Below are 204,889 nucleotides of genomic sequence, written 5' to 3' on the forward strand. Positions count from 1 at the left end.
TTTAACACATATGGACAAAACAATCTTTCATCAATTAAGTTTATTTTAAAAGTGACTTTTCTCCAAACACTATACAATTTAGTTTTAATCTACTTTTTACTTTTTTTACAAACATTATACACTTTTGATTCTGCTTCAACTTCTAACTTTTTCTACACATACTATTAAAGTAAAACAACACCTACTATTAGACTAACATTCCTCACGTTGGTGGGTTTCGAATTCATGACCTTAAAGTCATGGGGCTTCAACTGCGCTAATCAAAAAATCGTAATTTTGGTCCCATAACTATAGAGAGTGACATTTTTAGTCCAAAATTAGATTTGATACTCAATACCTACAATTTAAAAGTAAAAAGGCACGATAAGAACAAAATTAGTTGAAAATTGCAGATTTTGTCGGAATTTGGCGTGTGGCCCTTACATGAGCCCCAAATTCCGTCCAAATTACAATTTTCAGACAAATTTTATCTTCAATGTCCCACTTTTTTAAATTACAAGATATATTTTTCAAATTAAATTTATAATTACCACCCTTAATTTATAGTTACGATAGTATAATAGTTTTTTTCCAAACAATTGTAATTTTAGTTCCATAATTATTAGGGATGACAAATTTCAATCATGCTGGAATTTAATATAATAATTTAATAATTGCAATTTCATCCAGACTAAATTTTTGATGATTTTTATCCTTAATGTGTTAGTTTTTTTTTTTTTTAAATTATAGTGCTAATTAATTGCGAAATTCAATTACAACTGTACTAGAATTATCACCTCCTATAATTATGAGATTAATACAATAATTTTTTAAAATAAATAAATAAATATATGTTTATATATACTAAAGTGAATTTAGAGTATAAATAAAAGAAATAAGATGTAAACTATAGTTTTAGATCTGATATGAATCATCAATTATTACTAATCAAAATTGAACCATCAATTTATAGTAAGTAAGATTTAATGGGTTTTTAATAAGGATATAAATATTATTTTATAATTAGAGATTTAAAATAAAAATAAAAATTAGCACGTGTTTTTTATACTATTTTGATTTGAAAAAAAATAAAATATAGGGACTTTATATAAGTTTTATAACATTTTTGAAGAATTTAAATATGAGTGGAGGATAAAATTGGAATTAATCCAAGGAGAAGAGAGTACGGACATGCAATGTCGTGAGGATCAGTTTGTGAAATAAAATTTCTGTTTTTGGGTTGCCATATGAGTCGCTCTTTTATGATGATTTTCATCTACACGTATTCACTCTCAATCTCTCCTTCAGTTACAAATCCCAATATCCAGAGAATATGGGAAGAAATTTGGAGTATGTTGGCAATGGTATATGCGTCATGCAAATCTCTGTTTGCACACACCCTCTTCAGATCTTATCTCTTTGAATTTCTCAAATGCGCAATCACCCGTTGAATCCAAATACCACTGGATCACAGCGTTGTTAATCAGAAACGAAATTCAAGAGGATAAAGACAAAGATTTTCGTGGAGAACCCTTGATCTGAATTCAGCGTAGATGTCGTGGGGACTGGGTTGGAAGCGCCTATCGGAAAGTTTCCACCTGACTTTGAGTTACGGCTCCGACGCCGACACACTTGATGAGATCATCAGGAAGACATCGTCATCCTTTCCGTCTTCGTCTCAGGACGCTGCCGCGACCAACAACAATCAAGAACTACTAGGATTCAGGATTGACCTCGACTGGAACGCTGGCGATGACGAGGATCAAGTCGCGTTGAGGCTCCAGTCGCAGGTCATGGTCGCCTTGCCCTCACCCAACGACGCCGTCGAAGTGGAACTGAGGGAAAGGGCTGAAAACTGGGAGGAGAATGTTGCAAGTTCCACGGATGGCGAGGGAAATTTGGAGAATACCGCAGGGCAAGTGAAGAGGTTGGAGGTGTTGATGAGAGTTGTGACGAGGAGGGAGCCGCTGAAGGGGATTATAATGTCGAGGGCTGGTGGTTCGGGACAGCAGGCTGATGGCGGAATGGGAGTTTTGATAAAGCTTATGAAGTTGAATTTGGGCAGTGGGGATGCAGATGGGATGGCCCCCGGGCCTGGCTTGGCGGAGCATTGGCAAAATCTTTCTGTTGTCATCCTCTGTGGTCTTGGATTAACCGTGAGCTTTTCTTCAACCAAAAATTGCATCGTGTATAGGTTTGGATTTTATATGCCCATCAAGTTATGCAATGTGACACTGAGTTGAAAGTTATAGATAATTCCTTAAACTTTGAGTGCAAAATAGAAAATTTTAAGCTCAGTCCGATGGTCAACTTTCTCAGTGTATTCTTTTTGAGAGGTGTTATTTTCTGGTTTACAAGGGCACAAGCGTGTTATTATTTTTCCAATGATTTTTTCACTGTGATATGCTCATTAGTCACTATCATACTCATTATTTCATGCTTTACATTGTCTGAAGTTTTTGTTTTCGTGGTTCTCAAGTTCTACTTGGATTTCAATGTCTAAAGTTATTGGTTCTTAATTATATAGTAATTTTTTATTTATTCATGTGCAATGGTTCTTAGGTAATTAGTTCTACTGCCTACATGTCCCGGGTTATTGATTGTAAAGATTGATACTTATTCATCTCTGTGGTTGCCAGTCGCGAGAGACAGGGTAGAGTTATATCTCTTTGATGTTTGTGTTGCTTAAGAAGGCTTGAACCCGTCAAGGGATTGCTTTCCCTAGGAGAGTTAATTTCTGAATTTCATTTATCTAGAGTATCTTCTTGGTGCAGTTCGACTAAAAATTACTGCTATATTTACTAGTTTTTCTATTATCCTCAGGCGTTGTCAGCTGAGATAACTCGACTTCCTCTCCTGGAGAAACTATACCTTGATAATAACAAGCTACTGGTTTTGCCACCTGAGCTTGGTGCACTGAAAAGCTTAAAAGTTCTTGCTGTAGACTACAACATGCTTGTTTCTGTGCCTGGTAAGATTGCAGATGTTTCTCATGGCTTTTTGGTTCTCAATACTTTAGTGGATAAAGGTACCTGCCACTAATTAAAAAACTATATATATTCTTGCAAAAATAATCTAGATGAGTCATAAGCAATGTTGTAGTAATCTGTTTTTGCTAATATTTACATTCGGCAACTTCGTTGGCAAATCTAAACAGCTGAACTTAGACAGTGTACTGGTCTTGTTGAATTGTCACTGGAACACAACAAGCTGGTCCGTCCTCTTCTGGATTTCAGGTCATTGAATTATCATATATTGTTTTGCTTCTTAATATACTTTTTGCTCCGATGACTGGAGACAGTCTTCTGAAGCTTAATACTTTTCTTCAATTTATTGACAGGGATATGGCAGAGTTATGTGTTTTAAGGCTCTTTGGCAATCCCCTTGAATTTCTTCCAGATATTTTGCCATTACATGAACTTCGCCACTTGTCGCTTGCCAACATCCGGATTGTGGCAGATGAAAATTTAGGAGCAGTTAATGTACGGATTGAGGTGCGTAATGATAAAGGCTCTAAAGATTATTATGAAAATCAAGTATATGATATCACGTTGCATTACGCCTTGCTTTGGCTGTTGATGCAGATGGAGAATAGTTCTTATTTTGTAGCATCCAAACATAAGCTGAGTGAGTTCTTCTCGCTCATATTCCGTTTTTCTTCTTGTCATCACCCTTTGCTGGCATCTGCTCTTGCAAAGATAATGCAAGATGAGGAAAACCGTGTAGTTGTGGGAAAAGACGAGACTGCACTGCGGCAGCTCATAAGTATGATAAGCAGCGAAAATCAGCATGTGGTATGTTTCAGTTTAGTAATTGTCCTTGTTTATATTAGATTGTTTGTTACTTAATGTTTATGCCTTTTTTCAGGTTGAACAAGCTTGCTCTGCACTCTCGTCTCTGGCTTCAGATGTTCCAGTGGCAATACTATTGATTAAATTAGATATTATGCAACCTATTTCTAGAGCTTTGAGATCTGCAGGATCCGACAAAGTAATTTCTGTTTTGCAAGTTGTGGTCAAGTTGGCTTTTTCATCTGATATTGTAGCTCAGACCATGCTGACCAAGGATATATTGAAGTCACTGAAATCATTGTGTGCCCATAAAAATCCAGAGGCAAGCTCCACTGCCTGTTTCTTTTACGTCTTTATTATTGCATTATCCTTTGTCTCACGATGACGAGAAATAATCTCTTCTAGGTAAAAAGGTTAGCTCTATTTGCTGTTGGAAATTTAGCTTTCTGTACAGAAAACCGTCGAGTGCTTGTTACCTCCGAAAGTTTGCGAGATCTTCTTCTGAGGCTGACAGTTGTATCCGAGTCACGTGTATGTAAAGCTGCTGCCCGTGCTCTAGCTATATTAGGTGGGGTCAGGCAGGAGTGTCTCATGTAAAATCAGATACTGCTTCAGTATATACTTACTTTACATATATCATGTCATTTTAGGGGAGAATGAGGTTCTGCGCCGTGCTATTAGAGGAAGAAAGGTCCCGAAGCGTGGATTGCGTATACTTGCAATGGATGGTGGTGGCATGAAAGGAATGGCTACTGTAAAGATTTTGAAAGAAATAGAGAGGAATACTGGAAAGCAGATGCATGAGCTATTTGACCTTATATGTGGAACATCTACGGGTGGTATGCTTGCTGTTGCTCTAGGAATCAAAGCCATGTCTTTGGAAAGGTGTGAAGGAATATATAAAGAACTCGGTAATACATCTGCCTTAGACAAAGGCCCTTCTACCCCATGGTTTCTACCATATTCTTTTCTCTCTTACCTTTCCATGTTTTATACTTAATTTTCATTCGTGTTCGCAGGGAAAGTTGTATTTGCTGCCGCCCCTTCTCCCAAGGACAATGAAGCCGCAACATGGAGAGAAAAGTTGGATCAACTCTATAAGAGCTCTTCACAGAGTTTCCGTGTTGTCGTACATGGCTCAAAAGTATGTTGTATGGCACCTCATTTTTTTCTTGTAGTTATCTTAAATAAAGAAATTTCATAGACTTCGAATAATAATGGGGGAATACATGTTGAAACTTGTTGATATGTCAAAAGGTGTTCATTTGGTTTCTTCTTGTCATTTCCATTCACTTCATTCATATCTAGGGTCTAGTCTGTTTCTCTACTTCACCAATTCTTCTGAAGAAAGCTTACCGAAATTTTTCCGGAGATTGTTTTGAACCATAAAGTTACACAAGGATTTGCATCTTCTTCCAGCACAGTGCAGATGAGTTTGAGAGGCTGCTGAAGGAGATGTGTGGTGATGATGATGGAGATCTCCTGATAGAATCAGCAGTTAAAAGGATCCCAAAAGTTTTTGTCGTTTCAACTCTGGTCAGTGTAGCACCAGCTCAGCCATTCATATTTCGTAATTACCAGGTGTGATTTAAATATTGCATTTGTCTTTGATATCCTGAGACTTTGACAAGAATTCTTTTGGTTGCGTTGTCATCTGAGAAATTTCTTGTTTTTCTGAAGTACAGTACCCAGCTGGAACAACTGAGATTTCTTTTGCAGCTTCAGAAAATATGGCAACTGGTGGACAAGGAGCAACTAGTGGAGCTGAGGTTGGACATAAACGCAATGCTTTCATCGGAAGCTGTAAGCATCACATATGGCAAGCTATAAGAGCCTCATCAGCAGCACCATATTATTTAGATGATTTCTCTGATGGTACTTTCTCACCATCTTATATTGTTTCCAGTCAGGAACTTTTCTGCGTCTTCTTTCTAAAAAAATTTGTATGCTATAGGTGTGTATCGCTGGCAAGATGGGGCTATTGTAGCAAATAATCCTACGATTTTCGCTATACGAGAGGCCCAACTCTTATGGCCTGATGCTAAAATTGATTGCTTGGTTTCAATCGGTTGTGGCTCTGTTCCAACAAAGGTGTTAAAAATTTGTATTTCTACATATGGTTATAAGTTTTTTTGTTGTCTTCCCCCACTGAAGATTTGCCCCTTTGGTTTTTGTATGATCTTGGATCATTCCAGGATTTGAAGAATAAGAGGGGCAGAGATCTTGTCATAAGTCTTGTGGGCATATTTCTAGATCAAAGTCAAGTTACTCTTAAATGCATTGAAAGAAAAATGATAGCGAACTTCTTTCACTGGATTGACAGTTATCTATCATTGTTGCATGTTGTACAATCTCTAATCAATAATTGTTATCTGTTTGATGTCTCTGTAAGGTCCGCAAGGGTGGCTGGCGGTATTTGGACACTGGACAAGTGTTGATTGAGAGTGCATGCTCTGTTGACCGTGTAGAGGAAGCTTTAAGTACACTGCTTCCTCTGCTTCCTGATGTACGCTATTTTCGGTTCAATCCAGGTGAAGTTATTTTTATGAGTCTCCCCAGAGGCAGAGCTAGGATTAATGACAACAGGAGAAAGCTTAAGTTTATCAGAGAAAATTTTGGAAGAGATTTTGTATGTTGTGCACGCACGTTTAACCTAAAAAACCTGGCATTTTGTATCAATTGAAAAAATGAACCATCAGACATTCCACACAAATAGCAATAATATGCAAACGAAGAATTTGTAGATAGGATGGAGAGAATCTGTTGCCAGACGCTGATGTTCTTGCCACTTTCAATTTTTAAGAAAGTTGATATAGAGGCTAATCACATTGCATGCCTAATCATATGGCAAAAATAGCAGTTGCTTGTATCAGCTTTTATTTGAACTATAGTATCTACTCTGACATAGTTTTTATGTTTTTTATTTAGTTGATGAACGTTGTGATATAGAGCTGGATGAAACTGATCCGACAGTCTGGATACAGTTAGAGGATGCTACAGATGACTACATTCGGAACAACTCCATTGCATTCAAGAATCTAGCTGAAAGATTGCTTGAGAGTCAGCATGATGAGAAACTTTCAGATGGTTTACAGTCTCAGCAGCTTCCTAGAGCAAAGGGTATTATAATGTCCACGACTCTTAATCCTTCATTAGTTGCTCCTGTAAGTGTTGTTGTCTTAATCATTGTTGGCCTAAGTATCAACTCTTATTTTGTATATGACAGCACCAAATGAGTACATCCCCTCATTGGGCCAGAGACGTGGCGTTCTTCTTGTACAGGCATCCCACAACACGGATACTGGAAGAGGTGTTAACCATACACGCGTACTTAAGACATTTTGTGCTAGTAATGGGATAAGATTATCACTTGTAAATGGAGCATCAGGGACCACTAAGACAGCTCAAGGATCTGTATTTCCAACTCCATTTGCTTCACCACTTTTTACTGAAAGCATTTCATCGAGTCCCCTACTTTACAGCCCTGACAGAGTTGGTAGAATTGATTTAGTCCCACCATTAAGTTTGGATGGTTTTTTTTCTGCAAAAACAACTGCATCACCTCCTGAGTCTCCTGAACGAAAGCAACTTCCAGTTCCTGTAGTATCTTTGCATGAGAAAATACAAAATTCACCTCATGTTGGAGTAATTCATTTGGCTCTGCAAAATGATGCACGGGGCTCCATTTTAAGGTTTGTCTTTGGCGCATACTTGCTTCTTCCTCGTTCTATAATCCTTGTATTGTTGCTTGCATACTTAGATTTCTTCTTTTACCTGTAGTTGGCAGAATGATGTATTTGTGGTCGCCGAACCCGGAGAATTAGCTGAAAAGTTTCTTCAAAATGTTAAATATAGCTTGTTGTCAATGATGAAGGGTAGGAGGAGGAAATATGCTTCCATAATCACAAACATTTCAACTGTTGCTGATCTTGTGTCATGCAGACCCAACTTCCAAATTGGTGGTGTTGTCCATAGATATATAGGACGTCAAACACAAGTATCTTCCCTTTGTTCTGAAATTGGTGAATTTACTAGGTTTCAGTTTCAGGTAGAAAATATTTGTATCTAACGTGTTATTTTCTGAAGGTCATGGAAGATGATCAAGAAATTGCTGCTTACATGTTCCGTAGAACTGTTCCTTCCACACACTTGACCCCGGAAGATGTGCGTTGTATGGTACGTCTTTGAATCTTGTTCATCAAATTATCAGCACTGAATTCGGCTTAATATCAAGAACTGTAAATTGAATTGGAGTTGTTTAATCCATCTTGCCATATTGCCAATGCATAATATTGGAACATGGCAACACTATATCAAAATTTTTGAACCTGATTACATCTGTTGTTGACACTTAATCTTTGTAGGTTGGAGACTGGAGGGATAGGATTATAATCTTCACAGGAATATTTGGGCCCACACAAGCTTTAATTAAAGCGCTTCTAGATTCCGGTGCTAAAGCTGTTGTGAGCCCTTCTTCTGAGCCTGAAGAAATGCAGTTATTGTCATTCCATAGACCGGGTGATTTTGGTTGCTTCAAGGATGGGAGGTTTGAGATCGGAGAGGAGGAGGGAGAAGATGAATATATTGAACATAACAGTCAAGCAAGCGATTGGGAGGATAGTGAACCAGAGAAAGATGTGGAGTGTAATATATCTTTCTGGGACAATGACGAGAAAGAATTGTCCCAGTTCACGAGGGAGCTGTATGACTCACTGTTTCAGGGTGGTGGAAGAGTGGATACTGCTTTAAAAAATGCTCTTGCATCAAATCGGGGCCTGAGATATTCATGTCACCTCCCAAGCACACTGTAGCTTTTTCCAACTAGAATCAGATTTTTTCGGGCGAAGGGCACGAGTGGATGCTGCTCTGTGCTGTACTCCGTCTTCCCATTTTAGTCAAGTCTGCAAAGAACATCATGACAAATTCTATAGAAAAATAAAGAATGAAAGGGATCAAGAAAATGAAAAGAACCGAAGGAGCAAGCTTCCTCCAGGTGAAAGAGATTCTTCCTGGGCGTATTTTGTTCACTGACATTCTGTGGAATTGTTGCCTGGCTTGGGAATCTAATCCGTATACCCATTACACTGTAGTTTGTAAAACAACATTCTAGAATTGTATATACATATAGAGAAAGAAAGATAATTTTGGATTAGATGAACAGAGAGAATAATGAAAATAACAGAAAGAGCAATTAGGAAAACAAGATAAGGGGATACAGGCACTTTTAAGCCTTGCTATTGTTCCCATCAATACTAATAATGTCTCTTTTAGAGATGAAATTTGCAACTCTTCTTCTTTTTCTCTTCTTTTTTTCACGGGTGGGGGGGGTGGGGGTGTAAAAAGTTGCCAATGCTTTGTGGGGAAAGATAGAAAAATCTACAACGTATTCTGACCATGGGACGCAATGGAATTAATAGGAGTCAAGTAGGCACTGCAGCTTTGATCTGCTCTACCGGAGGGTGACTGGAAGTATGATGCAATGCAGCATTCTCATACAAGTTGGTCTTAGAGTCTAACTCGGATCGTTGATCAGTGAAGTGATCTTTCAGTATGACAAACGAATATTATTTGCGATCTCTTATTAGGAAGTGTCTGTAAATGGCGCTAATTAATGTGCATGATGCCCATTAGAGTAATTAACTATTATTAACTTCTCTTTTAGCTCTTTCAGAATTATATCTAAGTACCTAATCTAAATTTACTATGTTCATCAAATTTCTCACTCTTCCAAGATGTTCGTGGTTGATCAACAATTCAACGGAACTCCCTAATTTACCTCTTGTCCAATGATCTCAATATTATTTTAACATGTAGAGTTTAAACTTGAAGGGGTCGTAAAATGTAATGATTAGGTTCGTGGACGAGGCAAAATGTAAGGAATATCTTTCTTCAACTATAGCTACACCATGATATATGCTTACACAAGAAAGCCACAGAGTGAGTAACTTGCATGAGAACATGGCAGTTGAGAGTCGAGAGTTGCATGAATTCTGAGAGGGATATGAAGAATGCCTCCAGCAATACTCAGTTCCTAGCCTGGATGTAGATTCCAAAGACTAGAGAAGGAACAGTGAGATCAGAGTGAGATCTTTTCTCAATGATTGTGGTTGCAGTCAGCCAGGATTGGATGGAAAATTGGGTTCTGTTGTTGAAGTCTTGGAGTTGTTCCCAGAAAATTTGATGTCTACAGTATGTCATTTAGTATCAAGAATACACAATTGGCCAGTTATTGTTTCCTTACATGTTCTTGGTTCATGCTGGAAACACTATTTGTGTGATTTGCCTATTAGTATGATGACATGATTCAACAACCTTTGTATAGGAAAATCATATGTACCGTCGATTAATTATTCCTAAATTCCTGACTGTCTAAATTGGCATCTCACATCCTTTCACACATAGGAGAAGTTATGTGAGGCAAATATTCTCTTTTCTGGGTCAAACATGAGAGCTAGTCAGGCTAAAACTTGCAGGATTTGTTTATAGAATTTGATGTAAAAACCTATCTCAAATGATGGAATTATATAGAGAAGCAGCACTCCGTATGTCAATTTCCACCACTACTATTGAAAATTATGACTTCTCAGTTTTGAATTATGATCTATAGTTGAAATAAAAAGCACACATTTTACATAATACAACCTCCTATCAAACACAAAATGCACCACTACCACAAGAGTACTCTGCTTTTGTTCCTTCGCAAAAAACCTGGTCAAGAAATAATGCAACAACGATGGTCTTTGTCCTTCATTGGGCATGAGAAGCATTGCATTTAACCTCAAATTGTAGATTCAATTCACATAGGTTCTCCATGGAAATTGGTTTACCCTATTCTATTTATCTTATATTTCTGTTTCGCTGGTAATTTCATCTGTCTCGATTGCTAAATATTCAAGTGCAGTGACAACATCTCCAATTAGGGGCCGAGTGCTGGCTTCCTCTTGGAGGCACATAGCTGCAACAGCAAGAGCTTGATACAGACCCTTCACTGGATACTTTCCTTTAAGCAACGGGTCGGCCATTAATGTAAACTTGCTTCTATCCTTGAAAAGTGGCTTTGCCTGCAAAATTTGGCATACAAAACCAACTAGTTAGAGTTTGTTGAGGCCTGATTATTGGTCAGGATATACAACAGAAACATAAATCTTATAAGTAGATAAAATAATCATTCAGATGCCTAGAATTTGTTGAATGAAAGTGATGTTAACTAACCCAAGCAACTAGATTCTCCTCTTCCAGTGGTTTTGTGTTATCAATAGCTCTTCTTCCTGAAATAATCTCTAGAAGCACCACACCGAAACTGTAGACATCAGACTTGGTTGTCAACTTGCCTGTCTGGGCATACTCTGGTGCGCAGTAGCCGTAAGTCCCCATCACCCTCGTCGACACATGATCTTGTTCACCAATCGGGCCCAACTTAGCGAGTCCAAAATCGGAGAGCTTAGGATTAAATCTGTCATCCAACAATATGTTAGACGCCTTAAAATCCCGAAAAATAATTGGTGGATTTGCTGTATCATGCAAATACTCGAGTCCCTGAGCTGCACCTCTGGCTATCGCCATCCTAGTGTACCAATCCAGGGGCTTCTTGTTTGGAGGCAAATCTGAGAAGTAGAAGAAAATGATGAAAATTTCACCATTACTCGTCCAGCCATTATGAAATAGATCCCAGGTTGACTGTAAACAACAACTTGGAAAAAAAATGCTTCGTTGCTCCAAATAGCAATGGGAGATAGTTAAAGAAAGATTTGCAGTAAGGTAATTCCTTTCCCTAATAAGAATCTATGATAAAAGATTACCAAGAAGGTGATCTTCTAAAGATCCATTTTGCAAGTACTCGTAGACCAATATTCGTTGGCGGCCGTCAGCGCAGTATCCTATCAGATTGACAAGGTTTGGATGGTGAACCATGCTCAACATCAAGACCTCTGCCAAGAATTCCCTGTTTCCTTGAACCCCGTTTCTATCAAGCTGCTTCACAGCCACCATCTGGAAAGGAACAATACAGATTTAGATCAACAAGATTAATATGATAGCCTGAGAGAAAGAGAGAGAGAGGTTACAACATATACCTGATTTGTTTTATTGAAGTACCCCTTGTAGACCCTCCCGAATCCTCCTTCACCCACTCGCAATTCAGGATTGAAATTTTCAGTGGCAAGTGCCAATTCCCGAAAGGTGAATACCTCAGCAGAAGCTCTTCCACCACTTCTAATTATGTCTTCTGCAGCTACCCTTTGTTTGCTACCACCTGTGTAATATATTATGATCACAACATTCAAGTAATGATAGTGTTGATGCATGTATTGACCAGAAAGAATCTTTTTTAAGTCATAACTTGAAAACCTGTGAAGTTACAAAGCAATTTGCTTTGAGAAGCTCCATCAGAAAAGGGCTAAAATTTTAGAGCAATGTTGAGGATCTAAAGGCTGGGGATAGAATGATTTGAGGAAAAAGTGAAACCACAACAAGTAAGACCGAAATTATAATTACAAGGGTAGCCACAACTCACAAGTATCATTTCAAAAATCCATAAACAAGAAATGAAAACTCATGACGGAAACAGAATATGACAGGAAAAATGGACATTTATCTGTAATCTAACCAGCATTCATCGATACGCTTCTAGGAACTGTTGATAACGCCTCCGGATCATCATAGTTCTTGGTTGTCTTCATTTCTTGGACAGAACTTCTTGAACTTTTTAGAGGAGTCCTCCTCGTTGGGTCGGTCCTCTTCATTGTCTCGGTTCTCTTCATTGTTTCAGTCCTCCTCTTCCTGAAACAAGACAACAATCTCATCTCCTTCTTTCCCCTACCTATGAATATCTTAAATCAACCCTCTTAGCAGGATGTCAAATTATCACAACTGTTTATGCTTTGTCATCTTGGTTGGTTATCGTTTTTTCATTTATATATCATGATAAAAGAATTGTGCAATTGAACAGGAAAAAGAAAAAGGCAATGATCATTAAAGAATTGTTTACAGATTGGCCTTAAAGGAGAAAAAGATTATTTAGATTGAATTGAATGAGGATTTGAAGAAGATGAAAGGGGGACCAATAATAATGGGAGCAACTACTTTTCAGGTAGCTTAATGACAAGATAACATGAAGGATTTGGGAGATATTAGAGTCACATTGACGCATTTTCCGGACAAGGTGAGGGATGCATGGGATTATTCCAACTTTAGTTTCCAATTATTTTAATGATGTTACACATTCCCGGATAACCTGTGCAATTTTTCACCTTAATTTTGATAATTAACCTTAGTAATTAATTCAAATTTACAGTATGTATCCAAATTAAGAAGATATGGAAACGGAGTTAAGCATTACACGAAAATGATCATGATGCACAGTATTTTCCCAAATTTGTTTGATCAGATTTGACAAAATTGAAATCATCTTCAACTTAGCAATTGCAATATTTCTACATTCAAGAAAATGAGATGTGTTGATTGGAAGTCATTCGAACTTGCTAGGATTGAGAAATTGCTAAAGACAGGTATGACTGTCAAGGCCTCTAATCATCATCCAACATTGGGTGTCCTCTAGTATTAGCATTTCAAAATTGAAAGATAAAACTACAGATCTGATGCAACAAAAACTTGCTGCCCACATCCCAAATAGGAAAATTATTCAAAAGTTTCAAGCTCAAGATATATTAAGTGGGTTTGTTCTGTTTTTGCTGCATCCAAAACGTAAGGAGTGTATAAAGATCCACCTCAAGTTCAGCAGTTTCTCCAGAAATAGATATTAAACCTAAACAAACAGAGGCTGACCTGAAAGTACAGACCCTCTAGAAACTATGCTTTTGATCAAACAAAAATGAATACTGCAAAGAATCAGAGCTGGATGCAAACCCCACTATCTACTATTAATCCATGGATATCCAAAACAAGTAAGCAAAATGAGACAACCACCTAACGAAATTATAGAAGCATTATTGTTGATCAATTGCTGAGTAAAGCTCAAGAACCTCTCGGGTTAACAACATTCTTAAATTAATATTGAATATCAAAGTAAAGCATCAAATTCATTGGGAAAGCAACGTCAAAATCCTGCAACACTGCTGTCACAAATGGTCCTCTACTTTGTAGTCTTATTACAAACATGGCATAAGATGACAAAAATTGATCAATGATACCATGCCAATAACTCTACTTAGGCAATCCTTCTTCAATCTCATTCCACTTATCAACATTCCTTGAGAACTTCTCCTTCAACATCAACCTTCTCGATGCTAACCAGTCAATCCACAAGAGACTTCATGGTTGTTATGTTTGGGACCCAATCCTTAGCCATACATTCCTTACAGATGCCTAAATCACCCGAATCAGACTCTAGCTTCAACTTCCTATCAATCATCTCCTTCAACAAACTCTTAGCCACGTCCAATTACAAAACCCATAAATCAAATGGCCATATGTCACACAATTCGGCTTCATACCCTTAGACAAAACCCCATTCATACTGCCTTTGCTTCAGATGACCTCTTAAGCTTACATAAGCTCTGCATCTTAGCATTGTAAATACTAATCCCTGATAGCATTCCAAATTTCTTCATCAAATCGATCATGTTCTCCACATCACCGAATTTGTCCCCCTTATAAAACCCAGCAATCACAATGGAAAATGTGGTTGCGTTGGGCTTTATACTCTACCTATTGAGTATGCCGAATTTACTTGCAAGTCAAATAAATTTTTTGAATTAAATTACTTTATAACGGTGAAAATATATCCCTTTACATTTACTAAAGCGTGAAGACATGAGGGTGATTTGATTGTAAAAGAATTTATTTAACCTTCAATAAATTAGTATAAGTAAATCGGGGGCAAATATAAATTTGTTTATGATTTTTTTATTTATATCAGTAAATTTGATGAATTTGGACTAACGGAGGATTTATTTGTTAGATTTAAATAAAGTTTTTAAAGTATTAAATATAATTTTCAAATATCAAAAAGTATAGATAAAATTAGACCAAATTTAAAGAAAGAAGAATGTAATTATCTTATTAATTAATAATAAGTTTTGTAAGAATCATAAAAGGAATAAACCCCCCTTGGAGCGACGAACCTTTCCACCAAAATCCAGAAAAGTGCCAAAGCCTCTGATGTGGGCCCCCCGGGCCCTCTTCTTCAATTTCTCCTAATTATAATTATATTTTGTATTATTATTAGTTCAAAAATCCCACACGTTTCTGTCTGAGTATTGACAGAGTTAGAAGAGTTTCCTGTCTTTGATTTGATCTCCTCCGCTTGATTGGAAATATTAATATTATACACTCATCACAGCTAATCTGTTTTGACCTTTTCCTTCTCACGAGGAGTTTGAGCAAGCAGAGAGGGGGAGGGAGAGGAAATGACGAGAATGCCACTGGGCTTGCCGGCGATTGACGCCCCACTCCGACCACTGTCCGCCACTTGGTGGGATGAGATAAATGAGTCCGTCAAGTGGCAAGATGGAATCTTTTTCACGCTCTGTGGCGTTTATGCTCTCGTTTCCGCGGTTGCCCTTGTGAGTCTTGATTGTACTGCTACTACTGCGTGTTGGGTTGGATGAGTAGTTGTCTTGATTGGGTTTTCTGCGTGTTTGAATTCTGGCTGTGGTTTGTTGCGCGGGTCTTTCGGTTGTCTGTGTATTAGGAATGGAAAGTTTGGAGCTTGTTTGAGGTGCTCAGTGAGTTTGTTTAGTTATGTGGTAATTATTGTTTAGTTCGAGTTTAGTGAATTAGACTGTAACTAGTAGTACTTTTCTGAATGCTCTTGGTGATTGAATCATTGAGTGGAATCGAGGTTGGTTGTTGAAGACTTGAGTAGGTTTATTTTATGAAAGTGTCACAATTAGTCTGCTCTTGCTAACTTTATATCTGGGTTTGCTTGTTAATTTCTGGTTCTGAATTCATACTGATGATGGCATCAAAAGGTGCTGATTCTGGTTAGTTATTGCGGAGTACTGGATGCGGTTATTGGATGTTTGTCTAATATTGCTTCAAAAAGTCTAGAATTGGGCTTATCTTTTCAAAGGGCAAAAAGGCATAGAATATTATTGTTAGTTAAATAACCTAACCTTAAGAACCCTGGAAAGAAAAGTAGAACTGAATCAGTTATCTGACTGAAAGGTATAAATGTAGTGGGGAAAGCCGGCAACTAACCGACAATTTCTTATCGACATGATGATCTTTTGGAATGTCACAGTAATTAATGCTGAGATGAACGTTGAACTCTTTGTTGGTTTTAGTGTATTCTGTGAAAGGAAATTAACACAAAGGACGCATATGTTTGAGCAATTTTATTGCATGAAACAGCAGTCTCCAAACTGAAGGTGCATTCATGTTCTGCAGATTCAATTGATAAGGATTGAATTAAGGGTGCCTGAGTATGGTTGGACTACTCAGAAGGTTTTCCACCTGATGAACTTTGTTGTGAATGGAGGTATGGGGAAGATTTCCTGGAATATTCCATATTTATATTTCTACCCATTGACTTATTCGTCAAGCTCTACTAAATTGCAGTACGTGCTGTTGTGTTTGGATTTCATAAGCAAGTGTTTCTGTTCCATCCCAAGGTAAGATTCACCTTTTTAACTATTTAGCCTACTTGATACAACTTTCTTTCCACTGAAAGATTCACCTTGCCAGCTCTTTGTCCTAGTTAATAGTTTTAAGTTCACATCTTTCATTCTTTTGCATCTGAGTATAGTTCTCTGGCAGCAAAGTTTTGTCAGGAGTCAGGTTACTGATAAAACTGTTATTGAGAGTAGTTTATAGATGTCAACACTGTGTGGCTGGTTTTCATATTAATTCCAAGACACTGATTTTTAAGTTTTGTTATTATTTATTCTCTTTATTACTTTTTTATGGATCAGGCTTTGACGTTGGTTCTTCTGGATCTTCCTGGCCTGCTGTTCTTTTCTACATATACGCTTCTTGTCCTTTTCTGGGCAGAGATATATCATCAGGTATAAGCAGAGAGTTCTAGTTAAAATATCACCTAGGCAAAGTGTGAATGCTGTAATTATCAGGAATGGCTGGTGAATTCTAGATGATTGTTGAGTTGTGGATTCTGTTATGTCACTCATGAATCAATGAAAGTTTCATCATTGTCGTTTGTCAGGCTAGAAGTTTGCCAACAGACAAACTGAGAATTTTCTACTTTTCTATCAATGGTGCTGTTTACTTCATACAGGTTTGTTGTGCTTCCTGATCATTAGTATTATCTCTTGATTTTCGTTGTATTCGTGTCTGTGGTGGTCAATACTATGGAACTTCTCTGCAGCTATTGTGGGTTGTGTATGTTGGTTACATATGCCTTCTAGAATGTCTTGGGTCTTTGATACTGCATACCTTTTGTTCATTCTTGGCTGGATATGGATCTCCCTTTTTCTTTTTTTGACTTGATTCAGCTATGATACCTCAATTCTGTGGGTTATAAGTAAAACCTAGAATCTGGTTCCTGTTACAGTCCATTAACGAAAGTGGACTGAAAGCCATTAACACTCAGCGGACATAGTTTTTGGTGGCAGGATTTGTTAGCTTGTGATTCAATTCTTGGATATATGTTTGATGAATGGCTATGAATTGAAAGTTATGTTTTCTTGGAATGATTAAAATTTTCGTTTGTCCTCCCTCGATAGCCTTGAGATGGGTGCTATAAGACAAAACCTATTGTAATCCTTTTCGTGGTACTTGTTGGTTTCATTGGATGTCAGGTTTTGAAATTTTCATCAAAGCTGTTGATGTACATAGACATGGGAGTGAAGCTAGTTGTCACTATGTATTGCTTTGCTGTGTCTTGCCTTTTAACAAAAATTAAGGAACTTGGTGTTCCAGAAGAGAATCAATTTAGGAAATGATTGCATGTATTCTAGGGAGAATCATAGAGAATGAATCAGACTAAGTCCCTACATTGATTAATTCTCAGTGGCTGTTGATTGCATGAGAATAAGTAGAAACAGTGAGCGAGCAAAGCAAGAGCCAATAGGGAGTAGCATAACCTTTTGATCATGCTGAGGGGTCTTGGAATACCTGGAAAAGAAGATAGATCAAGACGCTTGAGGGAAAAGTAGAAATATTCTCGAGTCTATCATAAAAGTGATTAAGTCACATGCTGTTAAAAGGACAGTGATCAAGTGTCTCGGTGTCCAACTTCGGCCGAAAGATTTAAGTATAAAATAGATAAGGCCCTGATGATGCTATCAGAAGTATGGCACTGGACTGCCATTGTCGGGAAAATACAAAGTAAAAACCAAGTAGATAAAATTACATGGGGAAAAAGGACGTGAAGATTTTACAGAGATCCAAGTAATGCACAAGTGACCATTTAATTTTGGAAATGGATTATACTTCTAATGTGTTTCTTTATTACTTCATAGACTTTTTTATGTGTTGTTTTTGCCAGTATAAGTGACTCCCTCCTTCCGTGTAAGTTTTCATTGTTTTTTTTTGTTGGCCAAGGACAATGAGTTATATTTAAATTGACAATTTGAGATTTATAGATGTTTTGGGAATGTTGCCAAAGTTGGATGGAGGGAGTAAAATCTGGCTATTTGATTGGTTAATTCTGACATCAGGTCTGCATCTGGGTATACCTCTGGATAAATGATAACAGCGTTGCGGAATTCATCGGAAAGATATTTATTGCAGGTTAGTCTCACTCTAGCTCTCTTATTCATTTGGTTACTTATTTTGCTGGAGATATTGATATTTGACTGCTGATCTTGCTCATTGCTTTTGATCACTGCAGTGGTATCATTTATAGCTGCATTAGGGTTTTTGCTCTATGGAGGAAGGTGATTGGGAATTTTCTTGTCTGCTACTTATTTCTTTGAACTTATCTTATCTCTTCAAGTCTTAAGTTGGATTTCTTTTTACTATTGTGCGTGCCAAATTTTCTTTTACTTAATCCAGGTTATTTTTCATGCTGAGACGCTTCCCTATTGAATCTAAGGGGAGGAGAAAGAAACTTCATGAGGTTTGTGCCTCTTTATCATTTCTATTTGGGAAAAAGGGCGCATAGTTGGTGTTGCTAGGTTGTTGAAGCAAATTCTGGTATTCACTATTAGCTAGATTGAATTCAACTGTAAGATTGGCTTATATTCTCCGGATTGCTGCGACCTTCTCTCGTAATCAAGACTGCTCGATTATATTAAGTTCTAAATTTGAAACTGAATGAATATTTATTGGTCTTACGATTGACTTTGTAGCATATTCATGCTCTAATGTCTATCCTTGTTGTTCCCTCGAGTGACTGGTGTAAGCTGACTAGACTTCAATTACAGGTTGGATCTGTGACAGCTATATGCTTCACTTGTTTTCTTATAAGGTGCTTCGTGGTAAGGTTTCAAATTACTCTTCACTTTTCTACTTGATACAATATTTTGTTGAACTGGAATTTGTCACTTGCTTTGCCTATGGTTATAGTAGCCCACCTATATAAATGTTTTTTATTTTTCTGAATTGCTGCCACTATATTGTTGTATCTGAATGTTGTTTCTCTTGTATTAGCTGAGCTTGCTCCATTTTATGCCTATAATTTGTGCTTTGCTGCAGGTTGTGCTATCAGCTTTTGATCCAGATGCATCACTCGATGTTCTGGACCATCCAGTTTTGAATTTTATCTATTACATGGTATCTTTTCATGTCTTTGCCCACTACATATTTAACATAGATATAAGTTCATATGCTCTAATACAATTCGTGCAAAAACAGCTGGTTGAGATTCTTCCTTCAGCTCTTGTCCTGTACATTTTGCGCAAGCTACCTCCCAAAAGAGTATCAGCCCAGTACCACCCAATCCGCTAGTCTGCAGAAAGCCCAGTACTACCCATTATGTGGTGATCACTTTTAGGGGTTCTCATGGTTTCAGCTTGGTTAATCGGTCGACTTGATGATGAAACCAAAGCACTGAAGAAATCCAGATTTATTATGGTCCTGGAAGCCCATGTCATGAGAAATTTTATTTTTCCTGTACTTTATGCAGAGTTATAACAATCAATTGATCTTCTCTGAAAAGTTTGCCATTTGGTCGGTAGTTAACGTTACACTGCATGGTACATTTTTCTTGTACTCATCATGCTGCAAGTTACTCCCCCCTACATTTAGTTCAGTCTTCAGCTTCCTTTTATTTTGCCTTTTCTAGTGTAACCTCAGATTGTTAATGCTGCTTTTCTATTGGTCTGGTCGAAACAACCTTTGATGGATTTGGAAGCTAAAGAATCTTTGTAATATTCTTTTTTCAAAGCAGTGCTGTGTTTTTTAGTTTATTGTTCATGTATGCTTAACTTCCCCAAGGGGTCTCCCCCACAAATGTACCGGGGCTTTACTTGAACGAAAAGATGATGGCCGGAGCCATGAATGTTGATAATTAGCAGACAGTGGAGTTGAATGAAATCTTATGGATAAAGTTCCACTCCATGCAGCCTACAGCACTGAGACTGTAAAAACAATATACATAAGAATACATAATTGGTAAAGTGCCAGTGCCAGATGAATCTGGCACTGAGGTGAATCAGGTCATGAGCTTGAAGCTTCTAAGATCAGCTGCTATAGTCCTATGAATTGGACGGTTATAGCTTATATTCTGTAGAATGTACGATATCTTCAGTTGGGGCTGTCCAAATGCATGTCGTTATTGTATGTGCTGTCTTAGTTCCTCACGGGAGCTGAATGTTACCCATAGAACAAGTCATAAGTATCAACATTAATGAAACTTAAGAATAGAACAATTTCGTTCTTTTGCATAGTCGGGAAATGAGTAACGCCTTTTAGGAATGCTGCCATTGCCACTATTTGCCAGGTTGGTTCGACGTGTTTTCGTGGTGGTCGAGATGGGGCTGGTTCAGACACATTTCAAGATGTCTGAATTTTTAGCTTTTGTGAGCCCAAACCTTATGTATTACTAGTGATGTGTAACATGTTTTTGGAGGCAAGCTTCACATTAATTTCCTCATATTGACTTTACTGACCACCATTCGTCGAAGGTCACAAGACGCACACACAACTCAAGAGTCAAAGGAATACATATGAAGTACAAGAATAATGCACAAGGAGCATGACTTCTGGTCGGGTGACTTTCACACTGGCGGTGTACTTTGTTAATTGAATTGAACATTAATTGTGTATGTGTGTGCCTGTAATATCTATCATTTTAGTGCGTAAGTCGCCGTATTATATATTTCAGCAGCATTATTCATACCCTGTCGTCCACAGAATCCCAATTATTTAAAATATAATTAGTTGGTGAATGAATGGACACCTAATTATATATGATATGTAACATTAATAACCATATAAAAATCATTGAGATGAAAGAGGTTGAAGAGGATATCTAAGTCGGTGTTCCTCCACTGTCAACATCTAAATTAAGTAAATGCTCTACAAAAGGGAAAATTTTAATCAATCTGCTCCGATTTGATTCAATTATATAACAAGTATAATATGTTTGTTGTATGATTGATGTATACCTTAAAAAAATGATCAAATAAATAGCAAGTGTATCATAGATATTTAATTAATTTGATTCGATAAAATCTAATTTAAATTAAAATTTTCAATATAAAAGACCTTGAACACACAGATCTTTCACTAATGAGGGCCAGCTCAGTTTCCTGTTTCTGATTCGTCCAATGTCATTATTTTCGAACTAACTCTACTCCACATGCACTGTTTCATCACCTCCTCACTCTTTGCTCAACACCCCCCAACCCCTATAAATACTGTATCAAATGAACTACAAAATAAAATCTCTCTCTCTCTCTCTGTCTCTCGTGTGTGTGTGTGCGCGCGTGAAAAAGAAGAGAAAAATGTCTGCATTAAACAGACCATACGCTTACTCAAAAATGCACTCGGAAGACCCTGAAGAGATAGAGCACAGAAGAGCGGAATTCTTGATTTACAAGGTGTTGCAGAAGGCTGATAGGATGAGGAGCAGACAGCGGTCATGGTTGAGAGTGAGAGTGAGAGTGTTCAAGTTGAAGATCAAGATTGGAAGGAAACTGAAGAAGCTGAGAAAGGGATTCTCATTCTCCTCTACTCTCATTTTAGCTAAACCTGATTTCTGCACCCAGATTGCTTGTCTCTTGAAATCTTGCAAGAACTTAATTGCTCCACACCAAACAGCTCTCATCGGTCGTTAGGACTGTCCCAACCACCGTTTTGAAGGTTTCTTGTCCTGATTCTTTGTTTTTCATCTTCTCGGTTGTTTTTCACAAGAAAATGGGATTAACGACCAAATTGATGAGGTTACATTTTGTATACTTATTAAGAGATTGTTCGTGTTCTGCTGCATGATTCTTCGAAGACGACCACATGCTTTCATCGTAGTTATCATACATATACGACTGCTTGAAAATCGCGAGAGCGTAACAACCATCATTGTCCAAACAAAAACTAACAAAGAATTTTATTTTATGAGAACATCCAACTTATCAAAAATCGTAAAAACATCTTATGAGTTTTTTTATTGCCAACACCAAATTTTTGTGGAGATGACGTATGCAAATGCCTGTCAGTGAAATATATTATTGTTATGTCTGTAAAAATTTCTACAGCTGATGAGTTAAAAAAAAGTGTTGCAACCACGTTTTAGTTTCAAACTTCAACAACTTCTATGTCAATGTTAAATTTTTGCAAGAACCGGCCTGATGCAGAATTCTTGAGAGATCTATAGTCCAATGACGGTGTAGGGGTAAACTACTGTTACACCACATGTTTTGTGCATCGAGTAAATAGATTGTCGACATATGTTACTGAATTTTAAAGAAATACTATGATACAATACTTTTATCGAGACGGTCATGAATAAGAGTATGTCAGTATGCTTGTCAGCAACTAGTAACATTTAATCAGTGTCTTGTCCCTCTAATTCACTTTCCCCTTGTATGATCAAGAATCTCCTTCTCATCCGCAGCCATTCAATACATTCAAATATTACAAAATTAATCAAGTACATCAATAATTTCAAATCAAAACAAGAATAAATTTATTATAAAATTAGACAAGCACTGGCATTCATAAGATTCAGACGACCCACGATTTCTTAATTCTAAGGTTGAATACGGTTGCATCAGCAGCAACTCCATGAATCTTTGGGCAGCAGTCAGGGCCCGGGGGGAATAGAAATGAATGGTGTCGGTGAGAAAAATGAGTATAGCTATGGCAAAGACAAGAATAGAACCAGCGGTTTTTCTACAGCATTAATTCCGTCCTACCGAGTACACCCGTACGCGCCTTTAATTATTGGTGCCACAATTATCCAACTTTGTCTGAATTCTCATTCATATTTTCTTGGAAATTTATTGCCACATGATGCTACACTATTTATCATCCAGTTGGTGATATACCAAAAATTTTCGGAACACGAAACACATCATCTGCCCAGCCTCGCATTCGAAAATTTTAATGCAGGTGGTTTGGTCAAATTTGAACGACTTATATAACAAGTATAATATATTTGTTGTGTGGTTGATATATAGTTTACGAAAAAATGTCCAATCACATGACAAATATATTACACTTATCATGTGACTTATTTGATCAAATTTGAATTTGGGTTAAAAAAAATTCGTTTTTATGGTTTACTTGCCATTATTATGTAAACTCATCTATTCTCTTTTAAATAAACTTCAAGCCGTCCAAAACAAACATGCATTTTCAGTGTCATCACTTTAATTCTCAAAAGACGAAAAAAAGCAAACCAAGTTTTTAATTGGCCATATTTCAAAACCAGAACCCAACACAGAACCAATCAACCCAACCCAATTCAACCCCAAACTTAATACCCAATCCACCAAGTTCGGGTAGGTTGGATCCAAGGCTCAAAGCCCATATTGCTACCCATAGTATAGAAAGTTGACCAATTCAAGGAATTAAAATTTTTGGAAGGTACCATATATATATATGTCCTTTTTCCTTTTTTTTCTTTGTCCTTAGTTTGGATAATAGTAATTCTTTATATGTATCCAACTGAATCAATTGTGTTTTATGATTTCTTTCTAGAATTGTAGGAATGAAAATAGGTCAAAGCTAGCCATTAAGGAAAATAACGATTATTCTCATTCATACTTGGTGATAGTTGACCGTTATACATACGAGGTCTTTTAACCCTACATGTTTTCTATATATCCTATCAACGTACGTATTAAAAATTTGAATTATGATTCCAGGAGACAATCACACTACTCAGAGTTCTAGGGTTTTAGAATTTACACCATGAAGCTTTCCCTTTTCATGTACTTGCCCTTCTTTCTTTTGAATGTAATTGATGGTGCAAAAACTCAAATAGAGGCTCAAGACAAAAATCTTTATTACCTCAAGAATTCAGAGAAAACCCTCGATGAAGCGAATAGTTTGGGGTTTCTGGTGGGATCACAGCCGCCTGATTGTAGCAATAAGTGTGGAATATGCACGCCGTGTAAGGTGGTTCTCATCGGAGTGCCGCCCAAACCAACGCCGCGGGATTACTACCCGTTAAGATGGAGGTGCCAGTGTAAGGGCAATTTATACAATCCCTAGCTAGATCACGCCATTGGAATATAGATTGTCCATTCAACAATAATTATTTATATAAATTGTCCCAATGCGAATAATTAGGGTTAAAGGCAAAATTTGTCTCCTAACTTTGACCATTTCTTATTTTGGTCTTTTAAATTTAAGTGATTGCATTTTAGTCACGTAACTTTCAAAAAATGCTCGATTTTAATCCTCTGACCGAATCTAACAGGTCTGGGCTAAATTTCGGATCATTTTACCCCTCTACTACTCTAAAGTGCGAATTTTGGTCCATTTTCACTATTCTTGTATTTTTATGCATACTATCACCATGCTCACTAAAAATGGTATAAGAGCCTAAATTTATTCAATAAATATTTCTTTATATTGCATTAAGATATTTTTTCAACTAATGGAGGAGACCTTTTAAGATAATGGAATCGAATGAAAATTCGAGTTACAATAGGGAATACTTTCAAATTCTGAAAGATCGAAAATGGAATTTCTTTATAGAAATTCTAGAGAAGAGAGAAGATTATCTCCAAACACCGAATGAGGGTTCAACTGACAACCAAAATTATTTTCAGATCTTGAAAAAACAGAGAAAGAATTTCGTTCTAGAAATTCTAAAGAAGGCCACAAAGTCGGATCATGAACCTCTTACGGAGGAGGAACAAGAAGTATGGTGGAGAATTCACCAGATCCAGAAGGTGTTACCAAAAGATACGGTGAAAAATATATACGCAATTGAAGTCTATGGTAGATTACCAACAAGGAGAAGCGGAACGTGTAATTTCCTTCAGTAATACAGTTCTACAAGTTATGATTAAATGAGCTGATTGGAAAGAACTCGAGCCCGATACCTCGAAAATCTCGCAAGATCTGAGAGAGAAATTCAAAAGACAGTTAAAGATTATGGACATAGATTAATTCATATACCTATGAAAATAGAATTTTTGAACAAAACGATGGACGAGATCCTTAAGATCCTTCAAGATCTACACAAGGATCTTACAGATTTAAAGTCAGAATTGCAGATCTAAAGAGAAACCAAAGGGAGAGCCTTGGGACATCCAGATCCAAACAGGAGCGGATCAGGGATGCCCTTGGAACAGTGTCTCTTCTACATTAGAAGAGGAAAGCAATGGAGATTCCAAAGCCGAAGACAAGAAACGATATGATTCGAGAAGTCATTAGCTCCATGAAAGAATGGAAATTGGCATATCTATCAGAATTACAGGAACTGGCTGAATCATTTTCCCAACTTGTGATTGTGGACTTAGTCAATGTTCAAACCAATAAAATCACTCCAACACTACCACCGCCAGAGGAAAGTAAATGTTCCAATGATCCTCCACAGGACCATCCAATGAGGGAAAGTATAGATTTTCACACCAACACAACACAACATTTGTGGAAACCAGACTTAGAGAAAATCCGGGAAGAAATTCGAGGAGAGCACCTAAAAATACACCTTTGGACAAAGACCATACTCCAACCCTTGCATCTATATGGCACCATACTCAACCTGGATGTTATCGACTTCTGAAACATCGAGAAGCTAATAGATAAATGAGTGACAGCCATAAAGATTGCAGCAACTACCCTAGAACTCGACAAAGAAAACTTTATAAACTAGTGGAGTTAAGCTTGGAGAGTTCAGTAAAGATCGGATGGAATAATGAACAAAAGATACCAAAGTCAGTATCCTTGCCAGGGATTCAAAAAGCGCAATAACGAATCAGTTAGAAAGACTTATCAAGATGCACTTCACCGGAGATGGATACTTCAAAGGAAGTAGAGTAGAAAAGGCTAGAAAATATGCACAAGCTCTTTTTGGCCTTGAACTAAGGAGTATTTGAGTAGTGAATGAATATATCTATTGGTTTTGCAAGTATTTCTTCCAGAGTGGAGTAGCAACAGAAGTAGCAGCTCTAACGTTCTTTATAAAGATCTGCAATCCATGGAGGAAAATGTTGATCCAGTCATACAAAGTACCCAAAAGGTAGCTGGATTCAGTTGCAAGAATGATGTCTTTTCTTAAGGAAAAGATTGGTGTTATCAAGCATCCATTCAAAAAACATGAAGAGGCTGAGAGGTAAGATCAAAAGAACCCCTCTCTGTTGTGATAATAATTACTTTTTCTATAATTATAAGAGAGTTAAACGAGCCAAGAAAGAGGAATAAGCAGAGTAGTGACTCCTACCCTAAGAGTTTGAAACAAACCTCTTTTAGGATAATAGCATAGTGGTCCAAATCAAAAGTCAGAATATACAAATCTGGATAGAAGATTGGACCAACAAGGACTTCACCCAGGGATCTAGACGAACAGATGAAAGATCCACATGAAGATTCCCTACAAGGAGAACTTTTAAATAGGCTCTGCCCGAGCCAATGAAAGTTTTAAGGACTGTAATTGCTGGACCTGCGGAGCAAAAGGTTATATATCTTCAGACTGCTTGCAGAAACATGGTGAATTAAGAAAATTCAAAGTCACGGATGACATCTTAGTTGCAGTCTACTATGGCGATTCGGTACCCATATACCAATTCGAAGATCTTCCTTCAGATGAAAGTGTATATGAGGAAGAAATAGAAACTAATCCGAATGGATCTTCAACCAAGTTAGAATAATTATAACGAGGGAGAATGATAGGTAATCTGTATATAGAAAAATTAATGTTTGATATTCATCCTAGGATTGCATACAACCTAACAGACCAAAATTTTAGTAGAGTCTTGACTCGTCATCGGAATTTTAAAAGAAAAAATTTAATGAAAGAAGGTAATAGATTATATTCTATAACTTATGGAACAACTTATGCGCTTTTCAATACAAATCATTCAAATTTATTTCTTAGGAAAGAGTACATTGAGATTCCTAGAATTTTGAAAAAATTTACTAAGGTAATGGCACCAAATCCAATAATGACGCCTAGAATAGGTGGTGTCGATATCGTCATAAAAGATCACCTAGTTTTGGACCGAATAGCTCTAGAATTGAGTTTAGTAGCAGAATGTCCTTTTTGGAAGATAGGATCACAGGCTACAAAGGGAATGAGAAAGAGTTATTAACAGTTTTAACTCCTTAAGAGATTAGGGTAGATAATGTAAACCTTAGATATCCTCAAGGTGAAAAAAAATATATTATAGTAAAGTATAGATATAATTTTTTAAAAATAATAATATGATAAAATTAAGTGTTCACGTTTTACAGTTATATACGAGTTGTTAATTGAGTCAAAGTATCTTGTGATTTTTTGACAAATTAATTAATTATATTGGACTTTTTTGTTGTTGTTCGCTATGAAATGTACGTACTGAATTGTTATTAATCCAAATTAGGTTAATGTACATTGCACTCATAGAATTAGATAATCAAAATAACATTAACTAATATTTAATTTCAGATTGTGAATACCTACTATATATTTTTCAAAATTTACTTTTTCTATTTTTAAAGTGGCAGAGCTAATAATAATGAAAAGGATTAAAGATAATTTTCGTCCCCTAATTTCAGGCCATTCTCGTTTTAGTCTTCTAAGTTACTAGGGTTCCATTTTGGTCCCATAAAACTAAAAAAATCTCAATTTTGGTACAAATTTAGTCGGAAAGTTGAGTCACTCGTCGAAAAAGTCACATGCCAGGCATGTGACTTTTTAAATTGGGGCTTGCATTGTGATTGGCTGAAAATAAAAGGCTTAAAGGCAATTTTCGTCCCCTAACTTCATGTCATTCTCGTTTTAGTCCCCTAACTTCAGGTCATATCTTTACCACATCATCTTTTCAAGCCAATCACAATGAAAGCTCCAATTTAAAAAGTCACATGCTTGGCATGTGACTTTTTCGGGCGAGTGACTCAACTTTTCGATAAAATTTGTACTAAAATTGAGATGTTTTTAGTTTTACAGGACCAAAATAGAACCCTAGTATCTTAGGGGTCTAAAACGAGAATGACCTGAAATTGGGGGAGGAAAATTGCCTTTAAACCCAATGAAAATACCATATAAATTGAAATCCATGAACTCAATCTGCCAAGTCATGCAACTTGAGCTTTAATGGTTAAAATATTTGGGCCCGATCTCATTAGTTATAACATCACAAAATTCAACTCCATTCCGGCGGTTGGAGCTGGAGTTATTGCAATGGGAAACCCGATTGATTGCTTCGTGGCTCAAGGAATTCGGAACACAGCGAGAGAAGTGGCGATTGAAATGACTTCTCGATCGCAATGGGTGGCACTCGGTGGTGTTGGAAGGCGACTGCCTCCTCAGTCATCTCTAAGCTTCGAGCTCAAGGACAAGATTTATCTTGAGTTGGACCTCGGTTGCACACCTGTTAGCTACTATGTCTGATTCTCATGTACATCAAGGGTGTGACCAGCCTCTTGCTTGCTCCCTGCTTTGTCTCATCGTGCTATTTATATAATCTAAGTTTCGTTTGTTTCCCCCCAAAAAAATACTTTTTATAATCATCTTATCAATTATAATTATACCAACAATTTTTCAGACAAATATCCACATTCATAATCTTATAGTTATGCGGCAGATATTAATGAAATAAAAGCAGTGGCGTGGAGGAGTGATCATATATATCCTTCTCCTGAAAAAGGTTCGCCTCTTGGCTATGCTCCTTTCAAAACCTCTCACTACTCACCATCAGTCCGCTTCCCTCTTCTGCCCCACCTCATCTATGCCCTTCCAATAAGAAAAGCCTTAACTCAACACTTCTCCTTACTCCGACTAAATATATTTTTATTCCTATAACTATAGAAATAATATTTTTTGTCCTCTTCGATTTTGGATTTGTAATTTCATGAAGACTATAATAAAAAAAAAAAAAAAAAAAAAGTTGACCCGATTTAATCCAAATGTCCAGGACAAAAATACCGGATCTTTTCACAGTAGAAATCGTGCTGCCTCCCATGTTTATATAACTTTACACTTAAACATTTCAGAAAACCAGAACCAACACCTAATCGACGTCTTCCTCAACCTATCCGAAACAAACCCTGGATTCCAACCCAGACATGTAATAAAGAGGAACAGTGGAGACCCATAAGGCCAAAACGCTACAGTAACTAAGTAGGAGAAGTCACTGTCCTACAGTGCAACAGCACGGGAGTAAGCGAGCACTCTGGTCCAAAATGCCAGCCATGAGACTCAGACTAGTATTTTTAAACTATACTCATAAACCCTAATTATAGAGATTAAACTAATTATTTGAATCCCGGCCCCTTTTCATGCTCATAAATGGAAATAAAAGCTTTGATTTATGGCCTAATTTGGGCACAAGGACATCAACAACTTCATAGTTTTGTTACCTTGTGAAGATATAGTATGTAAGGTTTAAGGCCTTAACATAACTGTTTTGATGGACAAGATATATTTGAGGATAATAAAAATATCTTTGTATATATATATTTTTTTTATTTACAAATAACAATCGTTTTAATTGATTAGTTGTATCAATAATTTTCTATTTTATTGTCGGTTTAAAGCTAATTTATTGTATCAGTTTTATCAATCATTCATTTTATATGGAGTAAATTATAGCTACCTCGATATTTGGCATAATTTTGAATACTTCATCATTGTTTGGGAAACTTATGTAAAGTAATTATATAATTTGTTTATTAGTTTTCTCTTGCTGATTTAAAAATATTAGTTTGAAAAAAAGGTAAAAGACAAATTAAAATAAATAATGGAGGCCTTCAAAATATTTTCAAAACTTCTAAAAAAATATAATATTTTAATTTATTATTAAAATAATATTTTGGACAGTTCATTATAAAAGTTAGAGAAAAACATAGCTAAAATTAACAAAATGACCTCGATGTTAAACGTACAATAAAATTAGGGTGCAATTACAATTTCTCAAATAATGAGTAAATATTTATAATTATGTCTAAATATAATTAGAGATAACCATAATTTACCCTTTTATATTTTATTTAATTAAATAAATATAACGAATTTAAATTATACATATAAATTGAGTATGTTTGAATTGCTTGCATTAATGGAACTTATTGTCCTTTTGTTGGTCAATCACAATGTGCAAGAATATTGTGGATCGGGTTTAATTCAATTTAGGTTGTATGACTATAAAATTATGAATTTAAATTCCATCAACGTATAAAATGTAATTCTATTTTAATAATAGTTTTTGTTTTACTTTAGTATTAATTAAGTATTGTAGATATAGTTTTTAAATTGATGATTAATATATAATAATTATAATTATTAAATATAGATATCTTAATATTAATACGTATAATGAATTTATTAAAAAAAATAATACTTGATAGTTTTTATAAAAAAAATGCAAGAATCCAAGTGCACCACTTGATAGTTTGAGGCAGACTCATCACAAGAATTTCATGACACGTGGTACATAGTAAATCCAATTCATTGAAATTTTGGCGTCTTATATTTAATTGAAAAAGACAGCACACACGTTCCGCCAAATTTTCAACCATTACAAAGATAACTTCAACAAATAGACCCTGTTTGTCTGCTTCTCATTTGGCCTCAATCCTTCCAACTTAACTCGCTTCCACTTATGTAAAATTTTTGCCCCAATTCAAAAAAAAATTATAAAATAAAATAAAAATATATTAGTAATAAGAAAATAATTACAAAATTTTCTTGTGATGATTATCCATCGAACCCGGTCTGGCTCCACACTGCATCTCGGACCCGGCTCATGTCCCGCCCCTTGAGGGTTCGCCCCACGCCCTCGAACACCGAGTTGGCGGCAATTCTCCTGCTGCGTGCGTACTCACGCGCCAGGTACTCGTGTGGTGGGACAAGCTCCGAGTCCTCGTTCCAGCCGTCGTCCGAGTCATGCAGTGATTCAACCGAGTCAACTCGGTAAATCTTTGACCAATCGGGCACGTTCACTGGGGCTGAGGTGGCCATGTTCCGGCCACGTGGTGATTCCGCCACGCTGTCTTGTGCGCGGAACTGGTGCACGATCCTCGGTGAAGATGTGTTGCTCGAATGGTCGAAGGCTAACGACAAGCCGCCAACCTGGCGGCGCTGGTGGTGGTCAGTATGAGGATGTGGGCGGCGGGTGCTGTAGCTACTGAAGGTTCCATTGGCCTCGGAGGAGGCGCGTGAGCCCCATCCTCCGCTTACAGAGTGATCGTCCCCGTTGACCGTGTCATCAACCAATGACCAGACTTCATCCTCTCCCAACTCCGGTGCGGCGCCGTTGGCCGTTCCTTGCTCCTGATTATAGCAAAAACTTCCTAGAAAGCGTTCACTCCGGCTGGTGGTCAATTTACGACCCTTGCCCATCGAATAATCCACTATTATTTGACTCCCCCGGCGAGCTGATCGCCGGAATCTTGATTCCCTATAAACCAAAATGAAAAAAGAAAAGGAAAAAAACAATCTCTAGGTGAGGGAAGTAGCCGGAATCTTATTCTCCGGCGACCCAAAAGAGAAAATAATGAGATTAGAAGCAATGTGTGAGGGTAGTATTGCTCTATAATAAAAAGAGACTCGACAAGGGAGGCTGCAGGTGTATATATAGCGTTGGATTGAATAAGTGGGTGGGCCCCCACTTGCATTTCATTTGAATTTGGGTTTCATTTTGTCTGAATTTAATCAATGCCATAACAAGGACAAGGCGATGATGGCATGCATGGTGATTGGTGATAATGAGAAGATGAACACGAAACTGTAAAATCAAAAGTAACTTCAATCCATCCGCCACTACTGCTGGCTGCTGCCCAATTCAAACTCAAACCCACGGTGGAAGCGCGTACTACACACGACCCCATTTCTGAAAGAAAGATTGCATGTCTTCTTTCAATAAATAGAAGGTTTTTACCTTTTTCACTTTTTCTTTTCAAAAATATTTTTTAATTTTTTAGATTAAATGTGCATGGGTTCTCAAGGACATAGGAATCAAAAAAAAAAAAAAATGTTTGGCATAAAACGCAATAATTATAAGCACGACATTAGAGTTAGAAAATGCAGTTAGTGGAGCTTATTTTATGGTGCGGTTGAAAAGATGAAGTGGGTTCTTTCAAAGATTGGGAAAAATTGTCGCTTTTGACAGGATAAGTGCTTTTCTTACAGGATGATTTATTTAAATGGTAAAGATTAAGACAATATAACTCAAGACTAACGTTCTTGGATGTTTTGTCTAATTAATTTGGTTCACTGTCTAAATTCGGTAGTTAATATTTTTTGTGGATTGGGATATATGTTTAGTTTTTTTCAGCAATAAGGGCCAAAAGTGTTAAATTCTAAATGCATACCTTAATTTTGATGTGATTTCAATCTCCTATTTTAGGGAAAAAAATTTTACACAAATTAAATTTTATTGACTTAAACTAATTACAGAATAAGTGTAATATATTAATTATTATGTAATTAACTATTTTATTTAAATTATAAATTAATCACACTATAAATCTATTATATTCATAATATAAATAATGCAAATTCAATCCAACACATTCCAAATTAGAATTTGTGTCAGTTTAATTAGGTTGTACATTATGACACATGACAGAATCGACCCATATATTTATGTAAATAATAATTGCGGGGTGCACATATTAAATACGCCGCTAACCACGTGGATGCCCTCTCTATCATTGCTCCTTTAACAGCTTGACACATGGATGGTGTACAATTGCTGGTCCCACCAGCAAGGTCACCATCTCGGCCACATCGGTCACCAATTTACAAAAATTTGGGGATGTGTCCACGCATGGATGATCAATTCATCACAATGTTATTGATACATAATGCAAGATGCATCGGTTCACCCTCTGGGCTAATCATATTATCCCTTTAATTAAAGACAAATTAAATCACGATGACATAGACAAATCGAGAGAGTATATATGGCCTTTGATTCATGGTCTAATCACTTCTAGAACCTCTTCAAAGTACGAGGAAGTTTTCATAACATAAGTTTAGACGACGTACATACACAGTTTCAAAGTAAGATTTTCTTTTCCAATTCCAAAAAAATATATATACATTTTTGTATATAGTTGAGAAATGATCTGCACGTGAAAAGCGAACTGTGTCTTTCAACAACCATATTAGACGGTTGAGAATTTGGTGGTGGGCCTAAAAAATAACTTGTCCGATCTATCTATATATGAAACCAAACCAAATCAAAGAGTCTATCGTGATTTTCTCCATCAAAATATATATATATATATATATGTTAAAAAGAAGCAGTTTTCTAATTAATTAATGTCGCAATATTATTGCATTCATCACAAAGTTGGTCATATGTTGTCAATTAGCGCGTCGATAACTGTATTCTTTTGCTATGTGAGTAGATGCAACTGTAAAATGTCATTGGCGGAGGTCACTGCCATGCAGGGTCTACTATGCGATGGGGTTGAGGTGGTCGGACCCATCTCCCTCTTGTTACAACTTTATCGTGAAATTGAGTTTTGGACTATACATACATATAAACGTTTGTCGTATATGTACATGTCAATGAACATAGAATATTCAGATCAAGCTTCACTATAATACTGTATGCTCATATTCAAACCTAGCTGATAATTTTAGATTAAGCTGACAAATAAATATTTTTTAATTACTTTTTATACTGCTATATTTGATACAATGATGTTCTATTACCTTTGACGTAATTTTAATAAATATATGTGTCGTCTCTACAGTGCATATGTAGTTGGAATACAAAAATTTGTTTAGATCAGATTGGTATATGAAAATAACCAAATAATTTTATATGAATTTTGATTCTCCAATACGTGACCTACAACGTAAGAACAAAATCATACAAATCACGTTGAGAAAGTTCTGGTCATACAAATCATACATAAGAATGTAGGAGATAGTAAAAGTTGTAGCATGGAGGGGTAGTATTTATAGATTTTTCGAGTTGAAGATTTCACATTAACTATAGACGTATATCAAATGATCAACATGAATCGATACATACTTGACATGTGCTGAAATCAGGTAAAAACGACTTGAATATTAATGAAAGAGTTTGACTGTTATTGTGACGGCTTCAACCTTGAGATGGCCCCACATTGATCATAATGAATAGAGATAAAAAAAAAAAACCAAAAAAAATGTGTTAAAACAAGAAGAGAAAATGAAAAAATAAATTAGAAAAGGTGGAATCTAGGGGGTGGGGCATGGGAGGAAGGGTGTGACCCCACCGTTCGTGTCCATACATAGGACATGACAACCTAAAAGAACAAAGCAGTGAATGAGGGGCAGTAGGCGAGAGTGGGTACATATCTTCCTTACAGGCGCATGCAATTGTCTATTTATAGGAGTGTATGCAACTTCTATTTCAGTTGTGTGAGAACTACTATAACACATTTCATATTATTTGTTTATGTATAAACAGAATCGGAATCTTACCTGCTGCTGCCTCCACCTCCACTGATTCCGCCCATGTGATCTCATGCTTTTAGCAGCTTACTACTAATTATTTTTCTATTCTCCCACCGTTGTCTTGCCAACTCCATGCTTGTTTTTATGTATTTTTCTCAACATCACTTCTGATAATCTTATTTTCAATACAAAAAAAAAAAAAGGGTTTTATATAATTAAGAAGATGTTGCCATAACAAATACCAAAGACAATTCTCTTCACGACTAATTGATTGCGTGGAGCGACCTGTAATATAAAAAATATCATTAAAATAGTCAAATAGGGTGTCCTAATTAAAACCTTCTGAAATCGAGTTAATGTAATAAGAAAATTGATGCAATTAACAGTTAATAAATACCCTTTTGTGACAGTCCATTATAAAAAAATATTTATTAGATGATTGTTAACTTTAAAAAATATTTAAATTTATTTATAAAAGTTGATGATCTACTCCTAATTATAATAAGGATTGTGAGAGTGCAAGTAGTTGGTGTGGCACTGAAAAAGATGATAATTTCACACCCGGAGACAGCGTCTACGTTTCAGTTTCCAATGGGCTTTATATTTTTATCCTCGTTTTCCTTTTTACTGTCCTCGAATTCATGTTCCGGAGGCAGCTCAACCACGCGCGCGTGCTGCAAAAACGGTCATTATTTATTTATTTTCAGACAAAAAAGAAGATTATTCGTGTGGCGTCCACGTGCACACTTAATCAAAATAACAGAACTTAATTTACTACGTGTATGAACAAAAATTACAACCATTAGATTGCAAGATGCATAAATAATTATTGATACACAATGCAAGAATCGGTAATACTAATGAGTTAGTGATAAAAAAAAAAAAAAAAAAAACTCGTGTATAAAATTGTTATTAAAAAAATTACTCGTGATATATCTATAATGACAATTTAATAATAATAAATAATCTTAATCATTATATTTGTATTGTCACTAAATTTTCGTGTAAATAATTTTCTATAGTAATAACTAATTTTATACATAATTTTTTCATCAATAATTATATTGTGATAAAATTAAAATTACTATCACTCGATGTACATCTTTAAAGACAAAATTTAAAATCATCACTTAACATTTTCTCACATTTAACTATTCATTGTAAGGAAAAACAGATACTGATGTCTTGTTTGTAACAAAAAAGTTGAAATTAAAGACCAAAAGAGACAACATCCAGAATATTCTAAATTAAATTAAAAAATATTTATTCTAAAATCGTCATGCAATTAATTTGACCCATGAGAGCGACTCATAATTAACACCAATTATTGAAATGGGTTAGATGCCAAGCACATCAAATCATTATAAGTCCCACAGCGTTTGATCAGGTCGAAATAAAGGGACACTGCTTCGAACAAGACTTCCACCTAATTACAAACTGCCACTTGTTTGGGAAGACATAACTATTGCTTTCTGTTAACTGTCATAACTGACTAGGTTTAATGGCAAGAAATTTTAGAATTTCATACATGTATAATTACACCAAAAATACTAATTAATTAATTGTTATTGCACCACGATGGTAGTCCTTGTTTCAAAATATTAATTACAATTAAGAATTATTATAAATATTTTAACTATAGATAAATCAAGGCAAATGCTGAAAAATTCTGATCAAAAGTATTAAGCTTTTCACATCGATTTTTTTTATTATGATAAATAATATTAATTTATTATAATTTTTAAGCCATATATTGTGATTTGCAATGTATGTAATAATCTGTTTTTGGTTTTTTTTTTTTTTTTTTTGGCTTGTGTAGTGTGGGCTAAGGAGATGGTTACTCAAATGGGGTGTGAATATAATTAATGAAAATATAAGGGAGGGGGAAGAAAAGAAAAATCATATTTTTCAAAAGGTTGGAAGGTGTAATTATGGATGTCGGCCTGAGGTGAAACCCAAAGTCAAAATTTGGTATGGGGATGAGAGAGAGGGGATTAATTTAGAGCAAGTGTAAGGACTGAATTGGCATAAAGAATAATTAGGTGAAATGGTTAGCAAGCATTTTGGATGGCGGAGCTTAAAAGTTTAAAGACAAGCAGTTGATGCTTGTCGACGTTGGTTCGATGAGAGGAGTCGAGTGTGATGGTCAAGAAGTGGGGATTCCTTTTAAGGTCTGAAGGGGCAAGATTCTTACAACTGTGTTTCATTATATATTCTTCAAAGATTATTAAAAAAGTAGTGCATGGAGAGTGCCATTATTTGATTATTAAGATTGTTGTTTTATATATATATATATGATGATGATGATGATGATGATGATTACGGATCCATTAATTCTTGTTGAATCAAGCAACGTAATCTGACCCTGCCTAATGCACTTCAACCATGGAAATGGAATCTTGATAATCATTCTTTCAAAGACTTAATTAAGAAATATCAAATGAAATGTTGAATTTTAATCATTAATTGTGATAAGAATTTTATATATATTATGTATAGAGGATTTCTATAACCACACTTGAAATAGATCAAAGTTTAAATTCATTGTATTAGTTGAAGATGTTAGTTTTATGTATTTATATATATACTTCACGAAATATAGTATTTTTGATAAGGTTGTATTGTCAATGAGGTCTAATTCAATTGACAAAGTTGAGACTCCATGACTTTAAAGCCATAGGTTCGAACTCCACCTACATGTGTGAGAATATAATTCTACTCCTTTATCTAAATTCTCCCCTCAAATCCAAGCCCATCAATCTAAATATAGCATACAGTATCACATGCAAGTACTCATTTTTCGCGTTTCTTATTCGTCATAGCGAAACAAGCGATTTTTACCTATGATCAGAACATTAGCCGCAACTTTATATTTGTCTCCACTATCTATTGACTGAACTCATGTTCAATTAGCAGTTACCATTGTGTTGAGTGTGGAATATATATGATGGGAGAAAAGGACATGCATGGTTTGTATCCAAGGCAGGCACCCACCAGCATTTGTAGTTCAGGCAGACATATATGATTTGTTAGGTTAGGGCAGCATCATCAATCCTCACGAAAATGAGATAAGCGCAAATGTGCACATGCACAGACCACCACTCTGGCCCCCATCCAATGCTGCTGCTGCTGCTATATCACTTATCAACAAACCCTACCACTACCACCATCGATCATTTCCAATTATTACTCTCAACTCTCAACACAACCTTCATATTCAAATTAGCAAATGTTCGGTTTATGTCACCCCTTGTGCCCTACCTACTTCATTTGCTCTAGCGCGCGTCTTTCATTTTGATAATTTTATCTTATAATTTTAAAATTTTTACATATTGAAAATAAAAAAAATATTAAATAAGTGCACTCAATTAAATTGATCGACATATCAGTTACGTGCAATTTTTTATTCATTTGAATAAATTGTGATCATTTTTTTTATCATCAAAATTTTAAAATTAGAGAATAAAAAATTGTTAAGAAATATGGTAAAAAAAGTATTTTTCTTACTTTTACATTATTACACTCTAGTATGAATTTCTCCCAAGTGATGTGTACACCTACTTGGCTTCTATGGTAAATATTATATGTATATTTTGAAGCCTTAAATTTTATGATGAGAGGTTGAAGGTCTTGTCCATGATGTAGACATTTATATATGTTTATTGATGTGTATGGTGGGCGCTCTCTACCATTATCCTATCATCTACCATGTATGGCATGTCATAAGATTGAAATTGGGCCTATAGTTTGAGGCTAATCAGGGCATCTGCTCTCTCTCTCTCTCTCTCTATTTTCCACAAGATTTGACTAATCTGACTGTCACAATCTCATTATAAGAAATTATTGCTCATCAAAAAAAATTATATATAATATTTGAGGGCGACTGTTTTACATCATCTGTGAGGGCTTTGGTTGATATAAAACTCATGTGTAAACTTATATAAAATTAGTCCCACAATTTAAGCTTATTTTACACTTGACTCTATGTTTTTATAAAATTTTAAATTTAACCTCACGTTCCTTAAAAAGCTGTAAAAAGAGTCTTAAAAAGTTGCAGAAAAGACCCTTTTTGGCAACGTATGGGTCTTTTTTTGGCAGAAAAGGGTCAATTTTTCGATAAAATATGGGGTGGATTTTAAAATATTATAAAATACGGAGTTAAGTATGAAATAATCCTAAATTATAGGATTAATTTTACAATTTTACCGATCTGAAAAGATGTTTGACTAACTCATTGTGATGTAATGATTTGTAGAAAAAAGGGTTTGGGGTTAGGTAATAGGTATAGAAAGCGATGATGTTGTAGTTGTTATGATATGGGCCTGTGTGAGTAGTTGAAGTTATGTATTTTGAGTGGATGGGGCTGAAATTAAAGTTATACCCATTGGGCCCTAGTCCATAAATGGAGCTCCAACAATGTATCCTTTGCTTTCTTCTTCAACATGAATGATGATTACGTAGTGTTGATGATGTTTTGAAGAAATCAATGTAATTGTTAGAATTGATATTAATGCAAAAAAAGCCTCCATCTAGAGTTATGTTTGGCATTGAGAATCTTGCATCATGTGCTGCTAAAACGGAGTTCACGTGATCAATCATCAAAACTCACAAGTGTTGGTGGGCTCTTCTCATCTCATTTGTCCATATGACGAGGGAACAAAAGTAACTACAAAGCAGTCCAACTTTTATGCCCATAGACAAATATTTTCGAGATTTTAAGATTCAGTTTTTTGGTAAGGAAAAGGCTATGGCTCATAAATTAATTTGATGTAAGACCATCTTCAATACTAATTCCAGAGAAAGTTAAGACAAAAAAACCATAAAGGTCGAGCCCAATAATTTATTTTTCAAGTTTCTTTAGCCTTATATTTGGAATTTTTAATAATAAGTTTTTTATTTTTATATATAAAGGATTTTAAAAATTTTAAATTTGAACTATATTTTATTAAATATTAATAAATTTTAAATTTTTTTTTTTCAAATTTCTTTAGTACCAAGTCATTTGAAACTCTTATGTTTAATTTGTTTTCTTATGTTTATTACATTAAATTAGAAAGATTAATTGTGAATTAATTTTTTTATTAAATAATTAAATAGTTTAATTTATTTTTCAACTATTTTTAATACTTGTAGTTGATTCTAAAGAGTAAAAGGAATTTAAGATCCTAAAACAAGTTTAATACTTAATCAAGAAAAGGAATATCCACTTGTTTATGTGCTAAACTTTTTTCCTCATAATATTAAAAAAAAAAAAAAAAAGTAAAAGTGTTACTTTAACAAATGCGTTTTTATCTGGGGGTTGAAAATAGTAAAAGGAAAAGCAAAACGTGTTCGTAACACTTGGGCAAGAGCTTGAGAAGTCAACAGAGAGGTCTCTGATTTTCTGCTTAAATCGCCATTAGCATACCTTCTTCCTAAACTAGCTTGTGAAGAAAATAAATCATGGGAAAATTTTCCATGTTTTGATTCAATCTCAGTCACAGATCCTTTCTACCTTTCGCTTTCCAAGTTTGTGCCTTTCTTTCCATTTTTATTCTCCAAGTTGGAATCTTCTTCACAGATTTCTCACATAACAGCCCGTTGCGGTCACGAGATACCATTTTTCGGTGTTTTTCAAGAAATCAAGTCAGAAAGTTGCAATCTTGATTCACTCTACGTAGTCTGCCAAGAAAAATGGGTGGGTGTTTTAGCAAGAACAAATACTCAAGCCCAGATGTCAATGGCTATAGATCAGGAACAGCAGGAACAGGGTATCAGCAAAGTCACCAAGATTATCAGAAACCATCAACTCAGTATACCCCCCAACCTCAGGCAGAGCCCGAGAGGCACCACCAACCGCCGCCGCCTCGTCAGCCACAAAATCCAGCTCCGCTCAGACCTGCTCCACAACCGCAGAACACTGTTCAAAAGTTGGAGCACAATAACATTTTAGGAAAGCCCTTTGAGGATGTGAAGTCAAAGTACACAATTAGTAAAGAGTTGGGAAGGGGGCAGTTTGGGGTAACTTATTTGTGTACTGATGTTGCAACTGGGAACCAATACGCCTGCAAGTCAATATTGAAGAGGAAACTTGTAAGCAAGAATGATAAGGAGGATATGAAAAGGGAGGTTCATATTATGCAGCACTTAAGTGGGCAGCCAAACATAGTGGAATTCAAGGGTACTTACGAGGACAGGCAATCTGTGCATCTAATAATGGAGCTTTGTCGTGGTGGAGAGCTATTTGATAGTATTATTGCGCAGGGTCAATATTCTGAGAGAGCTGCTGCTGACCTTTGTAGGCAGATTGTGAATGTTGTTCACCATTGCCATTTTATGGGGGTGATGCATAGGGATCTGAAGCCTGAGAATTTCTTGCTTTCGAGTAAGGACGAGAAGGCAATGCTGAAAGCAACTGATTTTGGACTCTCTGTCTTCATTGAAGAAGGTTAGTGTTCCTTGCTTCAATACTTCTAGTTACTTTTCTTTTTCCCAATGATGGCAATTCAAAAATTGGGCATTTAAATGAAGCTTAATTAAGCGGTTTTCCTCTTAGTATATGTTTGTTTATATTGCATTCTTTTGGAAAAGAAGCATTTAACAAGCAATCTGTTAATGCTCCCGCCCGTCATGCTCCTTGATACTGGGGAGGTTCTCCTTTCACCTTAAATAGGTGACAGGTTTAACTATATAAATATCAGACTCTTCACTCATCAGAGCTGTTACTCCTATCTATTTATCCAGCAATTAAGCTGGGTTTAGCCTGTTCCTCCATATGGTGCAATGATTGGTAGATAAACTAAGTTCCTTGTCTGAAGTGATAAACTGATGATCCCGTTTGATGGTTCACATAAGCATTTTTGGTTTCCTGTGAAAGTTGTAATTTATTCTTTTAACAAATGAGTTGTCTGACATTTCAGTTAGACATGGTAAGTTTTCTGTTTACTTGTCCTGATGTCTCTGTGTATTCTTCATTAATGATCAATATCCCCCTTGTTAATGAATTCCAGGTAAGGTATATCGTGATATAGTTGGTAGTGCATACTATGTTGCTCCTGAAGTATTGCAGCGAAATTATGGGAAGGAAATAGATGTATGGAGTGCTGGTGTTATTTTGTACATCCTCCTCAGTGGCGTGCCTCCATTTTGGGCTGGTAAGGTCAATTTCACGTGTAAGTTGTTGCAGTCTCCCATACCAAATTCTCTTCCTAGTGTTTGTGGTTTTTGGCTGCAGAAAACGAAAAAGGCATATTTGATGCTATACTGAAAGAAGAAGTTGATTTTGATAGCCAGCCATGGCCTTCCATATCACACAGTGCCAAAGATCTTGTTCGGAAAATGCTGACTAAGGACCCAAAAAAGAGAATAACTTCTACCCAAGTACTTGGTAATCTTCCCTTCTCATTCCTTCTTTAGCTGCAGTATTTGGTTAGTTTTAGCATCTTGAATCATATTTAACTTATAGAGCATCTTCAGGAAGGAACTCTTCCTTTTGTTTGTGTACATGTGTGTTCGTGTTCTGCTGTGCCAACAGCTAAAATAGTAAAATGTTCCAGAGGCACAGTTTTTCCCCCACTTTTCCTGGCTTATATATTATTGATATAAAACATGACTCTAGTTTGGATGAGAACTGTTGTGAGAGCTGTTAAATAAGAAACAGTTTTATTCCGCTGGAATATGGCTATGGATATTTGCAATTAGCTTTATTATGAAAATGGTATGGTCATCTTCATCAATTTACCATCCCCGTGACTACTTAATTTCTTAGTTGAGGCTGGCTTTATATGGAGATGAAGACATATAGGCAATAAACTGCCAGAGTACAATTCTTGGATACTTGGATGAGAAACTCGGAATAGGTGGATGCACTTAAAGGCCAACACATGTAAAATGTAGAATGAGCTTATCACAAACAATTCGAGTTTGATGGCATATGTTTCATGTTGCTCGATAGAATTTCTAAACGAGTCATTTTAGTATATCTGAGTGAGTGTTATCTGATGTCCTTTTTTTTTGTGGATTACACCTTGAGAAGCATGATACTCTCTACTTATCTGGTATTTGGTTTTCGAGAAAAATGTATAATGACCTTCATGTTATTTTGTAACTAACTTTAGCATCTGTTATGTTTGTTTCAAAAGAGCATCCTTGGATTAAGGGACAAGCATCTGACAAGCCGATAGATAGTGCTGTTCTCTCTAGAATGAAACAGTTCAGGGCAATGAATAAGCTGAAGAAACTTGCACTGAAGGTAATTTTGCTTGTGTTTTATTTGGTGTAGACTAGAGTTAAATAAAGCTAAAATTATAGATTTTAATCAGAATCAAATTATCTAACATTTTGTTGAGCTGTCTGATTTCACCCTTTTATCTCTGCAAACCTTACCCATGTCTTAATTCTATAACAAAAATGACCCACCTATAAGGTACTTACCCTTATGTAAACTCCTGCAGGTCATTGCACAAAGTTTATCAGAAGAAGAAATTAAAGGTCTTAAAGCTATGTTTGCAAATATGGACACTGATAAAAGTGGCACAATCACCTATGAAGAACTGAAATCTGGTTTGGCTCGGCTTGGGTCAAAATTGTCGGAAGCTGAAGTAAAACAACTCATGGAAGCCGTAAGTATCACACTCTTATTTGGAAACAAAAACTGAGTTTGGCTCCTCCTGGCATTTAACTATTGGCACTGCTATTATCAGGCTGATGTGGATGGTAATGGGACAATCGACTACATTGAATTTATCACTGCTACAATGCACAGACATAAGCTTGAAAGAGATGAGCATCTGTATAGCGCATTTCAGTATTTTGACAAGGATAGCAGTGGGTAAGATATGATGATTTTTTGCTGTCGTTGCCATAGCATTCTTTAACAGTTAAAATTACTTGATGCTATCTCTCTAAGTCCCCAAAAGAGAATTAATCCCTGTACTATTTGAACAATCGATCTCCGTCTTATTGATTATTAACCTTCTTCCATGTTCTTATCCCCATCATTATGCTACTTGTGATGCATTATGCGTAATGAACTTGCTATTCGCTTTAAATTCATTCAGCTACATCACAAGAGATGAACTGGAAACTGCTATGAAGGAGTACGGTATGGGGGACGAGGCCACCATCAAGGAAATAATTTCGGAGGTGGATACTGATAATGTAAGTTAGCTTAAGATATTAGATCTCATTACTGTGTCTTTGAATTAGATATAAGGGTTTACAAGTTTGCATCTTATAGGATGGAAGAATCAACTACGATGAATTCTGTGCAATGATGAGAAGTGGAACACAACAACCAGTGAAGCTCTTCTAGATGATCAAGGCAAATGGTTCTTGAGCGGGACATTTTCAGAATCATGCTGAGTTCTGCTAAGGATAACGGAACGTTCAGAAGGGGTATGGGACGAAATCATCTTCTAGGTTTCTCTTTGAACCATTTCTTCTGTTTCAATGAGTTCCAAAGAAGCATGGTTAGATTTTCTGAGGCATTTAGTTCTGAATACTAGCAATTTGTGTTGTGTTTATGAGTACTTGATTCCATTATCAACCTGTTAATCCTTTCATGTATTTGAAAACCCTGTCGTTTTAACTTCAAATGTACAATAGCTTATTGTTTGTTCTTTGTATGAAATGGACGTCGTGTGAATAATAATCATTCAGGTCTGGTCAAGTTGAACCCGATCCTGTTCTACTTTCTATTGCAGATTGGTTTGATTCAGATTTTCAGCTTTCGATCTCTAATGTCTGGTGAAGGAGAAACCACTTTATTTCAGCATCTTTAGTGAAAGATAAGGACAAATCAAAGTGATAAGTGGGTTTGCACGGTAAGTCCCATTCATTTGAAAAAGAGAAGGCCTGGCGTGAGGGATGTTACCCTACATATCATTTTCTTGACCGAATCAAACTTTAATAAATAGATGGAATCCAAGGTTAAATGTCATGGTCGCTTTCTTACACTCTCGAGCACCTTTCCAGGCGAGGTCATTTTCTCCGCCGGGAAGGCAGATCAACAGCTAAAACTCAAGATATTTCATAAACGAGGAAAGGAGTCATGACTCATTAGTCTTGTTAACATATTCGTACCAAGATTATGAAGTTTAGAAACTGAGAAATTTATTCATGGGATAGAAATCAAAGTGAAAACAAGAAAGCAGACGAATCATTGCTCGAATTGCATAGGTCCGCACCGTTGAACACTCACAAGCTCAAGTGCTCAAAAGCATCAAAGCTACTTCCTCTTCCTTTGAGAGATGGCTATCGCCACTGGGAGGATGGCTTAAGGTTAATAGTGATTGCATTTTCGCCGCAAGAGGAATGGCTGCTTATTTCATTCGTAATCATGAAGGTACGAGTATTTTGTGTGAAAGTGAGCGAATTTGGGCTCAAGATTCAATGGCGGCAGCAGAAGTTTTAGCCTTAAAATATATATGCAGTTCTTATTTTGGATAATGCAAAGATTGACAAAGCCATTTTCAAGGCTGATTTCTCTTTTAGCTTCCGCATGGATCAAAAATCAAGACCCTGAAGCTTAGTGCCAAAGAATTTTGGGGAAAATGGCCCCGTTGGAGAATCAAGAAAATTCGTGGTTGTTGTATTGAGATGGTATTATCCCACCTTCCCAATTCCTCCAAGAACCTTTTTGTAACATCGAAACTTGGTATTTTGAACCTTCCAGTGATTTTGAATGATTTTTTCAATTCATCAAAAACAAGAAAGCAGACGAATCAGCTTGCAAGAAGGGTTTTGAGCGAAGATCGCTTTCTTGAATGAATGTGAAGGATTTAAGTGTCTGTTGAAGATTGATAGATATGCTTATTCCAAATCTCTGGATGTTAGAAGAGACTTTGTTTTAACGTAATGAAATTCTACGAGACCAGCCTCTTATTTGATTTTTCTTTGATATGCAAGTTTTCTCGAGACGAACAACCGTTTCAGTGGATTCCACTTCCAGAGCCGGATCTACGTAAACTTGTCTTAACATTCACCACCTCCAATCCTTACATACAACATTCCCCGAACCCATCAACCACACCCTAACACAAAGGGGAAATCATCAATAAAAACAGTGCAGTAATTAACATAGCCATCACCACGTTCTTGCCACTCTCTCCCACAAAACACACTTCTTGCCAGAAGAAACAAACCACAATATCTAGAGATGAAAAGCCCACATGCATTTAATTTATTTTCTCAGGCTCACTCCATTCTCCTCACAGATGCTTAAAACAAAAGGCGATTTCAATGGAGCTTGTTTGCAAGATTGCACTGCTTTCTAACTTCACCCTTTGTGCCAGTGAGAGGGTTGTTCTCAGAGAGAATGGTGATGGCTCTACCAAACTCCCTAAAGAAATAGTCTTGGCTCTTGGCCATTTTCTTGACATAGGGCTTTGTCCTCTTGTCTGTGGCTAGTTGATGATCCACAATCAACAAGCCCTTGTTGTCCAATATGTTTCTGTAGTAATTGTTGTCGAGTTTCATCGGTGTGCCACGATCGTTCCTCACGTACTGCACAGCCTTAGGGTCTGGGATTGCGTCGGGACACTTGTGCAGCATGTGCTCAACATGGGTAGGATTGAGCGCCGGATCCACTTCAGGGTACAGACGGTGAACCAGTTTGACACAGTGGGTTCGGCCGACACTGTGAGCACCTAGAGGAGCATATTGTGGAGAATTAGTCTGAAATCCTAACTTCATCTCCATCTATATATGTAGCTTATGAGTACGTAATAAGTTCTAAGTGTACAATGTATTATGTATACCTAGCAAAGCAACAACTCCAGGAGTGTCAATGCCAATGTTAGCAAACCGCTCAAGAACAACACTCATGCTCTCATTGTGGTCTGGCAGGTGCTGTTCGAGTATATCTGCTCTGCTTTTTCTACCATCTCTTCTGCCTGTTTTGAGTGGGATGTATGGCCCTCCAAGCTGCAAAAAACGCACAATTGCACACAATGCTGAGATTTGTTAAGACTTTAGCATAATTCGCAGAACTACAGCAGATGCATACACACATAACTGTGAGAAGCAAGCAGAAGAGTAGTGAAATCAACTTACTGCAACAATACCATCTCTTGCAGACAAAACAAGAATATCAGCGCAGGAAACCACTCCAGGACACTCCCTCTCTAAAGCTTCTTTGATGGTCTCAATATACCTAAAATTCCTCATACCAAAGCTCCTGTCAGTCTCCTTCTCCGACAACATCCTCCTCGTGGAATCCAGCAATAGGGATGCATCACATGACTGCAAAACAAAGAGAGAGGAACTGTAATTCTTGAATGAGTAGTACAAGTTTGATGAGAAAGTAACAAACTCTTGAATGTACATCATATTGTACAACCTCAACAAAACAGTCATGGAAGATGTTTCTGAGCCAAGAAAAAGCAGTGTTCTTGTGGCGCTTGTAGAGAAGCTTGACTTGTTCCTTGATGATATCTTCAGCTTGTGGGCAGGAGTCCCTGTAATAGTTCATAACGAGGCCAGGCCCCTCATTTTCTGCAGAAGCTGAGAAGTAGAGGATTGCAAGGAAGAAGGAGAAGAAGAAGAGAGCTCTGGAATTGGAAGACATTATCAATAGTTTTGTGCTTTCTTCCGAAAGTATCAGTCACCAGTGCCTTAAATAATGTTGAGATGAGGGGTGAAGCTGCAGACAAAGAATCTGGCTTTTCTTGCCTTCTTTAAGGGAGCCCTGATGGTATGGCTGATGCTTTTGCCTCGTTCCGACATCTGTCATTTTGCTGCATTTGATGTACAATCCCCGGACTTTGAGAAGCTGATTGACTTAAATTTTGTCAGTTTGCCAAATGATATGTGCAAGTTTTAATGCAAAATTACACAGTTTATGCCTCAGGAAATGTTAAATAGAGGTACCATCACATGCACTATAAAAAAAAATACATTATTTAACTATACTTAATTATCATAGTTAATAACAAAATAATCGTAACAAATAATCATTACCCACATTCATGCAACAATTATTGATATTTAATTGTGATCAATAAAAAATATTTACCACGATTTTTAATCCATAACTATTAAAATTATAGTCACTAATCAATTCTTTTTCCCTGTATCAAGATATGTAAATATGCATGGTGCAATGCAACACTACAAATAGTAGTCTAGCACACATTGATGCTACCAAATTTATGTCTTGATTTTTTGGTACCTTCTCTTCTACTTTGCTAAGATCTCTTGCAGTGAGATGGAAGTGTCTTTTACTTTTTCCCTTTGATAAGGTAGTCAAAAAAGTAATGTTCAATTTATTACATTATTTCATGTATTCAAATATAAAATTTAATTCAATACATCAAAAATTCAAATTACGAAATACATTCAATCGAAAATGTAATGTTAAGTATGTGAAATAATCTCAAGATTGGTGACCACACTAACTCAAATCTCAAGGTAGGCAATAATTGGAGCATGGTTTGGCCTAGAAACCACTAGTACTAACAATTATTGCAACATTAGTGAACTAGAAAGCAAGTGTAATAAAGAATTCCCATAATTACGCTCTTTCTTGTGCGTTACAAGTAATCGCAAAAGCGTAAAAAGAATCTTGCTTCCCAGTATTACTTACTATAATGATGTTGTACTTTGTATTAATGATGCTGCACAAGTTTCTATACGTATTTTTATTTTTTATGTACATGCCATATGTATAGAATTCGCTTGAGAAAAATATTTTATATTTAGAGTGTATGTATTATGAAATAAAATATGAACAATATTAATTGAAGATGGAGAAATTCAGATGAAAGTAGAGTGTGTGTTGTACTTGACACGTAAAGGATTAGTATTTGTAAATTTTTGTAGTTGTACAATTTCATGTGAACTATACATTTAAAAATGATCAGATAATTAGTATGAGTTCATATACGTATATGGGTTTTAATCGAGTTTAAATTGGGCCATAACCACTCAAACAAAAAAAACACGAATTTTGACTTATTTTATAATTAATTAAAAGAATTAGGGGCATTTAGTGCATTTAGGACTTTCAATTTATTATGTATATACTTAAAAGATATTCTATGATAATACTTATATTAAAAAACAAAAAAAAATCAATTGAAGGGCCAGCACACATCAATAATAATGACAATAAATATTTAATAATGTAAATGATAAAGGGATTTAATTTGTTTTCTTTATATACAAGTAGGAGAAGAGCTTTATTTAATTTGAATTATTTAAGTTGCAAGATCTATCCCTGCACTATTGAATATTATGTAAAAAAGACATATAATTAACATCGACGGAACAGGACAATCAGCAGTCAGTTACCGCGCTACCGACACTTTACTTTGTCCGTCTCGAATATAGTCGTTTTATTCATCTTGCATTAACGGACATATAATAATAAATTAATAGTGTAATATCACACAAACTTTCAACTCTGACATAAATTTTCTTGTTCAGTTAAACTGGATAAATAAATTTGAAATAAAAAAGAGTTTTATCATTATTATTTTGAATAATTACACTGCCCTTCTCCAAAATTTAGTGGAATTACACGTAAACTTTCTTATGGTTTTAAAAATTACATATAGTACTAATAAATACATCTATCCGTTAATCAAAATTTACGAAATTTCTTGATATCAGCAAAAAAATTGAATAAAAATTTATATATACCCTCAGTTGACTTATTAATGATTTATTACAAGTCAAACAAATCTTTTCTGATTAAATTACCCTTATACAACTTTACACACGAATGTCTGCATGTGAGGAGGTATATCTTTCACCTTTATAAGAGTAGTTTAATCATAAAAGATTTGCTTGACTTGCAATAAATCTACTGGGCATAAATATAAATTTTTATTCAAATATTTTGTCTATATCAACAAATTTCATAAATTGAGTAATGGGTCGATTTTTTTATTAAACAAAAACAAACATTAATGATATTAGATATAATTTTTTAAATTTAAATAAATTTATATATAATTATACCAAACATTATTGCGAAAGGATCCTTATTGTATTTTGACAAAGCCCATAGCATCTTCATTTATATCTATATAAGAATCTTCTACTAGAAAAAAGTGATTAATAAGTATTCTCTCCATGTGATGTGCCTGAACTTGGAGATCCCAAAATCTATTTGGATAAGAAACAAGTGATTTTTCCGACATTTGACCTACCAAATCAATACATAATTCAACTATCTAAACTTTTCTTTTCGTGTACTCAATAACAAAGAGAAAATCCTCTCAAAACCAAGAAGCGTACTAAAGATGTAAACAAGTCGAATTAGAGCTAAGCTCCACCAATTTTTAGTGGTTCAAGCTCGAATTTATTATTATATTTAGCAAATTTATCACACAAATTTTTTGGTCTAGACCAACGTTTGGGTCAAGTATTGTCAAATTTTGAGAACGTTCAAAATTTAGTTATTTTACCCTCGATAGAAGGAGAATTTTGGGGACACGGGCTATTTAGTGGTCAAATCAATGAATAGTAAACTTTGTTTAATAAATAATTTATGAGATATTTATAATTGTATTGGGAGTTTTAGAATATAGTAAAATGTATGTGTTTATTGTGTGACTTGTAATAAAAAATTAATTTTATTACCCTTTTAAATAAATCGATGTTACCAATATATACATCAAACTTTTTATTTTTTAGCTCAAGCTTGAGTTGGAGCACAATACCCTACTTTTGTATTAATAAATCTATGAAATAACTTGAGTCAATTAATTGGTAATCGACTAATCATTTATAAAAATAAATAAATCTTACTAAATTCATAAAAATCAAATAAAAAAAGCAAAAAGTCTATATTTATATAGAGATTAGATAATATAAACAGCAATGCCATATTTTATTATTATTTAAAATTAAAATATGCGATATTGGTCAATTATTGTGATATACGATGAATTTTAAATATGAAAGTTCATATAATTTTGAATATATAAAAATTTTAAAAATAATATATATGTATATAAGATTAGAAAGAAAAAATCTTGGAGTTTATGAACAAAATATTTGTAGCTCAAAATTCAAATCGAACCGAGTCAACTCAGTTATATGCCCCAAATAAGACAATAACATTGCCATTTAACCCAACTCAATCTCGTGATGCTCTATCGCATGTGATTAGTTGAATTAGTAATTCATGTCTTTTTTTTATTTAAATACTAAATGCACAACGTAACATGAATTTGACTGATTGAAATGAAACCTATTTTGACAATGGAAATTATCTGATAAAAATACGGGATTTAAATGCCGGCCCAAAAATAACCCTAACTTTTGGGTTATTTGTTAGTTTGAAAACTTGCCCTGCGCTGCTCCGCCCCAAACCGCTTAGCCTTACCCATCAGGACACCAACTCCTCATACACAAAGCTCGGCCCAAAACACCCTCTTATTTTACCAAATTATGCTTTTCGTTTGTTTCCTTACGGTTATTGCAATAGAGAAAAAAGCTTCTAACACTAGGGATTGAATTGTTATTTCATTTGTTTTGTTTAACATATATACATAATGTGGACAAAGATTATGTTATGCATCTTACTTTAAGAAATAGTTTATATACGTGGCTTGTGTTCATAATAGAGGATATAACAAAATTCAATTTGCAAATGACAGGATTAGAAAAACAGAATAATGAGAATCACACACGCATTTTGCCGCATATTCCATCAGTGACAGAATATGTACAAACTACAAACTACAACTGGGATTCCTGTAAAAACACCCGCCACCACATTATATCTCCATCACAAGGATTTTAAGATCAAAATCATTAACATTAACTTCCCAAAGAAACACTAGTGTTTCTTTCCAACCGCACCCTTCAATTCAAAAACCTTATCTTAAAACCTCATCCTCTCTCTCTCTCTCCACCTCTCGTTTCTTGCCACTCTTCCCACTCAAACCTGCATCACAAAACTGAGAGATAACGAGTTTTTGAGAGAAAAAATCTTGAAACAAAACCAAGCAACATTCATTTGTTGCCTCTTCCTCCATTGATAGCTTTTCTTGCAGAGCTTCGAAAGAGTTGCACAAGACTATGTCGAGCTCTCATCTCACAATGTGGGTATCCTCAAAACCTTCTCTTTCCGACCCTTCTGGCCTCTCTTCTCGTTCCTTTATCAGCCCTTTTCAGCTTCCGAGTTCAAACGCTTCCAGCCCTTCTAGATCATCGACTTCTACTCAGATTCAGTGTGGTCTCCGTGAACTTCGTGATCGTATTGATTCTGTGAAGAATACACAGAAAATCACTGAGGCCATGAAGCTTGTGGCCGCTGCCAAGGTGAGAAGGGCACAAGAAGCTGTGGTCAATGCCAGGCCTTTCTCGGAAACTCTGGTTGGAGTTCTTTACAACATAAATGAGCAGCTCCAAACGGAGGATATTGATATTCCACTTACTAAGGTTAGACCAGTCAAGAAGGTTGCTCTGGTTGTGGTAACCGGTGATCGTGGGCTCTGTGGTGGATTCAATAATGCAATCATCAAAAAGGCTGAGGCTCGTATTAGAGAGCTCAAGGAACTTGGCCTTGATTACACTGTGATCAGTGTTGGTAAGAAGGGAAACTCGTATTTTATCCGTAGGCCTTATATCCCTGTGGACAAGTTCCTTGAGGGCAGCTCTCTTCCCACTGCTAAAGAAGCCCAGGCGATTGCGGATGATGTTTTCTCGCTGTTTGTAAGTGAAGAGGTTGATAAGGTTGAGCTTCTGTACACCAAGTTCGTGTCCTTGGTGAAGTCAGATCCAGTGATTCACACTTTGCTTCCATTATCACCAAAGGGAGAAATATGTGATGTGAATGGAGTGTGTGTTGATGCAGCTGAGGATGAGTTCTTCAGGCTGACAACCAAGGAAGGAAAGTTGACGGTGGAGAGAGATGTTGTGAGGACTCAGACTGCTGATTTTTCGCCAATCTTGCAATTCGAGCAGGATCCAGTTCAGATTCTTGATGCCCTGCTCCCTCTTTACTTGAACAGTCAAATTTTGAGGTCACTGCAGGAATCATTAGCCAGTGAACTTGCGGCTAGGATGAGTGCCATGAGCAATGCCACTGATAATGCCGTGGAGTTGAAGAGAACTTTGTCTAGAATTTACAATAGAGAGCGTCAAGCAAAAATTACTGGAGAGATTCTGGAGATTGTTTCTGGAGCCAATGCTTTGGTCTAAGTAAACTTCCTGATTTCCTGTTCCCACATAATTATGCTTCCCTACTTTGTGGGCAACATCGTTTTATCCTGATCATGTTTGTCGTGAAAAGTAATTCGGCATAGACACATCTTGATTGTGATTCTCATCAGCGTACAAACTTAGTGAAAGATGAGGGCCATTTATTTTGTAACATAAGGACATCTTCCTTACCTTTAATATATATATATATATATTTTTCCTCCAATTCTTGTTTGTGCTTCTTGAATTGTATGTTCCATAGCTGACCACCATACATGACTTTGTTTTCCTAGCATGCTAATAATATGAAAAATGGAAGATGCATAAATTATTCATCTAAGGGTCATCTCAATTCAGTTTCACACAAGATAATTGCTTTTGCATCTCGTTCATAAAGGGTCTTCTTGTGACAGGCATGGTGGTATTGCAGTAATGTAGTGAATGTTGCGTGTATGACAATTCTTTGTATCAGTGCTTGCTTGGCCTTTGCATTTGTCGACTTCACAGTTTACCATAAGCTAACAATATGAGTGTTTATGATACATCAGTTCTAAATTTAGTAGTGTATACTTAGCAGCAGATCATAAAGTAGATCTTCTTTGGGCATAATCAGCACAAAGAGGGAACCAATTGAAGTGCCCGCTACGAATCTTACCAATAAACCATTGCCTTTTAGCGAACTGCTTCAGCTGATAATTAGTTACCTCGCATATACCATTGCAATCCATCTGATCAGTCCCGGATAAGGAAGTAGGTTTAATGAGCATTCATCAAGCCTAATTTAATCTTTCTGTGCTGTCAATCATAACTATACAGGGTTTTGAACATGTAAATTTTAACTGTTTGACAACCACAATTACCAAAGGTAGACCAACAGATTCATGCAGAAACTAAACTCAACATGTAGAAGAAGACGAATTACTCATTTTATTCATCCCAATTTTTTCTACACCTTTCTTTGTATAAATTACATGAAAGTAAAACTAACCTTCATACACTAAATTGATAAAATCCCAAAAATCACATGTTTTCGATTTTTAACCTACGTCATTGATGAACAATTTAGAGTTAAAAACTAAAAAAAATAATAAAAATATCATGAGTGAGTCTCAGAAAAAAACGGCGTCACAGCAATAAGCTTCTTGCGCTGGAGGCACCGGGGGTACTTGGTGACTCTCAAATTGAAACACGGAGCTCCATTCATGGCTAAATCTGCCAAGCGTGGCTGTGGAAATGCCGAATCCGAACTCGGATTGAGTTGAGACAGAGCAACAAGAGTCTGAGCACCGATTTCTCTGGATCTAGCGGTGATTTTCGAGTATCTGAGCTGAGCAAGGGCTCCCGGCTTTAGGTATGTGTAAAATAACGGCGTTGTCGTGGGAGATCTGAGAGCGCTGCTTCGAACTCTGGCTTTCATGGTGAGCGGAATGCAAGTCGCGTATTAGAAAGGAAAAAAGAAATTGAATTCTTTAAACCCTAGAATCTGCAGAAGAGGATCGCGAATGCGATTGGAGAGAAGAGCGGAGGTAAGGTTTTAAAATAAGGGAATGAGAGGCGGGAAAAATGGTGGTGGCGCGGCGGATTTTTCAACTTTGAAGTGATTTTGGGCCAACCCAACCTCAGGCTCACGGCTTCTCACCGTCATGGCTTGGCCCAGCCAGGCTTGCTAAAACTAAAATCCACTTCTCCATAAATTTTCCAATATTGCAAAAATTTACACCTCCTTATGTGATCCTCATAATTTATTATGAAATATGAATTTCGTTTATTTTATATTTTAGTGAATTTGTGATTATGAACTCTTATCTTAAACAATAATTATAGCTCAAATTGAATGTCTCTCAATAATAACAAATTTCATAGTCATATTTGTGGATGGTTGTTGCGCTGATCTGATCGTCCTTCCTTATATTTTAGAAATATTTACATTCTTCTCCCTTAAAACATTATATGATTATAAGTAAATTTACTGTGATTTAAAAAATTATATCCACTATTTCTTATAAGAAGGAAGATATACTTCCCCCAATGGATTAGCGTATGAAAATATATAAGGTAGTTTGGTCTTTACATGCAATAAATCAATTAGATATAAGTACAAATTCATTCAATTTTTCACTGATATATCAACAAATCGCTTAATTTTGACTAATAAAATGATCTATTTATTAAATGAAAACAAATGAGGTACTATTGTAATTTTCGAGATCACATAAAATATACATGTAGAAAAAAGGGTTTAATTATCCTTTAATTTTAAAGCTCAAAAGCAAAAGATGTTAAATCCGGGTGACGCTTAATTTATTTCTTAGATACGATACCTTTGTATTTATTTTAGAAATGGCGCAGATATAGCCCCAATGCCCGTCCATCTTCATCAATCAGAAAAGGCAACTCATTCACGTGCCAACACCCAACCTGATAATAAAAAAAGAACAGGCCGCAATCGCTCAACTCAACTCCAATGCCATGCAGTATGCACTTTGTTGGTGCCTTGGGCTTTTGAATGTGTACTGAACGCCCACCATTTAGAGAAATGCTGTTCAACTTCATGGGGTTTAATGTAACACAAAAACACCCTTTCATAAAAATTGAACAAATAATGGTAACTTAAAACGACACATACTATCAAGATTTGCATATTTCCAAACATACATAACTAACTAACTATAATTTCTTATACTCCATGCATTTTTTATATGCATCGAAGATCTAGACTAATGTTAGCGGTCTAAATTTTTCAGTGGAGGCCATTTAAGGCGATAAATATCATGTTAAATTTTGGTAATAGCTTAGTCAGTCAATACACAACCATAAAAATTGCACTTGATATTTTTATGACTAAAAAGAGTAGTAGAGTGGTGGTTGCAACTGTGGGGAGATGGGATATGGGGAGCACATTTAGTGCACACCCTTTCACCCCAACTAAAGAAATCTCCAACAATAAATTGTATTCTTCATAAAGTGTATTGTGCATTTTGTGCTCAAAAAAATTGGACTCAACTTTATTTGACTGCTTCAAGATAGGAAAGAAAGGTATGATTTGATGTGCTGATTTTTGTCCAATTATTAAGTTGTTGCTTGGATCCCACTTTATGAAATGCTCGAAATTGAAATCCCACTTGCTGATGACTCCCTTTGTGCAGCATTTGCATTTGCATGACCCACATTTTTTATAATCTACATCTTACCAAAAAAGGGAAAACAAGTATGTGGTGAAAGACAGTCTCATTTATAATTATTGTAAAAGGTACTATTATTCCTTGTTGTTTTGGGTGCCATAATTCTGAGTCGGTCACGTCACTGATCTATCTCATCATAATAGTGACTATCTCATCATAATATAATGAATAGAGAAATTCTCAAAAAACAACTCAATGGTTCGGATACAAAATCTTGAGTGTATGTATGTGTGATAGATATGTTAGTGTTGAAATTGAAAAATTAACAAATTGAAGATATCAAAAAAAATATTTTTTAATTATATAAAGGTATAAATAATATAATGGCTGGTTGGAGTGGAAAGAGAGGGGAGTGTGTTTTTTGGCCAAGTGAGAAAATGACACTCCCCTCACATCATACATCTTCTCAACTTTTATCTTATAATTTTTATTCTTTTACCTTTCCCACTAAACGACGTCGGCTGTCACAAACGCTTTTATTCAGTTCTATTCCCAGCCTCTCTTTCCTTGTGGATTTTCCCCTTACTTAAACATTTTTTTTATTAATTTATACTATTTTATTAAACGCGTGGGTCTTAAAATAAACAAATTTAAATTGAGAAAAACTAAAATTCTTTCAATACATTTATTCTTTTCAATTTTCTTTGATTACGTTTTGTTCAATAATTTTCTATTCAAATACATACGCAAATGAAATATACTTAAAGCGTACGTAATTATTTCTTTTGACTGATTTTCAAACCTTGGACATGAAACTATATATAGCAATATTTTGAAAGATTCTCAGACTCATTTGGCCCAATCAAAGCAAATAATAATATACTTGGTATGCGACTAATTACTATTTTTTAAATTATATATTAATTATACGATAAGTATATTCGTATAATTAATTTGTTGGGCTTCCTTGGAAATCATCTTCATCTTGACCAATGTGAAAAAGGAGAAAACCTAATGTGGAACATATATCGGTTGGGATTCCAGAGGAGTAGGGTCTGTCTGTAACTCGGATTCTCATTACATCATCTTTCATTTATTTACGTTTGACCCCCAAATACTTGTTTACTTTCTACTTTCTCTTATTCATATCTGCCATTTCTTTCCACATTAATCACTTTTGATTCCCCAGAAACATTAATACTTTTATCCCCCCACCAACAGACACTTCCTTTCCTCCTCTCTCTCTATATAGTATATAGTGCCCTGCTGGGTTTCCGCCGCATTCCAGGTTTCTTCCTTGTGCGCCGGAAATGGACGACAGGAGTGGAGGCTTCGGCGGAGGGGCGTTTTGGGAAACTGAACAACTTCAAGAAGAAGAGGTATGGGGTATTATGAAAACGAGAAGAGAAGCCGCCTCAGTACTCGCAAACTCCAACTCAAAGACACGAAACACCATCGTATGTAGTTCCTCCTCGTCGTCCATCCCAAGAGCCACCGTGGAGTGCTCCGACGCCGGGTGGGTGGGGCGTCATCAGTCATCAGCTCCGGTGGACGTTCCGGACTGGTCCAAGATTCAGAAGAAAAGATCAAGAAGGAGCTTGTGGAATGCACATAACGATGATGATGATGGAGTGCATGATGGTAAAACAGATGAAGATGATGATGGTGGTGAGATGATTCCACCCCATGAATACCTGGCACGAAGGCTGGCGAGTGCTCAGATTGCTTCATTCTCAATGTGTGAAGGAGTTGGAAGGACGTTGAAAGGAAGAGACCTCAGCAAACTCAGGAATGCCATTTTAACCAAGACTGGTTTTATTGAATGAACTAAACAAAACCATCATCATCATCCCAATTAATACGTATGTTATGTGTGTTAATTATTAGTCCAACTTTCTATTTTGGGGATTTTCGTTTGGGTTTGGGTTTGGGTTTTGGGTACTACCCCCGCCCAGAGCACAATCTTTGGTTGTCAGAGTTGGCTTTCTCAGGTATTATTATGAGTATTTTAAACTATTAAAGAAACTTCAATCTCAGACGCTAGCTACGTCCGGAGACTCCGGACAAATATTAAAAGTAATTAACTAGTTAATATGTTTATGTTTGTCTATGACATTTTTATATACACATTCTTTCAACATCTTATGCTCATTAATTAATCATTCCATTCTCAATTTTGAATGTGCATTGTTGAAAAGTCGTTTCGATTGGTGCAAGAAAAGGGAAGTCTTAAGATTTGTATTCCACCCAAGCCCCTCGTCTCGGTCCAACTTTGAGCAACAATGATTCAATAGTACAAAGGAACAGGAAAAGACACAATATTCTTGAAAGCAAGATTTGCAAGTGAATTGAGGGCAGTATAGCCGTTCTTGACTCTTGGCACACAGCAATGGCATTCAGTTCATTAATTTCTGCAGCAATTTTTACTAGTACTATTCAATAAGTTCAGCAAAGATGAGCAACGTTTAGATTTCACAGTTACCCTTCCGCAATATCTGTGCTATTCACTGGTAACTTGGACGTTGTTATACCTAGGATTGAATTTTGTTATTTAAATCAAGTTTAATCGAATCAACTCAATTTTAAACTATCCACCAATCTCATTGTACTGTAAGTGTATTGTATTTGATCATATAATTAATTTAGGTCCCACCAACCGGCTTAGAATTTTCCTTGATTGGACTACACTGCCACATCAAATTTACCACATGCCATCATCAGGGAAGCAATGCATAGTAAATTTTCATAGATCAAGTGGTTGCATTGATTTCTTAGTATATATATATCTCAAACAGTTACTGTTGCTTTTGGTTGAATTGTAAAGGATAAGTGGCTTTAATGATGAAGTAAAAAAAACATATTCCTGGACACCTACCACAAACACTTGTAGGAAACATTTAGGTAGAGGTAAGTAATAAATGCAATGCAAAAGGTTTCTGCTTCTCCTTCATCTTTCCGACAAAGTTTAATTTCTTGAACCCCAATTTAATCCAAATAATCATCATGTGTTAAAGCTTTGTAAAACAGGAAATTATGTGGTAACTGAGGTAAAAACCTTGTCCATGTTTGAAAATACAAGTTTTATGCGCCTGAACAGGAAAAGAAGAACAAACTGATGAAGTGGAAGATAATTACCTGTTTCTAGACTGCATGGAGATGAAAAGAGCGACAGGGAGCCAAATGAGCATCGCCAGTAGTACGCGTACGTGATATTGGCACGGCTCAATCAAATAACTGACCTCTATACCTACAGAGCGCGGCTCTCTAATTGAACTGCACCAATATCTCGTGCGGTTAAACATTCATCGGCAGGCCTCTATCACTATTATTCTCTATTCTCAATGTATGTGTTTTACATATATCCAACCCCAACTACCAGATATCCTTCCTCAACCACAAGGAAAAATAAAAACATATACATTTCCTTAGAATTTCTTAAGTGAACAATATGTATACCTGCAGTGAGGCTGTATATGTCACTCCCTCGAGACCAATATATATATAAGATAGATAGACTGAGGGGGTGGGGTTTGGGGTTTGTGGGGTGTAATTTAGAGAAGCAGGCATTGAATTTGCCAACAACCCAACAACAAAAGGGAGAGTATATTTACTCAAAAGCCAAGCAAAGATGAAAAAGCACAGTGCAGCATGCAAGATCTGGTGACTTCAATATGCATTTATGAGGTGGGGAAATGCAAAATGCTAATTAAGTACGGGAATTTTTTTTTGGTTAAATCAAACCAAATTAATCAAGAGTGAGTGTGATATATTTTTTCATTAATTATTTTTTTAAATTATACATCGATCACAACGCAAATATATAAAATTTATCATATAATTGATTCAAACTCCAACTGAAGTAAATTTACTGTACTCCCATTACAACTAAATCTCAATTTCAAACCACATTACAAGTTTCTTGGCAAGTTGATTTCTTGATATCCCGCCAACATTTCCTGGCCTCACCCTCACATAAAAATAAAGATGTAATATCTTAATATTGTAAATGAATGCTCTCATGCCAATATTTCCTTAGTGGCTATTGATTTGATGTTCCTGTATTATGGGACATTAAATCACATGTTTACTTGTTTCTCATGAAAGAATATTAATTATGTTACAACTACCTAATAAAAACATTTAATTTAATTGTACGTGGACTATGTCACGCTATAATGACTGATGAATTGTCACCTTCTATAAACTCCTCACTAGTCCTTTATATCAAGTCTGAACACAATTATTATAAAAGAAATGACCGCTCATCTATCGATAAACTATAAATTTTGAGAGTAAAATTCAAATTAACTTTTCACTATCAATAAAAACATACACAAACATGGAAAAAAAAAGGATAAATTATAATAGGTTGTCATGAGTTTTGTTGTAATTACAAATATCCCTTATTATTTTAAAAATTATAAATATTCTAACAAATAGTCCCTTTTGACAGCTCATTATAGGGGATATTTGTTAGGGTATTTTTATAATTTTGAAAATAATGAGAGAATATTTATATCAACACAAATTTTAGTGTAGTACATTGAAATTTACCTAAAAAATAATCACAAGTTATTCATCTTCATTCTATTGCTCTTTTATCTCGATTGTGTACACAACTAAGTTATGAGAAGCATAAAGTTGAAGAGACAAAAAGAACAAAAAAAAATTTGTAGAGTGCAGGAGTTTCTGGGCCGTGAGCCCATGTGGAATGGGTAGAGATTTAAGAAACATGGGCCAAGCAATGGCAGACTGCTTCCAGTTCTGTCGGACTTCTTGTGCAGTTCCTTTCAAAATCGTACGTATCTCATCTGTATGCAATACTACTACAGTTGATCTGTGTTTGGGGTCTAGGTACAACGAACACACAACCATTAAGGTGAAATTGCTGACCGCCATTTTGCCATCTTCCTCCTGCCAACATTTAAACCTTGTATTAAGGAAGCATATGGGGTAAGAGATGAGAACACCAATAATAGCATATAATATTATGTCAGGATGTTCAAAGTCTGGTTTGGGGCTAGACCATATTCTTTCTTTCTGGACTAAGATTTCAGGTTCCTTTGCTTTCTGATTTAATTACTTGCTACATTCTTCTCTTGAACTGCGTGTAAACGCCTATTCTAATCCTGTTTTTATCTCTTTACCCTTTTGCTTTCAAGATTTTCCTTCAACGAAGAAGAGCAACTTGGGGAACATAAAAAGGGATTAAAGATACATTTCTTCATCAATCTAAAAAAGGGGAGGGAGAGAGAGATAGGCACTCTACGGGAAAATGCATGCTTGCTTTCACTGCAAACAAGAGTTTCCCCCTGTTCATTCCAAAATTAACACAAATTCCACAGCTCCATTGAACAATTTATCGAGACAACCCGTAACCTATTCTAAGAACAACTAGTTGGTTTTTTCTACGATTTAACGATGTTTGGTAAGTTTCATCATTCTCCCACTTCCCACTTGGACCTCCACAAGTCCCCAATCTACACAAGTACAACAACATCATCTTTGCTTTGCTTATCACAAGAAATTCTCAAGAATTTAGCAACTTTTATACAACATTATAATCTCCAAACCATAAAGACATGATATCTAAGCATTCGTTTTGTTCATTGTTCATTTTGTTTTCCTGGTAGACTTGGACTTGTTCAGTTTCTTCAACTTCTCATCAAAACTACTCCAACTGTAACCACTCGGGATCGCGAATGGATCCACCGCCTGCCTGCCACCACTATTACTACTCTTTTGGTGGCGGCCACCCCTCAACCACGACGATAAGTAATTGCTATTATCACCACTGGCACTGGTGCTACTCTCATCTTCACTGCTTCTTGCATTTGCAGCAAATTGCCTTGGACTTGACAGTGGAGTGTAGAAATCTTCAACTGGCTTCAGCTCAACAAATTTTGTGAATGTCATTACCACTCTCACTGTAGGAACTACAGGGATTGCCACCTGATTCAAGAACCAAACAGTAAGACTTCTTTTTCTTTTACAAAATCAAAAGCAATTTAGACTGTTTGAATTTCAATCATTCAAATTAAAAGGCAGACTTGTTCAACTATTATTATTCATGATATGCATGTGACAAAATTTAATACTGCAAGAATTACTTATAGACAAAGGTAAAATTGAGTAGGCTCAAGAATGGGCCGGAGGTGGGACTAAAGGGCCCACGGTGGGCCCCTTGAGATGCTTCTATGTCAAATCGAAAATCCTTCATAAAACAAAGGACGTTGCTTGTGCTTAGGCATGAAAAGAATGAATTGAAATAAAGCAAATCAAAATCAAACACTGAATCAGAAGACAAGGGAGGGACCCACAGGACAAACTTTATTACCGATTTTGACCATTACCTTTACGGGAAATGTCCCCGGTGGAAACGTCGTCGTCATCACTTCCCGCATTCGCCTAACGGCCTTGATCTTGTTCGCCAAAATATCGAGTAACGGCAGCAACTCCTCCGTCTTCAGAGGGAACTGTTCCGTCAACCAAACCATTGGTCGCAGGCTCTTAGTGTATTCTTTGTCCTTAGTCTGCGGTGGCGCCACAAGTCTGTCAACCTTACACGGCGGCGGTGTTCTTCTCTTTGAATCAACCGGAATTATGTCCACGCTTTGCCGGGATACTGTCACGAATTCTCTATCCTCCCTCACGAAACTGCTGTGCCGCCGTTGCCTATCCGTGGACACGCTGAATCTTGGATTCTCCGCCACAATAAAGCCCTCGTCTGACTCCTCGTCGATCTCCAACGGCAAAATGCAAGTTGGAGAAAATGGGTCATCTCTATTCTCTGCGGCGTTCACTTTTCGCGAACGGAAACTAAAGATTACATTGTGCATTTCGTAAACACTAGCTTTCCACGCCCCCACATTTTCCATTTTCTCTTGTCTTCTCCAATTCGTACGGCCGATTAGTTCCGCTTTCGTGACGTCCATTCCAGGACGATAAACGCTGGTTTGGTTACAGAAATTTGCAATGTCAGAGTCTGACAATGGATTCCCGGCGTTCTCGAATGCGTCGTAGATTTTTTTCTTGTCGTGGTTAAGGATGAGGAGGGAGCCTTGGGGTATGTCGATGTCGAGAGCATTGTTGTAATTAACATCGTTGAGGAAAAGAAAGCTTTGGTTGGCGCGTTGGATTTTGAGGCCGTCGTAGCCGGCGAGAGAGGTGTCGGCGCGTAGGTTGCCCTCGCGCTTCCAGATTTTGTAAGTGTCGGACGGAGCGATTTTACCGACAAATGGCACGATGGAGCTCTCGAAATGGAAGGAGATCTCCATGTAGAAATCGCGCATCCGACGAAGGGCTGCGACGAGGCGAGGGAGTCGCCTCCGCCACTTCGCCCAAGCGGCTAGGTGGTGGTGCTGGACTAGTGCGGAAACGATCGCCGGGCATCGACGGAGGAGTGCTTCCTGGAGGGGGTTCCATCCGGCGGCGTTCTGAAGAGAAATATCGGCTCCGGCGGCGGCAAGTGCGCGAGCGGCAGCGGCGTCGTTGAGGCAGACGGCGAGGTGAAGTGGGGTTTCTTTAAGGCTGTTATCCCGGCGGTCAATGGCGGTGGAAATCCTCTCGGAGAGGCGTTCTTGGGCGAGAGATTCGGATTCGGTGTGAATTCGAGTGGGGTCAGACAGTTTGGGCAAAGAAGAAAGCAGTTTGTTGAGAGTGGCGTGATCACCTATGGCGACAGCGTAGTGGACGGGGCTGGCAGCGTAGTCTTGAGGGCGTATAACGGTCGAAGACGACTTGGACATTGTAATGAAGGCAAGGGTGCGTGAGTTACCTGAATTCTGCGCTTTCCCTACTTGTTGGAGTAAAAGAAACACTTGTAGGCTAGGGTTGTGGTTCAAGTCATCAGGAATTAGAGAGGGTGAAGTCAAGATTAAGAGTGGGAAATGTAAAACAAAGAGGGAGAAAAACTCGCGTTTCACTCTTGTCACCAGCACACCCTGGGGCCTTGGATGTGATGGGAATTCTGGAGAAAGAGGTGAGCTTTATCAAAAGGGGGCTGTTACATGTAAATTCATTCAGCACTCGCTTTATCGCAGCTCCAATGGGGGCACGACTTTTGGTAAGTCTTTATTGTGCAGTTGCTCTCTCTGTTTTTCCACTATTTTAACAGTTTCTTTCCCCTGCTTTTATTACCTCATTCATTCTTTCTTCTTTATGCTCTCTCCATTTTTAACTGCTTCATTTCATTTTTCAGTTGACAATCATTTAATCTTGATATTGATTAATTCTCCAAGAATCGAAACAAAGACCAAGAACTTGGGGTTGGGATTGAGGGGTTGACCAATCTTGATTTTAAAATAGTGATTTGAGAAGAGCACACACACATAACCAACCGTACATAAAGAAAAGAGAATGGGTCATGTTGAAAGTGAGGGGTACAAGGAAAGGAGGAAACTGAACTGTAATGAGTTGGTTTGTCGCACCAGTGGGCCTACTGCTACTGCTCAAAGTTGTGCCATCCGGATCAGAATAGAAAGATGAATGGAAATTGGCATTTCTGAGAACAGGGTATGTATGGTGTCTGGGTCAACCCGGACCCGGATTCCCCCAAATTGTTAACAACCCACAATCACTCCTGTGGCTGTAATCCGTCATCATCAATTCATCAATGTTTAGGTCTCGGTTACCTTGGTGGTGTGTGCAGAAGCTTGGATGTTGGTGCACTGGTAATTTATTTTTAAGTTTTTCAAGCGAATTATATAGGAAATTCTTGTTTAAATTTTAAGTTACGTCAAATTAAACTAACTTAATAAATATGGCATAATTGTAATACGATCGATAATTTTTTTAAAATTATATATCAATTATAATATAAATATTTTATATTTATTATATAATTAATTTAAATATATCCAAATCTGATTTGAATTAAAATTGAGCTTAGGCCATGGGTTTCATGTGATATTATTATGTAGATGATGTAAAATATTTGAGGGGGAGCGTGGGATTGTGTACGGGGCCATAGAGCATAGGTGTAAAAGGGATGAAAAGTGGATTCTTGGCTTGCGCGCTTCAATCATGCCAATGCCATCATTTATCACACTCTATTATTCTATTATGTTGCACCCATAGTTGTGAAACCCAACTCCATCCATTTGGTTAGACTGTTCAAATTGTCGATCCGCTCATACAATGGGTTGGATGAAAGGTAAAATTTGATGGAGTGTAAAAAATGTCTTTTTTTTTTTTTTAAGGGAATCAGATGACATAGTGGTTCGACCGCCGACCAGCTTGAACGGTCCCGGGTCAGTCGAATCATCTGGAACAGTGGCTGCACCACTCCATTTGCAATCTGGGTCGAGACCCGAAATGTGACGTCCGTAGAATTTTTTATGTAATTGGTAGACTAATTGGTAATTATTAGAAATCTAGATTTAATTAGTAAATAAATTATAGATTGAATTTGGAATATAATAACACTTGAACGGATTAAATTGGAGTTCGTTATAATATTTGGGGCAAATTATAGTAATTAAGAAAATGAAAAGGATGTAATTGGTATTTTAAGAAAAGTTTAATTAAATATAAAATAATAATAATAATGTTTTATGTACATAAATAATTATATATATATATATATATATATATATATACAAAATGAGGGAGATTTTGATTGAGGCGGTGGGGCCTCTCTTTCCACTTTTCCTCATTTTAAAACATACACACCCTTACACAAACTCACACACACACCGTCATATTCCACACACACTATCGCACACACATATTGCCGAGGAGAGAGGACGTGACGACAAAGTAGAGGGTTGAGCAGTCCCTCGTGAATCGAAGTATTTTGGGATTTAAGGTAAGTATAGCTAATTGGATTTATATATATATATGTGTGTGTGTGTGTAGTATTGTATATATTATATATATTGGTTTCTTGGATGCGATCATGGACTTGGCTTTATATTATTATACGTGGCTTTCGTATATTGATTGTTTATATAATTAGTTGTGGATTATTTGAATATCGGGGAAATTGTTACTATGTGGTATGTGATGGTAATGTAGAGATATGCGGGATATGATTATGTGATAATCATATAATTGATTGTTGATGAAATCTAATTGGGAGTTGTTATTGAGAAAGTGATTATTATAAGGAATAGAATGACGATTGTGAATGGAAATAAAAGATGACGCTTACCTAGTTGGAAACACAGTCAATGGTTATGAAAATGTGATTGATATTGAGATATGAAAAATATGTGAATTAAGCTAGGTACCATGGCGCGTAGGGTACCGGGGTATTTCGGGACAGCAGGGAATATCCTGTGCTTGTTAGCTACACACTGGGGTGGTGTGGGGGTACCATGTTTGTTGTGATGTCCTGTGCTATATTGCTACACAGCTGAAGTAAAAGAGTGTGGGGATATCACACAATGGGTATCCTGTGCTGTATATGATATGATGATGGCCGGCGAAACCATTGACTGATGTATACCAATTAGAGTAAGTGGGGCCCTTAACTAATAAACGATAATGTTGAATATTGTGTCATAGCTTGATTTATAATTGTGAATAGGTATTACTGCTTATATTTGTTGTTGCTATTGATAATGACTGTTAGTCGATGTGACTGCATGTACGTGAAATTGTTGCCTGTGTGTATATATAAACTGATCAGCTATACTTATTGAGTAGGCAGCTCATTCCTTGCCACGTACTTTTCAGGAGATAGATCACACTGACTAACCACATTGACTTTGAGCGGTGCCGTCGTCTTTATTAGGTGGGTCAGCCGTGACTTCTGAAGCCAAAGTTTTTATTATTGGGTTGTAAATATTCTGGTCTTTTGTCGGGATTTGTATTTAAAGTTGTGGTATGATTTTTCTTGAGGTTATGTACACGAGAACATGTAGTGAGGGTAGATATTACTTTTGGTGGTATATATTATCTTTTGTGACATATAATATTATATTGATAAATTAGCATTTATTTTACGGGTTGAAATAGAATTAGTTATAGAATGAGTTCTGACTAAGTAAGGATGAAATAGTGATAATTAGAAGTAGCGGGTAGGGGGCGCTACACGAAAGCTGTCCAGCAAGTGTTGGGTTGGATCTGGAAAATTTGAATTGAGAAGAGTGGAGTTGTGTTGAAAGGGTGTATAGATGTGATTAATGTTGAAGTTTGAGATAGGCCTAAAATTGAGAAGCCCAAACATTATCCAGACGCCCTCGTATTCTTATTTATTATTGCCGCCCATCTCTTATTCCTACCCTCTTTCTCGCTCTCATTCCTCCCCAATTAATGCCTTGTTTCGTTTCATTTTTTTATTTTTAAGACAGTAATGAAAATTAATATATTTTTATTTATACTTATTCTCACTATCAATATATTTAGACTCATCTGGAGCTGCCGATATCAAAAGTTTAGCAAATAAAATTTTTTGTTCAGATTTGATCTATTAAATTTAATTATTTTTTCAGCCAGCGGGCCAAAGCCAGCGTGGGATACCGTTGTGTGTTATAATCACATGTGTATGTCTACGTCTATGTCTATGTCTACGTCTATGTGTATGTATCTATCACTCATCTTCATTCCTCCGCCGCTCCGCCTCCGCTCCTGTTTGCGTACAAATACAAGCGCATTGCGTTGTCTCTACACACTGACGCGACGAGAAACACACAGAAGCAGGTGAAAACGTGTAGCCAACATTTTGCTCACCTACCTTTCTTTGCTTTCTCGCCTGCCTTCCAAGAATTCTCTACAACTTGTGTTGCAGGAATAGGAAGACCAAGAACCCCAGCTTTCACTACCACACGCGTAATTCCCTTCTTTTACCAAACCCCAACTTAGACAACTCAAGAAAATTCTCCCGCAATTCAATCATACGCATGAATTTCAATTCTTGTGAGTGGGCCACTTTACACTGGGATTGATACAGCAAAAAGGACATGGCTTTGAAGGCTGCGCCAATCTTGGTTTGTGCTGCTGCTAATAACAAGAAAAGCACTCCGTATCATCAATTGGGCATTTCGGATTTCGTGGGTGGCCGGCCTACTTTCTTGAATTTCAAGATTCAAAGGGAATGGGAGTGCCTGTCCCACAGGGCTATCACGCCTGTTGAGGATGAGATCCCTTCAACTCCTGATGTTGTTGAACCCCCCACTCAGATTGCTCCTGCCGGAGGGTTTCACAAGGACTTGAACTCTCTCCCAAGTGGGTTACCCAAAATCATTTCTTGAATATAGGTTAATTGCGAGTAATTTTTTATTGATCCTGTTGAAAGACAATTATTGGTTTGTTGATTGGATTCGAATTCTTGGTGATGATTCTGAGCTGAACTTAGTCATTGATTTTGTATTGGTAAATAGTATAAAAGTTTGAACTTCAAATTTGTTACTCTCTAGCTTCTTATTAGTTGGCAATGGCAATGATTGACGGCCTCATTTCTGAAATTATTATATTCATAATTGGTCTTTGTAATGTTTATTCCGGATAAATTTATTCTACGCCAAAGAAATAATCTTAGTTACCAGTTCTTATTTGTTGACACTTTCATAATAATCACATTCTAAATGCAGAACCCTTGTCCGCAACCGATTTTTCCTCTTCTTCGAACGATGGTAGGAAGGTCCGTGTTGCATATCAGGTATGTGATCTTTGACTCTGTTATATAAGGTTGCTAAGATTTTAACTTAGCTTTCTTGAAATGATATATTCGCCTCTTCAGGGGATCCCAGGAGCATATAGTGAGACTGCTGCACTAAAAGCATACCCAAATTGTGAGACTGTCCCATGCGACCAATTTGAGGCTGCGTTCAAGGTTAAGATGTTTCTCGAAATATTCTTTTACTTTTCTCGATCATTGTATATTTTCTGACTTAATGTTGTGACTCCCATTTCTCAGGCAGTTGAGTTGTGGTTGGTTGACAAAGCTGTACTTCCAATCGAGAATTCTGTTGGTGGGAGCATCCATCGTAACTATGACTTGCTTCTTCGACATAGGCTTCACATAGTTGGAGAAGTTAAGTTGATTGTCAATCACTGCCTTCTAGGATTGCGTGGGGTTAGAAAGGAGGAGCTAAAGCGTGTATTGAGCCATCCACAGGTGATTGTTCAATAATATCACTTCCACCCATGTGCACTTCAGAGTACTTCATTTTCTCTTTCTTTCTTTACTAAGAGAGACGCTAGTAACCTTCAGCTGTTTTATCTTCATTATGTAATCTCTCATTGTCTTTTTGTTCATCTCATGCCAACTTCTTAGTGGGTGTCTATATAGAAGACAAAACTATTTGAACCTCCAAAAACATCACGCCTAGTTTGAAGGACTGGGTTATTTGTGGATGATAAAATGTCTAAGAAGGAAATATAATGATACCAGAATCTAAATCGCTGGACAACTTGAGTTTCTTATGCTGCAAAGAAGGAAGTTTCCCCCTGATATTGTGCTGTGAATATTCTATGTTTTTTCTTGATTTACATTCCGTACCATGAGTTTCTTATGCTGCAAAGAAGGAAGTTTCCCCCTGATATTGTGCTGTGAATATTCTATGTTTTTTCTTGATTTACATTCCGTACCATGTGTCACCTGTTTCCTAAACCTAAATTAATTGATGGTGGTTTCAGGCACTTGATCAGTGTGAGATAACTCTGAATCAGTTGGGTGTGACCAGAGTCAGCGCTGAGGATACTGCTGGTGCAGCTCAGGTAAATTTTCAAATATTCTGCGCGTTTGTAACTTATTTCGTATCATCTTAACACCGACGACAGACTGTAGCCTCCGAAGGAGTGAGAGAGACAGGAGCCATTGCAAGTGCTCGAGCTGCAGAAATCTATGGTCTTGATGTTCTAGCTGAAAGAATACAGGTGGATTTTTGGATCGTCTCTTGTTAAATATGCCATTCAATTTGCTTCACTTATGTTGCATGCTACATTTTCTTCTAATGTAAGAATCAACTTATAATTTAACCAGTTGCATTCAGGTTTGAAACCTTCATTTGTTTTTGCATCTTCTTGGAGTGCTGTTTAGACCTAAACTTTTTACTGAAAAATCAATTCGAACACTTAGAGGCCGGTTCTACACAAACTAAAAAATAACTAAGGAAAGGAAAGAGCTTATGACTCTTTACTACCTTTACTATTGCACTAATATCAATAGAGAACCTGTCAAATGTACTCGTACTCACTGTTATATGAACGTGTGGAGGATGTAAACAACCAGTTTCTTGGCCTCATAATTGGTATCTACTGCACACATTAGCAACAATTGATATAACTGCAGCTGTCATGTAAACCTGTTCCAGTGGTACCTAAGAAAAAGCCAAGATATTGTTGCAACAATGTACTGGACACGTGGAAGTAGAAACAGAAAATGATAAGACAGGTGTTATAGCGGATTTCAGTCTATCTCCAAAGGAAGTTACAGCTCTTACCAATAGTTCTATTACCAATATCATTTCCTCTGGATCAGGCTCTACTAAAACGATCAGAACTACTTCCTAAATTGTTTGCACCTCCCTACCTTTATCCCTACTTTTGACTCTTTTGTTAATTAATATTTCCAGAGAGATTCTATATCCATATCTTCTTCTAACCTTTTTAAGACCGTTTCCTTCCAATTTCATCAACATATTTCAAAAGGATTGATATTGGAAATGACTTGATTAATTTCTATGTAACTTGGTCTGTTGGATTAAAACTGGTCTCAAGTATATTGATGAAGCTTCTTATTGGCTTATCACATAAGTTTCTCTCCTTTTCTTGTTTTCTGTATTGATTTGAAGTAAGAAAATTGGTGATTGACAACAACTGTTCTTTAATTAATTTAGTTTAATGATGAACCTAACAGGATGATTCTGACAACATTACCCGTTTTCTGATACTTGCAAGGGAACCTATCATCCCAGCAACAGATAGACCTTATAAGGTATTATTCTTTTATCAGGCTTGTGCCTCTCTATTGTTTTAAATAATTCATTCTTTCTTTTTAGACTAGTGTTGTCTTCAGTCTGGAAGAGGGACCTGGTGTTCTATTCAAGGCGTTAGCAGTCTTTGCTCTGAGGGGCATTAATTTGTCGAAGGTAAATTATACTAGTTACTTTGTAAGCATCCATTTCTGCCTTTCTCTGTTTATTAGCATTCGGTAATTGTATCTTACTATAAAACTATACTACAGATTGAGAGCCGTCCCCAGAAAAGGCGGCCGTTGAGGGTTGTTGACGACTCTAACAGGGGAAGCGCCACGTGAGTGTCCTTTTAGTTATCCTATAGCATATTACTTTCTTCTGCTAATGAGACTTCTGCGCGAATACCTATCCAAAACTTTGGGTCAGTAATTATATAGTACACTGCTAATTTATGCGTATAATTTGGTTCATGACTCGAACAGAAACGTAAAAATGAAAAGGGAAACTTTTGACATATAAAGAAAATCATTATCTACCCTGGTTGACTCGTACGTGTTGATGAAAAAATGCATTGCTTGAATACTCTAGTTCCTCACCTAAACTATTGCCGCAACCTCAGTAAACCTTGAAAGAAGACAAGGAGTTACAGCCTAATAAAGGACTCAATCCGTTCACTACCTCTCACCTCAGAAGGCTTCTTATACTCTCATTGCTAATATATATATACCCATTTTGTCAACTACCTATAAATAACAAAATTCCGTCTGCAGATACTTCGATTACCTCTTTTACATTGATTTTGAAGCTTCAATGGCAGAGCCTCGAGCCCAATATGCACTGGGACACCTCCAGGTAAGCATTTGCTTTCCGTGGTTGCTATTTGCATGACAAGTACAAATGCAACTTCAGAACACGCATATTCTAATGGCTAAAACACACTTGTAATTTTGTCTCTGCGCTCTACAGGAGTTTGCAAGGTTTCTTCGGGTCCTTGGTTGTTATCCGATGGATACAGTTCCATGAACAACGTGTTAAAGTATTTTGTCGATCATTTCTTTTTAAGAATTGTATTCTCAACCGGGACGAGAAGAAGGTTAAATTTGCACATATTCAGAGTCATTGGGAGTAGCTACTTGCGATCGTTGTGGCATCTGACAGGCATTTCATTTAATTTCTTCTTCCATTCTTTTCCCCTTACAAGGGATCTGTCTGTACAATGGTAAATCTCATCACACCAAATTAAAGACATATATATCATGCACTGAGGTTAATTCTGTTTGTTCTAAGTCTGTTATAGAGTATTTATTTACTTTGGTAAGTGGCTTTTATGGTTGCAGAAGAGAACATTGACTCTTGGTGTTGATAAGAGTTGCCATTTTGTTTATACAAATAGGGCTTTCTCCATTGTATTTTTTGTGTATTCAACTAACATATATAAGAATATGTAGTTTGGATCCATGCTCTCTTTTTGCCCTTTATTTCAAATTTTTAATTCAATTTCTGGCTGCTTACAACATTACAATGACTAGCATGTTTCTGTTGATTTTAAGCTTAACCCCTTCAACCTCATCTTATCAATTTATTTTCTTTAATTATTGATTTTTTATGCCTCATTAAAGGTATATCAATTTCTTCATTTACTAACAACAAAATTTGATAATTAAATGATTTAGACCCATACCGAATTTAGTTGGAGGATCGATATGATAATTGTTATACCATTAATTAGAAAAAAGTAATTATAATCAAATTCATAAAAGAAGAAAAATATCTTCAAATATCCGTAATTATCGTAAATTTTTCACCAGTGATTTCTTTCTATTATTTCATTAATGTTATAGATAGATTTATTTTGAGCAAGAATCGTGCTTCATAATAATTTCAACTAACTAAATAATCGTCATTTGGAGAATCATAAAGTAAAAAAAATGATCTTTAAGTCAAGATTCCTTCAACCACATTATAATTATTATCTCTCAACAAGTTAAGACGTAAGTAATTTGATACTATTAATTTAAATGATGATAGTTTCTTTTCTTTTTAAATTAAGAGAAAATTATCAATTCTTATTTTGACACATCTTTCAAAAACACATAAATATTTTATTTAGAAAATAAATAAGATTTTAGTCTAGTAGTTACGTCTGAGTCTCTAACTAAGTATGATGTTATAAATTTGAGCTCCACAATCCACTAGTACATGTGGCATTTTTTATAATAATTTATGCTATTTTTTTCTTTATTTTTAATTTATAATTTCATAGATTTGGTTGTAATATATCATGTGCATGATTTTTTTATAATTTAACTTGTTATTTAAGAAAATATCTAGTAAATTAATTAATTTTTAAAATAATAATGATTATCTTTTGTATCTAAAAAAAGAAAAAAATCTTATTCAAATAAAATTTAATTGAATAGAACGAATCACAATTTAAATTTGTTATACTTGATTATTTCTTTTAAATTATATATCAATACCATAGATATATATATTTTAATTATTATTTAAGTAATTTAAATTCAATAAAATTTGATTTTAATTAGAATTTTGGGAAAAAGGGGGGGAAGAATCAGAGAAGATCCGACAAGAATCCAACGCAACTTTTGACTGGTTTAGAATTCGCACTTAATCCTAACCACGACTGTCTCTCTCTCCCAGGCCTAGCCTTCCGCTCGCCACATGACGGAAGTGCTGACATGAACCACATTAGCGCCATCACCAATCATCTCCTGCCACGTTGGATCACGCCCCCGTCCCAAAACACGTCCAGGTTCAATGAACCTGCGAAGGCCGCCCCCCGCCCTTCATTTCTCCACTTTTATATATTCTTCCGTTTCGTTCTTCAACACACACTGCAAACACAGATTCACAGCAGCTATCCAAAACCCGGAAGCCAAATTTCGTACGGGTTTTTCTTGTTTTCACAGTTTCGGGTTTTGTGGATTTATACGTAGCGGAAGAAGAGAGATACAGCAATGGCCTTTTCTGTCGCCTCTTCACCCGCAGCAGTTCATGGCTCTTCTCTGTCTTCTTCGTTTGAGCAGCCTAGAGGTAGCATTTTCGTTGTTCGTTGGGGATCTTTTGAGTGTTTTTTGTTTCAATGATGTTCCTTTTTGTTGAATCGTTGTTTGTGTTTCTGCAGCTGCACAATTCGGTGCATTTCAGCAGTTTGATAGGCCGCACCTCCCGCCGGCGGCGGTGGGCTTTTCACGGAGGCGTTGCACCGTGAAGGCGTTGAACGCGGAGCCGAAGAGGAACGATTCGATCATTCCCTCAGCAGCAACCTTGTTCGCTCCTGGTACGTGAAGAAATCTCATTCTGCTTTCTGCATGCGAATTGTTTCAAATACTTTTAACTTAAATCTGTTTTTATGATGAGTGTGATTGACGGGTTTGACCAATTCTTGGTTGTTGATTTCCACAGAGGTGGTTGAGAAAGTGGAGGTAGAGGACTATGAAAAATTGGCGGAAGAGCTTCAGAACGCTTCCCCTCTTGAGATTATGGATAAGGCCCTCGAGATGTTTGGAAACGACATCGCAATTGCTTTTAGGTAATTTTCACACTTCTGCCTTTCCTAGTCAAATTCTTGAATTTTACATGCCAGATTCTATTTCAAGATTGTACTAAGTTGTTAACTTAGTTGCTGTCTGTACAAATGTCTCAAATGATTTCTTCTTTCTTTTTGCATATATATTATCTAAAGAATCAGTTTTTCCCATTTCTGAATAATTATCAGAACCAACTTTAAATTCTTTCGTGGAAAAATAGGTCTCTTGAATACACACTACTACTTTAATTCAGGTCGCTATGGGACCCTCTCACTGGGAAGAAAACAAAATGCAACAGTACAACATTAATAGTACTTGACAAAGTTTACCGTTTTTGAAAGGACTCTGAGTAATTTTACCTTTGGGTAAATAATTAATTTATCAGAAATTACTCTCTAGTTATTAACAGGACATGGGAAAGTACTATGTGATTGTAATCAGACATCTTTTATTTGCTCTCCCAAGGGTGGGGGTGTGTTAAGTGAAGTACCTCTTGAGTGATTTCATTAGGAAAGTTGCGATATTTCCAAGATGTTGACTGTATTGTGAATTACTATGTTTCATCTTTTTTGGCTTATATATAGACTTGACTTGCGTGAGCCTGCTACAAATTAGCTTACTCATCTAATATTAAATTTGCAGTGGGGCAGAAGATGTGGCTTTGATTGAATACGCACATTTGACTGGACGGCCGTTCAGGGTATTCAGCCTGGACACTGGTAGGTTGAACCCAGAGACCTACAAATGCTTTGATGAAGTTGAGAAGCGATATGGGATTCGCATCGAATATATGTTTCCAGATGCCGCGGAAGTGCAGGCTTTGGTTAGGAGCAAGGGGCTGTTCTCTTTCTATGAAGATGGCCACCAGGAGTGCTGCCGTGTAAGGAAGGTTAGGCCATTGAGGAGGGCCCTCAAGGGGTTGCGGGCATGGATAACAGGCCAGCGGAAGGATCAGTCCCCTGGAACAAGATCAGAAATCCCTGTTGTCCAGGTTGACCCTGTTTTTGAGGGGTTGGATGGTGGGATTGGAAGCTTGGTGAAGTGGAACCCAGTGGCGAATATGAAGAGCAATGATATTTGGAATTTCCTTCGAGCAATGGATGTTCCTGTTAACTCATTGCATGCTCAAGGTTATGTCTCAATTGGATGTGAACCATGCACTAGGCCGGTACTACCTGGGCAGCACGAGAGAGAAGGAAGGTGGTGGTGGGAAGATGCCAAGGCCAAGGAGTGTGGCCTCCACAAAGGCAACATTAAGGAGGAAAATTTGAATGGTAACGGAAATGGTGCTGTTCATGCTAATGGATCAACCATTGCTCCTGATCTTTTCACCACCCAGAATGTCATTACCTTGAGCAGGCCTGGGATTGAGAACTTGTTGAAATTGAAAGACCGGAAGGAGTCCTGGCTTGTTGTGCTCTATGCCCCTTGGTGCCAATTTTGCCAGGCAATGGAGGGTTCATATGTGGAATTGGCAGAGAAGCTGGCAGGTTCTGGTGTCAAGGTTGCAAAGTTCAAGGCAGATGAGGAGGAGAAGGCATTCGCACAGCAGGTGTTGCAGTTGGGTAGCTTTCCTACCATACTCTTCTTCCCTAAGCATTCTTCACCTCCCATAAAATATCCCTCAGAGAAGAGGGATGTGGACTCACTGATGGCTTTTGTGAATGCCCTTCAATGATAGCATGTTTATTGGTTGAAAGGATATACAGTGTTGATATAGCCTTAGTTGGGACAAAGAGAGGTGGTGGATCAGTCATGGTTGAATTGGAAGGTGGCAAAGTCTGCCCACAAGCTGCTATCAACCCCAGTTCTACCGCAAACTTAGTTTTAAGATCTTGTACACTTTTGATGTATTTTCGTGGTTCTCTTTTCTCTTTTCCTTATTTTCCTCTGGGAAGGTGTCAATTTTGTAAGTTATGATGGTGGTCCATGTTAAATGATCATTTGATGTGGATAGAAGAAGTTCATGTCATGTGAAGGTAATAACAAGATCAGTGTTTGCAGGATACACTATTGTAATAGTGTAATATATGTTGTGATATAGATAATATTGCTCCTATTTACTCAAAGCAAGTAGTTTTGCTCCCAATGTTAGAGTTAAATGCCTAAAAATGTTTCTTGTTTATGAGTACAGCTGAAAGCATGCATTGGTTTGAGCAGATCCTGAAGGGTCTGTCTTTAAGTAGAGGAGTATGAGAATGAAGCGTTTAACTCCATAATGCATGGTTTTTGATAAAGCTCTTTAATGCTGATATCCACCTATGAAGTTGGTGGAGCTTCCAGCCTTATATAGTCATAGAGAATTCCACAAAGTGCATCGCCACCCCTGGCTTGTGTGAGAAATAAGCAGTTGTCACCATTAATCAACAACGTTGAGGAGATATCGACACTGAAAAGCTGGTAGAGTCCATGGATTCCATGTCGACAAACTGTATTATCTGCACCTAAATTCATCGCCTGGAATACAAGCTGCTGGGCATTCATCTGATTAACATGTACCTGCAATTGATCAGTTTTGCTCTCTGAGTGAAACAAATTTCGGAGAATTTAGGTATATGTGTTTTGAGGTGGTTTATAGATAGGTGGACCTCCAAGTCAGTACGGGTGGCTGAGGCAATAGACAATCTCAACTTGTAAGTTCCAAAAGTCACTGATCTGAGGTTAAATCTAATCTCCCATGTCGACGGGACGTATTTTTCTCCATCCCTCCTGTAGAATGCCTTTAGTCATGCCGGGTTTGTGTTCCCTCCATCTGTGACTATTTAAGTCGAGTTCATGGGAAGAGAAAAAACATACCTGTCCACATGAGCGAAGAACCAGTCCTTCTTTGGATTGCTTATGCTTACTGTGAAAACTTGATCAGATTTTGGATGGACGTCCGTGTATCTATCCCACAGTCCATATTGCCTGAATCTAAAGCAGAATGCAAAGTAGAGCATCGTGAATGCGCGCTGATTCAAGATGTGATTGAGCTTGTATCCCTTGAGAATTATAATGTGAAACAGAAAATGTACTTACTTTTCGGGGCTCTCAAGGAATAACTTGTTAACATACATGGGGTTCACATCTGGAACATAGTAATCATCAGCCGTGCGATCTGGGAATCCAATCTCCCATACGGTTTGGCCATCTCTAGGGGGCACATAAGTTAAATTCCCCAGCTGTGTTTCTGATCCTGATGAACTTTATAAGTCAGTACAACACAACTAGGATAGTCTAACAAGTAAGAATAGTACTTCTTGTAAATCAATCAGTCGATCAGAACCAAACTAGGTGAAGATTTTACTGATTCACTTTTGGAGAATATATGGCTTTCATACTTGTACACTGACCTGCAGTGATTGTAACAAGTTCTTCTCTCATGTAATCACCGACGATACCTGGAACCCAGCCGTGAAGACCATATACTCCTGGTATGATATTCTTGATCATAAAATTTCCATCTGAATCTGTTTGCACCCAAAACTGATAACCCTACAGGAGTAGAATTTCTAATTTTCAAAGATGAGAAACTTGCAAAACGTGTGAACTATAAGAAAAATTCTTTACTCAGTAAGAACCTTGCTTTCAGTTTGCCAAGAGCCTTGAGTTCTTGCAGCTGATAGACCAACGAATGCAGATTTAGCAGGAAGAAGGGAAGATGAGATAAATCTGTTCCATTTCGGAATAAACTAAATAAGCCCCTAATCCATCATTTTGATGGTAACTAAAAATCTAGAGCATAGGTTAGTATTTAGATTTTCCGAGTCCTTTTTCAGAACCTATTTTGGTTAAGTATAATATCATTACCTATCTTGGACAAAGAGTCGTCCTGTAGCTGAACCGCGTTCCTTGTAAGTTAGATAATACGGTGAGGAGATGAACTCATATGGCCATAACGATTCTTCCATTAACCTCTTCAGATGATTCATATTCATCAGATCATAAGTATTCATCATAAATATTACCCATCGAATGATGTGTGCTTCTCATTTTTCTTTGCATGTTTTTACAGAATTCTCAGGGGACAGACTACCTGTTTCTTTGCATCTAGCCATAGGTTGTGAGCTTTTGAGGCATCCGTGGTTGCATTGAGGTATACAAAAAAGGGACCAAAAACCTTTCTCCATGTCTCACCTTCTTCGAAATGAGCAACCATATCATTCCCAATGTAGTGACTACCATGGAACATCTGTTGCACCAGACATCAGATCCTCAACTTGGACTACCTTTTGAGGTTTTGCAAGTTTTCTTTTGTTAAAGGAAAAATAAAGACTCGGGCTTTTGTAGATTTGAATGAATACATTGAGAATAGAGATGATGCAAATCATCTCTCACTGAGAAAATTGTCCATTAGCTTTGTTAGTAAGTGTATGAAACTTAATGCATGGAATTTATACTAGTGCTTGTTTCATAGGTATTGAGAAGGAAGATTACAGCGAGGCAGGCTGGACCGGTGTGGACGGTAAGATTTTGCTTAGTAGGTCCACCATTGCGAAACTCATGGCTGGGAAATATGATCCAGAACCCAACAATCGGGTGGGAGCTTATCCAGCCATGGACTCCACCGTCCTTGTTGTCCATGGAATACTGATACTTGTCATCAACCTGATTTGCCGTAACACAGAAAAATTTGTCATCTTAGCACATAAAGAAGACATAACGTTCTATACTGTCAGATAGGACCTTACTAAACCATACCTCTCCCTTAAGGTCTGGATTTATGGGATTCACAAGCAAAACAGACTCTGGTACTATTAGCTGTTTGCCTCTACCAGGAAGTAGATCCTCCGGCATAGGCATTATTCTTTGTTTCTTGTCCGAGATTGCCATGTAGTGAAACCTGCTCCGGTATCATAATCAACTTAAATAATTAACTACGTACCAATCCGATAGTTAAACAACATACATATATAGTGTCTTTTAAGTAATTTCACCTCTCACGTCGCAGTTTAAACACCATTCTTGTTTGAGCAAGATCACAGGCAGGGCAGCCTGGAGGGCGCTCGTATATCGCATAGCAGTAGAACCCTGAAACCCCACTTCGTACAACATACCTGAAACCTGGAACTGTCTTAGTTGTACAAAGATTTGGTTTAAGAATTGACAGAAATTGCTAGTGTAAATGTAGACCTGATGTCGACAGTGAGTGGAAGTCTGGTCCCTGGAATTGAAGGATCATAGATGCTCTTAAATGATACCTCCAAGTGATCATTGCTCAAATTTATCACACTATACTCAGATCCTCTGAGCCTAAAGCAGGAGAACAGGAATCCCTTTAATATTCATCCTTAGATTTATACAGGTTTTCTCTAATAACACAGACAACCTACATACAATTGATATCTGTCCTGGCCTCCTGGCAAGTTCCAGTTAATGTCCCAGTAACTGCAAGTTCAGTAAAAAGTCATCACTAATACAAGATTCTTGATTCTTGAACTACTTTGGATCATACTATGAAATCTTGTTTGACTTAAATGCTTTCTGTATAGCTTGTTAAGACACGATAATCCATAGGACAGCTTGATTGATACATGCTTCGTAGTATGAATGAAGAATCGGAAGTTACCCTCTGTTGAATTCGTTTGATTTGAGGTCCAGCAGATTGCCCATTCCTCCATACTTTATGGCAGTCAATAGTCCTCCTGGTTTCGATATCGTCAGCCTTACCAATCCGTTATCCACTGTAATCTGCATTATAGTAATTAATCACATTAATATCATGTTTCGTGTGTTGTGTGTGAGAGAGAGAGAGATGTATGGTGATTAGCAGCTTACATAGGAGGCCTGGGTGGTCAAAGTGACATTTTTCTTTGCCATGGTTGAATTGTGGGTTCTCTCTTACTTCAGCAGGATTGGTGCATCAACATTTTAGTACATGCATTGACGAGAGTTGAGACAAATAGTCCTCGTTGCCATCGAAAACAGAAACTATAGAGAGAGAGAGAGAGATGCCTTTTCTTGTCTTGTTTATTTCTGGTATGAGAAAGTTAAGTTAATTAGGGTGTTTTCATTGACAAGGCAACTTTAATTCTGGACAGTGTTGGGTATCGACGAGTTTGGAACATAGTTGAAATTTGAAAGCTATCGAAGAGACGAATGGAATAGGTGATTGGCTGATAATCGACAGACGCTAACATTCATCTTATATATATAGGGGCATGTGACAACAATAAAAGACGCTCAATGTCATTTTAGCTACTATGTAATGCACCTTGAGGAAAAGGTAGAGTTAGTTTGTTTAAGGAGGAAAAATAATCAAAATTGTAAAATCCGTTTGTTTTGGGGGGCAAAGCAAAAGCAATTGTGTAATTAGTTCATTTTAACGTACCAAAATGAAATAAACGAGAGAATATTGTGGACCAAATTAAATAAATACGGGTCAAGAATGTTTGCATATCCGAAACATGAGTTGGACTTGGGCCTATCCGTGTCAAATCCCAGTATGTTAATATGGGCCAGCCTTGAAAGGCCCATTGCTATCGACAAGACAAGTTGGGTTTTTCTTAATTCATTTTTTTATTTTTATTATTCGATGAAAATAGGGTGTACCACAATTTAGATCGAATTGGATGAATCTAATGAATCGTGTACTAATTTAAATATAATAAGTTTATAATTACAAAAAAGGTATATATATATATATATATGTATATGATGTATTTAAAAACTTTGGTCTCACCATAATAGTTGAAGGATTTTTAAAAAAATCCTAAAATTATTGAAAGAATAGTCTTGCAAAACAGAGGTTGGTACTCCGATGTTTAAGTCAGTATTAGATTAGAGAAGAAATAAAAGAAAAACTTAAAATAAAGTGAGAATAATGGTAAAGTATGATGTGAAAGTAATAAATATTCATGGAGTGCAAAATATGAGCTTGAAATATGCTAAAAACGAAGAGAGAATGGTGCAAGAAAGTGAGAGTTTGAGAATAAGTGTATTGTTGTTTGATGTTACCGAAAATCTGCACAAGACTTCTGTTTATAGGCTTGTACAGAGTTGAATACGGAGTTAAATACTGAGTTCCATATGCCATTAGAAAGTTATTTGAGTTGGTTGTCATAAGCAACAAACCGTTGATGATACATGAGTTGGACTCAACCCTATCAAATCTGCCTACAATTTCGAGAATTAGTTATTTATAGATTTTTTTAGCTCGTTTATGATCAATTTACTTCGAAACACCTGAAGATATTTTAGGGTGATGTGTACAATTGTGTCGGCAAACTATATGACATGTCCTCTAAGCTGTGTGGTAACGTGCCTGGTTGAAATAAACTTATTTATTGGGTCTGCCAATTCAGTAAAGTAGCAGGTAAGCTTGTGGTTCTATTTTCCCTACTGATGGGCTTTATCCGTCCTGCTGGTGGGCACTTATCCATCCTACTAGTGATCTAGTTGGGCTAATATGCTTAACTTGTGGGTTTGACCCAATAATTTTAAAGGACATCAAAATATATATAACATTTCTTCTTGTATGAATGATTAGAATGTGATCAAATTTAATTTTATTTTAAAAAAAATATTTTCGCAATGGGCACAATCAATTACGAACACTCGATAAGTAATTCCTATTTAGTTAATTTATAGAAGAAATAAAAGAGGCACATAAAATATTTGTAGCAGGGAGTAGAGAGAGTGAGGATGATTGATGATGACTCCATCCATCCATATTGGTTACGTGATGAAGAGGAACACGTGTCCATGCATGCACCCAGGCCCAGCAAGCCAACGCAGACCGTAATTATATATATACCCCCCACGTCCCGACACCCAAACTTTGGCGAGTCTCCTCCAATTTCAATTTTTGGCAGCTGCCATCCAGAAGAATCAAGTTCAACCCACCTAAGACTGAGACTAAGACTAAGACTAAGACCATCGGCCTTGATACAAAAAATTGAACACCACAGGTCCGGATGACGTCTGGTGCGGTGGCGGCGGTCGGCCCAGGAGGCCTGCAACCCCACCCCACCCCATCCCAACATATATACTAATACTATACTACTGAGAAGATGGAAGGATATATATAGCATAGTACTAGAATTTTAATGAAATAGGGAATTAAGGACATGGACATGCATTCTTATGTCATATTCGTGTTTGGCTGCTTCTTCACATTTCCTCCCACCTTCTAATTCTCTTGACTTGTTTTCAACATTTGATTTGATTTGGAGTGTGCCAATTAATTCATTACTATATATCGATTCATCACTTGCTCTCACCTCATCTTACACTTTTCACTTTTTACCCTTTAATTGATAAATTGGTTTGGATTTGTTATTTGAGTTTTATTGCATTTTTTTATATATACATATAAATATGGTATTTGTATAAAAGTTAATATAATTTATTTTCATTATTCTAAAGTATCAAGACTTATATATTTTCATTATTTTTTTACTTTCAATTGCTTCTGCTCCATTATTAAAATATTGTGTGTGTTGCCATTATATCATAAGTTGGAGTTTGGTGAATGTAGGTGTTCATGAATAATTTATTATTAACTTTTTATTTATAATTATTGTTGTACTTAATTAGTAATTTATATTTGAATGTACTATCCGTTAATAAATTGTATGTATAGGGGGAAAAAGAAAAAGGAAAGGAATGAGTGTTGAATATCAATGTCTAATAAAAATAATTATAATTATTATTTTTTGATTAATAATATTATATAAAGTAAATTTAAATAATATATTATATAGTATAAAACAACTATTATACAGTGAAACAACATTTCATACATACAGTGAAGTTGTAACGTATGACCTTAGAAGTCAATGAGACCTCAACTTGGCAACTAATTGTTACTCCATAAATTATACTAACTCGCTTTCATTTTTTAGATTTAATATATACAATTGAACTAAATTCTAGTTCGAAAATATAGATCCATATAACATACGATGTACGTTGACACAATACTATCATGTAATAATTAAAGTGGAATAAAAGATTTTGAGTTAGTCTTAGGTAGAGTTATAACTTATTTGAATCGAGCTGTCTACGCAAGTTGATATTTTTTAGTATATTTTATTATTTTTGTACTAATCCAATAAAGGAACTAGAAAGCTTATCAAAGAATATAACAAGTTTTAACCAATGAATTTGATGGAGTATGGAATCATGTATTTTCAGCTTAAAATTGATTGTGAGTTGGTACCTTGAAATTCTCCACCACCAACTTCACAATGGTGTAGTGGAAGCGAATGTTGTGATATGGAGCTAATGAGAGAATGTCCAGAAAAGTAATTAATACTGTCACAAAACGTTTTTCACCCCACATCAAAAGTTTAACCCAATCATGAATGCGTTTTTGAACTTATCCCCAGCCTCTGGAATTCAGTGACGAAATTTCTATTTTTCCGGTTCACAATCGAAATCCCAAAAGACTAAACTAACCCTCACAAAAGCTGCAGAAATGGACAAAAATGGTGACAACACTCGTCCTAATATTTATTCTCTTTTGTTCTCACATAGACCAAACTCTCAACCCCAAACCCAAACCCCAACCCTCTCTTTCTCCTCACTTGTCAAATTAATTTCATCAATTCATGGATTCTCCGCCTGCTCTCTCCACCCTCAACATGATACCAGCAGCTGATCGCTCTCTTGACGGGTTCTTCGTTTCGCAGCCGGAGATCAACCGCCATCCGCCGCCGACTAAAGCTGCAGGCGTCAGGCCTTATGTCAGGTCCAAAATGCCTCGGTTGAGATGGACGCATGATCTTCATCAGTGCTTCATCAACGCCGTCGAGCGCCTTGGAGGAGAGGATAGTAAGCCTGCACCCCATCTCTCTGCTGGAAATTAAACTATATAATTGCATGTGCATGAAAGTTTACGTGTTTTTTGAGTGTGTGAAATCAAAAAAAAAAGGAAAAGTTGAATTAATCTCAATATATTTAATTTAATTTCAGTTTGATTAATGAATATTTTGCATAATTAAGATATGATCCTGATCATGTTATAATTATTAATAATTGTAATTAAATGAATAGGGGCAACTCCAAAAATGGTGCTGGAGTTGATGAATGTGAAGGGGCTGACCATAACACACGTCAAGAGCCATCTTCAGGTTGAAGACAAACCAAGCCTTCCTTTCTTCCTTCTAGGGTTTACATTTTTTTTTTTTGTGAATTTAATTGTGCTATATAAATGACGTAATTCTTTTTATTAAATTCTTTGGAATATTTCGTTTTTTTCAAGAGATGTCATCATTTAATTTATCTCATTTTCTTGTCATGGACATGGACAGATGTACAGGAGCATGAAGCATGAGCAGATGTTACAGGGTACGTACCTATAAATATATATATATATATATATATATATATTCCGAATTAATGAATACTATTGATCCCTTATAATTAACCAATTATTTATTAATTATCCCAATTATAAAGATTAATAAAGAATGATTATTACACATTAAACTAATATTTAATCTAGTAAATTTAAACCAAGAACAGAATGAAAATTTCAGTTGTTTTTGCACCATAATTTAAATTTTATTATCCGTGGCATGTGTATGTTGAATGGAGCAGAAGATCGAATATGATTTGCAACAGAAAATTCGATTGATATAAATGCGTCTTAGCTAATCTGTTGATACTAATTAAGATATCCCACGTTCAATTAATTTTTGAACCGTTGATGAATACAGTAGATGGCCAACTTAGTTACATGAGTAAATAGACATATATATATATATTACTTATTGATATTAATAAATGCTTAATTGTATATATTGTCTATGTTTTTTAATTTTCATCTGAATTAATTGATTCTAATTAACCATGGACAAGAAACATGATTTAATCTTTAATTTTCATCATGCAATTAATTGAAACAATATTAATTGTACATTTGGAAGTCATATGGGGTTTCTAGTAATGAATTCAGGAGTAGTATTAATTAATTAACCAATATGTATAAATTAAAATCAAGGGATTAATTACTAGCTTATATGTCCAGCCTTAATTAACATTTTCAAAAATTCAAATATATAATAGGGCAGGGCAGAATTCCTGTCTGTAGCAGTAGGTAGCTTATATATTAACTGTTGATTTTATTACAGCTGGTACATAATCTATTCTAGTATTTGAAACAGAAGTGGAAGCAGCAGAAGCAGCGGCAGGAAAGAACAAGAAAACGGAAGCCATTCCACAACCAAATTATTTCCAGATTTCAGGCTCTTCACAATATTCCAACAGCCAAAACCCTGACATGCTATCAATTACCAAAGATGCGCCTTTTCAGGACCAACATTGCGCTTGTTTCTACTCTACGTCCCATGTCTCTGATAACACAAGGCCGCGGCCTCCAATTTGGTGCGACCTTGCTACATTGCTAGTAAAATTAAATTCATCATATGAATTATACATGTAATTATTAATTTGCAGGCAAGAGGTGAAACTGAAAGCAATGGAAACCGAAGCTAATATTGTTCCCCCATTTTACCACCCAGACAATGGCCAGAGATTCAACTACTCCATCATGCTCAGGGACTTGTTCCGCGGCTGCAAACCTCCATTAACAAACACTACTTCTCTTGCAACCGTAGGATTGCACGCACAGGTCCGGACCCCAGACGTTATCAACGTGCGAGTGAGTTAATTAAATTGTGGTCTGAACTCCAATTTCATACCCGGCAGGATTGCACCATAAGTAGTCCAGTTCCAACACATGCAACATGTTACATCTGCAATTATTATTAATTTCCCCTAATTTAGCTTATTATAAAGTATATATCAATTATTAATTCATGTCCTTAAAGAAGTGCCTTTTTTTATTATTTAATTAATATTTTAATTTGTATACATATACGTTGATTTCAGAGGAGCAAGGAGAAGCAAGTGGTGCTACGAGATTTGAACAGTGGCAGCAAGCAATCAAGTTTTGTTTCGGGGTGTCCGAGGGCTTTAAGGGTCGAGCCCAGAGGGTTAGGACCATCTGAATCCACAGACACAAATGATGTCTCCCTTGAACTAACTCTTGGTTAATTAATTCAAATTAACATACATATTATCTTCGTATTAGACTTAATTTACAGAATTAATGACTTTAAGTATCTAGTTTTTGTTTTGCTAATATCAAAGAATTTGTATGGAGGAAATTAAGACCCATAACTATATATATATATATGTATCAGTTGAATTTTATCATCTCTTTTTTCAATTAATCAAAATGCTATATTTAATTTCTTTTATTAATTCATTTAACCATGATTATTTCAATCAGGGTCCATTGAAATAACACGGAAAAACAGTATAATTAAATGTGTTTTTCTTTTACATAATATTTTTGAATGATATTGATTTTGATCAGCACCACATATTAAAACAAGATAATATATTTAATTTTTTTAATTAGTTTTCTGTATTAATTTATATGATCATGATTATTTTAATCAAAAATTACCTTCGGAACAGATAGAATTAAATACACAATGATCTGGATATTGAAAGTGAGTCGTTCTTATCGATTATAAAATCAAATTAAATAATATATTTAATTGATGTTCCTTTTGCTAGATTATTGAAATGAAAGAATTCTTACAATAAATCAAATTAGAAGAATGTAGCGCCAAAAATGAGAATATATATATATGTATAGGGCATAATTATATTAGAAGAAATAGTGGAAGACAGTAGAGAGAGAGTTTGACTACGGCCTGCACTGCACTGGATCACAATTATTGGTATGATATGATAAAGCTTTCACAAAACAGGGAACATAATCACAAAATCATTCTTGAACCACTCTTTCTCTCTTGCCATATTAATTTCTGATGCTCCTACTTTTTTCAATGGAACTACTCTTCCCATCCTACAATTCTTCAGTTGAAATTCTTTTACTTTTAATTTCATTTTCTTATTTGAATTATAATAATTTTAGGATCTATTTCAAATGAAGAATTTGAATTAAAATGACTCTATATTAATAGATTTGAAATTCATTATCAGACGGTAAAATAAATTAAATATTTAAAATGGGAAATAAGAATTTGAATTTCTTTACCTTATTAAATTATCCAAAAAATAATTCTTTAAATTTGAAATTATTAATTTAAATTTTTCAATCCAAATACGACAACATCATATGTCCATCTAATCTATTGTATAAATTAAAAACCAAATTGATTTGCACGACAAATGTCGGAGTATTAGGGAAGCGATGGGGTCAAAGGCATTACACCTCTTTCACGGAAAGTTATGGTGTTGTACGAAATTCATGCTACCTACTTTTGATATATTTATTAATGAAATACATAACAACTTGAATACAGAATTACAACACCAACTGGATACCAATACAATAAAATTTTAAGTATTTTCCAGATTAACTAAACTTTCTTTCAATTGGACAAAGCCACCACTTTTTTTAGTAATGGTGCCACCACTTTCTTGTGTATTTTTTAACTTTATCTTACATCTAATTAATGAATTATCAACTATTTAATAAGAATATAGTGAAATATTGATCTAAATTCATATAAATTCGGTGCCTATACAATATATATTACTTTTTCGTATACCAGTGATCGAGCAACTTATGCTTCATCCAAAAGAAACCTATGATCAGTTCTTGTTGGTTTTAATTGGTAAAGACGGATCAAAAATTATATACATGTTCGATTCTGATTAGGTACGCATCCTACATTGGTTGCAGATGAGGAGCTTGATTAGCTTATAAGTTCCAAGATCTCCTCTCCTTAGTGAGGCTTTTCAGAATAAAATTATAAAATTCATATGAAATTAAAATAAATAGTATCTCATGAAATGGGATACTAATCAAATCGTAAAGCAGATGGTATTATTCAAGTACTGATGTTAGAGATGGAGTAATTGATTTATATATATAGTAAGTAGAAGCAATCTATGATTTGGAGAGTAATTTGTGTTTGACAGTGGGATAGAGGTATGTGTTTGTCTTTACGCTTTAGACGAACTTAGCACATGCTGGAGAGTGTAGTCACATGTATTGGGCCATCCAAAGTAATGGAATATTAATAAAAATACTTAATGGAGGAAATTAAAAAATTGAGGAGAGAAATTCTTTATAATGAAAATTAAATAAATTCTTAATTATGGCTATGATTAGTCTTCAATAATTAATAAATTTAAAATAATTAATACGATATGTGTCTAGAAACTTAATATATATGTATATATATCCATTAATAATTAGTTGAAAATAATATTGAGAAAATTAGAATGTTGATGGTGGTGGCAGGTACTAGTGGTGAAGTGGGAAAATGGGGCAGGGCTACCCGAAACGGCGACGGACCCAGTTTTATTGGACTACTGCACCTGCCTTTATGTCATCCTATTTTAATAACTGCACATTGCTTAATTGTACACATTAAAAATCCCATGTATTCCATCCACTGAACCATCATATCTAGCAAATCACCAACAATCTCTTGGAATTAATTTGTTTTCTGCTTTTAACCAACTAATAATTCATTAATTAAGTGTGTTTAGGCAATAATTTTGTTATGATGTTAAATATTAATTAACTTTTTTTCTAATACTTTCAAATTTAGATTATGCGTCGTTTACGTAATATCAGAGACAAGTCAAATAAAACTTTTTTTTAACTGAATTCGAATATCATCGACACTCATTTATAAAAGGTAAAATAATTGATTCTTCTAGGGAGGTACCAAGATTATTAAACAAGGGATGAAATGATAACGATAACGATATTTTGTAGTTTGAGGTAGGTTTAATTAAGCTAATTAATGTTGTGTTGAAGAATTACCCGTGATTAATTTTATTAAAAAAATTAAAGATATAGTTAAGGTTATATTATAATTAGTGTAATCTAAATCACATGTAATGTAATCTTGATATTCCTATAAAAATGGCACCTGGACTCCATTACCATCAGCAGCTGTCATCGCCAACATTAACAAACACTACTCTTCAGCTTAATTAATAAGCAATTCACGGTGAAAAAAGTAATACATTAAAAGCAATATTGTATTAATTTGATACAAATTAACTGTAATTCTTTTAAATTATACATTAATTGTATAAGAATACATTCATCATATAATTAATTTTAATTTAATCTAACATACTCCAAATTCGAACTTCTAACTCATATTAATCAAATTGGGCAAAATATTATTTTTAATCCTATATATAAAACAAGAGTATAATTTGTTTTAGTACCACAATTATGGCAGGTAATGGTTTTAGTCCCATAAAACTTAAAACCACGTCTTTTTAGTAAAAATAAAATATAATTTTGGGCCTTTTTAGTCCCAAACAACACCTTTGACAACGCACATGACTTTTTAGGATTAAAAATATATGATTTTATGAGACTAAAAGTTACATCTATTATAACTGTGATACCAAAATAAGTTTTACTCTTGTTTTATGGGACTAAAAAAGTAATTTGCCCTAATCAAATTGAAAGCCTGAGATATATTAACTATGAGGCCTCAAGCCATTCAACAGACAAAACAGTGAAGGACCTTTTGCCATACTTTAGAGTAACATATCGATATTTATATTCATATGTGGGAAAATTTTTATTCGGATTAGGTTTAGTAAAATCAAATCAATTATAAAATAAGTATATCATACTTGTTATGTGATTGGTCAATTTTTATTAACAGTACACACGATCCCACTTTTAATATAATATAATTGAATTATATTTCTTAATAATAGAAAAAGGATACTTACACTATTGTTTTATGTTTGCGTAATTTAATTCTTTTGGTCACCTAAAGTCCAAATGGTTCCATCAAGATGATTAGTTTTAGTTTAAGAAAAAAGAAGAAAGAAGAAAGGGAGAACATAGGATCATTTGTAAAACAGCACATGCAGAGTTAATTGATAAAAGAGGGATGATGAGTAGTAAATGATTGGGAGAGTGCATGTCTATAAATAGAAGCGGTCTTTGAGGAGTAGAGCACTAAGTGATCATTGTGAGGAGCCATGAGCACTCGATCTGTTTCCCTGCCTCTTCTTCTTCATCTTTCGGTTCTTGTTGCATGCATTTATTCTTCTTTTGGTGAGGGTGGTGATGATTATTGCCCTTATGGAGGTTGGCGCGGTTGCAAGAGCTTTTTCGGCCAATTTGGAGGTGGCGGAGGTGGTGGAGGTGGAGGTGGAGGAAGTAGTGGTACTCGGGGAAGTGGTTCTGGTCATGGTGAAGGTTTTGGAGCGGGGTTCGGTTTAGGTGGGGCAGGAGGAGGAGGAGGAGGAGGAGGCGGCGGCGGTGGTGGAGGAGGAAGTGGTGTTAGTGGAGCTGGATATGGGCACGGAAGTGGTTTTGGTGCGGGTGCTGGGTTTGGTGGACGAAACGGAGTTAACGGCTTTGGTGGTGGAGGCGGTGGAGGTGGAGGCGGTGGAAGAGGAGGTTCTGGGTCGGGTCATGGAAGTGGATTTGGTGCAGGCGTTGCTGTAGGAGGCAATGCAGGGGGAGGCGGAGGAGGAGGAGGAGGAGGGGGGGGCGGAGGTGCAGCCGGTGGAGGACATGGTCAAGGCAGTGGCTATGGCATGGGAGGTGGATTTAGTGCCAATGGTGGGGGAGTAGGAGGAGGAGGGGGGGGTGGTGAAGGTGGCGGAGGAGGTGGTGACGCGGGAGGCGGTGAAGAAAACAATGAAGGATCCGGCGAAGGATATGGGCATGGTGAAGGCAGTGGATACGGTGGTGGAATGGGGAAAGATAAAGGATTTGATGGCAATAACGGCATTAATATAGGCTTCGGCGCCGGAATGGGAATGGGGTTCGGGTTTTCTATGGGAGGCGGCGATGCTGCCGGAGTGGAAAACAGTGGGGACGGACAACCCTAAACCCTACGGTCTATGGTCACTATCAAATTCAACCCAGCAATCCAAGAACATTATGTTATGGTTATATAATCGTATTTTGTCAAAATTTAATTTGAATTATCCCATCTTCATGAATTCAAATTTCAATGCAATGCCCATCTCAAAATAAACAGTCCATATGTTAAATTTTTATCTATTTAAATAAATAAATCATTTTTGAAGCATTAAGCAACAACTATTTTTCATTCGAATTCATGAAATTACGAGGTATATATTCTTGTTAAAAGCATATAAACTACAAAAGCTGTTTGTTTACCAAAGTGATAATACACTTGGGACTTTTAATTTTTTGAAAATTATAATACCTGTATATTTGTTGAAATTATAATAAAATTAAATGAAGAGAGCTATTTGCGAAATATATAAATTTGAAAAAATATAATAAATCAAAATATTATTTTCTTAGGTGTTGATCAAATATGACTATATTTGACATGTTAGAAACAAAATATTATTTTGCTAAATTTAACTACTTAGAGTTTAATTAACAAAAATAATTAATTTAAAAGTTAAATTTCACAAAAGAAAGTTTTACCTTATAAGTTGGATTGAATTTTTTATTGTTGTATTTTTATTATATTGTTTATGTATAAAATATAATAAAAATACAAAAAGAGTTGCAATAGAAAGTTGAATCCACCTCTTCAGAATATGGGGTGGAACAAAAACAAATCAAAGTGAAAAGGGGTAATTTGGAGAGAGAGAGAAGTCCCATCAGTTACCAAACAAGCAAATAATTGGAGTAATTGCAACTACTGAAGATGGTGACTGGGTATCCATTGCATCCCACCAAACATCTCCATTTTCTATTATTTTACGGGAAATTTTTAATTAAATTAATGTTGGTGGAATAAATCAATTATACAATAATTTAATATACTTATTATATAATTAATAATTTTTTTAAAATTATATATTAATTATAAATATATATTATACTTATTATATAATTAATTAAATTTAATTTGGGTTAAATTTTTTTATTATTTTACATATACAATAATCACCTTTTAACATCTTCATACATAATTAATACACCAAATACATGTCTGAATAAAGACAGAGTCTCTCTCTCTCTCTCTATATATATATATATGTATATATTATTAAATGTATATATATATGTGTACATTTCGTATTATTTATTCTTGTAAAGATCTTGGGTTCGCGCACGAGCATTTGCGAGGAAAAGAATCTTCACTAACTCTGGTATTTCGCCTTCTTCATTCTCTCTTATGAATTTAAATCTTGAATTCCAGTACTTAACAATTGATCGAAGATTGTTTCTTTCCTGCTTATTCGTATGATCTTGTCTTTTTTCTTTCTTCTTTATGGGCAGTTTAGATAATCTTTGATGAAAATTCATCGATACTAGTATTGGGATCTGACTTGAAGAATGTACATAATACGTCGATTTCTGCGATTATTTCGTTTCATGGGCTATGAGTTGATGCCTATTAGATAACTGAAAGAAATACTGAATCACACATCCTTTCTGCATTGTCGAATAATATTGGGTTTTGATTTTGGTTATACGGCCGTATTGATGATAAAGGTTGGGTTTTTTTTATTCTGATTCTTCAATCATAGTGTTCTTTTCATATTGCGTGTATTGTTTGTTCACTTGTTATACTATGAACTATATGCTCTAACAATGCAATGCAATGAATCGGGTGCTCACTTGATTCTGCATTTGTTTTGTCTCTAGATCTCGGGATGCTTATGTTATATGCTTTTTCAGTAAAGTTTTAGTTCATTTTTAATCACCCCATTGTTCTTTTGATCAGATATTTATAAAGTAAGATGAGGGGAGGGGGACTGTGGCAACTTGGGCAATCAATTACTCGCCGTTTGGCTCATGTTGATAAGAGGGCTATATCCCGTCGATGCTTTGCATCAGAATCAGATCTCAAGAAGACAGTTCTTTATGACTTCCATGTAGCCAATGGAGGAAAAATGGTACCTTTTGCAGGATGGAGTATGCCGATTCAGTATAAAGACTCGATTATGGACTCTACATTGAACTGTAGGGATAATGGTAGCCTCTTTGATGTGTCGCATATGTGCGGTCTGAGCCTCAAAGGAAAGGACTGCATTCCTTTTCTTGAGAAGCTTGTGATTGCTGATGTTGCTGGTCTTGCACCTGGGACTGGGACTTTGACGATCTTAACAAATGAGAAGGGAGGTGCAATTGATGATTCTGTGATCGCCAAGGTGACGAATGAGCACATTTATCTGGTTGTGAATGCAGGATGCAGAGACAAAGATCTTGCACATATTGAGGAACACATGAAAGCATTCACATCGAAAGGTGGTGATGTTTCTTGGCACATCCATGATGAGCGATCCCTTCTGGCTCTGCAGGTGAGATTTTGCATTTCTGCTTTGGGTTCTTCATATCTTCTCTAGAATTGAATGCAGTACGTTAGCCTTAACTTGGAAGACAGCCTAATTTTTTCAAAGAAGACCTATTCTCAGTTGCTGAAATTTGTAGTTGAAAATGATTACTCCCAATGATAAAATCATAGTAATCGGACAATCTTGATAAGCTATCTACGAAGTATTGCTTCTCCATTATAACTGAGAATTTGAGAGGACAACCTTTTGCCCACTTTGGTTTTCAGGTTTTTGCCAATGCTTTAAAATTTTGGTAAAGCAAATGTGGATGTATATTAACACTTTTTTCCTGATGTCCATGCTTTCTTTTACGGATATGCTACTCCAAAACCTTCAATATCATTGTTTCTGATCCCCAGCCATCGAGTGTTCTACTCTTGAGTGATTGAGTGGGACATGGAAAACATAATAATAGGAGGGCGGTCATGTCTAATTTTGATCGCTGCTTTAGCATTCTGGCCCTGCTGTATTAGTTTGTTCACAGTATTCCTATCGCATTCATGAGTTTTCCTGAAGGTGTATTTTATTTGTTCTATTGTTTTGTCATTTTGTGGATGGAGGAGTGTATGAGAATGATAAATTAAGAGATCAAGTCTAATACCTTTAATATATCTTCCAGAATGAGATGGAGTTGTTATGTTCTAGCTAGTAAAAAATATTTACTCTCTCAGGCATGTAAACTACACCATTTTGTCCGATGTTAGGGACTGATCTGCCACTAACATGCATTATCTTTACCTCTATGGTGCAGGGTCCCCTTGCTGCCCCAGTTTTGCAACACCTGGCAAAGGAGGACCTAAGCAAGATATATTTTAATGACTTCCGAGTGTTGGATATCAATGGGGTGCCCTGCTACCTCACAAGAACAGGGTATGCTACTCTTATCGATTCATGCAACTGTCTTTTTAAGAACTTCAAGATTGTTCTGTGATTATCGCGACATCATTCTCTGATGTACTTCATTGCTTGGTATGATATAGCTCCTTCCCTGTTCAATTTATAAACTTCCAGGTACACTGGTGAAGATGGATTTGAAATTTCAGTACCTTCGGAGAATGCAGTTGATCTAACAAAAGCTATCCTAGAAAAATCTGAAGGTAAGGTTAGATTGACCGGGCTGGGTGCTCGAGACAGTCTCCGCCTTGAAGCTGGTTTGTGCTTGTATGGGAACGATATGGAGCAGCACATAACACCCATAGAAGCAGGACTTACTTGGGCTGTAGGAAAGAGAAGAAGGTCAGAAGGAGGATTCCTCGGTGCCGAAGTGATACTCAAACAGATTGAACAAGGACCATCAATCAGACGAGTCGGGCTTTTCTCCGCCGGCCCACCTGCCAGAGGTCATAGTGAGATTCAAGATGAGAATGGGCAGAACATAGGGGAAATCACCAGTGGAGGATTTAGCCCATGTCTCAAGAAAAACATTGCCATGGGGTATGTGAAATCTGGATCCCACAAGACTGGGACTAAAGTAAAGATTGTTATCCGAGGGAAGTCCTATGATGGATCAGTTACAAAGATGCCTTTTGTTCCCAACAAATATTACAAGCGTTCTTAACTTTCCTTGGTGAATCTTGAAATTTCTTGAGCAACAGTTACCACTGAAACGTATTCTTTTTGGTACATTGCAGATGACATACGATGTTCTTTATCTTGGGATGTTTGACGAATGAAATTGACACCTATAGTTTTTTCAATTAGTGACATATCACCACGCTGGACACCCTTTTTCTTGCTGTCAATGACAGGAATGTAATCCCATAATCCTGGAGTAATTTCTTCCAATATAAATGCATTCATATGTTGATTTTACATGAAATTTTAGCGATTGAAATTATTATGTATATCTACTACTCTAATCAACCACCTTTTGTTGATGATCTTAATCCGAAGCCCATATTGATCAGAAATTGATTTCATCAATGCAACTCCCGTAACTGCCATGATTTGAGAGAAAAATCTTGTGTATTGTATTGGGCTTAATTGTATTTTCCGTCCTCTAATTATGCCTATTCGGAAAATTAGCTGCCAATCTTCATCTGCACGAGCAGGACACAATGAAACTTTTCAATCGATTTCAAATTTTTCTGCCAAATATGTTCTAAAACATGCAAGACCCTTTTGCAAATTTGAAAGCATAAAGGATTAAAATGCCAACAAATATAATCATAGCACAAAAATATGCAATTAACCCTGTCATATTCACTATGCTAATTACATAGAGATAGCTAACTTGGCTGTCTCGTTTAAATAGAAAGCGAGGCACCAGCTAACCCCATTAATCTAATCTCCACACTACCTTGATGAGCTGCCCGCCATGTCAGATTGCGTAAGGCTAGCCTTACACACTCTAACTATTTACAAAAGCTGGGTGGGTCATCTTGAGTTTGATCATTTACGGCGACGGTTGAGATGAGTCCATCATCAGACATATACAAGAATCAGATTCACTTTTCTTGTTTTTGTGTATAAAGAATCAGATTCATAGTACCGTACTCGACAGAACACATGCTTTTTTTTCCTTGCGCTCTCTATTTTAGCGGACTAGAAGAATTAGGAGAAAGAAACCAAGCAAGAGTGAGCAATGGGATCAGTAGCAAAGAATGGGTTGCAACAGTATCTCATACAGCTCCAACAACACCCTTTGAGAACCAAAGTCTCATCTTTTCTTCGACTTCACACCTTTCTTGATTTTCTAACTGATTTCCCTTGTTTTTGCTTTTTCTGATTTGATTGTGATGTGGGTATGCGTTTTCCAGTTTTTGTTTTGAATTTATTTTGGTCTGCAGGTGATAACGGCAGGAGTGCTGTCTGCGATCACTGATATAGTGGCGCAGAAGCTCTCTGGCCTCCAGAAACTTCAGCTCAGACGGCTCCTTCTCAAAGTGGTACTGTTCTTTATGTAGTGTGTGAGTAAGATTACTGATGTGTGCTGCATATCTTGTGTTGATTCGACAATTTGTGTAGTAACTGAGCCAAGATTGACATAAGTGCAGCTTTTTGGCTCTGTCTATGCCGGACCGTTCGGGCATTTTTTTCACATACTGCTGGACAAACTTTTCAAGGGGAGGAAAGACACAAAAACTGTTGCCAAGAAGGTATTTCCCACATCTATGGTAATACTTACTTTGTTTCTCGATTCTCTCAATACTCTAAGTTAAATTGGCAAATGAAATCATTTCAGGTGGTGTTGGAGCAACTGACATCTTCCCCTTGGAACAATATGTTTTTCATGATTTACTATGGGGTCGTTGTTGAAGGTGAGTTTCCTAAACATCATCAGCTGATCATGTGTAATTATGGAAGGTATTAAGTATTAACTTGCTGCACATTCTTAAACATTGCTCCTGTTATGTGGAGCATTCATTCATCTTAGCGTAACAAAATCACCTTAGCATTCATCTTCTGTACGTAAATTTCGGAATTGGGGCATGTATTGCTTGCAAGTATATGATCATGTAGCTCAGAAGAAGCAGTTTCGTGTCTCTATTACAAGTTATATTTCTGAGCTACAAAACTGTTTTTTCGATCTAATGCCAGAATTTTAATGATCTAAATTTGATAATGAGCATAGGAAGACCCTGGATCCATGTGCAATCTAAGATCAAGAAGGACTATCCGATCGTGCAGTATACAGCATGGACGGTAAGCGAGACTAGCTTTCCTTTTTCTTTCAAGTCTCAATTATCCTGTTCTCAAGCGACAAGGATTAATTTGAGTCCAATACTATGCAGTTCTGGCCAGTGGTTGGATGGGTAAATCATCAGTATGTGCCTCTGCAGTTTAGAGTTGTCGTCCAAAGTCTCGTTGGCTGTTTCTGGTACAATGCTTTCATTTTTCATCTTGACAACCTCTGATGCTCAGATTACTTATGTCTCTGTTTTAGTTTCTAATGCCTGTTTTTTCAGGGCAATATTTCTGAATCTCAGAGCAAGATCCAAAGGTTAAGAAGCTCTCATGTAAAAGGAGGGATGTTCAAACTTCAAACTAGCAACTTGTCCTGTTTTCTGTATCAATGTTGTCCCATTAAATATTGGAAGAAGTGGTACTGTTCTTTAGAAATTGGTATTCATCCAAGTTTTGTAATATATATTGGGATAAAATAAGTGACATTTTATCAATTTCTAAAATTATTCTCCCATTAAAACCCATAACCAACAAATTTTCGAAAGAAGACAAAAGAGACTTTTTTGTACAAGTGAGGGCTATTTGTAATTTGAGAGGGCTATTTGCACGTATATCCCACCAGGTTGGGTGGGATTCATATTATGCATTTACAATATTAGCAATGTTTGTAGAAAACATAAATTAGAGCAATCTTCAATCCTTCCGTATAATTGTGAATAAGGGGAAATTCTAATCTAAATTGAGTTGGGTCGTTTTTGAATTAATTATATGATAATTGTAATATATTTATTATGTGATTGATATATAATTTAGAGAAAATAATCAATTACATTATAAATGTATTGCATATATTTTGTAATCGATTTAGTTCGCCCAATTTTAATAATTTGAATAATAAATTTATGGAATGACAATCCCAATAATCTGTTTGAAGGAAGGACAAAGCTTTGACTTTTTCTGTTGTTATAAGAGTTGAACAATAACTTCTAATATATATATATATATATATATCGAAGATGGAAACTATATATGAAAAGAAATAAGGAAAAGTAAATAAAATAAATAAAGTCATGTAAGACGAAAGCAAGGATTCAAGACCTATGAAGTAATCAAAATCAGACCAACATTTGAACTAAAAAAAAAAAAGCATTTGAATTACCCATTATTTTGTTTTTATCCTAAAATAATTGCTTTTTCAAATTTGTGATTAATTTTTCTCTCTTTCTCATAAAAGAATAACTTCAAGAACATATATATATATATATATATAATATGCTATAATACACGAATACTTTAAAAAATTACTCGATGCAGTATCCGCGTGTCCGAAAAATTTTTAAAAAAAAAGAAAAAAGGGACACGCGTGTCCGGTACGTTTGAATTTTTTTATTATTTCAAAAAAAATTGGGCTTTTTTTTTTTAAAAAAAAAAGGAATTTTGACTAATAAAAAATAAAACAAAAATTAACTCACTCATCTCAACTAAAAGTTTTGAGAAAAAATTACTAAAAATTATGGAGATGGTCATGATGGTTTAATTAATTTGAACATTTTTTACATTTTTTGGTGTCATTGTGTTTGTGTCGCCATGTCCGTGTTTATGCACCATACATTTTATGTATGAGTAAATTATACTGAACTCCTATAAACTTTAGCATAATTATAAATATTTATTGTTTATAAAAAACTACTAATATTCCTGATTTTATTAGCCATACAATAACTAGTTCATTCCGATTTTCGTTAGGTTTACATCACTTTTTGTGGTGAACTTGTTAAAATATTTTTGTACACTATGAAATAATTCTACTTATATTTTAAAATTTTGCACATCTTTTTTATGGATTAGAAGGACAAGAAAAAAATTTCACCTCGTTAGTTTTTTAAAAATGATTTTTCAAATTTTTTGTCCGAAAAAAAAAGAGCAAGGGCAAAGTAGATATTACCAGACCTTCGTCCAAAATTCGGATATGTTACATAATTTCATCAAACTTAAGGGATATTGATAACTTTCCAAACAACACGATTTAAATTTACATCAAATTTCACATATATTGCACGTCATTTTTACATCAAATTTTCAAAGTACATGTTGAATTAGCTTAATGAAAAAACTACAATTTTAGTCTTATAAGTTAAGGGACAATAATTTTGGTTCTATCCATATTAAAATTCAAAATTTCGTCGTATAACTGTAAAAGTTGGAACAATTTTAGTCCTTTTTCGGTCAATTTGATCGAAAACTCCTACATTGTTAACCATGTCAACACTTAAAATGGGGCTTTCCCAATGAATTTGATTGCATGAAAGTCCAACACACACATATATATATATATATATTAAATGATTTGGCAAAAAGAAATTACAACTTGAAAAAATTTACCCATCAAATTGTAATTCTCTTTTTACCAAGTTATTTCCCAAAATAAAATAAAATTTGAATTGTTATGTAATCAAATTCACAAAAAAACACTTATTTAGGTATTAACATAGTTGATGACGTGAATTTTTTTGATTATATAATAAATATAATATATTTATCATTAATTACACTAAAAAAATATATCACACTTATTATATATAATAATAATATGTTCAAGTTTGAAAAAATATGATGAATGTTAGAATTTTTTTCTTCTTTACCCGGGGGGGGGGGGGGGTACGTATATATTTGGAGAAGCGTTCTACAAGTTGAAAGTCAATCCTCAACTGCCTTAAACTAAAATAACTACATCGCCACTTGAAACATCAACCCCCAAACCCCTGACACAGTCTAATTCATTAACCCATTCAAATGCTGAATTTTATTCTTTTCCCAGTCTACAATTTCAATTCATTGTCAACATTCAAACACAGTATATCCCATTTCCCCCTCTATATAAACACTTGTGCACCATGCAAGATTCTTGTCTCCCATCAATCCTTACTCTCCACTTCAATACCTTCTTACAAGATAAACAGAAATCACAAGCAACAAACTCTGCGCCATCCGGAAGAAAAATGGCAACCTTAAAACCATCCAGCTTGTTCTTGAATTCTTCCATTTCTTCTTCCTCCAATTCAAAGCAAAGAGGAATCATTAGGGCTACCATCAATATCCCGAATCGGGTCAACAATATTTCTCTTCCGGGACTTCAAACAAGAGGATTAATGGCGGAGCAACTGCAGGATCAGTTGCACAAATGCACGGACATACCGCTTAGTCCTGTCTATGTTGAGACGGTTACAAGAAATGAGAGAAATGGGCCCGATTCATTGGTTGTGGAGAAGCTTTACGCGATCTTGGAGGCGGTTGCAGATAGAGTTGAGATGCACAATAATATTGGTGATCAAAGAACCAACTGGAATAGCCTTCTATTAACATCTATCAACGCTCTCACTCTCGCTGCCGCCACCATGGCGGGCATTGCCGCCATCAGCGCCGGTGCTCCTGCGGTGGCGATAAAGCTTTCTTCCACACTCATGTACGTGGCGGCTACCGGGATGCTTTCGGTTGTGAATAAAATCCAACCATCTCAGCTTGCCGAAGAACAAAGAAACGCTGCAAGATTGTTCAAGCAGCTCCAGTGTCAAATTGAGACCACTCTATCCATTGGAAATCCCACTGCATTTGATGTTAAGGAAATGATGGACAAAGTCTTGGCTCTCGATAAGGCGTATCCACTTCCTCTCCTCGGGGCGATGCTCCAAAAGTTTCCGGCTACTGTGGAACCCGCTGTGTGGTGGCCGGAGCAGAGAAGAAAACAGCCCAGAACAGGAAATGATCAATCTTACAATGGCTGGGACGGGAAATTGGAGGAGGAAATGAGAGAAATAATTAACGTGATAAGAAGAAAGGATGAGGAAGATTACTTGAGGTTGGGAGGAAAAGCACTAAAACTGAACAAAATTCTGGCCGTAAGTGGCCCCGTGCTGACGGGTTTGGCAGCCGTAGGGTCCGCGCTTGTGGGCTCGCCTTCTCACGGCAGCTGGGCTGTGGTGTTGGGGGTTGTAGGCGGCGCGTTGGCTAGTGTGGTGAACTCTTTTGAGCACGGCGGGCAAGTGGGGATGGTGTTTGAAATGTACAGGAGCAATGCCGGATTCTTTAAGCAGATGGAAGAGTCGATTGAATCAAACTTGGAGGAGGAGGATTTGGAAAGAAGGGAGAACGGACAAGTGTTTGAAATGAAGGTTGGTTTGCAGTTGGGAAGGAGTTTATCTCAGCTGCGAGAAATGGCGGCGGCTTCTTCTGTTAAAGGGGAAGACATGGACGAGTTTGCGAGCAAGCTTTTCTAGATCAGTTCATTTGTGTCCATGGAGTAGTTGCAGTAAACATTTTTTTGTGGTTACATTATTAAATGTAAAGCTAACGTAGTTTTATGTAAATTTAGGGCATACCAAATTCATTCTTTTATTACTTTTTAATTTGTACATCATACATTTTCACAAGTAAATGCTATGTTCCTGTTTTCTTAGATTACCGGTGCGAATTTCTTGGATCAATTGACTAAAAAATATCGTATGGATTTTACAGTTTTTGGTAAATTTCAGTTGTGTTCTTTGAGGTTTTGCAAGAACATTAGTAATTATGATAGAAGTGGATGTAATTTTATCTAAAATTCTATCTTTATCACTTTGTTTTTCTCTCTTTAGGAAGCAGAAAATTGTGAAAGGATCAAATAAATGGAATTTGTGAGGGTTGGTTGGGAAATTCTAATTTGGTTGGATTTGAAATAATTATATAGTAAATATAATATACTTATCATGTGATTCGTGTACAGTTTAATAATAAAAGTGATTTATCACATAATAAACGTATTATATTTATTTTATAATTAATTTAATTCGATAAAACTTAATTTGAATAATAATTGATGGTGAAGATAAATTTGGAGAAGTAGTCTCCAGGTTGAAAGTCAAAGGCATAACTGCCCCAAACAAAAATACAGATAATAGCGACCACCATTTTGAAGAAGGCCAGAAACAGTCCATTAATTAACCGGTTCAAATTATCAGACCTTGGAATATTATTTTCAATTCATCTTTCCACAGTCAACACTTTCAATTCTCCCTCTCTCTCTATATATACCATACAATCCCATTCTTCCATTTAATTCTCCCAACACTTGAGTGAAGAATTTTTGTTCAAATCAAATTTGATTGAATTAAATTATTAATTTTTTTTAATTATATATCAATCATACAATAAATATATTACATTTTCTATATAAGTGATTTAGATTTGATGAATCTGAATTCGGCCAATAATTTCCCATTTCGTCTCAGCAGACATTAATTCTGCAAAAACCTTAAAAAACAGAGAAAGAAAAACCACATACCCACACCCATTCACACCTTAGATATATACACACATAAGAAATAGAAAATGGGCAGCTAAAAGAGCGTCCAGCGAATTAGTAAAGCTATGATGATCGTGTGAATGATGTAAATTCAATTCATCATGTGAATATTATATTTGTTATGTGATTGATTTAATTTAATCAAACTTAATTTAGGTAGAATATACCTATAAATTTAGGTGATGTATATCAACCAAAACCCAATTCATTTTAATTTACTCATTTTTGTAAATCATAGTTGTTCAGAAGTAAATGAAGCGATAAATAAGATTAGTCCAAGTAATTGGTTGACTGCTATCTAATTGACGATTCTCCTCCATCCACTGAAAATTTTCAACCACATTATTTAACTTTGTAATTTACAAGAAATCCAAGGACTGACATGCAAATATAAGAACACGTACAATGCAGTGCGCCAAATTCTAACTTCTTTGGAAGACCTATAGACACCCAAGTCAACTTTCAATTCGAAACAGGGCCGGACTGTATAATTCAAAGAATCCAAGGACTGATATTAAATATAAGGACATGGAGCCCCCAATTTCTAGATACTTTAAAAGACAACGAACTTTCAATTCAAATACCGGTCTGGAAGGTTAAGCTACTTGGATTTTGGCCTTCTCCGTTTGCTCTTCCTCCTCCTCTCCATTTTCCGGTCAACCCTCTCGTCAAAATCTCCTCTGCTCCAAAAGACATCGAGGCGGATCCTGGAATTAGAATTTAGAAAAGCAACAATGATCCAGGTTCTATTCGCCCTGATATTCGCGGAGATGGCGCTGATCGTGCTGTTCATTTTCAAGAACCCGCTAAGAAAGACGGTGATAATGGGCCTGGATCGGATCAAGCGCGGGAGTGGCCCAATCGTCGTGCAGACGGTCGGGGGAACAGTATTCGTGGTCATGCTGGCGACCTTGTACAATGCGGTGGCGATCAAGAGGCGTCAGATGCGAGATGCTACCACCGATTCTACGGATCAGATTCTCTGTGCTAGGCACCTTCTTGGAGCTTCTCTCATGGGTAATTGTTCATACAAGTCTTTTTTGTTCTTTTATTCTGCAGCGGAAATACTAGTGTTTCTGTTTTCTTTCGAGAAATCATCACGGATTGAATGAATGGACTCGTTATACATTTTTTTTGCTGTATGAAATTGGATTCATTATAGCTTCATCTGGTAGTTGATTTATTTAAGAGATTTCGTATTTTCTTCTCGGTCGTTGAATTACAATCTTCTGTAGCATTGTTCGATTTCGTTTGTGTAAGAAACAAAAATACATTACTGATAGGATTGGAGATGCAATGCATTATGCATGCGAAATGCATGAATCCCTGCCTTTTGAGGTCCTCTGCATTTTGCCCAATATTGATTTGATACCTTATTGCTTTGAATATGCATTAATGCTGCGACATTATAGCTCTTCTTTTTCTTGTATGAACAACACATTCTTTATACCTTGAGCAGTGCCTTTACTGGTTTCTGTAGATTGGCTCTCCATTTTGATGAAGTTTATGCAGATTACCAGCCAGATTGTGGCTTCAACGAATGTCTAACCTCTATACCGTTTAACCTTCCTTTTGCTTTCCCTTATTTGAGTTCAGTGTCCCTTTTTGTGTATCCATCCAACTACCATTTTCCAATTATTTAAAGAACCAATTCTGTTCAGGGTTCTCGCTATTCCTCGTGCTGACCATTGACAGACTGCACCATTACATCCGAGAACTGCGTATATGGAGGAAGAGCATAGAAGCTTTGAAGAAACAAAACCAAGCTCTTGAGGATGAGAAGCCTGCAGTTTCTAAGCAAATCAAAGTCATGGAAGAAGAGAAGGCCACATTGCAGGAAAGGATAAAGGAGCTTGAGACACAGCTCGAGGAAAAGAGTAAAGAGGCAAGCCGTGCCGGAGCCAGTGCAGTAGCTTTAAAGAAGCAGTCAGATGGGTTTCTTATCGAATACGAACGGTTGCTTGAAGAAAACCAGAAGCTCCGCAGCCAGCTGCAGTCTCTTGATAGGAAATTCTCTTATTCTGATATAAAGAAATTTCTATGAGGGGAACATTACCACATTACTCATGTGGGGGTTCATTTTTTCCTTTCCTTTGGTATCCTATTTTAGCTCATTCTTTGATTGTTTTACAACATAGTAGTAGTTTCATGGATTACTAATGTATGATCATGAGGCAGTTATAGTTAGCAAGTTATGTTGTTGCTCTATACCAAATTGTAATATCATAAGTTGGAGAAATATATCAAGAAGTAGACTATGTTGTGCCACTGGTGCTCTTTTCGGTTTATATGCCACAACGTTTCATGGATCATATGAATGATTTTACCTCAAAATGTTTCTTTCTGGTGGATAAGTATTTTTCGCACTGATGATCCCAAGTTCGATCACATTCAGACTCCCATTTAATATTCTTAAAGCAAATAATTGTACATATTAGGTTAAACAGGGAGTGTATATTTACATTATAATCTTCAGGGCAAAAGCCAACACCTTTCAAAACCAACTGTTTTAACCACATTTTTTGCAAACAGATGAACATAGTAACTATGCTCAACACTAAAAGGGAGGTTGTCTAAGCAGCCTCAGCAAACCCAACTCTCAGTTTGCCATAGTCAAACACGGTGTGGTATGGACCCATGAAAATATCTCCCAGGATCCTGCATATAACATTCACAGCATCAAAAAGGTCATCAGCACATTAAGGTAGAAATTGTCCAAAAAAAGTTGGCAATGAATTTGAAACTCAGGCGATAATTACCAGAGAGGACCGCGAGGAGGAGGAATATCTAGACCGCTGAAACCACTGATGCACTGTGCTTCAGCACCCTCGCCCACCTTAAGTATGTACTGATTAACACCAGAAAAGCACCATTATCCACCATCTCAGGGTCAAATTTAAAACACGAATAAACAGCAACATCAATGCTCAAGTATATTCCAAATGAACTTCTACCTGTTCTGCGGACAACTTAAACTCTTTTCCACCAATTGTGAAGGAAACACTAGGCATAGAAGGGATCCTTCCACAGTCAACTGCTGATTCTCCCAGTGGACTCGGTAGACGCTCGCAAAGCTGCAATTTCGACAGTCCCTCATGTCCAGGATGAGATGAGACAGTAAAACTACAAACTAACAGCATAGTAGTACACAAAGTGTACCTCATTAGCATAGCTTAAAATGCGGTCTTGAGTCTTGTTTTGCTCGAGTTGGTTTTTCATCCACACAATGGCCATTTCACAAGCAGGGCACATAGCATCGTGCAAGCTAGATGATCTGCCACCTTGTTCATCCACAACACTCTCGATGCCCCCACTATGCGGAGACATAATCAGCATCAAAAGATTTGAAGAGAAATATTACTCTCACAAAGTATTCGTTAAGGTTTTGCGAATTCAAGAATAAGAACTTCTCCAAATGTACACTAAAGGCAGTTGAAGGAACTAACCTGACACCACGAGTCCCGTCGAAAGTGCATAACCCGACTTGGGAGCATATCTTCTCTGGTTTTGCCTGTGGAATATAGAATCACGATCAGCCCACAAGAACAAGCAGGCATATCTCCAAAAGCTGGGAGAAAATGCAAATGACATCACATGCTAGATAGCAGGTCCCTACCTCGGCCAAGAGAAGATCCAGAATGGTTTGCCCATATTGTTCAACCACGGACTTGCATTCTTGGCTAACAACTCCAGAGGCTCCTATGGCTCGGTTAATCATGGCAATCACAGTCTACAAACAGACAAGAAACAAGAACACACAAGTATTACGAAGCTGATTGGCAACCCAAGAAAGTATGGCGTTATAGATATGTTTGATTGATATGAGCGAAAAACATACTGTTGGACCAGCTATAAGAGAAGTGCCAGAGTCTGCAATTGCTGAGCATCGACCACTGCAGTAACCTAAGAAAAAAAATGATGACTATATCATTGGAAGGAAACATTATATCAGCCTTTCTTATAAATTACATGGGCAGCTAAATGACAACGTACCGGTTTTTTTTCCATCAATAAGAAAATCACCCATCTCAAACTGCCAGATATCCATCCAAAAAAAGTCAGAAAATGGTCCACAACATGAAAATACGGTCTTACCACCAAAAATTGTCTTGATAATCAACCTGCCAGTATCCTTTCTGTGTCACTGGAACATAGGTATGTTGGCCCTTGTAATGATTTGGATCAACGCCACCAAAGACAAGTTCACCACCCTTTTCTTCATTTTCATTCCGGTTGAGCCAAAATGAGAACACAGGCTCCTTAACAAGACCTTGTTTAACCATGTTGTACCTGCAAGAAATGCAAGTGCAGTAACAGAATGCAACCTACAAAGAATTATAGAAAAGGTAACCCATGGCAATAATAAGTACATGTATAACAAGGATAATCACCCCCTCCCTCAAAGCACACAACATGCTTTCTACAAAAAATAAAAAGAAAAAGATACCATCTCCGTGCCTAAAAGAGAAATAAAAATAGAAGAAACATGCAACTCATACCAGACAGGGGTTGCATTTCCAACTGAGATCTCTTGGAAACCAAGTCCCAGTATTCCATCAAACTTAGCCACCAAAAATGTAAGACCTGGTTCACTTGTTGCCTCAATAAACTCCTGAGCCAGATAATTACTCCGTCATGAGCCACTAGTCATTACTTATTTTTTAGAAATAATAAGTCAAACGAGGAAGTGGATAACCTGATACTTAACCACCAGATGACCAATATTGACATTATCCTCACTAAAGAATCCAGATATAGCTCCAGTTCCATATTGAATTGCAGCAGACTTTCCTGTAACGAAATGGTGCCAAGCTCAAAATTTATCCATGCTAGTTTTGGTCAATATATCTTTCAAGCAATAACAAATCCACCAAAATGCTTCTTATTGTTTTATATGTGACAAATATATGTGTCCATACATAATTATATAATTTTTAGAGAGAATCCATACGAAATATTTTGAACATCACGATCAACCCTGACACATATGAGAATACCTATAAGTCTGTAGATATATCTTTTTTCAGATGACCATATCACATTTTAGCACATAGTTACTCCAACTCGGCGACAAACTAGTCATATCACAGTAAAAAATTTCAGCATGATCCCAGAAAAACTGCAATTTTCAAATTTGAAACTTCAAATGTATAAAAGTACATGCAATCTCTAAGATTCATATTAATAGCAAATGTTTGAAGTTCAGAGATTTGCAAATTTATACAATCGGTAAGAGCAAAACAGAATTAAAACATACCATTCATTTTATAGGTACTTGACTGGCTTGACTTGTATTTGGAATGGACATAACACGGAAGCTGCACCAAAATACACCACATTTCAAATTTCTAGTCATTCTCTAACAAATCAATGCATATGACGTACAACGATTCATTTATTTTACATAAACCTTATCAAATGTTTTAACAGTCAATACTTACAGAAAAATAGCATTTTGAAGATGGAACCCACAGATTGGAGCTACCAGTATCAAAAATAACAGTGAATTTCTGAGGGGGAGTGCCAATACCAATCTCTCCATAGTACTGAGCATCCATGTAGTTCTCCAATTCTACAATGTCGCTGTCAGCATTGTTCACCACTTTACCTAGGGGACTATACTTCCTTACTGGAACTCGCCCTTCCTTGGACTCAAGACGAGCAGCAAGCCGGCTGTTTCCATCCAACTTCAACTTCTTCACTCTTATTCTGATCAGAGCATCATCTGATGCAGAAAATGCAAGAGAAAACAATAGGCTTGAAAGGAAAAGGTTGAAGGCAAGAGTTCTGAATCTGATTCCCATTTTGGCCTATAAAATCAATTTAACATGTGAGTTCGTTACTTACATACATGCATGATAACAAGTAACCACACAAATTAGAAGTTAAAGCAAAAGCAAGTTGCCTCTATATATATTTATCACAAACTAAAACAAGATAAAACTCAATCAGCCTCAACTTTGCTATATCTCAAGTACTCAAAGCAAGTCTTCATTTGTTTGCAGCTTTACATGAAACTCAACAAACTGAACTTTTAAAACTGAAGCAATGCCAAACTGATCGATCGGACATTTCAAATTTTCTCTTGCTACAATGAAACGCAGATGGCCGAAGATAATTCTAGAAAGAAATCATCAATAATATTCTTAACCAAAAAGTCTTCTGCGTTCTCTACTACATAATTTGATAGTAGTTAATACAATTCCCATGCAAAGTGAAAAATTTCAACAACTCATTCCTCCTATAAAAGGATTTCCTTTCTCCCCATTTTCAACATGAAACAACATATTCAGCCGGAAAGAGTAAAGGGAGATAAGACAACACCCCGGGAAAGAAAAGAACAACAAAAACGACGAACCTAATTAAGCAAGCATCAACAAGAACAAAAAACTCAACATTGACATTCATAAACTCACAATTACACAACCTATATCCTACATTAGATTTATCAAAACGTAAACATTGAAAAGGAAACTTAATCACAAGCAACTGCAAAATCAATGCAAGTATAAGATCTAACCCCAAAAACCTCTATATATCATTCTTCCCTCTTCCTGTTAGATTGTTGCTACTTAGAACAAGCTACCTTAAACAAAAAAGATCCAAAAGTTAACCAGAAACCCAGAGAAAATATACTTACAGAGAGCTGAAAGAATACGGATAAGTAAGAGAAAAAGCTTTGAGTGAAGAAACGACTGAATGGCAGTGTATAAATAGAAGAGAGAACCAACTTTCTTGAGAAAATCCTGACCCTTGGTTTAACTACCCGCTTTCTATTTACAGCCATTGGATATTAGATAAAAAAAGGTCGCGTTCACGAGATACTCGTTTGGGAGACGCTAAAAAGCGGGGCCAAAGAACATTCGAAGCTCTCTTTTGGGCAGGGTGGTCAGTTACGTCGCTGGCCCATGAGATTAGGATGCGCCACCAGATGTGAAGCGTCAGCTTTCCATCCAATCAGGTTTAAAAGATACGGGAACAGATTGGAAGGTGGGTAACGTGAGGGGGAAACGTTGTCGCTTTGAGGAGGGAATAAAACATACAACAATGAATGTGTAACTGAATTGTGACGTGTCAGCAAAGTATGGGAAGGTAGAGCAGCTTAACACGCGAGTGTTGCGTGTTTCCATGTTCCTCTTGTGTGAAAACCCGTTTTAAGGTTTCCCTTTTTTTTTTCTTTTCCCTTTTCTTTTGCTTTTTATGGGTCTTTTTAGGTTTGAAACTTTTGACAAATGAATGAAAATAGGAAAAAACAAAAAGGGTTTGTTGCAATTTAACTTTAATTATCGTATTACATTTTCTTGATCCATATAAGATTTTCAAAGGTGCACTTGTGTTTCCATGCTATAACAATTTCATTGTGGTCTGTTTGGATTTTTTAAAGTTTATTACACTATCTTTTTCTTTTTCTTTTGTTTTTTGGATATAAATACACGTAGATTGCATATGGTTTAAAAAATTATATTTAGTATGTTCGGAGTTTGTTTCTATTTAATAAATAGATACTACATTTGTCAAAATTCAGTAAATTTAAAAAATTATATTTAGTACCCCTGACGTTTGATTTTGATGAATTTTGACCAATAGAGAAATCTATTTGTTAGACGAAAACAAACGATATAAATACTAAATAAAAATTTTTAAACTAATAAAAATTTATGTGTATTTACATCAAGCGTTTGGAGAGCACGATGAAGTACCCCTTTCTTTAATGTTTTTGAAATGTTATTGCGTATAATATTATCTATTGTTGCTTTAAAATATTACTTTGAGAAATGCACTTGATCACACGACTTAGTCGTATCATATTAATTCATGCATATCTCATTCACGAGAAAAAAAAAAAAGGGTTATTTTTAATGTGAATTTCTTTTTCCTTTTTTCAAAAAAATAGATAATAATTACACCATTGACATTTTATTTAAACATTAAATGCCATTAATAATGTACATTTAATGGGCCAAATGATTTCAGAAGCCCAATAGATTTTGGGCTCTGGTTTATGTTGAACTTGGCACTTGGAATTCAGACAAATACTACGGATCAGGCTAAAAGGCTCGGATTACTTAGCTAGCCGGCCTTATTTACTGAATTGAAAATACATTATTTTATTGGTTAAGATGGCTGCTTTATGGCCCATATAATCATTATCAAGACCCATTATTCTTAGGTTCCTGAAAATGTGATTCATTCAACAAAATTAAAGCCCTTCCTAAAAAATAAATACCTCTTCTACAGTGTTTCCCTACAAAAGCTTTTTCTTTTGATTAGTCGACATTCCATATACGCATAGTTCCAATTAAATTCTTGGTAACTATGTTTTTCGCTCAAACATGGAACCAATCCTAAGAATTCCGAGTTCCCTTGGAATCTAGAGAGAGAGGGATAGAATCGGAGAAGAAGAAGAAGCGTTTAGAAGTAATTTCGAGATAGAATTGAATTATTATTATTATTACTTTTTATGTATTTAATCTTAGCCTGAAACTTGTTGAATTGTAGAAATTTCTAAACGTGTCGGACACGATAAAAAGTGTGTCCAATATGTGTTTGAAATGTGTTCTAGTTATGTCTTTATCCTACATGCATCCGACACAACACCAAGTAATTTTTTCAAGTGTCAGTGTATTATAGTGAAGTGGCAAAATCTTTTTTAATCGCATAAAACAAGGACAGTATTTGTTTTGGTACCACAACTATGACAGGTGTCGCTTTTAGTTCCATAAAACCTACGATCACGTATTTTTAGTCCCAAAAAATCATATGCATTATAGTTTTGGAATTAAAAATGAGTTTTATGAGACTAAAAGAGTCACCTACCGTAATTGTGGTATCAAAATAAATTTTACCTTTATTTTGTGGGACTAAAAAACTATTTTATTCTATAGGAAAGTATCAACTTCAAAGGTGATGATGTGTTCGACACGTAGACCATCTGAATTTGTATCTTATATATATCTGGTATTACAATAAATAATTTTTTAGAGTGTTAGTAAATAATAGGGGATTATAAAGTTGAAAGAAGTAGATCACCTTTAACAAGTTGCAGGATTAATTGAATTTTGTAGTTGGAAAAGAACACAAAACTATAAATAATGAGGAAAAGGGACGTCCCCTATTGGTCAATGGATTCACATGGAAGCATGTGGAAATCATTAGTCCAAGTCAATCAGTAGTAGTAGTAATAGTTGTATTGTACGGTGGATGAAGTACGGTGGGGGTGGCGGTGCGGCCCACAATGTCACACGTTCGCTCTTCTCATTTCTTGTAATTAAAGTACAAGTCTGTTGAGCAGATGATTGGTGGGCAAAGGGGCATTTCCATTACACTGACGACATCTGTGGCACGGAAGTCAATAACGTATCTCACTCGTCCGCTTAAACAATTGCACCTTATCCCCACCCTACACCCCTTTTTATTATTACTTCCCATCACCCTTTTCTCTAGATTTAAACTGCTGCTTCTACCTAATTATACGTATATAAATTATATAATAGTAAATCAAATTTTATTTAAAAAAAATTATAATCTACTTATATTAAGTTTGGTTTGAACTAAAATATCGTTGCAACATGATGACATTTGCACATTGTAAGAATTTAACTATATAAAAATTCAAAACTACTGTGCTTTTATCTATTAAAAATAAAAGTTTCATTTTATGTGAAAAAGGCATATTTATATTGCAATATATTATAAAGAATTTACTTAATTAAATATATATAATTATACATAGCACAAGTTTTATGATGAGAGAGAGAGAGAGATTGTTGTTGAAATTTTAGTTTACATTGTTATTGGCCTCGATTGCACCAAGTTGTGGGCATCTATCTATTTATTAGGTGTTGAATTTGAGATCAATAGATATAATATTATAATTAACTATTAAAATTTATAATACAATGATGCATGTAATTAATTTGTACATATATCTAAACTATAATTTGTAGTGACGCGGTTGTTTGGCATTATTTGATTGGAAATATCCGAGGAAGTTGCCTTGAAGTCTCTTAAAAATCTATTTTTTCATGTCTATCCCAAGTTTCTAATTTACGTGTCAAACAATAATGGCCGGAGTTGTTGACCTCTCAGATCAAAATATACCTTTCAAACGTTTGATTGTTTCGCAATTGGTCTTCCACCTTTACTACAAGTCACCATATGTCTACCTTTCTTTTTGTTATTTTCCATTATTTTACAACTAACGTACTGTAATTAAAAACACGAAACTGGTGACTAACGCAAAATGCATCGCTTTTGTCTTTTTCGTAATTATGTATGATCTAATTTCGGAACAAATCCATGAGAAAGAATTTAAATTTGTGTCCTAAACTTTTTCCCTGGTAATACATGAATATGAACATGTTAATTCCATGTTGGACCCCCCAAATTATGAACAACCAAGAACATAATCTAATACAAGTATGGTAAAATGACTGATTGAACGTGACTACGATTGATTCTCTGGAAAACTGCTACCGGCTTTGTTGCTATCTATTGTATTTACATTGCCATTGTTGTTGGTTGTAGCATTGCTATTGTTATTCGGGTGAGAGCCACCGATGATGGAGGAGATGGCGGCGGCTAGTGCAGCCGTAAAATTGGGATCTGCGGTGATTGCTGCTGTAGCGGCGCTGAGGGTGTCGGCGAAGGTCGGCTGGTGAAGTTGCGGGTGCTGCGTTGATTGTCCTGGCAGTTGCGTGCTTTCATTCATGTCCTGAGACATCTGGAGACCCGAAAACTTGGACTGGTTGTAAAGGGCTTGGCCAAAGACTTGAGGGGCAGACGGGTTTGGGACTGGGGCGAAGCTCGGGTGGGGCGGGAATGGGACCTGGAACTGTGCTGCGGCTCTTGGGAACTGTAATGGGTTCGGGTTCTGAGTTAGGTCAAGTGTGATTGTGGGGAAAGGAGCCGAAGCTGAGATTGTAGCCATGTTGGATGAACATGGAAGGATTGTTCTTGCCAGGAAATTGGGGTTCATCAACCCGTCGACGCTGGGCATGGAACCTGAAAGGAGCATGCTGGCGGCGGCCGAGGTGGTGGATGCCATGGCCATGGCCGCTGGAGGCAGCGGGTGGTTGTGGGTTCCTTCGTAGGTCGTGATCAAGATTGTTTGGTCCTCCGCGCATCTCTGAACCTGTGATCGCCATAGCACAAAAACTATTAGTCTGATTTTTCAACAAACCTATCTCTTTTTTTAAAAAAACAAAGGAGAAAGAATAAGATGCTACTACTGAAGAACTTAAACATATCAACGTACTTGTTTGCGCACAGGACAGCCGACCGCCATTGTGCACCGATAATATGCTCGTGGACATGGATTCCCTTTAGCCATCTTTTGTCCGTATTTTCTCCATTGGCATCCATCGGAAATCTGTAATTGGTCACAAATCAAGTAAGAAAATATTGAACCCTTCAAAAAACAAACGATCTTAGTAATAATTATATACATTTCGAAATTCAGTGCTATCGTAGTTACCATAGGAGCTTCTGATCGTGCACGAACGGAGACGCGAGCTCTCCGCATGGTGGCTTCTGTTGATTGATCAACGGGCTTGGCGAGATTCAATTTGGGAGCCTTGTTAGATGCCAAGCCCTCAGATTCTGGGCTCTCCTCCCGCCCAATCCTCTTATTCCTCGACGACTCCACGTTTCCTTGAGGTGATCCAGATAGCGTTCTTTCTTCTGAAGAGGAGTTCGATTGATCATCGGCGGTCTGGTTGGTGAGACGGGGCGACAGGTCCAAGAACTGTCTTGGAACTAACACTCCTTCATTTTCCTGTTTCTTTTCTTCAGATTTTCTGTCAACAATCTGGAAAAGAACACTCAGTCAGCAATAATTCGATTAAGATTAATCAAGAAAGACTTAATTAGAAGGCTTAAATCAATATCAGTTCAATTAAAAAAAAAAAAAAGGAGAGAGATTAATTACCTCCTGTAGTTGTGTGCTATCAGTTGTTGAACTTTGTTGTTGGTGCATCAAAGTCACAAGCTGCATCTGCAGCGCTGTGTAATTGTTGCTCACCTGAGTAAGCATCCCTCTTAACCTCTGATTTTCAGCGTTCACTCTTTCAAGCTCAACTTGAAGTTGTCCAAGCTGATCAAAATAACATACCAATCAAAACCCTCTCAATAACATGGCTAATCAAGGATTAAACTACATTAATTCCCCTCAGTTGATTACCTCAATCTTGGCCCTCCTATCTTCCGCATCACAAGACATCCCATCATCCACCGTCGATTGATCACTTCCAGTGTTAGCAGTCAGAAGTTGCAGACCAGTCTGAACAAAAGCCAAGAACAAAAACAAATCAATACAAATCCAGCAATACAATCAACCAATCTTGTTTATAGTTTAATTAGCCATAAACAACTCAGGTTTACATCCAATTCTCTGCGGGCAGTGGTTTCAGCAGGCGAATTGATCACTTCCTTCTTGACGACATCAACAGGCCTCTTCTTCTCCGAGAAAAAATCCACTTCACGTATAACCAGCAGCGGATCCCCGCCAGACGGCGGTGATGAGGCGGCGGGGTGCTGTTCCCTACCGCTGGAACTCACAGGAAACATAATCAAACCCTTGTTCTGATGACTTAAACCAAGCCCGAAAACTGGCTGGTTCCTTATCAAAAACCCAACTCGATCGGAATTCTCAAGGGCGAGACCCCATCCTTTGTCCATAAATAAAATCAAGAAACGAAGAAAAATATCAAGAATCTCTTAGAAAATTTCAGGATATATAATTTGAATGAATTGTGTCTGTATATAGATAGATAACTGAAGTAAGAAAGAAAGGGAGAGGGAAGGTGGTAAGGGTCTGAGAAGTTTCCCAAAAGTGCAATGGAGGATTCTATATAAAAGGGTTTGGGTGGAAAAATTGACTGTAGAAATATTAGAAATAAAGAATTTGGATTGATTTGTCTGAATTAAGTGGTAATCGTGTGTATGTGTGTGAAGTGAAGTCTGAAGTGAGAAAGGGTAAGGGGGGATTTGATAAAGTTACGCAAGGTGGTGCGTCAGGGTAGGTTGACAGATGGCAGTGGCCCCCGCATCTTAGACTTGGAACGAGAAGAGGTTCCGTCGTCAAGACTGAGTTTGACTCGTTCGTTCGACAATAAGGTGCAATGGCGAATAGAAACCCACCGCCCCGAACTCTGCGGCGCCTTCCACGTGATGAAAATGAAAAGCTGACACAGACACACAACCCATTCACAAAGTCAACGAATTTGACGCCCCATCTATTGTGGGTCACTCACCGTTGGGTATGCTATACGTACGACGTCTATCAATTAACTCTTTTCTTTTTTCGTTTTTTCAATTATTAAAAAAAAAACCTTGATATTCAACATTTATAATAAGTGACAAGTGAATTTTTCTTTTCCCTCTTTCATCATCCCGCCTCCATTGTATTGTAATTTTTATTTTCTTGAATTTCACAACATTCTTTAAAAATACCATTGCATCAAATTCATAAGAACTATCATATTTATTTATTTATTTTTAAAATAAAATCACGTAATTATTTAAATTTATATCATATTTTGCACATTTATTGAGTGTGGCACAAGAATTAGTTTGAATAAAATCTTAATGGGCTCTTCTTTATTTATTATATAAAAGTTTATTATGTGGAAATAAGCTTTTGCTTTTTTATATTCATATTTTCACTTAATTCATTTTAAATGAATATTCATAGGGTGCGGTCCAATCTGAGATCCTATATCGTGTGTGAAAGTGTGCAGAATGTAGAATGAAGAGCGCGCAGTTGGGGTGGGGGGGAGTGCGGGTCTGGGGTAGGGAAAGTAGGGATTGAGAGTTGGGTTAAACCTGAGTTTTGATGGTGGCAAGGCAAATGCAATTGGTAGCCCAGGGGACCGCCTCATTTGCTTCGTATTCAAGGATTCGACTTTTGGGACCATATTTTGTCATCCCAACTTTTTATTTTTTATTTTCTTGAAATAATATAAAAGACAAAAATCATTAGTTTTCCATCATTTAATTCTCTCCTTTTTATGGCTTCTTTTTTGGATACATATGCAAAGTTTATTTTAGATTGTGCTTTTGGATTATTAGTATTATTGGATGTTTGGATCATTGAGTTTATTTATTTAATAATCTCTTATATTATGTGTAGCTAGGAATATTAAATATTTTCACCATAAATTTGATGGGTTTTTGTTTCATGAGATTTAAAAATAAATGGAGATCATTGCTTTTATGCATGTAAGTAGTTAATTTTTCATCGAGTTACGTCATATAAATATATTGATTCTAATTTTTTGTTTATATTAAGTCTGATTAGATCAAATTATCAATTACATGATAAATATATATATATATATATTTATAAATAATTACATAATAATTAATAATTCAATCAAATTTAATCTGAATTAAAGATGTTATAATTGGTCAAAGACTTGGGTGGTTGAGTTAAGTGTATGCTTAGCCTTCCCTATTTGTATATTTCGTATACTTCTTAAATGACAGTCATAACTCACATCGTTATCACTGCAGACTAATAAATATATACACATATAGTGAGGGGTTAATTTTTCTACAAAGTTCCAACCCTAGCTATAAATACCACAAACGTCCACTTGTAGTTTATTACCCCTCCAGACCCTCAGAAGACATTGTCTCATCCCGTCAACCTCTAAAAACCTGTCAACATATTAATAACAAATTATTTTCCTGTAGGTCATGATTTGAATTTTATTATCATCTATTTTTTTATATTTATATAAATAAATTTTACGTATAGGGTTGGAACGTCAAAGTGGACATTTTAACATATTAATAATAAATGATTCTCAATTTTTAGATAATTGATAGTCATTTCACAAAAATAACCATTCATGATTTTTGCTATTTTTGTTTAGATTTAAGTTGACATGTTATTTATTGATAATTTTTATCCTGTAATTTCAATTAGATTATAGTAAAACAAAAACTAAAAATAAAAAAGAGTGGATGGAGAAAGGATTTTATTTTTATTTTTTTGCAAGCTTAGTTATGACTGAGTGTTCGTTTGATACTGAGGTTGGTACAAATCTGAACTAATACAACTTTCAATAATTAAGCATTTTAACAAGAAAAAAGGGCTGATAAGGCCTAACTCAATTCATGAAGTTGAGGTCCCATAACTTCAAAGTCATGAGTTCCAATCCCACCAATGTGTAGAATGTTGTTTTACTTTAACTGTGTATGTTGATTAGATATAGTTATCTGATTATTGATACAAATATTTAATATTGATGATTGCAACCCATTTATTCAATAAATAATATTTTATTGCTTTCATTTCGATAAAAATACGAAAAAGAACGGAAATTCTAACATGCATACACAACTATCAAACCACCGCCCTATATTTTCTTATCAATGTAAACAAATGGAAATGGATACTCCCACGTCATTTACAGAGTTCAAATGTTGGAAACTACTGATATTATGTGTAGATTTTGAATTTTAATGTAAAAATTTCAAGAATATGAAAAGGTACAACATAAATTAAGGTAAATCATTTGGGATTTTTCTTAATATTTGTCTCACTTTAACACAAGATCCAAAAAACATAGCCTGCACCTAGAAAATGGAGAACGTAAAAGGTAAAAGGAAAGGAAAATTGAACACAATTTGAACAGCATCTCTCTTTGTTGCCAACTTTTAGATGGATGCATTTGACTATAGTGTAGAAAGGTGGGATGTCCCTTTTCATTCATGAGAAATTTGATTTCAGAATACTACGAAATTAAAATACCGTATAAAAGAAAATTAAAAGACGCCTCTTCATTTGCAGTTTAAATCTTCTAAAATTAAATAATATTATGTCTCATATTTTTTAATTAATATATACGTATCACATGTATATAATTCTCGTTATTTGTATGTTTTAAAAAATATTTTATATATATGTATCTTAAATAAAATGTAAAAATACAGCATCATTTTATGATAAAAAATAAAATAAAATTAATTTTGTACTCGGGAAAAAAGGACCACACGTGGTTCAACTATTTCATAGCGTGGGCTCTGTCTTCAGTTGAAATTTAAGGATGGCTGCAACTTTTTGTCCAAACCTCACTGTGGGATTGAATTTTTTATTATAAATTCTATCTCTTTTTCTAATTTATATAGTCAAACGTGATGTGTAAAATTAACATTATATATTTTATTTTTAAAAAAAATTATATAAATATACGTATATTAAATAGAATAAAAAATCAAATAAATTTTGGTATAATAAAAAGCTGGCGGTGGCAAAATGATTCAAGTAATATATATGTATTAAATGTTCCCATAGACTTACATAAGCAGTCACGTTTCCAACAGTTTTAATTATTGAGACGACTCTTTTTCATAAAAACAACTCATGATTCACTTTTTTCCCTCCCTATTTCAATTTGATTTCTCGATGTTTTATCATTAAATTCAACAAATTCTTGCTAATATTGCTTTCTTTATTTATGATTTGAGGTTGGAATTCCATAAATATATTGCTAATATGCCATGGTCAAGATAAAATAATCGTAATAAATAGTAATTGACCACAATCATACAACGGTTGTTGGTTGTGGTATCTGAGAAGGTAGCTCAATCTTAGCCATGGTAAAAAACTTTTTCTTGGTGGAAAATCTATGTTTTTGTATCGATTTTATTTAACCGTAGCCAATAAAAATTATTTACCACGGCTTTTAGTGCATAGCTATTAAAATTATAGTCAATAGTCATTTTTTTTCTAGTGATCATTGAAAAAAAAAGATCGACAACATGAAATTCCATTCTTGCCCTTCTAGTTCATAAAATATTTTAAAACCTGCATAAACTTACCTTATGACCCACAAAGGTATTTTAACCAATTCACAACCAAAAAAAAAAAAGAGGACAAAAACTAACGGAATTTTGTAGTCGTTGAATGATCGTTAAAATTATAGAGTTATTGGTATTTTTCAAATACTGACACATTTATAATTATATCAAATTTTAAAAGAGCTTGTTGTAACTTACTGTTAAAAAAAATAAATTAAAACTCAGCTATAGTATTTAATGTTTGAAGCAAGCACGAAAGGTGATAAATAAATAAAGCTTGAAGCTTTTAATTTCTAATAATCTCAACATAGGCAATATAAAAGCAAGTTTTTACTTAACGGACATTATTGATCTGGTATGAGATTAAAGAATTATAACTCATAAATTGCAAATTTGCTTTTTTTTTAAAAAAAATTTAAATTTTAATTTATTCTATAGCTAATTTTTTGGATGAGTATATTAATTTAAAATTATTGTAGAATTTAATCAGTATTTATGATATATTATATTAAAAAATGTTTTTTTAATGGAAATACAATGTATTATCCAATTCCAGCATGATGATTTGTATTTGATTTAAATTTTTATTTGGAATGAACAACATAAAGAGCAAAGTCAAGAAAGCGGCACCAAAGTCAGGTCAAAGTAAACAAAGAACAAAATTACGTTCGAGGTGAAGAGAAAAGGAGAGTTGACTCAGATTTTTGTCTGGCCAAAACCCGGAGCGCACGTGGCTTACTCCAACCACGTAGAAAAATCGGGTTGATTAGGTGTGATTTCAGCCACTATGATTAAATAAAAAAGGGATAATTATATTTACATAAAATTTGATGTAATTACATATTGACGTTTAATAATTTAAAAAATTATATATAATACCTGTGAGGTTTAGTTCCATCTAACGAATAATTCTATTCGTTACTCATTGACAAAAAAAGTTATATGGTTTATTATTGATTTGTTGCACGTTTTTTTTATGATCAAATTATCCTTATACATCTTCACACGTTAATGCATGAAAGGAGATATATCTTCACTGTTATATGGGTAGTTTAGTTACAAAAGATTTGTTTGACCTGCAATAAGTCAGTAATTAATCAATTGAAGGTAAGTATTGATTTTCATTCGCTTCTTTTGTTAATATCAATAAATTTAATAAAAGTTTGACTAAAGAGGAATCTTGATGAAAGCAAACCTTAAAGATATTAGATGTAATTTTTCATATTACATAAAGTTTATGTATATACTTCTTTATTAGTTTGATATAACACTTTCAGATATTTTGCTTAGGGGATTAGACAGTTAGATTGGTTAGGCGGTGGAGCTGTGTATTTAAAAACATTTTTCCAATCGAGAGGTAAATTATTTCATATTAAAAAAACACATAAGAGTAAATTGTTATATTATAAAGAATTCAAAGGATTAAATTATTATTTTTATTTATAAGAAGATAATTCGTTCATTTATAATATTATAAAAGAATTATTTGAATTTTTTTCCATAATAAAAAAGAAAAACCCTATTTGATACCATGGATTGAGCTTAAGATGTCATGTAAGAATGACTTTATCCTCTAACGTTCCAAGACGAATTAAGCTGAAAGTGGAGGTTTTGACGTCTTATTGAGAGGGAATTGATTTTGATGGGGGTAAATTACGTGGATTTCCTCTCTCACTACCCGAGACAGCCCACCTTTTTCTTTTGTCAAACATGTTTGTTTCCAATAATTAATAATATATTGTAATAATAATTATTCATTAACTATAAAACATATCTAATAGTGGGATATATATAATTGTTGATAATTAAAATTTATGATTTAAATGTAATTGATATACAGAAAAAAACATGTTTGCTTCCGTAATGATTTTGCACTGTTGGGCGTAGTTTCTCTCAATTTCAAACCCCATTACGACCAACAAATGGATTGGGTTCCCTTTCAATTGGATTTACTACAGTATGGGTAAATTACACCGCCATGACGTGATTATACCTTAATTCTCTCAAATTTGAAAAATTAGCAAAAAGACAACAACTCATGACGACCTCGGATTTTAGATAAGGGCAGGGTTTCATATATATAATTAATGTCGACATTGAGGCAAGTAACCATGTTTACATTTATATTTCACGCACACTTGAATTTTCATTATGAGTATAAAATATATATATATATATATAGCTTTAAATATATTTTTGATCTTATAATTTCAATATTTTGATATTTTTATTCTTTAACTTTTTAGGATTGTAAAATAGTTTTATAATTTTTTTATATGGTGCGATTTTGATTATTTCACTGCTGAATTTTGCAACAGTTGTCGGAATAAATCATGTGCCCCTCAGGTCCTCATAATTTGATATTTTTATCTTTTATCTTTTTAAAAGTTGCAGGGACTTGTAACTTTTTGACATTTCGTAATTTTGGTCCTTCTAATGCCAAATTTTGAAAAAATTATAGGGATAAATCATGTACCGCGTTTTTTTTTTTTAAAAAAATATTCATCTATATTGTCAAAAATGAACCAATTAGAACAAAAATCCCAATTTAAGTGAACCATGTTAGGCGCACATGACCTATTCTAGCAACTTTTGCAAAATTCAATACCAGAAGGATCAAAATTGCTAAATGTCAGGTCTCTTTTGCAAATTTGGATAAATAATAAAAATAACAAAATATCAAATTATAAGATCAAAAGTATATTTGAACACACACACATATATATAGTTTTAGAACTTAGGAATTACGATGAGCTGGATCAATTCTTTATTACCTTATTCGAGACGTGGGTTCTTGTAATTAACAAAGGTCTGCGCCATGTTTGGATCCTGAATGTGCACAAGAAAAATCAAAATCAGAATATATATTGGGATCGTCACCAGCAATATTCATGTGAGAGAAGGAGTGTGAACTGATCAATGCATTGACCAGAAGTGAAGATAATTTTTCTATACCTAACCCTAATTTTTTAATGTAAGGGCTGCAGCTGCTGCTAATAATTGAGGGAATGGGAACCCTGATTTCTTATAATTAGGGGTTTCAGATCATCATATATATATCCCCGCACCATAAACTCAACCAAACAATAAATTCGATTTCTGACTTTGTAGTGTCTGAATCAACGATTTTAGACGCATGTGCACTTAAATAGATTAAGTACTGTTCAATTTAAGGATAAAAATTAATGGAACAACTATGCCTTTGTTCGGACTTGACAACACAATATCGACTTCTGCTATTTTGAAAATTAAGCAATATGGATTATGTGGAGTTTTTAATTCGTCATTCTTGAAAATCCCATCAATATATATATATATATATATATATATATTAATATTTTATCGCTCAAATCTATATAGATGTGTGTCTAAGTTAGGAAGTTTGCTTAGATCAAATCTAGATAAAGAAAGATCTAAATATGTTAAGGTGAGTTTGCGATTCCAAATTGTGACCTACAAGATGCAAAATAGTATGAACTACAACAGAAAAACTCGATTATAATACTATGATGCTTAAGCCAATAAATTTATATGCCAATGAGGCATATCTCGGTTGGTGAAGTTGAGGTTTCATGATTTTAGAGATGATGGGTTTGAACTCCATCAACGTGCGAGATGTTGTTCTACGACATAATAGGTGTTGTTTAGATATAATTTTTTATAAAAATATAATTTAACCAATTTAGTTCAAATAATAATAGTTCATTGCTTTCACATAAAGAAAACAATAAATTTAGATAAAAAACGATAGAGAAGATTGCAAGAATTAAAATACTATGTAGCAAAAACTATACCCGGGTAAATATAAGGGATTATTATTTATAGATTTTCTTAATAAAATTATACCCGCTAGAGTCGATTTGTATACGGAATTTCAATGACCCTTATTCAAAGTGAAGTCGCAAGATTGGGCCTCTAGCGGCCCTCTACATACTTCAACACCAATTTTTACGATTCTAAGAAGAATTATTTTTTTTTTCCCTATATATATAAAAAAACTAATTTTTTCCAACTGTCAACAAAATCATTGTTTCATAATTCGATTATAAATTTATTTTAAAATTTTAACAAATTTCTTCAATTTTAATCATATATGTTCAAAAATTACCATTACTAACATTTTATAAGTAACTTATATAATTTTATTTTATCTAAACACTTGGAAATTTTTATTTTTAAGATATAATATTTTATTTATTTTGTAAAATAATTAAAAGACGTATGTGCTCAAAAAATGTTTTAAATAAATTTTGACTACGCCCACTAAATCTGTAAAATGAGACAATGGCACTTTAATATGGTAGTCAGGAAGATTAATACAAGTACATTTTCCTTAGAACAATAACAACAAAAGATTTACATCCCGAAATGAAAAAGGATCATTTTACAATGAGGCAACCGCAAAATAATTCCCCCACGCCCACACACACACCAAAAAAAGAAAGAAGAAAAAAGGGAAAAAATTTAAAGGGCAGAGATTAGGTTTAAGATATTACAAAACCTGACAGCATGCCACTCTGTGTATATATATGGAAAAATTTTACGCAAATTAAATTTGATCGAATCAAATTAATTATAAAGTAAGTGTAATAGAATTGTTATGTGATTGGTTACTTTCTCTTAACTATAACCTAAATATATTACACTTCCTGTATAATTGATTCAGGTTCGATCAAATTTAATTTATATGTATATAATAGAGAACTATATAGGTTAGCATTCTTGATAAGGCAAACAAAGGAGAGGGCCAGCATCAGATGTTAAGGCAGGAACCAAGGATCCTGGTGCTGCACCAAAATACTGCGGTGTTGCATAGTTTGGAGCACAGCTTCCCCAACCTGACGGCACAAAGTACGCCCCGTTTACAAATACATCCTTTGTCGATCTCCATTTCCAGCTCTTCCACCCATCGTGCGTCTCCCGTTTCGTAACCTGCCCGCCCCCCAAAAGATTGAGCCTTAATTTTATAAATATGAATGCACTGCCAATAACAAATTCAAATGCATTTTCACTAACTTATTGCTCCCACCTGTTTAGCATAAGGGTCATTTGAAGCAAAAAAGTAGTTGCCTTCACTGAGAATTGTTGGATCCGCGCTCCCACCAATTGCATACATTATCCACTGATCGTACCGGTTGTTGGCGACATGGGCGTATCCGTATCTAACTCTGCATGTAAAACGTTAATATGTAGCATTAAGTAGTCTAACAATTAATATTTGGGAAATTAATTAGACACATTACATTCTTAATTTATTACCTTGGCATCCTTTGAACTAATCCAGGGCCAAAGTGGTTAAAAGCTACCGTCACTTTCATGATTCTGTCGGCTGTATATCCGTCTCTATGTCCCAGCAGCATCACCTGATATTGGATCAGTGTTAATGTAACCAATAAGACTAGACCCCTAATTGTCGATGGATGGAGGATATATGTAGTGAGAAATTAGGGATACCTTGTCGTGTTGAGTGAAGTAGTTATTGGAAACAGTTACAAGATTCGACGCATGTATGATGTCTACAAGACCATCAGTGCACCGAGCCAGGTAGCAATGGTCGATCCACACATTGGACGACGTGAACACGCTGATGGCATCGCCGTCAGAACCAAGCCTCTCTCCGACGTGCTCGGGCGTGCTCCGGACCATTCCGGCCTTCCCGGGCTTGCAGTCATGAATGCTAATCCCATGTATTATGACATGGCTTACACCATCTATAGTGATGCATGGCCCGTTGGATATTTCGACTCTTGCACCTCTACCATCTATGGTCTTATAGCTGTTCACCATCAGCTCATTCTTAAGAGTAATAACCATGTCCCTTTCGAAAATGATCCAAAGTGGCTGGGTCTGGATCGCCCCGTACCGGAGCGTGCCCTGTTTGGGATTAACGGGGTCGTCCGATGGGTCGGTCACCACATATATTGCCCCGTTCTTACCTCCCATTGCATTGCTGCCGAACCCTACTGCACAATCGGCTAGGGCTTTCCGGTTCGACTCCCAATTCGGGTCCGATCTCCAACAGGAATCGATTTTGTTCATCAACTTGGTGCGGGGCCTCGGGTATGTTGTGATAGTTTTGTTTACAACTTTTGGTGTATGAGCCATATAACCTGAAATGCACAAGGCCAATAGCCATGTGAGTATGAAAAGACAAGTACAAGAATTTGCCGCCATGGCTGATGTTTGGGAGGAAAGAAACAGTAACAAGAAACATATAAATAGGTACAAATTAAACATGGTTGTGGCAGCCATGTCGGAAGATTGTATGTAGTTTTCAGTCAGTTGTTTGGTAAGATTTTGGAGCTCCAATCAAACGTGTGAGCACGAGCCCACAAAGGTTGTACTAAGGATTATGGTGTACAGAGTCGGCATATATCCTCAGTGGCTGAATTATTGTTTATTTTAGTATTGTTGACTGTTAATAATTCCGCTCCGGCCCGATTAATATAATTGATAAATTCCATTGTGTTTTATAGTACCTGCATGTTGAATTGAACCCCGAAATTATGTCACTGTGATGTAGTGATGCACAACGATGGAAATAAGGAAAACCCCATAATTATTATTTATATTTATTATTATCTCAGCACAAGTGATGTGGGGGGAGGGGCAATCTTCTAAAGTGGTACCAAGACCTATAGTCTCAGCACAATTTTCAATTTGTGAATAGGTGTGGTTCTGTACTCGGCTCTGATATGCTAAAAATCCTAATATTTATAAACCCATCATGATCAATCAATTATTTTTAAGAAAATAATTAATTATTTGGTAAGTGTATACTTACTTTGTGATATATTTGATTTGATCAAATTTAATTTGAGTAAAAATTTTCAGTGATGTGGTTTATACCATGACCTAAACCGCGAGCTCAATTTCAATCTATGGGCATGTTTGGATCCACGTCATTCTATTCGACTCCGCTCAGATCTAATTAAAACACTAATATGTATAGACTTATCATAGTTAATCGATCATTATAGATCTATGGTTCATGTGAAATAATCGTTTATTTAGAAAAATCTATAAATATTTGTTCTAATATGAGCTAAGATGACTATACATGGCATATTACAAATAGACCTTTCAAACAGACAAGTGGATCCACCTAAATATTATAAATACCTCATGTTCAGTTCATTTATGGTAAGACATTTATTATTGCTTGAGATTGCATTTGGATCGCTTGTTCAATATCAAATACTTCACTGACTTAGTATCGAAGGGTTTTAGTTGGAATCCTCTTAATAAACCTAACGATCTGCTCTCTTTCATCAGGTTCCAAACCTTTTCAAGGATGAAAAGTAACTGACAACATACAACACGAATCATAAATAATATATAATTATAAACTTATAGATACTAGTAAATTAATATTAGAATTTTCTATTTATAAGGTCATATTAAACGCATGTGTTGTGATCTTAAACATAAATAGAGAATTTCTTCACTTATCTAAAAAAGCTTATTGAGCAGTGATTTTTTTTCCCAAAATAATTAATTTACAATAATAAGGGAGGTCAAGAAATTTGGGTTTGAGCTTAAAACGAAAAAGAGGTTATTCATTCAACCAAATGATTGTTGGTACAGTATCTGTTTTTTTGGTGGGCCCACGATGCACCCAATCGTACACACGCCCAATATTTGAATCCAATACTTGTAAAAAGAATTCTTATAGCCCAAACCATTGAGTTGGCCCGAATAGTCTATTGTGTGGATGCATTAGTGTTGGTTGTTTATGCTAATTTGAGAGTTGGAATTGTTTGGACTTTGTGTCAAAGGGATTCATCACTGATTAGTAGCTATATAATTGGATCATGCAGGGATTAGGCCCAACTCATAGCCCTTCAATCCAGGGTGTTTTGGGCTTCCAATTTTCAAAGAAAAGGGCTAGTCCGGCCCAAAAGATAAAAAAGAGTGGGTGTGAGGAGTATAATTAATTAAGTCACACTCCAAAACACGAAATGATTACAATGACAGTTGTCAGGGTTGGATTGGATAGGATAGGATTGAATGAGTTGGAGAAAATGGAGTGGAGTGGAGCAGTGTGTATATTTGATGCGTGTTGAACTGAATGTGAACGTGTCGGGGATGCGCATGTGCAGTAAAACAATGAGTGTACAATTATGACAAGCTTCACCTACGCGGCTCCGCAAATCCTGTCTTTCCCCACTTCCACGTGCTTCCTAATTCTTCATTACCAATTCACTTTTCTCTCTCTCTCTCTCTCTTAAATTACACAATTATTAGTTTTATTGTCCCACAACTCAGATTCACGTCGAAAAGTTTCATTCTGATTGATTGAAGTTATGCATTTTTTGTGGCTTGGGATGTGTTGGTGTCTCATTGTTTGAGATATTGTATAAGGTATTATTTATTTTATTTTCATAAATTTTATAATTTTATCTTGAAAAGACATCTAAATGATCTGACTTACAATTCAATCGGTTCTCCATTGCACTAGGTATTGTTTATTTTATCTTCGTATGAGTCCTATGATTTTGTATAGAATAAGTGCTTTGCTCTGGAGAAGAAGCATTGGATCTTATAAGCCATTCAAACTTCTCGTCTACAACTAATGTGAATGCTTGCTTACATCAGTAATTAGTATATAATTTTAAAAAATAATTTTCACATAGTATTTATGTTTAAGTTATTTATCTATTTTAGAATTAATGAGCTAATAACTGTAGGTTGTTTGAGGTTAATTTTTGGTAATTAATATTCTTTGTATAAATCTATATTGTTCTGTTACGCCTCAAGGGTGAGAGTAATTATTTTTTTGTTGATAAAATATATATGAAGGAAAATATTCTGAAACATTTTTATTTTTACACAATATGACCCTCTTTAAATTTCTTTATCTTGGATATATTATTCATGCATATTTTAAAATTATTGAAAAAGGATATAAGAAAATATTAATTGTGATCTATTATTTATTTTAATTTTCTCCTCTTTCATATAATATTTTAAACGAAAAAACCTTAAAAATGCACAAATCCCACATCAATTATAGAGAGAATGAGCTTGTACAGATCATAAGTTTTAAGGGCCTTCTCTTTGAGCAATGGGACATTGATCGTAGCAGCGACTTATAAGTTATTATATTTTTTATGAATAATTGGTGTGAGACGTAAGAAAATACCAATAAAAAATAGCAAGAACTAACCTAGAAAACATCCTAATATTCTTAATTGGTGGAAAGAAATTAGATAGGAAAAAGAAAAAGTATTTGAAATAATTTAATTTTGAAAACATTGGATTGTGAACCTGCACCAAATAGCCCCACCCAACACTTAATTATTCTAATGTATAGAATATTGAGCAGAAGTGGTGCCTCGTCTTACAATGAAAAATCAAAGTAAATATATATTATATACTAGTCCAATTACACACAAAATAAAATGGGGTGCATGAATTTTGCACCAAAATTGCCTCTTTAAATGTGCAAGTCAAAGAAAAGAGTATCTAATCAACCATAATTCTTAATACAAAGTCAATTACTAGAGAAACTGAATAGACAAATATATGTCAACAGTTGAATTTTGCAACAATTATAATTATGAAAAATGAACTTTCAAAAGGGCCCAAAAAAAAAAAAAAAGCCCATCAAATTTGTTATTATTTTTTGATGGCATCTTGGAAATTTTAAGTTATTATAGACTTGTTAAAGATATTAATATTAAATTTTCTCTTCTATGATATCTTAATTTTTCAGAGAGGTGTGGTTGTCTAACAAAAGGACATGTATAAATAATAAAATTTTTTGAGAAGGTGTAAGTATAATTTTAAAACTTATGTGAGAGAAAGTATAATTTTACATTTTTAGAGCAGGGCCTAAGTATAATTTACCATAAACTATATATTGATGTATCAATCGAATTGATGTACTATTAATTGTAATCATAAATTTAAAGATAATAGAATATACACCACCAAAATTGAAAATAATAATTGATAATTTTGCTAATAAATTTCAAGAATTGCAGGGAGTTAAGGCATCAATTTTGACCAAATTAACATAAGCTGAGGTGATAGAAATATATTATCACCTGAAAACAAGATTCATGTATTTGTATAGTGGCGCTGAGAGTATTATAAAACAAGCACAAGTCTATAATTAATTTTGCCAACATACATTTATCTGTACCAATAATTGAGCTGAAATATCAGTTTCTTCTATTTAACTAATTTCTTTAATTATTTTTTTTATATCAAGGACTAGACTTCTACAGATATGTATATGTTCAAGGCAAGTCCAAATATTATATATATATAGATGTGTGTTAAGGGCAAACAAATATATTATTGATGCGTAAACCTAATCTTGTTATGTTTGAATTGATGGATTTAAATGAAACTTTAAATATTTAGTAACAAATTTTTGATATTTCTATATTTCAAAAGATTTTAAAATTTTTAATTCTCATTTTGAATTATAAATATATTTTGTGAAATATTAATTAAGTTATATATTTTTTTATATATAAAATTATTTTCTTCAAATTTGTAACTCAAATCCAAATACAACATTATCGAAAAAAATAAAGGTGGAGCCTAGCAACACCAATAATTATTGAATCAAAATACATTTCAATCACTAAAAAAAAAAGGGACAAGAACATTAGAACAGGGAAAAAAAATAAAAGTATCACAAAAAACGAAGAGGATATATGATTAAATAAATTAACAATAATTGAAACTCAACTTTCCATTTCTCCCATGTTAATATATATAGTAAACAACAACGGATATGCAGGTGGTTTGTTCTGAATTATATAATCCAAGAAAAGAGAGATGACCGGCGGGAATGTGGGGTCGGCGCCGGCCTTCCACCACCCCCCACCCCCCCCACAAGATTTTATACCTCGGCTGCAGCACCCTTAGTTTCCATTTATATATATATATATATATTATTAAATAAACATATATCTATATATATAGAATATTATTTGCAACCCCCCCAGCCCCCTTGAGTGTTCTTCATTCAAACCCCATTGTTTTCTTGCAGCCCCTCTCACAACCCCCAAAAGTCAAAACCTTAACTAGCACTGCACAAACCCAACATCATATTTTTCACCAAAATTCCACGTTGACTTATAACCTTTCATCATTTCCCCGCCCATTCCTTCTACTATATAAACGCAACCTCACTTCTCATTTTCCTTCACTCTTCATCTCTTCAGCTGTCTCCCCAAATCCACACTGCTTACTTACATATATACTCATCAAATCTGTTTGAGAAACACAGCAATTAGCACTAGCCAGCAGCTTGATCTTGATCAGGAATCATCAAGAATGATTTGCCTGTACGCAGAAACGCATTTGTCCACTTTTACATTGATCCTCTACGCTTGTGTATGGATCCCGTTTCTCCAAATAGCGCAGGCTTTTGTAAGATTCTTCACCTTCCTAATCGACCCGCACCGTCAAGCCTGCAGCAGCAGCTATGATGAGAACCCGGACTGGGAGCTGGATCTTCCAGTCTCCCAGTTTCAAGAACTAGAGCTGATGATGGGCAACAAGAATGGAGGAGAAGTGAGTTGTGACGCTCATGAGGACGAAATGTGCTCGATTTGCTTGACTGAGTTCGAGAAAGAGGAATTGGTGAACAAACTGCCGAAATGCGGGCACGTATTTCACGTGGGGTGCCTGGAGAAATGGCTGGACAGATGCCAGTTCACCTGCCCGCTTTGCAGGTCTATGCTGTTGCATGTTCGTTCTTCCTCCCCATGCAAAACATCATGGGCTTCTTCTTCTCCCATCTGTATCAATCTGCCCCCTAATTGATTCTTTTCATGTATTCATAGAGATGTATATATTCATATATATGATTCGACCAATTTTTGTTACTGATCAGAGGAGAAGGTATTGATATTTGATATTAGGCAATGAAATCAATTTTTTGTGGTGTTAATTTTAACCTGTCAAGCATTAATCTTGAGTAATCATGGCTCCCTGCCCCTTTTCGGAGTAGTGCTGCTATGAGGACTTCAACTTTCTGATGTGTTTTATTTCTTAAAATGAGAGAAATGTTCCTAGTTTTATTTAAAAATGGGGTTTTGACTTGCGCCATTTCGCAGGCTGATAAGGTCGTCTCAACTTCTATTATTGGGGAAGACTTTTTAACAGCAGAATACATCTCATGCCTGGAATTCAGAGTTTCCCTAATAAGTAATCAGATTGAATTTTTTTTGTTGCAAATTTTATTCCATCTTCTACTCCATTCAACATATAAAGATGGCAATGTCATCATGTATTTTATATATGTTTAATGGGTAGAAGATAAAATAGGATTTACGACAGAAAATTCGAGATATGTGTCCGCTAATTAAAACTACAAAAGTTTATTGCATTTAAGTCCCGTAATTAAAGACATTTGACATATTAATCCTGTAACTTACTATAATAGCAATTTAGTCCTGTATGTTTTTATTTTCACAATTTCAGGAGAAAATTGGCCGAAATCACACATTACTATCTGGCCAACTTTAAAAGTTCTGATCAATTTTGTGTTAAAATCGAGAAAATTAAAACATACGGAACTAAATTGCTATGCTCACAAGTTAAAGACCAAAATCACAGCACCTGCATTTAAGCCAAACTGAAAATATGAGTTTGTAGCTTTTGGATGATTTTCACCAAGGTTTTAGCTTCTGGTAACTTGTGTGAGTGATCCAAACATCAGATATTCACATTGTTACAGTTTAGGAAACTGATATTTAAATCAGATGTTTCTTCTGGAGCAACATACAGAGAAGCATAAACATGCTGATCAGAGCAATTTCCAGGAAATCCCCTGTTCCTCAACGAGGGATATGGGAGACTGCTTGCTTGATGAATCCTGACACTTTTTCTTGTCCTCATGGGAGATGTTAATAGATATAATTACCTTGTGGAAGCTCTGTGTTTACAGACATGATTTACGGCTAGCGATAAATCAACCAGTCCTATAGTAAGGGTAATTCTTCGGACAAAAACGTTCCATTAAAGAAGTGAAATTTACAGAATGGTCAAGTTTTTAAAAGATCGAAACGCTGGCTAACTGGTTCTTGTTAGCCCAACCTGCTGCTAACAACTATTCTAGCTAAAAATGAAGAACCCCTACGGAGATTCTAACAATTGACCTTTCTGCCTGCGCAATTAGTGCAGGTGGTATTCATGTGTGACAACTAACCAAGCAAAGGTATTTACACAAAGTATGTCAACATGCTTTACTGGCAGTACAGCCCAAGGGGCCGGCGTCGGCTGTCAGAGCAGGCACCATCGACCCATCAGCAACGTTAAACGACTGAGCTTTAGTGTAACCTGGCGCGCAGCTCCCATATCCAGAAGGAACAAAATAAGCCCCATTGAAGAATTTGTCCCTCGACGACCTCCATTTCCAGTTCTTCCACCCACTACTTGTAACCTCTCTCTTTGTAACCTGTTCAATATGTTGCACAATTAGCTTACGACTATGTCTATGTGAAAACTTGCCAGTTTCCTGTTATTGTAACATAGTTAAGAACAACATTCGACTCACTTGTTTTATATCAGGACTATTAGGCGCCATGAAGTAGTTTCCTTCACTGAAGATGGTTGGATCAGCACTTCCACCAATGGCATACATCTCCCACTGGTCGTATCTGTTGTTAGCCACGTGTGCATAACCTAGCCTGACCCTGCTCGTGATAATTAATTAACTACTTTTAGAGTCTTAAGTAACATGATTCACTGCAAAATCTAAAATGAGACATCAAACGTATATACATACCTCGGCATTCTTTGCACTAAACCGGGGCCAAAATGGTTAAAGACAACTGTGACTTTGATGCTCTTGTCCTCTAGATTGTTGTCGTCGTGTCCGAATAACATAACCTGTCAAAACATGTTAAAGTAGGTAAATTAAACACAATAATGAACATGAATTATGTGTGTCAATGACAAAAAATGTAGCTAGGTAGCTACTTACTTTATCATGTTGGGAGAAGTAATTGTTAGAAATGGTGATGGCAGTCGAGGCATGAATCACATCGATGAGCCCATCAGTGCAACGTGCTAGGTAACAATGATCAATCCATATATCCGTGGAAGCAAATATATCAATGGCATCACCATCAGAGCCCCGACGATGGCCCATGTGAATCGGGCTGTCCCGAACTATGCCTTGATTTCCGGGCTTACAATCATGAATGCTAATACCATGTATGATCACATGACTAACATGTTGTATAGTTATGCACGGCCCATAAGCAATCTCCACTTTGGCCCCTCTCCCATCTATGGTCTTGTAACTATTCATCATCAGCTCATTCTTTAGTCTAATAACCATACTTCTTGCAAAAATGATCCACAGTGGTTTTTCTTGGATCGCACCATACCGCAGTGTACCCGGTTTGGGACTTTCCGGGTCATCCGATGGATCCGTCACAACATACGTTGCACCATACTTCCCTCCGACTGCATCCTTCCCGAACCCGACGACACAATCCGCCAGAGCACGGCGGTCGGAAGCCCACATGGAGTTGGCCCTCCAACAGGAGTCTATTGGGTTCATGATTTTCTTGCTGTATGAATTGGGCGGAGGGTTGTAAGAACCAAGCACTAGTGTTGTTGAAGTGCAAGCAAGAACGAGAGCAAGTGTAAGTGGGAGAGATGGTGAGGAGGCCATGGCTAGGACAGTGAAGTATTGAGGTGCAAGAATTTAATGAAGGGATGTTGCTTTTTATATGCATATTTAGGTGGTGATGCTAATTAATGTAGGTGGCTTCCACGTTTACATAGGAATGTTTCTTTGGTTTTGGCTAAGATTTTGTGCAAGATGATAGACGTGATCGCACGAGGTGGTGTGAGGGTTCTTGACTTTCGCAAATATCTAATTCTCAGCCTTGAAATCGCCGAGTCTGGAGAGAATCTGAACTCAAATATTTTGTTTAGTATGAAAATAATTATTAGATTGTATTAAGATTGAAAAATAAATCAAATTATTGATAGTGGATTGAATTTTTTTGATAAAAACTCCTTTCAACTTAATAAGTTGAATTTATCAAACCAAATTTGACCAGAAAATTTTGTTCAGTAAATTTTTAAGTGGTTCGAGCTCGATTCAATTAGCTCTGATTGAAGTTTATATTGGCTCGATTAGATTAATCTTCAACCCAAACTCGATTTTTGAAACAGAATAGATATTCAAACAAATTTGAACAATAATACATCCGAGTTGGCTGAGACCATTTACAGACCTGGCCCTGGGTTGGATTGGCTTAATGCGCTTCATATGTATAAAAAGTTTAAAGAACTATACTGAAATTAATTAATCAACTATATATGTTTGTTGATAGTAATTTATAATTATGGTTGTATAGAGCAGTGATGAATATAAATTTGAATTAAAGCCAAAAGAATTCGTTTTGCGTGACATATTTTTGAGGCAGACAAAGATTATGAGACTGAAATTTGGGGGTTGTGTCCGGGGGAAATTGCGACGCATTAGGACTCATGCAGGGGCTGATGTTACGGACATGCGTTAAATTCATTTAAACTGGTAAGCATGACATGCAATACTCATATACATAATAAACAATTTTATAATAAATATTAATCAATAACTTGAAGACGTTGAAACCATATATACACAAATATATATATTATCATGTACACTCAACATTATTCAATATTTGGTTTTTAATTTTATTTTTCTTATAGTAAAGAATAGATTTCCTTTTCTCTCTTGTTTTGAGTAACTAAATTATATGAAGAGTAAATTATAATGATTTTTTTTTTTAGATTTGGCATAATTATAATTATACCTTCGTTATTTGAAAAATTATAAATACCATTTGAAATTAACGATTATTTTAACATATACCCATTTGTGACAGCTTATTGTAGAGGGCATTTGTTGGATGTCTATTAATTTTAAAAGGCATTTATAATTATTTAAACAATATAGAGGTACTTGTAACTATGACAAACCTGATAGGAGTTTGTAGTAATTTACCCTTGTACTAATGATATAGTGATCCATCTCTTTTAAATGAGAAAAAATAAATAAAAGTTAAGAAAAATTGGTGTAAATCTCTATTACTTAATTTTTTGTGGATAATTGAATTGAGTTCAAATCAAATTTGAAAAATTTATCAGACAAAAAAATTAAATTTCAGTTTAATTTTTTATACCATCAAATCGAGCTCAAAGAATTTTTTTATTAATTACTCTTAAATTAAATATTAAATAATTTTAATTATTTTTTCTGAGGTTATCCATATCCAATTAATTGAACCAAAAGCATATGTATCCCTTGTCATAAATATAGTTTTAAGGGAGCAAATTGTAATTTTCTGATCCAAAAATTTCAGAGAAATTATATTCACCTACACTGAAAATACTGAAATTAGCCAAAAATGAACAATCCAGAAGCAGAGAGAAGAGCGGTAGCAGAACTGAGCCAGGATTCGCCTTCATCGACACAAGCCGAGAAATCATCATCCGCATCTCCAGGATTACAAATGGCGGCGGCTTCCGCTACGGACGGCGCGGCTGCGACAGCTCTGCGCTCAGTCCTCCATCGGGTTAACCAGGCAGCCGAGAGGGCCGGTCGTGCGCCGGACCGGATCAGAGTTGTGGCCGTGAGCAAGACTAAGCCGGTCCCCCTCCTCCGCCAAGTGTACGACGCCGGACACCGCTGCTTCGGAGAGAATTATGTCCAAGAGCTCGTTGAGAAAGCTCCTCAGGTCTCACATCTCTATTTCTCTGTCTCTTTGTCTTTATTGAATTGAATGCTGATAATTTATAGGTTGGGCAAAGAGACTGCTTTTTGGCTGTAATCGTAGTTCTTTGCGGATTTTAGTTTCTTTTGTTGACTCGTAATTTGATTAAGGTCAGATTGATGTTTTTGTAATTTCGTGCACAGTCACCAGCTTTAGTCTCTGTGTTGGATTGCAGCTGCCGGAAGACATAGAATGGCATTTTATTGGAAATTTGCAAAGCAATAAAGTGAAGACACTTCTGAGTATGTTAGAACCCTCTCCCTTTGTAATCGAGGTCTTAATGTGATCATAACCCTCATCAGAGGTGGATATTGTGAATGACTCACTATACAGCTTTGAAATTTTTGAAGGTTTTTAATAAAGCATCTAATCATTTAACCAGCTGGCTGCAGAAAAATTCCAGTGTTGTGCTTGAAAGATACAATCTCTGTAGATGATAATGGGTATTGAAGGTGAAAGATCTGACCAATTTTGAAAAATGTTGGAACTTGTTAAATGACAAAAGCTTCAGCGACCGCGTTTACTAATGGCATGATATGATTTGATTGCCCTTGATGTTAAAATGTTATTTTTGTCCATATGGGTTGTATTTTTGGACCAAGTCTAACATGTCTGGTTTATTCAGCTCTGTGGAAGAAACTGATTCTGGTCTAAACGGATTTCTCTTGGAGTTAAAACTTGTATCAGAAGTGTCGAAGGATTGACTGGACTGTGGGAGTAATTTGAGGATAGAGATTAAGGATTTTGTTTTCTTTGTAGTCCACAAAGAAACTACGCGTCTAGTTTCAGGTGCAGAATTTTGGGTTCTAATCTAACATTCTTTCTTTCTGTTTTGCAGCTGGGGTACCAAATCTTGCCATGGTGGAGACTGTAGATGATGAGAAGGTAAACTTACTTGTAGCTTTTGGGTCCATGTTATTAGCTGTTGTAAAGTTTATATAGCTTTGTACTGAAAGTATACTGCAGAAGCCATGAAAGTGCTAGTCATAAACCTTCAACAATAAGTTACAATGAAAAGATTATACCAAAGTTGAAATTTCAAATTCTAGTTTGATAATTTAACTGATCCGCCTCTTAAGGCATTATAGTTTAGTTTTCTTTGTTAATTAGTTTGATCTTCCCATTATGACATCCTCACAGATCAGAGATGGAATTTAGTTTTTTGCTGATTCCAATATCTTGTTTTCTGTAGATTGCAAATCATCTTAACCGGGCAATTGGAAACATTGGAAGGAAACCTTTGAAAGTATTGGTCCAAGTCAATACAAGTGGTGAAGAATGTAGGTAAATTTAAGTATCGCTTGATTGATGGGTCTTCTGTATTTTTATTTGCTTCTATTGAGTACTCAACCTGATTTTATTGGACATCAACGTGTCCTATCATAAAGCAAGGTTAATAACAATTGGTTTTGTGGTCTTGTTCTGGCAGCTAAATCTGGTGTTGAACCTGCTGGTTGTGTGGATCTTGTGAAGCATATTAGTATGAACTGCCCTAATCTTGAATTTTGTGGCCTGATGACAATAGGAATGCCAGATTACACTTCTACCCCAGAGAATTTCAAGGTATATCTACATCTATTATTGTTGCTGGGTAGCACGGTGCCAATTTATCTATTGAAAATAGCCTCATCTCATTACTCTTTGGGTGTCAGACATTAGCAAGCTGTAGAAGCGAAGTGTGCAAGGCCCTTGGGATAGCAGAAGAGCAGTGTGAGCTGTCAATGGGCATGTCTGGTGACTTTGAGCTTGCTGTGAGTGCTAGTTTCCATATTTTTTCTTTTTCACTAGTACTGACAATGGATGCTTAGCATAAATTGTACATCCGAGCACCTTCTAACAGGACTCTGGGAAGAGCTTTCGACCCCCTTTGACTCTTTTGTTTGTAATGTCCCAACAAATCCACTCAATATCAATGGGATAAATTGCTGAGCTACATAGTCCCCGGCGCCGAAGAGTACAACTGACGAATTCTTGGTCATTTTGCAGATTGAGATGGGCAGCACAAATGTTAGGATTGGATCTACCATATTTGGAGCCAGAGAGTATCCAAAGAAACAGTAAAACTAACTCTGCTGCTCCGCATTTAGAGAATTACAGCCGTAAAATTTCTTATTCTCTGCCCCATCACCCTACAACTGCTTTTGATTTTTGCTCACTGGAGCTAGCGTTTTGGGCTAAGCAATTTCCACATTCAGCAGCATGTGGTCTGTTTAATGATATCCACACCACTATGTAGCTCGTTGATGGCTACTTGATCCCAATCTTGCATACGATGGCTGTAATAACTTAAAAAATTAAAGAGAAATTTTTTGACGAGTGTTCGGAGTTGGAATGTTTACAGTCTTTTTTATACATGTAACATGGATGGATCCCTGATGAAGGGCATGCATCACTCCCCTCTTTTATAGGAAAGGTCAATCTCGTAGAACAGGGAGCTTTGGAAGTCATTAAGAATGACCTAATGTTATCCATCGTGTTGGGTAAAGTTCCGTCAGCGAGTATGTTTTCCACTTTGCGGAAGGCCTATTTGCCGTTGTTGATTGTCGTGCTCCAAACTTAGTTAAAATTGTACTTGTGTATTAAGGTCCAAAGCCTTGTGAAAATTACTTTTGGTCGCCACCACGTAGATCGACTAAAATATCTTTACTTATACCTATTTCTTCTTCCATAATTAATATTTTTAATTCAAATAGGTGCTCAATTAATTTTTATTTATAATTATAATAATTTTTATAAGTTATAATAATATATATAATATAATTGCATTCAACATGTCATTTCAACTCATTTTTTAAAATCACGTGGGACTAACCCCCTCCCCCAACAAATATCCAATAGGCAATGTCATTTATTTGGTCAAAAATTTAAATTTTGGCCACTGAAGAACTAAATATCATCAATTTTAAAACTTAACGGACTTATAAAAATGAGCATAATTATGGAACTAAAATTAATATTGAGCATAATTAACGAACTAAAAATTTAATTTTTTTGTTATAAAATTTTAATTTTATATATTAAAAATATATTATAATATAATTTAATAGACCCAAGTTGACCAGGAGGGACATGTTAGTCATTGTTCTTAAAAAAATAGGCTTGAGTTGACCAGAGGGCAGTGCGAGTCATTACTCATAACATATGGATGATTTTTTATATTTAAATTTTTATAGGAATTTTTGTGATATTTTTTCATATCACAGGGGGTCAAAACGCATTTAACTCTTCTCTGTTTCTTTCTTTCTTTTTCTGTTAATAACTCCACGCATAATCCTTTTAGAAAAATAACTATATAAAAATTATTTTTATTCTTGTTCAACATTTTCTAATAAGCTTTAAATTTAATTTGTAAATTATAGTACTTCAAATTATTTTAATATAAAATTAATTTATTTATTTTTAATACACAATAAAAAAAAAGTTAATCAAACAACAAAAAAATATTTAAAATTAACTTACCTTCCTTCACGCCGAATAACATAAGGAGAATTATTATTCTTGTCCGTCTCTATTCTTTTCACTTTCTTTCACTTCTCATTGGCTCTCATCGAATCAAAGGAAGCCTGATCCTAGTATCATACGAAATCTGAATAGCCTACACATTGGATTGAATTTGTATCATACGAAATCTGAATAGCCTACACATTGGATTGAATTTGTATCATACGAAATCTGAATAGCCTACACATTGGATTGAATTGGTACAGTGACTCACACCCTTTTGTAAGGAGAGATTATGCTGTCTTAACATGAAGTTACCCCAACTCCACCATTGTGTATCAAAGGCAAAAAAAGGTAAGCTTGCCAAAGTTTACAATGATCTATGAACAAGCTCAAACTCACCTACGTCCGCTCCCTGAAGCTACCACCGCCACCAGTAATTGCCGCCGCAACAACCACTACGAAATCTTTCAATGCCACAATCACCCGGCTCTCCGCCCAAGGCTTCCACCGCCAAGTTCTCCTCACTTTCACCTCCATGCTCAAGTCCCCCACCGCTACTCCTGATGCTTTCACATACCCTTCCCTTTTCAAGGCTTGCACTTCTCTTAGCCTTTATTCCCTTGGCCCCTCGCTGCACCAACAGATTATCGTTAATGGGTTCTCCTCAGACCCCTATGTTTCCTGTTCACTGATTAATTTCTACTCAAAATTCAATAACATTGGCTATGCCCGAAAAGTGTTTGACATGATGCCTCACAGAAATGTCGTCCCGTGGACAGCTATTGTTGGATGTTATGCTCATGCTGGTGATATGAGAAATGCATTCTTGATGTATAACTCTATGCAGTCTGAAGGCATCCTACCTTGTCCGGTTACTATTTTGAATCTGCTTTCGGGGATTTGCGAGAGTGAGCACGTCAGAGCCTTGCATGCTCGCGTGATTAAATGTGGTTATATGCGCGACATAGTTTTAGTCAATTGTTTACTGAGTGTATATGCCAAGAGTGGAAGAGTAGAAGATGCTAGGGAGTTGTTTGAATTGTTGGGTGAGAAAGATATTGTTTCTTGGAATAGTCTAATTAACGCCTATTCTTCAATGGGGAACCTTAATGAAGTTTTAAATCTCTTCTCCAGAATGAGGGTTGAGAATATAGAACCTGATCAGCAGACTTTTGGGTCATTGGTCACTGCTGTCGCAAGAGAAGGTAGTTTTGAAGTGGGAAAAGTTGTACACGGGCAGATAGTTACTTCTGGATTTGAATTGGATAAACATGTAGGAACATCACTTGTAGCATTGTATTCAAGATGCAGAAAGGTGGATGATGCATTACAAATATTTGAGAGGGCAGCTGATAAGGATACAGTATTTTGGACAGCTATGATCTCTGCCCTTGTACAGAATGATTCTGCCGACGAGGCATTGAGAGTGTTTCAAGAATTGTTGGTTTCAAGCTTGATGCCATCTTCTGCAACCATGGCGTGCATTCTTGCAGCTTGTGCACAACTCGGTTCTACTAAACTTGGAACATCAATACATTGCTACATATTAAGGCAACAAATGGCTGTAGATATTCCTATGCAAAATTCTCTTGTTAGTATGTACGCGAAATGTGGCCTTCTGGAGCAGAGTTTTATTGTTTTTAGCATGATGGGAGAAAGAGATGTTGTTTCCTGGAATGCAATTGTTGCTGGGTATGCACAGAATGGATATTTAAGTGAGGCCTTGGACTTATTTCATGAGATGAGGGTAGCTCGCCAACAACCGGATTCAATCACTGTTGTTGCCCTTCTCCAAGCATGTGCTTCCATTGGGGCATACCATCAGGGAAAGTGGATTCATAATTATGTTGTCAGAAACTGTCTAGGACCATGCATTAGGATAGGCACAGCCTTGGTTGATATGTATGCTAAATGTGGTGACCTAGATTCTGCTAGAAAGTGCTTTGACAGAATGCCACAGCACGACACTGTTTCTTGGAGCACTATTATAGCAGGATATGGTAGTCATGGGAAAGGGGAAACTGCTTTGGAGATGTACTCTGAGTTTCTGCAGAATGGGCTTTCACCCAATGATGTCATTTTCTTATCCATCCTTTATGCCTGCAGTCACAACGGGCTTGTTGATAGTGGTATGATGGTGTTCGAGTCCATGAAAAATGATCATAAGATTGAACCAACAGTTGAACACTGTGCATGCATTGTTGATCTCCTTTGCCGAGCTGGCAAGGTACAAGATGCATATGCCTTCTATAGGAAGATGTTTGCAGAACCAATGGTTGATGTTCTTGGCATATTACTTGATGCTTGCCGGAATTCTGGCCAGGAAGAGCTTGGGTGCGTTATTGCCAAGGAAATTTCTGAACTCTGGCCTGCAGATGCTGGTAAGTATGTGCAACTAGCTCACAGCTTTGCTTCAATGGCCAGATGGGATGGTGTGGGTGAAGCTTGGTCTCAAATGAGATCTCTTGGACTGAGGAAACTGCCAGGTTGGAGTTTCATTGAAATGCATGGCACAATCACCCCATTTTTTACGCGCCATAGTTCACATCCTGAATATGCAAACATAGTCTCCATGTTGAAAAATCTAACAGATGATACTAAGGAAGTAATATCAACTTCAGAACATGAAGAATTTTCCCTTGATTCTTATGTGCTTTGAAAATGAGATGCAGTTTCTCTATTCGACTTTCCCACTGTTTCAAATATGGCTGCCATGAGAGGCTCCCAAGTTGCTTGCCATATGGAGGTCGTAAACTTAACCTCCTGCCTGGTTCCCTGCAAATTATGTGCTCTTTTTAAATATCTATTGCGAACTTATCTTCACACTTGGAGCTGGAATGGATGTATTTAAGATTAACTTGGAACCAGAATTCAAACAGATCTGCATCCTCAACTGCAATTAGGGGCCAGCAAGAATACAGTCACAGCCCAAAATCACATTAGAGTTGGAAGGTTTTATCCAGATCCACTTGCTCTTAAAGGTGCATTTTGTCATGAATTTCCAGAGTTGCAGATAAACATCTTCCTAGCAAACTCTTTTCTGGTGAAGCACATTCTTGCTTGGGATGGTTTCCGCCTTCTCAACTGTCTTTTCTACATGTTTACCAGGCATTGGCATTGAAGTAGGCAAGGCCAATTGATACGGGGCCTGGACCAACATTGAAAGAAAGTGCAACTTCTGGAACTGCTGATAGACCTTTTCCCTTAAAGAAGAAATCTTCATTCACTGCAACTAAAACCTCGGGAAAAGTTATCTAGTTAGACCTTCCCGATAATGATGCCAAATGAGAGAACCAATATTGTAAACAGGGAAATCTGGAGGTCACACAACTTGGTGATTTGGAAAAGCACACTTGATATCTCATCTGCCAGTGAGAGCATATTCATGTTTTAATTTCTGTTAACTGTTATTCATTTTCTCTGACATAATGATAAAGAAAACGATAGGGAGAAAAGAATTTACAGAAATTGGAATTCCTATAAAAATGGATTGATTTTAAGCTGATTGATACAATTCGTTTGCCCTGCTACTGTGGTTTTCAATAGAAGTTTTCTCTATAATAGTGGCTGCAGGAAGTGATCAAGAAAAGATGGAAGAATAGAAGTAACAGTTCAGAACAAAGAAATAGAACAACGAAAGTCCTACACTATAAACCTCAGGGGATAGCAACGAAAAAGAGATACCAAAGTCCAAGTTGAAATTGTATTTCTAATCGGGCGTATTTGCACAGAAAGACTAATAAAAGTGCATATATCTGCATTTTACTTGTGAAATTAATAGTTGCCAAAAAATTCCCATATAATGAAGGAAAATCACTACACTATTTTCTCCTGTACATATAACTGAACCATACATAAAAACAGAGCAAAAAATTCCACAAAATGAAAAATTTTAGCTACTTTCTATTGCTCAATTTACAGCATTGCTAACCCCAGCTCTGGCAGTGCCAAGGCAAAAATCATGTGTAAACAGGGAAATCTCTCATGGTTTAAGACCCTGGGGATTTTCAGCAACATCTGGAAGTGATGGCGAGGATGCACCACTAAGCATGCTGGGAGCAGGGGTATTCTTTCGCGACTGTCGTTTGGTAGGTACTAGCACAGTCTCGTCTAATTTTTCACTGATATCATCATCATGTTCACCATCCTCATCATTTTTAAAAACTGGGTGGATGTAAGCATACCGGAGATAGCTTTTCAGGTTCAGGTTCGGTTCTCTTGCACGTTCAAGAGTATCTTTCATCATCGCTTCCTGGAATCCACAACAGAAATGGAATGAGTTACAAATATATATATAAATGGAAATTTGATATATAGGTTAAAATTATACATAATGTGGATATTTAAGGACCTGTAAAGGATATCTAATAAAAGCAGGTTCATAACGGCCTTTGCAGAACCTATGGAACCAAATGGTCAAGACTGGAAGCGCAATAAGAAACGGGGTGGACTGAGCAGCCCCTTTGGTACTCATTAATCCCATTAGAACAAGCTGTGAGAAGACCAGTGCAGAGATTATGCGTCCGTGGACATCAGGCCAAAATGCTGCAGCACTTTCATATTCTTGGTTATACACATTTATGATCTGATAAGGAAAGAACAAAAACACACTTATCATCAGTCTTTCTCTGTGTGCTTCAAAGTTATGATTCTTTGAATTCAAATCTGTTTAAGGTTTCATGCATATTGTGTGTGTGTGTTAGAGAGAGAGAATACAAATCTACCTGATGACGGAAAACGACATATGCCAGGGCAAAGAAAACCAATATAAAAGGGAGGAAAACTGGTGTGACCACAGCATAGACAAGGCCTAGGAGGAAATATAACTGTATTTGAGGTTCACCAGTATTGAAACCAATGCTTCCTGGATCCATTGCCTCTTCTCTATCCTTTTCAGTCTTCACCAGAAAGAAATTCTTTAGATGGAAGATTATCAAGGGTTTCAATCTTAAGATCTCCCCAGCAACACCAGCCCATCCGTCCACCATTACATAAGTAATGAAGAAAGTTGCTTTCATAGGGATCGCAACACCAATTGTTTTAGGGATTCTGCAATCACTCAAGACCAGCTGATGAGAACATGTCCAAAATGACTAGAATTGTTAAATAATGAATCAGAAATTGTTTCACTTCTTAAACATAAAAAAGGAACCATAGTTGAAGTTCAAGTAACACACTCATTTGCAGACTGATGAAGAAAACTATCAAGCTGTTGGAATGCAGTTCCTGCTATTACGCTCACAAGGAAGACGTTGACAAAGTTGAAGATATAATATCTTAAGGCAGACCTCCTCTCCAATGCTGATATGGACAGGAACCCCTCAAATTTGGACATCATCATCAGTATCGTCGGCAGCACTATGAGGAAAATCTTCAAAGCAATCCCAGGTAGAAAACCTTGAATTACAGACTTGATAAAGGATCTGTTTGATGAATAGATTGTTAATCATAAAACCCAGACACATGATTTTGTCGTACTTTTATGTAGTAATTAATAAAGATGTATAAAGAAGCCATACTCACATTTCAATTATCGGCTTTAAAAATGGTGCCCTTCTCTCAATACCCTCGATATTTGCAAGAGATTGCACAATAGTGACAGGGATCATGAAGAAGAATGTAAGGAAGAAGAAAGCAACAGCAGCAACAAGCCTCCTAATAGTCAGTGAAACATAGGGAATCGCAAGGTTATCCCAGTAGACATCACGTGGCTCTGGAGCCCACTCCGTTAACCACAAAGTTGGATTTCTTGTTTGTTGTGTTTGTGCACAAACAGCAGCACCCCACCTACTTCTAAAGGAAACAAATGCTGCCGGCATGATATACTTAGGATCAGATTTTAACCTCTCCCTCTCTTCAGCTATCTGCATTTGAGCGTGATGCTTAGATTATTTACAAATGAAGTTCTATCTGCAGAAGGCTTCCAACAGTGCAATTAACGCCGTCTCTTTATAGTGGACAGCCAGTGCGATCTAGAAAAAAGATTGGAGTACTTCACTTACTTCTTTTGATAATCTCTCAATTTCTGCTGCCTGATAATCAATTGCATCCACTTTTTCCCCCCAAAGGCCAAGAAAACCAGTCTGAAAGTTTGAAAGAAGTAAATAGTACACTAATTAACTCTAAAAGTTCTACTTTAAATTCAGTATGACAAATAAACAATTGAGAAAAGAATACATTGCTTTTTAACCACATGCTACCTTTGTGACGGGCCTTTTTGATTGATTTCTTGAATATTTTAATTGGTAATAGTCGAGCCAATTCTGCTTACTTTTCTTCTCCTTTACCAGTTTTGCAAGTTTATTGGCATTGATTACAACCTGCAAAAGTCTTCTGATGTAAGAACAAAAATGCATATAATAGCCTGATTCACAATGAACAACAGTTGCATGGAAATGTATCTTTCCGAAGTAGCACATAATCAAAACTAAGAAGCATCAACATATGCAAGACATGACACAAACCTGACACCCAGATAACGGCTTCTTAAGTTAGGACACACTAACAAAAGGAGAACTCGAAAACAACAAAATTATCTTTTTTCGTTTGGACTATTATCTAGATACTATGAGTTCATAAAAATTTAATACTTAATCCAAAAGTCAAACACTAGAACAATGTTTTTTTATGGCAGCATGTGAAGAATATATGATATAATAAGTTTTGAGTAACAGACAAGCACTTCTGGCTGGCTGCTACTGGTAAAGGTAACAAAGGTACATAAGTCTAAGATGAACTTTAGCAGGAAGAAAACCTGTTGGGTAAGATAGTGATCTGGATGGTTGACCAGGAAAAAATGCTCCACAGATTCACTCACTGATTCATCTGGATCTGGTGGCACATTTCTAACAAGCACCTGCGAAAGATCAAATTTTCAGCACTCCTGGGAAACGACCAAGAAACAAGGACAGGAGTAGGTCGTGGCATCAGCGTGAAGACATAACAGCAACAGAGGCATCTTACGCCACCAGCAAGGAGATAAAACACTAAAGTTGTCAATGGAGAAAGAAGATACCCAGATATATCCTGAGAGCTCTTACAAACTTACAGATATATCCTGTACTGCAGTATCTAATTGTCATAAAATACAAGGAAATTTACGTATGTTCATGTATATCAAGGATAATTAATATATTAAGATACTGTCATTAGGAACAACAAAAAATCTCAGAAAATATTAAGTATCATTGATGATGTTACATAGTACCCCATACCCTCCTTTACTTCCCAGACTAAATTTGAGCAAGAAACTGCATCTTACCGTGAACTGATCTGGTCGAGATCTTTCAGAAGCAAGAAAGTGTAAGCGCATTGCTGCAGTTGTTGCATACTCCTTTATCAAAGTATAGCAAGTCCAGAAAGTAAACGCATAGGCCATCACTATATGAGTCCAAAACCTGTAAATTTCACAAAGTCCAGTCATATATGTATGAAGCACCCAGTTAAATGATTGAGAAAGTGCATATTTGTTCAAGCCTATGCCCACTAATGAGCTTAAACTTAATTACTTAAATCAGGCCCTGTTTGCCTAACAATGACCAAAAATCATCTGAAGCTTAGACGGCTCACAAGGGGACTGGAGGTAATTGTTTCACCCCTAAAAGGAGAGTTAAACACCTGAAATTAACAATACGGAAAATAAAAATCTTGAATTCTATTGAAACACCTACTGACCTTAGTGATCCATACGGAACATTTGAAATGGAAAGCTTGTCAATGTCACTGAACTGTAGCTTATCGGTTGCTTCAGATTTTGCTAAAGTGTTGTTTGTCCAGTTGACCGGCACCAGGATTGCCCATGAAAGTAAAGCTATAGGAATAAATATCTTAAGTCTGCATAAGCGATATGCACAATCAGTACACGAAAGAACTGAACCTCAAAACATCAGTTCTATTCAACATCTCAAGAAAGAACATAAGCAGTATATACTTTCTTGTTAGCTTATTTGCTTGTAAAGCAAGATAAAGTGAGAGAAATTTTCAGAATCACATAGTAACATAATTAGGCAGAAGCAAGCTCAACCAACAGAATGAGACTTAGAACCAGTATCCGTAAAGCATCTATTAAGAGTTATCAACATGACTGCAGAGTACACAGCAACTTGAACTAATTAGCATGGCAATCAACGGGAGTAACACCATAGACTATCGCGTGGCATATGCTAATCAAATTTAATCCGTTCATCAAAAGAATGCCATTGTGATCTACAAAGACATATGGTGATGCAATCAATTTGGAAATTACCAATAACAACAAAATGCTTGCTTCTAAACAATTGCATAAAAACATAGACTATTCGTATAACATTTATCTTTTTTGTAGCAATTTCTTCACCTCCAGAACTCAATACTGAAGATGTCAGAATCGTTTCCTTTATCATAAATCCTTTGTCCTGTAATTTTATGGATTTGATGCTATGTATAATATATTAAGTTGAAGAAATACCAGATAGGTGCGCATACCCCAGCAAATAAATTCTCAAGTACACAGCCGAATCCAGCCCTGCATGATCAATAAGCTCTGGCTCTGGCATTCTTAGTGCATCTGGCACCCAATTCAAAAACCTAACATACGATCTCCAGTCCAAATTGACAAATTTGCTTACAAATGATCCTGAATGCATAGGGCTGCTTCTCAAACCCTTGAGGTACCATTTTGGAAAGTATACCCTATCATTAATTGGCTGGAGGCGCAGGATAGCAAATGCGACAAGGAAAGCTACTGCAAAGAGAATGTTTATTCCGGCTGCAACACCTATATCCGCAAATGTGGCCATCTTCAGCGTCTAGCACACTAGTCAAACTTCCTGCCAGAAACTGAAGATTGTGAAGGTAAAACGAAATAGAGCTCATAACAGAATCTACACCAAGAGGTGTGTCCTCCAAGTAATGTACAGAATCATGATATACAACACGGGCATATAATTATACACTTGTGGGATTCTGTAAGATTATTTCTTCAAGCATAAACTGAATTAAGGAAAAGTAATCCGCTGAACTAGAGATACATATTAATTACAGACAATCCTTACATAAAAGGGGGAAAAAGAAAAATCTCTTTCATTAAAATGCAAACCAAAGAACATTCACAAAGGCAGTCACTCTTCCAATCAATTACCCCTCTAATGTACAACTAAGTTTCACTGTAGTGAATAATTTTCTTAATGAACACAAATTACTACCCACTGCAATTTCTTCAATTATTTTCAAAAACCCTTTATCCTTTAGTACACAATCAAGTAACACATCCGAACTCCAGAAAAAACAACAAAATTTTGACCCGAGCAAACATACACAAAGTCTTTTGTCCTAAAATTTACCAAGAACGACTATTATTTTGTAATAATGCACAGACAAAGAAACAACTTTCCTGGGGAAGATGCAACAAGATCCCAATTCCCCCACCCCACCCCAACCCCACCCCAAAAAGAAAAGGACGAAGCAATAAGTGCATTGGGAAACAGAAAAGAAAAACATAAAAACAAAAACAAAACAAAAAATAATTACCTGTACAAGATAACTGTTAACTGATGCTCCGGGATCCGAAAAACCAATACAAATCCAAATAATTAACTCAAAACTGCAATGAAAACAACATTAGAGGATGAACAGAACAGCTTCAGATTTAAATGCACCCCGAAAAGCACCACAGAAACCCCTTCATAAAGTTAAAACCAGACCTCAACTCACCCACCCACATCTTAAAAAGCCACAAGAAACAACAGAAAAAGATAGAGAAAGCGAGAGGAAGTGTTGTGTGTTTCAGATGGAAGGGAAAATACCAGCAAAAACTGAGACTTTCTTGAAGATCCTTCCTTCTTTATTAGTAAACAAACCCCACTCTTGATTGATTTTCCTTTTTCAACTCTCCCTTTTTAAAAACAAATTGAATTGATTGAGGGTAACGTTTTTGGTTTTGGAGTTGAAAGTCGGTAATTGTGATCTTTATGTCGACAATGTGGAAAACCAAGTGAGGAAGAAAAAAAATAAGAGTGTAAAGCATCCGCCCATTAGTGTGAAGTATTTTATTACAAAGAAATGGATGATCTGTCCGGTCGGTTGAGGCCCCACGCGATGCTTCAGATTTTCTAACGGCTACTTTTTTCGTACACGGGATAGCGACTGTCACTTGATGAGGGGACTCAGCTCACGCGCTGGATGGGCGCGTCGTAACTCAATCTTTTCAAGTTTTAACCGCCCTGGTCTTTTAAACAACGGCAATTATTCAATTTTAACGCAGTAATTTGGTAATTATCTATACTATTATACTAATCCTAAATCCCCCAAAGTAACTAACTCAGTTTCACTGTATCAAATGTAAAATTTCTAAAATATTTTTACAGTCTTCACGATTTAATTACCAACATCAATTTACTGTGCTAAATGTGAAATTTCTACAATAATAATTATTTTATAAAGGCTACTTTTATATTTTTTATCTAATACATTATAAGAATATTCAGTTTGGAGATGACAATTTAGAACATTTACTTTTAAATTTTGTGCAATTAGGGCTCCGATCATCAAAGTTATCAAAAGTAACCAGTAAAAAAAATGATGTGGCATTCTTAGAATTTTATTTTTCTTACTTTGCTCGAACACCGCGTGTATAGTTCTTATAACATGAACAATTTTGATTATTCAAAAAAATAATTTTTTTATAAACATCTGATAAATTATAAGTGATGTCATGAATCAAAATTAACTATTTTTAAATTCCAAAACCAAGGTTTTTATAAGGTAGGACGAGATCAAAAACTATATCACCATCTTATTTATTAACATAGAGAAAAAAATATATATACATTATCGTCCACATAAATTTGTGCTTACACCAGTTATAAATTATTAGATCAAGAATGATATTATAATCGTGGATTAATCCAACTATTCATAACTTATATAGATATAAATCTACATGAACTATATCAAAATTTTCAAGAATGACACATTCAGTTTTTTCTGGTAAAAAATATCCCTTTTCCAAGATTTTCAACTCGGAACCAACTTAGAAAGTGGGGTTTTTAATGCTTCTTCCTTTTTGGCCAATGCCTTTTTCCTTAATTCAAACATTATGGCTTCCAAACCCAAACCTTCTGTTTTTTCCCCGTTGTCGGCAACATGCATCACTATTTTCTTTGGTTTATATATATTTGTTATGGGAATAATTTAATAATAACATGATAGTATTTTTTTTATTTTATTTTTTATGATTGGGACATGCGGGGAAATATGATACCTGCTCCAACTAAGTAGTCCGACGTCAGCAAACAGCCATTTGTCTTTTCCGCCCGCGCCCAACTCATCTCATTATGTTCAAATAATTGTTCCCATGGATTGATTTTTCATTACATTTAAAGAGTTGGTCTAAAGTGTATAGCAATTAATATATACTTTTACAACAAATTATTTAGCATTAATGTAATATAGATATAGAGAGAGTGAGGTTAACATTATTATATTTTTCTTCTTATGAATACAAAATTATTACATGAGAATGTCAAATGAAGAAAAAAATTAAAAATTTATATAATATTAGTATTTTTCGTTCAAACCCAAATAAAATGATATAAAGTGTAATAATGAATTTTAGAAGGAAATATAAATGTAATTTTTGAATATTTTTAAAGAAAAATATAATTTTATATTTATATAGGAGATTTAAGTATAATTAAGCCTATAAATAATTGAATGGCGAGTAAAACCCGAAATAGAGTAATGGTAGTATACTTATGTTGACCAATATATGCAAAGTTTGCGGGTTGATTAGCAATTAGCGACTTTCTTTATGAATATTATTATTATATAATTTATAAACACGTCATTAGCAATAATTGTTCAGTTGGTCACATGGCAATTGGCCCCCAGCCCCTCACTACCAAATACTGATGAAAATCGTGATTTGCCACGTGCTTCTGTGCTGCGTTCATCAATATTATTCAAATACAAATTCACCCAATATTAATTTATCTTTTTTTTGGATAGATAAATAAAAAAGTAGGATAGTGTAAAAAAACAATTATGTATATGTTATTTGTGTCAATTAACGTCAAGACATACATTTAGTTCTATTAAAATATTTTGATAAAAATTTGAATATTTATTGTGAATGTGACAATATTGGACCTAAATAATTAAATTACGACTATCGATGTGCTAATATTATTATCAACACCTACTCTCCATGTGAGGTAAGACAGAATAGACCAAAACCTAAATTGACAGATTCAGACAGGAAATATAAGATGTTGCTGATGGGATTCAAAAGCAAAACCCTATTTCATGAAGAATTTTAATTAAGTTGGATTGTATTGAATTAATTATATTGTTCTATTTCTTATGTTATTTACTCTTAATATAATTAAATTATTTTTTGAAAATGTACATCAATCCAATAACAAATAAAATGTAAGGTGCATTATTTGAAAGTTGTTCCATTCTGCTTGCAAAAAATATTTCTTTCTGTCTGGTTGCAAATCAACTCAGTTTTTCACTGAGAATTATATAAGTCAAACAAAAGAGGAATCAGAGGTAGAAGGAATCTATCTAAAATCCCATTTCATCCATTATCAAGAAATATACAGATTAAAGTGGTATGTTATCAGGGTGTTCAAACTAGTCAACAGTGGAACAAACATAATAAACAAAATAATAATCGAAAAAATAACGGGTGGCTACCGTCCCGACATCAGGTGGACTAAACCTTGGTTTTCATAGAACGAGCCGATGTCCCAATCCTCAGTCGAAGACGAGAGTGTCATTAGTGCAACTACAATTGATCTCATGCTTGGCCTGAGTTGAGGATTTTCATGTGTGCAAGCTTTGGCAAGATGAGCCACCTACACATAGTACAGACAAAGTGATCTTAGTATTTTAGCATACTACTAAAGATAAATCACTTCTTCAGTAGCTCAAATTCTAACTGATATCTGGCTCCACCTTGGAGACTGAATCAAAAGGATAATCATCACCAAGCCCAGGATCCACCAGTTTCCGCAGACTTTCTGTTTGATCAGGTTCGTTAAAAGCATCCTCAAACTGTATACATTAACACCAACAACTTTTCAGTCATTCAGTTGTTTTATGGGCTATAGACTGATCGAGACAGGATGCTGCAATGCAATACCAGAGCAACGAGGCCTTTTGATTCTGTTGTAACTTCATTGGTCTTTACAATTGCTTCTTTGGCAGATATTAATTCAAAAAGAACAACACCAAAAGCGTACACATCAATCTTGGGGGAAACATCACCGTACTGTGCATACCTGCATGCAAGGGAACCACAGGTAGGAAGACATTGTTTTTTTAAGGAAACTCGGATTATTAAAAGTTAGCAACTAGAGAGGAGTCCAATGTCTCTACTAGAAAAAAGTGATGTTTTCCTCAAGTGATAAGCTATGTAAGCTGATTTTAGAAGCCGAGAACTTACTCTGGAGGCATGTATCCAAAAGTCCCGACAAGACGAGTTTGCAAAGAAGCACTCCCCACTTCAGTCAGTTTGGTAAGACCAAAATCAGCAACCTGAATAGCATATATTAAGCTTAACATGCCTCTACAGTCGCATGGTTTATAAAGTTCTTGCAATGATTAAGGTTAAAGAAGTGAAACCACCTTGGCACGGAAGTTCTTGTCTATTAGAATATTTGCAGACTTGATGTCACGATGAATATAGACTGGAACTGTGTGCTCGTGTATGTATTCAAGTCCTCTAGCAGAATCAAGGGCGATTTGCAACCTCCTGGACCATGGTAATGGTTCTGTTACTGAAATGAAAATGAGAATCACAGGCATCAGACAGAATGGTGCACCCGAAGAAACTCTGTATTTGGCAGATGTGGTATTATTCTTACCTTTACCACGCAAGTGTTGGCTGAGGTTACCGTTGTCAATGTACTCGTAAACTAGAAACAAGGAACTCTCAACACAGTATCCTATTAAACGCACCTGCATTAGATAAAACAAAGGTTTAATACAAAGAATGAACCTGTTCAAGAAACGACCAGGACACACAGAATTAATTGTTGCAAGAGCATTACCAAGTTTACATGATGGACGTGCGTTAAAACGTTGAGTTCAGCCAGGAATTCCTTGGTTGCTTGCATGTCCATTTTCTTGACAGCAGCTTTCTGCATAAACACAAGAGCAGAGTGGCATAACGAGGACAAGTATGTCGTATCAAGTCATGGATTTTTCTTTCATGGCTCCTACTGTTGGACGATTACATTATCAGAGCACAACTAGTTTCCTTTTCATAAAAATAACAATCTAGGATCTGGTCCATATACCGGTTTTCCCCCTGGTCGACTCTATCGAAACATGTTTTAAGCCAAGTCCACAAGACCCTGGTCCGATCACATGTTGTCTTACTAAGTTTCCATTTATAACCATATGCAAGACAAAACTCCATGAATCATGAAATGATAATGAACTAGCAAAACTCCTTATCTTTTTGCATAAGTGCAGTACGATGCAGCAGCAAAATCAAGTGACTTACAATGCAAAATAAAACAAAAGTGCACACTAAAGCACAAACCTCGCCTCTTAGCTCCCCATAGTATACAGAACCAAAGCCACCTTGCCCGATCTTATGAGACATGCTGAAATTGTCAGTAGCCACAGCTAATTCTTCAAATGTGAACTCCACTGATTTATCCACGGTTATACCTTTGAGCTTTGGAGATGCACTAGCAACTAGTGGACCCGGTTCTGGTGTTTTTTCCATTATACCAAGACCTACATTTGTGATAAAGGAGATGTATAATTATCTTTCTTTCTTTCTTTTTTTCTGTGTTGTGGATGAGTTAATGTATAGCATGTGGCTATGCATCATAAAGAAACACAATTTTAAGAAGCTTAGTTTCAGCTTTATCAATAGACTTTTACAATACAAAAAATAGAAAGGATAACAGAATTCCTCGTTTCTGTGGATTTGATGTAAAAAGTCAAATTTTCTCACGAAAGATTCATTTTGCAAGGTACCATATGCATTGAGGAAATAGGTCACATCATTGGAGTAAGATAAATCAAAACGTAAAAGATCACCATGTGCATTCTCGATGCTTTGGACGTTCTCGAGAAATGATTCCTCTTTCGCCTTTTTCCTTCTATAGAAGACAAAATAGACGCACACTCCCAAAGATATTGCCCCTATGACGGCCGCAACTGATATGCCGGCAATGAGTCCACCGGAGATGCCTGCTACAAAATCAATCTTATCAGACTGTGACGGAATAAAGCAAACTGACTTTAAAAACATTTTGGACCACGGAAAGAGAAGGTCGAACCGCTTGAACTGCATAAAGGAAAAGCACACTATTAGATACGAGTTCTAGAAATCTGAAAATGAATTGATATGGTGTAAAACTAGTTAATATCTCCCCACCTTGACGGCAATGGGGGGTACGTTCCATTTTGATCTGCATTGAAATGAAAAAACAGTATATCAGCTGCAGTTAGTCACGACTCTGGGCACGGCTGAACAATTAAACTTTGACAAACAATATTCAGACGAATGCTATTGTCCAACTGTTTTGATCATGGGAACTTGCGGAAACAATTCTATGAGATAGAGAAAGTAGAAAATTGCCAATGTCTGTCGTTCTCCAACACATCAAAGCAATCACAAACAAACTAAATACTACAAAATAAACTAAGTCACCTTTAATCCTCATTTCTGGCCTGACTTATGGTTCTTTTTCCTACCAAGAAATTTCCACTCCACAAACATATGAAAATCATCAAATCTTTTCTATATATACCTCTTCCAGGAACGAAAACTAAACCACTCCCACTGCTAAAATCCACACCAGGATTGTAATCCTGCAGCAGCCTCTCAGGGAGGCTAAATTCATTTGCTACTGATGACAAACTCTCACCGGGCCGAAGAGGATACGTTATGAACAATCCATAAGCTTTCGAAACACGGCTATTCCCACACGAACAATTTACCGTAACATTCAACTGTGCACCAGCAGGGAGGCTTTCAGGTGGATAACTGTTGAACCTTGTCAACATTTCGACTGTGGTAAGATTAGAGTAATACAGTTCTGCTAACCTTAGGTAAGTGTTACCAGCCCTGATCTGATGGATAAAGTGATGACCCATAAACTCACTATTTATACAACCACAAAAGAAGGGCACATTCAACCTGGTGCCGGACCGAATGAGGTCTGGATTGGTGATTTGAGGATTGTAGCGAACAATATTGTTAACAGGGGTTGAAAAGGTTGTAGATATGAAAGTGAGGTTTGCTCCCTCCCATATGTAATAAGAAGCTAATGCTTGACACCCTTTACTACATTGAGATTCAACTCCAGCCCAGAAAAGATTCAACACCAAAAACCCGAAAAATATATCAAGACTTCTTTTTTCTCGCAGCTCCATGTTTCTTGACGTTCTCGGCTATTATGGGATGAATAAAGATCTGAAACCCTGTCAGAAAGAAGTGATTGATCTTGTTGAGTAAATCAGGTGAACATTCGTTCTGTCGTTGAAGATAACTTCGTTTACCAAGAGTATATGTTGGTTGTACTAGTTGACCCCGTCTTGTCCAAACTTAAAAATGTCAACATGCGCACTAGAAAATGTCGGGTTTTATGTTCTACGGCAACACGGTGGTTGACGCTTCCCAAAGTCGACGAATTGAATGAGTTATGTTTGGTGGGTTGGTAGTTCTTCTCTTACAGTCCAGTCTTAGCAAGAGAAATTATCAATAGAAATCACACACTCTTTCTAATTAATATATTTTTCTGGGTTTTTTCCAGTTCAATTAGATTGAATTGTTATTGCAGCTTTTCTGGGGCAATTATTGATCCACACGAGGAGGTTTGAGAAACATCAAGTTTGGTAGAATATAAAATAAGTATATAAAAAGTGCAATACAAGTGTTTGGTATAAACTTAAAAAACAAATGATTAATAAATTATATTATATTTATTCTATAATTAATTTGATTCAATCAAATTTGATTTGGTTAAAATTTTAGGTGTTACAATAAACAAGAGTAGACAGCAGCCACTCTTGGCGTGGCTGTTAATAAGAACCTTTATTATAGTTAATTAGGAGGGAAGTCGGACAGGGCAGCAGCTATTGGGCATTGGGTAATTGGCTGGTTTTGTTCATTGTTTCTTCTGTCGGGAAGCGATTACGACGGAATCAAAGACAAAAATTAACAGGTCATCCCTCATTACGGAACATTATTGTAGTTTATTATTAATAATCTTGATACTATTATTCATAATCATGAATCCTCATTGGAAAAGAATGTCCCCGTTCTGGTTCGATGGACTTCTCCAGGACCTTTATCACTTAATTACACTCAGGCGCAAATAACAAGTTGATCAAAGATCATATCCTCCTAACTCTCAAAAAAAATGATCATGTCCTCCTAATTCGATCTTTATTTCAAAACTTTGTTTTGATTTAGTGTAAAATTTTACACCAAGGTCGGAAAAGGTAGAATTTTGTCATTCTTGTAATAAAAGGGTAGTTTTATTTTAGGATAAGATGATATGAAAATAAGGCTTTCATTTTATAACATAACGAATAATAAAAAATTACGGAACAAATATTCTAAATTCGATAATGCAGTTAATTATTAGTCAAAAATATCAGTGTGAATAGGAGATTATCAAAGAGTGATTACTTGCAGATGCTTCAGCCATGATCAATGCTTATTTTCAACCTTAAATAAAAAAAAATTATATATATATAATGGTCATTAATATATATACTGAAACCTACAGCTTTTTCAAAATTGCATAGACGTGAACGTTGCTTACCTTTAGCAGGCAAGAAAACTATCGCTGATCCAGGGCTAAAATGCGACCTCTCATTGAACCTCTCCAGCAGATCCCCAGGGACACCCATCTCAGCCGCCAGAGACTGCAAGCTCTCGCCGGCCCTGAGCGGGTACGTTGCGAACAGCCCGTAATCTCTCGAGACGTGAGCGTCACCGCATGAGCAGTTCACTGTCACATTGATAGGAACAAAATCGGGTACTTGAGTCGGGTCATACACATTGACCCGTTGGATCCAGTAGTCTGTTGTCAGGTTGGCAAAGGCAAACCTGGCAACCTTGGAATATGTATCACCCCTTTGGGTTATATAGTGAAACGTATGACCCAAGAAATCGCCATTCAAGCATTCGCACGAGAACGGGATGTTGAGTCGGGTCCCGGTATGAATGCTGTCCGGGTTCGAAACATGCGGGTTGTAGGGGAGAATATCTGGGATTGGTTGATTGAAAATCTTGCTGATGTAAGTGAGGTTTGTTCCTTCCCAGACGTAGTATGATGCTAGAGCGAGGTTGCAGCCTTTCCTGCACTTGGCTTCGGCGATGAAGCATGTGAAGAGGACAGACAAGCAAATTGCTAGTGTAATAACTGTGTTCTTGTTAGAGGAAATGTTCATTTTCTGGAGAGGTGGAGAGAAAGAACATTGAGTTATGAATGATGTAAAGATTCCATATGACAACTGAAAATGTTACAAGGCAAAATGCTATATTGTCTCTTCTTTTATAAGTAGGCCCGCCTTCACATGAATTGGATTTTTTTTTCTAATTTTAAATTTATTTTAATAAGACAATAATAATTTTCTACATTCCAACTGGATTAGATTTATTACATTTGAATAAATTATATAACAAGTATGTCATAATAATTATATCATTTGTATATATTCACAATAGTGATTGATTGATTGACATCAAATTTAATTCACAAAAAAAAAAAGAAAAAATAATTCCAGAAGGGATGCTGATAACAGACATCCTCTGTTCTCAGGTCCTTTGATTTGTCCGTCTTGAATTAAAAACTGGTTCTCCATTATTTTCTTGAGTGAGTCTTACAAGATGTTTAACTTGAAAACTACATGCTTGGCTGCCGGACTTGCAATTTATACATTACCTTCCCCTGAATGCAACAGATATCATAAATATTGATATGCTTCTACGGTATGTCTTAATTTTCTGCCAATCATAACATAAATCTTATAAATGATAATAGATCAATATTAATAGTAAGAGGGCCCCTTGATTTCTTTAATTCCGAAGGGAACAATGAACATATGTTCAACATCGTACTCTACACCTAAATATCCAAAGCAAGAATTTCAACAGTTGGGAATACTCAAGACAGGCAGACACTGACCGTGTCCTGCCAATTGTCTTCCAACTAGTTAACATTGGGTGTCGCAAAACGTTTGACCTTTCAGGAGTTTAGCATTTGGCATACAGATAAGCAAGAAAGGAAATAGACCAAAGAAAGGTGTATAATTCACATTTCAAGTTAAGGAGCAAAGTACAGTTAATCAGATACACTTTTTATTACTGTTCATGATTGAGATAATGTCAAGGAACCAACAGAAGTATGTGCGATGAATGCCTTGTCAAAGCAGGTGAAGCTATTATTGTATATGTACGAGTTCTAATCAACTAAAAACGAACCACAGAAGATGTATTTTCAAACGGCATCAATTTAGTAATGATAGTTGGATTGTGCTGCTTTGCATGAAGAAGGTTATACCCGTAAACCATCTAATCCTTCATTTCTTCTTGGATATCTTCCTGTGGCTGCGACAATGAAGCTTATTCTGAGCACATAACTCGTGTCCTTTGAGGACGTGTTTGTGTGCACTTGCATGCAGATTTGAAGAGAGATGAGAAACTTGTTAAGGACAAAAGAATTTACCTCAAGGTAGGCTCTGACTTCATCCGAAGCTTGGATTTCCCCTTTACTAAAGTATGACTGAGCATTTTCCTCGATGTGATCCACCCTGCAGTTCGTGCAAGCAGTAAAATCTAGTAATTTAGGTTATCAGTTTTCATGCAGCTATCAGGGTATAGTGAAGTTCTAGGCAAATTCTCCCAGTTCATGTGAAGATATGAATAGGAAGAAGTTAATGGAAATAACAGATTTAACTAAGAGTCTTACTTGTAAATGTAGTTGACCATTAATCCAGCACTTTGCCTTAGCCCTTTCTCAGATCGATCAGCCATCCAATTAATTCGTCCAATCATCTGCAGCACCGTTTGTGAACAATAATTAGCATAGAGTTCCCAACTACCAATACACTTCACACAGAAATAGCCCCAACTCTGCAACCATAAGCACCCTCCCAACATGCCCCCCAAAGACTATGCAATCGGTGAGAAAGCAAAGTATTATACAGATTACTTTTTTTTGGCTATTGTGCTGACACTATAGTATACAAATTATAGTTGCATAACAAACCGCTCCATTTTGTAGGTGAAAATTTCCAACAGAATCCAGAGCCTTTCCTCTCTTCTTTTCTTGAAGAAGGTACCTGTAGTCATGGAGCATATTGAAACAAAATGCGAAAGCATTAAAGCAGCAGAATAAACTCACAGACACATATAGGCAGAACAAGTTTTCACATGGTTGAAACAACGTAAAGTTCGTGTTTTCATGGTTAAGTAACTTTTGCAGTGGATGAAACATACCTTGCACAGAGCCTCATTAAAGGGGTTTTCAACACAAGTGACAACTTTTCTGACTTCGTCCACTCATAACTGGTTGAGGACAACAGGTTCCGGATTACTTCCGTACCGTTTTTCCCAGTGGCAAATTCTCTGATAGATACACTAAAAAGAATCAGAAAAATGATGGTATCTTGTTTCATTTAACATAGATCAGTATTTGCATTAATTTAAAGAGGCACACTTATTAGAGATTAAATCTCCTAATAAAGCTATACTATTATTCATGAAAGAATGATTACTCAATTATAGAAGAAGAGACTGACTTATACATGCCTCTAAGAAGCACTTGAAGGTAAAAGGATATACCAAATGTTTAACAACAGTCAAGAGAAAAACAAGTGAAGACATGTAAATGTAATCCCAAAATATTGAACCTGCCAACACATGACAAGACACCCCAGAAACCTATCACATGTTGATTTGAAACAAAAACTTCAAAGACTTCGGTGTCACAGTTATTTACACCAAAAATGGGAAAACATCAAAAAGAGAGAGAGAGAGAGAGAGAGAAAGCAGACTACTAAGGTTCACAAATGACTAGAACCTAATATGGTAGGTTAAGCATATACTACATGATGTTATTAGATTGCATGCAACCTTACGCTACCTTCTAGATATGTCAAGCTAACCAAAGGAAGGCTCCCAAATTTCATAGTAAATCCCAAACTAATGACATAACATCCACAATAAAATGGCATAATATGTGCTTACTCGGCTGCTTCTAAGAGTGCACTTTCTTCTTCTGGTTTCAGCAAGTTTTCACTGAAAGTGGAACCAGATCTCTCGACTGATGCCAACTTTGACAAAAGCCATTGCATGTAACCTGGTAGAGGACTAAGTGTTGCAAATGTCTGCAGGAGATAAATTGTACGAATTAATAATATTAAGAAATGGAAAACAAGACAGAAATCACTGAAATTGATGCCAGGAAGACTAATACATATGAACTTACAGATATTCCTGGCATGTCCCTTCTCACCACATCAATCACACGTTTAATAAGAAACTTTCCCAGGTTGATTCCAGATAAACCAGGCTGCAGATCCAGGTCAACACTGTTTTACTCTATTTCTTGTCCCAAAAGTCGGAATCATATTATTTGAGCTGTAACTAAATATGGGATTCCCATTACCTGAGTGGAAGATATGGAATAAAAGAGTGCACATGTCGCCTCACTTTCAGGTGTGGGAGGATCATCCCATAGAACTTCCTGTAATAAACTTGTCAACAATGAACAATTTGCTTGATACCAGTTTGCTAGTATGTTAGAAAGTTATTCACCTGTATTGTTTGAGCCACAGTCTTCATGAGTGCAACTTCAATAAATATCAATGGTTCACCTGCAGACAGTTTTTTATTTGATTGTAAGTCTGTAACTAGCTGTTAAATGTATATGATATATAATCTGAGTGACGAACTGATTCAGTTAGCTTCCAAGCAGGCAGAAATAAACAAATTCTGACTCTTGCATGTCAAAAATATGATCAGCAACATGAAACTTGGATCAGTAAAACTGGTTGCATTACTTTCAAGAGACAACCCACTTTCTGTTAAAAGAGAACCTACAGTCTAGAAACTCGAACAACTACACAGATAAAGCAGCAGTTCAATCATCAATTCACAATATTTTTATATTTGATCCATTCAAGTCCATCGATTGATTCAAAATTTGCTTGTATACGGACAAGAAAAGAAGGGTAACCTGGAATTGCAGGGTGTAAATATCCAAAACAACGCCGTCCTACACCCAGCCTTCGCTTCAGATCTAAAAGATTGCTGATCGGATGCACTGCCTGCAAATAACAATGATAAAATTAGCACATTTTAACATTTGCAATATTAGCATGACAGAAATCTATGAACATGACGACAAAACAAGAAGCTTACTTCATATGCCACAATCTTCTCCAACAAAGAAGCTGAATCATCCCATGTTATGTGGTGAAGCTGAAGGTTTGCAGGACTAAGCCATGTAATAAGCTTCTCTTTCAAGTAAGAGTCAAGTGCCCTCAATGACGGAATATTCTCCTCCCTGAAAAGACATATGTTTATGGTTTCTTTTTGGAGTCCAGAAGTGATACCTTTGGTTCTGCCAATCAACATGTACATGGACGGGAAAAGAAGATAACAAGTCTACAAGAATGGACGAATACTTAAAAGAGGAAAGAAGGCTCTTTTGGTTTAATTTTACTCATTCAGCACCAGGACTCTGTGTAAGTCCATGTAACTTTCCCAGTATGATTTCACTGATATAAAGCGAGAAACATGAACCAAAGCAAATAATACCCATTTGGTGCATAACCTTACGCGAGAAAAGATAGTATATCTGCTCTCATAATTGACAAGAATCTCAGTCCTCCAGGGTGCGTGTTCAACCGTTCAAAAAGCACTTCATACATTGGCTTGAGAGAATGCCTCAAATTCCGCTCAATCCTATAGAAAGCAGAAAAAGATCCTTCCTCTTCATGTGCATTTTCCACAGCCTTATCACCTAAAACAATGTGTTTATCCCAAGACATTTTCCAGGTACAAGTTAATCAAAGACCAAAAAGCTCATAAAGAAAAGTACGAGTCAAAAGTGACATGCAACTTACCACTTGGAAGCTCAAGCCCGAGATACTGCTTCATCAACTCACGAACTTGTATCCGGTTGAGATCATATTCTCTAGCAAGTGTCAGCAGCAACATCCTGCGATCTTCATTGGGAAGGCCAAAATAACCCTGCATCCCTCCTGTTCAGTAGGTATTAAACATTTCAAAATAAATTGTTATGGATGCACTGAAAACTAAAAAGTGACCTCAGAGAAATCATCCAGTGCAGCATCTAGAATCTCTGTCTTGTTCATTGATATGGCCGAGTGCATCGACTCTCGCACTCGCTCAAAGTCTCTGAAAAACCCACACCTAAGTTAAAACTTGTACCACATTCAACAAATTATATATACATTTCGTACTACAAAAGGCCATACATCAACAGCACTTAAACCTTAACCATACATACAAATTACCACACGCTTAAAATATACGTAGACAATACAATTTTGCAGCTTGCGTAAATAAACATGCCATCCTTTTTGCCTGAGTACAGATTACATAAAAGAAAAAAGAGTTGCAAAAATCAAACTGCAGAAAGTAAGTACGACTTCATACGTGTGGAAACTGGCGGAGGCATCCTGAGAAGAAGAAGAAGAAACTCCATCCAACGGCGGAAACTGCATGTGATTTATTCTGCTCTGCGAAGTGATACACTCAGTCATCAAGAATGTGCAGGAGAAACAGAAATCACAGTCAGAGAAGACTAAAAATTAAATTTAAATCATTAAAATAGAAATTAGTTCGATCGGTGAAACAGAAAGCGAACAAACAAACGCAAAAAATTCAAGTCAAAGAAACAAAGACTTACGGTGGAACTAGAGGGGGAAGGTGGGCGCATTCTGGTGCGCATCAAAATAGAGAGCGCCTTCCTGTTCTTGTTCATATTTATTCTGTACCAGATTTCTCTTTTATTTATTTATTACAATTGTAGTTTATTGTTAAAGCAATTGAGCACGTTGGTGGCTGTGGCTGTGGCTCTTACATAAAGTAAACTCCACTGTGTGTACGGTGACTTCCGTGTGGTTCCGACAGTCGTAGATCACCAGCCGCTTCCGCTAAATGGTCCATGGACCCATGTCGACCGTCTGTTGCTTCAGGTGGAATCAATTAACAGGCCTGTTTCTACGTATGCCCACATAGTAAAACCCAAGGCCCGTTTGTAATGTCAAAGCCCAAAAACTCTCGAGTCCAGTACCTTTGGTACACATTACCCCAAGGGATTATATGGGTGAGCTCATCACTACTCCAAAACATTTTTATAAGATGTTGAATATAATTATATTTTGAGCGAGTTTATAAACTTTTTAATATATCTTCTAAAATATTTTAAATTATATAAATGGTCGCAAATTTTTGATAATTTTTTAGGTAAATTATAATAGGTACAAATACTTTTTTTTTTTTTTTGAAAAATTACAAATACCCATACAACTAACTATTAGTTTTGACAACCCATTGTAGGAAAGTATTTGTTAGTATATTTGTAATTTCATATGAGTATTTGTAATGTTTTAAACAATATGAGGGTATTTGTAGTTATAGCAAACTTTAGGGGAGCCTGTTGTAATTTATCCTAATTGTTTTGATAAACAAACTTATAAGATCTAAAAGAAAATATTAAGGTCCTGTAAATAAGTTCGAGTCCTACCGAATATATATGTATTTGTCTCGCCATAGATGAGTTATTATAATTTTTTCTACATTCATATTGATGTATTGGTTGAATCAAGAACTATTATAATTTGCTATTAATTGTTCTTAGCATATTGATATATTGATTGAATCGATATAATACTAAAAAATATATATTTTAAAAAAGCAAGGAGTTCTCCCATTTTATTTTGAAAATTTTAAAAGTTAATTTCAGCATTCTTTAAATTAATTATAAATTTTCCATTAGTAACAATTAGTGACATATTATAGATTTTATAATTTTATTTTATCCAAATACTTCAATAACTTATTTTTAACATCTGATAAACTTCAAAAAAAACATATATTATTTTAATATATGAATTAAAAAACATAATTATGAATTAATTGGCTGTTATGTCTCCATCAGTAATCCTCTCCAAACTTATATTATTTTAATTATTAACTAACTTACAACATAAACCTTCCATTCCAACCCACCCCATCATTTCTACCTTCGTTGGCCAGAATCGAGCAATAAGTAGTTAGACCTCTAATAATATTTTATTTAGAAAACCCACTATTTATTATTTCTTTTTTATTATATATATAGTAAATAGAAAGAAATTATAGGGGGATGCAGGTCAAATACACACACAGAGAGTTGAAATGGCTGGCACTAGCAGTGTATGATTCGAGAAGTTTGAGGGTGAAACATAACAACCCAATTTGACAAGACAGACAGGCGTTGAGTTTGTGGCGGTAGTGATGGTCATGGAGCACCACAAGTGTATATAACAATAATTGAAACATCCATGTTCCAATGATGGAACGTACCACCTGCTCCCTTGGAAAACACATACTACCCTCATACTTACAATATATTAGCCACGTGTCATTATATTTTGTATAATTATAACTATATTCCCATCCCGTGAAATTAAATTTTGATATCCCTCAAATATTTTTTTCTTTCAAACTTAAAACTAGGGAACCGGCTCAAGGTATGCACATCTACTTAGTTAGTGTCAAATCGACTGACTGACGAGCAGGTAAGGAAGGCTCACAAAGCCCTTTCTCCCAATTTTACTGAACTGTAGACTAAAAAATCAAGCAGATTCTAGTCGCACATATCATACAACTTATCAACAGATTAAGATACATCATCCTAAAATATCTACGGTTAGATACTAACAGATCGATGAAAACCGAGCGGATAATATATAAGTTACAGATTTTCAAATTCCCAAGCAAACTTGGTAAGACCAAGTACAACAGTCATATTTCATGTTCTTTATAAAATTACAAGTGCACCTACAGAGAGATGTTAGTGTAATGTATTTTTCCGTATGTGCTTGTGTAAAAATTCGCCATAGGATAAAGTATGTGCTTGTATTACAATACAATTTCAACGAGTGTGCTTGTAATTTTGCAAATTACATTAAGTATTTGTATAATTAAACCTAATCCCATAAAATACCAATGAATTTAACCTTACATTTGTGAGATGTGAAATATTTTGTGCGTCGATAACTAAACTTATTTAAATAGATCTTACAAGATATTTTTACAACTTATAAAATATTAATAATAACATACAGTACTTCTAATTAATTTAGAAAAATTTTGAAGACAAATTAAAAACTCTTTATTTTCTTTTAAAAAAAATCAATGTAATATTTAATTTGCTTAATACATAAGTTGATTTGTGTCTTTATCTTCATTTGAGGTTCTTCCAGTCTTGTTCTCCAACTACCCACCCCCAAAACATTAGTTGAGGAACACGAACCTTTGACGACGTGCACATGGATAAAGCTATATCGTACTCAATCCATTTTCATGATACCAAGTACTTTGATTTCCTTGTTGAGGTTGTCAAAAACGTTGACACTTGACCTATTTCTTAACAAACTATTCTTAAAAAATGTTACTCTATTGCTTAAAGCATATGGTGATGTGACCATAACCAACATCGATTTTTTTACTACAATTTTTATAGAACTTAAAAATACAATGTATTTACTCTCTATTTATTTCAAAAATGACATTTCACCCACCAAAAAATAATAATTACCATTTATTACTCGCACCAAAGGAACATATATTAAGCTAGCTCAGTTAATAATTAGTAATAACATGTATTTATTATTATTTCTGACAAAAGAATCGAACACTCCTCACGCCAAGATGACTGCCTCGTTGGGTAAACTCTCAGATGCTGCCTTTATTCTCAAGTTCTCCTTTTTCTGATTCTGTTTTCCCCTACAGCCCTATGATTTCTACTGTCATTAACATATTTAATTTCTTGCACTACTAATTAGGTTATTGTCCAACAATCTAATTAGTTTAGAAATACATTCAGATTTGGTGGAATTACACGTAAATTTTGTTGAATTCAGAAAGTATATATTTAGTATATCGAAAATTTATTTTTATCTAACAAATAAATTAATTTATTAGTCAAAGTTTATAAAAAAAATTGTTGATATTAACGTATTGATATGATAAAAATCCATATCTACCCCTAATTGACTTATTATTGATTTTTTACAGGTCAAATAAATAATTCTATGACAAAATTACCCTTACGCATCTTAATAAGATATGAAGAGATATATTTTCACCGTTATAAGGATAGCTTGGACAAAAAAATATCGTTTGACTTGCAATAAGTCTTCGAATATAAACATCAATTTTTTTTGTTAATATTAACAAGTTCAATGTATAAATGTTGACTGACGAATAAATATATTTATTAAACGAAAGCAAATTTTAAGAATACTAAATATAATTTTTTAAATTAAAAAAAATTAAATGATCAATCAAGATGAGTTTAATATTCCAGTAATTATCGAACATCACAAATAAATATAGCGTAATTTATGAGATTACAGCTATGAGCTCCACCAAACTTGCATTGGGGTCAATGTAAAGAAATCTGTTAGTTTTGGACGGTGTCCAGTTGCTATTTAAGGATGCTTTTAACTTGAAGATTTTCCGTTGGGTTTTGTCGTTAGAAAGGAGCTTGACTTGACGTAATTGGGTAAAAAGATATTTGCCCTCGAAATACAGTAATAATCGATTTTTATATTTTGTTATTTATTTGTTTTTGTTTTTTTATAATTGTCAAACTAATTACCCCACTTTTACAAGTTATTTTCCCAAACTTATAAAAAATTTATGAGTTTGTTAAATTTTATGTTGTAAAAATATGATGTATTTTTTAAAAATAAATGAAACTCGAGATTTTATGGTGAAAAGTTGTACATATAAATAGTATGTAACAATTTTTCGATAATAATTTACATATTTCATGTAGTTGGTATATTAAATTAAAATAAAAAGAAAAAGTTAAAAATAATAATAATATAGATTTCAGGAAAATTAAGATGGTGGAGGATTATTAGTTCCTTTTAGGTTGATTTTAGTAGGTAGGGTGGGCAGAAGCCACTCTGTCCATAATCACTCATCGAACGTTTTAATTTTTTTTGTAATTATTAGACCTTATTTTGACTACTATTTACAATTATTGAGATTTATGAATGGCTTAGGAACAAAATTAAGAAAAAAGGGTACTATTATTGGTACCAAACTAATGAAAATGTCCAAATTTTAATTTTGTTTTTGAGGAAAAAGTTTGAGACTATTATTTACAACATGTTTGGAGTGGAAGTCAAAGGAACTGGGTACCAGCAGAATAGGACAATTCAGTCATTTCCAACCCCACACACATGACACATCTGCCTGCCATTAACTCCAGTCTGCATTTGTCTCCCTCCAAGTGTCCAACCACAAGCGGGGCCCCACCGTCGGTGACTCTAATACCCATAAAATACAGTGGCATCCCTTGCAATAACTCGTGCTCTCCGAGGACATTTTCGTCCTTGCCCGGGGAGGGAATTTGAAACTACTCTCACCGTGAACGCTGCTCGCCTACTTTCGACCAAACTTTACTGCCTCTTTAATTTAATTGTTGAAGGATTATAAAGAAATTACCAATAATTAGAGCCCATTAAGCGTATTTCCTATTTTAGCCGACACATTTTGTTCATTTATTAATTATTTATTTGACTGCCTTCTCTCTCTCTCTCTCTCCATAACTCTGAAGCTTCGAATCTCAGGAGATTGCTTTTTAACAATGGTGATGATTGCCGCAAAGGATCGCACTTCCTCCTCCTCCTCCGTAGAGCTCTCCGGCAATGTTAGCTTAGTTTAGAAGTGCATTTTACAAGTTGTGCTTGTATTGACTGCTGAACCGAGACATGGAGAGGCAAGTGGCGGCGAGCTCGTCTCTGTTCTTCACGGAGCTTGTGGTGATCGCGGCGGTGATCTTCGGCTTCTGTGCTGTGGCTGACGCTGCTACTGATCCTAATGATGGTGAAGCTTTAAGAGTTTTTTTATTGTTTGTCGGTTTTTTTTTTTTTTTTTTTTGCTGCTGGTTGCTTGATTTGATTGCTGAGCTTCTTAAAGTCATAGGAAAAATGAGATTCATGGAAGATGACTAAGTCTTTTTTTCTTGAATTTTTGCTTTGGGACTTGAGATTTTTTTTTTTCTTTTTTGCCCCTTTCTTCAACGGATGGGAATTCTGATGCTGTATGCCGTCTATATTTGTGTGTGAAGGAGAATGCTGAAACTTTACTTTGGTGAAAGTGCTTCGTTTTAAATCTGTTGTGTTAACTTTTAGGTCTTTTCCTTTTGGCTTTCGCTGTTTCTGAGAGAGACAACGGAAACGGAAAGGCAAAGTTACTTAAGCACCGTTTTTGCGAATGTTTTGGAAAAAAGATTTAATCTTTAAGCTATTCTGGATATTCTATTTTGTTGAGGAAGTGATGAAGAAAAGTTATCATACATTTTTTGCTTCAAAAGGAAATGCAACTGCAAGGAAATGTTTGTAAAAAAGATGATTATGAGAAGTATATATCAAGTTATTTGGATACTCTCAAATGTTAGCCCAAGAATTGAAGGAAACTAAAGATTGAGGATTTGCTTCATAAGATGTTGATGTTTTGCATAATATGCATATGAAGAGAAACTATCTAACTTTGTGCCATGAATATGCATGTTTGTTGCATAATACTTCTACAGTCTCGAGCAATTTGGTAATGATACTTTGTTATGTTTTCGATGGTGTATCAGGAGTTAATTTCAGCAGATATGTAGTGGACATGACAAGTCTCAATACAACCAGAATGTTCTGTTAAAAAGTATTCCATTGTCCAAAAAAATCATTTAATTATGGAATTTTAGCTTCCATTCAGCATTTAGTGGTCCATCCAGTTCAACATGCACGATAAGGCATAATTGTGGCCCTGTTATAATACAAATGTCATTGTGGGGCCTTCTTTCGTGTTAGTTACTTGTAGCAGAGCCTTGTGTCCTTGTTGCTTCGTAACAACTATATATATTTGTGATTCAAGTGTTGGCCTGACTCTCTTTGAAGATGTTCAACTAGATATTGAGTTGCATTTTCCTGCTCTGTGCAGTTCAGGGGCTCCAAGTTTTGTACACTTCACTGAATAGTCCTTCAGAGCTAACAGGCTGGAAATCAAGTGGTGGCGATCCATGTGGTGAGTCATGGAAAGGAGTCACGTGTCAAGGTTCTTCTGTTGTCTCTGTGTGAGTGTTACCATCCTGGAATTTTTTTTTTATACAAGGGCTTGTCTATAGTTTTTAAGGCTCATGAGAACTTCTTTTCTTGATTTTGGAACAGCCAGATATCCGGGTTGGGACTCAGTGGAACAATGGGATACTTGCTCAACAATCTTGGGTCACTCAAGACATTGTAAGAGAGCCGTTTCTTCAGTGGGATAGATTGGTTCTGGTGCTTTTCTGTTTCTTTTTTTATTAACCTTTTATTTATGCTGCAGGGATTTGAGTAACAACAATATTCATGATTCAATCCCATATCAGTTACCGCCAAACCTGACAAGCCTGTAATGTTTACTATTGATGGGACTCTTTACTTCTCATAGTGGCTAGTAATTGTTCCAAATGATCAATTTCCAAGTGTTTTTTTCCTGGTACAGAAACCTTGCGAGCAACAACTTAAGTGGGAATCTTCCTTATTCCATATCTAATATGGGCTCACTTAATTATCTGTAAGTGGCATATTTTCTGTGCCTCAAGATATTAAGAAGGCTCTTCACATTATCTTATCTGGTGATTTTACGTCGTTTTTCTAATGCCTGGACCTATTGTTCATCATTTAGGAACATCAGCAGAAACATGTTGTCTCAGACAGTTGGGGATATGTTTGCCAATCATTCTGCACTAGATACTTTGTAAGTTGCTGGTTTCTTTTTTCGTGAATACCTATTCGTGAACAAGTCCTGGCTGTTAAATTCTGTATTTGCCCGTCATTTATTTCTTTTAAAAGGCTTTGAATCCCACACCACTTCTCTTCTTTTTTCCTTTTTCTAATTTACATCCAGTTTTTGTACCAGCAATTCATAGATTTAGTCATTTTAACAATGTGAACTAATACAAGGCAATTTCAGGGATGTATCTTTCAACAATTTTACTGGGGATCTCCCATCTTCCTTTGCATCTTTGACAAATCTTTCAACTCTGTGAGTATGATGACAACTATTCTATTACATATTGAAGATTTTTGAAATTTTGTTTTCTTTTCCCTTCTTTGTGTCCTCTTGCCTTGCTATTGACTTAAGAGTGATATTTGTTTGCAGTCAAGTACAAAACAATCAGCTCACAGGTTCTTTGAACATCCTAGTTGGTTTGCCTTTGACAAATTTGTAAGCCTCACCTGCACACCCTGCAAAACCTCCCTTCTGAAACTAATGAAAGATCAGATGATGTTGATTCTTTTCATCGATATCATGTGTTCTTACTCATACTAAAATCTGCAGAAATGTCGCCAACAACCAGTTTACTGGGTGGATACCACAAGAACTAAATTCTATCCCCAATTTTGTGTAAGTGCTTGAAGTTGTTTATATAGAATTCAGGCGATAGAAATTGATTAGAAGCTTATAAAGCTCTTATCCTAGTAAATTGCCTCACATAAAGCATTTTATGAACCAGATACGATGGAAATGCATTTGCAAATGGTCCTGCTCCTCCTCCACCACCATATACCTCACCTCCTCCTGGTAGATCACGCAATCACAGCCGGCAAACTCCTCCTGGTGGTCATAAGCCTGACTCCAACCGAAGCAATTCACAGAATGAAAATAAGAATGGGTTGACAGCAGGACCTATTGTAGGCATAGTTCTAGGATCTTTATTTGCTGCAGTCTTGTTGCTGCTTGCTTTAGTTTTTTGCCTTAGAAGGGGAAACAAGAAGGAAGTTGCTGCACGACCCTCAACAGGAAGTCTTCCTGTCAGCAGCGAAAAATGCAGTGCCACCAAGTCCTCATGTAAGCTGCACTAAGAAAACTCTCTTATGTTGTCTTGGACCTGCTTTTTTATGCTTGCTTTGCCTATTGCCTCAACTAGTCAACTACTTGTGACATCTACTTCAGATTCAGCACAATCTAAGTTCTAACTATTTGTAACTATTCTCTTCTTTTAATGACTTTGACCTATGACCATTTCAAAATATTGTCCGCTAAAATGTACTTGATTGATGTCCCTAGTAGTTTGGGTATGTTCAGAAAGGGCCATGTGTTTCTGCTGTGTTCTTTGCTAACCAGAAGAAGGGTTATGCCAGTTCAAATAGCTACGGCTTTTCTTTATACAAGATCAACAAATTTATTCATCTGGAAATTGTAGATAAGATCCAAGTTTCTTTTTCTTTTTTTTATTGGTGTTTGTGTGTGTGATTTGGTATGAGTTCATTTTATTATGGTATGAATTTTACTCATTCATTTTGCACCATGCTTTATCTCTAGTGAATATGGAGATGCAAGAACAAAGGTCAAAGCCAACAGCTAGTGTATCTGACTTAAAGCCCCCACCAGCTGACAATTTGACTGCGGAAAGGTTGCAAGGGAAAAATGGATCTGTAAAAAGAGTGAAGTCTCCAATAACTGCTACTTCTTATACAGTTGCTGCTCTTCAGACTGCAACTAATAGCTTTAGTCAAGAGAACCTGATCGGTGAAGGTTCTCTTGGTCGTGTTTATAGAGCAGAATTCCCCAATGGGAAGGTAATGGCATTTGCTTTTCTAGCAGATCTGGAGAATGCTATCATCTTTACTTGTCAAATTGAGCTGTAGTTTGACATGCAATATGGGCTGGGAATTTGCCTCCTGCCTTTTTCACCTGGAATTAGCAACTTCATTTCTTCTGGTGTCATTTGTAGCGTTCAAATGAGATCATGCTTGATACAGATTGAGGGTTATCTGTTGACAGCACCAAATTATGAAAATCGAGCTGCAAAAATGTTGTGGTGTCATTGTGGATTGGAAATATTTTTGTTCTGACCTGTGTCCATTAGTAGGATGAAAATTTATTTGTATGTTTTCTTGGGTTCAGATTATGGCCATCAAAAAGGTCGACAGTGCAGCACTGTCACTGCAGGAGGAAGATAATTTCCTTGAAGCGATTTCAAATATGTCACGTCTGAGGCATCCAAATATTGTGGCACTGGCTGGATATTGTGTTGAGCACGGACAACGACTTCTTGTGCATGATTATATTGGAAATGGTAGCTTGCATGATATGTTGCACTTTGCTGACGAGAGGAGCAAGATGCTGACATGGAATGCTAGGGTTAGGGTGGCACTTGGCACTGCACGAGCTTTGGAGTATGTTATGGTTATGATTTTTGAATACTTGCACCCACACTTACCCTACACATACACAGACACCAAGCTCCTCCTATGTGGACCAAATGCTGAAATCAATTCTCTCTCCTTGATTAGGTACTTGCATGAAGTGTGTTTACCTTCTGTTGTGCATAGAAACTTAAAGTCGGCAAACATTTTGCTGGATGAAGAACTCAATCCCCACCTTTCAGACTGTGGATTAGCTGCTCTGGGACCAAATACAGAACGACAGGTAAATGAAATGCCATACATCAGCTTAGCTGCTGTTCACTATTTTTCATGGTGATGAATGCAAATACTGAAAGAGCAATATATATTGAGGCTTGTAGGATGTAAAAATCAATGACGGATAAATTAAGATTGGTCTATTGCTGGATTTTAAATTCTAGTTCTTTGAACCTTCGGAGCACCAACTTTGATGCTGTAAAACAACTGGGCAGGTCAAAAACCTATATAAGATTAAAATTTTCCTGGTCATGTTGATAGGTTTCGTCAACCCAGATGATAGGCTCATTCGGTTACAGTGCACCTGAATTTGCCTTATCTGGAATATACACTGTGAAAAGCGACGTATACAGTTTTGGTGTCGTTATGCTGGAGCTTCTGACCGGACGGAAGCCTCTTGATAGGTATATCTGATTTCACATGGTCTACTAATGGCAATATGCTTTAGAATATTTCAATGGACTTTTCTATTCTGTTTTCATATTTTGTATTTCGTTGCCACTGTCAGTTCAAGAGCGAGATCGGAACAGTCCCTTGTAAGATGGGCCACCCCTCAACTCCATGATATTGATGCTTTAGCAAAGATGGTGGACCCTGCACTAAATGGCATGTACCCTGCAAAGTCTTTGAGCCGTTTTGCAGACGTCATTGCCCTCTGTGTCCAGGTAATTTTCTTTGCTAACACTACACCAGAAGTTTCTGCAGCATTTCTCTGAAAAATTGCCTAGTCTATCAAATTACTCCTATTAGCGAATTGCGAGAAATAGAAAAGTCGAGGTTGGAACAAAATTCGGATGTGTAAAATTGCTGTCTGTCTCCCGCATTCTGCTTGAGCACAACCCCATAATTCAAATTTCTCTGGGACTTGTTTGGTCTCTTACATCATGACATTTGCTCACCTCTATTGCCTTTGGGCTACAAATTACACATAATTATTATCATTTTCCCATGCAGCCTGAACCTGAGTTTCGGCCCCCAATGTCTGAAGTTGTGCAAGCGCTGGTTCGATTGATGCAAAGGGCGAGCATTGTCAAAAGAAGATCCAGTGAGGAATCAGGTTTTGCATTCAAGACTCCAGATCATGAACCAAGTGACATGTTATAACAGGTATCAGGCTGGCAGGGTCATAACCTTTGCAATTTTGAGTGCAATTGTGCAAAGGTCGACTGGCCTTGCTCAAAAACCGAGAAGAAAATGATAATTATAAATAACAAATGCAAAGAAATGTAATTATCTTGAATACATTGCGGGAGAGAATCACTTATTTATACTTTATTGGTAATTGCTTCATTTATTTCCATTTGATTTAAAGAAACATACAAAAAAAAAAAACAAAGAACAAAAATATCAGCCTTTTGTTCCTTTGCTGTCAATTAATAGTCACTAGTGATTGCAACACACTTGATATGTTTATATAATATAAAATTTTATTAGTTAATTAAATAAAAGAAAATGAAAATAAAATCATTATAAAAAATGATAAAATGGATTAAATTTAAATATGCAATTATTAATACAAAACTACCAGTAGAGAGATGGTGTCAACATTGTAGTTTTTTGTTACAGGCCTTTCTTATTTACACGAGTAATTAATAATATAGAATTAAGTAATATTTTGTGTCTCCTTGAGTTGAAACAGTCTTACTTCCAAACTAGTTTCCTTAGTGCATATTTGTCTTAAAGTTACTAATTATATTTATATTTCTAAAAGAGAAGTTAAAATAGCCCTTTTAGTTGCAACTAAATTTTACAATTTCAATCCTGGTTCGAAGTATAAACTTCATTTAGGGGTTTTATTAGGACCCGACGGGCTGCATCTTTGTATGGGATAATTACAACGCCTTTTTATGGAATTTGGTACAACATATAAATCTTTTGCAATTTTAAAATTATACTTAGTATTCTTAATATTTGTCATTATCTATACTATTATAAAAGAAAATTTTGTTGTTGTATCAAAATTTTTGAATATCCAAATTTGCCTTATAACTCATTCTTTTTCTTTAATAAATTTGGTCAGGATAGTAATTTTAAATAAATTTATAAAATATCCCTCAAACTTCCTCAATTTTTGACACTTTTATATTTTCATAGTCGCTATTTTATAATTGATAACCAACTTATCAATAGAATATTAATTATTTATAATTTTTGAATATTCTTGCACACGTATCGAGTGTGCCATGTATCACTAGTCCAATAAATAGATTCATTCATTTGTAAAATTCATGAAATTTGTTGATATCAATAAAAAAGTTAAATAAAAATTCATATTCATTTCAAATTAACTTAGTACAGATTTATTACAGGTTATTTACACTTATATGGGTGAAAATATAAAAGGATAATTTGGCTTGAAAATATTAACTTGACCTGCAATCACTTTGTAACAAGTAAATTGCGAGTTTTATTAACAAAAATGAATGGATTTATTTGTTAAATGAAATTAAATGTTACGGTCTTATGGATACTGAATGTAATTTTTCATGTAATTACATAAAATTTCAAATAGAGAGATATACTTGTCCCTTATTACATTGGAAACAAACTTTTATCGGAAGAATCACATTGTTCGTCTATCTACTTTGTTACTGAAATCTTTTGGTCTTTCATGTTTCACCACTTACAAATTTTGTCCTTCGAATGATCTATTTTTTCCACACATTTGATCCATATGGTCAAGTTTCTAACAGAAACTAATGGAATAAGAGCAAAGGTCAGAAGGGGGAAATGGGATGAAAAGCAGCCACTCAACCATTCTTTCAATTTGCTACCCGAGAAATCCTAATCTTCTCTCTTCACAAACCTTAATCTTCCAATCCCAAAATTTACTTAAAAATTTCGATTTGTTGTAACCCATACAATTTCCCCCAGTCCTTGTGTTTTTATCGCAAGATCAAATCCGCACTTGCAAAAGAGCTTCGTTATGGGGAAAAAGTCATTCGAATTCGAGGAGTTTGAAAAATTATTTGAACAACTTCAACTCACGGTGTAAATCAAATGTATGCAAACAAACTTAAGAAACTAAATCTGTAAATCATGGTTATGAGAGCCCAGAATCGTTCCCAACTTTTAGCTATTTATATAGAAACCTTAATCTTTACGGTTCCAGTCCGATTCAGTAACACGACTGACTTTTGTGTACCAGACCAGACTGTCTTAACATGTTGCGCGCTTACCACGGGAGATGAAAATGCCGACTGCTCTCTGATGGTGATCTCCTTGAGCACAACTTGAGGTGAAGATGAATACTAAAGGACGTCTAAACTAGCAAAGTTTTGAATACTAAAGGTGCAGTGCTAAAAACAAGTCTTCTATTCTTAGATCTCTATATACAATATTTATTTATTTACTTCTTCCCCACGCCAAAGGTGCTCCACTCAAAGGTTGTGCCAATCTATATTGGGATCACCAGTTAACAGCTTTACTTAATTCTTTTTTTACTCACAGTAGTTAAGATAAATTGTTCGCGTGAAATTACTAAAATAACCTTCACTTGGTGGGATTATTGCAAGAATAATAAAGAAATACATGAAGAATCTTGCAACTGAGGTCTCACATCAGAGGAGAACAAAATTTTACCTCAATTACCTCCCAATGATATAGCTACAAGAACGCTCTTCTACGGCTCTACGGACCCGTGATTCGAAAGATATCAGAAAGCTCAATATTGGGTGGGTGGGTGGGGGGGGGGGGGGGGGGCGGGTCTGAATCCAAGGAAATCAGAACAGATACCAGAGTCACTTTGCAAGGACTGGATTCCACGTCAAGTTGATTAATATTCTGTGAACTTAAGTTTATACATTTCGTAAGGCACAATCCATACGTGCAAAATGCACGTTAACTTCAATCTGATGGGAAATGACCGACACCTGGAAAGGCTCACCCTGCTCAACGTAAATGAACTAACCCTAGCAAGAGCAATGAAATGCAGAAACTTCACATTCAAAATATTAACAGATCAAATAATACATAGCTGAGATGTCCTCCAGAGCAAGTTAATTGACTGACTCGTCTCTCTGCCATACATGGCCTACAAGGTCGCATACACATGCATCGACTTTGCTAAGGACATTAATTACAGTGAGCCACTAGTCTAAGCAGAGGACCAGTTCTCTGCCCTGTACAATGCTCAAAATATCAGCAGCATACATACAAGTATTTTAGCATTCCTGCATAACAGCCTCAGGAATGGCTGGATTACTTCTTCTGGCGCTTGGGCTCTGCCTGCAGGAAAATAAAGACCTCTGTTTAGCAATACACAAAGTAATGGGGATAATTTGGATAAAATTGCTGAAAGAATAAATATTTTACATGCAAAAATAGTGAAACATGCCTCGTAGATATACTATGGGTATGCAAAAGGGTATTCAAGCATGCACAAGGGCAATGTGTCTAATTCTTTACAAAGACTCGTGGATCACAGAAGTAACAAGATGAAGTTATGAGATCCTATACTGTACGGCATGTATCTACAAAGAGAACAAGCAGGAAGCACAATCCACGTAGAGAATTGTTCGTGTGAGAATAAATTGAACAAGACAAGATGAAAAGGGCAAAGCTTTTTGAAGGCACAACAAGCATGCTAGCTTTACCTTCCCATTTGTGAGTGGGGTTTTATGAGACTTCTTTACATCCTCATCAGATCCATGTTCAGAGCACAAAAAGTGGTCTAGCTGTTTTGCCTGTTCTATTGTCAAATCTACACAAGCAGGATGATACCTACATAAACCAATACAAACACAAGAAAGGGCAATATCACAATATTATAGGTCTACCTCTTGAATTGACAGATTATGCTATGCAAGGCACCCGAACCATGTGTTTGGTTCAGGAGACCGAAGGTACAACAATCTTATAGCAATGTGAAGCACAAATACAGTCAAATGTAACTGAGTCTGAGTAACCATCAAAAGAAGTAAACCATGAGTCAGAGTTCGCTCAGTTCTCTCTAACCAGAAGAAACAGTTGTTTTTGCATGATTTAAAGAGAGAGAGAGAAAAAAAAATCAAACAATTATATCAGCATACTGTTATTAGTTCATTTGAGCAAAACCAATCAACACACTTAGTGGATAATCCTAATCGAAACCCAATCGAATCACACTCCTGGACAATTTCATCCTACTCGCTCAATATCCACAATCTCAAAAGCCAGATTCATCTGATTGTAGAGAACATCTGAACTTTATGAGCTATCTACATTTTGAAGGGAAAAAGAATACTAGAGACAGGGAGCAAGTAATGTACCAGTCTTTGCATTCGTCACATTGTATCATGAGATCATCTGGATTATAGGGCATCTCGCATTTGCAATACCTTTCAACATGTGATCACAAGAACAGCATTTAATATCTCTTGAACATACCAAGTCACAGACTTACGCTATTACGAAAAGACACCAGAGGAAAAATCAAAATCTAAGCAGTACTCACACTGCCACACGATCTGGAAGGAAAGCTCCAGAGGCAGGTTTATATTCAAAACGACAATAGTAATCATCAGGACCAACATTCTCCAGCTTAGTATAATTCTTGAAACTGTGAACAGTGCATTTTCCCTCAATGGTATGAGCACTCTGAACGTCATAGTGATCTGACAAAAACAATTCCTTTGCTCCATGGAACTGTCTCCGTCCTCCAACTGCTTCCTCGGGCCTGTAGTACCACCTTACACGAACTCTCACATTGTTACGGTTATCAGCCTCAATCTTCTCTACGCGTGCCACATAAGGGGCTGAATCACTCTCTGATGGACGCATCAAGACGCAATCTCCAGCTTCAAATCGACATGGACGCAATCAGAAAAGAAATCCAATATCCATATGGAGCGATTCGGGCAGAGCCATAATTACAAGAATCAACACCAAAATTAATAAAAAAAAGAAACTTACATAAGGTAGCAAAAAGCCAAGAAAGCTTGTTACTGCCAACACACGCACTTAAAAAAAGGAAGAAGAATTAGCGCTTACATGGTACCTAGAGCCGAAAGCCACTTTTATGCATGTAACTTTTCAATCATGAATCATCATGCCGCAAAGGAACATAAATCCATATAGCACAGTTTTAAAACGATCAGTATAGCCTTTTTATTACCACAATTAAACTAACATTTTCTTTATTTTACATTACCATTCCAAAAGAAAAGAAAAGAAATGTAATACATAAACATGCATGCACAAGGAGCTGCCAGTGCATTGCTACCGAAATGAATAACCAAGCACCAAAAACCATTTCACGGCTTCACCCTTAACAAGCCAACCTCACAATCAACAAACAGCATTACACGTAATTCTCGGAACATATACCTCTAACAACTTTGTTGGTGCCTCTAATGGTGTAAGAATCAACGTCTCTTTTACCGGGTCTTGTCTTGGCCATTGAATAGTGGGAAAATCTGCTAATCTCTAGAGTATCTTCTCCAGTGCACTTGAGAAGCCGCAACTCTCCCCTCGACGACACGATCAAAAGCAGTATCTCGCAACAGATGAACCACGAAGGATTCCCGTCAAATCATGAATCTCGAAGGAAAAACGTACCGAAAATTAAGGTACATTGTTGGAGCTGCTGCCGAAGAAGCAGACCGTGGGTTTATAAACCCTAGAATTCTATTTATTTTGGGGTAAATATTTGCGGCAAAACAAACCCTAGAGAGCTGCTTCGTTCGTACTCATGTGGACTAGGCTCTGGCTCGGCTGGCTGCTATTTATTTGGAAATTAGGAGCATGTTTATGAATGTTGAACCAGGTTTTATGCGTTAATTAACGCTGCTAATCCTGTGATTAGGAGTTGACATCCTCTTACACCTCACCCTCACTTCACTGTCAAATTTATAATTTAAATTAAATTTTCATATATTTATAATATAAAAATTCAATTAAATTTATTTAATCACGCAATTACTATTATTATATTATTTATTTATTTTTACATAAAATTATATAGTAGATGAAACAAGAAATGATATTTAAATAAAGATAGCAGTTAAATAGTGTTTCAGAGCTTGACCCAATCTAGCCCAATATTTCTGTATATGGGCCCGAACCAGGGCTTACTCACCCTCTACACAATCTATTTTTACTTAATCAAATACTCCACACCCTTTCAAATTGAGTTTAATTACACTAATATTTCATATTTTTTTAATATAATAAATATACCCCTCAACTTGTAATTACAATTTACATTCACCCAAATACTACTTATCATTATACAAAGACATGAGCTAATTTATATAATGGGTGTTTGTAAATACGATTTTAAGTATTTATCAACTTATTCCCAAAATTAATAAACTGAAAACAATTTTCATTTATTTTTAAATTTTTTAAATAAATTATACACAACTCTTTATCAATTTTTTATTCACAAACTTCAATTTTTTGAAATTTTAATTTTATTTTCAAACACTTTTAAACTTTTGGTACTATTTAACTTAAACAATATTTTATAACTTATTCCCATCACGAAATCGAAAATTATTGCAAACACCTCTATGTTATCAATTTACAATAAGAGAGTTGAACAGCTGAAAACTAACATGAAATGAGTTAACTAAGAAATAAATCCAGGCCAGCAGGTTATATATTACTAGCATAGTCTGAATATAGAAGTCAGTGGCTTACATTCCGACCCATAAGTAAGAACAATATGACACACAAGTGGCAGTTGGAGGGAATTCACTTGCATACTCACACATAGTTACGACTCCTAGTTTTTAATCTTTTAATTTAAAGAAGCGCCGGCGAGATATCCATCGGAAAAGGATTGCCAAGAACATTGTCCATGTAATAGTGGGGGTGTGTGGCATCCATCACAACAAACTGCATGTCGTCCGACGGTTTCCAGTGCCGTTTTCTTTGGTTGATGAACCAGTTGTTTATTTGCTTCTGGTCCAGACCTGTCGATTCAGCCAGTGCCAGCTTCTGGGATTCCTGTTAGCACACATGAAATAACGGATTAGATTTTCTATTGCAGGTCCTATTTCATCGGTATCGTACAAATACCACGTGTATAAAATTTACATCATATGTTAATAAGGATTATAACCATACTGAGTCTTGAAATTCAGGCGTATTTTGAGTAGATTGATTGTAAGATTATGTGCGTACCGATGGGTAGGGCCATTTGTAGTGCCTGCTCCACCAGTCGAGTAATTGCTGCCGGGCTTCTTTGGGCAGCTTCCCTTTCTTTCTTTTCTTCATGAATTCCTGCTTGAGGCTGCCCAAATATCCACTGTACTTTCGTAAAAGCTGGCCTTTCAGTTCCCTGTCTTCAGCCTGAGGGTCGATGAAGCTATTATTCACATCCATCTCTTCTTCGGACGAACCGTTTCTCTCCATTGCGTCGACACAAGCTGTGAAAATGAGAATGTAAAGATCATATCACCTAGTAAAGTCATCTACTTTTCGGGAGTTGATGCCATCACTCTCTCATTATAAACACATCAAATTCGACTATGTAGTTAATAATATTATATATAGAGAAAACAAACTTCAACAATTGACATTTGAATCGAAATGTTACATGTAGCTGCTGCTAAGCATCATACTCGTGAGAAATCACAAGTAAAAGTCACCCTCGTAATAGATCAAATTAACCTCGAGCTTGCACTTTTTATCTCCTTTGCAACACATATTAATACCAAAATAAAGTTCGTGTGTTATCCTAAAGGGGACATTCTACCTGAATAAGTACTTGGGAGTTTCGGTCATGGTACAACACCATATATAATAATTTTCAATAACTGGAAACTTTCTTTTTTCTTTTTTTTTTTTGGGGGGGGGGGATGGGTGGGAGCGGGGAACAACTTATCAGAGCAAGATTCTAGAGTAAGGTACAACATAAGTAGATAAAGAAAATAATGGTTTCAAACCAGATAGACTAAATCTCTTGAACCAATGTATTCATCAAGACACATTACGGTGCCTTCTGCAGTTAACTGAAGGGCAACGCGGTCATGTATGAAGTAAATATATGCGAAGCAAATCATGCATGCTTGAAGCAAAGTCGTTATATCCCAACTCCCACCAGCATGAACATAATATAATGTAGGCATTAGCAGACTTCCACCTTCAAATTAAATTAAAGTGCAATTTCTGAGACTAAAATTCTTTTGTGTGTATATAAAAAAGCCCTCCCTCTCGAATTGCATGACACAAGTATGGCGGAATTATCAACTCCTATACTCAACTGTATATTATCTATACAAATTAATCAACACATAATGGCCTGATTTCACCAAATCTTGATCTCGTATCGATTAGCATGTCAATTCAGAGTGTCCCTCAGACTGAAAAATCATTGAGCTGCTCATCAAGCATCACTAGAAATACGACAGCCTTCAGTATCCAATTATCAATTTCAAAGGTAGCACATGATAGTTCTGACTAAGACCATTTCCAATAAATGACAAATTCAACTCTTGAATGAAAGCTTAGACCGAATAATTACAACTACGTACAAGAACAACTGTGCCTTAATGTCAAACACCAAAAAGAGAAAAAATAAGGATTATTTGGGAAACATTAAATCAACGTCAGAGAAACACAATAATCAAATTAGGTCTTTCTGGACCCATTTAATTCTAAAACCAAGTTTTCCACACAAATATTAACACCTCCATTGACTGTAAGAAATTACTTTTTGAGATTTGATAAATGGAAACAATTTTCCAAAGGGGGGAAGGGTGTCAAACTACTTTCATCTTTTTCCTTCTTCAAACATTTGTAATAGGGGTTTAGTACTATCAAATCATACGATCACACTGGAAAAAGAACTGTTGAAATTTAGACAATTGTGTAAGAATAAGAAATATATGCAGATACAGCTAATTAAATTTTGTAAAATATTTCCAGATGAAGAAATGGGAAGACAGAAGACCAAATGCCGGAATAGAAGTCACTGTTGTATGGATGGTAAACCTAGGTTAGAGTATTAAATTAGATAACTTGCATTCAAATGATTCACGCGGATAATAGTGAAACAAAAGAAACAGCTTAAAGAATTGTTCAACAATTATTTTTTAAAAGCTAAAAAATAAAACATGTAAACATAGAATATATAAATGTGGAAGAAAGAGAAAGCCATTAAACAATGGAGGAACTGCATCTGGAAAAACACAACTCTTTCTGTAGAAAATAGAAACCATTTTCTTGGAAACATGCACATGCAAGCATTCATTACAAATTATAACACACGACATCAAGCAGTAATCTAACTCCAAACAGTAAGATCTGAGAAGAATAAATGTCATTGGTTCAAGTATAAAAAGAGAATGAATACAGGCAAGGGTGGAAGAGAGAGAGAGCGAGACAAAAGAGGGGTTATCACCAGAACCAGATGAAGATAGACTGAGGGCCTTAAACTGGCACTCAATTCTTGAGAGGAAAAGCATGGCTTCTTTGAAGGGTTTTGAGAGTTCTTGTTCATACTTTGCCAGCATTTCACAGTAGGCCTCCATGAATTGGTCCAGCGCCGGATCTTCACCGACGGAGCTTGTTCCGTGGCGGCCCATCGCAGCGGCGGAGGCGCAGGCTTCCTCTAGTTTCGCAACCACTTCAGGCGGCGCTCCTATCTGTCTCAAAAGTCCACATCAGTTCCAGAAAGATAATGATCTGAATGAAATCTGTCATCACTGTCTCTCTCATCACTCTCTTTTCTGCAAGGGTTTTTGTTAGTTGACACTACTTTCTTGACTCTGGCCGGGTGTTCTACAAAACAGATTTGGGAAGCCTCTCTCACAAAAATCCACACGATCTCACGCGCACACCCTTTAAAACCACTCAAGTTATATATTCAAAAAATATTGTGCTGCCACCCGGAGAAACTATGTGTACAACTTTGATTTTTCAGTTCATCCGAGGTTGAGAAAAGTTTAAGGTTCAAGTTTACTTATCTCTGTGAAGATAGGTAGACATGACCAATTTTACCTTTTGGCAATTAGCATAAGCAGCCAAGAGACGGTGGTAGTGAGGATGAGCCATGATCTTTGCCTTGGCGGAGGAGCGGCTGCCTGCAGCATCATTACTACTCTCCATGAAATAATATCCAGTGCTCGTATTATTGTTGCTATGGTTATCATGATGTTGTTCAAGCATCATAGAGGAACCGCCGCCGGCGCTGTCACGATTTAGGTTTTGATGAGTAGTGGTGGGAAGAGGAAGAGGAAGAAATAGGGTATTTGCAGTGTCGGGATTAGGGTGAGAAGAAGCCATGGGAGGCATCATTATAATAGGACAAAACCCATTATTATTATTTTCTCCAAAAGCCATGAGACAAGAATTGCTACTTGAGCCAACACCAGTCCCCTCCATTATTCTCTCTCGCCCAACTTTCTCTGTTTGAATTTCTCTTGTTGTTCTCCTGCTGGTGCCCCTTCAGTTTCCCCTATAAACCCTTGAACTTTATGCACTACTCACTCACCATGTCTCTGTCTCTCTGTCTCTCACTCTCTTTCCAGTTGTACACACGCATAAGCAATCTTTTTGGTCTTTATGAATAATGTAGGCTAGCTAGCAGGGGCCTCCCGAGTTTTGTGCTTACTGGTTCAGCCTTTTTACAGAAAATCCTAAATAGTTGTAGTTAGTGGTAGTCTGTAGTCAGTTGATGAAGGGTTGTTTGTTCTTGGATTTATGGGTCTGAGAAAGTAGTCTGTTCAGGTTTATCTTTTGCCTTTGGAAGTGCCTCTCTCTCTCTCTCTCTGCTTATTAACAACAAGAAGCACTAACTCTCTCTCTCTCTCTCTCTGAACAGACAACAAAAGAAAGCAAGAAACGCAGTGAGGAAAAGAGAGAGAGAGATCTGCAGAGAGCACGCGGTGTTTGCAGGGGTGGGGGGGGGGGGGGGAGAGTAGTGTGTCGGGTGTGTGTGTGTGTGTGTTCGTATATATGTATGGAATGGAAGGGGTTCATTAATTTGTAATAATAGGGATAATAATACAAGAAGAGGGGGGTATGTTGAGTTGAGATGTGTTAGGTTAGAGAGAGAGTTGTTTGGGGTGCAAAGCTTATAGTTTTACCTTCCCAATGAAAACTCTCGCTTTCTTTTCTTGCACTGCCACTGAATCACTGCCATTACTTACTGGCAAACTAGAGAGAAAAAGAAAGCGTAGTAGTGATGAACGATCAAATCGAGGCGTAGTTTAGTGAAGTGTTATATGGTGACGGATGATGGGTGATGGATGGTGTACATGGGCTGTTTGTGTTTGTGTTTTGGGGCGCGGAATTACAACTCCTGTTCCTAATATATATATTCTACTCCAACTCACTATTGCTATTATTCACCTATTTCTTTGTCCTACGCGCTTCCACTTCTTTGCTACTGTATTCTCCACTTCTTGCTCTATCTTCGCCATTCCAATATCATCTCAATAATCCTACTAATTTTTAATTGGCAAAGTGCAATTTTGATCTAGTTTTGAAAGGTAGTATTTTTGGTTCAGGGCATTTTAATGCAGTAAATCGGGACAGTAATTTTTTAGCATTGTTAATTTAAGAATAAAATTTTTTAATTTTTATCAAAATTTTGTGATGATGCGCACGTAACCTCCTTATTTTGGGGATTTCTCCAAATTTTGACGACTTGGCATACATGGATGAAATTAATATTTTAGCTTATGCTTACGTGGCAAGGTGATTTGTTTAAAAAAGAAACATCACCCCTGTCAACTCACCTTGTTAGTCAAAAAAGAGGAAAACACCTACGTGTGAGGGGAGACTGGGGTAGCGATGGAAAACGAAGGCATTGGTTACGGGAGAGGAAGGGTCGGAGACAAAACAACTCGTGGAGGAATGCTCGTCATGAGGACATAAAGTGGTGGTCCAGCAGAATGGTAGGTGATGAGGATGTCACAAGGAAAAGGAGATTAAAATAAGGTGTTGTTGGTTGGTGGCATAGAAAATCGCAAGTCGAGGCGGATAAAGAACATAAACGAGGTCGCAGAGTGAGGTCACAGGATCACATGTGACACATTGTGGTTTGATGACGTCCCAAATCGGGCCTAGGGGACCCGAATCCGATCCGCAATACTCATCGGACAGGTGTCCATTGAAGAAGCAGCTTAGTCACTGCATGGGTGAGATGGAGCTGATACATGTCCTGCAAGTGGGACCCAACTTCCATTGTCTATAAATACTCTAAGTCCACACTGAGAAAAGGTACACTATCTCTCTGCACTTATATTTTAGATCGCCGAATTTTACCTTCGATCTCAGCATCTGATTTAAGCATCGGAGTATCATCGTCGGGACGATCCCGACTAGCTTTGTGTTTTGTTTTCAGATAACATATCTAAATCGGTGACGTGGGAGGTCGAGATCATTGATCAAGGTCAAACGTGATCGAGGCGGATCAGTAGGGCTGACGGCAACGATTGGTAAAGAGAGGCACGACAATAGCGTGAAAGCAAATGAGGAGATGAACCAAAAAATAGCAATTTGATAACCAAAATGGATGGGTATAGACTCAAAATGGTTGCTATGAGCTGGGGAGTATTTTGATGGTGGTGTGACAGAAAATGACATTCAAATGGAGGCAAATTGACAACAAAAAAAAGGGGTATCTAGGGTTAGGTCGCGAATGAGGAGATGAACTGTGAAACAACAATCTGGTAGTTGTAATTGATGGGAATAGGCTCAAACTAATCGTCGTGAGCTAGGGAGTATTTTGGTGGTGGTGTGATAGAAAATGGCATTTAGACGACTGTGAATCAACGGCGAGAAAAAAAGAAAAATCTAGGGTTAGATTGAAACTTGTTGGTTGCGATTAGGGGTGTGTCTTTTGTCCAATGAGGGCACGCGTGGTGGAGCTAAGGTTGCCTGCTAACGGTGAGGCGGAGGGTGATGCGCGTGGTCGGAAGCTCGCCGAAAAAACTTTCAGGCACCGGTCGACAACGGTGGAGGCTGCAGTAAGTGAGGTGTGGCAGGAATAAAATGAATTTAAAATAAAATGGGAGATTTGACAAACAATGGTGATGTGTTTTATTTTAACATGTCACTATTGCCAAGTAAGAAAATCATATTATTTTAATCCATACAGGCAAAATTCACATAGTGAAATATTCCTAATTAGGGCAAATTGATGAATTCCGATCAAATTAAGGCAAATTGGACTAAAATTAATACTTTTTGAAAATTACTGTCCTTAATCGATATTTTAGAATGATTATGGACTAAAAGTGCCACTACCCCTAAGAAATTGGATCAAAATTGCATTTTTCCCTTTTTAATTATTTGGTTATAATCAACTTTGATGTTTCATATTAAATTATTAGCTTAGCATATTCTACGGACTAGTTTGCTTTTTTGAATTAGGCTAGATAATTAGCTCAATTTAAAAAAAAAAATTGTTTTTTACTTGATATGATGGGCCCAAGTCTGTATTCTGGGTTGAGTTATCAGCAATAGTAATATACTCAGGCAAGGACTTGAAAATGTTTATTCTGTCCAAATTTTAGCATGGAAAATTTTTTGACTACCCTCATTGCTCCCATATGTACGTTAATGAACTAAAGTTAAATTTGCAATAAGGTCATTTCACATCTACACTATTATTATATAACAAAGTACATATACAATTATTTTTTTATAGGATTAAATGCAATTTTCATCCTCTAACTATAGCCCAATCACATTTTAGTCCTTTATCTATTTAGGGTTTGAATTTGGTCCTCTATGTAATTAAATTGCTCACTTTTAGTCCTATTTTAGCCGGAAAAACCAAAGCCGCCGGAAATTTACACGTGGCTCCTACGTGGACATTTAAATTAGGGCTGAGATTTCATTGGTTGAGATTTAAATGACTTGGCAATTTTTGAATTTAAAAAAAAATAAAATTACATGGCCGCCGCGAAAACACATTCTGCCACTGTTTTCTCCTCCGTCACGCCGACCCACGGTCTCAAATCATACCGTTAGATTCATCTGCTCATTGCGGTTCTAATGGTACTAGTTTCAACAATTTTCATCAACTAGGCGAAAAGATACATCCACTTGAAGCTCTCGATCATCGTCCGCCGTGAAACCATATTCCGCCGCCGATTTCTCCGCCGTCACGCCGACCCACGGTCGCGGACTGGTTCCGTTGGATTCGCTTGCTCATTGCGGTTCTAATGGTACTAGTTTCCAACAATTTTTATCAACTAGGCGAAAAGATACATCCACTTGAAGCTCTCGATTGTTGTCCGCCGCAAAACCACATTCCGTTGTCGTTTTCTCTGCCGTCACGCCGACCCACAATCGCGGACTGGTACCGTTGGATTCGCCTGCTCATTGCGGTTCTAATGGTACTAGTTTCACCAATTTTCATCAACTAGGCGAAAAGATACATCCACTTGAAGCTCTCGATCGTTGTCCGCCGCGAAACCACATTTCGCCGCCGTTTTCTCCGTCGTCACGCCGACCCACGGTCGCGGACCACCACTGTTCGCTTCCTCTTGTCGTTGCAAGTTGTTTGAGACCAGTCCCGTCGTTTTTCATCAACTGTGTACAAAGATCTTGCAATTTTCATCTTCTCGCTGTCGTTGTCCGTTGCGCCGCCGTCCGATGGCCGTTTGGTGAGTGTTTGGCCATGTAATTTTTTTTTTTAAAATGCGAAAATTACCAAGTCATTAAATCTCAACCAATGAGATCGCAGCCCCAATTTAAATGTCTACGTAGGAGCCACGTGTAAATTTCCGGCGGCCTTGGTTTTTTTCCAGTCAAAATAGGACTAAAATTGAGCAATTTAATTACATAGAGGACCAAATTCAAACCCTAAATAGATAAAGGACTAAAATGGGATTGGGCTATAGTTAGAGAACGAAAATTGCATTTAATCCTTTTTTTTATAGTACCTATGCAGTGTAAGTAAATTGCTTACAAATGTCCACTTCTTACATGACCTATTCTCCTCAATCTGCAAATATAAGGAAAACACTAGGTAAGTTTCAATTATAACCCTTTAATATCTGAGTCTAATAACATTGATTCGAGGACAAATGCAATTCATTTGAGCAATATAATTACGTGCTTGACATTTAATATTTCAAGAGAATTGTGAATTTGATTCATTTGAACCAATCACATTATATAAAAGATTGCATGTCATGGATTTATGGTGCATTGAGCAATTTTATGATATCATCAGGTCTGGTCAGACAGGATTAAGCATGCAAAAACAGTGTGGATCCTTAATGTGCAAGACCATTTTCCGAAATTTTCTATGGAAATTCAATAATTTTCGCAATAAATGGGTGGATCCATATCAACTATAATAGTGATGATTAATGTTCATTTGACGAATTTATATTGGTATTTAAAAATTGGATCATGCAAATATATATATATATATATATGTATATTAGGGTATATTACAACAACATTCCCTAAGGTTTGACTTAATTACGAATACCCTCTTATTGTTTGAAAAATTACAAAACCCTCATGATTTTAACGGCCGTATAACAATTAGCTTAATCCATTAGGTTTTCATTCATTTTTATGGTAAACTGACTAAAATGCTCTTGTGGACTAAAAATTATAATTTTATTTGTTTATTAAAAAATATTTTTTTATGGACTAAGTGGATAATTTTTTTTATAATTTTTAAAAAAAATTTATCCATCCCATTTTCGATTTTTTTATAAATTTTTAATTTTAAAAAAATACAGTAAGGGCAATGTTGACAATTTCATACCTCCATCCAAAAATTACATAATTTCATCAAATATTAGATGGGTATTTGTAATTTTCAAAAAATAAAAGAATACTTATAATTATGTCAAACCTCATAATAGGTCATTGTAATTTACCTTATTTTATAACTAAAAGACATTAACCCATTCATGTGAATCAATAGAACACCACAACAAATGCAACAAGTCTTGAGGCTTCAAATTAATGAAATTAGTGCGTTTGGACATTTTATTACAAAAAATATGGCTCATAGTTTTTACAAATTTGATGGTCTGAGTTTGAGGTTTGAACAACTCCAGATCCGAGTTTACCCATTGCATTTCTGCCTGAAAAAATCAATCCATTGCAAACTATAACTCTATTAATGTAAGTAATTAACATGGCTTTACTCCAAGGTTTCTGCTCGAGCCGTGTGCAGTTCAAATAAAGTTAAATATCAAGTCGTTTTATAAAACATGGGGCAACCTCCAACAGGATCTAATACAGACAAATATGATAAAAACATACTATTCATTTGTTTTTGTGGTTTGTGAAAAATTAATGTTGTCCATCTTATCTACATTAATTAAAGATGCTCTCACAGCAAATAATCACATATGAATTGTCTCATTCCAATTTACACAGGCAAAAATATACACTGTGTAATCATCCTGTTGCCCTTCAATCCTTAACTCTGCAGTCTCACATTTTCTGACCAAAAAACCAACATATCAATATTAAGATTATCTACTATAAATGAATAGATGGGTTTTGCTAGATTTTTACGTACACCAAGAACAATAACGACCCAGTATTTAATATTTATGGTAACTTTTTCTCTTGACCTTAAAAATAGTAAGGACCTCATCAGAATTTTTCAACAATTAATGTAAAAAAATATTAATTATGGCTGCACAACGACTAGTACAGCTCAAATATAATAAATATTTTGATCATCAAGACGAATGTGAATTTAATCATGGTCAAGTTTTTAAATTTTTGTATCGTTTTTGTTCGATTGTGATAGATATTGTTGATTTGACATAGGCTTTATTAGGTCATAACGATTTATAATGTAAAGATAATTATTTTTTTATAATAATACATATATTACTATAAAATTAATTCAAATTTGACTGCGGCCAATTTTTAATTTGAGCACGATATTTTTCTCAGAAAACTTTGTTGAAAATGAACCTTTTGGCTTATTTTAACTGATACAGTACTTGTTCAAAAGATTGATAGTACTAAATGTCGAGTGTAAACTGTTGAAAAAAAGAGAAGACAGCAATTACATGAGGAAGTATATATAAAGGTGATGATTTGTGGGGCAGCCCAAAATGTCCCTTCTGTCTATTACAATAAATTTTCACTCTTCCTTCCTCACAAATTACTACAACATTATAGAGAGAGAGAGTCAAGGAATCTCTTTTCCCTCTTATCCTATGACAATGAATGAATACAACTGAACATCTTCAGTTGTGTTTCTGTCTCGACATATTCTGTCCAATTGTGTACTTACTTTGTATGAATCAAAATATATCATATCGGTGAAGTATTTATTATGTATTAGGGCGTACAAATGTCAATATTGTAATAAACGAATAAATGTTTTTTTACTTTTACTGCATTTGAAGAGACATTTCAAATTACCCTTGCGATGGATGTCTCGCTTTTATGCACACTCATTAGGATCACACACCCATCCAAATTCAAACTCGATACCACTCGTAGAAAATCGTAAACCCGATTTATTGGAATGTTTAGTTAAAGACTTAAAATTTTATGGTATTTTTTGCGTAATCACATCTTAGATAAGCTTGATCCATTCACGTTAATGTATTCGTATTTCTCAAAATAGAAAATGTGTTTGTTGATTGATATTTTCAAAAATAGTTCCGAATCAAACCCTTTGTCATCTATGTTTATCTTAAAGTTTTCAAAACGAACCGAAAATGATTCCAAACAAGGTACACTATGTTTGTTTTCATTTTCAAATTATTTTTGAAACAAATCAAAACATACCCCACCTTATTTAGGTATTTTTAATTGTTTTAGCATAAACACACACATATACATAAATATATATAAAAAAAAATATGATTTGAAAATGAGTAGTAATTTTTGTCTTTAAACATATAATACTTATTTTAAATTATTTTCAAAAATAAATCCAAACATACATATTATCTCTAATACACGATTATTTATCTTTGTTTTTCTCTCTTTATCTCTACAAAACACTCAAAAAACTAATTCAAATATTATGGTAGAATTCTCAACATTTTTGAAAAATATTTTCATATAGATAATTCAAAAGTCTCTATTTATATATATATATATATTATTTATTAAATAATTTAAATAAATTATATGATATGAACACGAGTTAATACAAATTTTATTAACACACTCCATTGGATATATACATATAAGTTTGAGAAAGGAAAACTAAATGTAGTAATGCTTGTAGTAGGAGCAGTGGTAGATGTAAAGTGAAGCACCTGCAATCCTGCATCATCAGAGTTGAGGCAGTAGGAATTTGGGGGTGTCTGAATCTGAGACAGAGACTCAAAGGTTAGCTAGGTTTTGGAGCAAGGAGGAGGATTAGGGTTGATTCATGAAAGGACAGATCTATGCTCCCCTCCCAATTATTACGTATATAACACACTTGTGAAAAAAGAAAAACAAAAAGAAAGCAGATTGATAATTACACCTAATTGTTATTGATAATATAAGTGAATCTGAATTATTGTATAGGTAGGTAGGTAGTGAGTCAGTCATAATTGTTATTAGAATAGTATAGGAAAGTAGTAGTGTAGGTTGCATGGTAGCTAGGGTTCTTCCAACATACCTTTTTCTCAGTTGTTTTAAGCTTTAAGTCTTGTCCATCACCACTACCCTCCCCTATCATGCAACATATCAACACCATCAAACTGCCCAAATATTGAGACAGAGTTTCAAATTCTTGCAATTTTACAAAAATCATTTACTCCTCCAAAATTTTGAGATATTGGGTGTTTAAATAATCACTTAGTAACTTATTATTAAAAAACAAGCCATTAAAAACCAGGAAATCTATGTTGATTTGAAAAAGAAAAGGAGAATAACAATTTAAGAGAGATAAAAATTGTTGGAGTACGTACTCATATATGCATAATTAGCATACATATTTTTGATATTTTATTTCCTTTGAAAACTCTTGCTCTCTAGCTAGCACATGATGTCTGTCTGTCAATCAAGATGACTCCTAAGAATAGCCACTCTCTCAAGAAATCACATCCCTTCATCACATGAGAAGGCAAGATCTCCTGGGATTGCTGGTCCAGGAGCACCAGGATCAATAGTCCAACTTTTTGAGTTAAGCTTGGATTAATAGTTAGTCTCCAATGAGTCAAAGATTACAAGAAAGCAGAAGCCCTTTTGACACCATGCTTACTTACTTGGGGGGTGTCAGGTTCAGTATAGTCTTATTGCTATACATCTTGTAAAATTGTAGAGGTTTCCGGTCATAATTAAGCAACAAAATTGAAAGGCTTATCATATATAGTGAACTCTTTTGGGGCAGCAGTGATCATGATAGGGTTCCTCACTGTCTGCTTTTTTGTCCTCAGTCTTGCAATAAGTAATAAAGCACTTAATTCATATGTATGCATTAATAATTACAGACAACTTTTGTGGCCCATTCATCCCACTCACTTTTCTTGCATTAATTAGTTATGTTTGATGAGACTTATTAGACATGGCTCCCAAACATCTATCTATCTATCTCTCTCTCTCTCTCCTGATTTCTCTTTGATTCATCTTGTTGTTGTTCGCCGATTTGTGATTAAGAAATTAAATTCCATTATAACATAAGGTATTTGTTAATTAGAGTTTAGGGTTATAAGTATTAAGTGAAATCAAGACATCTAATTGAATGAAATAAATAAGAAAAGTGAATCAGATACGACTACTGTACTAAATCATTCACATTATAGATGTTATTGTAATTGATTATTTTTTTAAAGTATAATAATCTCATAACAAATATATTACACTTTTCGCATGTAATAACTTTGAACTTGATCCAACTTGATTTTTATGATATTAAGGAAAGAAAACATGGTACTCCAACATTTTACGAAATAGAAGAAAACCTCTCTTAATTCTCCAATTCTACATCTTTTTTTTTTTTTTGGTTGGATTTTGCATTATGCAGCTCATCTTTAACACAGGCAAGTGAAAAGAGAGGCCCAATAATCAATCCATGGCATCATTTCTACATGAAAAGACTCCTAAAATACAAAACTCCACTATGCAGTGGCTGTTTCTTTTAGTTTTTGGTTTTAATAGGGATATTGGGCACAACATCAATTCTTGGTCAATTGGAGTGAATATAGATGGAGGGATCCTCCCATGTCTGTCGGCCCAACCTTATGTAAGAAGAGAAATATCTTCAGAATAGCTACAAGCGAGAGTATAACTTTTGGCCGACAGCATATTGCTTTTCCTCGTCTAATCCATGCCACTATGAATGGAGAATAACTGTTTGTCTAGATTGGATGCTTCACTTCACTATACTATATTATTCTTTGATTTTCTTCTTCTTTTAATCACTAACACAGCATGTGTGTGTGTGTGTGTACACGAGAGAGATGATGGGGATTGCAAGCAAAAGTCTTGAGTGGCCCATGCATCCACATGCACTAACACTAATTAAGGCAAGGGTTTGAGTGAATTTGAAAAAATTATAGAGAATTGGTCGGTACAAAAAGTAGGGTTGATTATCTAGTGAGGTAGACGAGGTGGAGACAGAATCAGATAATCTGATCGTGTTGTAATGCAGTTTAGCTTATGTCCCCTGGTGTATGAATGGTCTCATGATGTCTATCTTCCAAACGGTTCTGTTGGAACCACCACTCACCCAGGTTATGGACTCGACCTAACACAAATTCCTTAGTATTGAACAATGGGTAGATTGGTTGAACCGTCGCTGCCCGACTTCTCCTGAGTTCCAACAGACTACCTCTACTGCTTCATTCAAGTATCCAAACTGCTGACAACGCATGATTAAGTTTTAAAAGGAAAAGCTTATAATGCTAAATGAAGAACCACGTCGACAGAGGTTATGGGTACATCAGCAGAAATGCCATCTCCAAAGACGGTACACTGTCTGCTGCAAACTTGACAGCACATGAGTTCAAACAGAAGCCATTCAAGTACTTTTTATATGCATTTAGTTCAAATGTATAAAGTTATCTTCCACGAACACATGAATTCAACAAGTTTTGGAGATAAGGAGCAGCACGGAGTTAACAGTAGAGAATAAAAAGCTGTTTAGAGTTTCTGAACCACCACAGAATTCAACAATCCTGCTTGTTCAATTGTCTGGCTGTAACCAGTGAGGACCTTGGGAGGAAATCCGACAGTCTGTAATTGATATGTTCTCGACCCATCAGGCCTAGATGCATCAATGAAGGAACGAATATCGGCTATTGTGTGGTGGTAGTTGAAGTGGGCAACCATACGGGTTCCATCTGCTAGCCTAAGTTGAATTGAAGTGGACGGCAGTGACCTATCCACAACAAGACCTGCTGAAGGGGATGGAGCACTGTGGAGGGGAGCAGCAGCAGTTGTCTCAGGAACCGATTCAGCTGGAGAGCTACTCCCTAGAGTTCTGCCCACACCTTGAAATGCAGCACGACGTACCTGTGGTTCCTGCAAGTAGCACAAGAAGAATATTGTAAATTAATTTCTGATGTTTGTTAAATCAAGAAAAAAGCCAGTACAGCACCCCCAACTCTTAGTTGGCCTTGTAGGGCAGTCTTGAAGAATTTTTCATGTATGCGGTCTGTAGACATCTATAAAGCTTAACTACTTCTCCAGACATCTTCTGTAGGCATGCACATGGTACGAATTGATTGTTTTACAAGAAAACATTTGAAAAATTCAGTTTTTATTTTAGCACATTCATCCATCTAAATGCATATTGATAATTTATATAAAATCTAAATATTATTATTGTCCCCCAATCAATATAAAAGCAATGGTAAATTTTAGATTTATGCCATGCGCATGCCTAACAAGGATTCCTTGGGAAGTTTCAAACAATGCACAATTTTATTTATTTATTTTTATTTATATTTCCCCTTTGTTCCACTGTAAGTTATGTTAAAAGCACCTGAAAGTATCCACCTGGAGGAAGTGGAGCAAAGAAAAAACCCAGATGTTTGACCCTACAGAAATTGCAAAGACGAAGAAACATAGAGACAAATTCAGCATGATGAACTTACAGGGTAATTCTCATCCCTCCTTACGAGGTTGACATGAACAGCAGTTCTCCTATCTGCAGGTTGCAGCTCTTTAGGGCACTCAGATTTTTTTATGCTCTGCAGCAAAAGAAAATAATATATCATCAATTACATAACATAGCACTCCAAAATTTCCCACCAGAATCTGGACATAAGTAGCTTAATGACAGAAATGGATATTCAATGTCACTGCAGTCAATAAAACCAGTTTTCTAGTTGCCACATGAGGAAACACAATAAATTAGTACAAGTCAAGAATCAAAATTAACTAAAAGAGAGATTTTGAAATAGAGCTGCCATGAGCAGCACAGCTTAAGCATAACAATAATCTTATTTGTCTCTTTTCTCTTTGAAACTTTCTTCACTGTTTTTTTTTTCCTTCTTCAATTGCCTGTTACCTCCAGAAAAGGAGCATTTTCAGGATCATCCAACCTCCTCAATGGTCCATCATCAACAGTGAAACCATTTCTCCAGAAAACGATGTTGTGCACAACTGACTCAGGTGGCTGAGGAGCAGCAGTTGGCACAGTTTCTCCCGAAAGTAATCTTCCCGTCCCAGTGAAGCTTCTTGAGCTTGAAGCTGGCTGAAGGCTTTCCAAGGGCCCTTGCACAGCACCCAACTGTCTGGCTTGATCAAAAATTGCATCCACATCGTTACCCTTTGATGGATCTTGGACAAGCATACCGCTGAGAGTGTGAAAATAAATAGTCAGAAAATAAATCATAAAGTATTGCATATTAGGAGAAGTGTTCATCAGAACAAGACAGAAATAGTGATAAGGGAGTATACAGCGTAAACAGTAAAATGCCTGGATCAGCAATTCCAAAGCACAACAAGCTACATCCTAAGTCGGTCAATCATATATCAAGCAGGATTTGTTTCATGCAATTACAACAATTTAACCATGAAAATTGATTAAATGGGCCCAAGAAAATGAAAATTGGTCGAATGCTAACACATCATACTTCTAGAAGACACACACCTTTAACAAACTTCCAGATTCTAAAGAAAGGAAAGTGCACTTGCCTAATCATAACTCCAACACAAAAAGGTCAGCGATTAAAGAAATAAGCTGCTTAGTGATGTATATTTTCATCTTGTAAACACACAGCTGTTGTAAGTGCTTAAAAATACAAGTTTTGGACTAAATGACAAACAAAATGAAAAGATAGGACAGACTCATATTACGTGGCTTGCCAACATTTCATGCTAAGTAGTCCTATGCCGTATCACAACAAGCAATCGTAACTTCAACACAATATACAGACAAAATACAATGTGCTCTCTTACAATTTTTATTGCAGCTAAGTAAGAGAAAACAGAGAGTTCCATATTTCAAAATTATAAGTTGCTATTTACTAGTAAGTAGCAATAATACCTAAAAGGGCACAGACAGCTATAAACATGGACGAATTGTCGCCCGAGATCAGCCACAAGTTGAATGAAGATCATAGAGCAGTCAATCAGAATTAGAAATGCACATGTCAATTCTACAAATAAACCCTAACAAGGTACTATCAACAATAATCGACGAAAGCCTCTCCCCCTCCCCGAACCCAATAGGAAACCTAAACCAAATAAAAATAAACGACCCACAATTTAGTCCTCATGAACCCATATCAGGGTTTACCTCTACCCATCTAAACGACAGCGGTGCTAAATCAAGATGCCGACACCCCACCGCCACATCCAGAACCGATATATAATTAACAAAACAGCACAAGCCAATCGAAGTTGCCCAAATATTTGAGTCGAATTCAAGAAAACGAAATCTTAATAGTCTAGGAATTTGATTTCGGAGAGGAAACTAAGTAAATCAATAAAAAGGACCTCTTTTCGCCGCCGGTGTAGTACTCCTGGGGTCCATCGGAATCGCTGTCGGAATCGTGTCCAGACGGGCGGTTCAAGTCCGAGAGGGTCCGTATGCCGCCGGCTCGGCTGCTCGAGGGTTTCTTATCGCGGGACGACATCTTCTGGATTCTTGCTTGGCTGTGAGATTTGGAATTTCAGAAAATTGAGTACAAGTTGAAATTGGGTGCCTTTTTGGGGTTATTTATCCCAATCTATTGAGAATTATTCCCAACCCGTATTTATATTTTCGGGAAATCTGTTGATATAATTAGGAGTCGATTTTCAATATGGGCTAATAGATTAATAAATAAAAAAAGAAAAAAATTCCAATCAATCCATATTAAAAACGAGCAAATTATCTCTTATGAAAAAATAAATAATAATTTATTTTTCTATATTTTTTAAAATACAATAATTTAAAATTTTAATTTTTAAAATGAAGAAATTTACCTCCGTGTATAATGAGGTAAATTGATTGCTTCATTTTAACAAGTATAAGGGATAATTGTTATATTTTTTTTTTATAGGGGGTAATGTGCTTACTTTTAATATCATAGGGGGATAAATTGTTATTCACCCATAAATAAAATAACATTTATATCTGCACGCTCAATTATACTTTGTAACGTAATCAGGTCTAATTTAATTAATAAAATTGAAGCTTTAGAAATAAAAGGGATAATTACACTCCATTCTACAAAGTTTTGGTGTAATTACATATATATCTCTTATGATTTGAGAAAATACATCTAGTACCCATAGAGTTTGCTTCATCTATCAAATTAGTCCTTTTGTTAGTAAAAAATCACGAATTTGCTAATATTAATAAAAGAAATTACAAAAAAAATCTATATTTACTAACTTATTGCAGATCAAATAAATTTTTTTATGACCGAATTACCCTCATACGCCTTCACACGTCAATGTATATGAGGAGATATATCTTTACCGTTATAAGAACAGTTTACTCTGAAAGAAATTATTTGACCTACAATAAGAAAGTAATAAATCAGTCGAGAGTATATATCAATTAGCATTCAATTTTTCTGTTAATATTAACAAATTTAGTGAATTTTGACTAACAGATGGACTAACTTGTTAGATGAAAAGAAACTTTAAGGGTACTAGATGTAATTTTTCAAATCACATAAGGTTTACGTATAACTACACAAAATCTCAAGGGATGAGAGTGTAATTGTCCTTAAATAAAAAATTATGTGCTCAAGTCTCATTAACAGGTGAATATTGATTTATTTTAATAATAATTATTAATCTATTATAATAATAATTATTGCCATTAATTATTAATTAAAATTTATGATATAAATATTTTAATCGATTCATTCAAAACATTATGTTTCGCGTTAGTCTAGTGATAATCAACATAGTGCTAAAATTCTGCTACAACTTTTTAATGGGGTGATTTGAGCTGACCAAAAATTCAAATGAATTCCGATCATATAAAATTTCAATAAAAAATAGTTCAAAATAAAATTTAATTTGAGAATAAAAACTAGAATATGAATCTACATTCATACTAATTTAGTTTTGATTTATGTTTTTTCAAATATATATATATATATATATATATAGACACACACAAATATACATCTCGATTTTAAAAGAATAGAAATATTGATTTGATTTTTTACATTATTTTTTGAAGTGAAAATAATAAATTATTATTTATTGAATAAAATGATTACAATTATCGATATAGTTATTTATATTTAATAATAATCGATAACTATAACAATCATATACTATTAAAATAGACAGACATCTACTATTAAAATAGAACGAGATGATGTTGTTAGGATGAGAACTCATAAACTTAAAAACGTTGTGAACGGCCCACTAGAAAGAACTTTGTATGAACGAGGCCGAAGCGAATGCGGTTTGTACTTCTTGTTGTCTTGTGGAAGAGCCCAATGCCTATTTCCATGCAGTTTGCAGGATTCTGGAATCTGGATGGCATCCACCCAGAACATAAGGGCATGATGTAATAAACTCCGCAGCAGCAGCAGACACGGTTCAGGTTAGGCTTTCCTCATCATGTGACTGAGTCTCAGACTCAGTTATGTCTCTTCTATAATATTGTTTTATTTTTTTAAAAAAAAATACATCTATATCGATAAAACATTCAACCTACTATTATAATATTCAAGTTTACAATTTTTTAATTATAAGACCTCAACATCACCGATCAAACAACAGATCGTATGTTCTCTAATGTTGTTGTTGACGCCACATTTTCATGCATTATTAACTGCACCCTGCACACACCATTGTATCGCTTGCGTCTCACCCCAAACTTAGCATCTCCATCAATGTTAATGAATGGTACGATGTCGTACCACAACCCAACCACAAACTATAATTTTTCCTTTTTTTTTTGTTTCATGACATTTCAGTTATTCTCATCCATGTAATAACAGATTTACCACATTATATTTAATTTTTCATTGCCTGTCACCAATTATATATCATCACTCACCATTACACTAAGTATTCTCTACTATTACTTATATTTTTTTGTTAGATACAATTTATTATAATTAATATATTAAAGTAATTTAAAAAGTTGATATAATTTTGAATACAAAAAAAATAAATAAATAAAACTTGAAGAAGAACATATAAACTATTAAACAAGTAAACGTGTATTCTACTTCATATTGAACTCCGAAGCTTTGAATTATTACATCTCAATCTTATCATTTCAATAAAATTTCACCAGACCTTGTTATTAAAAAAAGAAGGGGTGGTGAGCGGTCTCACAAATAGATTGATGGACTCTTTAGTACGGAAAATTCTAATTGAAATCGAATTTAGTTAAATTTAAACTAGTTATACGACAAGTGTAATACAGTTGTTGTTTGATTTTGTGTGATAGAGCCTGATTTGAATAAGAATGTATTGTTCTTTTTCTTGGTTTCTGGAAATTAAAGAAAGAAAAATGATATATAGCAGAAATTGAGGAACAGAAATATATAATTGAAGATGCAAAAATGGAAGTATCAAAGAAACTACAACAAAGCATTAGCTCGTCGTGTCGGAAAGTTTCTACATGTACCTAATTAATTACATCGTACGGTTTTTTTAATTAATAATTTCAACTAAATAACAAAAGTTTCCTGCTGGTAATTAGCAACCTAAATACTGATTAATAAGCTTTCTTGGTAAATAGGCTCCTGATGTTAAATAAATTACTTTTACGTACCCCTTCCCCGGTGGCGCCTCTGCCGCCGTCAGCCGCGAATGCACTGTTCTCATCATTCCTACAGCTCATATTATGCCGGTAGCCAATACACATAGGAACATTCAAACTTAACACCCTAGCTTTTGGACCTCCGCCTCCGGACGAGGCTGCCGGTGTTTTCCTGCGACCCTCAGTTCCAGATTCTTTTCTGGCACCCTTTTCAGAATTTCTTGCAACGGTCTCTGGGCTCCGCCCAACGCCGCCGTTTCCTCGGCGGACCTGCCAAACTGGACTGCTTCTTCCCAAGTGAACTCCTGCTCTGCTTGGGCTGTTAGGCCACTTCCTAGACTTTGACTCGCCAGTGGAGTTACTCCGGGAGCATGGCGCACTACTAGCTTTCCGAGTGGCCGCGGCCCATCTCGGCCGAGTTCCGCCATTCCCGGCGGATCTACTCCTCGAGAAAGGCCATATATTTATGTTGAGCTCCGCCGCACTCACCAAATTACTCGTAGCGGCGCCTCCACCATTCTTCTTCTGATCTCGCTTCTTGTCTTTAACTCTAGTAATATCCTTCTCCTTGGAAGTAGTATGATCATCTGCACTAGCGCTGACGGATGATTCTAAGACTTTCTTATCACTTTTCTTGAAAATATACCTCCAACGCTTCGAAGTAGACAACGCGGTGGAACTGGCTGCCTGATACCCGAATTCAACGCTTATAGATTCGGGCTCCGTAACTTGGTCCGACCCGGGTGCTTGGGAGTCTTGCGGCGGCGGCGGCGGAAGCTCATTGGAGACGTGGAGGAGGTGGTGGAGGGGGAGGAGGACGCCGTCGGAGAAGAGCTCGTCGGCGGAGAGGAGATTAGGCTGAGGGAAAGAGGGGTTTCGGACCATCCAGAACTCGAATTCGGGGGAGCTGGAGTCGGCACTGCTTCTCCTTCTCCCACTGCTACATGGTGAAAGAATTTGAGGAAGGGGTTGTGGGTCTTCCATTCTTGAAACTGAATGAAGCAGCAGCAGTTTTCAATATTTAGAGAGGAGAAGAGGATTTGAGTTTGGAGATAAAGATGATGAGAGAGACCCTACAAACAAACAATACCATGTACATGCAATAAAGAAAGAGGGGGGAATAAGAGCATTGTGTAATAAAGACACCGAAAGCGACGTCTAAACCCTCCTTCCTTCCTTCCTTTACTCCAACCTCTTCAATCAATTATTTTCATAAATATTATAATTTCTTTATTTCAATTAAAGTTTTTTTTTTTAATTAATTGAAGCTTCTTTTTAGGTCCGGTATGTCGTTCATATAAATTATGAATCGTTTAATGAATACATGATAATAATATTAGATGATTGATAACTAACCAAGTATACTCTTCTTTCTTGAGTACGATACCATAGCTAATTCATATCTTTTTTCCCCTTAATGTCTGATTAATAGGACGACAACAGGATTTTCTATTATAAATTTATATAATAAAAATTCGATTTAATTCATGAGCTCTTGTATCAACTTTTTCCATCCAAGATTGGTCCTAATTAGTCCAGTTACAAAGTAAACAATAGGTATGTAGGTGAGATGATTATGGTATGATAAATAAATAAGAAAATAGTGGAAAAATGTTTGGGGAAGAGGATAAGTGGGGGCGTGGAAATGTGTTGAGAGATGCGGGTGGGGCTGAAGTTTCCAAACAGAGACAACCAAATAGCAGAAATGAGAGAGCGATGGGTATTTGTTTGTAACCTAAAAATTAAAATGCTATAAATACAATTGCAGGCAAAAACACCGTTAACACATTAATGCATTACGCCCCGCCAACAATCACACACACCCTTTAACCTTCTTCTGATAGCAATCGCCACGTGACATATGGCCCCCTCACCTTTTTCAATTATATGTTTTCCTTCACTCATCTACGCCTCCCTATTTAGTGCCAAGATTTTAAAACATACGGATAATTACACTCTATTTTTTCTGAATTTTGGTGTAATTATAAATAAATTTTTTTATGATCAAACTACCCTTATACATCTTCACATGTTAAATGAATGTGAAGATGTATATATCTTCATGATTATAAAGGTATTTTAGTCTGGAAAAAACACTCAAACGTACATATATATTTGTTTATTTACTGGATACGAAATCTTGATGCATTTAAATAAATTTTAATGTTTTGATGTATTGAATATAAAATGTGTGTGTTAATGTGGAAAATTTAGATGTGAATATCCATTAATACAAGTGGTTTATTTATTTATGAGTTGCAGTAGGTAATGGTCCTTGTTATGAATATATGATAATAATAATGTTTAATTGTATGAATAATTGTTTCGATCTAGTCCGTACAGTATTACTTAAATATGAAAGTGATTATCTAATATTAGCACCCACGGCCTTCTGCATCTCTCTTCCCTCCGGTCTAAACCATTAGATCCGCCCAACTTCCGCCGCCTACCTATTCTCCCTCCTTTTTTTTCTTGATTAATCATCGTGGCACGTTGTCCTTATATATATATAATGAATAATATTTTATATTTTTTTGTATAAATAATAAATTACACCATATGATATATTAAAATATTCAAAATCATGTAAATATATCAACAAATCGACAAAGATATACTTAAATTGTATACTCACTATTAATAAATTTTACAATAATGTCTTTTTTTAAAAAATATAAAAAATTAATCATGTATCAATTTTTACACAGCTGGAGGGGGCAGCAAGGTAGCACTATGATTGCCTTCATTTTTATAATGGTGTCAAGGAAATTGGTGAGTGATGTGATGTGTTGCCAAATTGAGGCATGTGCAATTTTTTAGTCAATTTATTTATATAAATATAAAATAAAATGAATATTTTTACATCTCTTATGGAATTTATCAGATTTCATGTAATTAGAGTTTTGATATGTTAAACTTTCACCATAAGTTTATATATTTCCTATATTAAATTTGGTTTTATAGTTGATATGATATGGGTACAAACGAGACATGCAATAAGTCTGTAAGAAGGTATATTTTCACTATTTTAAGGATAATTTAATTAAAAAAATTATTTGACATATAATAAATCATTAATAAGTCAATCGAAAATAAATATCAATTTTTATTCATTTTTTTTCTTTTAACAATATCAGCAATTTCAGTAAACTTTGACTATTAAAATGACCTATTTATTAAATAATAGCAAATTTTAAAAGTACTAAATATAATTTTTAAATTATTTACAATTTACATATAATTACGCTAGAACCCACGGAAGAGTAGTGTAATTATCTCATATCTTTATATCTAAGAATTATTGATAATTATATACTAACTATCAATAAAACAATTATATCTAATTACTAATATCAAAATAAAACGACTACTACTATTAAAATAGAATAACATTCTACATATTGTAGGATTCGAATCAATAATCTTATAATCATGATGAGGTCTCATTTTCGTGGATTGAGCTAAGCCACATTCACCAGCGAATCTGTCATTTGTTCTTCACATGCAAAAGGCATAATTGCACAATAAAAATATTATTAGGTCTTTATCACCTCAATTATTACAGGAAGGTTGATATTAATATAACAACCTTATCTCAATGACTGATGAAAAATAATGGGATCCCTATTCATTAAAATCCCTTGCAATTGCATAGCTCACACATTTATTTAGGTAGTTTAATGGAGCCTGAGACGCATT

At 35.8% G+C, this 204,889-nt stretch overlaps 31 protein-coding genes and 1 pseudogene across 41 annotated transcripts; 14 read left to right on the forward strand and 18 right to left on the reverse strand.

Annotated features, from left to right (window-relative positions):
• The first annotated feature begins 1,249 nt into the window (after positions 1–1,249).
• Positions 1,250–8,803, forward strand: LOC105167981 (phospholipase A I). The gene is made up of 18 exons (XM_011087880.3): positions 1,250–2,135; positions 2,803–2,950; positions 3,137–3,215; positions 3,320–3,473; positions 3,564–3,773; positions 3,847–4,092; positions 4,176–4,338; positions 4,421–4,681; positions 4,790–4,914; positions 5,190–5,351; positions 5,456–5,645; positions 5,725–5,861; positions 6,163–6,301; positions 6,699–6,890; positions 6,997–7,462; positions 7,551–7,767; positions 7,857–7,946; positions 8,135–8,803. Exons 1-18 carry the CDS (start codon positions 1,533–1,535, stop codon positions 8,579–8,581), a joined length of 4,029 nt encoding a protein of 1,342 aa, XP_011086182.1. The 5' UTR covers positions 1,250–1,532; the 3' UTR covers positions 8,582–8,803.
• A 1,497-nt stretch (positions 8,804–10,300) lies between these two features.
• On the reverse strand, positions 10,301–12,840 carry LOC105167982 (putative serine/threonine-protein kinase PBL23). Its single transcript, XM_011087881.3, has 5 exons — positions 12,376–12,840; positions 11,843–12,021; positions 11,570–11,759; positions 10,983–11,374; positions 10,301–10,831 (listed from the first exon to the last, which is right to left on the reverse strand). Exons 1-5 carry the CDS (start codon positions 12,569–12,571, stop codon positions 10,613–10,615), a joined length of 1,176 nt encoding a protein of 391 aa, XP_011086183.1. The 5' UTR covers positions 12,572–12,840; the 3' UTR covers positions 10,301–10,612.
• Positions 12,841–14,977: 2,137 nt separating this feature from the next.
• Positions 14,978–20,038, forward strand: TOM1 (tobamovirus multiplication 1). The gene is made up of 11 exons (XM_011087882.3): positions 14,978–15,292; positions 16,119–16,209; positions 16,290–16,342; positions 16,643–16,735; positions 16,891–16,962; positions 18,347–18,419; positions 18,520–18,565; positions 18,684–18,747; positions 19,055–19,108; positions 19,326–19,403; positions 19,485–20,038. The coding sequence occupies exons 1-11, from the start codon at positions 15,137–15,139 to the stop codon at positions 19,575–19,577; spliced, it is 873 nt and encodes a 290-aa protein (XP_011086184.1). The 5' UTR covers positions 14,978–15,136; the 3' UTR covers positions 19,578–20,038.
• Positions 20,039–30,659: 10,621 nt separating this feature from the next.
• On the reverse strand, positions 30,660–31,773 carry LOC105167985 (protein S40-6-like). The gene has a single exon (XM_011087883.3). It carries the CDS (start codon positions 31,564–31,566, stop codon positions 30,922–30,924), a length of 645 nt encoding a protein of 214 aa, XP_011086185.1. The 5' UTR covers positions 31,567–31,773; the 3' UTR covers positions 30,660–30,921.
• An 8,185-nt stretch (positions 31,774–39,958) lies between these two features.
• LOC105167986 (calcium-dependent protein kinase) lies at positions 39,959–44,298 on the forward strand. Its single transcript, XM_011087884.3, has 8 exons — positions 39,959–41,050; positions 41,613–41,756; positions 41,837–41,989; positions 42,744–42,853; positions 43,056–43,223; positions 43,305–43,432; positions 43,662–43,761; positions 43,841–44,298. The coding sequence occupies exons 1-8, from the start codon at positions 40,297–40,299 to the stop codon at positions 43,913–43,915; spliced, it is 1,632 nt and encodes a 543-aa protein (XP_011086186.1). The 5' UTR covers positions 39,959–40,296; the 3' UTR covers positions 43,916–44,298.
• Positions 44,299–45,562: 1,264 nt separating this feature from the next.
• Positions 45,563–47,314, reverse strand: LOC105167987 (peroxidase 42). The gene is made up of 4 exons (XM_011087885.3): positions 46,943–47,314; positions 46,657–46,845; positions 46,362–46,527; positions 45,563–46,250 (listed from the first exon to the last, which is right to left on the reverse strand). The coding sequence occupies exons 1-4, from the start codon at positions 47,168–47,170 to the stop codon at positions 45,841–45,843; spliced, it is 993 nt and encodes a 330-aa protein (XP_011086187.1). The 5' UTR covers positions 47,171–47,314; the 3' UTR covers positions 45,563–45,840.
• A 4,090-nt stretch (positions 47,315–51,404) lies between these two features.
• LOC105167988 (ATP synthase gamma chain, chloroplastic-like) lies at positions 51,405–52,987 on the forward strand. The gene has a single exon (XM_011087886.3). The coding sequence runs from the start codon at positions 51,637–51,639 to the stop codon at positions 52,759–52,761; it is 1,125 nt and encodes a 374-aa protein (XP_011086188.1). The 5' UTR covers positions 51,405–51,636; the 3' UTR covers positions 52,762–52,987.
• Positions 52,988–53,857: 870 nt separating this feature from the next.
• LOC105168594 (uncharacterized) lies at positions 53,858–54,178 on the reverse strand. Its single transcript, XM_011088729.1, has one exon. The coding sequence runs from the start codon at positions 54,176–54,178 to the stop codon at positions 53,858–53,860; it is 321 nt and encodes a 106-aa protein (XP_011087031.1).
• A 6,898-nt stretch (positions 54,179–61,076) lies between these two features.
• Positions 61,077–63,631, reverse strand: LOC105167989 (uncharacterized). The gene is made up of 2 exons (XM_011087887.3): positions 62,237–63,631; positions 61,077–61,835 (listed from the first exon to the last, which is right to left on the reverse strand). The coding sequence occupies exons 1-2, from the start codon at positions 63,629–63,631 to the stop codon at positions 61,497–61,499; spliced, it is 1,734 nt and encodes a 577-aa protein (XP_011086189.1). The 3' UTR covers positions 61,077–61,496.
• Positions 63,632–63,635: 4 nt separating this feature from the next.
• Positions 63,636–72,203, forward strand: ADT1 (arogenate dehydratase 1). 3 transcript variants are annotated; one of them, XM_020696326.2, is made up of 12 exons: positions 67,254–67,529; positions 67,618–68,054; positions 68,420–68,487; positions 68,569–68,661; positions 68,746–68,946; positions 69,468–69,548; positions 69,612–69,707; positions 70,690–70,767; positions 70,832–70,921; positions 71,017–71,084; positions 71,518–71,599; positions 71,714–72,203. In XM_020696326.2, exons 2-12 carry the CDS (start codon positions 67,790–67,792, stop codon positions 71,768–71,770), a joined length of 1,179 nt encoding a protein of 392 aa, XP_020551985.1. In that variant the 5' UTR covers positions 67,254–67,529; positions 67,618–67,789; the 3' UTR covers positions 71,771–72,203. The 3 variants fall into 3 exon arrangements, with proteins under 3 accessions (XP_088739601.1, XP_020551985.1, XP_011086190.1); XM_088883475.1 differs by lacking the exons at positions 67,254–67,529; positions 67,618–68,054 and adding an exon at positions 63,636–63,948; XM_011087888.3 differs by having other exon boundaries at positions 67,254–68,054.
• Positions 72,204–73,582: 1,379 nt separating this feature from the next.
• Positions 73,583–76,367, forward strand: LOC105167991 (5'-adenylylsulfate reductase 3, chloroplastic). Its single transcript, XM_011087889.3, has 4 exons — positions 73,583–73,801; positions 73,893–74,048; positions 74,174–74,300; positions 74,941–76,367. Exons 1-4 carry the CDS (start codon positions 73,726–73,728, stop codon positions 75,974–75,976), a joined length of 1,395 nt encoding a protein of 464 aa, XP_011086191.1. The 5' UTR covers positions 73,583–73,725; the 3' UTR covers positions 75,977–76,367.
• Positions 76,368–76,521: 154 nt separating this feature from the next.
• LOC105168597 (uncharacterized) lies at positions 76,522–80,241 on the reverse strand. The gene is made up of 15 exons (XM_088884086.1): positions 80,056–80,241; positions 79,847–79,968; positions 79,615–79,665; positions 79,411–79,530; positions 79,215–79,334; positions 78,979–79,120; positions 78,715–78,885; positions 78,314–78,469; positions 78,088–78,194; positions 77,859–77,949; positions 77,631–77,772; positions 77,317–77,473; positions 77,095–77,211; positions 76,887–77,007; positions 76,522–76,797 (listed from the first exon to the last, which is right to left on the reverse strand). The coding sequence occupies exons 1-15, from the start codon at positions 80,095–80,097 to the stop codon at positions 76,558–76,560; spliced, it is 1,899 nt and encodes a 632-aa protein (XP_088740212.1). The 5' UTR covers positions 80,098–80,241; the 3' UTR covers positions 76,522–76,557.
• Positions 80,242–83,776: 3,535 nt separating this feature from the next.
• LOC105167992 (uncharacterized) lies at positions 83,777–86,345 on the forward strand. Of its 2 annotated transcripts, none has more exons than XM_011087890.2 (6): positions 83,777–84,054; positions 84,277–84,353; positions 84,534–84,570; positions 85,389–85,608; positions 85,681–85,885; positions 86,116–86,345. In XM_011087890.2, exons 1-6 carry the CDS (start codon positions 83,832–83,834, stop codon positions 86,278–86,280), a joined length of 927 nt encoding a protein of 308 aa, XP_011086192.1. In that variant the 5' UTR covers positions 83,777–83,831; the 3' UTR covers positions 86,281–86,345. The 2 variants fall into 2 exon arrangements, with proteins under 2 accessions (XP_011086192.1, XP_088740226.1); XM_088884100.1 differs by having other exon boundaries at positions 85,681–85,855.
• A 5,847-nt stretch (positions 86,346–92,192) lies between these two features.
• On the forward strand, positions 92,193–95,231 carry LOC105167993 (aminomethyltransferase, mitochondrial). Its single transcript, XM_011087891.3, has 4 exons — positions 92,193–92,346; positions 92,925–93,501; positions 94,286–94,404; positions 94,546–95,231. Exons 2-4 carry the CDS (start codon positions 92,941–92,943, stop codon positions 95,090–95,092), a joined length of 1,227 nt encoding a protein of 408 aa, XP_011086193.1. The 5' UTR covers positions 92,193–92,346; positions 92,925–92,940; the 3' UTR covers positions 95,093–95,231.
• Positions 95,232–95,995: 764 nt separating this feature from the next.
• On the forward strand, positions 95,996–97,664 carry LOC105167994 (peroxisomal membrane protein PMP22). Its single transcript, XM_011087892.3, has 7 exons — positions 95,996–96,190; positions 96,324–96,422; positions 96,531–96,632; positions 96,719–96,794; positions 97,109–97,179; positions 97,269–97,354; positions 97,443–97,664. Exons 1-7 carry the CDS (start codon positions 96,119–96,121, stop codon positions 97,480–97,482), a joined length of 546 nt encoding a protein of 181 aa, XP_011086194.1. The 5' UTR covers positions 95,996–96,118; the 3' UTR covers positions 97,483–97,664.
• Positions 97,665–100,058: 2,394 nt separating this feature from the next.
• LOC105168599 (putative F-box protein At4g22030) lies at positions 100,059–101,614 on the forward strand. Its single transcript, XM_011088734.3, has one exon. The coding sequence runs from the start codon at positions 100,161–100,163 to the stop codon at positions 101,433–101,435; it is 1,275 nt and encodes a 424-aa protein (XP_011087036.2). The 5' UTR covers positions 100,059–100,160; the 3' UTR covers positions 101,436–101,614.
• A 1,455-nt stretch (positions 101,615–103,069) lies between these two features.
• LOC105167996 (uncharacterized) lies at positions 103,070–104,767 on the forward strand. Its single transcript, XM_011087893.3, has 2 exons — positions 103,070–103,516; positions 104,161–104,767. The coding sequence occupies exons 1-2, from the start codon at positions 103,234–103,236 to the stop codon at positions 104,541–104,543; spliced, it is 666 nt and encodes a 221-aa protein (XP_011086195.1). The 5' UTR covers positions 103,070–103,233; the 3' UTR covers positions 104,544–104,767.
• Positions 104,768–104,879: 112 nt separating this feature from the next.
• On the reverse strand, positions 104,880–109,296 carry LOC105167997 (aspartic proteinase A1). Of its 3 annotated transcripts, none has more exons than XM_011087894.3 (14): positions 109,140–109,296; positions 107,941–108,309; positions 107,757–107,817; positions 107,196–107,290; positions 106,999–107,111; positions 106,621–106,789; positions 106,493–106,532; positions 106,338–106,402; positions 106,116–106,229; positions 105,946–106,010; positions 105,659–105,812; positions 105,454–105,573; positions 105,259–105,347; positions 104,880–105,157 (listed from the first exon to the last, which is right to left on the reverse strand). In XM_011087894.3, the coding sequence occupies exons 1-14, from the start codon at positions 109,284–109,286 to the stop codon at positions 105,073–105,075; spliced, it is 1,686 nt and encodes a 561-aa protein (XP_011086196.1). In that variant the 5' UTR covers positions 109,287–109,296; the 3' UTR covers positions 104,880–105,072. The 3 variants fall into 3 exon arrangements, with proteins under 3 accessions (XP_011086196.1, XP_011086197.1, XP_088740342.1); XM_011087895.2 differs by lacking the exon at positions 109,140–109,296 and adding an exon at positions 109,020–109,085; XM_088884216.1 differs by lacking the exon at positions 109,140–109,296 and adding an exon at positions 108,858–108,876.
• Positions 109,297–112,729: 3,433 nt separating this feature from the next.
• Positions 112,730–115,355, reverse strand: LOC105167998 (putative WRKY transcription factor 31). The gene is made up of 6 exons (XM_011087897.3): positions 114,881–115,355; positions 114,681–114,779; positions 114,429–114,593; positions 113,976–114,308; positions 113,757–113,870; positions 112,730–113,633 (listed from the first exon to the last, which is right to left on the reverse strand). The coding sequence occupies exons 1-6, from the start codon at positions 115,175–115,177 to the stop codon at positions 112,947–112,949; spliced, it is 1,695 nt and encodes a 564-aa protein (XP_011086199.1). The 5' UTR covers positions 115,178–115,355; the 3' UTR covers positions 112,730–112,946.
• Positions 115,356–123,614: 8,259 nt separating this feature from the next.
• On the reverse strand, positions 123,615–125,477 carry LOC105168600 (putative pectate lyase 16). The gene is made up of 4 exons (XM_011088735.3): positions 124,763–125,477; positions 124,568–124,671; positions 124,338–124,476; positions 123,615–124,240 (listed from the first exon to the last, which is right to left on the reverse strand). The coding sequence occupies exons 1-4, from the start codon at positions 125,411–125,413 to the stop codon at positions 124,022–124,024; spliced, it is 1,113 nt and encodes a 370-aa protein (XP_011087037.3). The 5' UTR covers positions 125,414–125,477; the 3' UTR covers positions 123,615–124,021.
• A 6,791-nt stretch (positions 125,478–132,268) lies between these two features.
• On the reverse strand, positions 132,269–133,968 carry LOC105168603 (putative pectate lyase 2). The gene is made up of 4 exons (XM_088883589.1): positions 133,263–133,968; positions 133,065–133,168; positions 132,834–132,972; positions 132,269–132,734 (listed from the first exon to the last, which is right to left on the reverse strand). Exons 1-4 carry the CDS (start codon positions 133,959–133,961, stop codon positions 132,513–132,515), a joined length of 1,164 nt encoding a protein of 387 aa, XP_088739715.1. The 5' UTR covers positions 133,962–133,968; the 3' UTR covers positions 132,269–132,512.
• Positions 133,969–135,663: 1,695 nt separating this feature from the next.
• LOC105168604 (uncharacterized) lies at positions 135,664–138,320 on the forward strand. The gene is made up of 7 exons (XM_011088738.3): positions 135,664–136,023; positions 136,235–136,301; positions 136,898–136,944; positions 137,252–137,339; positions 137,489–137,622; positions 137,712–137,810; positions 138,046–138,320. Exons 1-7 carry the CDS (start codon positions 135,694–135,696, stop codon positions 138,118–138,120), a joined length of 840 nt encoding a protein of 279 aa, XP_011087040.2. The 5' UTR covers positions 135,664–135,693; the 3' UTR covers positions 138,121–138,320.
• A 1,257-nt stretch (positions 138,321–139,577) lies between these two features.
• Positions 139,578–142,971, forward strand: LOC105168605 (Tetratricopeptide repeat (TPR)-like superfamily protein). Its single transcript, XM_088883365.1, has 2 exons — positions 139,578–142,484; positions 142,612–142,971. The coding sequence occupies exon 1, from the start codon at positions 139,883–139,885 to the stop codon at positions 142,160–142,162; it is 2,280 nt and encodes a 759-aa protein (XP_088739491.1). The 5' UTR covers positions 139,578–139,882; the 3' UTR covers positions 142,163–142,484; positions 142,612–142,971.
• Positions 142,972–143,240: 269 nt separating this feature from the next.
• On the reverse strand, positions 143,241–149,486 carry LOC105167999 (hyperosmolality-gated Ca2+ permeable channel 1.2). Of its 4 annotated transcripts, none has more exons than XM_011087900.3 (13): positions 149,286–149,486; positions 149,011–149,083; positions 147,967–148,306; positions 147,178–147,336; positions 146,765–146,900; positions 146,258–146,359; positions 145,704–145,823; positions 145,506–145,586; positions 145,027–145,367; positions 144,681–144,926; positions 144,228–144,552; positions 143,855–144,088; positions 143,241–143,755 (listed from the first exon to the last, which is right to left on the reverse strand). In XM_011087900.3, the coding sequence occupies exons 3-13, from the start codon at positions 148,278–148,280 to the stop codon at positions 143,486–143,488; spliced, it is 2,328 nt and encodes a 775-aa protein (XP_011086202.1). In that variant the 5' UTR covers positions 148,281–148,306; positions 149,011–149,083; positions 149,286–149,486; the 3' UTR covers positions 143,241–143,485. The 4 variants fall into 4 exon arrangements, with proteins under 4 accessions (XP_011086202.1, XP_011086201.1, XP_011086200.1 ...); XM_011087899.3 differs by having other exon boundaries at positions 147,967–148,320; XM_011087898.3 differs by having other exon boundaries at positions 147,967–148,310; positions 149,286–149,485.
• Positions 149,487–152,035: 2,549 nt separating this feature from the next.
• Positions 152,036–156,243, reverse strand: CERK1 (chitin elicitor receptor kinase 1). The gene is made up of 12 exons (XM_020696129.2): positions 155,262–156,243; positions 154,886–154,919; positions 154,788–154,795; positions 154,546–154,701; positions 154,037–154,236; positions 153,540–153,629; positions 153,354–153,447; positions 153,115–153,266; positions 152,933–153,024; positions 152,630–152,768; positions 152,443–152,541; positions 152,036–152,342 (listed from the first exon to the last, which is right to left on the reverse strand). Exons 1-12 carry the CDS (start codon positions 155,884–155,886, stop codon positions 152,178–152,180), a joined length of 1,854 nt encoding a protein of 617 aa, XP_020551788.1. The 5' UTR covers positions 155,887–156,243; the 3' UTR covers positions 152,036–152,177.
• Positions 156,244–156,732: 489 nt separating this feature from the next.
• Positions 156,733–157,914, reverse strand: LOC148787272 (chitin elicitor receptor kinase 1 pseudogene; annotated as a pseudogene).
• Positions 157,915–158,754: 840 nt separating this feature from the next.
• Positions 158,755–163,624, reverse strand: LOC105168000 (malonyl-CoA decarboxylase family protein). Of its 2 annotated transcripts, none has more exons than XM_011087901.3 (16): positions 163,407–163,624; positions 163,154–163,236; positions 162,802–162,892; positions 162,598–162,724; positions 162,311–162,494; positions 161,891–162,035; positions 161,706–161,796; positions 161,285–161,343; positions 161,136–161,213; positions 160,956–161,039; positions 160,715–160,854; positions 159,965–160,093; positions 159,735–159,807; positions 159,435–159,520; positions 159,192–159,276; positions 158,755–159,073 (listed from the first exon to the last, which is right to left on the reverse strand). In XM_011087901.3, exons 1-16 carry the CDS (start codon positions 163,479–163,481, stop codon positions 159,038–159,040), a joined length of 1,566 nt encoding a protein of 521 aa, XP_011086203.1. In that variant the 5' UTR covers positions 163,482–163,624; the 3' UTR covers positions 158,755–159,037. The 2 variants fall into 2 exon arrangements, with proteins under 2 accessions (XP_011086203.1, XP_011086204.1); XM_011087902.3 differs by having other exon boundaries at positions 163,154–163,231; positions 163,407–163,615.
• Positions 163,625–168,260: 4,636 nt separating this feature from the next.
• Positions 168,261–174,466, forward strand: SRF8 (STRUBBELIG-receptor family 8). 2 transcript variants are annotated; one of them, XM_011087903.3, is made up of 16 exons: positions 168,262–168,607; positions 169,715–169,847; positions 169,942–170,013; positions 170,099–170,164; positions 170,258–170,329; positions 170,441–170,512; positions 170,729–170,800; positions 170,918–170,983; positions 171,098–171,163; positions 171,273–171,607; positions 172,082–172,338; positions 172,667–172,938; positions 173,056–173,191; positions 173,446–173,588; positions 173,693–173,849; positions 174,139–174,466. In XM_011087903.3, the coding sequence occupies exons 1-16, from the start codon at positions 168,493–168,495 to the stop codon at positions 174,286–174,288; spliced, it is 2,184 nt and encodes a 727-aa protein (XP_011086205.2). In that variant the 5' UTR covers positions 168,262–168,492; the 3' UTR covers positions 174,289–174,466. The 2 variants fall into 2 exon arrangements, with proteins under 2 accessions (XP_088739546.1, XP_011086205.2); XM_088883420.1 differs by lacking the exons at positions 170,729–170,800; positions 170,918–170,983 and having other exon boundaries at positions 168,261–168,607.
• Positions 174,467–177,113: 2,647 nt separating this feature from the next.
• On the reverse strand, positions 177,114–179,878 carry LOC105168002 (chromatin remodeling protein EBS). The gene is made up of 5 exons (XM_011087904.3): positions 179,491–179,878; positions 178,619–178,961; positions 178,434–178,502; positions 177,780–177,906; positions 177,114–177,411 (listed from the first exon to the last, which is right to left on the reverse strand). Exons 1-5 carry the CDS (start codon positions 179,561–179,563, stop codon positions 177,385–177,387), a joined length of 639 nt encoding a protein of 212 aa, XP_011086206.1. The 5' UTR covers positions 179,564–179,878; the 3' UTR covers positions 177,114–177,384.
• An 859-nt stretch (positions 179,879–180,737) lies between these two features.
• LOC105168004 (homeobox protein SBH1) lies at positions 180,738–185,026 on the reverse strand. The gene is made up of 4 exons (XM_011087905.3): positions 184,114–185,026; positions 183,515–183,758; positions 181,294–181,538; positions 180,738–181,116 (listed from the first exon to the last, which is right to left on the reverse strand). Exons 1-4 carry the CDS (start codon positions 184,495–184,497, stop codon positions 180,913–180,915), a joined length of 1,077 nt encoding a protein of 358 aa, XP_011086207.1. The 5' UTR covers positions 184,498–185,026; the 3' UTR covers positions 180,738–180,912.
• Positions 185,027–195,015: 9,989 nt separating this feature from the next.
• LOC105168005 (plant UBX domain-containing protein 4) lies at positions 195,016–198,206 on the reverse strand. Its single transcript, XM_011087906.3, has 4 exons — positions 197,959–198,206; positions 196,526–196,814; positions 196,110–196,205; positions 195,016–195,534 (listed from the first exon to the last, which is right to left on the reverse strand). The coding sequence occupies exons 1-4, from the start codon at positions 198,096–198,098 to the stop codon at positions 195,154–195,156; spliced, it is 906 nt and encodes a 301-aa protein (XP_011086208.1). The 5' UTR covers positions 198,099–198,206; the 3' UTR covers positions 195,016–195,153.
• A 2,749-nt stretch (positions 198,207–200,955) lies between these two features.
• On the reverse strand, positions 200,956–202,295 carry LOC105168006 (uncharacterized). Its single transcript, XM_020695746.2, has one exon. It carries the CDS (start codon positions 202,172–202,174, stop codon positions 201,146–201,148), a length of 1,029 nt encoding a protein of 342 aa, XP_020551405.2. The 5' UTR covers positions 202,175–202,295; the 3' UTR covers positions 200,956–201,145.
• Positions 202,296–204,889: the final 2,594 nt, after the last annotated feature.

Source organism: Sesamum indicum, linkage group LG8, assembly GCF_026168435.1.
Source record: "Sesamum indicum cultivar Baizhima isolate 11 linkage group LG8, ASM2616843v1, whole genome shotgun sequence".
NCBI classification, from domain to species: Eukaryota; Viridiplantae; Streptophyta; class Magnoliopsida; order Lamiales; family Pedaliaceae; genus Sesamum; species Sesamum indicum.

Bases quoted from the DNA above. Each gene is read 5' to 3' on its own strand.
- LOC105167981 (XM_011087880.3), top strand. From the start codon at position 1,533: ATGTCGTGGGGACTGGGTTGGAAGCGCCTATCGGAAAGTTTCCACCTG. The intron at 2,951-3,136 runs GTAAGATTGCAG...AAATCTAAACAG, and splicing joins CATGCTTGTTTCTGTGCCTG to CTGAACTTAGACAGTGTACT. The intron at 3,774-3,846 runs GTATGTTTCAGT...GCCTTTTTTCAG, and splicing joins GCAGCGAAAATCAGCATGTG to GTTGAACAAGCTTGCTCTGC.
- LOC105167982 (XM_011087881.3), bottom strand. From the start codon at position 12,571: ATGAGATTGTTGTCTTGTTTCAGGAAGAGGAGGACTGAAACAATGAAG. The intron at 11,760-11,842 runs GTATATGTTGTA...GTTCCTTTCCAG, and splicing joins ACTTCAATAAAACAAATCAG to ATGGTGGCTGTGAAGCAGCT. The intron at 11,375-11,569 runs GTAATCTTTTAT...TCTACTTCTCAG, and splicing joins TTTAGAAGATCACCTTCTTG to ATTTGCCTCCAAACAAGAAG.
- TOM1 (XM_011087882.3), top strand. From the start codon at position 15,137: ATGACGAGAATGCCACTGGGCTTGCCGGCGATTGACGCCCCACTCCGA. The intron at 15,293-16,118 runs GTGAGTCTTGAT...CATGTTCTGCAG, and splicing joins TCGTTTCCGCGGTTGCCCTT to ATTCAATTGATAAGGATTGA. The intron at 18,748-19,054 runs GTTTGTGCCTCT...CTTCAATTACAG, and splicing joins GGAGAAAGAAACTTCATGAG to GTTGGATCTGTGACAGCTAT.
- LOC105167985 (XM_011087883.3), bottom strand. From the start codon at position 31,566: ATGGGCAAGGGTCGTAAATTGACCACCAGCCGGAGTGAACGCTTTCTA.
- LOC105167986 (XM_011087884.3), top strand. From the start codon at position 40,297: ATGGGTGGGTGTTTTAGCAAGAACAAATACTCAAGCCCAGATGTCAAT. The intron at 41,051-41,612 runs GTTAGTGTTCCT...AATGAATTCCAG, and splicing joins CTCTGTCTTCATTGAAGAAG to GTAAGGTATATCGTGATATA. The intron at 43,762-43,840 runs GTAAGTTAGCTT...TGCATCTTATAG, and splicing joins CGGAGGTGGATACTGATAAT to GATGGAAGAATCAACTACGA.
- LOC105167987 (XM_011087885.3), bottom strand. From the start codon at position 47,170: ATGTCTTCCAATTCCAGAGCTCTCTTCTTCTTCTCCTTCTTCCTTGCA. The intron at 46,846-46,942 runs GTTGTACAATAT...TTTGTTTTGCAG, and splicing joins TCCATGACTGTTTTGTTGAG to TCATGTGATGCATCCCTATT. The intron at 46,528-46,656 runs GTAAGTTGATTT...CGTTTTTTGCAG, and splicing joins CAAGAGATGGTATTGTTGCA to CTTGGAGGGCCATACATCCC.
- LOC105167988 (XM_011087886.3), top strand. From the start codon at position 51,637: ATGTCGAGCTCTCATCTCACAATGTGGGTATCCTCAAAACCTTCTCTT.
- LOC105168594 (XM_011088729.1), bottom strand. From the start codon at position 54,178: ATGAAAGCCAGAGTTCGAAGCAGCGCTCTCAGATCTCCCACGACAACG.
- LOC105167989 (XM_011087887.3), bottom strand. From the start codon at position 63,631: ATGTCCAAGTCGTCTTCGACCGTTATACGCCCTCAAGACTACGCTGCC. The intron at 61,836-62,236 runs GTAATGGTCAAA...TTCTTGAATCAG, and splicing joins CGGGGACATTTCCCGTAAAG to GTGGCAATCCCTGTAGTTCC.
- ADT1 (XM_088883475.1), top strand. From the start codon at position 63,636: ATGAAGGCAAGGGTGCGTGAGTTACCTGAATTCTGCGCTTTCCCTACT. The intron at 68,488-68,568 runs GTATGTGATCTT...TCGCCTCTTCAG, and splicing joins AGGTCCGTGTTGCATATCAG to GGGATCCCAGGAGCATATAG. The intron at 71,600-71,713 runs GTAAGCATTTGC...TGCGCTCTACAG, and splicing joins ATGCACTGGGACACCTCCAG to GAGTTTGCAAGGTTTCTTCG.
- LOC105167991 (XM_011087889.3), top strand. From the start codon at position 73,726: ATGGCCTTTTCTGTCGCCTCTTCACCCGCAGCAGTTCATGGCTCTTCT. The intron at 73,802-73,892 runs GTAGCATTTTCG...GTGTTTCTGCAG, and splicing joins TTCGTTTGAGCAGCCTAGAG to CTGCACAATTCGGTGCATTT. The intron at 74,049-74,173 runs GTACGTGAAGAA...TGATTTCCACAG, and splicing joins AGCAACCTTGTTCGCTCCTG to AGGTGGTTGAGAAAGTGGAG.
- LOC105168597 (XM_088884086.1), bottom strand. From the start codon at position 80,097: ATGGCAAAGAAAAATGTCACTTTGACCACCCAGGCCTCCTAT. The intron at 79,531-79,614 runs GTATGTAGGTTG...CTCCTGCTTTAG, and splicing joins GGCCAGGACAGATATCAATT to GCTCAGAGGATCTGAGTATA. The intron at 79,121-79,214 runs GTGAAATTACTT...ATACCGGAGCAG, and splicing joins TTTAAACTGCGACGTGAGAG to GTTTCACTACATGGCAATCT.
- LOC105167992 (XM_011087890.2), top strand. From the start codon at position 83,832: ATGGATTCTCCGCCTGCTCTCTCCACCCTCAACATGATACCAGCAGCT. The intron at 84,055-84,276 runs GTAAGCCTGCAC...TTAAATGAATAG, and splicing joins GCGCCTTGGAGGAGAGGATA to GGGCAACTCCAAAAATGGTG. The intron at 84,571-85,388 runs GTACGTACCTAT...TATTTGAAACAG, and splicing joins GCATGAGCAGATGTTACAGG to AAGTGGAAGCAGCAGAAGCA.
- LOC105167993 (XM_011087891.3), top strand. From the start codon at position 92,941: ATGAGGGGAGGGGGACTGTGGCAACTTGGGCAATCAATTACTCGCCGT. The intron at 93,502-94,285 runs GTGAGATTTTGC...TCTATGGTGCAG, and splicing joins GATCCCTTCTGGCTCTGCAG to GGTCCCCTTGCTGCCCCAGT. The intron at 94,405-94,545 runs GTATGCTACTCT...ATAAACTTCCAG, and splicing joins TGCTACCTCACAAGAACAGG to GTACACTGGTGAAGATGGAT.
- LOC105167994 (XM_011087892.3), top strand. From the start codon at position 96,119: ATGGGATCAGTAGCAAAGAATGGGTTGCAACAGTATCTCATACAGCTC. The intron at 96,423-96,530 runs GTACTGTTCTTT...ACATAAGTGCAG, and splicing joins GACGGCTCCTTCTCAAAGTG to CTTTTTGGCTCTGTCTATGC. The intron at 97,180-97,268 runs GTAAGCGAGACT...AATACTATGCAG, and splicing joins TGCAGTATACAGCATGGACG to TTCTGGCCAGTGGTTGGATG.
- LOC105168599 (XM_011088734.3), top strand. From the start codon at position 100,161: ATGGCAACCTTAAAACCATCCAGCTTGTTCTTGAATTCTTCCATTTCT.
- LOC105167996 (XM_011087893.3), top strand. From the start codon at position 103,234: ATGATCCAGGTTCTATTCGCCCTGATATTCGCGGAGATGGCGCTGATC. The intron at 103,517-104,160 runs GTAATTGTTCAT...AATTCTGTTCAG, and splicing joins TCTTGGAGCTTCTCTCATGG to GGTTCTCGCTATTCCTCGTG.
- LOC105167997 (XM_011087894.3), bottom strand. From the start codon at position 109,286: ATGGCTGTAAATAGAAAGCGGGTAGTTAAACCAAGGGTCAGGATTTTC. The intron at 107,291-107,756 runs GTATGTTTTAAT...ATTTCGTTACAG, and splicing joins AAGTACCTATAAAATGAATG to GAAAGTCTGCTGCAATTCAA. The intron at 106,790-106,998 runs GTATGAGTTGCA...CATTTCTTGCAG, and splicing joins GGAAATGCAACCCCTGTCTG to GTACAACATGGTTAAACAAG.
- LOC105167998 (XM_011087897.3), bottom strand. From the start codon at position 115,177: ATGGACAAAGGATGGGGTCTCGCCCTTGAGAATTCCGATCGAGTTGGG. The intron at 114,780-114,880 runs GTAAACCTGAGT...GCTTTTGTTCAG, and splicing joins CTGCCCGCAGAGAATTGGAT to ACTGGTCTGCAACTTCTGAC. The intron at 114,594-114,680 runs GTAATCAACTGA...TATTTTGATCAG, and splicing joins ATAGGAGGGCCAAGATTGAG to CTTGGACAACTTCAAGTTGA.
- LOC105168600 (XM_011088735.3), bottom strand. From the start codon at position 125,413: ATGGCTCATACACCAAAAGTTGTAAACAAAACTATCACAACATACCCG. The intron at 124,672-124,762 runs GTATCCCTAATT...ATCCAATATCAG, and splicing joins ACTTCACTCAACACGACAAG to GTGATGCTGCTGGGACATAG. The intron at 124,477-124,567 runs GTAATAAATTAA...TTTTACATGCAG, and splicing joins TTAGTTCAAAGGATGCCAAG to AGTTAGATACGGATACGCCC.
- LOC105168603 (XM_088883589.1), bottom strand. From the start codon at position 133,961: ATGGCCTCCTCACCATCTCTCCCACTTACACTTGCTCTCGTTCTTGCT. The intron at 133,169-133,262 runs GTAAGTAGCTAC...ATGTTTTGACAG, and splicing joins ACTTCTCCCAACATGATAAA to GTTATGTTATTCGGACACGA. The intron at 132,735-132,833 runs GTGAGTCGAATG...CATATTGAACAG, and splicing joins ATAGTCCTGATATAAAACAA to GTTACAAAGAGAGAGGTTAC.
- LOC105168604 (XM_011088738.3), top strand. From the start codon at position 135,694: ATGAACAATCCAGAAGCAGAGAGAAGAGCGGTAGCAGAACTGAGCCAG. The intron at 136,024-136,234 runs GTCTCACATCTC...GTTGGATTGCAG, and splicing joins TCGTTGAGAAAGCTCCTCAG to CTGCCGGAAGACATAGAATG. The intron at 137,340-137,488 runs GTAGGTAAATTT...TTGTTCTGGCAG, and splicing joins CAATACAAGTGGTGAAGAAT to CTAAATCTGGTGTTGAACCT.
- LOC105168605 (XM_088883365.1), top strand. From the start codon at position 139,883: ATGAACAAGCTCAAACTCACCTACGTCCGCTCCCTGAAGCTACCACCG.
- LOC105167999 (XM_011087900.3), bottom strand. From the start codon at position 148,280: ATGGCCACATTTGCGGATATAGGTGTTGCAGCCGGAATAAACATTCTC. The intron at 145,824-146,257 runs GTTTTCTTCCTG...AGACTTTTGCAG, and splicing joins ATCACTATCTTACCCAACAG to GTTGTAATCAATGCCAATAA. The intron at 143,756-143,854 runs GTCCTTAAATAT...TGTGGATTCCAG, and splicing joins TTATTAGATATCCTTTACAG to GAAGCGATGATGAAAGATAC.
- CERK1 (XM_020696129.2), bottom strand. From the start codon at position 155,886: ATGGAGCTGCGAGAAAAAAGAAGTCTTGATATATTTTTCGGGTTTTTG. The intron at 153,267-153,353 runs GTAAGAATAATA...TTTTCATTTCAG, and splicing joins CCAACACTTGCGTGGTAAAG to TAACAGAACCATTACCATGG. The intron at 152,542-152,629 runs GTATTGCATTGC...TAATGTATACAG, and splicing joins CAAAAGGCCTCGTTGCTCTG to TTTGAGGATGCTTTTAACGA.
- LOC105168000 (XM_011087901.3), bottom strand. From the start codon at position 163,481: ATGAACAAGAACAGGAAGGCGCTCTCTATTTTGATGCGCACCAGAATG. The intron at 162,725-162,801 runs GTCACTTTTTAG...GGAGGGATGCAG, and splicing joins CACTGGATGATTTCTCTGAG to GGTTATTTTGGCCTTCCCAA. The intron at 161,040-161,135 runs GTAATGGGAATC...CTGGATCTGCAG, and splicing joins ATTCCATATCTTCCACTCAG to CCTGGTTTATCTGGAATCAA.
- SRF8 (XM_011087903.3), top strand. From the start codon at position 168,493: ATGGAGAGGCAAGTGGCGGCGAGCTCGTCTCTGTTCTTCACGGAGCTT. The intron at 170,513-170,728 runs GTAAGTTGCTGG...AGGCAATTTCAG, and splicing joins CATTCTGCACTAGATACTTT to GGATGTATCTTTCAACAATT. The intron at 172,939-173,055 runs GTATGTTATGGT...CTCCTTGATTAG, and splicing joins GGCACTGCACGAGCTTTGGA to GTACTTGCATGAAGTGTGTT.
- LOC105168002 (XM_011087904.3), bottom strand. From the start codon at position 179,563: ATGGCCAAGACAAGACCCGGTAAAAGAGACGTTGATTCTTACACCATT. The intron at 178,962-179,490 runs GTATATGTTCCG...GTCGATTTGAAG, and splicing joins CACCAACAAAGTTGTTAGAG to CTGGAGATTGCGTCTTGATG. The intron at 178,503-178,618 runs GTGAGTACTGCT...ACATGTTGAAAG, and splicing joins CTTCCAGATCGTGTGGCAGT to GTATTGCAAATGCGAGATGC.
- LOC105168004 (XM_011087905.3), bottom strand. From the start codon at position 184,497: ATGGAGGGGACTGGTGTTGGCTCAAGTAGCAATTCTTGTCTCATGGCT. The intron at 183,759-184,113 runs GTAAAATTGGTC...CTTTTGAGACAG, and splicing joins CTTATGCTAATTGCCAAAAG to ATAGGAGCGCCGCCTGAAGT. The intron at 181,117-181,293 runs GTACGCACATAA...GTGTGCTAACAG, and splicing joins ACAAATGGCCCTACCCATCG to GAATCCCAGAAGCTGGCACT.
- LOC105168005 (XM_011087906.3), bottom strand. From the start codon at position 198,098: ATGTCGTCCCGCGATAAGAAACCCTCGAGCAGCCGAGCCGGCGGCATA. The intron at 196,206-196,525 runs GTAACAGGCAAT...CTTTTGCTGCAG, and splicing joins AAAATGCTCCTTTTCTGGAG to AGCATAAAAAAATCTGAGTG. The intron at 195,535-196,109 runs GTAAGTTCATCA...TGCTACTTGCAG, and splicing joins GGAGGGATGAGAATTACCCT to GAACCACAGGTACGTCGTGC.
- LOC105168006 (XM_020695746.2), bottom strand. From the start codon at position 202,174: ATGGAAGACCCACAACCCCTTCCTCAAATTCTTTCACCATGTAGCAGT.